This window comes from Phocoena phocoena, chromosome 2 (genome assembly GCF_963924675.1).
Source record: "Phocoena phocoena chromosome 2, mPhoPho1.1, whole genome shotgun sequence".
NCBI classification, from domain to species: domain Eukaryota; kingdom Metazoa; phylum Chordata; class Mammalia; order Artiodactyla; family Phocoenidae; genus Phocoena; species Phocoena phocoena.
The window spans coordinates 44,254,427-44,542,784 of NC_089220.1; the positions used below are offsets into that span (position 1 = coordinate 44,254,427).

The window sequence follows — 288,358 nt, forward strand, 5'->3', positions numbered from 1 at the left end:
CTGAGAAACCCACTACAGATATACAAGTCGTCATTTTTCCCTCTGTTCCCAAAGCCACATTTCCTAATTTACATTAAAAAGTCCTTGTAATTAAATAACTAAAAGTAAGACCCGAATGAAATTGAAGTCATGGTTAAAAACTCATTTAAGTTTGGAAAAGATAAACCTCCACATGTTAAGTGTTTCTCTCTGGGTGGTGGGATTATGAATTTCTTACTTACCAGGTTTTAAGTTTTTTACAATGGAATTCTACTGGCTTTTACTTTGGTTATAAAAGTTTTTGTTTTCAAAAATACTTTTTAAAGCAAGTAGATTTTGAGATCTTATAATAGCATTCTATTCTTTAAAATAGCATTCTATGCTTTCAGAAAGTGTGTTCTATTTTTTCATCCTCATAGCAAAAATAGACAATCCTTAAGAATATGATGCTGTCTTGTAATCTTTTTAGTACGCTTATGTGTATGTTCTCTTTATCTAATGACAAGGGGAAGTGTGATTGAAAGAAATGACCTATGTTGTAAGACTTTGGAAAACATCTCAAGGTAGGCAAAAATTTGAGGATCCTGATTTTTATCTCAGTGACTAAGAAAATGTATAGTACTGTATTTTTCATTTTATTTTAGTGAGGTATAGTTGACTTACAGTGTTGTATTGATTACTGCTGTACAGCAAAGTGATTCAGATATATATATACACACATTCTTTTTCACATTCTTTTCCATTACGGTTTATCACAGGATATTGAATAGAGTTCCCTGTGCTATACAGTAGGACCTTCTTGTTTATCTATTCTATATATAATAGTTTGCATCTGCTAATCTCAAACTCCCAATCTATCCCTCCCCATCCCCTCCCCCTTGACAACCACAAGTCTGTTCTCTATGTCTGTGAGTCTGTTTTGTTTCGTAGATAAGTTCATTTGTGTCATATTTTAGATTCTACATATGAGTGATATCATATATTTGTCTTTCTCTTTCTGACTTACTTCACTTAGTATGATAATCTCTAGGTCCATCCATGTTGCTGCAAATGGCGTTCTTTTTTTAAAAATATGGCTGAGCCGTATTCCATTGTATATATGTACTATATCTTCTTTATCCATTCATCTGTCAATGGACATTTAGGTTGTTTCCATGTCTTGGCTATTGTGAATAGTGCTGCTAGGAACATAGGGGTGCATGTATCTTTTTGAATTAGAGTTTGGTCTGGGTATATGCCCAAGAGTGGGATTGCTGGGTCATATGGCAACTCTATTTTTGGTTTTCTTGAGGAACCTCTATACTGTTCTCCATAGTGGCTGCACCAGTCTACATTCCCACCAACAGTGTAGGAAGGTTCCCTTTTCTCTACACCCTCTCCAGCATTTATTTGTAGATTTTACAAATTTTGAGCTGTGTGAGGTGGTATTTCATCATAGTTTTCATTTGTAGTTCTCTGATAATTAGTAATGTTGAACATCTTTTCATGTGCCTGTTGGCCATCTGAATGTCTTCTTTGGAGAAATGTCTATTTAGGTCTTCTGCCCATTTTTCAGTTAGTTTGTTTGTTTTTTGTTGTTGAGTTGTATGAGCTGTTTGTATATTTTGGAAATTCCTTTTCAGTCGCATCATTTGTAAATATTTTCTCCTAGTCTGTAGGTTGTCTTTACGTTTTGTTTACAGTTTCCTTTGCTGTATGGTACTGTAGTTCAATTCTAGGAATCACATTTTTCATAATCTAACATCTCTGAATTTAGTATGTATCTTTTAAAAATTAGTTTTGACATAGAATTCACATACCATAAAAGTCACCCCTTCAAAGTATAAAACTCAGTTGCTTTTAGCACATTCAGAGTTGTGCAACCATTACTACTGTTACCGCAGGTTCGTGTGCCCGATGCCCAGTGAACCCAAACAAACGAAAGTGTTGGAGTTTGGGGCAGAGAAAATCTTATTGCAGGGTCAGGCAAGAACGGTGGCTCATGCTCAGAAAAACCTGAATTCCCTGATGGTTTTCAGGGACATGTTTTTATAAGCAAAATTTGGGATGAGGGCTGCAGGGTGTGTGACTTTCTTCTGATTGGTTGGTGGTAAGGTAACAGGGTGGTGCTCCAGGAACCTTGCACTCAGCCTGAAGTTACCATCCTCCATCTGGCTGGGGCCTTAGTTCCTGCAGAAGTCAAAGATGTATTGTTATAGTCCTTGAGGAGGAACCAGGATCCTGCCGTGTTGCTACACTTTTGTTTCTTGACTGCTTCTCCTTTGTTTTTGCATTCTCTCCCTTTCCTGATTTGCAGCTGTTTGTATCTGCCCTTTGGAACTCAGGGCAGGCTGAATGAAGCCTATTTGCTACAAACTAGAAGCTCAGTTTCACAACCTTCTTTGGTATATAGCTGGGAGTGAAAATGCTGGCTCATGTGGTAACTGTATATTTTACATTTGAGGAGTTGTAAACTGCTGCTCAAAAGTGGTTGCACCGTTTTACAGTTCTACCAACAGTGTATGAGGGTTCCAGTTTTTCAACACATTCTCAACACTTGTTACTGTCTTTTTGATTTTAGCTATCACAGTGGGTATAAAGTGGTATTCTGTGGTTTTTAACTTTCATTTCTCTGATGCCTAATGACGTTGGGAATCTTTATGTGCTTATTGGTCATTTGTGTATCTTCTTTGGAAAAGTATTCAAATCTTTTGACCATTTTTTAACTGGGTTATCTGTCCTTTTCTTGATGAGTTATGAGTTCTCCATGTATTCTGGATACAATTGCCTTATTAGTTATATGATGTCCAAATATCTTCTCCTATTGTATGGGTTGCCTTTTTACCTTTTTTTTTTTTTACTTTTGAGAGTGTCTTTTGATGCACAAAATATTTTAATTTTGAAGTCCAGTTTATCTTCTTTCTTATGTTTGTGTTTTTTGGTGTTTAAGAAATCACTGACTAATCCAAGGTCACAAAGGTTTTACTCTGTTCTATAGTTTTTGCTCTCTGTCCATTTTGAGTTAATTTTTGTATATTGTGTCAGGTAGGGGTCTAACTTCATTCTTTTGCATGTGGATATCTAGTTATCTCAGCTCCATTTGTTAAATACTCTTCTTTCCCCATTGAATAGTTGGGGCATCCTTGTAAAACTGAATGTATCCCACAATTGTAACTGGCTATGTTTTTCTATAATAACGCATCTTACAAATCATGGCATCTTAGATTTGTTAAAGTGTTAGAATACTTAATCCTGAAATAAAAGCCTATATAAATTTATATTTTGGGGGGGGATGAAAAATCTATTTCCCTCAACAATACTAAGACTCCTTAAATATCAATGTGATGAGAAAAAAACTGTCAAATATCTTTTCTTATGAAAGACATACTAGTTTAAGGCTTGGAGGCTTACACATAATGCTATGTTGTTAAAAGTGAATGAAGATTGTCACAAAGGTAGCAGTATGACTATAATGGCCATGCAGAAAATCCATTAATTCTACAAGCCAGGTTAAATTCTCCTAGAAGTGAGATTTATTTGACAGTGATGTAATGTCACAAATATAAACACCAATGGAATTTTTCAGATAAAAAAATTGAGGGCTTCCCTGGTGGCGCAGTGGTTGAGAGTCTGCCTGCCGATGCAGGGGACACGGGTTCGTGCCCTGGTCCGGGAAGATCCCACATGCCGCGGAGCGGCTGGGCCCGTGAGCCATGGCCGCTGAGCCTGCGCGTCCGGAGCCTGTGCTCCGCAACGGGAGAGGCCACAACAGTGAGAGGCCTGCGTACCGCAAAAAAAAAAAAAAAAAAAAATTGAGATTTTTCAGAATCTAGGTTTAAATAGGTATTGTGCAGAATATAAAACAATGATCAGCTCAACTGTCTGAGATCGAATTATAAGTTTGAAAAATGCAAAAGTCACGTCTACTTTTACATCCACTTCCTATCTAATGTCCTGATGAAGACAATGACTCACAAACATACTGAGATCCGTTTAATAGTTTCTGAAGATTTTTCCTGTAAAATGGCTTGTATTTCCACAGATATAACAGTGAAGAAATAAACTTTTCAATTTGACATGAAATATAAAAGAACAGTTTTACAAATATATCCATAAAATTTAACTGCTCATAACACTATACATGGTAAATATGACCAACCTCTTAGCTTCTAGACTATTTAAAACAGAGAAACAATATGTCATCTCATCTAGAAAGAAACAACTTCCCTTTCATCGAGTTTATTTTTGTTTAGAAACAGTTAAGTAGAACTGGAAAAATACTTGCTTTTCCCTATCTTCCTCTAGGGATTCTGCATGAGGGTGAAAACTTGAGAGGATATTAGTTTTACTAAGAAGAAATACTGAACCTTCTTCTGTTTTACTGATTCAGTAATGCTTACATTCTTTTAAAAAGATCCTGGAGTTGTCTCATTGGTCTTCGACTGGGTCATAAAGAAATGATGACAGAGCTGTGCTCTCCTTCTAGCATTAAAGGAGGAACTTCATACCCTCAGCCTATGAAGGTTAAACTCTGGGGTTGTAAGAGCTACAGCCAAAAGAACAGCGCTAGATCCAGCTTAAAATCAAGGTTCTGTGGTTTGTCTATTAGAAATTCCACTGTTACAAGGCAGGATTGCATGAAGATAAGGTTTTTAGCCAGCATTGATAATGTTGTGATCATATATCCTTTCATGCAAATCCAAAGAACAGAATGGCTGTAAAAAGAAAAGTTGATCAAAATCATAGAACTGCAGGTAACAATTCTATAATCTATGTGAGACTTAAATTTAAGAAAGAGAAAACATGCTCCTTTTTAAACTCTCAAAAAGTGCCCAAATAACAATACTGAGCTCCCAAATGACAGGGGTTTGAATTTTTTTTTTTTTTATGTAAGCAAAAATAAAGCATGGAAGCTTTATGAAGCAAAGAGTTCTCCTCAACTTTGCTAATATAGTAGATGTAATAACTTAAAATAATTTCCCTACTGCTACTGGAAATAAATTCTACTACAATCATGTGTATGCCAGTTCCTGGCATATTTCTGCATCCAGATTCATTCGTCTCCTTAAAGGAGCCCATCATTTTTCCAATGGCTTTCTCCTTTCTTTAAACCCTAACCCTGAAATTCTATAACCAGTTATGTCACATGGCTTCCCTGAGGCACAAAGGTACCAAACTCTATAATTATCGAGGAATGATAAATACGCTCTCTATTTATATTAAAAGATTTTAATTCTTTTGGGCTACAGTTAGGGAAGAAACCCCAGAAAGCTTAATACTTACTCTGCAGTGTGAACTGTAGCCCTTCTTGCAAAAAGCGAAACCAAATAAGGGAAATGTGTTGCAGCATGCATGACCTGGCAGCACCGATTAGTAATAATAAAAACAATTCCAGACTAGAAAAATATTCAGAGTTGTATCCCATTCACTCTGAATCTTTTTTTTTTTTTTTTTTTTTTGTAATAAACTGGCGTAAACAACTGGAAAAAAACCCTATGGGAATACATCATTGGAGCTCTTCTGGAAACCTAGTCACAGAAGGCATTTCAGTCAGGCTGAGATCAGGATAACTGGTCTGCAATTTCCTATGTGTACACCTGGGGAGTGGAATTTGCCCTTGAATGTATGTCAAGCAAGACATAAAAACAGACATAACCTCTGAGAAGTTACCTTTTCTGAACTGTATTTCTGTACTCTGAGCTAGAGTTCTTTATTCTCATTTTTTCCAGAGAAAAAAAATGTCTCATTAACCAAAGTTAGCAGATCTTACTAGCAGTGGCCAAGGTGAGCCTGGCTTCCTTCTGCAAACGGACCACCTTGATGTGGTTCTTTAGACAGGGGAGAGGGGACCTCACTTGGAAGTCAAAGGAAAAGGTGTGGTGCTAACAGAGGCGCGGGGGTCACTGTTGCCCCAAGAGCTTGGAATTTCTACCCAAATTTACTAAAAAGTCAAACTTCTCAGGTTGGAAGATAACTATTTTGGGGTATATGTTGCATGTGGCACTACCAGACCTTGAACTACTATAGTCCTTGAAATAGAAAGTTATATCAGATGGTAACTTTCTGGAAAAAAAAAAGTTTCTGATAGGTAAAATCCAGTCTTTCTAGATGCAAGACTATTTATTTACCTTACAAGATGCTTTTTAGGGTTATCAAGACTCCTCAAACCACTTTCAAACCACATCGCAAGAAAAGGAACTGTGTGCTTCCTGTAACATTTTGTGGAGCCTAAAGCGGCACAGACTGAAAAAACATATTCCATCAGTAAAAGCTAACCACGGGAGACTCTGGCGACATCAAAAGGCATTGGATATATTCTGGGCAATTTCATTGTTCTCTTTCATTCTCTGTCTGCAGGTCAAGCAAGCTATACAGAATTGAGTAAGCTATCAATGAGAGCACTGTGGTTGGATTTTCACAGCACTTAAAAATCACCAAAACAAAAACACCTCATAAACAATAATCTCCACTGAAGAGTAAAGCTATTTGAAAACTGAGAGGATGAAATTTTTATATATTAAGTCAATTTAAGCAGCAGCCATCAAGACTAATAGATCTTATCACGTTAAGGAAAAGGGCTTTCAAAATGGGTTAGGACAATTGAAAATAGGCAAAATATTTGCTAGTAGGCAAACCATGGAAAAACCAATTCAAACAGGAATGCAGTAGGTTAGAATCATATAAATCATATATCTTTACAAAGGTTAAAAAAATGCAGCATGAATCTGCAATGGTCAATTTAAGAGGATGTTAATTTAAACATACTTGCTCCACGTGGCAGGAATCTATTTCATCCCAGCCAGCTCTGGTAGTCGCATGTCCTAAGGGATCTTTACCTCACAGGAACAGTGATACACTGGTACTGAGCACAGAGAATAAACATCCAAGAAGTATTATTCAAAATGAAATGAAACTAACAGAGAGGGCTGGTGGAGCTCATATGAAATTCTGATTTAATTATTCCTCAGTAAACACTCATTTGCTCTCTTGAAATCAGTAATTTCAAATGCTCTCTGCAGATGTACCACTTGGTGTTGTGTATATCTAATGATCACATTTAAATTTAGTTTGGTTTGCAAACATTTTCAAAACTTATAGGGCTCTGTAAGCTGCAAGGGAAGGTGACAGATGGCAGAAAGGGGGTGAACAAAACTGACTGTATTGTTGTAATATGTTGCTTTTTAAGTTCACGGAATTTTGGCTTTCTTAAGAAAAACTTAGGAAATTCCAACGAGTAGTTTTAAAAAGTAAAATCTTATTTTTAATCACTCTTAAATTATTCAGTGAGCAAGTAAACTTGATATGATATTACCTGGGCCATGTTTTCTGCTGCAGTAATCACTCTCAGTTAATGACTTTTTAAGAGCAGCTACATCTGAATCAACCAAACAGTTCTGGCTATGCAACAAGATGAGAATCAGGGATAGACCACGTCAGACCAAAAATAACAAAAGGCAGACTAAAAAGTTCCGGGAAACTCTTTGTTTGAAATGCCAAGGTATTTGATGAATGTGTGTATAAAGTAATTAAATTCCACTGAACTTTAAAAAAAAAAAAAAAGAAAACATGACAACATATGAATATTCCCTCCCCTCAAAAGAAAAATCAGAGAAAAGCCCCAGATTTCAAAACAATCACCTGTGCCTAAGGTCTCCTGTCCCCCAACATCATCTTATAGAGCTGCCCCTTTGGTATCTGGTCAGATTCTAACCTGTATCAAGTATTTCCAGATACGGCATGTCTAACACCTATACCACACAGCACCGAAGTTTGCAGTTAAGAGCCAACAACTTTTGAGTAAATTTCTTCTACAGTTTTAAAATGGGATTTAAAGGCCTGTCCAAATTTAACAAAGAAAACTTGTTTTAAAAACCCCAAGGTTAAAACAAAAGTATGGCATTTTAAATCCAATTGTTACAGATATTATGGTTTAATTAAGCAGCATGCAACACACCACTGTTATCATCGATGCCTGGCATGTTTCATCACCACGCCCTTCTTTTTTCCCAGCCTCAAGACCCCCTCTCCCCTTAATGAACGGTATTATAAAAAGGTAAAATCTAGAGTTAGTGGCAAAATCTTCACAGTAACTTGTAATAAAGTCGTCGTCGATGGCTGTAAAGGGCATCAGTCAACTGGACCTTGAAAAATCAATTTGATGCAGTTCTGTTCCCCAAGCAGCTGCGTGGCACAGAAAGGGCAGGCAGCATGAAATGCGTGAGTCCCGTGAGGCAGCGGGATCTGAGACCAATATTTCGCAGACTTCTCTGAGCACACATGTCCACAAGGGGTGAAAGCATGAGTGGGTGGTCCCGCGTCTACATAAAAGCCCGCCTCGCAGCCGAGCCAGAGCGGCACGTAGGGGCCCACAGTCCTACACATGGGACACTCCCTCTCGTTGGCCTCTGTGTCGCTCCGATGGCCCCAGTTGTGGTAGCCGTGCACGTGGCCACAGCTGAGGTACGCCCAGGGCTGCTTCTCCTCCACCACCTCTTTCCTGTTGATGCTGGGGAAGGCCAAGGTGTTGAGCCCCACGGGACACTGTGGCCGGGCAGCGTTGATCTCCTGCCGCAGGGCTTCAATGTGCTTCTGGGTTGGGGTGTGAAAGAGGCCATCTGCTGTCCTCCAGAGCAGGGTGGCCCCGCACAGGTCGATGAGGGAGCCGTCCTGCAGGACGTTGGTCTCACTTTCCACCTACAAGTTTGACAGACATGCCTTTTAAAAGCAAAATTTGACAAACCATGCTAACGTTTTTGTCCTCTTAAAGATCATCTCTGTAGTCAACACAGGGGGGCAGTTTATCCCATGGCCTTCCTGCAAAACAGAACTAGGTGGGTAACTCACCCTCCCTGAGCTTCCCTTTCCTCATCTGAACACTGGATATAAATCATGTATGTGAAACACACAAAGCCCTAAGCACGGATACATTTACTTTACATGTTCAATTAATGTAGTGGTTATTTTAACAAACGTCACAAATCTTAGATTTTTAGTTTTCCTCCTCAAGTCAACAACACAACTCCTTGGTCTCAAGGGACAGGAGATGTCCAGCCAGTCCATCTGGTGAAGACTCATGCTCATTTAGACCAGAACCAATCCAGAAGACCCCTAGGGGGGCCCTGCAGTAAATACTCTAGTGGTGCCAACGACTCTTGGTGACCTTCGGCTTCACACAATCTATCATCTATCCTGCATTCCTAAGGTCTGGAGCAGAAGCGCTCACTGTGAGCTTTGGAACATCTTTAATCCCAGCTTACCCTTCCCCCTCCCTGTGTCCTCAAGTCTGTTCTCTACATCTGCGTCTTTATTTCTGTCCTGCCCCTAGAGACTGGCTGTGCTACGTACCAAGTGCTCACAAGATGGATTAACAGCTGACAAGCAGCACAGTTAGACATGATCCGCAGGAGCCTGACCCCTGTCTCCGTGGGCCACCTGTGCTCTATGGATGCACTTAGGTGCACTGCCCTCTGGCACGTGCCATGAGTGACCTCTGCCGAGAATTCTCTATCCCAGCTCACCCCACCCCCTAGTCTACCCCTGGGCCTGGCAAACTCCCACTCATCATTCAGGGCTCACTTGGATGGCACTTTGCCTGGAAGTTGTCCTTTAATGACAACAGCGGTCCTTCCCCAAAAAAGTATCCAATACTGGTAGTTAGAAAAAGCTAAAATCCCAACAAAATGATAAATCTCAATACTTTACAGGAAAAACACGGTGACTGCTTTTTGAATAGTGTTTAAGTCGCTGAAGCGCTCTCCTCGCCCCACTCCCACCCTGAACACCTCCTAGTCTCCTCCCTTCTCGCCGGGTGTCAGGAGCCTCCCTTCTCTTCCCGACCACAGGTAATTCTCGGGAGGTCTCAGCTCTGCATAAACTTTGTAAGAACAAGAACACTGCTGTGGTAATAAGCTGGAGTTTAGGCTATGTTTTTCTTTGTTTCCCTTATGATTATTTTTATTCATTGCTTTTTCTTTATATTTTATTAAAATATACACAGGGCTTCCCTGGTGGTGCAGTGGTTGAGAGTCCGCCTGCTGATGCAGGGGACATGGGTTCGTGCCCCGGTCCAGGAGGATCCCACATGCCGCGGAGCGGCTGGGTCCGTGAGCCATAGCCACTGAGCCTGCGCATCTGGAGCCTGTGCTCCGCAACGGGAGAGGCCACAACAGTGAGAGGCCTGCGTACTAACAAACAAACAAACAAACAAACAAAATATATATATATATATATATACACATACACACACACAGATGCTCTTTTTATCTTATCCATGACTTCTAGATTGATTATATCATGGTTGGAGAATATAGTTCATATGATTTCAATCTTCTGAAATTTATTTTTGAATTTTTATTTTCTATTGGAGTATAGTTGATTAACAATGTTGTGTTAGTTTCAGGTGTATGGCAGAATGATTCAGTTATACATATGTATATATTCTTTTTCAAATTCTTTTCCCATTAAGGTTATTACAGAATATTGAGAAGAGTTCCCTATGCTATACAGTAGGTCCTTGTTGGTTATCTATTTTAAATATAATAGTGTGTATATGTCAATCCCAAACTCCCAATTTTTCCCTCTCTCTCACCTTTCCCCTTTGGTGACCATAAGTTTGTTTTCTAAGTCTGTGAGTCTATTTCTGTTTTGGAAATATGTTCATTTGTATTATTATTTTTTTTGGATTCTTCACATAAGTGATATCATATGATATTTGTCTTTCTCTGACTTACTTCACTCAGTGTGAAAATCTCCAGGTTCATCCATGTTGCTGAATATGGCATTATTTCATTCTTTTTAATGGCTGAGTACTATTCCATTCTATATATGTACCACATCTTCTTTATCAATTCATCTGTTGAAGGACATGAGCTGTTTGTAACTTTTGGGGATTAATCCCTTGTGGGTCGCATTGTTTGCAAATATCTTTTTCCCATTCTGTGGGTTGTCTTTTCATTTTGTTTATGGTTTCCTTTGCTGTGCAAAAGCTTTTGAGTTTAATTAGGTCCTGTTTGTTTATTTTTGTTTTTATTTTCATTACTCTAGGAGATGGGTCAAAAAAGATATTGCTGCGATTTATGTCAAAGAGTGTTCTACCTATGTTTTCCTCTAAGAGTTTTATACTATCAGGTCTTACATTTAGGTCTTTAATCCATTTTGAGTTTATTTTTGTGTATGTTGTTAAAGAATGTTCTAATTTCATTATTTTACATGCAGCTCTCCAGTTTTCCCAACACCATTTATTGAAGAGACTGTCTTTCCTCCATTGTATAGTTTTGTCTTCTTTGTCATAGATTGACCATTGTTGCGTGGGATTATTTCTGGGCTTTCTATCCTCTTCCATTGATCTATATTTGTTTTCGTGCCTGTACCACACAGTTCTGAGGACTGTAGCTTTGTAGTATAGTCTGAAGTCAGGGAGCCTGAATCCTTGAGCTCCGTTTTTCTTTCTCAAGATTGCTTTGGTTTTCGGGGTCTTTTGTGTCTCCATACAATTAAAATTCTTTTGTTCTAATTCTGTGAAAAATGCCATTGGTAATTTGCTAGGGATTGCACTGAATCTGTAGATTGCCTTGGGTAGTACAGTCATTTTCACAATATTGAGTCTTCCAATCCAAGAACACGGTATAGTTTTCCATCTGTTTGTGTCATCTTTGTTTTCTTTCATCAGAGTCTTATAGTTTTCTGAGTAAAGTTCTTTTGCTTCCTAGGTAAGTTTATTCCTAGGTATTTTATTTTTTGTTGTGATGGTACATGGGATTGTTTCTGTAATTTCTCTTTCTGATCTTTCATCATTAGTGTATAGAAATGCAACAGATTTCTGTGTTCTAATTTTGTATCCAGCAACTTCACCGAATTCATTGATGACTTCTAGTAGTTTTCTGGTAGCATCTTTAGGATTTTCCATGTACAGCATCATGTCATTTGCAAACAGTGACAGTTTTACTACTTCTTTTCCAATTTGGATTCCTTCTGTTTTTTTTTTTTCCTCTGATTGCCATGGCTATGAGTGCCAAAACTATGTTGAATAAAAGTGGCAAGGGTGGACATTGTGGACATCCCTGTCTTGTTCATGATCTTAGAGGAAATGCTTTCAGCTTTCACCGCTGAGTATGTTAGCTGTAGGTTTGTCACATATCACTTTTATTTTGTTGAGGTATGTTCCTTCTGTGCCCACTCTCTAAAGAGTTTTTATCTGAAATGGATGTTGAATTTTATCAAAAGTTTTTTCCGCATATATTGATATCATCATGTGGTTTTTATTCTCCAATTTGTTGATGTGGTGTATCACACTGATTGATTTGCAGATACTGAAAAATCCTTGCACCCCTGGATAAATCCCACTTGATCATAGCTGTATGATCCTTTTAGTATATTGTTGGCGTGGGTCTGTTAGTATTTTGTTGAGGATTTTTGCATCTAAGTTGATGAGTGATATTGGTCTATAATTTTCTTTCTTTGTGTGTGATATCTCTGTCTGGTTCTGTATCAGGGTGATGGTGGCCTCAGAGAATGACTTTGGGAGTGTTCCTTCCTCTGCAATTTTTTGGAATAGTTTCAGAAGGGTAGGTGTTAACTCTTCCCTAAATTGTTTTGTAGAATTCACCTGTGAAGCCATCTGGTCCTGGAATTTTGCTTGTTGTAAGTTTCTAAATGACAGATTCAATTTCAGCACTGGTAATTTGGTCTGTTCATATTTTCTATTTCTTCCTGGTTCAGTCTTGGGAGAGTATACCTTTCTAAGAATTTGTCCATTTCTTCTAGGTTGTCCATTTGGTTGGCGTATAGTTGCTTGTAGTAGTCTTTTATGATCCTTGTGTTTCTGTGGTGTTGGCTGTAACTTCTCCATTTTGATTTCTAATTTTGATTTGGGCCCTCTCCCTTTTTTTCTTGATGAGTTTGGCTAAAAAAGTTTATCAGTTTTGTTTATCTTCTCCAAGAACCAGCTTTTAGTTTCACTGCTCTTTTCTATTGTTTACATCATCTCTATTTCATTTATTTCTGCTCTGATCTTTATTTCTTTCATTCTACTAACTTTGGGTTTTGTTTTTTTTCCTCTTCTTGCTTTAGGTGTGAGGTTCAGTTATTTGCGACTTTTCTTGTTTCCTGAGGCAAGAGTGTATCGCTATAAACTTCCCTCTTAGAACTGCTTTTGCTGCATCCCATAGGTTTTGGGTTGTGGTGCTTTCATTTTCATTTGTCTCCAGGTATTTTTTGATTTCCTCTTTGAGTTCTTCAGTGATCCATTGTCTGTTTAGTAGCATATTGTTTAAGCTCCACGTGTTTGTGTTTTTTTTTTTTTTTTACAGGTTTTTTTTTTTAGATGATTTCTAATCTCATAGTGTCATGGTCAGAAAACATGCTTGATATGATTTCAATTTTCTTAAATTTACCAAGGCTCACTTTGTGGTCCAGCATGTGTCAATCCTGGAGAATGTTCCATGTGCACCTGAAAAGAATGTGTATTCTGCTGCTTTTGGATGGAATGCTCCATAAATATCAATTTCGTCCATCTGGTCTAATGTGTCATTTAAGGCCTGTGTTTCCTTATTGATTTTCTGTCTGGATGATCTGTCCATTGGTGAAAGTGGGGTGTTAAAGTCCCCCACTATTATTGTGTTACTGTCAATTTCTCCTTTTATGGCTATTAGTGTTTGCCTTATATATTGATGTGCTCCTATGTTGGGTGCATGCATATTTACAGTTGTTATACTACTTCTTGGATTGTTCCCTTGATCATTATGTAGTGTCCTTCTTTGCCTCTTGTAACAGTCTTTACTTTAAAGTCTATTTTGTCTGATATGAGTGTTGCCACTATAGCTTTCCTTTGATTTCCATTTGCATGGAATAACCTTTTTCCGTCCCCTCACTTTCAGTCTGTATGTGTCCCTAGATCCGAAGTGGGTCTCTTGTAGACAGCATATATACGGGTCTTGTTTTTTGTATCCATTCAGCCAGTCTATGTCTTTTGGTTGAAGCATTTAATCTGTTTATGTTTAAGGTACTTATTGATATGTATGTTCCTACTGCCATTTTGTTAATTGCTTTGGATTCGTTTTTGTAGGTCTTTTTTCCCCTCTTCCTCTTTTGTACTCTTGTGATTTGATGACTAACTTTAGTACTCTGTTTGGATTCCTTTTTCTTTTTTGTGTATCTATTGTAGATTTTTGGTTTGTGGTTACCATGATGGCAGTCTATAAACGAGTGTTTTTAATTTCAAATACAGCTTATATATAAATAAGATTCTTTTAATTTCAAACGCATTTCCAGTGTCCTGCATTTGTACATTCCTCTTCTCACGATTGCTGGTTTTGATATCGTATTTGTGAGCGGATGATTTCCTACCTTTATCAGTGAGCTTTTCCATTCATAATTTTTTTGTTTCTGGTTGTGGCCTTTTATTTTTTTCTGCCTAGAGAAGTTCCTTTAGCATTTGTTGCAAAGCCGGTCTGGTGATGTTGAATTCTCTTAGCTTCTGCTTGTCTGTAAATCTTCTGATTTCTCCATTTAATCTTAATGAGAGCTCTGCTGGGTAGAGTATTCTTGGTTGTAGTTTCTTCCCTTTCATCAGTTTAAATATATCATGCCACTCCCTTCTGGCCTGTAGAGTTTCTGCTGAAAAATCAGATGATAACCTTATGGCAAATCCCTTGTATGTTATTTGTTGCTTTCAATACTTTTTCTTTGTTTTTAACTGTTGTCAGTTTGATTACTATGTGTCTTGGCATGTTCCTCCTTGGCTTTATCCTGCCTGGGACTCTCTGCACTTCCTGGACTTGGGTCCATGTTAGGGAAGTTTTCAGCTATTATCTCTTCAAATATTTTCTCAAGTCCTTTCTCTCTCTTCTCCATCTGGGATCCTTATAATGTGAATGTTGGTGTGTTTTAATTTCGTCCCAGAGGCCTCTTAGATTGTCCTCATTTCTTTTCATTCTATTCCATGGCAGTCATTTCCACCATTTTGTCTTCCAGTTCACTTATCTGTTCTTCTGCCTCATTTATTCTGCTATTGATTCCGTCTAGTATATTTTTGAGTTCTGTTATTGTATTGCTCACCTCTTTTTGTTTGTTCTTTAGTTCTTCTAGGTCTTTGTTGAACATTCTTGTATCTTCTCAGTGTGTGCCTCCATTCTTTTTCTGAGATCTTGGATCATCTTTACTGTCATTACTCTGAATTCTGGGTAGATTGCCTACCTCCACTTCATTTAGTTGTTCTTCTTGGGTTTCTTCTTGTTCCTTTGTCTGGGACATATTCCTCTGGCATCTCATTCTGTGTAATTTTTTTTGTGATTGTGGTTTCCATTCTGCAGGGTTGTAATTCTCCTTCTGCTGTCTGCCTCCTGGTGGATGAGTCTGGCCTAAGAGGCTTGTGCAGGCTTCCTGGTGGTAGGGACTGGTTTCTGCCCACTGATGGATGGAGCTGGGTCTTGTACGTCTGGTGGGCAGGGCTGTGTCAGGGGGTGTGTTTAGCACGCAGCTGTGTGCTCAGGAAGACTTTCAGCAGCCTGTTTGCTGATGGCTGGGGCTGTGTTCCTGCTCTATTGGTTGTTTGACCTGAGGCATCCCAGCACTGGAGCTTCCAAGGCTGTTGGCTGGGGCCAGGTCTTGGTGAATAAATGGTGGCCTCCAGGAGGGCTCACGCTATGAGTACTCCTCAGGACTACCACTGCCAGTGTCTGTCACTGCAGTGAGCCACAGCTGCCCCTGCCTACACAGGAAATCCTCCAATACCAGCAGGTAGGTCTGGTCAGGCTCTTATGAGGTCACTGCTTTTTCCCCTGGTTCCTGGTGTGCACGAGAAACGTGTGTGTGCCCTCCAAGAGTGAAGTTTCTGTTTCCCCCAGTCCTTTGGAAGTCCTGAAATCAAACCCCTTCAAAACCGGATGCTCTGGGGGCTCCTCCTCCCATTTCCAGATCCCCAGGCTGGGGGCTCAGAACTTTCACTCCCATGGGAGAACCTCTGCAATGTAATTATTTTCTAGTTTGTGGGTCATCCATATGGTGGGTATGGGATTTGATTTTATCGTTATTGCTCCCCTCCTACCATCCCACTGTGGCTTCTTCTTTGTCTTTGGATGTAGGATATCTTTTTTGGTAGGTTCCAGTGATTTTTTTGTTGATGGTTGTTCAACAGTTAGTTAGTTGTGATTTTTGTGTTTTCATGAGAAGAGGTGAGCTCACATTCTTCTACTCTGCCATCTTATCTCTGCCCTCTGGGCCATGTTGTTAAACAACCTTCCTTTTCCTTCCTGTAGGGCAGCTCTTGGTAAACAACATCTTATAAAATTTCAGTCTGTGGTCTTCTATATTCCACATACTCTTGACTCCCATGTCTAGGACAGGTGTCCCTCTGAGGGACTCCTGTGCCTTTCAGTACTTTATGACTGTGCTTATCACACAATATCCTAATGATTTGAGGTCTTGCCTATAACCTTTTCCAGACTCCACAATTCGAGGGCAGAGCCCTGGACATCCTGGTCACTGCCAGATTTCCAGTTCCTAGCTCCTGCTTAATCATGGCAACCAATTATGGACTGTTCCTGGGTACAGCACTGCTCCAATCTTACTTGTTCTCACAGTAATCCTAAAGGATATATACTAGCATTATTCTGGTTACCTGAATGTGAGGCCAGGTACAGACAGGTCAAGCCACTTACTCAAGACTGCAGATCTACTAAGTGGTAGACCAGGACTTGGACCTATGGCCTGACCTCAGAACCACTAATACACAGTGGCTGCTCAAACAGTAGCCTGTTTTCCCTCTTAGCTGTTATTTTTATGTGCTCTTTCTATCTGTGAATAAAAGACATGAACCAGAGTAGACAAGAAACTCATCCTGTGATGTGCCGTCCTGGACCCAGTGTATGCTTTCTATCTGCCCAGGGAGGCAATGCTCTGGTGATGGTGAGAGCCAGGTGTAACTCCCCACAGAGTAGAAGCCAGGAGTTCAGGCTTTAAAGCAGGACCTGTGTTTCAATCCCATCTGCTGCTAGTGACTGGGCATTATTTAACCTCTCTATGCTACGCCTTCCTCATCCATAAGATGGGGATAATTCCACTACTCTGACAAGGCTGATGTGCAGATTAAATGAGCTAATGTCTCTGAAATGTTAATGCAGTGTCTGCACCCAGCAAACATACCCCGACGTCTTACTATTGCTGTTATAATGATGCCCTACTTAGGGCAACCTAGCTCAGTTTTGTGATGATCAGAAACACAAAGTTTTCTATGATCAGAAACACAAAGTTATTTGGAAAAACAGCCTTCACATTCTCTTCCCTATTTACAATCTCTTGGAAAGTGTTTAAACAAAGTTTATTGAATTTGTTTGGCTTTCTTAGAAAATGCTTTTCATATTTACTCAGCCATGATGCTCAAGACTGGGCCTTATCATAAAAGGCAGAAGCTATACCTGCAGCTGAATAATGGTGTAAACTAGGAATAACAATTCCTGAAAAACAAACATCCAGTAGAGAATAGCAAACCAGGTTAGTAAAATAGTCCCCCACCTTCGTTTTCCATCTTAGGAATATTCAGTTATCATGCTGCTCTCTGAAAAAATGCTAGATCACATCTTGTATTCCCTATAATTTTTCTCTCATGGTTTGGAAGAAAATATTTGTTCTCTCTTGTTCTAGCTTCTACCTAACAATTAATAAAATTTCCACTCCAGTACTTTTAATTAAGAACGTTTTAGTGCTGTGCCCCATGCCTATGGCAAGATCAGAAACCCAAAGCCTCCTAGTTTTCTTTTTTTTAAATCTTTATGGAGTATAATTGCTTTACAATGTTGTGTTAGTTTCTGCTGTATAACGAAGTGAATCAGCTATACCTATACTTATATCCCCATATCACTTCCCTCTTGCGTCTCCCTCCCACCTTCCCTATCCCACCCCTCTAGGTAGTCACAAAGCACTGAGCTGATCTCCCTGTTTAATGCACCTGCTTCCCACTAGCTAGCTATTTTACATTGGATAGTGTATATATGTCAATGCTACTCTCTCACTTCATCCCAGCTTACCCCTTTCCCCTCCCCATGCCCTCAAGTCCATTCTCTCCTTCTGTGTGTTTATTCCTGTCCTGTCCCTAGGTTCGTCACAACCATTTTTTTAGATTCCATATATCTGTGTTGGCATACAGTATTTGTCCTTCTCTTTCTGACTTACTTCACTCTGTATGACAGACTCTAGGTCCATCCACCTCACTACAAATAACTCAATTTCATTTCTTTTTATGGCTGAGTAATATTCCATTGTATATATGTGCCACATCTTCTTTATCCATTCATCTGTCGATGGACAGTTAGGTTGCAAAGTCTCCTATTTAAGTTATTAAAATTATTCTTGGGGCAGAGGGGAAGGTGGTGGAAGAGTAAGACACGGAGATCACCTTCCTCCCCACAGATACACAAGAAATACATCTACACGTGGAGCAACTCCTACAGAACACCTACTGAATGCTGGCAGAAGACCTCAGACCTCCCAAAAGGCAAGAAACTCCCCATGGACCTGGGTAGGGCAAAAGAAAAAACAGAGACAAAAGAATAGGGACGGGACCTGCACCAGTGGGAGGGAGCTGTGAAGGAGGAAAGGTTTCCACAAACTAGGAAGGCCCTTCGCAGGCAGAGACTAAGGGGGGGGGGAGCTTCGGTGCCACAGAGGAGAGGACAGCAACAGGGGTGCGGAGTGCAAAGTGGGGAGATTCCCGCATAGAGGACTGGTGCTGACTGGCACTCACCAGCCCGAGAGGCTTGTCTGCTCACCTGCCGGGGTGGGTGGGGCTGCGAGCTGAGGCTCAGGCTTTGGTCAGAGCGCAGGGAGAGGACTGGGGTTGGCGGTGTGAACACAGCCTGCAGGGGGTTACTGCACCACGGATAGCTGGGAGGGAGTCCGGGAAAAGGTCTGGAGCTGCTGAAGAGGCAAGAGACTTTTTCTTCCCTCTTTGTTTCCTGGTGTGCGAGGAGAGGGGTTTAAGAGCGCTGCTTAAAGGAGCTCCAGAGACGGGCGCCAGCCGCGGCTAACACCGCGGACCCCAGAGACGGGCGTGAGATGCTAAGGCGGCTGCTGCCGCCACCAAGGGGCCTGTGTGCGAGCACAGGTCACTATCCACACCCCTCTTCCAGGAAGCCTGTGCAGCCCGCCACTGCCAGGTTCCTGGGATCCAGGGACAATGCCCCCAGGAGAACACACAGCGCGCCTCAGGCTGGTGCAATGTCACGCCAGCCTCTGCCACCGCAGGCTCGCCCCGCACTCCTCCCTCCCCCTGGCCTGAGTGAGCCAGAGCCCCCGAATCAGCGGCCTGTTTAACCCCGTCCTGTCTGAGCAAAAAACAGACGCCCTCCAGCGACCTACATGCAGAGGTGGGGCCAAATCTGAGCCCCTGTGAGCTGTGAGAACAAAGAAGAGAAAGGGAAATCTCTCCCAGCAGCCTCAGAAGCAGTGGATTAAAGCTCCACAATCAACTTGATGTACCCTGCATCTGTGGAATACATGAATAGACAACGAATCATCCCAAATTGAGGTGGACTTCAAGAGCAACATTTATTTTTCCCCGTTTCCTCTTTTTGTGAGTGTGTATGTTTCTGTGTGAGATTTTGTCTGTATAGCTTGGCTTCCACCATTTGTCCTAGGGTTCTATCTGTCTGTGGTTTTTTGTTTTTTAATTAATTTTTTTCTTAATAATTAATTTTAATAACTTCATTATACTTTACTTTCTTTCTTCCTTCCCTTTCTTTCTTCCTTCCCTTCATGCCTTCCCTCCCTCCCTCCTTTAGACAACGAATCATCCCAAATTGAGGAGGTAGACTTTGAGAGCAAGATTTATGATTTTTTCCCCTTTACCTCTTTTTGTGAGGGTGTGTGTGTATGCTTCTGTGTAAGATTTTGTCTGTATAGCTTTGCTTCCATCATTTGTCCTAAGGTTCTATCCGTCCCTTTTTTTTTCTAAATAATTATTTTCTAGTTTAATAACTTTATTATATTTTACTTAATTTTATTCTACTGTATCTTCTTTCTTTCTTTTTTCCTTCGTTCCTCCTTCCTCCCTCCCTCCTTTCTTTCTTCCTTCCAATAAAACTAAAAGCTGCTTCTTTGAGAAGATAAACAAAATAGATAAACCATTAGCTAGACTCATCAAGAAAAAAAGGGAGAAGACTCAAATCAATAGAATTAGAAATGAAAAAAGAGAAGTAACAACTGACACTGCAGAAATACAAAAGATCATGAGAGATTACTACAAGCAACTCTATGCCAATAAAATGGACAACCTGGAAGAAATGGACAAATTCTTAGAAAGGCACAACCTGCCAAGACTGTATCAGGAAGAAATAGAAAATATGAACAGACCAATCACAAGCACTGAAATTGAAACTGTGATTAAAAATCTTCCAACAAACAAAAACCCAGGACCAGATGGCTTCACAGGTGAATTCTAGCAAACATTTAGAGAAGAGCTAACACCTATCCTTCTCAAACTCTTCCAAAATATAGCAGAGGGAGGAACACTCCCAAATTCCTTCTACAAGGCCACCATCACCTTGATACCAAAACCAGACAAGCATGTCACAAAGAAAGAAAACTATATATATCACTGATGAACATGGATGTAAAAATCCTCCTCAACAAAATACTAACAGAATCCAACAGCACATTAAAAGGATCATATACCATGATCAAGTGGGGTTTATTCCAGGAATGCAAGCATTCTTCGATATATGCAAACCAATCAATGTGATACACCATATTAACAAATTGAAGGAGAAAAACCATATGATCATCTCAGTAGATGCAGAGAAAGCTTTTGACAAAATTCAACACCCTTTTATGATAAAAACCCTCCAGAAAGTAGGCATAGAGTGAACTTTCCTTAACATAATAAAAGACATATATGAGAAGCCCACAGCCAACATCATCCTCAATGCTGAACAACTGAAAGCATTTCCACTAAGATCAGGAACAAGACAAGGTTGCCCACTCTCACCACTCTTATTCAACATAGTTTTGGAAGTCTTAGCCACAGCAATCAGAGAAGAAAAAGAAATAAAACGAATCCAAATCGGAAAAGAAAAAGTAAAGCTGTCCCTGTTTGCAGATGACATGATACTATACATAGAGAATCCTAAAGATGCTACCAGAAAACTACTAGAGATACTCAATGAATTTGGTGAAGTTGCAGGATACAAAATTAATGCACAGAAATCTCTTGCATTCCTATACACTAATGATGAAAAATCTGAAAGTGAATTCAAGAAAACACTCCCATTTACCATTGCAACAAAAAGAATAAAATATCTAGGAATAAACCTACCTAAGGAGACAAAAGACCTGTATGCAGAAAATTGTAAGACACTGATGAAAGAAATTAAAGATGATACAAACAGATGGAGAGATATACCATGTTCTTGGATTGGAAGAACCAACATTTTGAAAATGACTCTACTACCCAAAGCAATCTACAGATTCAATGCAATCCCTATCAAACTACCACTGGCATTTTTCACAGAACCAGAAAAAAAATTTCACAATTTGTATGGAAACACAAAAGACCCCGAATAGCCAAAGCAATCTTGAGAACGAAAAATAGAGCTGGAGGAATCAGGCTCCCTGACTTCAGACTATACTACAAAGCTACAGTAATCAAGACAGTATGGTACTGGCACAAAAACAGAAAGATAGATCAATGGAACAGGATAGAAAGCCCAGAGATAAACCCACGCACATATGGTCACCTTATCTTTGATAAAGGAGGCAGGAATGTACACTGGAGAAAGGACAGCCTCTTCAATAAGTGGTGCTGGGAAAACTGGACAGCTACATGTAAAAGTATGAGATTAGATCACTTCCTAACACCATACACAAAATAAGCTCAAAATGGATTAAAGACCTAAATGTAAGGCCAGAAACTATCAAACTCATAGAGGAAAACATAGGCAGAACACTCTATGACATAAATCACATCAAGATCCTTTTTGACCCACCTCCTAGAGAAATGGAAATAAAAACAAAAATAAACAAATGGGACCTAATGAAAGTTCAAAGCTTTTGCACAGCAAAGGAAACCATGAACAAGACCAAAAGACAACCCTCAGAATGGGAGAAAATATTTGCAAATGAAACAACTGACAAAGGATTAATTTCTAAAATTTACAAGCAGCTCATGCAGCTTAATAACAAACAACCCAATCCAAAAATGGGCAGAAGACCTAAATAGTCATTTCTCCAAAAAAGATATACAGACTGCCAACAAACACATGAAAGAATGCTCAATATCATTAATCATTAGAGAAATGCAAATCAAAACTACAATGAGATATCACCTCACACCAGTCAGAATGGCCATCATCAAAAAATCTATAAACAATAAATGCTGGAGAGGGTGTGGAGAAAAGGTAACACTCTTGCAGTGCTGGTGGGAATGTGAATTGGTTCAGCCACTATGGAGAACAGTATGGAGGTTCCCTAAAAAACTACAAATAGAACTACCATATGACCCAGCAATCCCACTACTGGGCATATACTCTGAGAAAGCCAAAATTCAAAAAGGGTCATGTACCAAAATGTTCACTGCAGCTCTATTTACAATAGCCTGGAGATGGAAACAACCTAAGTGCCCATCATCGGATGAATGGATAAAGAAGATGTGGCACATATATACAATGGAATATTACTCAGCCGTCAAAAGAAACGAAATTGAGGTATTTGTAATGAGGTGGATAGACTTAGAGTCTGTCATACAGAGTGAAGTAAGTCAGAAAGAGAAAGACAAATAGTGTATGCTAACACGTATATATGGAATTTAAGGGAAAAAAATGTCATGAAGAGCCTAGGGGTAAGACAGGAATAAAGACACAGACCTACTGGAGTACGGACTTGAGGATATGGGGAGGGGGAAGGGTGAGCTGTGACAAAGCGAGAGAGAGGCATGGACATGTATACACTACCAAACGTAAGGTAGATAGCTAGTGGGAAGAAGCCCCATAACACAGGGATATCAGCTCAGTGCTTTGTGACCGCCTGGAGGGGTGGGATAGGGAGGGTGGGAGGGAGGGAGACGCAAGAGGGAAGAGATATGGGAACATATGTATATGTATTACTGATTCACTTTGTTATAGAGCAGAAACTAACATACCATTGTAAAGCAATTATACCCCAATAAAGATGTTTAAGAAAAAATTATTCTCCATTGAAGAAAGGGTTTAAAAGCCAACAGCTTTAGGGCATTTGAGATAAGTAGTAATATTTATAGAAAAAATACAAACATGCCAAGTCAACCTACTATACGAACTATTTCAAGTAAAAAGCTGTAACTGTGAATTTGGTGAATCATATAGGGAATTATATATTAAATTCTTACTATTAACTCAAGGGAAAAAAAAAGCTAACTTAATTATCTTTTAGTCCCAGAAAGTGTAGTAAATAATTCTCTAATTCAAAATTTTTACTAATTAGTCTTAGACTGCTCAGGAGTTTTCCAAATTAGTAAAGTTTTACATTAAAAATAAGTTTATTCTTCTTAAAGTGAATTTAAGGAGAAACCTGTGGTGAAGTATATTAATAAGGTTGTGCTCTTAAGGTAGTTAGGAGCAGAAGATAATTTTCTTCCACTATTGGAAAAGCTTAATCATGAAAGGGAAGAAGGCTATTTCCCTCTTACTTTTGGAGGCTCAGAAAATTCTTGTTCTCCTGGGTCAATGGTACACAGTCCTAAGACCTGTACAAAGATTTTGAATTTCAGGGGAGGAAAATGATAGCTTTCGAGTTAGGTGTCTGTAGTTTCATGCCTTATTTGCATGAAGTCCACTCACCAGCTTTCCCCTTTGCTGCGCAGACCTGGTCTCTCGCAAGGTATACACGTCTCCACAGACAGAGATCTCGCGCCAGACCCCAGGCTGGGACTCCTCAGTGAAGCCCCCTCTCGGATGCATCACCAGGACACCATTGGTCGTGAGCCCATCCATGTGGCCATCGGGGTTTTTCCACTTTGCTGCCTTTTCCTGGAGAGCATACCACAGAAAAGATTATGTTCAACACAAAAAGATTCTAGAATCTCTTTAAACTATTGGGTAAGGGCAGAGGGGAGGAAAGTGAGGAATTTTCATTTTCTACTTAAACTAATAATCAGAAGGATAAAAAATGCAGTTAGTCTGACAAAATGAAAGAAGTGCAAAAGTAGATGAATGATTTATCGCTGGAGACATATTTACCTTGGGCACTTAAACAAAACCTGATGCCTGAACCTCTCCCTCACAGATTCTTGTTCAAACCACCCCCTGCCCCCAGGTGATTCCAGGAATACAGTATGTATTCTTCGATTCTATTTGTGCAGTGCTTTCATCCTGTTATCTAAAAATGCTTTATATGAACTCATTTTCAGGGAAGTACTAGAAGGAAGAGAAAAAGATTTTTTATTAAACAAACAAAATTTCAAAATATATTAAGCCAACAAGTTGTGGCCACTCCGTTCTGTTTTCATACGAATCAGCGTTGTATCAAGGGTGGAAGGCACAAGCGGCTGGATGTAACAGCAGGACAGATGCTCGTGGACGCCTGGCCACAGTGATTTCTTCTTCTTTCCTGGGGACAGAGCCAGATATGGCTCACATAACTTGGGTAAATCTGATGAGGATAAATAAGCCAGTTATGACTGGTTTAGGGGTGGGCATGTGACTGAGTTCTGGCCAGTGAGGCCTGAGTGAGTCCTTCTGGGAAGCTTTCTGGAAGGGTTTCTTGGTTCTTTAAAAGAGACGAGGAAGAAACAGTGCCTTTGCTGCCCTTCTTCAGCGGGAAGCTGTCATGCTGTGGGGGCTGGTGGAAGTGCAGGAGCCATCCCACCGCCGCCAGGACCTCGCCTGAGGAAGCTGATGTGTCCAGAGGCAGAGGGCAAGACGGAATGAACCTGGCTCCCCGGATGTCACAGAACACTGCACCAACCAAGCCTGCAGCTGGCCTTCCTGGGCGCTTCTTGCAACGTGATACAATTTTATTACCATTTAGGCCATTTTAAAGTGAGGTTTTTCTACCCCCCACCCTGCAAAAATATCCTGATTCAAAAAGGGGACTATATTAAAACCGGATATTCACTAAAACTGTGGGGTTTTATTTACATGGACATTCTATGAAGGGAGATATTCTTAGTCTGTTTTGTTCTTTGTGATATCACATCTGTAACACCCAATATGGAACAAAGCAAACACTACGTAACAATTTTTTGACTGAATAAAGGAATAACATTTTCTTTCGCACCCCAATTATCTAGATCTGACCATTTTCCTTCTGAAATAAATACATTATGTATGTTAATACACATACTTTACAAAAGTAATTACTGTACATATTATAGTTAATATAGCAAATATAACAAGTAACGACAATTATTTTCAGATTTTTAATGATAGCTTTTCAAACTGGCTGTATGAAAACTAAAATCTCACCAGAAGCATTGTGCAAGGCAAATTTTTTGGCCACAATTAAATGTTATATATGATGATAATGGGTGTTTTTCTAGAAACAACGTACTGATTAATAGTACTTACGCCAAGAAATATGTTTTTGGAAGAGTCGAATCCGGCTGCGAATATTCGTGCTGTGTACGGTTCGTTCCTGTCACAGACTACCCTGCAGGCAAACCTGGATATGGTGCTCTGTGTAATCTGCGCTTCGTCGTTGTTCTGACTGCCAGAAATTGTGTCTGTAACGACGAAGTCAATAGGGCTTTCTGTTGATCTGCCCACCTAAATAAATCAAATTATACTCAGGATCTACTTGAAAAATAGGATGTCACCACATTCATCACATGAAATGAGTGTTCAGGATCCTTTAACATTCATTATCTCTACTATGAAGGTCGGAATTCAATGAAAAAATCTTCGGTCTGCTCCTTTTCTTGTTTAAGGGAGATGGTATGGTAACCAACCACAAGATTTTAAATGTTAAGAATAACCCAATTTTCTATTCTAGAGGAAAACAGATCTCACTCCAAACAGGTTTCTGATCAGGTAGAAACATTACTTATTACTTTCACAGAAAATCATTCTTTTTTTTTTTTTTTCTTGTATTTCCAGGTGGGAAAACCCCCAAGATTTTAAAGGAAGCCAGCCAACAAAAGCCCTATTTCCCCCACTCTTGCCCAGCTCCAGGGACTGGTTTTCCACACTAAGTGAATCCACCAGTGACTCATGGCACAGAGGGAGAACAAGCCCTACCTCAGACATGAGACCCCAATGCCTATTTCTGTCACTCAGCGTAAATGAGAGTGATGTAAAGGGCTATACAGGTCAGCTCAAAGTTTGAGATGCAGTCATATGAAAGATTTAAAAAGCTGATCCTAACATTTCAATTTTGGATTTAAAATAAAACTGTCCTGGGAAAGTCTAAAAAGTGGCCAATAATATTTTATTGGCTTACTTTCCTTGGTAAGTTTAAATGCTGCCAGAAAGAATATATTTCATTAGCATGATCTTAGAGTTCTAACAAAGCTTTTCATATTCACTAAATCCAAATAAGACAGGTACTGCTGTGTCCTGTGAACTGGGAAGTATTTGTTTACAGGTAAGGAAATCCTCACGACAAAACGTTAAACCATCTATGTAATGATGTTCTATGAATCTCTAAGTCGGAAACAGTGATAAATGTTATATATGCCAAAGATATGTCTTAAACTAACATAATTTATATGTAAACAAATCATTTCTTGTTAAATATATTAATGTTCTCTCCTAACAAGTGACTTTGATTCTGAAATTGTCAATGGAAGGAACAGACAGAACCCCCAGTGTGTACGTATAAGGCCTCCAAAGTAAATTTCCCAGGTATCTTTATCCAGATCTCAAAATTCTATCTAAAACATAAGCAGTGTAGTACTCTTTTTTGTCCAAATGAATAAAGGTGAAATAAATATAACAAAATGTATATATCTTGCATCATTTAGGTCTGTTTGCTTTGGAACAATATTGAATTTATTTTGTAAATCTCACATACACATTTTCATGCACAGACTACCCCTGCTAAACCAACAGACATCTATTTCTTTTGTTTTTTACAACCCTTAATTTCTTGTCCTATTGAAATGTGCCTGGAATAAACTAAACCATGGGGCTCACTGAAACTTATCACCTTGAATAGATGCCTATTGCCTGAACATACAGGTTTAGAAAACATGTAACTTGTTAAAAACTGCAACATAAAACTTGAATTACAGAGATTATAAAATCATATCATATGGTTCATCTTTCTTAAGTTGCAGAACCTTCCCTCTGCTAGATTCATTCAAAAGCTGGATGTGTAACTCAGAAGCTCTACTGATTCAGACTGCTGAATGTTTTTAAACCTTTTTTTAAAGCTACTCTCTTTTTCAAGTATATAATACAGTATTATTAACTGCAATCGCCATGCTGTATATTACATCCCAGAACGTACTCATCTTACAGCCAGAAGTTTGTACTGTTTGACCAATATCTCCCCAATTCCATGCGCCCCCCTACCCCCTCCAGCCCCTGGTAACTACTCTCTGTTTTTATGATTTTGACTTTTTTTTTTAGATTCTACATGTGAGTGATATTACACATCTGTCTTTTTCTGTTTATTTCACTTTAGGTTTTTTGTTTTTTTTCAATTAGAAAAGTAAGATACTCTGCAAAATAGTTCACAAATACAGGAAAGTATACAGGAGACTACTCCAAACTCAGGAACAAATCTGTCCTGAACCTCGATTCCAATGAAGCCTTAGGAGTAAAATGTGAGAAGTTCTAAAATTGCCTGGTCACCACACAAAACCCAGAGCTCTCACAAAGACACAGGCTATGATCTAATTTCTGTCACCTCCGTGGAAGAGGGCGAAGACTTTTCAAACTCTGTTCAAAGCTCAAAGCTAAAACCATGCTCCAGCAGAATGTCACACAACCACTCCTTGTCTATAGAGATTACTCTCTTCAAGAAAGGCCATTCTGATTTCATCCCAATGTATTAATGTCTGGATGAATCAACTGAAATTGCCTGTAAAACATGACATTTTATTCCAACTGGAACATACTGCTAAGATCAATTATTTCAAGACATGATACTTACCTGACTGGTCCTTTAATATTTGTTTCTCAAGTCACTTCCACTTAAATCTAACCTGTAGAGTGTTAGCATATTTCTATACTTTAGGACACAAACCTCATGTTGCTTTTGCCAAGAAAAAAAAAAATCTAAGCCACTTTCCTAATGAAAACTCACCCAATGTGGAAGACTTGGAGCCTGTCCTTTCTTTTGACTATTGGATCAACTCTACGTTATTTTAAGGGTAGTCACGTGGACCAGCCATGATGTATCTGAATTTCATCTGATATTCCACATAGTAGCCATGGGGAGAATTTTCTCCCTGCTGCTGACTGATATGCACATATACAGCATCATTTGGCACTTTCAGTTGCGTACATATGAGAAAAGTTTGGGTTTACCTGGCTGTCAATCAAAGTCAGCACAGGTAAAATGCTGTGAAAGCACCCAAAAGGTCCACCTTCACCTTTCCTGGACCAATCCTACCCTCGTCCCTGCATCTGTAACCTTATTTTCTCACTTCCCTCCTATGACAAGGATGAGTTATTGCTGCTCCTATCCATGACCAATCTCTCCACGGGTGCTTGGCATCCCACTCTTCTCCCCTTTCCAAGGATTTTACTCCTGAAATGATCAATTTCTCTCTATTACTGGATCACACTGTCAGCTATCAAACATTTTTTTGTTAGTTTTTAAAATTTCAACTTGTCACTTAATAGCTTTTAAAAATATAACAAAAATGAGTATTAGAAAAATGATCAGCTGCATGGATGTTTCAGGAATGCCAAACTGCTATTACAAGTTTCCAAACGCATTCCTTCTCGATTTCCTTACTTGTCTCATCCTGCACCATTAACAGACATTTCGCTGCTTGGCTGAGCAGTCTGAATAGACTCGTCTCTCATCTTTGAAAATGTTTTCCTTTGCTTGAGAGCACCTCTCGAACTACAGCCCCATTTCTCGGATTCATTTAATGGCAATACTTCCGGGAAAACCTGCCACCAGTTACTACCCTCTGCTTCCTTACACATCCCCGTGACCCATTCTGAAGCCACTCCAACTCTCAGCACGGCTCTACTGAAACCCCCGCATGCTGAGGTTTCCAGGGCTTACATGTCCTGGTATATCCGTACCTGGTACTAAGTTAATGAAACCTTTCCAGGCTAGTTGGCCAACAGCCCCTTTCCCTTCCCCTTGTGTTCTCTCCCCCAGGTAACCTCACCAAATCCCATTTTAGCCCCAAAGCCCTGATCTCTCCCTGAGCTTCAGATTAGCACACCCAATCTCCACGTGGATGTCTAATAAGCATCTCACATGTAACACGTTTCAAATGTTACACTGGATCCTCTTCAACCCCTAGGTTCCCTATGTCAGTGACTGGCACCCAATTTGCTCAAGCTAAAAAATCAATACCCAAGAATCACCCTGGATTTTTTCTCCACACCCACATTTAACCTCATGTAAATTCTATCAACTCTTCCTCCAAAATGCATCTTCAGTCCTTGCGCATTTCCCCACCTTAGTTCTAGCTGCCCTCAGCTCTTACTTGGATTGCACTGCCTTAGACTCCAAACTGGTCTCCCTGTTTTCACACTTGCCTCCTACATTTTTCTCTAGACAGTAGTTGGAGATATTGTAACAAAATATAAATTGGATTTTCTCTCTCCCTTGCTTAAATTCCTCCAACAAACTCCTAGAATAAAACCCAAAGTCTTTACTTGGCCTAAAGGCCCCTTACTCTCCCGGCCTCTGCCTGCCTCTCCGAGTTCATCTCACGTCACTTCCCTCTTCCTTCGCTCTGCTCCCGCCTTGGGGCCTTGGCACTGCTGCAGTGCTGGCTTATCTGTGGTCTCTTTGCCTCGTCTAGAATATATGCTCCATGAGAGGGGAGCTGTCTACCTCCGGTGACTAGATGAGCATCTGACACAGTAGGTGCTCAAGAAATGAAACTGATGAATGGAGGATTATGACAGTGTGAGCCTGTGAGACACACATACACACACACACACACAAGTACAATGTTTTAGGAAATAATTATTAAAATATTAACATTTTTCTCAACTAAATAGATGCTAATGAAATGTTACCATCTAGAACTACTATAAACTAACTAAAAAACAAACAAACAAAAAAAAAACCCAAACCAAAAAAACCAAAACATAAGGCATTGCAGCACTTAGGTCTGAAGCATATGAAACTGAGAAACCAGAGGCGGAAATGACCACTAACTCTGGTTTCAGGACCTGCTCAGTTTCCTTAACCCCCCCCAAGATCAGAATCGTCTTTGCCTTTGATTCCTTTTCTAAACTATATTCTTCTTTATATTTTACTTTCTCAATACCTATGCTCTTTTCTCTTTCCTTTATTTACCCCTATTCTAGAAAATAATTACTAAGATCTTATTCTGGCTATATTAACTCAGATTTTGTTAGTCTTAATCCACCTCATAAATTTAGATCTAGGTTTGACTTTCTCAGACACTAGTACTTTCGAGTTCTGAGCCTATTATCTGATTCCACTGTGGGAAATGCAGCACAAGGCCCCGTTTCTGGTTCATTCTGATGTTCTGCTTCTAAATGCTCAATTAACCTGCAAATCGTTTTAATGGGTAATGGCTAAAATGAACAGCCCTCAACACCAAGGTCCATACTTGAGAAATATGAATGCTGCAGTGCTGTTGCTCAGTGATTTTTGTCAGTGGTAGGTTTTACACATGTAAACTTGTTAAAAGGAGGAAAAAATTAAAATAAGCTTGATTTTTCAGGGCCTTCTAAGAGTTGCTTAATTCTACTCTGCTTAGAGTGATCTGACATTAATCCTCCAATATGTCCAGTTAGTCTGCAAAAGGAATCAGATTATTTTAGCAAAAATAACAAATGGGTTATGTTTTCTTCATACGTCTATAAATCCCTGTTGAATTATCGTGCCTTATTTAAAGTTACTGAGTAGGTACTATGTAGAGAATGGAGAACTCAGGAGACCTAAACCTTTAGTTCTGCCACGAATGCCATCTTTGCCCTTAGGTTAAGTTACCTTTTCTTTCAAAGACACAGATTTCTCAGTTATAAAATTAAGAGGTCAGTATAGTAAAAACTGGTATTTCTCGGTGTGGTCCATGAACCTCTGAGGGTCCTTGAGGCCTTTTTAAGGGGCCAGGTCCATGAAGCCATGGTCTCATAATGTGAACCACAATATTATGGTTTCATAACAAATATGAAGATGCTGACATTTGCTCTGACGATGATAAAACAATGATGTGCTTTAGTGGGAATCAAAGCAGTGGCACCAAACTATACTGATGGTCACCGTGTTCCTCACTGCCATGCATTTGCAGTTAAAAAAAAAATGCTGATTTCATAGGGGGTAAGGGTGGGGGAGGGATATGTATGCTTTGATGAAGCAGTAAAAAATTATTAATTTTATTAAATCTTGAGTCTTTTAATATTCTGTGTGATGAAATGGGAGGTATGCATAAAGCATTTAGAAGTTCAAATCAGTATGGAGCTTCCTCAAAAAAAATAATTAAAAATAAAACTACCATGTCACCCAGCAAACCTACTTCAGGGTATTTATCCAAAAGAACTGAAATCAAGATCTCGAAGCAGTATCTGCTGCCCATGTTCATTGCAGCGTTATTCACAATAGCCAAGATATGGAAGCAACCGAGGTGTCTATTGACGGGTGAGTGGAGAAAGAGAAAGCGGCATATACATACAATGGAATACTCTTCAGCCTTAAAAAGAAGGAAATCCTGTCACATGCGATAATACGGATGGATTTAGAGGACATTATGCTAGGTGAAATAAGGCAATCACAGAAGGCCGAATCCAACTACATGAGGTATCTAAAATAGTCAAACTCACAGAAACAGAGTGTAGAATGGTGGTTGCCAGGGGCTGCGGGGACAGGGAACTGGGAGATGTTGTTCAATAGGCATAAAGTTTCAGTTACACAAGATATTCGGGTAAGTTCTAGAGATGTGTTGTACAACAGTTAAAATAGTTAAATACTGTAGCATGCACTTAAAAATTTGTCAGGAGGATAGATCTCATGTTACGTGTTCTTACCGCAATAAGTGGGGGAAAAAAAAGAACTAACAGGAAGCTGAAAAAAATCCAGCTAAATCTTTAATTCATTCTGCATTAGGTGAGAAGGAAGAGAGCGAACAATTTGAGTAGAATGTGACTGCACAATAGTGAAGAACACACCATTTCTGTCACAACATGTCACTGAAGAATAGCAATGAAACAAACGTGCAACCACAGTAACTTGTTGATTTTAAGTGGTAAAAAAATGTCCTACCAACAACTGTAAAATTTTTCTGGATTTATGTTTTTAGTACTGAGAATCTTCTACCTATGTAACACATTAGTAAAAAATCTTATATATTCAAGATGTATAACTTTGGAAAGTATTAAAGAAAGAAATTATTACAGAGTTCCATAAAAATATCAACAAGGAAGCATATGCAGATGTTTATCTAGGGAGAGCTTTTTCTTTGGGAGAATGAGAAGGAAAAAAACATTTAGAATATTATATAAAATGGAATGGCAAGAAGAGTAAAACCACTGTTAATAATGTGTCTAAATACCACACGTTACTTTTGATGTACTGGCACTTAAGTAACTATGCCTGTATCTCTGACTGCGACTCACCTTACCCATCTATGGATCCATCTATGTATCTATATAGGATTGTTCAGGTTTTTTAAATAGCTAACACATTCACAAGGTTCAAAGATAAAAATGCATGGAATACCTCCCTGGATACCACCCTGCCCAGTTCTCTTCCCCACAAAAACCACTGCTCTATTAGTAACGTCTTGTTTATCCTTTTGGAGACTTTTCAAGCATATAAGCATATCTAAATCATTTAACTGTACTAATTTGCTATCTAATAATTAATATGCTATTTAATATGTTTAATAACATTAATTTATTAACATTAAGTAACCTTAGTTGAATATAATACTATCAAAGCCTCAATATATTTAATCACTAATTTTAATTCATTAAATATGTTTGGAGCTCTTTTTGTGACTGTATGAGGCTGTGTGAGCTTTTCCTAGTTCTGCTGTACAGCCTTGGAGGCCTCCACTGCATGGCTGTACCTGAGTTTACTTAACTGGTCCTCTACTAAAGGACACTTAGGTTGTTTGCAGTCTTATACCATTAAACCACGCTGCAAGCAATAAGTTGGTAAAAATGTCATTTTGGATGTATGCAGGGGTATCTCGGGGGTAAATCTCTAGAAAGAGGAGAGCTTTAGAAAGAAAAGCTGAGTCAGAGTGCAAGCACTGTGTATTTTTCATAGGTATTTCCAAGTCACTGCCCCATAGAGGTCAGACTAATTTATAGGATGTAGGAGAGCATCTGCTTCCCCACACCTCTGACAAAACCTTTTGGATTTTTGCCAATCTGGTAACTGAAATATGGTACCTCTGTGTGATCTGAATTCACATTTCTGTTTTTACAAGCGAGGCTGAGCAGGTTTTCTTATTTTTCAGAACTATTTATTGCCCCCCCCCCCGCCTTTTTCTGCCCCCACCACATGGCTGGCGGGATCTTATTTCCCCTACCAGGGATTGAACCTGGGCCCCAGCAGTGAAAGCGCCAAGTCCTAACCACTGGATCGCCAGGGAGTTCCCTATTTCCCCTTTTTGATGTATCTACGATACTTTTTTGACATTTGTTTCAACATCATGTATTTAATAATTTAACTCTCCATATAGAAATGCAAAGCCTCCTGGTTGAATCTGTGTTTGCTTTTTCCCTTTATTAGCCTTAATTTTAATTTCCTGTTGTTTTAAAGTACCAAATCTTGAACAGACTCACAGACATAGAAGACAAACTTGTTACCAAAGGGGAAAGCAGGGGGAAGGATAAAATATGAGTTTGGAATTAACATATATACGCTACTATATATAAAACAGATAACCAACAAAGACCTACTGTATAGCACAGGGAACTATACTCAATACCTTGTAGTAACTTATAATGGAAAAGAATCTGAAAAAAGAATATATTTCTGTGTGTATATACATGTATAACTGAATCACTCTGCTGTATACCTGAACCTAACACAACACTGTAAATCAACTATACTTCAATTAAAAAAAAAAGTACCAAATCTTGGATATATTATTAATTCCCTTTTTAAATTAATTGATTTTTTTTCCCTTTATTATTTCCTTCCTTCTGCATTCTTTTGATGTGTTTCTGGACTTTCAATTATATACCACTAAAACTATTCTTGAACCTGTCCTTTCTTTTTTTAAAATTTTTATTGGAGTACAGTTTATTTCTATAGGACATTCCATCTGAAAGCAGCAGAATACACTTTCTTCTCAAGTGCACATGGACATTCTCCAGGATAGATCACATATTGGGTCACAAATCAAGCCTCAGTAAATTTAAGAAAATTGAAATCATATCAGGCATCTTTTCTAATCACAACACTATGAGATTATAAATCAATTACAGGAAAAAAAACTGTAAAAAACACTAACACATGGAGGCTAAACAACATGTTACTAAACAGCCAATGGATAAATGAAGAAATCGAAGAGGAAATTAAAAAAAATACCTAAAGACAAATGACAACGAAAACACAACAATCTAAAACCTATGGGATGCAGCAAAAGCAGTCCTAAGAGGGAAGTTTACAGCAATACTATCTTACCTCAGGAAACAAGAAAAATCTCAAATAAACAACCTGACCTTACACCTAAAGCACCTAGAGAACAAACAAAACCTAAAGTTAGTAGAAGGAAAGAAATCATAAAGATCAGAGCAGAAATAAATGAAATAGAAACAAAGAAAACAATAGCAAAGATCAATGAAACTAAAAGGTGGTTCTTTGAGAAGATAAACAAAATTGATAAGCCTTTAGCCAGACTCATCAAGAAAAAAAGGGAGAGGGCTCAAATCAGTAAAATTAGAAATGAAGAAGAAGAAGTTAAAACGGACACCACAGAAATACAGAGGATCGTAAAAGACTACTACAAGCAACTCTATGCCAATAAAATGGACAACCTGGAAGAAATGGACAAATTCTTAGAAAGGTACAACCTTCAAAGACTGATCCAGGAAGAAACAGAAAGTATGAACAGACTAAACACAAGTACTGAAATTGAAACTGATTAAAAAACTCCCAACAAACAAAAGTCCAGGACCAGATGGCTTCACAGGGGAAATCTATCAAACGTTTAGAGAAGAGTTAACACCTATCCTTCTCAAACTGTCCTCTACTTTCTTACTGTCATTTTTTAAAAGGAACTTTTTCTGATCAATGTTTAGTTCCTTGAGTTTCTTCCTTCCTTCCAAATAATAAAAGCACTTAAAGGTTTTTACATTTTCTTCCGAATACAACATCAGTCACATCTCATGAATTATGCTATTAAATGTTTCCACAGTTATTTTTTAAAAGGCCTATAATTGTAGTTTTGATGTCCTCTTTGGTTCAAGTGTTATTTAGGAAGTATTTTGAACATGTTAACTTTTAAAAGTAGCTGGCTCTAAAAATGTTTGCTCTTGTTTTTAGAGTCTCTTTTTTTATTGCACTGAGATCTGAGAATGTAGTCTTTATAATTTCTTTCTGCATTTTTAGAATTAAGTGTTTTCTTAGTCTTTTGAAAACCAAATAGGAACAATTTAAATATTATCCTCACCTTTTTCCCCTTGGACATCACCAAACACTACTGTGCTAGAAGTTCTGACTACATAGCAAAATAGAGAATCGAAGGAAAAATGTGCTAAAAATTTCCATGGAAAAAAGAAAGATGTTACCTGAAACATATCCGTATCTTTATCATGTGTGTACTCGACCACCACAGTCTGATTCCTTGACAGAGTGTACGATATGCTGTGTTGACCTTTGCAGCTGATAGCCTAATAATGAAATAAAAAATAGAAAAATTTGTTAGAATTTCATTTCAACCACTTACCACAATTCTGTTTGTAGTTAAGAGACATCACTCTACCAGCAAAACCCCAACACAAGCCAGCATTTTCCTAATGGTCAGAGCCTGTCCCTGCTGTGCCCTGAATTACAGAGGAGCCAGCAGTCATAATACTGGGTTTATCAAATATTCATCCTTAATATGAACAATATTTTACTTAAGCCAAATCAAAGTTAACTCACTAGTTTCCAAGACCTGATTTAATCATAGTCCTAGAAAAACATACACTTTCTCCGTGTTACCTTAACTCAGTGACAGAATTTTCAGACTAATATGATTTAAAATTTCTTAATTTATTTCACATTGAAACGGATAAGTCAGGAACATTTTGTAATAGTATTTTTCCTACATGATGGAGATTATGAGAGTAAACGAATCATTGAAAAAAAGTAAAATTCTATAAAAACTTCCATATAATAATGCACTATTTTAGCCAATGATAATCATACTTATACTCTGTTCTACATCTTATTGAAAACTTGTATAAGCACTTGTTTAACCCAGATATTGAGTTAATAAATAAGGTAGCTAAGTTAGTTTTATCGCCTCTATTTTTAGACTAGACTAAAGCGAATAGTCTTTTTCAAAGAATCCAGAAACCAATAAGTTGATGATGTTCTTATTTCCTCCATAGTGATATCTTTCAACCCATTTTACGTTGTGGTCACATACTTTAAAATTTCCAAATTAACAAAGAAGTTTATTTAAATTATACTCCAGATTATTTCAATTACCCTGTCCGTTCAACTTTAACCTATCTTCATTTCCATTCTTTTACATTAAGTATAATAAATAAAACTTTAATAAGCCTATCTATTAAACATTTATTGAACAATCACACTGTATGAAGACCAAGAAAGACTAAGAAAGCATTTGGAAGTAGCTGGACATACATACAGCACCTAATGAAAATGTACTCTGAACATTTATATTTGACTAATATAATTGCTTAGAGTAATAAAGAGTACAACATTCCAAATCAACTTTGAAGTTAGCCTGGTTAATCTCATGGTTCTTCAATCATCTGCCCTCAGGAACTTCATGGCTGAAATGATGCTTTATTGTACATGCTTCATTAAGATAATGCAAGTATTAGAAATGATAATTATTTATACATTTAATATGATTAGGAAGCTAAAAAAAATACTTCTTAGACTACTCAACTCCAGTAACAAATATAATCTGAAGTTTTCATTGGTCTGAGTCACATCAATTCAGTGGTACTGATATAAGTGACATTTTTTGAAAGTCAAATTAATAAAGAATTATTTCCAGTTTAAGGTAAGTGGATGCTTGTTTATCTTCATAGTTAAGTAAAAAAACCCACTTAAAAACAATTTTATTAAACTCAAACTTACAAAACTGATAACTAGGGGGGTGATTATTTGTACAATAACTTATTTTACAGTTCCTTAAAAAGTATCTGTTGCACTTAAGAGTTTTCCATTTACAAGTGCACCAACTCAAACACAACTTTCTCGGCACACACACTACACAAAATAAGAATGTCTGTAGTTTGCCAATTATCTGCAAAAGAAGGAGTTAACAAGTGTCGGAACAGAACACCTTTAAAAAAGTTAGACATTTTTGTACGATGGTACCCTCTTAAGTACTGTGTTTCTCAAACTTCCACCATGGTTGCCTTAACTGGAAGAGAGTTATGTGAGCCCCTAGACATGTCTGGGAGAGCAATCTAGAAGTGAAGCTTCTCACGCTTGAAACATCTTACCTTGAAATTAGTCTAAATTTTGTATTCTACTCCTTAACATGCCTGCAGTTTTAACATTTAAACATTTTCAATATTTAAACAAGTTTGCTGGGAAATCAATGCCCCAGGAAGATCTGCTGTGCTCACCCCACGACCTAGTGCAGCTTCCATGCCACTCTGGGAAGCCCCAGAAATATGCATTTTACAGGCCCTAAGTTGCCCAATTCTTCTAGAGTGTTTTATTCTAAAACTACTCTTGTGGCCCAGACTATCATAAGCATGAATAAGACTATTTATAGGGAGAGCGAGCCCAGTGCCACACCTGGGAACCACCCAGAGCCAAGGGAGCACAAAGACCTTGGCCAGCCCCTGCCCGGCCGCCCTCAACAGGGAAGAAAGCGTGGGGACCCCGAGGCCTTGCACGCCGGATCCAGGTGACCTTGAATGTTGAGCCCATTTAAAGACAAATTACAATTTCAAACTTCCGCCAGTTTTTGAAACGTGGTTTAAACGTGGATCGGCAGAGTTAGGAAAGGTGAACCCTTTGAAGGATAAGAAAACACATTTTCTGAGACTTTTTGAATAGGAACATCTTAACTATGCGCTACATTTTAGAAACCTCTGGATTTGGGGAAGATGGAGAAGTGGGAACAGAGACCCTACAGGGAGAAACAAGTCCCAGAAGGTGGAGGGGGCTCTGAGCAGCAGGTGATGAACTCCCCTGTAGCAGGACGGCTGAGGAACTTCAGAATCGGTGTGACCCACCGAAGTCACTTCCAGTCCGGCGGTGGTCTCCCTCTGTGAGTGCTAAGCTGGGAAGGGAGGCCCTCCTGCAAAGAGGCCAACAGTCTGCACCCACAGTGGGGAGAAGCATGGAGATGAGCTGGCCCCAGAAGACTGGGATTTAAGCCAGGACTGGGGTTTAGAGCAAAAGGGGGGCAGTTGAAACCCAGGCCACCTCCGGGCTCCTCAGAAATAAATGGAGAGGCACCCACTTCCCTTTGATGCCATGAATTAGGGCTCACATGATCTTGTTTGTGCATTAAAGTCTACAGTGGGGCCAGATTTGGGGGATTTGGAGGAAGGTAAGAGGAGAGTTTAAGCTTGACCTCAATTTTTGCTTTCCATCTGGCAAGTATATGAGGCATTAAGCTTCTTTGGGGTTAGAAGTATCAATTTTTCAGCAATAATTTTAATATTTAAAATATGGTTCTTGGAAATACAGCTTCTAGTAAATTACAGATTCACTGACTTGAGTCGATCATTTCAGGTTATTTTGGAAATAAACATCTCCCCAAGGCACCAAGTTGCTTTGAAATCTATTTCTGAAATATCAGAAAGGAGAGTAGGTAAGGCCTTCTCTTGGCACTCACTGGAGTTCAGTACCAACACAACTACTGTAACATAGTGAGATTTCACTACACTAGTTCAAATATGGAGACCGAGCGCTTTAAAATGGTAAGGAGAGCTAGCCCAACCAACTTGCCTAGCAGACAATACTGATTGGCCATATTTGCTTTCCTACTGTGATGAGAAGCCAGGGTTGCTGACTCCCTCTTATGTCGCTACCATGCTCAAAGGCAGGTCAGGTCTTCGGTGGTCTCCACCCCCGGCAGTGAGGGCGTGGCAGGCTTTCAAGGAAAGTCAGATGAGTGAATGGACTGCAACGGATTCAAGATGAGACTTGGAGCTTCTTTCCTCGGGTCTTCTCAACCTCTCCCTTACCTTTCACCAGCAACGGTACCAACACTGACACCCTCAGCTCAAATTTATTACGTGTGAATGTTATGGGGTTAAAAATATCACGATTGGACAATTACAAATTAGACACAATTACAGATCCAGAGAAGGAAAGATTCCAACTTTATCCGGTTTAGGAAGTTCAGCACTGCCCCACCCAGGTGCCCAAACCAAGGCCCTTTCTGAGCCAGGACACTGTCTTCCCAGTTGAAGATGCTTTCTTAGGGTTACTCTACTTGTGCCACAGGTACGGCTCAGCTGAGCCATTCTCTGTCATTCAGGGGAACAGCTAGAACTGGTTGTCCTTGTTCAACTTCAACTAACTGACAGAGTCCTCCAAGCCTCCAGACTTTAAAACAAACATGGTTCACAAGGTCTGCAGAATTTTCTTCCTCTTATAAACCCCTATGTACATACATAAGGCACTTAAAACGATATATAATACGTAATGATACCAGAAAGGCAATCCTGCAAGATGCATAATGAGATAGGTACATGTATTCGTGGAAGTCAAAGAGCTTTCAATCAATTTTTAAAAGTATAAGTAAAATACTCTAAGCTTTTATTAAGAAGCTGTGGGGTTAGTGTTCAACCACAAAGTAAAAAAGGGAGAAAGCCCGATCAGAAACTAACTGGCTTCTAGAAAATACTAACTTACTACAGTTATGAGTTAACTCATTTAATTCAAGCTCCGTAAGGCTGCTAAGTGAGCCTTTATCAACTGTGTAGGGAGAGAAAATGGAATTCATCACCAAGGCAGACATCGTTGGTTGCCTACCTAACGCCCTTCACCCTGCTAGCTGAGCTGGCTGCCCATGACAATGCCTGAAAATGAAAAGAGCAGCTTTCCCAGCCTCCTCTGAAGTGAGCATGTGGAAAGGTGACCCAATCCTGACCGGCGGGACTTTGGAGAGATCTGGTGTGGCGCTCCTGGAATGGGAGACATCAAGAAAGATACTTTCCTTTCTCTGTTAATAGAAGAAATGAATGATGATTAAGGGGTATCTGGAGCTGAGATGGCCATCAGGCAACAGTAAAGGAAGGTCAAAAGACTCTCAGAGAAGCAAACTGGGCCCCAACATCTTTGAGCTGAACCAAATCGGAAACTGTCTGCCCCTGACTACTTCTGTGAGAAAAATGAGGGGTTTTAGGGTGCTTTGGGTTGGGTATTTTGCTGCTTGCAGTGTAAAGCATCATTACATTGTTCAGTCCAAACTTTTTCTCCTCCTGGGTTTCCTCTTTTAGTCAATAGTGTAACCATATTCCAATCACTCATACTTAAAACCTCCGTGTCATCTCTCAGCCCTCTCTTGCCACTGTTGTCCAGATACAGTTAATCATTACCGTCATACTTAAAATCTAATCGCGAGTCAAAGCCAAGCTCACTGATTTTACTGCCTTAAGGCACAAATCAAAGACAAAGTAGAATAAACAATGTGCAACATTTCACTTTTTCTCCTCAAATACGAAGTAGTTGTTGGGCAACCAGTAATTACAAAGCTGATTTATTCCCCAAAGGAGTTTTACAACCAGCTCCTTTATAGCCCATAACTTTCTACTTTGGAGATTATTAGGTGTAATCTAATTCATCTTCCCTTGACCCTGGGAAGGGTCAGAAGTGACAGACGGGACTTGGAGGCTTGCAGCTTCCCCTTGCTGCCCTCAAACACTTGCTCTTGGAGTTCTGAGCCGCCATATAAGACACCTAACTACTTGGAAGCCACCACACTACGAGAAGCCCAAGCTACGAGAAGGGCCTTAGAGACTGAAATGCCATGTGGGGAGAGGGAGGCCACGGAGAAGACCCAGACATGTGAGTTAAGGAGCCACCTTGGAAATGGACCCTCCAGTGCCAGTTGCCCCAGCATTTGCCACGTGGATCAGAGACACTGCCATGGGAGCTCTTCCCCAATTCCTGACCCACAAAATGATCAACAAAATCAAATGTTTTTTGCTAAGCCACTAAGTGTTGCAGTAGTTAGCTACACAACTAAAGACAACTGGACCAATCAGTTTTCAAGGCCTATTGGTGCCAGAGCATCTTTTCTGTCTTATGTGACTTATCACGTAAGTCATCACGGTGATTTGTGTGTTTACCTTACCTATGCCCCAGGGCACGGTACAGGTATAGGTAGCATGGTGCCTTTACAGAGAGCAGGGGTTGTGTTTCTGATGGCACTTTCATGAGGTCCTGAATGCATATTAAGAGGCTGTCTGTGGTTAGAGCAAGTATATATTGTTACTATGATAATCTTCAGTTGTCGGATGACTGAGAAGAAAATTTTGTATTAGTATTTAAAATTAATATTTATAGATCAACATATAAAAGGCATCTGTAAAGCATTCAAAGCCTTTCAGAGAAGACAAAGCATATCACATGGACAATTTTTAGTCCTTACCCATTTGGAGCAGGAATAGAAGAGATACTAGGAAGACGGGAGAAGAAAACAACCAGATGTGTTGGAAGCTATGATGTAAAACTTTGACAAACCACACACAGCATGTACGTTAATGGGGCATGCCTTACTAAACGAGAGCCAGCCTCGTTTAAGGGGATGTAATATGTGTGTGTGTGAATCTGAGTTTCCAATGAAATGAAATTCCTTTTCTCCAAATCCACACCACATTTTCTATTACTATATCTTAGAACCAAATTACTCAAGAGTTTGACGATCACCCTTGTCTAGCTGTCCAGGATGCTGACTGTTACAGAACCACAGTTACTGTTCCCGTGCCGCACAGCACTGGACTACACCTAATGAATGTGTTTTTGTAAACAGCAGCACCCTCTGTAGTTTCTCTCCTTGGGAGCAGATGGAATTAATGTTTTTTTTTGCCCAGGGCTTCCCTGGTGGCGCAGTGGTTGAGAGTCCGCCTGCCGATGCAGGGGACACGGGTTCGTGCCCCGGTCCGGGAAGATCCCACATGCCGCGGAGCGGCTGGGCCCGTGAGCCATGGCCGCTGAACCTGTGCTCCGCAACGGGAGAGGCCACAGCAGCGAGAGGCCCGCGTACTGCAAAAAAAAGAAACCAAAAAAACTGAGTGCCAGACATCTGGCACTCTTACATGCTTGTTCAAGGAAACTTTTCCAGATAAATCTCAAGTTTTCACAGAGCTGCTCTGAAGAGTTTTGCATCATGTGTCTGAATATGGTGGCCTTCTCGGATGCTGCTCACCGCACCGCATCTTTCAGTTTCCAAGGAAACATCTCAGGAAGAAGTCAAAGATGCTCTCACAGCCCATCAGATAGGGACAATCCTAGGAAAAGTCCTGCACAGTCTACTCATGGAGCCAGAGACCCCTTTGTCTTTTGGGTTCCACCAAGAAACATAATATGAGCTTGTGTTCTGAATAGCCTTCTAAACGATGTCCATAACTCGGCACTCTTTAATAAGGCACAGTAGATAAGGTACAGGCTCCCCAGCCAATTATTCTGCATGTTTTAGGCAAGTTTATTTTCAGCCACTTTTAACTGTTAATTCTAATTTGTAAGTTAATATTTCAGCCCATCGTACAACTTAAATAAATAAATATGCAAAACTATTACCACAGAAAGGACCTGATAAAATGGAAAACAACTACATTGATCTCTGGCAGGCATTCTGGTTATAAATACAAGCCTTCTATGACAGGGTGGACTGCTATAGGAACAACATTGTTAATTAGCATGGAAAAACTTAATAACGGAATCTGTTTTGGGATAGGACTGAAAAGGGCCAAGGAATGGAACCTTCTTCGTTCAAAAACACCTTCTGGTATTTATGTTTAGAGCAGAAATGTGCGCACTTATGAGCAGATAAATGGGTTTGCTGTGAATTCTGTAGCATATTGGAAATAGCTGATGAATAATTTTACTACCCAGAGCCCCTTGTCCACTGTGGTGCTGGGGCAGTGTGGGTGGGGCTGGGAACTAGAGGGTATCAGCACATACGGGTGCTTGGCAGCTGCCCTGTGAGGTCTCTGGCGTTGCTTCGCCTTGCTGCAATATCCACTGACGATCCAGCACGTGTCTGGACACGGGGCAAAAGGGAATATTCACGACAGATGGTTTATCAATACGACTACCCAGTTTATCCTGCTGAGCTTCAAGTTTACAGGTACTCTAGCAAAGGAGAATAAGACTGTGTGTGGACATCGCAGAGATCAATGGCCAGTGGATTCTGATGTTGAGAAAAACCACACACTGGACCCCGGGTTTGGATCCTAGTTCAGTCACTCACCCACTGTAACCACATGTCACTGGAGTCTTTGGTTATCACCGTTATAATTTATCAACAGAAGGACTCAATGTCAGTAGCACTGATTTCATTGTATGCAAAGCAGAGGGAACAATGTATAACACAACATTGTCTCTCCTCAAGTATAAACCTGCACCTAAAGCACTGCTTCCTGACCCAAGGGGTTACCGTCACTTCCTTGTGGTCCGTAACACAGGCTTCAGAGATTACTATTCTGTTTAGCTTTAAATATATGTTAAATATTGAGTGTATTAATTAAAGATCATCCTGGTATGAAAAACATGTTTTTCCAGAACTAATGACTTTTATGTCAGGCTGACAAGTATAATTAGGCAATAAATCCTCAACCAGTCTGGTTCAAATTGCTACAAGGAAGATGAGATCTCTGCCATCCTTGTCAATTTAGGTATAAAATACATATGAGTGCTATTTCTAAACAGAGGAGGTGGCTAAAGGAATTCATAATTTATTTTGCATAAAACTACTCTTTAAAATATTCTCTCTTTTCAAGGAGCCCTATTTCAAATGGGTGCCTGAATCATTAGAAAAATGGTTAGAAAAATGCTAACTTGGATTTCATCAAAATCAACGGTGTTTCGTACAATAAATAAATCAAAGTGGTAAGCCTATTTGTTAGAAGCAATGGCTTTGAACTTAGCAGTGGGCCACTCCCATGCCCGTCTGGGATCGGCTCACTGAGCTATTCGACAAACGTTGGCAGAGAACCTGGTGCATGCACAGTGCCGGGGCAGCCGCGGTCAATCAATCCAGCAAACAAAGATGCCAGAGAGGGTGAGAATGTTTGAGGAGAACGTGTTCCTAACTTGGAGTCACTCCTAATTACACTGAAGCTGGATTTGGTCGTTGGTACCAGTCACAAGAGATGACCTATATAGTCTGGAGAATGAGACACACCGAAGGCTTGTGGCTGGAGAGCTGGGCAGGAACATGTCCACAGGCCTTGCAGAAATCTGGCCCCAGGAATTCTTACCACTTTACACTGACGGAATGAAAAGCTCCTTGAGGGCAGGATCTCCTGTCTTTTTAAACCTGCCTTTGATTCAGGCAGTATATTGCATGGCTAACAGTACAGATCAGGCTGGATTCGTACTCCACTGATGACCAGCTGCGGGACTCTGGGGAAGTTACTTCAATGCTCTGTGCCTCAGTTTTGTCATCTTACGAGTGCTGGTCCTGGGTCCAGGAAGGTCAGTGCTGGCTGAGGACAAAGATGCTTTAGCTACTTCTATATCCACCCAGTTTATCACAAAGTGCTGAACAAGTGACAGGTTCAGATCCAAGTCTGTAGATTATGTCACTGTACTTTTGAAACCTAACCTAATGTGCAATCTCCTCTTTCCGTTATTTTGTCTCCTGTCTTTTGGAAAATAGGGATGATGTGCTGTTTTCCCACAGAGCAATGCTATGACTAGGACACACACCTAGACACACGAACAGGTTATGTTACCAATCACATGTGTGCACTGGTCACTATCAATGACGGTCTATTTCAAATGGTGACTCTGAAAGTGTGCCCTTTTCAAAGACATCTCCCCACAGTGACTGCATGGCAGCTCCCCCAAAGCAGGAGAGGACAAGGAAGGGGTACAGCCCTGTTAGTGCAAGATAGGCACTCTGGCACTCCATCCATCTCAGTGCCCACACATGTCCAATGTCCGAAGTGGCGACTACCTTGGGGTCTAACCCTGTGGCAAGGACCACCGTGGTCACCTGGGGAAGGATGCGGGGTCACGCTCGTCTGGTAGGAGATAAAGAAACTGACCTCCAACAAATTCATTCATCAAAAGAGCAATGCACTTGCTTTGGAACATTTTACGGTTCTAGATGTGAGCAAGAACGGAAGAAAGACGCAATGTATTTGTGAAACGCTAAGTATTGCAGTGAAAATTAAACCAAAGATGAGATTACCTCTTTGTTGTACACAAACAAGACTAGGGAAGAGAGAGAGAGAGAAACCTAATTGTGGTCCCCTGTAACAGGAGACTTTAAGAGGAGATACTTAGTCAGTCAATGGACAGTGCTTTAAGGGATGGGTGTGAATCTGTCTGCTGCAACATCTAACATTTACTTATCTGAATATTTAAGTATCTGCATACATATGATCTACTTGCCACAAGAGACAAAGCCAACTGAAAGAATGAACCCTAATAAATATGAATTATAAATGAAGTATCTTACAAAATGACTATGTTGAAAAAGTAAAATCAGTTCAGTAATTCCATTTATATACTTTTATAAATAATATGCTTTATATAAGTCATGCATTTACTGGGTAAAAAAAAGTATATTTTGTTTCTAAAGAGCACTGGAGAGAAAATACATAGGTATCTACCGTGAACTATGTGTTACAGTGAGCCAACAGTAAATGCAAGCCTTAATTTGTTGCCATGAGCGGGCAAACTTCCAGATACTATAAACTGAATATGACATAAATCGATTTTATACCAAGATATCCAAAGACCCGCCATATAATTATTTTAATATGTGGGCCAGTTTATCAGCTGTCAAAACGATCCCTTGAGTAGTGAAGAATAAAAAGACTAAAATTTACCCTGGTTCAAAATAAAACGAAATACAAAACCCTACTGATTACCTATAGTGAAAAAAGCAAAAGCTCTCATTTAAAAGACGTTAAAAAGAAAAAAAAAAAACAGGAAGGGGAGAGGCTCAATTTTTCCCCTCATTTTACTTGGATTTTTTTTTTTTGCGGTACGCGGGCCTTTCACTGTTGTGGCCTCTCCCGTTGCGGAGCACAGGCTCCAGACGCGCAGGCTCAGCGGCCATGGCTCACGGGCCCAGCCGCTCCGCGGCACGTGGGATCTTCCCGGACCGGGGCACGAACCCGTGTCCCCTGCCTCGGCAGGCGGACTCTCAACCACTGCGCCACCAGGGAAGCCCCGGATTTTTATTTTTAAGGCTTGGCCTTGATTTAAAATTTGCCCGTCTGTTGCAGGATCTCATTTTTGTTATGGAGTAAAACCAATTGGATAAGGCCACGTCGTAGTTATGTAGAGACATGGAGATATTTACTCTCAAAAGACAACATTTATCTTGGCAGTTGGCATTTTCAAGATGTTAGGCCGGCTAGAATCATGCAGGTTCCAATCCTAATATACAAAACTTTGAGTAAGACAATGGCTGAAGTACAAGGAAAAACATGTATGTGCCTAACGTGTGTGCCTGCCCCTGCTCCCCCAAGCATTCATACGCGCTTTTGGAAGAAGTTTGGATATACATTTGAATGTTCCTCCTCAAGCCTCATTCAACTGAACTTCTTAAAAGGGCCCTTGTTATCTGTGTCCTTGGGTCGTATTCTGAAACTGTTTCTTAACCTGCAAAGTGAAACACTTGCCTTGAAGAGCTGTTGAAAAGACTCAGATGATGTTTGTAAAGGACCCAGAGTCCAGTGCCCAGCACATAATAATTACTATTACAGCCAGCTAATTTTATGACTAAAACATAATCTCTATCAGATAATTTAATACTTAATTTTACAGAGGCCTCCAGATTCTTGATTGCTTTGGAAGGCAGAGAATATTGTTAATTGGGTAATATGTGCACAGAGTACCAAACATTACCAGTGAATAGTATGCTCCTTCCGATGTAGCCCTCGGTCACAGAGAGCGCCTCTAGTACTAGTTCCATGTATATCTTTTCAGGGACTATCGGTGTCTGTGCTAACGTAGCACAGGTGGCAGAAATGAGAGCACACTGTCCACAGAGGTCTGTCCCCTGCTTCTCTCGCTTTACAATGGTCTGCATCACCTGCCTATTTGTGCCTCCTCATTCTTTTTGATGTGTAGATATAGCCTGATTTCTCAGTCTTTTAAACTTATTTAACAAAAAAATTAAGAAATAAAATTTCTATTTTACAAGCAATGTTGCAACGAATATCCATGTATTCAATTTGCATACAGGGGAATATATCTATAGGATAAATTCCTAGAGATACAACTGCTGGATCAAATGATATGTGCATTTTTAATATTGATAGGTATTGTTGAACTACTTTTCGTAGAAGTGATACCAATTTAGATTCTCACCAGATGTATGTGAGAGGGTGTTTCCCCTACCCTCACCAACATAGAGAGTTACTAAGTGTTATGGTCTGTATTGTATGATATGTGAAAATGATATCACTGTGCTTTAAGCATTTCTATTATCATTACTGAAGCTGAATGTGTTTTAAAATGCTTGAAAGTCATCTTTTTTCTTTACTGTGAACTGTTTATATCTTTGTCCATTACTCTTTTGGTCTTTTTCATACTTATTTGTAGGTATTCTTTATATATTACCCCCATTGTCTGTGATATGAGCTGCAAATTTCCACCACTCATTTGGCTTTTGACTTTATTTAATGTGTTTTTGCCATACAGATTATTTTTAGAAGTTTATATGGTGAAACATCAGTATTTTTTTTCTCATTTCCAGATTTTACCTCATAATTAGAAAGGCTTTCCTCAATCCCAAATAAAGTGAACAATTTTCCATTCTTTAGTACATTTATGATTTTACTTTTTATGTTTAAAAATATTACTTGCACACTTATCTGAACAGTCGTGAGTGCGTATAAAGACAAGTTTCTATTTTCAGCATGTAAAAGTCGTATTATAAGCATACAATGCAAGACTTTTCTTTTTCCTTGTTGTTTCCTATACATTTTGCTTAAAGAAAGTGATTCTGTTATTTGATACATAATGATCACAACTCTTAGGTCTTCATTGGGTTGTATCCCTTTTCATTATAAATAAACTTTCTTTGACTTAATACCTTTTTTTTAAACCATGAATTCAATCTTCCTTAATGTTAAGACCGTAACTTTGACTCTTTTTGTTTGTTTGCATTTCTTCGGTATGCTCCATAATTTTACCCCCAATCTAGATCATTTTGTTTTAGATGTGTTTTATATACAGCCTATAATTATATTTTTCTATGTGATCCAATTCTTTTAATATGTAGGTTTAGAACATTCACATTTACTGATAGGTACAAGATATACCTATACTCTCTGCCTCTATTGCTATTATTGCCTTTTATTATAGAAACAACTTTACTAAGGTCTAAGTGAGACACAATAAACTGCATCTATTTAAAATGTACAACTTGATAAGTTTCAACATGTTTATGTACCTATAAAACCATCATCATAATAAAATTATGCACATATCTATAACCCACAGAAGTTTCCTCACCATGCCCCTTTGTAATTCATACTTCCCTTCCAGCTGCTTCTTCATGTCCAGGCAGCCAATGATTTGTTTTCTATCACTATAAATATTATATTGCACTTTCTGTCATTTTATAGGAATGAAACCTTACACTATGTACTATTTTGTAATTCTGGCTTTTTTTATTTAGCATCATTATTTTTAGATTGATCCATTTAGTTGCACATATCAATAGTTCATTACTTTTATGCCGGGCAGTATTCCCTTGTAGGAATAAACTAAAATTTGTTTATCAATTCATCTGTTGATGGATATCAGGTTACTCGTTTTTGGCTACTGTAAATAAAGCTCTTATGAACATTTATGTCCAAGTGTTTGTATAAACATATGCTTTCATTTCTCTTGATCAAATACCTAGAAGTGGAATAGCTGGACATATGGTAGGTGTACGTTAAACTTTTAAAGAAACTGCCAGATTGTTTTCCAAATTGGTTGTACCATTTGGTATTCCCATTAGCAATGAACGTGAGTTCCAATTGCTCCACATCCTGCCAACCCTTGGTATTGTCATCTTTTCATTTCAGCCATCCTTATGAGTATGTAGTGGTATCTCACTGTGGTTTTAATTTGTATTTCTCTAATGAGTAATGACATTGAGAATCTCTTTATGTGCTAATTTGCCATCTATATATCTACTTTGGTGAAATGTCTGTTCAAATCTTTGCCTATTAAAAAAATTAGGTTATTTTCTTATTATTGAGTTCTGAGAACTCTTTATATATTCTGAATACAAATCCTTTATCATATATATGACTTGCAAATTTTTTTCACAGTCTGGCATAGCTTTTCATTCTCTGAACAATTTCTTTCAAAGAGCAGAAGTTCTTATTTTTTGTTTGTCAATTTGTTCTTTTACAAATCAAGTTTGCTCTTGTATCTAAGAAATTTTTGTCTAATCCAAAATCACAAAGATGTTTTTCCCTATGTTTCCTTTTAGAAGTTTTATATTTAGGTCTATGATCCCAAATGGTCCAGCACCACCTGTTTAAAAGGCTAAACTTTTCAACTAAGTTGCCTTTGCACCTTTGTTGAAAATCAGTTGTCCACGTATGTGCAGGCCTATTTTTTGACCCTGTTCTATTGATCTATATTTATATCTTTACATCAGTACCACATTGTCTTAATTATTATAGTTTCAAAAATGTCTTGAAGTCAGTTAGTGTAAGTATTTCAATTCTGTTCTTCCTTTTCAAAACTGTTTTGGCTTTTTTAGGTTTTTGCATTTTCAAGTAAACATTATTTCTTTTTTAAAAAGCCTGCTGGAATTTTGATAGGGAGTGTGTTGAACTTACAAATCAATTTGGGAAGAATTGATACCAATACTGAGTCTCCTGATCTACGAACATGGACTATCTCTTCATATATTTGGAGATGTGGTACAACTCTCAGCAAAGTTGTGTAGTGTTTAGCGTGCAGGTCTTGCACAGCTTTTGTTAGCTTCATCCTTAAGTACAGTTGATTCTTGTTATTCACCATAGTTATGTTCTATAAAGTTGCTGCAAACAGTGAATTCATGAATACCTCGGAGAAATACAGGGTAAGGTTCCTGTGAGTCGTGGGTCACAACATTTTTGTCAGCTGATCAATACATAACCTTGTTTTATATGTGTTTCTGTTTAAAGGCACCTTGTTTAACACACACTTCTTACAAATAATTAATTGTCAAACAGGCAGAGTGTCATTTTGTTCAACCTCAAGTGGCAACTCAAATTTTTCACCATATGCTGCTCATCCCCACAAATGGCTGTGAATGTGCTGTAAGTATTGGTTTTGGGGGCACCAATAAATTTTAGTAAGTAGGTGAATGTGCAAATATGGCATCTGAAAATAATGAAGATCGTATTTCACATTTTTGATGCTACTGTAAGTGGCAGTTTTTTAAAATTAATTTCTGAGCTTCTGTGGTATCCTTTTAAAAAATCTTGCACCTTATGGCCTGCGCTTTCTTTGCCTTATGTTCTGTATTTCATATGATTACTTAGAAGGCTTATATTTCTATTTTTGGGGTTACTTTTACATATAAAACTATATAAATATGGTTACACTCATTAACTCTCTAATAAGGGCAATGATAAATGAGAATATTTTCATTTCCTCTCTACCATCCTCCTACACACACTTTTAATTGATTTTACAATGTTTACTGCTGTTTGCTTTTAAAAAAACCATTAAAGATACTTATATCTTTCTGTTTTAAATGATAGTTTTTATCTCCCAGCTATAAAATCTGAGGACATTAGCATGCATACAGCACTTTTCACCTTTTCTCCTCTTCCTCTCTGACCTTTTATTTCATTATTTGTTATTTCTACCTTGCAGAATTTAAAACATTTATATTCTATTTTCTGACAATCACTTTTACTTTGCTTTTAGTCCTACAGAGAGTGCTTAATTCAACATCTAGATGCCAGTCTCTTTGCCAACAATTCTTCATTCACCTCCTATTTGGCTGAAATTTGTCTTCTGGTAATTTCTTCAGTAAAGGATCATAAAAATTCTACATCCTGAGTGCTTGCATGTTTATCAATATTTGTCTGTTAGCTGTATGTGTAAAAGAAATTTGGAGTAAGTAAAGAAATCTTGGGTCACTAGATTATGAAGTCCTTGGGCAAAAAAATCTAAGCATCTAGCATAGTGCAATAATCTTTTGAACAACCACCAGATGAAATGAGTCACTAACAAAAATGGATGAAAGGTCTTGCACACAAAAATATTTTCCTCTGTGCATATTCTATCTTAAGACTTTTACAATCTGGCTATATTTGGTGAGAATATCATCCAAAGAAATCAGGGATATTATATAACAAGAATCAAGTGGGGTCAATGACAGCACTGGGACATAATGTGACAATGGAAAGAATGTCAGGTCAGGAGCAAGACACTTATTAGCTTGAGGCTCAGCCCCAAGACCAACTAACCACGTCCTTCTGTGTGTTACTAAAACCTTACAAATCTGGTAAAAGAGGAAAGCAGTGGCACAGATTTCAAATGCCACTTTTCACTGTACGAATACATTCTACATAGGGGGAAGAATTATCATTATCACCCCCTACCCAACCTCAGCTATTATTAAAATTGTTTACATTCCTTGAGAAATTAAGGGCTGAAGGACAAGAATAGGGGGTAAGGGATATCTCAGAAAAAAGTGTGACATGAAAAATCTGTAGATAATCCATTTACACATAATCAAAAAATCAATGAGAGAGTAAAATGGCTTGATACTGAGTGCACTGGGAATTCAGATCTGACTTGGTTATTAAGTCAATAAGATTATTATTATTGATGAAAAGATCTATCCGTGAAGTAGATAACACAATGTGTATTCCTTAGGTGATGCTGAGGAACAAAACTCTGAGAACTGCAGCTAAAAATGACCAGGGTCAATGCTCTGTTATTATACTTGCTGTCTAGCTAAAGGAAGACAAATGAAGGGACAGATCTGCCTTAGGACTCTGCCTGAAGACTGCTGCTTAAAATAAACCAGCCCTGCCTCTAATGGTTTTGGGGAAGAGACAATATAAATACATTCAACAAACAAATGTGCTGATATCTAGTGGATGAAGCCTATGCTGAATGGGAAACCCTATGGATGCCACCTATCAAAGCAACTTTTCAAGAATAAACCTGTGTGACCAGAGCAAGTGCGTCTCATTTATGGTACTAGGAAAGTCAGCACCCTTCAGCCATATATTTATATATTAAGTTTAATTAGGTTAGCAATCTAAACGCATAAAATCCTCTGCTTGGATACCACTCTAGAAATAAGAAACTCAAAAGAGATTTATAAAATAAGATAAACATCTGCACCTTAATAACCAAATCAGTAATGATTTCTGCATATATAGTGCTTGTTCAAGGTAGAGCATTCTCATGTATATCATTTTACTTGATCATCTGGCACACACAACCACTACAATGTGGATATAATTATCCCCGTTTTGTAAAATAAGGAAACTGACTTGGAGAGGGTAAGTCATTTCCTTAGTGAATGGGTAAGTGTACACTGCGTTGAAAACTCTCTTCATTATACTTCATTGCTTTTTTACAAAACAATTTCCAACTCTGGGAGAGGGCATTTATACAAACTTTCATAATCATATATAATTTTTTCTACAAAGAAAAAGCAATCTGGGATTTTGATTGAAACTGCTGAATCTATAGACCAATTTTTGGGAAAACTGACATCTCAATAATATCACACCTTCCAATCCATGGATATGGCAGGAGACATGGAGAAATATATCGACCAATTTTTGAATAATGAACCAACCCTAAATTCCTGGGATAAACAATGCAAAAATCTTACAATTCCTCTCTCCTGCCCTTGATGTTACTGTCATATATTTGACTTCTATATATATTATAAACCCTGTAATTATTATTAATTTTGCTTTAACTAGTCAATTATCTTTTAAAGAGATTTTTAAAATGTCTTTTATATTTACCCTTATTCTTACGATGTCCAGAGTACTCTGTGTAAATCCAAATTTCCCTCTGGTATCTTTTTTCTTCTGCCAAAAAAACTAACATTTCTTGTTGTGCCATTTGCCATTGATAACTATTTTCAGTTTTGTTTGTTTGAAATACGTCTTTCCTTTCATTTCTGAAAGATATTTTTGCTAGATATAGAATTCTAGATTGAGAGTCTCCCTTTTTTTCTTTCTCCTTCCTCCCTTCCAGTACTTTATAGATGTCAATCCATTGTCTTTCAGTTTTGCAACATTTCTGGTAAGTTGTTTTTGGTTTGTTTTTTCATTCTTATTTTTGTTCAGGGGAACTGCCTCTTCTTTCTCTGGGTGCCTTCAAGATTTTAACAGTTTTCAGCAATTTGATTGTGATAGGTCTTACCTGTAGTATTCCTTATGTTTCTTCTCTTTGGGGTTCATTGAGCATTTTAGATCTTGGATTTATCATTTTCATCGAATTTGGAAAAACTCTGCCTTTTAAAAAAATTTTTTTATTGGAGTATAGTTGATTTACAATGTTGTGTTAGTTTCAGGTGTACAGCAAAGTGAATCAGTTATACATATATATCCACTCTATTTTAGATTCTTTTCCCATATAGGCCATTACAGAGTATTGAGTACAGTTCCCTCTCCTATACACTAGGTCCTTATTAGTTATCTTTTATATAGAGTAGTGTGTATGGCCATTCTTTTCTTTCTTTTCCTACTCCAATTTTTCTAAAACACCAGTTACACATGTTTGAGTCCACTTGATATTTTTCTACATTTTACTGTGGCTCTCTTCACTTTTTTTTTTTTTTTTCCTGTACGTGGGCCTCTCACTGTTGTGGCCTCTCCTGTTGCGGAGCACAGGCTCCGGACGCGCAGGCTCAGCGGCCATGGCTCACGGGCCCAGCCGCTCCATGGCACGTGGGATCTTCCCGGACCGGGGCACGAACCCGCGTCCCCTGCATCGGCAGGCAGACTCTCAACCACTGCGCCACCAGGGAAGCCCTCTCTTCACTTTTTTTCAGCCATTTTCCTCTCTCTGCCTTATACTGAATACTTTATATTGCTATGTTTTCCAGTTCACTGATCTTTTCTTCTTCAGTTTCTAAACTGCTGTTACCTCAACCAGTGTGTTTTTCACTTTAGACACTTCATTTTTCACTTTGGAAGTTTCATTTGGGTCCTTCTTTTACTTCCATTCCTCTCCTCAACATGTTCATGTTTTCCTCTACACTCTTGATCACAGGAAATATAACTACTGCAGTTGTTTTACCCTTTTTGTCTATTAATTCCATCTGTAATTTCTGGGTTTGCTTCTACTGGTTGATTCTCACCACCCTTGCCTCAGTATAGGTCATAATTTTACTGCTTTTCTGCCTTTCTGGTAATTTTGGATTGGATGCTGGACACTGTGAGTTTTATATTTTGGGGTGCTGGATTTTGTTAAAGGTGTTGAACTTGTTCTGGCAGGCAGTTATGCTACTTTGGATGAGTTTTCTCTCTCAAGGCTTGCTTATAAGCTTTGTTAGGGCGCGTCCAGGGCAGACTTTGACGTAGGGATAATTTAGCCTCGTTATCTATTTCTCTTCTATAGACTCTATCCTATTTCCCTTGTATTAGGAAGTCTTTCTACTCTGCAAGTGGGAACATGGACTAAGCCCCAGCCCTTTGTGAGCTGTGGAAATGGTTCAACTCACTGTTTTCCAGTGGTTCTTTGTCCACAATGTGGAGTTTTACCCCACACATGAGCAAAGCAGTGCTTACCCAAGGGCTCAGGGGCATCGTCCTCTGCAGCTATCAGGAGCTCTTCCTCCCTATGAAGCTCCCATCTCTGCTGCTGTCCTTCACAAATTCTAGCTGCCATAACTGTAATCTCTGGCCCTTCAACACGGGGCTGTGTTGTTCCCCATCTGCTTGGGCCTGGAAACTGCCTTCAGGCCATTTAGAATGGGGGTGGGGGGTGCCTCATTCATTCCCCTTCTCTTAGGGAATCACAGCCCTGAGCTGCCTGTGGTCCAATGCCTGCAAACAGTTACTTAATATATTTTGTCTAGTGTTTCGTTGTGTACAGCAAGGGGAGAGAGAAAGTTTCTGTAGGAGATAATTCTTGATGGGTAGGCAGAGAACTCTGTTTTGCATACATTCAGAAAATCTAGGGGGTAGGGGTAGAGTCTAGTACACTTGAAGTGATGACAATTTTAAACTTAATTCAACTTCTTGAATTATAACACTCCTAGTAACATTAACTATTAGTAGTATTCCAATCCACTTCTTGCTAATCTTATTTTTTTTCCTGAACACTTAACAGCTGATATTTGTTTATTTTATTTGTATACCGTCTTCCTCCTAGCTCACATTACAAAGTAATTTCTAAAAGGGTAAGAACTTTTTCTATGCTGTTCATTGATTTATCTCTAGTACCTAGAGTACACAAATAAGTACACATTGTCTTATAAAGTAGTTGTGTATTGTGTGTATTCCTGGCACGCACAGTACACAACTACTTTACAGGACAATGTGTGCATCTATTCTTTAACTTGGTAGGTATCTCTGTTATAGAAGAAAACACGTATTTGTTATAGAGCTAATTTTGGTTAAATCACATCCTATTTGCCCTTGATGTTCACCATATATTATTAAAATAGGGCTCTATGTATATCCAGGCAAATATTTAAAAAGAAATACTCAAATTCATATTTTGAAAGGAAAAGCAACACTATATACCTTAATGTTTGTCAAAGTAAACAATACGTAAGAATGCAGAGCATCCTATGGAAATATTCAAGCATCTGGCACCTTCTAGCAGCATACACCAGTATGAATCTGAAGATGAAGGTTACATATACTCAAAACGTGCACTTTAAAAGGTGTGGCCTAGATTAATCGGAGCATATGAGATGAAGGAGGGGAGACCTATCTGAAATCTGCCAGAGATAAAATCTTTTTGTTATTTAAGAGCTTATAGGCTAGGTTAACTAGTGATTTCATTTATTCTATATATTAGTTACTTCACAAGAAGTTCTGAAGTGTTGTGCTTTCTAATTACAATTTGTGTTAAACAAACAAAAAAAGGAGTCAGCCTCAACATAAAATCTTTGCTTAAAAGATACAGGGACAAATTGAAGTTTATATAGTTTTTCAGTCAGATCTCAGTAAATGTTTTCTGGATACCCCCTTTCTCCAGAACCACACCTGGCTTCTGACATTTCTGATTAATTTTCATTCTGTAGTGAATGATGTTTTTTGTCTTGCCTAACCCAAACTGACTCTGCCATGACAACCCATACACATAACATGTGACATGTTAGATGTGTTTTCACAGGAATAATGTTACCATCATATTTTCTAAGACTTCTTTCAAAGCTTGTTGACTTGGCAAGTGATGGGACTGGGTTACAGTACTTTAGGTCCAATAGATGTTCCAAAAAAGATTTGGCCGTGTTAATGAACACAGTGTAGGAACATTTTCCCTTTGGGAAATCTTACTTTAAGACAGGGCTATGTGACTAGTAACTATGAAACTAATTCTAAAGGCCTAAACATCGTTTTTTTCAAGTCTGGCTACTTGACTTCGCCTGTGCTATGGTGACGAGTTACTTGTCTATACACTGTCAGCTCCTTACTGTCTAGCTGCATGATGTCTGGCCAAATGAGCAGATCCTTGAGCCAGAGTATCCTATCCTCTCAAGCATTCTAGATGCTTGAGACACTATTACCCTGTGTTAGTCTCAAATTAAGTTAATGAAAACTTCTGAAAGTTCTACCTCATCATCCATTTATGCCTCACTATGAACAAAACCAGGAGAATTACAGTATACAATGCGTGGAGCCTCAGGCCATCGTGTCCGTCTAGGCAGGAACACAAGATGAATATAAATCAAACAGCTGAAGTATCAACGTACGTGGCTACTCTTGACGCGGCAACCCCAGAGCTCTGACAGCTCGTCCTGATACTCTACGCTAGCTTTAGACAACTAACATTTAAAATTTCACATCTAATAGTCCCCATCATTTACACTTAGAGGCCTCTTTCCAAGAACTGTGTGTGTCAAAAACTTGAGTCTTGGCCTTGGTTTTGCCTAAGTTGCAGAGGCCGCGGGGTACGGTGGGACTGAAGTGGGGCGTGAAGTCCAACAGGTGGTTTAAATACGAGAGTCCACTGCACACCAGCTCTGAGGACACAGGCATGTCACACAACCTCCCTGCCTGGAAACTGGGGGGTGGGGGGGGGCAACAATAGTCACCTCAGAGAACTGTTGCGAGGGTGAAACAGAGTGCCCCGAGGAAACACTGCTACTTGCCCTTAAGTTACTGACAGATTACAATACTCTCAACTGTAAAGCATCAATAACTACCCTACTCACCTCACAGGGATACAGCGAAGCAAGAAAATAAACTTGATTTTTTAAGTTTAAAGCTCTACACAAACGTTATGCCACTATCTTCCTGGGGGGGGCGTAATTCCATGTGTGACAGAAAGAGGTACACTAAGGTTAAGAAGTACAAATGTTAACCTCTGTTTATGAAGAGGGCTTGTTGGTGACTTCACAGGGCCAGTGTGCCTACCTCCCCCTCCCCCCACCGTGGGGACTGAGGGCAGGTGAGCGTGGGGCACTAATGGTTAACGACTGAACCCTTTTCTGGGGAAGGTCCCTTTGACTACTCAGTTCAGAAATGCCTGAGAGAGGATGCTCTTCCCCCAGGAGCAGCCTGTGGCCCGTAACTATCAAAAAAAGTGGGATCTAGAGATTGTCATACTGAGTAAGTCAGACAGAGAAAGACAAATATCATATGATATTGCTTATATGTGGAATCTAAAAAAAGGGTACAAGTGAACTTATCTACAAAACAGAAATAGAGTTACAGATGTAGAAAATAAACTTATCATTACCGGGGGTAAGGGGGTAGGGGAGGGATAAACTGGGAGATATTGGGACTGACATAGACACACTGCTCTCTATATAAATAGATAACTAATAAGGACCTACTGTATAGCACAGGGAACTCTACTCAATACTCTGTAATGACCCATATGGGAAAAGAGTCTAAAATAGAGTGGGTATATGTATATGTATAACTGATTCACTTTGTTGTACACCTGAAACTAACACGACATTGTAAATCAACTATACCCCGATAAAAATTTAAAAATAGAATAAAATAAAATAGATAAAAAGAAAAAAAAGTGAGGCAACTACGTGGTCCCACGCTTCAGTGCTCCCCGCGGGACCAACCTGAGGCTAGACTTCGGCTAACATTTTCTCAGCTGCTTCTCTGGCTCTCTCCTGCTCCCCTCAATTCCTTACTGTTTTCTTCTGACAGCAGTTCCTCAATAAACCACTTACCCAGGCTTTGCGTTTAAAGAACCAAATCTAAGAAACCACTAATATCTTCCAGTATCGAGTTGCCTGGCAGTGTTTCAGCAGAGTTTCCAGGAAGGCCCAGGCTTTCCTTAGGGCCTACAGCACATCAGGACGGCACTCCCCAAGTCCAGCCAAGGCTGGTGGCTACCGGAAACAAGCCAGAAGCCAAAGTCTGGGCAGAGCACATGGTGCTACATCTGGGATGGGATACACCCCTGCTTAGAGCATCCTCAGAAAGAAAGACAGGATGTTCCAAAACCTACAGGTGAAGCGGACTTCTGTCTCTCGGAGAATATGAGAGAGACCTACCCCAGCCCCTGTGTGAGACACCCCTCTAATCCAGACTATTCACAGAAGTCAAATAAATCTCCCAGAAATGCTTTCCCCACCTCAGAAGCATCTGAGTGACATCACGGTTCGCATATCCACAGGGCCCAGAACAGCCGTTGACCACAGCAGGCAACAGTGCCTGAATGAGTCACTGCACACACTCTGATGGGTAGAGCAGTGGAGACACGCTCTCTGCCGCTGTTTCCAGTCTCCACCCTCTGAATGCCCACAGAACTGAGGCCGCAGGCCATGTGCGCTGCCCCAAGTGCTGCTGTGTGTTTTCGGTGTGTGTCTACGTACTGCCTCCTCAAGGGAACGTGAGTCCCTTACTTCCTTGTGAGACATCCTTGGAGCCCCGGCTATGTGTCTAGCACCATGCTCAGTACTGAGGTTATAAAGACTGAGTTAGGCACAGTTCTTGTCCCCAAGTTAACCACACCAGACCTTGCGCACAATAGATTGCTCCAGAAGGACTTGTTGAATTAAACTGACTGTGGCTGGGCAGAGTTGGATAAGGATTCTAGGAGGAAGTGGTCCCTGACCGGGATGCTGAGGTAGCAGGATTTAGGCAGAACGAGGTAAAAGGTATGTTGGAGAGGAGATGGCACGCACAGTGATTGAGACAAGACTTGAAAATGAGAAAAACCAACCACTGCGATAGACAAATGTATAATAACCCAAGTAAATGACACCAAACAGATGGGAACAATTAACTGCCCAGGGGTCTTGGCCTTACTTCTCTTTCTTCCCACACCCCTTGGGTGCCTGGAACAGAGTAAAGCTCAATATTGCTTGAATTTTACTAGATGTTAATGCCTTAAGCTTAGAACACTCTATGTGAATTTCTGGGAAGTAAGATACCCATATCAACCTTTTGAAACTCATAAACACTTTTGAGCGCCAAATAATCCATCTCCCATGGCCAAGTCACAGAACTACCACAGGGATGAACTGATGAAACAGTACTCAAACCTTCCTGTGAACGGTCCAATAAGGCATAACGCCGATGTCAGGGCAACAACTGGGAGAGAAAACTGAGCATTTCATTTTTGAATAGCAATTAGCCACGCTTAGGAGGTATTCCCTCAGAGGAAAACCCTCTTACAAAGTGGTTTGGTGAACACAGACAACCAGCAGTGACTGGCCCTCCTGCGGGCACCTAACGAACAGCTGTGAGTTTCAAACAACTAAGCCTCGGAACAGTACGTAGCAGCAACAGCCCTCTCAGGCCTCCACTCTGTTTCCGGCCTCTCTTCCTTTCAGTCAGCTTCCCACTGTGAGGGACGCACTTCGGAATTCCCGAGCCTGGCATTCAGGTCTGTCTAGGATTTGGCCGCACATCACCCTTTCGGGCCAACCTCCCGGTAGGTGCCAGCCACCTGCCTTCCCTCTACCTTCCAGACCCTCCTGCCTCTTCCACGCCTCCCCCGCTTGGCCCGCTGCTCAGCCTGGATGCCCCTTTTCCCAATCACTCCTGAATAAAGTGGTACGCCCTGGTTAAAGGCCATCTCTTGTGGGAAGGTTTCCACGTCTCTCCTGATGATCAGAATGAACCGCTCCTTCTCCAAGGCAGTGATTTTATTTCTTTGTGCTTCAATTCCTTCCACTAAAAAATAGGAATAATGATCTGTATTCTGTCACTTCAGAGTCTCTGAAAGATTCAAATGAGGCGCTGTATGTGGTTCTAATCTCTAAAGTCTTAAAGAGCTGAAGAATGAATAAAAAATGTGCACAGAGCTTCATGTTTTCATTGTTTACTAGGTTCAACGCAGCTTCATTTTTAGTTGGCTTGTATGACGGTTGCTGCATGCTAATAGTTAGCATAGAAGAGACTGAAAGTTATTTTTGTACTCTATTTCACATTCATGCAACCAATTTTAATGGTCTAAATCAACCCAATATTCTGAAAATACATCTTAACTGATTATATTAAATTTGATCTTGCTAAAAAGTTTCCAAATGGAGCATCAACACTGATGTCAGTTACGTGGCAGCTAGCCTAACTGAATCAAAACAGCATTCATACTTTCTGTGTGTATGCAATAAAACTGTGGGCATTTTTAGACATTTTTCAGACATTTCCCAAACTACAGACATCTGTTGTTTATATTTCAAGTTTCCCCAAATAGACAGTAAAGTATCATCCTTCCAGACTGGGTAGCAAGGACTACTCCATAATTGACTACTTTCTTAACAAGATTCCATAACGGCATCTGACAAGGTCTGTAATGACATTTTTGTACATACAATGAAGAAATAAGTTAGAAAATATACCTGGGTGAATGATTATACCTAAAAGATCAGTTTCAACCTAACAGGAGACCTCTGGTGGCAACTATAGAATTCTGCCCTAAACTGTGCTGAATTCAATCTTTTTTAATCCAAGATTTTCAAGATGTCAAGGAGAGGCACTTGATCACAATGAACAGAAATGAAATAAAACCAGTCAGTGAATCCACTGGAAGACAGGATCAAAATCTATCCAATGACAAGACATTATAAAAACAGGCCAAATCTAACAATATAAAATATTCTGAAAGAGACAAATGTAAATTTCTTCTGTGTAGGTTAAGACAATCAAGTCTCATGAATAAGGATATGTGTACCAACTGCTCCCATTATTTGTAATAACAAGAAGACAACATAAATATCCATCAACGAGGGAATAGCTAAATATATTAACTGAATGTAGTATACTTTGCAGCTATAAAAAGAAAAAAATACTACAGGAGACTGAACTATAATGATATGGAAGAATATCTGATAAATTTGGGGTGATAAAAGCAGGTTGAGGGTATTATACACAGACTCTCCCCATTCTTGTTTGTTTTGTTTTTAAAGAATTCCACATGTTTTTTCTTTTGTTTTCTTTTTTAAATTTGGAACATCTAGACCATAGCATTTAATTCATTATAGTTACTTATATATAGCTGTGTTTTATTTATCTTCTTACTCCTTGCTTTCCATTTGTCCTAACCTGTGGTATATTCCTGTTTTAAGTAGCTTTTGAAGCTTTATTTTGGATTAAGCGGTTTTTAAAATTATCCTATGATTTCCTTTTATTCTGGATATTTTATTTTGTCTATTTTTCATCATACTGATTCTCTCACCTGTCTCTAAACTATTGTTAAGCTCATCCATTGAGTTTTGTGGGCTTTAAAAAAAAAAAAAAAGGAAAAATTTTATTAGTCTAATGTGGGGAAGACCTTTCTCTTTCCCCCTCAGTTTAACTGAGATATAATTGACATATAACATTGTGTGAGTTTACGGTATACAATGTGTTGATCTGATACATGTATACAATATATTGTGAAATGCTTACCACAATAAAGTTAGTTAACATATCCATCACCTAACTACTATTTTTTTTTTAGCGAGATCTACTCTCTTGAGCAACTTTCAAGTATAATACAGTATGTTTAACTACAGTCACATGCTCTATATTAGATCCTCGGAACTGATTCATCTTATAACTGGAAATGTGTACCCTTTGACCAACAACTTCTGATTTCCCCCACGTCCAAGAAACCACCATTGTACTGCTTCTATGAGTTTGGCCTTTTGTTTTTTGGCTGTACCACTCGGCTTGTGGGATCTTAGTTCCCTGACCACCTGACTAGGGACTGAATCTGGCCCCAGCAGTGAAAGCACTGAGTCCTAACCTCTGGACCACCAGGAAATGCCCAGCTTTTTTTTTTTTTTTTTTTTTAAGATTGCATACGTAAGTGGTATCATGTAGCATTTGTCTTTCTCTGATTTATTTCACTGTGCAACACCCTCAAGATCCATCCAGGTTGTTTCATACTTCTTTTTTATGGCTGAATAAATATTCCCTTGCATATATATACCATATTTTCTTTACCCATTCTTCCATCGATGGACACCTAGGCTGTTTCCATGTCTTAGTTATTGTAAACTATGCTGCAGTGAACATGGGGGTGCAGATTTCTCTTCCGGAAAGTGATTTCATTACCTTTGGATAAATACCCAGAAGCTGGGATTGCTAAGCCATATGGTAGTTCTATTTTTAATTTTTTGAGGATCTTCCATACTGTTCTCCACAGCAGCTGCACCAATTTACATTCCCACCAACAGTGCACAAGGGTTCTTTTCTCCACATCCTCACCCACACTTGTTATCTCTTCTTTTTTTTTTTTGAGGTACGCGGGCCTCTCACTGATGTGACCTCTCCCGTTGCGGAGCACAGGCTCCGGACACGCGCAGGCCTAGCGGCCATGGCTCACGGGCACAGCCGCCCTGGCATGTGGGATCTTCCCAGACCGGGGCACGAACCCGCGTCCCCTGCATCGGCAGGCGGACTCTCAACCGCTGCGCCACCAGGGAAGCCCATCTCTTGTCTTCTTGATGACAGCCATTTAAACAGGTTTGAGGTGGTATCTCTTTGTGGGTTTGACCTGCTGATGATTAGTGATGTTGACCATCTGTTCATGTACTTGTTAGCCATTTGTATGTCTTCTTTAGAAAAATGTCTATTCAGGTTCTCTGCCTATTTTTTAATTGGATTATTAGTCTTTTTGCTTTTGGGTTGTATGAATTCCTTATATATTTTTGAGATTACCCCCTTCTCTGATGTATGGTTGGCAAATATTCCCCTCCCCCCATTCTGTAGGTTGCCTCTTCATTCTGCTGATTGTTTCTCTTGCTGTGCACAAGCTTTTTGGTTTGATGTAGTCCCACCTGTTCGCTCTTGTTGCTTGTGCTTTTGGTGTCATATTAAAAAAACTGTTGCCACGACAATGTTAATGAGCTTTTCCCTTATGTTTTCTTCTAGGAGTTTAATGGTTTCAGGTCTTATATTTAAGTCTTTAATCCATTTTGAGTTAATTTTTGTGAGTGGTTATGATTGAGTCCAGTTTCTTTTCTTTCTTTTTGGCATGTGGCTATCCAGTTTTCCCAACACCTTTTATTTCAAAGACTCTTTTTCCCATTAAGTATTCTTGGCTCCCCTGTCAAACATTAGCTGACATGTATATATGTTTATTTTCATATACAAGAGTTTGCATGAGTTTGTGTCTTTGTATATTTAAGATCAACTAATACTTGAGCTCTAACTATGCTCCAGACACTACTCTATATGTCCTTTACATATATATTCTGTTGTTCAATCCTTATAATGAAACATGTACATAGTCATATCTCTATTTTATTTAGGTACAGAAGTGGTGGAGGAAGAATGTAAAAAGGCAATCACATTTCACACTACCAGCAGAATTCCTAGGGTGGGAAAGATTTCCTTCATACATTTGTGTATAGTTTAAAGGTTTTCAGAAAGCATGTAATACCTCTTTAATTAAAAAAAAAAGGCATGCGGCTGAGGCACCAAGTATGAGAAAGGTTGTGTAATATGAGTCAATGGTGCAATGAAATAATAAAAGGGAATAGGAGACACAGCTCTGCTACTTCCTGGGTAAGTTACCTTGAGCAATCTACTTAACATCTGAGTCTTAAGTTTCTTATCAGTGTACTGTTGATAATCAAGCCTACTTGCAAAGTTATATGGGTTAAGTAACACAGGACCGTGCCAAGCCCACACTTCCGGCACACAGTTGGCCTGCCTCAGTAAACACTGCATAACACAGAAACCATTCTAACCAATGCAGGTAGACCACAGTTGTCCTAAAGAGCACTCAAATGCAAAGACACAGAAGGGCCAAAGCAGAGAACGAAATGGGAAACGGACAGCAAGAAGGGTGCAAAGAACTGGAGCAACTTGCCCTAGAAGTGATGTCTTAGTGGAGGAGTAATAGCTGACTTTAAATAATTAATGGGCTATACATTTAAAAGAAAAATTTAACTTTTTCTGTTTGACTCTGATGGACAGAACCAAAACCAATATATAAAGTTATAGGAGAGAGGAATCAGATTCAGGTACAGAAAGATAAACCTTGCAAGAGTTACAGCTATTGAAAATGGAACCCAGTTGTATAGCACTGGGCCTGCCACCCTTCCCAGGTCATAACAAGCTTCACGTCCTCTGCTCGTCCCACGGGGGAAAGTTCACAGAATGTGTCAGGTGTGCCGCAAAGGAGATTTGTGCCTATTGAGGAAGGATGGTCTAGATATAGTCTTAAAATCTTCTGTTACTTTAAGATTGATAGGATCTATGACATTCAAAGGAGCTATTCAGTTAAAAAAGTTCAGTAAGTACTAATATAACAAGCGAAATTGTCTGGCTATTCTCATTTTTATAGATGAAGAAATAATTCCCAAAGAAAGAAAATATACCTGTACAGGTCAACTAATACAGATCGAACACCAGACCAGAATAATAACTCTCCAGCCGCCAAGGCAATACATTTCAAATTTTGCCAACTATGAGTTCACTCAGTTGGGCATAGGGTACACATGCAGATGATGAATTATAATCAAAAAATTTTATTTGCTCAGTATAACTTTTGATTATCAGTAAAGCATAATATTTTAAAATTAATAATAAGTATTCCATATCAGCACATTCTTATATCTGGGTTGAATGACGTATTTAGCTTGAGCAAGAGTCTGGATCCAGTTCTAAGCTGATTAATATATTTTTGTTTAAATAAATTAGAAAAGTCATAACTCGTGCTACATGGACAGCTGGGAATAGCTGCAATGTCTTGTTCTAACAGGCAGGACAGATATTTGCATTAAGGATGAACCCAGGTATCATGGAGAAGCTTCTCACTCAAAGTTTCTCTCGGCATCTGCTAGAACCTAAGTCATCCTTAAAAGCTGGAAGATGGAATGTTTCAACCTGGGAGAAGTGGCGACTGGATTCTTCACTCATTTTTTGAGTGCACTTGCCACAGATTTTTATATATGCCCAAGATTTCCTTGCTTTTTTGATGAAAATCAACATATGCTCGCAAACAGTCAAATTCCTAGCGATCAAGTTGTCAGCGCCATCATCCACATTTTAAAAATTTCAGTATCTTACTTCTGTCATTGATCAGGAAGAGATAGATTAAATTAGAAAAGAAAACCTACTTATATGATATGCCACCTCATCCAAATGACGTTATAAAAATGGTTTTGACTCACAACAGGATCATGAAAAATACTTTATTTCATATCTTATCTCATAAAAGATCTCCTCGACATCTAGCAAAATTCAACATAGAAAAGCTGAGATACTGCTGAATATTCCTTCATAGAGCTCAGTGGGGAAATACATTCAATGAGAGCTTTCCTTACCCCTTGGTGGAAAAGTGGAGTGAGGACAAGCATCAGAAGAGCGACATTTCCCCAGCTGCTTACTCAGTTGGTGCTCTGCCATTAGGAATGTCAGGGAACCTTCTGACTGACATCAGAGCTCACAAAATAACCATCTAAAAAATGGACGGTGAGGACACGGGGAATGGGAAGGGTAAGCTGGGGCGAAGTGAGAGAGTGGCATGGACATATATACACTACCAAATGTAAAATAGATAGCTAGTGGGAAGCAGCTGCATAGCACAGGGAGATCAGCTCGGTGCTTTGTGACCACCTGGAGGGATGGGACAGGGAGGGTGGGAGGGAGACACAAGAGGGAGGAGATATGGGGATATATGTATATGTATAGCTGATTCACTTTGTTATAAAGCAGAAACTAACACACCATTGTAAAGCAATTATACTCCAATAAAGATGTTAAAAATAAATAAGTAAAATGCAAAAAAAAAAAAAACTCTCCGTCTGAAGCAAAGGTTTTCAATGAAAAGTCATTGGACTCTTCTCCCTGATATGTGTTATCAGATGTGTTATTATGACTCATACCCTGCACATTAGTGATTTCAACAAACTATAAAGTAAAATGTTCATTCCCACACACGTGACTGCTCTCCCATACTGCATACCACTGATATTATGTGACAGGCAACAGCAGCATTTGATAAAGATATTTCGCCAAAAGCTTGTTCCTCTTTCCCTTTGAGTATGTTTGCCATCAGCTTTGAGGCTGATTTTACGAACTTCTTAGCAAATCTGCCTTTGCTGTGACGGATGGAATTCTGAACCATGCCTCTGAGGTTCTGCTCTATTCTGGGCCCTCAGCAACAACATTCATCAACTTCACCCTGGAAAACATTATTTTGTACTTGATCTGGGAAGACACAACTGGTTCACTAGAAAGGCCACTTGTACTTTGCCTGAAAATGACTCAGAAGTGTTGAGGGTTTCATGCCACTCGTGACAAAGTTTCATTAACAGAAGAAGCACGGGAGACGCGGGACAAATAAATCACCTGCCAAGGAAAATCCAATTCACAGACAGTCATGATGGTACTTTCTGTTTACAATTTTTCTTCTTCTGTCACTTGAGTGAAACTATCAACCTGGCAGGTTCTCTGGTTTCTGGACATCAAGATTCACATTCTAGAGGTGGAGTCAAGATGGCTGACTAGGAGGACGCAGAATTCGCGTCTCCTCACAACTAGGGCACCTACCAGGCACTGCTGAGGGACCACAGACACTGAAGGGGACGGGCAGAACCCCCAGCAACTGGGTATGACATGAGGGGGAATGAGGGGGGAGGAGAAGTGGAGGCGGGGGTGGACTGGAGCCCCTGAGGGGTGGCTGGGGGAGGGGAAGGGATCCCATACCAGAAGGGGGAAACTGTGGGACCATCGGGAGGGCAGAGGATCAAAAGGGAGTGTGGCCAGGTTTCCCCTGCCCACTTGGGCCCCTGGGAACCTGCTGAGATCCTGGGCCTGATCCTCTGCCCACCAAGGACCCTTCCAGCCACGTGGGTGCTGAGTGGGAGGGAGGGAAGGGGAGCAAAAGTAAAGGCCAGACCAACAGGACCAGCACCCCTGAGGGGCCGCTGGGGGAGGGGAGGAGTTCCTGCACCCAGCGGGACCCACCCACGGTTAGAGGTCCAGCAGGATGGGGGAGGCTCTGGGGTAGATGGCGGGGGAGAGGCACGGAGGAACGGAAGGGAACGGGGCCAGAGCTTTCCCTGTCCACTTAGGCACCAGGGAGGTTGTTGGGCTCCCAGGCCTAATGCTCTGCCCTCGGAGCCTCCCTCCTGCTGCGCAGAGCCCAAGCCCTGCCCCTCCTCCCCCACCCAGGTCCCCACCTCTACACTCAGAGACCCCCTCCAATGAGCGAGGCCTAAACCCCACCCACACACCCTCACTCAGGGCCCTACCTCCAAACTCCAGAACTCCACGCGCCAGAGGCCCTCCTTTCCACATGCTGCCTCTCCCCTTCCCCGCAGGTCCCAAGCAGAGGCCACAGCCCCATGCCTGAATGTTGCCCCCCACCCAGCTAGGTCCTGCCCCACCCTAAACCCAGCCCCTGCCGAAGTTCCACCTCTGCCTAAACTCTGCCCCCATAGCCAAGGCTTTTTTCCCCCCACTTTTAGATTGGGGTTCTGTTTTACCTTGTTGATTCACTGTTGTTGATTCTTTCATATTTTTATTTTTCCTAATAAATCTTTTATTTTTCTAATTTTATTTTATTCTTTATAGTTTGTTATTGTTCTCTCCTTTTGGCTTATTCCCTACTGCTTTTTTTTTTTCTTTCTTTTTTCTGTTGTGGTTTTATTTTACCTTGTTGCAGTTGTTTCAATTATAGTTTTATTTTTCCTAATATATTTTTTATCTTTCTAATTTTATTTTGTTTTGTATTCTTTAATATTGTACTGCATTTTTATTCTTTTTTTTTTTTTTTTAACCACATCACCAAGCTTGTGGGATTGTGGTTCCCAGGCCAGAGGTTGGGCCCAAGTTCCTGTGGTGTAAGCTCCGAGGCCAAACTGCTGGACTAACAGAGAACCTCAGACCCCAGGGAGTATTAATTGGAGTGAGGCCTCCCAGAGGTCCTCATCTCAGCACAAAGACCCATCTCTATCCAACTGCCTGCAAACTCCAGTGATGGACATCTGAGGTCAAACAAACAGTAAGACAGGAATACAGCACCACCCATCAAAAAAAAAAAAAAAAAAAGATGAAACGACAAAAAAATATGTTACAGTCAAAGAAGCAAGGTAAAAACCTACAAGACCAAATAAATGAAGAAGAAATAGGCAACCTACCTGAAAATAATTCAGAGTAATGATAGTAAACATGATCCAATATCTTGGGAAACGGAATGGAGAAAATACAAGAAACATTTAACAAGGGTCTAGAAGAACTAAAGAGCAAATAGTGATGAACAACAAAATTACTGAAATTAAAAATACTCTAGAAGGAATCAATAGCAGAATAACTGAGGCAGAAGAACAGATAAGTGAGCTGGAAGATAAAATGGTAGAAATAACTACTGCAGAGCAGAATAAACAAAAACGGATGAAAAGAATTGAGGACAGGCTCAGAGACCACTGGGACAACATTAAATGCACCAACGTTCGAATTATAGGGGTCCCAGAAGAAGAAGAGAAAAAGAAAGGGTCTGAGAAAATATTTGAAGAGATTATAGTTGAAAACTTCCCTAACATGGGAAAGGAAATAGTCAATCAAGTCCAGGAAGCACAGAGAGTACCATACAGGATAAACCCAAAGAGAAACACGCCGAGACAGAGAGTAATCAAACTGACAAAAATTAAATACAAAGAAAAAAATATTAAGAGCAGCAAGGGAAAAACAACAAATAACATACAAGGGAATCCCCATAAGGTTAAGAGCTAATCTTTTAGCAGAAACTCTGCAAGCCAGAAGGGAGTGGCAGGACATATTTAAAGTCATAAAAGGGAAAAACCTACAACCAAGATTACTCTAATCAGCAAGGATCTCATTCAGACTCAATGGAGAAATTAAAACCTTTACAGACAAGCAAAAGTTAAGAGAATTATTCTCAGCACCACCAAACCAGCTTTACAACAAATGCTAAAGGAACTTCTCTAGGCAGGAAACACAAGAGAAGGAAAAGACCTACAATAACAAACCCGAAACAATTAAGAAAATGATAATAAGAACATACATATTGATAATTACCTTAAATGTAAATGGAGTAAATGCTCCAACCAAAAGACAGAGACTGGCTGAATGGACACAAAAACAGTATGCATACTGCAGACAGTATATATGCTGTCTACAAGAGACCCACTTCAGACCTAAGTACACATACAGACTGAAAGTGAGGGGATGGAAAAAGGTATTCCGTGAAAATGGAAATGAAAAGAAAGCCAGAGTAGCAATACTCATATCACATAAAATAGACTTTAAAATAAAGACTATTACAAGAGACACGGAAGGACACTACATAATGATCAAGGGAACAATCCAAGAAGAAGATATAACAATTGTAAATATGTATGCACCCAACATAGAAGTACCTCAATACATAAAGCAAATGCTAACAGCCATAAAAATGGAAATCGACAGTAACACAATAATAGTAGGGGAATTTAACACCCCACTTTCACCAATGGACAGATCATACAAAATGAAAATAAATAAGGAAACACAAGCTTTAAATGACACATTAAACAAGGTAGACTTAATTGATATTTATAGGACATTCCATCCAAAAACAACAGAATAAACTTTCTTCTCAAGTGCTCATGGAACATTCTCCAGGATAGACCATAACTTGGGCCACAAATCAAGCCTTGGTAAATTTAAGAAAACTGAAACCATATCAAGTATCTTTTCCAACCACAATGCTATGAGTGAAGATACCAATTACAGGAGAAAAAACTGTAAAAAATTCAAACACATGAAGTCTAAACAATACACTACTAAATAACCAAGAGATCACTGAAGAAATCTAAGAGGAAATCAAAAAATACCTATAAACAAATGACAATGAAAACATGATGACCCAAAACCTATGGGATGCAGCAAAAGCAGTTCTAAGAGGGAAGTTTATAGTAATACAATCCTACCTCAAGAAACAAGAAAAATCACAAATAAACAACCTAACCTTATACCTAAAGCAATTACAGAAAGAAGAACAAAAAAAAAAAAAACCCCAAAGCTAGCAGAAGGAAAGAAATTATAAAGATCAGGTCAGAAATAAATGAGAAAGAAGTGAAGAAAACAATAGCAAAGATCAATAAAACTAAAAGCTGCTTCTCTGGGAAGATAAACAAAATTGATAAACCATTAGCCAGACTCATCAAGAAAAAAAGGGAGAAGACTCAAATCAATAGAATTAGAAATGAAATAGGAGAAGTAACAAGTGACACTGTAGAAATACAAAAGATCATGAGAGATTACTACAAGCAACTCTATGCCAATAAAAAGGACAACCTGGAAGAAATGGACAAATTCTTAGAAAAGCACAACCTTCTGAAACTGAACCAGGAAGAAATAGGAAATATAAACCGAGCAACCACAAGCACTGAAATTGAAACTGTGATTAAAAATCTTCCAACAGGGCTTCCCTGGTGGCGCAGTGGTTGAGAGTCCGCCTGTCGATGCAGGGGACGCGGGTTTGTGCCCCGGTCCGGGAAGATCCCACATGCCGCGGAGCGGCTGGGCCCGTGAGCCATGGCCGCTGAGCCTGCGCGTCTGGAGCCTGTGCTCCGCAACGGGAGAGGCCACAACAGTGAGAGGCCCGCGTACCGCAAAAAAAAAAAAAAAAAAAAAAAAAAAAAAAACTTCCAACAAACAAAAGCCCAGGACCAGATAGCTTCACAGGCGAATTCTATCAAACAATTAGGGAAGAGCTAACACCTATCCTTCTCAAAGTCTTCCAAAATATAGCAGAGGAAAGAACACTCCCAAACTCATTCTATGAGGCCACTGTCACCCTGATACCAAAACCAGACAAAGATGTCACAAAGAAAAAAAACTACAGGCCAATATCACTGATGAACATAGATGCAAAAATCCTCAACAAAATACTAGCAAACAGAATCCAACAGCACATTAAAAGGATCATACACCATGATCAAGTGGGGTTTATCCCAGGAATGCAAGGATTCTTCAATATACGTAAATCAATCAATGTGATACACCATATTAACAAACTGAAAGATAAAAACCATATGATCATCTCAATAAATGCAGAAAAAGCTGTCAACAAAATTCAACACCCTTTTATGATCAAAACTCTTCAGAAAGTAGGCATAGAGGGAACCTACCTCAATATAATAAAGGCCATATATGACAAACACACAGCCAACATCGTCCTCAATGGTGAAAAACTGAAACTATTTCCACTAAGATCAGGAACAAGACAAGGTTGTCCACTCTCACCACTATTATTCAACATAGTTTTGGAATTTTTAGCCACAGCAATCAGAGAAGAAAAAGAAATAAAAAGAATCTGAATTGGAAAAGAAAAAGTAAAGTTGTCACTGTTTGGGATGACATGATACTATACATAGAGAATCCTAAAGATGCTACCAGAAAACTACTTGAGCTAATCAATGAATTTGGTAGAGTAGCAGGATACAAAATTAATGTACAGAAATCTCTTGCATTCCTATACACTAATGATGAAAAATCTGAAAGAGAAATTAAGGAAACACTCCCATTTACTACTGCAACAAAAAGAATAAAATACCTAGGAATAAACCTACCTAAGGAGATAAAGGACCTGTATGCAGAAAACTATAAGACACTGATGAAAGAAATTAAAGATGATACAAACAGATGGAGCAATATACCATGTTCTTGGATTGGAAGAATCAACATTGTGAAAATGACTCTACTACCCAAAGCAATCTACAGATTCAATGCAATCCCTATCAAATCACCAAGGTCATTTTTCACAGAACTAGGACAAAAAATTTCACAATTTATGGAAACACAAAAGACCCCAAATAGCCAAAGCAATCTTGAGAAAGAAAAATGGAGCTGGAGGAATCAGGCTTCCGGACTTCAGACTATACTACAAAGTAATCAAGACAGTATGGTATTGGCACAAAAACAGAAATATAGATCAATGGAACAGGATAGAAAGCCTGAAGATAATCCCATGCACATATGGTCACCTTATCTTTGATAAAGGAGGCAAGAGTATACAGTGGAGAACAGACAGCCTCTTCAATAAGTGGTGCTGGGAAATCTGGACAGCTACATGTAAAAGAATGATATTAGAACACTCCTTAACACCATACACAAAAATAAACTCAAAATGGATTAAAGACCTAAATGTAAGCGCAGACACTATAAAACTCTTAGAGGAAAACATAGGCAGAACACTCTATGACATAAATCACAGCAAGATCCTTTTTGACCCACCTCCTATGGAAATGGAAATAAAAACAAACAAATGGGACCTAATGAAACTTAAAAGCTTTTGCACAGCAAAGGAAACTACAAACAAGATGAAAAGACAACCCTCAGAATGGGAGAAAATATTTGCAAACGAAGCAACTGACAGGGGAGTAATCTCCAAAATATACAAGCAGCTCTGCAGCTTAGTATCAAAAAAAGTAACAACCCAATCCAAAAATGGGCAGAAGACCTAAATAGACATTTCTCCAAAGAAGATATACAGATTGCCAATAAACACATGAAAGGATGCTCAACATCACTAATCATTAGAGAAATACAAATCAAAACTACAATGAGGTATCACCTCACACCAGTCAGAATGGCCATCATCAAAAAGTCTACAAACAATAAGTGCTGGAGAGGGTGTGGAGACAAGGGAACCCTCTTACACTGTTGGTGGGAATGTAAATTGATACAGCCACTATGGAGAACAGTATGGAGGTTCCTTAAAAAACTAAAAATAGAACTACCATATGATCCAGCAATCCCACTACTGGGCATATACCCTGAGAAAACCAAAATTCAAAAAGAGTCATGTACCAAAATGTTCACTGCAGCACTATTTACAATAGCCAGGACATGGACGCAACTTAAGTGTTCATCAACAGATGAATGGATAAAGAAGCTGTGGCACATATATACAATGGAATACTCCTCAGCCATAAAAAGAAACGAAATTGAGTTATTTGTAGTGAAGTGGGTTGACCCAGAGTCTTTCATACAGAGTGAAGTAAGTCAGAAAGAGAAAAACAAATACCATATGCTAACACATATATATGGAATCTAAAAAAAAAAAAAAAAAAGGTTCTGACGAACCTAGGGTAAGGACAGGACTAAAGACGCAGAAGTACAGAATGGACCTGAGGGCATGGGGGCGGGGGGGGGGGAAGGGTAAGCTGGGACGCTGTGAGAGAGTAGCACTGACATATATATACTACCAAAGGTAAAATAGATAGCTAGTAGGAAGCAGCCGCATAGCACAGGGAGATCAGCTCGGTGTTTTGTTACCAGCTAGAGGGGTGGGATAGGGAGGGTGGGAGGGAGATGCAGGAGGGAGGGAGATATGGGCATATACATATACATATAGCCTAGTCACTTTGTTATACAGTAGAAACTAACACAACATTGTAAAGCAATTATACTCCAATAAAGATGTTAAAAAAAAAAGATTCACATTCTATAATTACTCTGGGTTTCTGTTCGCTATTGATGTTTATGCTATTATTCTGAACTGTGGTATTATATTCCTATTTTTGTCAGTCCTTTTACACATCAGTGAACCACTTCTGAATTACTGATCCATTTTTGTGAACTGAATAAAGAAAACAACACAAGTGTAATAGCAAAAAAATGAAAGTTAACGAAATAAAAAATTATAATGTACAACTGTATGCTATGTGCCATGCACTAGTTGAAAGATTTTACATGTATTAACTGATTTACTCTTTACAACCACCTTAGGAAGGAGGTAGTATTATTATCCATATTTTATAGGCAGGGAAACAGAGGTGTGACTTCACTTGCCCAAGGTCACAAAGAACCAGGATTTGGGACCAGGCAGTCTGGCTCGAGAGCCTGTATTCTTCCCATACTATGTTCCTTCTCAAATAGGAGAAAAACATACTAGGAGAAATCAGGGCTTATTAGGTAAAATAAATGCACTGATGCAGTCCTTGTAACCCAATGGTATTCCTTAGAAAGGGTATGTTAAACAAGCTTGCCCCAAGAAGCCTGCATAGCTCCTTCAGGAACCTCACTGTGATAAAGCCATCCACCTCCCTCAGAGATGGAATCTGTTTATAGGAGTCATCAGCCAAAGGGTTGAAAGATCGCTTTCCATCCTGTCTTAAGCCACAGCAGGGTGGAAGTTACACAGACTTCCTTGGCAAGTTCGTTTAGTGTGACATGACCTACCTACCACGTTACTCTCTCTTGGTTTTCAGTTACAAGTTAGTGCTGACTTCCTATTTTGCAAGGTGAGCCTTTAACTTTCTCAGGCAGACTCCCCTCCCTCATCTTGCTAACCTAATTTTCTATTAAATAGATATTCACTGTTGTCATGGTTATGACATGGTTACGACTATCTACATAATGTTCATAGCTGAGTCTATACCATGAGTATCTTTCTTTTCATAATAACTTTGTCTCTCCTGGAATTAATTACTTTGTTTATATTCACTTCGTTTTCTATTTTCCTATCACTAACTTGTCCCCAAACCTGACACGACTATTAAACTCCTCCCTACGGAATCCCATCAGGGAATCTCTCAGCCGTTCCTCCTGACCCCACTCCCCTCACACAGAGGGGTTCCTTCCAGAGGCCTCCACGCATCAGGGTTGGCTGACCTGGAGGACACAGTTGTGTTCCCTTCTCACCATCCTGCCAATTTCCTTACCTTTCTTCTTGTGTTGGAGCTCTTGTTTCCTGGATCACGTGTCTTCTTCTTTATTTCCCTTCCTCATTTCTGTGGAGCACATCCGCGAAGGTCAATTTTTTAGTCCTCGCATATCTAAAAATGTCTTGGCTCTGCTCTCCCACTGGATGGTTTGGTTGGGTGCAGAACCACAGGCTGGAACTCATTTCCCCTCCTAAGTAGCACGTTGCTTTGTTGTTGAGAAGTTCATTGCTACTTGAGTCCTGATCTTTTCAATATAACCTGGTTTCCTCCTCTCTGGAAATGTTTACCATCTTCCCTTTATCCCCGGTGTTCTGAAATTTCATAATGAAGTGCCTTGGTGTGAATAATTTTTTAATTTTTAGTGTAATTCCAACAGAAGGAATGTGCCTCTCCCACACTCCTGTACCTCCAGTGCATTTAACGGTGCCCGTCATAGAGCAGGTGCTCAATAAATCTAGCTAGAATGAAAGAACAAGGCTTGTCTGTACTTGCTGGGCCCGTTTAATCTGGAGGCACATGCATTTTCCTGAACTACTGCTTTATAATTTTTCTCCCCACTACTTCTTCTGGAACTCACGTTAGTTAGGGGTTAGACTCATGAGTTGATCAATTCCCAAATATTCTTTTCCCCTGCTCACTGTTCTCCCTTCTGGGAGATTTCTTTCACCTTTATCTTCCTATCACCGAAAGCTGCTTTAACCTCTGGTTATCAAATATTTAGTTTTTAGTTCTTTCTTTCTTGCATGCCTGGCTCTGAGTAGTCAAGAGTCCCATCTGTTTCACTGAAGGGGACAGAATTCCAAAACTTGGCATCTGTAAGGTTTTCTTCTCTAGGTCTGGTTGGTTACCTCAGAGAAGAATCCTTAGATCTCCTGGCTGACGTTATTGGTCTCACTTCCAGGGTTTCAGGGGAACAAGAGAAGGAAGATAGTGAAAGAACTCACTATTCAGCACGTGGGCGTTCACTTGATCCCCGATTTTCAATAAGATACCATTTTTCTGTCTCAGCAAACACTCCTGAAAGAGAACATGGGCCTGCCCTCGAGCCAGATTTATTCCTCCCCATAATGACTAGGGGCCTTGGTCACTACCCAAGCATACCCTGACAATGAATGGGCCGTGGTCACTATCACATCCTGACATACTTCTGTGACTTTGAGTGTCAGGGGCAAGGGATGGTCTTAGTCCCTCCTTTCCCAAGAGGCCTCTGGACTCTCTACAAGCAACCCTTCTCCAGCAACTTTCAACTCCAAATAATCAGTATTTCCTCCCACTCAGCCTCACCTGACACTTTGAGACACCTGGATGTACACATACCATAGCCCAAGTCGCATGTCTGGAAATGGCTCACTCTGCCATGGGATGGAAGATTTCTTGCCTCCCTGCTGTCCTGCTATAGAGATTTTTCCTCCTGGTACAGAATATGCATATGTTCTGCATTACTTTAAAAATTTTTTTAAAGTATAAATATATGGCTTTAAGAAAGAGAACTACGGGGAATTCCCTGGTGGTCCAGTGGTTAGGACTCCACGCTTCCACTGCAAGGGTCCCAGTTTTGATCTCTGGTCGGGGAACTAAGATCCCGCAAGCCATGTGGGCTTGGCCAAAAAATAAACAAAGAGGACTTAAAAAAAAAAAAAGAACTACAAAGCCATCTAATAAGTAGAATATGTTACAATCTTGAGGAGTATTTCCTAGGGCAGCCGCACAGTACAAATGATGGTACTATACATGTTGAGACAGATCACCCACAGGAAGCCCTAAGAGGGCACAGTTCCCAACCACAAAGATCAGTAATGAAAATGTGCATGGCACGCCACAATACAGATTGGTTATTTGAAAAATATTTATTTAAATTAGTAGTGGCTTTGAAAAAATCCTCACTGGTTTCTGCTTTCTTGTTATTTTTAAGAAATATGTATTGAGTTAAAGATAGTTATAGATCAATGGAACAGGATAGAAAGCCCACAGATAAACCCATGCACCTGTGGTCAACTAATCTATGACAACGGAGGCAAGGATATACAATGGAGAAAAGACAGCCTCTTCAATAAGTGGTGCTGGGAAAACTGGACAGCTACATGTAAAAGAATGAAATTAGAACACTCCCTCACACCATACACAGAAATAAACTCAAAATGGATTAGAGACTTAAATGTAAGACAGGACACTACAAAACTCTTAGAGGAAAACACAGGAAGAACACTCTTTGACATAAATCACAGCAAGATCTTTTTTGATCCACCTCCTAGAGTAATGGAAATAAAAACAAAAATAAACAAATGGGACCTAATGAAACTTAAAAGGTTTTGCACAGCAAAGGAGACTACAAACAAGATGAAAAGACAACCCTCAGAATGGGAGAAAATATTTGCAAATGAATCAACGGACAAAGGATTAATCTCCAAAATATATAAACAGCTCATGCAGCTCAATATTAAAAAAACAAAACAACCCAATCCAAAAATGGGCAGAAGACCTAAATAGACATTTCTCCAAAGAAGACATACAGATGGCCAAGAAGCACATGAAAAGCACTGCTCAACATCACTAATCATTAGAGAAATGCAAATTAAAACTACAATGAGGTATCACCTCACACCAGTTAGAATGGGCATCATCAGAAAATCTACAAACAACAAATGCTGGAGAGGGTGTGGAGAAAAGGGAACCCTCTTGCACTGTTGGTGGGAATGTAAATTGATACAGGAACATGGAGAACAGTATGGAGGTTCCTTAAAAAACTAAAAATAGAACTACCATATGACCCGGCAATCCACTACTGGGCATATACTCAGAGGAAACCATAATTCAAAAAGACACATGCACCGCAATGTTCACTGCAGCACTATTCACAATAGCCAGGTCATGGAAGCAACCTAAATGCCCATCGACAGATGAATGCATAAAGAAGATGTGGTACATATATACAATGGAATATTACTCAGCCATAAAAAGGAATGAAATTGGGTCATTTGTAGAGACGTGGATGGATCTAGAGACTGTCATACAGAGTGAAGTCAGAAAGAGAAAAACAAATATCGTATATTAACGCATATATGTGGAACTTAGAAAAATGGTACAGATGAACCGGTTTACAGGGCGGAAATAGTGACACAGATGCAGAGAACAAACATATGGACACCAAGAGGGGAAAGTGGCGGGTGGTGGTGGTGGTGATGTGATGAATTGGGAGATTGGGGTTGACATGTGTACACTAATATGTGTAAAATGTATAACTAATAAGAACCTGCTGTATATTAAAAAAACTGTGGGTAACAGAATACAGAGAAGAATAAGAAATAATCATTATTATTAATAACGGTAATAATAGTAAGTGTCTTACTGTTGCCAGACTTTAGAACTTGGCATCTACCCATAAGTACGCTGCCTCAGAGATGCAAGTCCATCCAAGGCCAGCCATTCTGCTTGAACTTCGGACCCTTCCTTTCCTGAGTATCACAATCTCTTTGCCCACTAATTCCCTCTTCCGTAGCTTCTCCCTTTTTCCTTTACTGCCTTCTTAGGTTGGCATTCAAACATGATTAGGACTTGCCTCTCTTAAAAACTTCCTCTTGACTCTCATCTCCCTCCACCTGTCACTGTACACTGTCTAACATCTTGAAAGCCAAGCATAAAGAGTAGTCTTCTTGCACTCTCTCCACTTCATCAACCCCTCGCTCATCAGTTCTCTAAAATGTGGCATCCACTCCCATAATTCCAATGAAACTGTTCTTGCCAACATCACTAAGAAGCTTGTCCACATTTTCAGCATCATCCTTGTCTCTAACCTCTTCCCTACCCACCACGTCCGGTCATTTACTGAGCTGGTCAATTTCCCCTCCTTCACACCACTGGAATCCATGCACTTTTCTCCATCATTTCACAGCTGGGTTACTCGAACAGATCTCCCAAACTCAAGTCCTGCTCTCCGCACGGTACCCAGAATGATGTTCCTAAAACAAATCCGATCATGTCACATCCCTGCTTGAACTACTTCTGTGGCATCTCACTGCCCTCGAAATTACTTTCCAAATCCTGAATATAACTTATAAGGCCTTCACGATCTGGCCCAAAGTTCTTACAGAATAAGAAACTGGTCGTTCAGAGGGTCAGAAGACTTGCTGCCATTGCCGATTCACCAGCCCTGGGAGCAAAGCCTGAATCCAGGTCCTCATCTCTAAACCCCACCTCTTTCTACTACTGGTGGATTATTTCTTCTTCTTTTTTTTTGTGGTACGCGGGCCTCTCACTGTTGTGGCCTCTCCAGCCGCCCCGTGGCATGTGGGATCTTCTCGGACCGGGGCACGGACCCGTGTCCCCTGCATCGGCAGGCGGACTCAACCACTGTGCCACCAGGGAAGCCTGGATAATTTCCTTTATTGTCTATTCTACATGATCCATCCTCCTTGTCATTTCTATTAAGAAATGGGACCAAGAGTTGATGATAGATGGAGTTGGGGAACTTGCTGAAGGTCACACCCAGTTGCTCAGGGGCCCAGCATGACTCACCCTGAGCTCTGTGCTTCAACTGCTTTTCTAGAGGGCTTCCCAAACCACAGGTGCTGAGCAGGGTAGTTTCTCTCCACAGGTACACAGAGTTGGGCGGAGGGTGGCATCTACAGAGCACTGAACTCAGAATTAGACGACCTGGGATCTAGTATACTAACTGTGTAGAACTATTCAAGTCTTTCACTTAGTTGAGTCTTGGTTTCTTCATTTGTTAAATGGAGCTGCAATACAGCCACATGCGTGTGTGTTGTGTGTGTGTACACACGTACACAGGATAAACATAATGCTTATTCTGCCTCTCAGAGCTCTTGTGGAAATCAAGTGAGAAGAGAAACAGGAAAGGACTCTACAAATATGTTATTAGTACTGACAAAGGAAGGTTTAAAAGTAAAAGTCTAGAGCACGCTTAACCGAAGAGGGCATGACAGTATTCCCGTTTACTCTTCATGAAGTCAGTTCTTATCTGTCAGGTAAGACTACCAAACTCAAAGGAGTCAGAGGTTAAGTCAGGCTTCCTCCTGTAAAGTCGATCAAGAAATCTAAAAAAGCAGATGTTCTAAGATATTCTCTTCTTGAAGATTATTTCCCTATTCTCAATTCCAAGGAAAGAACACATAAATATTCTTTATCTTTCTAGATTATCTAAAACTCATTAAGGCAACTGTTTTGCAACTTTGGACCCATATAGACCAAGGTGAGCCATAACTATCATTTGTGGTTTAATAACTGATGTTTCCATTATTTTAGCCCTGTTATTAAGATGAATTATACTTTAAGATAATATCTTCAGGTCACTAACAGATATTAGCATAAAAAGTCCCCTTCGAAAAACAGGTGATAAGATTTACAGTTAATTCATGCTTCCAATCAAAAATCAATGAAAAAACATTTTCCACCATTAACAATAAATCTTGCTTAATTTACTGCTTGAGTTGCTTTAATCACCTCAAGGAAGTTTTCAACTACCTTCCTAATTACTTTTCTATTCTCATCTCTAGGCAAGAATTTTTTCTTCCTAGTTCACTAAGCAAATCCTTTCATGTGAACCTTAAAATAACTTCAACCCACAAATCCTCCTGGTTAACATCTTTGTCAAACATATTCACAGGCACTGAAACTGCCACTCAGCGGTTTTTAGACACATGCTTTACGTCCCTGTACAATTAGTTTCATGAATCATCTTAATAATTGATTAATTAGACACCAAATTCATTGTCTGAAATTCAGAATATATCTTGTCAGAAATTTAAGCACAGTAAATCTACACAAAACTGGTGAGCCCCATAGTCAGAAGTCGAGAAATCACAACAGGAAAGAGAGGGACCAAGGTTTTATTTTGAGAAGAGCGAAATAATTGTGGAGATGAGTTAAGAACACTAGAATACCTTTAACGGCCACTACCACTGCTGGAACAGCCTTCTAAAAGTATTTATGACAAGAATCTAAAGTATAACTAATAGATTTTTTTGATATATTATGTACTAGAAGACTGAAGTCAGCAGGAAATCTATTTAATGCAATCACTATAAAACAGCAATTGACATCACATGTTGGATAAAATGAAATTTTAAGAACTTTAATCTCTTCCCTTAAATTAAAGATAGTAAATGAAACACCTCTGTAAAATATCTTTTAAGAGTCACTATAATTGCAAGAGGCATATTATTAATTCAACAGATTTAGTTATTAATTATAAATGAATAACTTCTGCAGACAGAACTGACTGGCAACATATCAAGTCAAAGTGCTAGGCTTTTAAACCAACAATTGAGGAGCTTTTGAGATATTAGATTATTTTACATTCAAGGAAATTACTCTTAAGATAAATAAAACCATATCAGGGTTTAATGTGCCCATTTCAAAAGGAACCAGACATCAGCCCATCATTTACCTTTTAAAATGTATATTATTCATAATTTCAGGATGAATAAGATCTGGTTTACAACAGTTTACATGAAAAAGGTCAGTGTGGGTGGGGTAGGAGGAATAGAGAGTGGGGAGAGAAGAACTGATTATTAGCTCAGTGAATTGGAATGAACCTGGTGACAGATCTACTATAGAAAGCCACAGAGAGCACGGCCAGAAGTGTCTAGGGAGTCCACACACTATGACATGGTCGGGCCATATTGGGAATATCTGATGCAGTTCTGAATATGCAATGCCTGGGGGGCTGACAAACTAGATTCCAGGTAGAGGGGAATCATCTATAATCCTGATGTTTGGGGATGGAGATCTCAAGTCATGCCACACGGAAAAGGGAGATTTACCTTGTGTTGCTTCAAGGAGCAGAATATTAAACAACGGGAGAAATTAAAGAGAGCTAGAATTTAGTTCCGTGGAAGAAAAGAGAATCTAAAAATCAGAGTTGTCTGAATGGAATGGGATTCTGAACAAGTAGTGAGCACTGAATATTATAGTGGGGTCTGGATGCCTGTCTGACATGAATTCTATAAAACAGATGCCAGGTCCTGCAGTGGCAGGTGCACAGGCGAAATCGAGAAAGGTTCAAAGCAGTGTTAAGAATTAACTGAGGACTTCTATCAGTTTCTGGAGTTTTGTCCAAGTTGGTACTCTGACTGATCCTCACACTGAAACCTAAAAATGTCGGGTAAAGCATTAAAAATAGATAGTTGGAGGGCTTCCCTGGTGGCGCAGTGGTTGAGAGTCCGCCTGCCGATGCAGGGGACACGGGTTTGTGCCCCGGTCAGGGAAGATCCCACATGCCACGGAGCGGCTGGGCGCGTGAGCCATGGCCGCTAAGCCTGCGCGTCCGGAGCCTGTGCTCCGCAACGGGAGAGGCCACAACAGTGAGAGGCCCACGTACCACAAAGAAAAAAAGAAAAAGAAAAAGATAGTTGGACATGACCTGGCTGGTTAGTAAGGAATATTAGAAGCCAAAGATTAACTGAAAGCCGGAAATTGAAAGAGGTAAGCAACAGACTAAAAGTGGTTTCAGTCTTGGGGGCATTTGCTGGTCTGGGTGGACCTTACTGTTGTTTTCATAGCCTCATAGTGGTGCTATAGGCAGGGAAAAAAAAAAATCAACTCCCAAAGAGGAGCGTCTATTAGGAAATACCAGGGGACCACACCCTCAGTGTTTGGGAGACTGACACTTCAGGACTACAAAGACAACCGCCTGCCTCAAATCTTGGTGCTAAGTGAAAGGGGGAGATTCCCGAACCTCCAAGAATTCAGAACCACAAGCCAGGCCTTATACAAGTTTGTGGCCAGAAATAACTTGAGATCCAAAAAAACCTCAAGTTGAGAGCTGAGTTTCCAGTGGTTCTGGGGGTTGGGAGTGACTCCATTCATCTGAGAGAAGCAAAGGCAATTTCTCTCTAGGGAAATCCACCCTCAATTCTGGTGGCAGAAAATTCCCACAGATAAAATCTAAGAAATATGAACTCATGGTAAAAACAAAACAAAAAAACAAACAACCCCCCTACACACACAAAAGCAAGGCACCATGAGTAAGAGCCAGCAAAAACAACACAGCGAGAATCAGAATTATAAAAGCTTTAGCTACTGCATTTATCAAAAAACAGAATTGAGACAGAAAATATGTATAAGCATGCATCACACACGATACTCAAAGCTGGCTAGGATTCTGTATATGCTGAAATTCATTCTTCAAAAGCATCTTACTATCAGAGTTGCTGTAAAAGTTAATACATAAAGCATAATTAAAACCTGAGATAAAAGTCTCTTCCTGGTATTCATTAGACTACAGCTTATTTCTGTACAAAGAGCTATAGCCAGAACAAGGCTATGTAAATTCTTATCTATACGTGCCTATGTACATGTGTTTTAAATCAATACCAAGTATGCTTATTTTGAAACATACTAGCATAGGTAAAAGTGGTCATATTTATAAACTCTAAAAATTTCATTCTATCAAACTCACAAAAGAGTTGACTAAAAAAAAAAATGACAACAAACACAAAACGTGTTAGAGTGATACCTGAATTCTGTAGCAGATACTGCCACTTGGAGACTGTAATCCTCACTCTAAACCCACTTGCCACTTTCATTGCTAAAAGCAATCGAGGAAGAAGTGGGAAATGGTCCTACTGGTACGGGTTCCAAGTCAGAGCCTTCAGCTAACTGAATGTGGGACCGAAACAAAATTAAACATTGGGAAATTTCACTATAAAACGGAGAGGCTGACCAGAGTTTAGAGTGGACTGTACATCATCCAATGCTCTCTCCTTAGCTCCACACTTCGTGTCAGGCAAACGCATCCAAGGGCAGCAGCATTCTCGTTCCACTGGTTTCAGTGACCTCAGAAAAGATACCTGATGCTGCTAGAAGTTCAGGACCCTGGGGTTGCCTCATATGCGTCCTTCTCTGGAAAGGTTTGCCATGGTCCAAACAACACTAACCCTCAAAAGCTGAGAGGGATGAATAGAAGTAGGTTTATTAGTACACCTGAGAACAAACGTTAAACGAGAGCTTTAAATCTGTCAAAATGTTCAGTCGAGTTTAGAAGAAGGTTATGCAGCTACAGCTCCTAATGCAACCTCTTACAGTGTCCCACCAAATATCTAGATAAACGCAGAAAAGGAGGTGTGAGGGGGTGGAATCCCACTAGCACCAAAACAGAAGCAAAAGCAAATTCCAAGGATTCCTGTAATCATAAAGCTAATGCAACTGAATTAAAAGCACCACACACACACACACACACACACACACACACACACACACGCGCGCGCGCGCGCGCGCGCGAGACCTAAGCCAGCATCCAAAAACAGGATATGCCTTTGCACCTAAAGTATGCAGAAATGCCTCTCCCTTCAGTGTCTCCTCCTTGGTTTAAAAGCAGGCATGGGATGAGCCAACAAAAAAGCTGGGCAGACAGCTCTTGTCCGCAGGGGAGAGGCTCATGCATGAGAAATGCAGTAACGCAATGAAAACATTCATCTTCCACCCTTTCGTAAAATTGCAAGATTTAGATCTGCCATCAACAGAATGCTCCACGAACAGGTCCTGCTGCCTGCTCCCCAGGCAGTGAGGCTCAGGCTGCACGACTCTGGCAGGGCCAGGCCCTGTGCACGGGTGACCACAGCAGGGCTGGCAGTCGGAGTCTAGGGCATTAAGTCCACAGGCTAGCCAGTGGCTCTAGGCCTGGCTCTAAAAAGGCACCTAAGTGACACACAGACATACCACCCCTCAACGTAGAGAGAAGATGAAAGCTGGCAAGGTGAACCAGGGTTTCAGGAGATTAGATGGGCCACCCCTAGGCTGAAGGCACAAGAATGGAGAACCTACAAAGCAGAGAGACAGAGGGAGAAATGAGACCACAGCAGATTCACAAAGACAAACAGCAAGAACGAGAGAGAGGCCCAACTGCCCCCGAACCCTCCCCAGAACTCTCAGTGGTGACTGTACAGCTCCTTGCCCCGGGTCAACCCCACCTGACCTAGCTCTAGGGCGTTTCTTCTGGCATCAAAAGAATCCCAACCACAACACAGCAACTATCCCTGGAATCTTGACCTGTCACGTTGGCCATCACAAAGGCCAAGATCCTCAACTGATATATTGCTGCTGTACAGAGGATTCTGTTCAAGGGAGGAGACAGAAGGGTCAGAATCAACACTTGCAAGAACCCTCTAATATTTCATTCGGGGAACACAGGAAATGATCAACTGCTGGGGAACAAAAGCAAATATTCATGTTATCTTTCAGCTAAGACAGGATGGTTTATTTTGGGAAAAGGCCCCTTAGAACACAGGAGACGACTGTGTAACAAATCCTAAAGCAGTAAAGCCTTGTCAAAGTTACCACAGCACCACTGAGAGCTGACCATGTACACTGATAGATCACAATAAGGTTTCTCTCTCCCTCTAAGAATAATATGCGTTTTTAAGGCTTTCTGTGAAAGTACCCAAATATTTGAGAGATATATTCTGATACTGTATTTATCACGCTAGTATTTTTTCTTAAGATCTTGGTCTTACTAACTGCTTCTACAGCTGGTAACAACTCATTCACTACAACATCAGCTTTCTGTCAAGAGGTGATACGAAAGGAATATTAACTACCCAACATTGAGGTAGAGCCTACCAATGTTTTCTGCTGTATTTTTCTAAGCCTTACCTAACTTTCTTAGCTGGGAAACAAACAAGTCACCCTCAGGAAAGGAAGTAAAGTGATGGGAAGGAAAACACATACATTCTAACCTCTGCTGGGAAAATCACCCTTCCTAGTCCCTGCTCTCCAATCCAGGCAATGAAAGACCCCCGCAAACACTCCACAGCCAGGCCCCCCAGATGGACCCCCGCTCAGTTCACACGCTCTGCACACCCCAAAGCAGCCCCACTGCCCAGTGTCTTCCTCCCTGCCCCTTCCGGCTTCCCTGGTGGAGGAAAGCACACTGCCAGGCCTGACCAGGTTTTACTTTCTAAATCTAAACTCAATGTACACTTAGCAAACTCATTTTTTCTAAATCCAGTTCTTCAAAATTTAAGTTTATAATTATGCTTTTTCCTACATTTTATAAAGTTATTGAGTGTTTTTTGTTTTGTTTTGGGTTTTTTTGCGGTACGCGGGCCTCTCACTGTTGTGGCCTCTCCCGTTGCGGAGCACAGGCTCCGGACGTGCAGGCTCAGTGGCCATGGCTCATGGGCCCAGCCGCTCCGCGGCATGTGGGATCTTCCCGGACCGGGGCACGAACCCCTGTCCCCTGCATTGGCAGGTGGACTCTCAACCACTGCGCCACCAGGGAAGCCCTATTGAGTGTTTAGGATTAAACACATTTAGGAAGCCCTATTGAGTGTTTAGCAGGATTAACTGTGAATGGAATAAAAATGAGTAAAGGGATATGATAGTTAGGCAGGCTTGGAAAAAAATGTGGATTTTTTTCAGACATACAGAATAGACGTCTACCTTTTCAGTTTCTTTAAATTAGCCTTTTCCCTGCCCACGTCTGTGACTCTCCTCATCGATTCCGAGAGCGGCATTAAGGAGTGGCTACGTGACGCGAAGCAGGGAGAGCACGGGCCGTGGTGGCATCAGTCACTGTGACTGACACGCATAAAACAATGTCCCTGTCACAGACTGGTAATATTTAGATACCAATTTTAAATAAAAGTGTATTTTACACACAACTATTGCTTTCTCTATCATTTCTTGAAGTGAAAGAGTTTTATAGGATGAGGGAGTGCTTCAAATTCAGGTCAAATTATTAAAACGATGCACTATAGCTGTTAGCAGTGATCAATTATTTTGGACCCCTAGAAGCAGTGTGAGGTTAACACCCCAGTTTTTAGCTACATTCCTAGCCATCGCACAGATTCACTTCACAGTCTGGACCTGCAGTTCTTTGGGGAAACTTATTTAATTTGATGCTCATGCGGTCCAGACATACCCACCTGGCTTCTGAGCTCCTCTGACATGTCTTCATCATTTTTGAGCACTTCCTTATTTTTTCACACAACACAATGTTCAGGCTTGTACCTCCCCTCCCCCGGCCCCGGACTTGGATTATTTCTCCAAAGGGCCCTGGCTCCTTTCAGAGAAGAATGGTATTTAGCAACTAAGATCTGCATCCTAGGTGTGCTCACTGCCATTGGAGTGTTGCTGCCCTCAGGCTGTCAGTGAACAAAGCAGGGGACCACACCTAAGTAGAGAGATATAGCCGTATGTGTTTCTGTATGTCTAAGTTTATAGAAATCCATGAATTCATGCTGATATCTCCAATTTCCACCTGACACCACAGCATTCATTCTAGTTTTCTCCCTTTGCATAACTGTAATTCCCTTCTTGGAAGTGAGAAATCTGGTTCCCGTTTTCCTTGATATACTCATGTATTTGGTCAATCTCCTTACGTGTATGTAATCTCTTACTGCTGACACTGATCCCAGTGGAGTACCCCCCTCATTCTACTCGGGCTTGAATACTGAGAGTCAGGCTAATACTGCCACACCCCACACCACCCAGGTCCCATCTCACCCCTCAGGATCTGACACCCAACACCAGGCTTCCCTCCTCATCCCAAACTACGACACAGCCGTCCTCCCCCTCTGTCCACGTGGCTGCCCTCCTTAGGCTCTGACAGCTGTGCAGGGCCGTCCTCCTAAGATGACACCCTCCTCACCCCAGCTGGACCACCGTGGTCCACGCCCACCTCATCCCCGCACGGACAGCTACCTTGTCTGGTCCCACCTAGTGGCTTCTAAGCTGAACTGCTGCAGAGGTGGAAGAGGAAGAACTTGCTAATAATCTCAACATAAAAGATGAATGGTATACGAAAAATGCCAGATTGGTACATCTCTGAAATCTCTGCAGGTAAAATTAACAAATAAAATATAGCTAATGACAGGTGGTACATTTTCATTTTATATAATAGTCCTGAAACTTCCACAGACATTTAAGTTTTTATACAGCAAACACATTTTAGAGCCCTGGGGGCCTTCTACTTAACAATGTGGCGCATTATTTCACAACTAATAGCAAAAAGTCATTTTGTAGTGTGAAGAATCCCTCCTAATGTGTCTGTTCTGCAAAAGTTGATTTTCACCAAACATGGTCGTTTCAAGTGCTGGTACTTAAAGATATAAAGTTCACTAAATACTAGGCAATGTACCCTAGAATTCCACAACTTATGCCTAAGCAAGCAAAGCAGAACACCATTCCACTGTAACATAGAAGCCCCAGAGCATAATTTTTTCCCCCAGTAAAATGAATTAAAGGGCCCATTCAGGAAGTTTTTAATAGCTCACAAATAGCTGTCACCTAAACCCAAGTGTCAATGCATCTAAGTCTGGAAGGGGGAAATTAAACTAGGAATTCAAGTAACTTTGGTGCAAGCATGTGTAATCAATGGAACTGTAGGGATATTTAATTATCTGTCTACTTATTTAGAAATTTGGTCTGAAATCCATCCAAGTGGGTTAGAAAAAAGGCACAATCAGGAAAGAACGGAGCGCCTCTTTGCCCCCGATGATCAAGGAATCTGGGAGGCTGGTGGATGGCAGGGACCCATCGCGCAGGTGGAGGGCAGCAATCCTGGGCTGCAGGTCAGGCTGGCACGCGGTGAGTGAGCGAGGATGGGAAGGAAAGACGGAGCGGAAAACAAGCCGTCAGTCCTTGTGGGGCAGGAAGGTGCCGGGAGAGAGGCAGGGGAAGAAGAGACAGAGGGTCAAATCGACACCAGACCAGCAGAGGAACTGCAGGCGACTGGAATACCCTAGGAGTTAGTTCTGCTCCCCTGACCTTCCGTTTTCAGCAGAGGCAGCTTTTTTAACCTGTGTGCTGACTGCTCCTGCAGCCCTGACTGGGGCAGTCGGCTCCTACACTGGCAAAGGGAGAGAATGTTAGCGTGAAGAGCACTGACCCCGAAGCCAGACTGAGTTCAAATCCAGGCTGCACGCCAAATTAGCTGAATGACCTTGGGCAAGGTTCATCTCCTCCACATGACACATGGATGCTAAACACCGGAATGGCGGAGGGTGAGGCGGGGGAGACCAGCAGAGCAAGGAGTCCCCACCTCACTCCGGGGAAGTGGGGGACCGTGGAAGGGCAGCTGTGGCAAAGTCGTTTTGGGGGCTGCCTCAAGTCAGAAGTCTTCTCTAGCCCAATGCCCCTCCTTGCTAGCTTCTGCTGCTCTAGGACAAGACAGATAGAATGGAGAAGCCCCAAAGCAGCCTGTGAAGGGAATACTGCTGGCCGGGCCCACGGCCCCACCCCTCGTCCTTCACAGCAGCTCCCCTGTGCGTTCGCAGGGGCACAGCACAGGCCTCCACCGGAAAGCATGCCCAGTTCAGGCCAAGGATGGGTCCTTCCCCCACCACTCAGGGAGTTCCAGGAAGGGCTCAGCACGTGAAGGCCTAAGGCAAGGGCTCCTTCTCATCTCCAGCTGCTCCTATAGCCCTTGGAGCCTTGGGGTCACTGTCACTTCTGGTCGTTTTACCTCCTTCCACACTGTGCTTAGTTTGAAGCTCTCAGACACCCGGATTTCTGGAGAAGCCAGTCCCTCTGCCTTGCTTCAAAACTGTTCTCCTAACAGCGGCCCGATGCCCAGCTCAGCCTGGATCTCCAGAGCCCAAGTTCATCCAGCTGCTCGGAATCCCTGGATGGGCTTTATCCTTTCCCTGTCTCCCAGGGTCAGGCTCTGTTCTCTTGGTCATCTTTACCAAACACTGATACATGTATTTATTCACTTGCTGTGTACTAAGCATCCTACATTATGGTAGGCTCTGGGGGCACATACACCGAAGACACACAGATATCTGCACTTCCCGAGACCTCCAAATTAGGCAGAGCACCAAGGGAGAAAACAACTGGCAGATCGGCAGGGCGGCTGCTGCTAGGACAGGATTGTGTACAGAGCGCGAGGGGACCCAGAGATGGCAGCGGAGGCAGACGGTGGAATGCGTGCGGGACCAGATCTTTACATTTTGATTCAACTATACCTTCTTTACGTATTGACATTTTCATGAGTCTCCCAAGTCCAATGAAGAAAAGATTACCTTCTTAAAATACAATACAACAAGCCCTGCACAAATGTAGCAAAACCTCTATTACACATAAAAAATATTATGGAAATTGTGAGTTGCCTTTGAGGGTTAATAATGAAAACAAAATTCTGACAAACGAGAGTGGGTGTAACTTGTCTGTGAGCTCAGCTTCTAAGAGGAAAGACACAAAACACATTATATTCTGCTGTAGGAATTCTATCCTTACTGAACTTTGAACAGATGACCCTTTTCTCAAGAGCATCAATTTTACCAGCTAAGTTTCAGAGTGAACTATTAAGGAGGTTTTAAAAAGCCACTAGAGGGCAAGATAGCAGTGGACTTTCCAAGTTAGGAAATCCCAACTTAACAAATACTGCGGAGCACACCAAGCCATAGCCACCCCTTGGTGGGATATGAGATTTGGGACAGATTAAGTAAATGGATGCCGGAGCAGACAATAATGCTTTTCCCTGAGGCTAAATCACAAGTCTCCACATTTTTTTTTGCAGTACGCAGGCCTCTCACTGTTGTGTTCTCTCCCGTTGCGGAGCACAGGCTCCGGACGCGCAGGCTCAGCGGCCATGGCTCACGGGCCCAGCCGCTCCATGGCATGTGGGATCTTCCCGGACCGGGGCACGAACCCGTGTCCCCTGCATCGGCAGGTGGACTCTCAACCACTGCGCCACCTGGGAAGCCCAAGTCTCCACACTTGAGAGCAATATTAAATCACTTACTTTACCAAAGCGAGGAGTATTCCTACAACTGAACATGGACATGGAGCCCTGTGCTTGAAACCAGTCCATTCAAATGAATACCTAAACCATCCAGGTATTGTTCTGGATACTTCTGAACCTGTCATGAGTTCTAAACCAGAACTTTTAAAGTGCAGACACACATTCCTCAGTCCTCTTTCTTTTCTCCTTTTAAAAGCCATGTCCATCCATATTCCCACTTAAGACCAATTTATATTGCCCCATTATTTTGCAGACTATGAAGTCATTTTTTTTCTCAGAAATACACCGTAAATTACATTGACCTCACCATCCTCATTCATTTCCATTTGCCAAAATGGGGGATGGGAGGAGGAAAACAGGTATTACATGATACAAACACAAATTAATCTTCTTCTAGAATCGTAGCAAACAGCATTAATTCTTGTGAAATTTGAGCGAACGGTTTTTGAACATGAAAAAAGAATAAAAACCTTACTGTGATTTCTTGCACCCTCCTGCAACTTTAGAAAGTTACTACATGTGGTACTGAAATCTGCATCTGGCCCTCAGTGAAGCTTAATGAATGATCAAATATTTTCTAGTATGAAAAGAAATAATCAAGGTGTGTATCCTCTTATAAAAAGGCTCTTTTACAATGAGATTTTCCCTTCTCCACATCCAATCCATATCTGCTTCCATATTTTGCTTCCCTACTACCAGCACAGCATCCAACCCACAATTTTGGCCTTTCTCTGAACATCTGCAATCCACACGGGAACAGAATAATATGGGGGGAGAGACCAGGCTGTTCTTCAAAGACCAAGAGCCAGCCCTCACTACCCCTGGGCTGAGGAAAACTCAGTAGCAGGGAGTCAGTTGGTTCTAGAGAACCCCACCTACGACCAAGGGGGAGAATGTCAAAGGGCCACCACATTTCATACCACCCCTCCAGTGTCTCTAACTTTGTGCCTCCCCAAAAGCCTTGGGAGCCTAGGAATAGGTCCCACTCCTTAAGCATAAGCCCCTCCCCTTAAGAATAAGCTCAGCTCCCTAAGACTAAGCTCTGTGTTTAAGCTCTGCAGTTAGAGAAATTAAGACCGGGGAAAGAAGTTAAGGCTACAGAAATAAAAATTGTCCTGGTGGCAGAGGTTGGTAAGAATAGCCTGACTTGGGATTTGCAGAGCCCCCCTGTGGGTTTTGGCCATAGGCTCCAGAGACGGATGAGGCCACAGCATCAAGGGTCACTTCAAGGACCAAACTGCCTCACATGCCTTGAGCAGAGGTGGGCTCAGCCATTCTTCCCTGCCCCTATACTGAAATAAGTCCTCTGACTGTGAACCAGTAAACAATGTGTCATTTTGCCCTGTACCTGTTCTCCTACATTCACTCTCCCTTTTCTCCGTCAACATCTTTGCTGCCTCCCCACCTCCCGGGCTGCCCTGTAGAGTTAGGCCAAGCTGTATAACACGCAAGGGGCGGAAAGCCAGCCTGCAATCGGTTCCCTGCCCGCACACCCTGGTGATGGACTGTGTCCACCAGAGAAAGGGAGGTCTTTTTCTATTTTGCACAGAAACACCATCCATTCACCAAGCCTTGTGGCCCAGGGGCCGTATCTGCCCAGAGAGGACATCATTTTCTCCTTTGTAGGGCTAAGGCTAGCTCCGTTCCCTACCCCTTTATGTCAGCATTACGAACTAAAAAGACCATTCTTCCCTTAAAACAAATTCTTTTCGAATTCTCTTTGATAAAAGTATTTTTCATTTTAAGGCATAATATTACGTTAGTATATCTTTTCCCGTGGACAGTTCCTCTTTAAGTCAAATAGAGCTGTTTTAATGGGAATAAATGAATAAATAAAGGGTTTTGAACAGTGCTTGGCACATGGTAAGCTCCAACTAAATATATGAGATGTTGTTACTCTTACCTTTTTAAAGTGCCATTCAATGCTGGCTTTACCTAGCATTTCCAATACTTTTAATAGTGATGTGAGAGAGGTCTACCTTAGATGAATTGAGAGAACGAAGTCTTTGCTGCCTCCGAGCCATATCAGGCAAAATGATTGCTGGAATTGGAAAAACGTATCACAGCTGCAAAATGTATTTAATTTTAAGCCACACATAGGAAAACCGATGAAAAGGACATCTTGATGTGAAAATTAAATGAGGTGATATAGATAAAAGCTCCTAGCATAATACAGCAGGAGCTCAGTTAACCATTTTACAAAGTTAAGGGAAGGAGGCAGAAAAATTCAAAAGCAGTGCGCATCTAAAAAAGGATAGCAGCCAAGGGCCATTATGCCTAGAGGGAAGATACCCTAACACAAATAATTGTTACCGCAGCCAATGACTTCTCCATCCCTGTTCTGTTTGTGGGAGGGATGAAGCAGGGAGCTAAACTTCTCGGAGTTGGCAGCCACACACTATCAGGATGTGTATGCTGAGCTCGTCACAACTCTACTTGCTGAGCACTGGTACCCTTCTTTCACAAAACGGGAAATAGGAACCACGTCTTGAGGGAGAACATACCCACCCAAGAGAAGATTAAAATAAAATGTGAACGCTTTCACCACCAACTACTTATAAAACTCATCTATACAGAATCACTCATCACTGATGTTTCAATCACCGAAGGTGTCCTTGAGGAACATTTTCCTTTGCTCATCTACACAAAAGCAAAAGGAGGGAGAACTCTCAATGCCGGTATCTCTGGCACCCCTGGATTTGTATTTCAGTGTCACCAAAGGCTGTGAGAACTTGCTATCCTGGCAGCGAGAGACATTTTAGAGAAGGCACCAATCCCCGTTTAGGATCCGGCAAACAGGAGGTTTCTGCAGTTTGTTTTATAAAATGAAATGATTCTTCCTGAGCTCTGTGGGTAGGGGGAGACTAGGATATTGAAGGAAAGTGTGCCTGTTCTGATGTTTCCTCATCCCAACCTGCTCCGGCACTCCTTAACCTGGTCACTTGAGCTGCTCCTTTCAGAATCTCAGGGGCTGAGCGATGCTTCCCGGGCCCAGATTCCTCTTGGGGAGGCTTTCTTCTCCTCCTCAGCTGCCTAAATGAAGTCTCCCTCATGGTGTGTGTTCGCTTTAGGGGTGGAGATTACCATTCTCAGGTGTAGTCTACGAAACGTTGCTCAGCTCCCGGAAAGCATGGCCAGCGGTGAGGGCGGTCTCTGTCTGGGTCTGCTCTGTTGTCCATGTCACAGAACCGCAGGGGCCTGACTGTCCGTCTGTCTCATCAACTAGGTGACGTGTGCCTCACTGCCTTCACAGCACTCTTACAGGGGCAGGAGCGTGTGTTTCTAAAAAGTGTGAATAAGTGTAATATCTGCATAAGTTCAACGATGCAGTTGTGTTTTCCAGAAATCCTTATAGGATTCTGGGTCTCAGTCACCGAGGTTGGCACTATTTGGGGATGTTTCTACCCTCCTATTCCCCATTTCACGCCCCTCCATACCTTGGAGGTGGCTCTCTACCAACTATTCATGCAGAGAGCTGGATTTTCAAGGTAACACCCTCACCAAGCTATGACTGTCCCCTTCAATCACAGGACAGGTTTCGCCCTCCCTCCCTACTTTACACTGAGATACTCTTAAAATTTTCAAACCAAAAGAGCAAACATACCAATTGTTTCGTCTTGGTTTTGGCGCAATTAACGAGCCATATTGGAATCGCTTTATACGGTATCGTCCTTCGATACAAACTGTTATACAAATGCCAAAACACAGGGAGGGCACTGCTTGGTTTCTGGGTGTTTCTTCCATGGTGAAAATTTTGACTTTTTTTCAGAAGAAAACTATAGATACATGCTGTGTCTTATAACTACGTTGCTTCAAAACTATCATTTTGTTTTCAGCTGTTTTTCCCCCAACTGCTAGCTTCCAGCCAGACTGTCATCTGTGTGTCAAACAGTAAAGCACTCCCCTGCCCGTGTGCTGGTGCACAAATGCAATTCATCTGATTTTCAAGCTTCAGGGAGTGAAACCATCATTGCCGTGATGCGGCCCACTTCCATCGCCCTGGTGATGGTGACTGTGCTCCAAGACAGGGAGCCAGCATCGGGGACATGTCTGTGGGGCGCCCCTTGTCTGGTGCCTTAAGAAGAGAGCAGATACAAGGAACACGTGACCACTGAATGTCTGCAGCCTGCAGACAAGAAACACGTTTGGTGAAATAGGAAAGTTCTCAGTGTCTGTGTTGGCTCACTGCTTACCTGGACTGCTTGCGATAGGATTCCCACAGCAGGCATTAATGGAGCAATAGAAAGTGTCAGCAGAACCCCAATGTTCACTGCAGCACTATTTACAATAGCCAGGTCATGGAAGCAACCTAAAAGCCCATTGACAGACGAATGGATAAAGAAGATGTGGTACATATATACAGTGGAATATTACTCAGCCATAAAAAGGCACAAAATTGGGTCATTTGTAGAGACATGGATGGATCTAGACACGGTCATACAGAGTGAAGTAAGCCAGAAAGAGAAAAACAAATATCATATATTAACGAATATATGTGGAACCTAGAAAAATGGCACAGATGAACCGGTTTGCAGGGCAGAAAGTGAGACAGAGATGCACAGAACAAACGTATGGATACCAAGGGGGGAAGAGGCGGGGGGTGGGGGTGGTGGTGGGATGAATTGGGAGATTGGGATTGGCATGTATACACTGATGTGTATAAAATGGATGACTAATAAGAACCTGCTGTGTAAAAATTAAATAAAATAAAATTCAAAAAAAGAAAGAAAGAAAGAAAGTGTTAGCAGAACACTTATCTGTTGTGTGGCAGGAGTTTTTTCAACCTGAGCTTCTTTAAGGAGCCTGTACCCCTTAAAGACACAGCAAGGGACACTTTCTGTAAGGACATCAGCAGCCGCCAATCTGTTGCGGAAAGGGGCAGGGTATGAGCACGTAGAAATAAACAAATGAAACTAGCTGAATAAAATGAAGGTATATGGTGTCACTTTCTGGTTTACCAACCGAAGTATAATTTTCCCCATCTAACTTTCGGCTTTTAAACTGGCAACAGAAATGGAAACAGAATAATCAATCACTTAAGAATAATCTAGAAACAACAAATGAGCCCTGGGAGTAGGGCTAAGGAGCCCCTTGTGAGCATCTGGCAGCTCAGGGACCCCTGAGTGACTTCCTTGCTGATCCTGACTGTTCCAACCTGCTCCAGATTGATGAAGAGGTGGCTGCAGAAGGTGAGATACGGCTGTAAGAGCTGAGCGCTAGGGGGCAAAACAAATCATCTTGTAGTTACTGGGAGAGGAAAAGAATGGTAAAAGAGTAGGGGCCCGAACATTAAAAACAACTAGAATGTTGAACTGGAGTTGGAAGCAGTTTTTAACTTTAGGCAAAGTCAACATTAATGAAAAAAGTCTATGCAGAATTAAGAGACAAGGATACCCCAAATGGCTCGTGCCTAAAGATACGTTCACTTCTTAGGAATCTGCTTACCATTAGTAAAGAAGGTAAAGGGAAGGAAGGAGTAATCCACCTGGTCATGCCCAAGAAAGTGGAAGGACCAGGCATCTTCTAAGGTCCAGGCAAAAGCAGCACAAGAATGCTGCCCAATGTGCTCTAACAAGCACACAGCGTCACAGGACCACCCTCCGCATATTCATCGTCTTTGAGAACTAAACTCTCTTCACATTTAATTTTTCCCCCCATAACAACAACTTTATTTATCTATTTTTCTTTGTGTGAATCATACTGCACACTACAGACACGGCTTCAGACCAACAGCTTTTTGTAGCTTAGTCTGTAATCTTGGCAAATCAAGTCCTCTCTGTCTCCCATCCTTCTTCTTCCTCCCCTTCTTCCTCCCTTCCCCCTCTCCTTCTTCTTTTTTCTTCCTGCCCCCTCCTCTCTCTCTTTCTCCGCCCACCTCCCAACACACACGCACAGTCTTGGCTCTGATTTTTTTAAACCTATTACCCACAAAGACAAAGCAGAATAACATTTCCGTCTCTGGGGAAAAATAAAGGAGAACTTCTGGGAGGTCCAAGAGTAGACAGCAATAAATTAGCCTTAAACTTTGGCACAAAACATTAACTTCTATACAACAGAAGGTTTCTACCTAGTCCTCAAGTATGTCCAAATGTGCAACAATTAAAGAAGTAGCAATGTGGGTTTCAATACCAATCGTTTTTGTTGTCACAAGATCCACCTGGAAAACTTCTCTGCTCTACAACCGTAAAGGTATAAATAAGAAGAAAATGAAATTCTTGGCTTATATTTTAAACACTAGACTAATTTTGCATAATTGACCATCAGAATAGAAAAAAAAAAATCAGTGCAAAATCAGCTGGCTATTAAAACAGCAACAAAAAATCCCAAGTGCAAAATCAGCTAGCTATTTAAACAAACAAACAAACACCCCAGATTATATTCTGTGAAAGGAGATGTCCCAGAAAATAATGAGAGCGCACAGCGCTGAACAGGCAGGGACAGTGCCAGGCTGTTCATGTATCGGACCACTGGCTATGGCGGCAGACAAAACAGGCGGATCCCACCTTTGTCACTTATCAGCAGCTGTGTGATGCTGAGCAGGTGTCTTCACGACACTCACTTTTTTCAGCTACAAAATAGGGATGGGCTATTTTGAACACCAAGAACACCAAGTGATGGGGTGGCTGGCAGGAATGATATGGGATGCCATATGAGACCTGCTCAGCAAAGTGCTTGCCGGAAAAATGACCCTTAATAAGCAGGAGCTCTTTATTAGCTGGTTGAGCAAGGGCTTGAGAAGACAACACTGTTCCCTGAAAGACCTGAAAGACAGGGATATAAAAGGGCATGCCGAAGGGAGACAGGCAAGCCTACCAAGGAGAAATGCCACCACATCGGACCAAACCAGCGACAACAGAAGAGAACAGGGATGGCTAACAGAATGTTCAAGTCTCGAAGGTTAGGCGATGATAAAATACATAAATTGCCTTTTTTCTATTACATGCCTTTTGTTTTGTTTCGTTTTTCCTGTAACGAAATACATGTCTAGCTTTCAGCGTGGAGCTGAATAAAAGGGTATCAAGTGTTTTCTTTAACACAAACATCAAAAATGGCACGTGTGAAAGGCTTCCCAAGGCACTGGGGGTGGGAGGGGCGGGGAAAGAACGATCTGGGCCTCGGCTGTCACTCAAGAAGTGGCAGCAGCCGGTGGAGCCGTGGTCAGGCTGAACACCCTCCCTCCAAAGCCAGGAGTCCTCCCGCTCCCATGACAACACAGCCCTCGTCTTATCTGATCAGTTCACTGGCGCAAAAGGACTAGCTGGGTTGTAGGCCGATCTGCAACACTTACAAGCTGTGTGGTCTGGGCAAACCCATTACCTTCTCCAGACCTCAGTTTCCTCATCTGTGAAAAAGGGCGATATGCCTGCTCATATTTCTGCCTCACAGACTGTTGTTACCATCAAGTAAGGTGTGTATGAAACTATAAAGCAGCAAAAGCATGGAAGGAATTCTATTATTAGAAACAACCACCTATTTGGAAACAATGTATTAACACGCTATTACGCCTACAGCAGATGCTTAAAAAATAAACTTCTAGGACCGAAATGAAACGCTGACAAAGGACTGAATAACTTAGGACATGTTTGGAAATGATTAAAACTTCAATTATTATATAGGTAAGCAAAATGATTCTTCGGGACATTGTAACACTGCATGCTAATCAACCTGAGAAGCAGTAACCTCCAGCAGCTCATGGCAAAGAGCCAACTGTCTGCTGGGTGAGCCGATGCCTAAAGAAACTGAATTAGCTTTTCAGAGGAGCCAGAAAACTGAGCCCTGATGCCGTGAATCCTGATAGCAGTGGAGCTCTGAACATGGCCCCTCCCTGTAGAGTGCTGTTGCTTTCTTCCCTCTGAATTAGATGCAAATGAATGCAGTTACAACTGGTTTACAACTGCCTAACAGTACTTGTTGAAAAACTATCATCAAATGTATGAAAACTCAGACACTGCAACTAAGACAGAGAATTACACATTTGACAAAAATGATACAAATTATGTGAAATATCTGCATTTGGGAGCTACTATGTTTTTGTGGCATGAAACGGCCTATATGCCTTGTTGGGTATGAACATGTGTATTTTATAAAATAACAGTCCTGCCTGAATATCCAACTGTGCTAGCTCACCCTCTGCTGAACAAGTAGTTTAATATACTGTTATAATAAACTTGGGGGACTTCCCTGGTGGTGCAGTGGTTAAGAATCCGCCTGCCAATGCAGGGGACATGGTTTCGAGCCCTGGACCGGGAAGATCCCACATGCCACGGAGCATCTAAGCCCATGCACTACAACTACTGAGCCTGAGCTCTAGAGCCCGCGAGCCCCAACTACTGAAGCCCCCACTCCTAGAGCCCGTGCGCCACAACTACTGAAGCCCACGTGCCTAGAGCCCATGCTCCACAGCAAGAGAAGCCACCACAGTGAGAAGCCCGCACACCGCAACGAAGAGCAGCCCCTGCTCGCCGCAGCTGGAGAGAAAGCCTGTGTGCAGCAACGAAGACCCAACACAGCCAAAAATAAATAAATTAAAAAATTAAATTAAATTAAAAAATAAACTTGGAAACGAATGGAGAGAAAATTGAGCACAGGGTAACTCCACAACTGGCTTAGAAAGCAGAAAACAAAGCAGAACAGAAAAGAACCTTAATGCAAACAAAAGCAGTTCAGTGACTCCAAAACCTTCAACAGCCCCCAGCCACTGCACCGCACCCGCACACATAATCCAAACCAAATAAAAGATCAATTCTTTCACGGGGACATAAAACACAAATGCATCAGCAGCTGTATCCAAGGTTTTTGCTTGTTTGCTTACTTTTAATTTTTCTATAATGCCGTTAAATAGCAAAGCAAAATTCAGTGCTACCTTGGAAGCTTAGAGGTGACATCTTTGCAAAACATAAGCCAGATTAAGCAAGTTCCTGAGTAGTGTTGACATGTATTTCCCATATAAAAATAAAATTATAGGGCTTCCCTCGTGGCACAGAGTCCACCTGCCAATGCAGGGGACGTGGGTTCATGCCTCGGCCCGGGAAGATCCCACATGCCGTGAAGCGGCTGGGCCCGTGAGCCATGGCCGCTGAGCCTGCGCATCCGGAGCCTGTGCTCCACAATGGGAGAGGCCACAACAGTGAGAGGCCCGCATACCGCCAAAAAAAAATTAAAAATAAATAAAATTATAACATTAGGACAAATGTGACATATACTCAACAGCGTGAAATGTGAGTACAAAATAAAACTGCACGATTTCTATAAACCACTGCAGTGCTGTTACTTTGCGGTCACACTATGCATGCTTTAAGCTACTGACTGAAGCTCAGTAACGTTGGGTACCTAAATTCCACACTAGTGACGGTGACCAGACCTGACGGGTGTAATTAAACAGCTGTGAATTCAATTAGAAATTGTATTGGCAAAACCGGACTACATTTTAAGACTGATTATTAATACCCAATTAATTTTGAAAATAAAGCACTCCTTAACTCCTGTGTTCTGTTACCAAAATGTAGACTTCATTTCAAATAGCAGTATAGGTTAATTCCTAACGTGAACTTTCAACCACTGACTTATTTTCTTTCTGATCAAATCATTCAGTCTTGGTTCATGAACTAATAATGCTTTTAAAAAGCTCTAAATAAGTCTTAAACCTAGAAAACAAGTATTGTTTCCTTCTGCCTGCCTATTTGAGGAAACCCAAAATTGTGTGAGAACAGCACCAAAGTAAACTCACTCACAGTGCAATCATCATCTCCCTTCAGCTGGTTTTTCTGTGTGCTGCTTTGCTTCAGTAACAGTATGGGAGGCTATCTATCCCCAAATGCCCTCTCCCGAAACCCTTGGTCCTCCATGAAAAGGGGTTAGCCTGCAAGCCACGTTAGTCTATCACTACAGAATTGTTTCCTATTGAGCAAATACACTTCTCAGGATGAGAAAGAGAACAATTTCAATTGCTGAGTCTTAAAATAAATCAAACTGATAAAGATCTATCTTGACATCATCTGTATTACAAAGTGAGACTGTTCCACAGATGGTCACAAGCGTGAGATTCATGAATGAGGTGTGCCAGCAGCTTCAAGTTAAGCAAGAGGCAGATATTAATTACTGATAGATCCTCTTCTCAGGTTACTGATCAACCGTGTGTGTGACAATTACTCCAAAATTTTCAAAATACTGCTTTAAGTGAAACAAGTTAATAAGACCCCCAGCATCTCTTAATTTTAAAAAAATCAGAAAAAAGAAGATGTTCAGGTAAACTACCAACCCCACGCAGTCAACTCCATCCATGAGCTCCTCTATCAAAGCGGGGAGAGAACACAGTGCTGCACTGTTTATCTCCTTGGCCACTTCTCCCCAGGCTGTGAAATCCCTGAAGGTAAGACCCGTCTTAGCCTAGCCATCCCCAGCATTGGGCCCAGCGCCCTGATACTCCACATGTGGGAGCAGATATCTGAAAGGACACCCTCTGTGTGGCATTCAACACGTTCTCAATGTCTCCCCTGATAGTCTACCCTTCCAACCAACCTCCTCTCCTGCTAATCAAGCACAGTACTTCAAATGTTCCACTTAAAAAAAAACCCAGGGGCTTCCCAGGTGGCGCAGTGGTTGAGAGTCCGCCTGCCGATGCAGGGGACACAGGTTCGTGCCCTGGTCCGGGAAGATCCCACATGCCACGGAGTGGCTGGGCCCGTGAGCCATGGCCGCTGAGCCTGCGCGTCCGGAGCCTGTGCTCTGCAACGGGAGAGGCCACAGCAGTGAGAGGCCCGCGTACCGCAAAAAAAAAAAAAAAAAAAAAAAAAAAAAGGAACAAAAACGGTGAATATCCATCTCCTAAACTCCAGAGGTTGCCATGCCCACCAGCCCCCTCCAAGGCTACCCTTGATACAGCTGACTCCAAGTTCAGTTCCCTCTAGGACATGTGGGTCTGAATCCTCTTCCTACCAAGGGAACAAGCCAAGAAGAAATTGACAAAATTCATCTCACTGAACACACTCAGGAGGAGGACTGGAAAGAGGAAGAGAGACTAAAAATGAGGATATTCTACGAAAGCAATGACCACAGGCATGTCATCATCTGCGGAGATTGCAAATACTCCTCAAATCCAATCAGTCTAAGTGGTAAGTGCCATTAACATCCAAAAACGAATTCAGGGGAAAACCAGCATCATCTTCAAACACCAACTTACCCTGGCACCTGGCAAAGTTGCAGGATTCAGCTCACTGCCTCCTAGCCCCTCTCACCCCACGCCCCCGACCCCCAAGTTCCATGCCTCACACTGGCAGATTCCCATCTCTGCTGGCTTCCCTGGCCCCGGAGCCCGGGTCAGAGAGCGAGACAAGACTTTCTGGCTCTGCATCCCAATTAATTTAAGACTATACATCCCTGTGGATCCCAATTTGGGATCTCCAAGTTTTACTCATGGTGACATTAGGACAAGCCTTGTAAATGAATCCTTAAAAACTACCACTGCACAGGGCCCCATATGCTGTTCAGAAAATTGATATCTCCCTCAGGAGAAAACCACCAAAATAAATAAAGCTAAGCCTTTTGCTGGCATCTTCCTACCCGTTATCAATAATGCTCACCCCGAGCCCCACTCTTGCTACGCGGACCCCATCCCCGCCAACGCTACTGGCTTATTAACCTCACCCACAAACTCATTTATTGCCCCCTCCATCCTAAAACCACCACCAGCATCACCATCATTCTTCGCTTCGTCATCAAACCGCCAAACTCTCAGGGATGACAGTTTACCCACTGCTTCAATCCCGGCTCTTTTTAAACTTATTCTCTGCGATCTGGCCTTTGCCTCTCGCGCTCTGGGAACTGCGCTAAACTGCCTGGTGGGCCTGCCTCTGCCTTCCCCGGCTAAGCCTGACCTTGCCTTCTATGCCCTTGAAGTATGCGGCTCCCTGGACTTCCAACGGGCTAATTCCTTTCCGGATCTCCTTCTGCCTCTACAGTATAAAACTCTGGTCTGGGCCCAAAACGTGGGATGCAAAGCAGATACAAAACGAACTCATAGTGATACAAACTGTAACTTCATCCCCACATGTTGGAGGAGAAAAGATATCATTATCCGGGCGGGTTCTCTACTTCCCGAGGAAGTGATAAGGATGTCTCCCAAGGCCCAAGGTTCCCGTTCTTTATCATTTGATCTTCCAAGTGTCTGCCTGGACAGTCACTTTCTAGTTTTAGAGTCCATAAGATTCGTGAAGGGCTGCAGGTCTAGGCAGAGGCCCTAGCCACTCCCTTCCAAGCCGGGGCTCCCAAAGGGTCACACGCAGCATGTGCGGACAAGACCCTGACCCCTGTCTTCTACCCCCAGCACCTCTGGTGCCTCTGGCCACCGGCCTCAGCTTGATTTCTGGGCCATGGCTCATACCTCCCCTCTCCTGCACGGTACACACCCAGACTGACCACTGGAATGTGTGTGTCCCCGTCCTGTTCCAGCCTCCACGACACTTGCAAGAAAAGAGGTGCTGATGGAAGACAGAGTGATGGTGAGACTTACTGCTTTCCATAACAGCCTCGGACAGTTACTGCACGAGCCTGGCCGTGGAGCTCCCACCGGCGTGACTGTGACAGAACCCCTCCAAGTCAGAACCCTCTTCCTCCAAAAGAAGATCCATAAGGCAGCAGGGAGGAGCTTCAGATGTCCTCAGAAAGCCCGTCACCTGTACCCCCCTTTCCTCAACCAGAGTTGTGTCTTCCAACTCCCCTGCAGGAGCTCAGCTAAACCCACATGGGTCAGGGTCCCAGGACAGAGCCTCACCCCGGGGAGCCAGGGCCAGTCTGCCAGGGGCAAGCAGTGTCCAGGGCAGGGTTTCTTAAGGAGCAGAGGCTCAGTGTCTGTGACCTACTGAAAGCTGGTCCTGGCAAGAGTTCAGGGGGAAATAGTGGGGATTTTTTCAGTGAAAAAATAAAGTACAGCACAGTAATACCTATGAAAGGCAAAACAATGTCGAATTTGAAAAATCCATTCTGCTCAGGACCTGCTGAGATGTGAGAGAATGGATTGTTTCGTGGACTTCAGAGACAGGCCCCCCTGTTTGTTTTGGACACATACTTAACGTTCAAACAAACTGTCCTCCAGCTGATTTTACTGCCTTGCTCTTTTCTGGTGACATCTACAGCTGGTTCTCTGTTAGGTTTTTTTGTTTCTGTTCTTTTTTTGTCCCGAACAGTGACCGCCAGAGCTGTTCCTAGCACGTAACAGGCTCTTCTGAACACACTGCTGACTAAATTACGGTGTTAGTCAGCTATTTGACTTTGGGTTTTTGATTTCAATGCTCCACAGAATCACACTTGTTCTCCCACGGGAAAGCCAACATGTATGCATTTGCATGGATTCTGAGTTTTGAAAACATGGAGTTTTTTTTCCTCTTAAAAAAAGGAAAAGAAGCAACTTAGCTAGATGAATGAAAAAGAAAAAAAAAACAAAACCTGAAGCTCCTTTTTAATATTATCCCCATACTACCTCCAACTTGGAATTCTTAGAATCTGGCAACCTTATCAGCTGGAAATAACAAATACAAAAATAACACATTTAATACTTTTATAATGAAATGTCTCTAAAACTTTGATATAAGTCGAATACCTATCTTATTTATATTCACCCATCTGTCCACCCAAAAATGTGTATTTTTTCACTAGATGCTGAGGACTATAGTTAGAGCAGATGACACAGAAATCAATAAAATGCGTTCTCTACCCTCACAAGGCTGAAAAACAATACCAAACACGAGCTGCTACATAAGACGTGCACATGAAGTACTATTCCAGCATTTAACCCTGTGGATTTCAGGGGAGGAGAGGTGGCAACTTGAGGACAGCCTTCACAGGAGGTGACAGGCCACAACAATGATGTGACATCTGAACTGAGAGGCCCAACTATCAACCAAAAAAACTCAATCAGCTTATGACTCTCTGCTGACCTTCTCGGTGGCCAGAGCCAGCCGGCCAGCAGCTAGAGACTTGGCAGCACTTACAGTGACCAGTGGGGTTTCCTTCAGGGCTGGGAGCTGCATTCTCCATCAACGGGAAGGAGAAGAGAACTCAGCAGAAGCGATGGAGCAAATGCCCAAATATCTGAGATTTTTATCCTCCTTTATGGTGGCTTCTCAGTTGGGTGTGTTGCAGGATACAGAATCATAGACAGGCTTGGGCTTCCGTGGTGGCGCAGTGGTTGAGAATCTGCCTGCCAATGCAGGGGACACGGGTTCGAGCCCTGGTCTGGGAGGATCCCACATACCGCGGAGCAACTGGGCCCGTGAGCCACAACTACTGAGCCTGCGCGTCTGGAGCCTGTGCTCCGCAACAAGAGAGGCCGCGACAGTGAGAGGCCCGCGCATCGCGACGAAGAGCGGCCCCCGCTTGCCACAACTAGAGAAAGCCCCCGCACAGAAACGAAGACCCAACACAGCCAAAAATAAATAAATTTATTTTAGAAAAAAGAATCATAGACAGGCTTAAACAGCTTAGAAATCTTGCACACACAATATGCTCAGAAAGTTGAGCCGCACCAAACACTCTTGGTAGTTACTTAAGACCAAGGAAATGAGCAATACCTACCACCAAAAGCAACAACAGTTTACTCAAATTAGTTTTAATTATTTAGAAATAAACATTCATTTTTCATTCACGTAAAGGGAAAACGCTGTACATGTCTAGCCATAGGTCAGACAGAAATAGCTGAGTCCTACCACCTCTACCTACTGACCATGGGGCTCCAGACTGAAGACTTTGACCCCAGGCGCTGTCCGCCTGGCACCCCAAATCCTGTCATTATTGTGGACAACTTCAACACACCTGGCAGCCAGATGGAACCTTAGCCTTTCAGTCCTCTGACCTCATTAATCGTAAAGATTTTCACTCCATTCACCACTCCCAAGGCCATTCTCTAGGTCTCATCACTTCTTTATGCCTGGAAATCTTAAATTTGAACTAATCTTATCACAAACTCCTGTTTTGTTTAAGAAACACACACACATAGTCTAAAACACAAAAAAATCAAGTCATTCTGCAAGGCTTAAAATGAAACACAGAAACCTCAGCTCTGTCACCTCTTCAAAAGTAACTTCCCATCCCAGTGAAAAGTACTGTCAACTGTTGTGAATTTCACAATGATATGCCTTGAGGCGGCTCTTTTCTTCCATCACTGGGTTGGGCACTTAGTATGCATTTTCAATCTGGAGATTCATTTAACCAGTTCTGGGATATTTTAATCCCATTTCTTTCCATTATTCCTTGGTTAACTCCTTTCCTTCCAGTTTGCTTTCTAAGATTCATACTTATTCAGTATTAGACTTCCTAGACTGAACCTTTTTTTCCCTCCTTAGTTTCCGTCACTTTTATTTTTCTGTTTTACATTCTAGGAGGTATTTTTATTTTCCAAACCTTTGATAGATTTATTTTTTTCCTGGCTGTTGTATTCTTCCTCAACATTTATTTTTGAAAAAACTTCAAAACTACATAAGAAGTTTTAAAAAATAGTACCATGTTTAAAACAAGGTTTTAAAAAATAGTACGAGGAAAATCTCTCTGTATACCCTTTACCTAAATTTACCAATGATTAACATTATACCACATGTGCCCTCTCATTTTATGTATACTTTTTTTTCTTTTGCTAAACCATGTGAAATGTGACATTTCACCCCCATCTACTTTAGAATGCTTTTATATAAGAACAGGGACATTCATCCTACACAACCACAATACTATTATCACACTCTTGTGATACAGCACCAAAACTGGACAACTGGTCACTTTTTAAAGATTTGTTGCAATGTGGCATCTGAAATCACATCAATGAGCCTTTCTTACTGTGTTACATTAAAATCCATTGGTCTATTCAATGGGGGAAAATATAGTCTTTTCAACCAATGGTGTGGGGACACCTGGCTATCTACCTAAAAAGAATGAAGTTGGACCTTTACATTACACCATATACAAAAATTAGACCAAAATGCATTAAGGACCTAAATATAAGAGTGAAAACTATAAAATTCTTAGAAGAAAACACAGGGGAAAAGCTTCACGACACTGGATTTGGCAATAATTTTTTGGACATGACACCAAAAGCACAGGAAACAAAAGTGAAAATAGATAAATTGGATTATATCAAAATTTAAAACTTCTGTGCATCAAAGGACACAATCAACAGAGTGAAAAGGTAACCTATGTAATGGGAGAAAATATTAGCAAATCATATATCTGATAAGGGGTTAAAATCCAGAATATGCTAAAAACTCCTATAACTCAACAACAAAAACCAAACAACCTGATGAAAAAATGGGCAAAAGACTTGAATAGACATTTCTCCAAAGAAGACATACAAATGGGCAACAAACACGTGAAAAGATGCCCAACGTCATTAATCATTAGGAAAATGTGAGCCAAAACGACAATGAGCTACCACCTCACACCCATTAGGATTTTTATAATCAAGAAACAGAAAATATATTTTGACAAGGATGTAGAGAAACTGGCACCTTTGTGCACTGTTGGCGGGAATGTAAAATGGTGTAGCCATTATGGTTGGCCGTATGTATGTATATATATTGAGTCCTCAAAAAATTAAAAATAGAATTATATGAAAAAAATTCACTGATCTAAATAATACTTTGAATAGATCTTTTAGCTATGTGTATACATATACATATATACTATATATAACATGAGCTATGTATGTAACATCACGCTTTGGTCATTTGGGAAATATTAGTTCACTGAGTTATGTAGCTCTTCCAAATACTGACACATTTCATTACATATATCAAAATTCACATTTATTAATATCGCCCCTAAGCATCAGAAAAGTCTTAAGTATTAGGAACTTTCAAGACTTGGTAGCACACACAGGTTTTCTCAAAGCCTAATTTTTGCTTGGAAGCTTGAATTTTAACATAGGCAACAAAAGCTCTCCACGGCTTTCCTTTAGAATATAGGTGCCAAATACCCAAATCTGAATAACCATGTATATATGTCATTCTTTTTTTTTTTTTTTTTTTTCGGTATGCGGGCCTCTCACTGTTGTGGCCTCTCCCGATGCGGAGCACAGGCTCCAGACGCGCAGGCTCAGCGGCCATGGCTCACGGGCCCAGCCGCTCCGTGGCACGTGGGATCTTCCCGGATCGGGGCACGAACCCGTGTCCCCTGCATCGACAGGCGGACCCTCAACCACTGCGCCACCAGGGAAGCCCTATATATGTCATTCTTTTAAGTGAAAGTGGCGTTCCCTTAGAGTGGCTAGGCCAGCATGCAAATCCACACTCTGCACCAGTGCTTTTCCTAGAGACGAGTATCATCCTTCAGTAGGTGATGCTTCCCGTTTCCTCACGCATAATACGAACATGATACCTGTGTGTAATACGTGCATATTCATTATTTTACTAAAAATAATGTTCACTGCTTCAACAAGGGAAATTGTATTTTTTTAAAAACTGTAGGTGCTTTGTGGCCATGAATAAAATGACCAGTTTGGAGCCAGTGCCTTAATTCGTGCTAAGGTGCCAGCAGTTCTACCCACCACTGCTTCTGCCCTGTAAGTGCAAATGTCAACATGGAGACAAAATCAAATGCAACAGTTTGCTAACCATCTCCTCTCTCTCTACCCCTTCCAGTCAAATGGAAATACTTCTGATTCTTGGAGCAGGTTTTGCTGTGCTTACCTCAACTGTCATTTCCCCATCTCCCCCCAGTTTATTTTTCAGGTCTGGAGCCGTGTCCTCTAGAACAGGTCAGGTTGCCCTGCTCGGCGCTCCCACAGCGCCTGTCCGCTATGGTCAGGGAGTTTAGGAAGGAGCTGCTGAGAACCCCCTCCCCACTGGTGCCTGCCTCCATCCTGGCAGGCACTCAACAGTGATTCTTTCTTTGCTCATCAGACTGACTCTTTCTTTAAATTTATTTATTCTTTTTTTTTGGCTTCGTTGGGTCTTCGCTGCTGCACGTGGGCTTTGTCTCTAGTTGCAGTGAGCAGGGGCTACTCTTTGTTGCAGTGCGTGGGCTTCTCATTGCAGTGGCTTCTCTTTGTTGTGGAGCACAGGCTCTAGGTGCACAGGCTTCAGTAGTTGTGGCTCGCGGGCTCCAGAGCGCAGGCTCAGTAGTTGTGGCGCATAGGCTTATTTGCTCCGCAGCATGTGGGATCCTCCCGGGCCAAGGGCTCGAACCTGTGTCCCCTGCACTGGCAGGCGGATTCTTAACCACTGCACCATGAGGGAAGTCCCCAGACTGACTCTTAAACCTAAATTAAAGCTCTCTCTATAAAGCTGGCTGATACAACATGATAACACAGACAGCACTCTGAACGCAGGCACTAAGGCTAGGCATGACATGCAAGAGGAGTCTGGCTTTATCGCCTCTAAGTCTGAAAAAGATGAGAGTTTTAGGTCTGCTGTGTGAGTCCCAGTCCTGTACTCCTGACAACCCCAATGTGCCTGTCATCTAGATAAGGGTCCAGACTCCTTCCAGAGACAAAGTATGACGGCCATCTCCCCAGGACAGCAAAGGCAACAGGGTCCACTCCTGGGCGGGCCACTGCCCTGTACCAGCAGACCCTGCCAACGTAGGCACCCTCCACTCTGGCCAGACAAGAAAGGCCTCAGCTCTCCTGACAGCTGCCCCACCCCCCCGCTTCAGCCGTCAGCTGGTGCTGAGGGCCCACGGGAGCGATGCCATGCTAGCCCTTACCAACCCTCTTTTGCTACCAGTCCTCCCCATACCTTTCCTCCCACTGGGTCTAGGTGACCATAAAGCTTTATCGTGCTTTATCCACACCGTGTGAGACTATGTTTCTACGGAAATACAGTCTGGGGAAGGAAAATGAACCTGCTAGAAAATCAGTCCCTGTTCCTAATGCAACTCAGCCATATCATGTTTTAGTGGGACTTCTGATTTTCTTGCAAGGACCTCCTACTAAACTATAAATTCCTGGAGGTTATCAAGCCTAATATCCCCAGTGCTTACCTGGAATATAGCAGATGCTCAAAAAATATCTGCGGAGGCAATTTCATGAGATAGTGTGTGTAAAGTTCCTAGCACCGTGACTGTGACACAGGAGCCAACCGTGGACGCTGTTGTGATTGTGATATGGTGACAATGACGACAATATTAGGGTTTACACATATTCTTCAGTAATTTTTTGCTCTACTGGCCTCGCTGGCAATGTGCAAAGAATATTATTTATTAGGATGTCGTCATCTTAGCATGTGTCTAAGTGCCATGAGGAACGAGGCACTTCTGGAATCTTAAAACCCCATGTTCCCTCTGCTCTTGGGGTGGTAATTCTCGATATTAATTTCCTCCGCCTTCCCAGGATTTCACTGCAGACTCACAATCCAATAGCCATGTAATCACTGAAAACCAAGGACCCTTATTTGATAACTGGTCGAGCACATCTTGATTAGGCACAGGCAACCTGCTTTTGGGCATGGCCCGCCATCCTCACAGCGCACGCAGCAAACACCTCTGAGGATAGCGCCGACAACTTCAATAAAAGAAGTAGCAGTGATCTTGGAATTTCAGAAAACATTTGACAGGGTTCCACATCACATCAAAGGTTAACAGCCGGTCTCTGAGAGCCATACGAGAATCTGTTTCGGAAATAAGTTCACTTGCATCTTTTTTTTTTTTTTAAGATTCCACATATAAGCGATATCATATGATATCTGTCTTTGTCTGACGTACTTCACTTAGTATGATAATCTCTAGGTCCCTAACGGCATTATTTCATTCTTTTTTTTTTATGGCTGAGCAATGTTCCACTGTATGTATATACCACATCCTCTTCATTCACTCCGAAATGATGGACATTTAGGTTACTTCCTAATGTCCAACATCGTTAATTATGAGAGAAATGCAAATCGAAACTACAATGAGGTAACACCTCACTCCAGTCAGAATGGGCATCATCAGAAAGTCTACAAATAACAAATGCCGGAGAAGGTCTGGAGAAAAGGGAACCCTCTTGCACTGTTGGTGGGAATGTAAATTGGTGTCGCCAATTTGTTGGCTGAATGTAAATTGGTGTAGCCATACTGTTCTCAATGGAGAACAGTATGGAGGTTCCTTAAAAATGAAAAATAGAGCTACCATATGATCCAGCTATCCCAGTCCTAGGCATATATCCGGAGAAAACTGTAATTTGAAAAGATACATGCACTGCAACGTCCATAGCAGCACTATTTACAATAGCCAAGACATGGAAGCAACCTAGAATAGCCTTGTATTTCAACTGCATTTAATTAACTGCTCCCTTTCCTCTCCCAACTCCTTCCTAACCCTGAGATTCAGCACCAGGGGTTTCCCGGGGCACCAATGTCCCCCAACAGCCATCAGAGGTCCCTGCTGCACTCGACAGAGGCATCTGCCTTATCTTTGGCTCTGCATGAACAGTATTTGAAGGAACAAAATTTTATTTGCTTTCCAAACCACTGAATGGCTTTACTTTTTAAATTTTCATTTTACTCTTCCACTGAGTCATTACCTTTATCTCTGCTTCCAAGCTTTCCTCCTTCCTCCTGCTTTAATGGATGAGGATATTACGCTTGCTCAGGCCCCTCCTGCCTCCTCTAGGAGCTTGTCCAATCAATTACCCACCTTTCCGGGGCTTCCCTGATGGCGCAGTGGTTAGGAATCTGCCTGCCAATGCAGGGGAGATGGGTTTGAGCCCTGGTCCGGGAAGATCCCACGCACTGCTGAGCAGCTAAGCCTGTGCGCCACAACTACTGAGCCTGCGCTCTAGACCCCGTGAGCCACAACTACTGAGGCTTCGTGCTGCATCTACTGAAGCCCACGCGCCTAGAGCCCGTGCTCCACCACAAGAGAAGCCGCCACAATGAGAAGCCCGCGCATCGCAACGAAGAGTAGCCCCCGCTCGCCACAACTAGAGAAAGGCCACATGCAGCAATGAAGGCCCAATACAGTCAAAAATAAATAAAATTAATTGAAAATATGGGGAAAGGTAGGTAATTTTTTTTAATCTCCCCTTCCCCACAGGCTCATGACTCTTAGCATTTAAGCATGTTCAAGACTCTTCCATATTAAAAAATATGAATAAACCCTCCCTTGACTCCACTCCCCCATCAATACCACACTCTCGTCTCCTGTTCAGTCAAATTGCACGAGTTTGCTATGCTCGCTCCTCACCACCTGAGGCTCCATTTGACCTAGTCTACACCACACCACCCCCAGCTCTCCAACATCCGTCAGGTCCCCTGTGACCCTCACACACGTACACCTCGTGGGGCTTTTTCAGTCCACTCTGCTTGACCTCTTCGCAGACTCAGAGCCTGCTGCCCACTCCCTCCCTGGTCTTGGAGCCCCCTCCAAGTTCTCTTCCCACCCTCTGGATCCTTCTTCATAGGCTCCTCCCTTTCCAATAGGCCCTCCGGATACAACCAGTCTTCTTAATCAGTCTAAAAGTTCTCCCCAGGAGCATGTGTTCTCTCTAAAACCATCTTTCTGTCAACTCCCTCATCATGCCCCAACCTCACTTCTGAGCCCCAGACCCATTCACTTTAGAGCTTTCGGAAAACCAGCACTTGTCAGTCTCAAAAACGCCTCAAATCTAGCGTATCCAAAACAGAAATCATCTCTTCCTACCCTCCTGGCCCTTCTCCAGGATTCACACCATCCCTCCACGTCCGCAAGTCTTCTTCTGCTCAGAAGTCATCCCAGCCTTTTTGCTCTGTCTTCACCTGCCACATCCAACCAATCGAAGGATTGATTAATCTACTACATGCGTATCACTCTAATCTGTCCACTTCTCTTTATTCCCATCGTCACTGACTCAGTCTAAAACATCACGTCCTCTTAACCTGGGCTGCTACAACAGCTCACAGGTGACCTCCAGGTATTCACCAACCTTCGAAATCTTTGATCATTTCTGCAATGCCAACAAGATCACTAGCGTGACTATTCTAAAATGGGACTTTGATCCCACGGGTTCCCTTTTGAAAGCCCTCTAATGCCTGCCCGATACTGGGGTTTACAAGTCCTTTGGGGAGCTCGGCCTTGCTTACAGCTCAGGTCTCTGTACCCGTCCCCCCACCAAAGGCAGGAAGCCCTATCATCCTCCCCAGCCACAAGGCCTTTGCACTGGCTTTTTCTTCTTCATTCTACACTTTCTCTCCATCCTTCTATCCAGCTCTCCATTTAACATAGTTAATTCCTCATCTTTCTTCAGAAGACTCAGCTGAAAAGTCACTTTCTGTAGAAGCTGATTCTCTCTACCTTTAAGGGCAGGGTGGGAGCTCCTGTTGTATATATATGAGATGGGGGTTAAAGAGGGCATGATCTCTTTCAGAAACATCACCCATAATTACTCATAGGATCTTGCACCAGGCTGCAAGTTCAACGAGGATGAGGGCTAGACCTTTCACAAGCAGCTGGCACAGTACAGGCTCCCTTAACAGGTGCCCAATAAGTTTTTGTTAAATAAATTATAAAGAAAGTGTCCTCATAAACATCATGTTTTAACTGGTTTCACTGAATTCTGAATCATTTCTTTGTCCTTCATTGTCCAACTCTGACAAATAAACATCAGTGTTTTACAACAAATCAAATAATTCCCAGAAGTTTACAGATATGGAGGATATCGACATATATACATTGCACACACACGATACATCAAATATACCTACATATATCATATAAGTATAATAGATATGTATTATACATACACACATCAAAACATTAAAGATCAGCTATCTGAAACCCTCTCAGCATGCCCGTTTTCCTTCAATTAGGGGAAAAAAAAAAAGCTCTCATCGTTCCCTTGATCCTCAGCCTAATTCCAGAACCCCCTTTAGCCCCCATCTCATTATCCAGAAAAATCAGATTATCTATTCACTGAAATGACCCACAACTCAAAAGAAAGCCAAATCAGAACTACTGAAATGCCCATCAAAAATTGACACCAAAGGTTTCAATTTAATGACAGGACTCCCTCAGTTACAAATGGATGTATGAAATGAAGTTCAATCAACAATTTTGGCTTAATGATAATTGTCACAACAAAAATTGGCCTAAGTCCGATAATCATCAAGTCATCATTAATCAACAAATGTCACTCATTATTTTACAGTTAAAAGTTGCAAAACTCTGAAATCAACACACGTCATTCATTTACTCCTTCATCGGCATTCTGCTGAGTGCCTTCTGTGCACGAGGCCCTGCTATGAGGATTCCTTCCGCATTACAGGAGGAGCAAAACACACACCACTCCCATCCTCAGGTTCTGTTATGTCCAGAAATCAGGTCTTCCACTAAATACTATATTCCAAATCTAAGAACACTGTTTACTGAAAGGCACATCACAGTTCAATGTGCCACTGAGATACAAATTTTCAAAATGCTGCTACAACACAATACTAAGATGTGAAGTTTTGTAAAATCATATTCTAATTTCAGGTACTATAATGTGAAAACATATTTCTTAGAATCAATAAAATCCCATCTGCTAATCTCAAACTCTAACTCTTCTACATTTTAAACAGCAAGTTGTGCTTTGATTTCCTTTGTAAATGTGTTTTGCCACAAAGTTAGAGAAAGTTTTAGTCTCAGAATTGTCCTTGAGGGGAAGAGCCATATGACTCAACATAACAAATATGCTAGGCTGATTCTCCACTCCAACTTCATTCTTACATATTCGAAACTACAGAAAACTCTGGATATTCTTCATTTGGATTCAAAATTGCTAACATTTTTGCTACACTTGCTCATGTGCACCCATTCTCTCGATAGATAGATAGTGTAGTGTCTATATAGAGAGAGCTATAGATACAGTGTGTACGTTTTGAGCTATAGATAGAGTGTGTATGTTTTGTGTGGACAGAAAAAGAGGTACATATACACAAATATACATTTTCTTTGGCTGAACTACTTCAGAGTAAGTTGCAGACATTATGATACTTCACTCCTAGATATTTTAGCAGTTTCCCACATATTCATCATACCATTACCACACCCAAGCAATTAACCTTCATACAGTGATTATCTACTCCATCCCATATTCAAACTTCCCCAAGTATTTAAAAACTGCACTTTAATAGCATTTTTTTAAACAAATCCAGGATCCAAGGAATGATCACGCACTACATTCAGTTTCATGCCTCTTTAATCTCTTTTAATAAAGAACCACTCCCCTGCCATTCATTTTTTAAAAGGTTTTGGTCTTCCACAATAGACATTTTTGAAGAGTCCAAGTATTTTGTAAAATGCCCCCTGATCTGGACTTGTCTGGCTGTGTCTCAATGGTGAGATTCAGGTTCAAGATGTTGTCAAGAGCACGTCCCAGATGGTACGTTGCGTCACACCTGGAGCCACATCCCCCAGAAGACAGGGCCCTGTCCTGACTCCATCGACTGCAGTGCAGCTCCAAACCACAGGAGTCCGCGCCTTCCCCATGCCCAGATCCCAGCCTCACGTGAGAACAGACAGTCAGGTACCATCAGACATTTAGGGAAGCCTCCAGAGACAGCAAGCAGGCTGCTGGCAGGGAGTGAGCAGACCTGGAGAGTAACAAATTCTAAGTGAAGTGAACGAGTGGAGGTTCCAGGAGGCCTGTCCCCACTAAGAAAAACAGAGCTGACAGGTAACTAATGAGTCAGACGATCTAGGAGATTTGCACTTCTACAGGAGAGAGGCAGTAGGCAGCCATTCTAGAAAAACCAAAAACTAAGCCAAAAAAAAAAAAGTAATTATTAACTACAGGGTTATTTTTACATTTCAGGCAAACTTTCCTAAAATAATTTTTTTTGCTAAAGGGATGATTTCTATTTACTTTTCCCTTCCATTTTTACAATCATCCTCCTTGTTATTCGGTGACAATAAGAGTATTTCTTTATGAAAATACCTCACATGGTTCCAGTTGGGTAATTTTAAGTTGGTTAAGAGTGTGGGTTTGGAGACCTGGCACTGTTACCTACCAGCTGTGTGACCCTGGCAAGCTACCCCGTGTGTGTCTCTGTACCTCAGTTTCTTCACCTATGAAACAGGGGTAGTAGAACGTACCTCACTGGATTGTGAGAATGAGATGAGTTAACACGTCAAATGTGTAGAACAATACCTAGTACATAATGAATGTTCAATATGTTTTTGCAGTCATAGTGAATATTATTCGTATTGTAAGGCTAAGAAGCCTGTTTGAACTTTAAAACGACTCAGCAGTGAAATTTCAGCTTTTATAGAAAAAGAACACGTACTGACTGACCGTGGGTTCATGAGATTATTGTCAGTACTTAGCTAGCCGAATTCTTGGTAAACATTCCTAACTGCATCTTAGTAAACCACAGTGCCACTGAGCCACCCACTGAAAGAGCAGAGACATGCAGCAGCTCAAAGGCATCACCTCACTTCACAGTACCCTGCAATTTACATGGATGAGAGCCTATGAGAACGGAATGGTTTCAGGTGGAGTCTGACAACACAATTCAACCAAATTATACAGGGAGAAGTATATTTTTCTTAAAAAATCTGGGCCTCCCTGGTGGCGCAGTGGTTGAGAATCTGCCTGCTAATGCAGGGACACGGGTTCGAGCCCTGGTCTGGGAAGATGCCACATGGCACGGAGCAACCAGGCCCGTGAGCCCCAACTACTGAGCCTGAGCGTCTGGAGCCTGTGGTCCGCAACAAGAGAGGCCACGATAGTGAGAGGCCCGCGCGCCGCGATGAAGAGTGGCCCCCGCTCACCACAACTAGAGAAAGCCCTCGCACAGAAACGAAGACGCAACACAGCAAAAATTAATTAATTAATGAATGAACTCCTACCCGCAACATCTTCTTTAAAAAAAAAAAATCTATATGGTAGGCCCTTAGTAATTTTTGGTTAAATGCACGTAAAATGTACTGTACACAGTGGACCTGTTAAACTTTTTAAAATCCCTAACCCATTCCTGGATAACTTTCACCACTGGACACATTATTGTCCAAAACCCCAGGATGAAAGGCTATCTTACGTTAAGTAGAAGGCACCTTGCAAGCCTACTTAAAGAGAAATGAAAAACTCTGTCATGGGTTCCAGCTTATCTTTCTCTATATTTTCTACATTCCTCCTAAGTAACATCTTCATGAAAAAACAGCCAGCAAACCCAGAATCATCCCTTGATGGAATAATGAAATGTGAGGAACTGCAGGAAACGGGACTTATTTACAGTTTCACTTCACAGCTTCCTCACTGAGGCTCAGAGAGTGAATCACTTATCTGGAGTCCCAAGCAGGGAGCAAGTTCCACAGCTCTAAATTCACAGGCCAGTGCTCTGCCTTGGGTGTACATTTAAAGACCGAAGCTTACTGTTCTTTTATTTGGTGTTTATGCCTAGATTAGATGTATTTTAATACTAAAGATGACCACATGTGCCTTTCTGATGTAAAAAAGAAGTCCTGGGAAATCCAAACATACTTGTGGGATCCTTTGACAGCTTCATTTACTAACGATCACTAATGGCCTCGAGACCAGGCAAAATCTGTGACCCAAAGGATCAGAATGTTTGAAATGCAAACGCAAGAGAATTAATAAAAATGCCAATAGTTCTTCTGCTAAATCCTGCTTTGATATTAAAAACTAGTCTGACAGGAACTTTAATACGGAAACCTGAGTCAGGAACTCAGTTACTCTTTTTCTTTTTAAGAAACATCTTTGCTTGGACTGGAGGCTGCTCACTTACAATCATCAACATTCCAGAAATCTAATATCCAAGGTTTTAACACACAGGATTGTATTTTTGGTTGAATGGTAGTTATATTGATTATTTCGCCATCTTTTAATAAGATTTCTTTCCTTCTTAGGCATGATTGTACCCCAAAACAGGAACAACACAGAGTACGGTCGTTATGAAAGCAGGCTTGGGCATCAGACAGACCAGGTGTGAGTCTGCACCCCACTTCTCACCAGCTGTGTGGTCGTGGGGAGGTTATTTAATCACTCTGTGTCTCAGATTCCTCATCCTAAAAATGGAGATGATCAAGTCCTACCTCATAAGACCGTTGAGAGGGAAAATAAGGAAATATGTGAAAAGCCCTCAGCACCATATCTGGCACACAGTGAGCAGCCTATCCTTGAGCTCTCACTATGATTATGGCACTGTGGTATGGGAAAAGCAAAGGAAAGCAGCTAGAAGTATATTCTGTTTTCCTCAAGTAACAAAAACAACAACAACAAATATTTGGAAAATGAATTACAAACTAGATTGCAAAAAGTATAAACATTTATTTTAAGGCCTTGAATTCTGGCTTTAAATCATTGTTCCCTGTTTGGTACAAATTCTTCAATTAATCACTTAAACTGCTGACTGCCAAGACACCTAGACTTGATACAGACCAGCTGTCTACAAGGTGAATACAGCAAGTGTTGCCACACGTGTAGGGTGGCTTCTACAGGGAAGGTAAACTGCAGGTACACTCCATCAAATCAGGTCAGGCAAGATCTATGGAGCACCACCTGTGTACATGGCATGACCATACACAGAACCTGCAGTGGAGCATTCCTGGATCCCAGCAATCCTGGATCCCAGGAAACTGAGCGCAAATTATACATCAATACAGTTCGAAGAAATAGCTGAGAGGCTGGTTTATCATGTATGTTCACATACTTGAGTTTACCAAAACAACTTTTTTCTGTCTATGTAACCAGTAGGGTTTGGGATTAATCAGAATAAATATGTCAAAAATGTTGTAAACCATTAAATCTAATTGTTTATAACAGGGTTTTTACTCAAACCTGCAAGTTATAAACCTTGGTTCATTGCTAACCAAACCCTGAGAAATCAACAAGAAGAACCATGAAGCACTGGATAGATTTAGAGTATTATTTTAAATATAATCTTCCATTTTTTAATTGAATTTTATTTATCTTTTTATACAGCAGGTTATTAGTTATCCATTTTATACATATTGGTGTATATATGTCAATGCCAATCTCCCAATTCATCACATCACCACCACCACCCCTGTCACTTTACCCCCTTGGTGTCCATACATTTGTTCTCTGCATCTGTCACTATTTCTGCCCTGCAAACCGGTTCATCTGTACCATTTTTCTAGGTTCCACATATACATGGTAATATACGATATTTGTTTTTCTCTTTCTGACTTACTTCACTCTGTATGACCGTCTCTAGATCCATCCACGTCTCTACAAATGACCCAATTTCATTCCTTTTCATGGCCGAGTAATATTCCATTGTATATATGTACCACATCTTCTTTATCCATTTGTCTGTCGATGGGCATTTAGGTTGCTTCCATGTCCTGGCTATTGTAAACAGTGCTGCAATGAACATTGTGGTACATGACTCTTTTTGAATTATGGTTTTCTCTGGGTATATGCCCAGTAGTGGGATTGCTGGGTCATATGGTAATTCTATTTTTAGTTTTTTAAGGAACCTCCATACTGTTCTCCAAAGTGGCTGTATCAATTTACATTCCCACCAACAGTGCAAGAGGGCTCCCTTTTCTCCACACCCTCTCCAGCATTTGTTGTTTGTAGATTTTCTGATGATGCCCATTCTAACTGGTCTGAGGTGATACCACATTGTAGTTTTGATTTGCATCTTTCTAATAATTAGTGATGTTGAGCAGTGCTTTTCATGTGCTTCTTGGCCATCTGTATGTCTTCTTTGGAGAAATGTCTATTTAGGTCTTCTGCCCATTTTTGGATTGGGCTGTTTGTTTTTTTAATATTGAGCTGCATGAGCTGTTTATCTAATATCGCTGATAATAAAGAATGGTTTTAAATTAAGTTTGGGAATTTGCCATCCTGGATGATCAGTTGGACATTGTCATTCTCCAAGTTCTTAGTTCTTTAACTGGCTTCCACCTCAGCAGCAACATGAGAAGAAATGACCCAGACTAAACACAGTATAAACACACAAATGGAACAGAATTAAATGGCTTCTATTAGAGCCCATGCAGGACTGAGACATTCAGTTTCCAGACATGGATATGTGGGGACATTTAGGACAGTCACTAAAGATGATTCAGAAATGTCATGTGATCATTCTCACGTGACAGGCCTTGAGCAGCAAGATAGAAACTTCTGGCTCACACATGACAGTAATAAAATTGTTTTTGTTTACAGAATTACTCTGTAAGAAAAGATATGAGCTAAAACTAATGAAATTTAAGAAAATAAGTGAAGTAAGAATCTGACTGAAAATATGAGTAAAAGATACTTAAGCAAAAAAAAAGGAAAAAAGAAACAAAAATATATGACATTAGGAATAGAAAACGATATAATTACAGATATGAATGATTAAAAGAAATATAAGTGTATATTATGATAACTTTGTCAATAATTCCAGAGCAAAGGCATGATATTCAAAAGAAAATATAAAATTGATCAAAGAATAAGTAGAAAACAGGAGCTAAAATCTATATGCATGGATATATAAAAATCAATAGCACTCCATTTTTCAAACATAATTTAAAAAATAGATATATTTATGATAGCAATTACAACCAAAAGTTACATAGGACCAAATTTTTAAAAAGAGAAAACCTCTATGGAAATAAACTTTATTGAAAATCATAGAAAGTAACCTAAACAAAGAGAAATCATGTTAATGGACAGGAATACTCAATATTGCACAACTTTTATCCCAAATTGATCTATAAACTACCTGCAATTCCCATCAAAACTCTAACATGCCTTTTGACAGGACCTGGCAATTTGATCCTAGAATTCATTTGGAAGAGAAAACAGCCAACAACAGTCGAGGCACTCCTGAAGAACAAGGTGGGTGGGACTTATCTTACCAAACATTAAGATTTATCATAAGGTCCAGTAATTAAAATAGTGTGGTGTTAGTACATACCTTGTTTTATTTCGCTTTGCAGATACTGCATTTTTAATTGAAAGTTTGTGGCAGCCCTGCATTGAGCGAGTCAACTGGTGCCATTTTTCCAAAAGCGTTTGCTCACTTTGTGTTTTTGTGTTAGATTTTGATAATTCCTGCAATATTTCAAACTTCTTCCAATTATTATATCTGTTACGGTGATCTATGATCAGTGATCTTTGACGTTACTATTGCGAAGACTACAACTCGATGAAGGCTCAGTGATGGTTAGCATTTCTTTTTAGCAATAAAGCATTTTTAAATTAAGGTATTTATTTTAGACATAATGCAACTGCATGCTTAACAGACTACAGGATAATGTAAGCATAAATTTTACATGCAGTAGGAAACCAATAAATTTGTATGACTTGCTTTATTTCGATACTCGCTTTATTGTGGAGGTCTGGAACCGAATCCACAGTATCTCCGAGGTATGCTAGTACAGGGATAAACAGACCAATGGAAGAGAACAGAGAGCTATATACGTGGGTTCACATGTTTATGTAGGAATTTAGTATACGACTGAGAAAGTTAATGGGGGAAAGGGCAGAGAAAATTGGTCGTCAACATGGAAAAACAAAATTGGATCTTTACTTAGCTTACAACTTACATAAAATCAATTCCAGATGGTTTAAAGTCCTAATTATAAAAAGCAAAACTTTAAAACTTATTAAAAGACAGTATCAGAAACAATGTCTATGGCATCAGCACAGGGAAAGATTTATTTAAATAAGAGACACAAAAGCGAAAGTCACAAAAAGTGGGGGGAGGAGAAACATTTATCTGACTACATTAAAACCTAAAGCCTTATGACTGCCGACTTCCAGCATGATGGAGTGAGACAGTCAACAAAATCCCCTCCCCAAAATGCAAGTCTGATAACATCAAGTATTTGTAAGTATGTGGAGAAGCAGAAACTTGTATCTTGCTGGTAGGAGTGTAAAACAGCTACAAACATCTTGCAGACAATTTAGCAATAGCTAATGGCGGAGGATGAACTTAACCTCTTACCAAGAAACTCCATTCCAGGTGGTGGGTCTGAATAAATACTACACATGGGCCTGAAGGAAGCTACTCTGCCCCACAGTAAGGGAGTGTGTGCCCACAGAGCAAGAGGCAGAGAGATCCAGGTAACAGAACAGAGAAGCAAAGAGGGCTCCAGTATTACATGGAAAGTTCCTATATGGCAATAGTGGCAAGTAAAGTCAGTGAAAAAAGGATGGACTGTTCAATAAAGGATTGGGACACAACTGCTTCTCCTGAAAAGAATGCAGCTGTTATTATTTGCCTCACACCATACATATAAAACTTCTCATCAAATCCCTTCACCACAGTTCTTAGATGTCTCTTAATTATCCATTTAGTGCCCTTTTCATCAAACTGAAATTCTATTCATCACTTTAATCTCTCCTGTAAAAACCTTTCTCTCTGTCCTGCTTGTCGGACTCTAACCCAATTTTCTTCTTTTTCCATAGCCACAGCCCAGCAGCAAAATATTTACACTGGAAAAACACAGATAGTGTCACTTTAAATCAGTCTCAACTCTCAAGCGGGCTCTCAACGCTACCCGGCAATTGTTTATTGAATTAACTTTCTTCCCACTCTACCTTACCTCTTTCTTCAAGCTGCCTTCCTACTACCCCATTCCTTTTTAACAGGGAAAACTGATCACAAGGGAGCTCCTTTACCCTCACCCCATCCCCCCTCCCATCCTCACCCTCATCCCCCCCTACCCCCCCAACTCCGCCGCGTATGCACACCTGCCTGCAGCTGGGCCCTTTCCTTCCCTCCCTTCCTATCACATGACTCCTATCCATCTGTGCTTAGAGATGCATCTTTCCTTTTCCCAGGGACCTGTTCCTTCAGTTACACACCCTCTCTCTCCTTCTCATCAATCTTCCACTTTACTGAATCAACTCCATCAGCATGTGAACATGCCCTCCTATCATCCATCAATAAAAAGGAAAAAAATACCTCTCTTGACCCCCTGAACCCTCAATTACTGGTCTCTTGGTGTGGCTGTTCCCCGTCACCGCACATCTTCGCCAAAGAGCGGCCACAGGTATGCTCTTCATACTGCAACTCCCGTTCACTCCACAGGCCGCTCCTTCCTCCACTGTGCTTTAGCCCGTGTAACCACTGATCTGTAAGTTGTCGAATCTAACAGTTGCCCCTCCTTAATCTTCATTTTGTCCCGCTCAGCAGCATCTGACACTGTCAGAGTCTCCCTTTTGCTCAAGAGACACTCCTCTCTTGTCTTCCAGGACGCCAAGCTCTCTTCGTTCTCCTCCTAGTTTTCTGGTCACTCCTTGTCAGTCTTTCCCTAAAGGCTGGGTTCTCCAGTGCTCAGTCCTAAATCTTCTGCCCCTCTCTACACTGCTGAGTTCCAGGATCACATCCCCAATTTGTACCCTCAACCTTTCCACTCATACCTCATTGGCACCTCAAACTAAACAGGTCCCAAACCAAACTCTTGAATTTCTTCCTGCACTGGCTTCTCTCTACTGCCTTCACTTCAGTGAATGGCATCGCCATCTGTTCGATTACGATTTATTCTTCCTAGTGAGTCCTATTGTTTCTTCCTCAAAAATATGTTCACTTCTCTGTATTTCCACTGCTACTACCTCTGTTGTATTAGTCAGAATTCTCCAGAGAAACAGAACCAATGTGTGTGTGTGTATACAGAGGGTTTTTGTTTGTCTGGCTCATGTGATTACAGAGGCTGCCAAGTCCAAACTCCGTGGGGTGGCCTGATGCTACAGTTCAAGTCTGAAGGCTGTCTGCTGCAGAATTCCTTCCTGCTTGGGGAGGTCAGTCTTTTGCTCTGTTAAGGCCTTCAATCTATTTAGATGAGGCCCACCAGCATTATAAAGGGCAATCTGTTCTTCAGAGTCCACTGATTAAATTTTAATCTCATCCAAAAACACCCTCAAAGAAACATCCAGAATAATGTTTGACCATATATCTGGGCCCCGCAGCCAAGTTAACATGTAAAATCAACCACCACTCCAGTCTAAGCCACCTCATCTCTGGCTTAACCTATTATAGTAGCCTCATAACTTCTCTGCTTCCATCCTTACCCTCCATACCAAAGCCAAAAACCTCCTTCGCAGATCTCTCCCTAAACCCCCAAACAGCTTCCTACTGCACCTAGATTAACACCAAGGTCCCTTACCAAGACCTGAAGGGTCATTACTTCTGGACCTTCCTCTCATCCCCATCGCCAACTCTCTGCTAACGAACCCTCAAATCTGCCTCAGGATCTTGGAATCTGCTGCCGATTACACTTTTCCCCCTCTCTTTGCAAAGCTAACGTCCACGTATTCCTCCATAACATACATAACTTAAGGGTTGTGCCCCTGGACCGCACAGTATTCTCTATCACGGTTTCCTTGACGGCACCGAGCAGGATGAAAGTTGCGTATTTATTTGTTCGGTTACTTATTTACTGCCTGCCTCTGCCGTTCTAACCTCCACGAGTGCAGGGACCATGTTTGTTTAACTCATCACTGCAGAGCCCAGGGCCTGGCACAGCGGAGATGCTCAATCAATATTAATTTTAAAATAGCAAAAAATTCAAACAGAAGAAAACTCTAAATACAAAAAACAAAATATAAAAAAATCTAAATATAAAAAACAGTATTTGGGAAAAAAGAAGATATGTAAACCTTGAGACAGAGAGCTTCTTAAACAAAACAGGGAACTTATAAATCGTAACTGGAAAAAAAATCCAAATATGATTACGCTAAGGTTGAAAACCTCAAATATGTGACAGATGCCATGAACAAAGTTAAAAGACACATAAAATATATGCAATATATACAACAAAGAGGTCTTATAAATTTAAAAGAAGTCAAACAATACAATCCAAAAATAGGCAAGGAATTTAAACATTAGATACTTAATAAACACCAGGAAATTAGCAGAAATTCCAGTCTTAACCCATCAGATTGGCAAAAATTAACTGACATTGAACAAATAAAAATACAAAATAGGGTTTCCCTGGTGACGCGGTGGTTGGAAATCCACCTGCCCGTGTAGGGAACACGGGTTCGAGCCCTGGTCCGGGAGGATCCCACATACGGAGCAGCTGAGCCCGTGTGCCGCAACTGGTGAACCTGCGTGCCACAGCTGCTGAGGCCTGCACGCCTGGAGCCTATGCTCCGCGGCGGGAGAGGCCACGGCAGTGAGAAGCCCACACAAGGGAGAGTAGCCCCCGAAAAAAAACAAAACACAGAATACTTTTTCAAGATTTAAGATAATGATTTAAAACTGGTTCTCTTGGCCATTTTTCAAGTGGGCAGTTGTGTACAATCTCAATGTTGTGGGCTAGACAGCTTCGGCAAGAGAAAGGAATTTGGGAAAGCAGGAGGCTGAAGATCGTTTCCTTACAGCCACATCTGCAATGAATCCACAGAGTTTGTTTGAACTAGGGGATTACACATTTCCCAAAGCAAAGATCACCAACCCAGAGACAGTGACATAATTACAGTCTCATCACCAGATAGCAAAAATTCAAGGACTAAAATTTTTCTGTGGCTTGAATTCCTCAGTAAACACAGACTCAGAAGGACCTTCTTCAGAAATGAATGCCACACACAGTAGTTTCAGAATTCACAACGTGCATCCCCCTGCTCCCAAAAAAATGCTTTCGAAGGAAACAGATACAGTTATTTTAAGGAGGGAAATTACTCCTAAGGAATCTCTTGCTTCGCTCTAGCTTTTAGATTCACTTGGTATCAATTCTGTTCATTTAAATACAACCTCCAACAATCTTGGAAATTATGTTTAAAAATCACAGCTACTATATTAAGCATTTTTGTATTCTATTTTACGCATCTCTTAAGATGAGTAAATGCCCAATTCTATCAGAATCTCCCCATATCCCCACCCTGGTATTCATAAATTAACATTTTGGAATCAAATGAAAAATACATCCTGCCAACTGGGAATACACTCTCAGAAATGGTGCCCTGCTGTCAGAGCACCATTCACATTCTGCCTGACAACTACACGTGCAAACTGCAGCTTGCGACGGTCCCAGCCCCTAAGAATGGTGTCCAAAACTGCCAGCTGGACAGATTAAGCTTTTTGTCAACTGATTCACATTTTTCCCCAGCTTTATTGAGATATGACTGACATATGACATTGTGTAAGTTTAAGGTGTGCAACCTGTTGATTTGATACACATATATTACAAAATGATGATGATGACAGCTATAGCTAACACCTCCAGCATGCCAAATCATTATCATTTCTTGTTTGTGATGGGAATATCTAAGATTTACTCTCTTAGCAAAACTTTCAAGTATATAATACAGGATTATTTCCTATAATCACCATGGTGTACACTAGATCCCCAGAGCTTAAAAGTGAAAATGTGTACCTTTGGCCAACATCTCCCCATTTCCTCCACGTTCCAGCCCTTGGTGACCACCACTCTATGGTGGACATACCTCAGAGATATTGCAGGTTCAGATCTAGATCTCTACAATAAAGCGAGCTTCACAACAGAGTCACACAAAATTTTTGGCTTCCTAGTGCATATAAAAGTAATGCTTACACTATACTGTAGTCTATTCAGTGTGTAATAGCATTGTATCTAAAAAAAAGCCAACAACGTACATTCCTTAGTTAAAAAATACTTTATTGCTAAAAAATGCTAACCGTCATCTGAGTCTTCAGGGCATCATGGTAGTAACATCAAAGGGCACTGATCACAGATCACCATAACAAATATAATAATAACAAAAAATTTTTAAATGTTCCAAGAATTATGGAAATGTGACAGAGACATGAAGTGAGCAAGTGCTGTTGGGATAATGATGCCAATAGACTTGGTGGATGCTAGGCTGCCACAAACTTCCAATTTGTAAAAAAAATAAAACACAGAATCTGCAAAGCACAATAAAGAAAAGTGCAATAAAACAAGGTATGCCTATATCTTTTTCTATGAGTTCAGCTTTTTTAGATTCCACATATAAGTGATATACATTATTTGTCTCTCCGTATGACTTATTTCAATCAGTATAATGCCCTCAAGGTCCATCCATGTTGATGCCAATGGCAGGATAGCCTTCTTCTTCATAGCTGAATACTATTCATACACACATATTCATACAAACATACACACACACACACACACACACCCATCTTCTTTATTGACTCATCCACTTACAAACACTTCCGTTGTTTCCACAACTTGGCTATTGTGAATAATGCAATAGCAACAAACATGAGAGTGCAGATATCTCTTGGAGACCCTGTTTTCATTTCCTTTGGATGTATACCCAGAAATGGGATAGCTGGGTCATGTGGTAGTTCTACTTTTAGTTTTCTGAGAAACCTCTATACTATTTTCTATAGTGGTTGTAGCAGTTTACATTTCCACCAACAGTGCATAAGAATTCCCTTTTCTCCACACTCTTGCCAACACTGATCTCTTGTGTTCTTGATGGTACCCATTCTAACAGGTATGAGGTGCAACCTTATGTGGTTTTGACTTGCATTCCCCAAATGATTAGTGATGTTGAGCATTTTTCCATGTACCTGTTGGCCATCTGGATGTCTTCTTTGGAAAGATGTCCATGCAGTTCTTCTGTCCCCCCTTTTTTTTTTTTTAATTTGCGGTACGCGGGCCTCTCACTGTTGTGGCCTCTCCCGTTGCGGAGCACAGGCTCCAGATGCGCAGGCTCAGCGGCCATGGCTCACGGGCCCAGCCGCTCCGCGGCATATGGGATCTTCCCGGACCGGGGCACGAACCCGCGTCCCCTGCATCGGCAGGCGGACTCTCAACCACTGCGCCACCAGGGAAGCCCTCTACCCATTTTTAAATCAAATTGTTTTTTGCTATTGAGTTGTATTCCTTATGCATTCTGGATATTAATCCCCTAGAATATATATGATTTGTAAATATTTTATCCCATTCCATAGGTTGCCTCTTCATTTTGTTGATGGGTTTCCTTGGCTGTGCAGAAGCTTTTTAGTTTGATACAGTCCCACTTGCTTCTACTTTTGTTGCCTTTGCTTTTGGTGTCAAATCCAAGAAATCGTCAAGACCGATGTCAAGAAGCTCAACCTCTGTGTATTCTTGGGGGTTGTATGGAGTTGTATACAAACCATACATAGAAGTTGTATGGTTTCTGGTCTTACATTAAAATTTTTAATCCACTTTGAGTTGATTTTTGTTATGGTGTAAGATAGGGGACCAGTTTCATTCTTTTGCATGTAGCTGTTCAGTTTTCCTAACACCATTTACTGAAGAGACTATCCTTTCCCCATTGTATATTTTTGGCTCCTTTGTTGTAAAGTAACCATATATATGTGGGTTTATTTCTGGGCTCTCTAGTCTGTTCTATCAGTCTATGTGTCTGTTTTTATGCCAATATCATACCATTTTAATTACTATAGCTTTGTAATATAGTTTGAAATCAGGACACATGATACCTCCAGTTCTTTCTTTTTCAAGACTGCCTTGTTTATTGGGATCTCTACCATTCCATATGAATTTTAGGATTTTTTTTCTATCTGTGAAAAATGTCATTGGAATTTTGATAGGGATTATACTAAATCTGCAGTTTGCTTTGGGCCTGATTCACATTTAAACAACCAAAAGATTTCTGTGGTACCACTCTAAAACCTAAGAAATGGTTTAATAATAAAAACTAAAACAGCAAAGGAGGGCAAGTTTCTTCCGCTGCGTGGTCTTCAGGATTTTAATACAGAAAGTGGTGGCATTTAGAGGAAAGGTATCCCCACATGTTTCATTAGTGCTAATTTTCTTAAGTGAAAATATCTCCACTGCCTCTAAAGCCTTTAGCTAAATTGCTGAAAGGTCTTTCACAGAGTAATTCTGTTTTATGGCCATTAAAATGCCCAACTAGCTTCAGAACGGCCTTAGCGAACAGATGCTGTTGAAAACGGCTTCAGCCTCAAACCAGCTGTGAGATGAGAATGGATGATGCCACGGGAGCACCACCTTAAAAAGAGCAAGGGCACCTCAGGAGGGGGTTGCGTGTGGGAGGGTGAAGCACAGCTCTGTCCCGGGATGGGCAGTGTTTGTCTCTCCACATCCTACTAGAAAACCAGGTGATGGCCAAATGGTAAGAAGCAAACATAAAGACACAACATTACAAGTAAACAGTGTGAATGCTGAGCCACAATAGATTTTTAGAAATATGGAGCTTTTTATTGGGGGTGGGGTGGGGCTGTTACAGGGAGTACCAAACAGGAATTACGTTCATTTCTAGACTATTGACCTCTGGCTTGCATTTATTCTTCTGTGTGCATAAAAGCCTAAGAATGCTTTTATGGAAAGCTGTAGAAACATGTATCAAGGAAAAACGATAAATTAATGAGCACCCAGTTTACAGCTTCAGATTGAATTCTCATCAGCGGGACGTGAATGCTCCTTCATTCATTAAAGTCATCACCATACACTGTGAGTGTAGGGACATCTGAGTTTGACACGGCTGGCCCTTGAACTCTAATAAACAGGACCAACACTCGGTTCTTATTTTTACATATGTAAAGGACAAGATCTTAAATGTAATGACCCCTTACGACTCCCCACTGACTGAATTATGAAATAGAGAAAAGGAGGTCGGATAGGTACGGCGGGGGCCATTCTGTGAAAGACTTTCCATGCCATTCTCTGGACGTGGGGCCTTATCTTGTGTGTGACGGAGAAGGATTCATGGTTTCAACTGGGAGAAGTGACGTCACTGAGCAGACCCAGAGGTATGAAGGAGAGCTTCACGTGACCTTAAAAGCGTTTTTGCACCTCAGTGGCGCCTAATAAGTATGAAGGGACTATGGCCTGGGGAGAAGGTAAAACTATTAGGGCTTCATCCATCCGTCCATTCAAGAACCACTGCAAATGTCAACACCAGGGATCAGCAATGGAGATGGGGAGGCGGGGAGCTCGGGGTCGGTGCAGACATCGGTTCTGCAGGATCTGGGGGCTCACTGGTGGGGGGGGTGCCAGGGTTATTAGGGGAAAGAAAAGGTTAAGCACGATACCAAGGTTCTCACTTAGACTATCAGCTCGGTGGTGATGGGACTATAACCAAAGACAGGAAGTTCCGAAGAGTCGGAGGGAGAGAAGCGTGTTTAGGAGCAGATGCTAGGACAGGAACAGAGGGACAGCCACAGGAAGGGAGGCAGAGACACACTGGGAGCTCACGGTCTGTGCTCCACATCGTGCAATAAGGAACAGCTTAGACGCAGGTGTGTTTTCCTAGGTGCTTTTTACCACATAAGAGTCCACAGAGTCCAGAAACAATGACTACTTTAAAAAAAAGAACAAAATAGTAAAAGACTTTTATCGCCTTCTCAAAAACCCAGTTAAGAATGTAACAACAAAACACCTAACAGGATTAAGAGCCTTAGGCTCAAGCTAGTCAAGCAATCCCGGAAAGGTCCTGTAACTCCAGGCCTCAGTTTTCATGCTGGGAAAAGTGACCAGAAGGAACCCAAATCTTCCTAACGTAATACTACAGAAAAATGGTATCAAACCAGGGACAAATTATACACTCCTTTATTCTGACAAAAAAGGAAGCTAGCTTACCTTTTAAAATCTCATATTTCCTTAAAATATTTTTGGAAACTGAAAATTCCTATTCTTTATCAAAAGTGTGTTTTAAGAGTCAGAAACCCAATAAAATGTTAAAAGAATACCTGTCATGAACATACTTGGGGTTAACCCACATGGATTTTTTTTAACCTATAAAGTGCGCGCAATTCAACTGCATGAATCAGCAGAGGAGGCACTGCTGATTTAAATGGTTTCAAGGCTCTTTTGGTATGTATGACTACGTATTTGTCTCCAACCCTTCCTCCTCTTCCTTTTCCATTCTCAGATTTTAGAGACTTGTTTTCCCTTCTGAAAAATCTCTGCTGCTTCTCCTCCATTTCCCCCCAATCCAAGCTCCTGCCTCACCGCACAACATCCCCAATGCTGCTTATTTTAGTCTATGAAATTAACAACCACAGCCGTAATCAAGGCTCTGGCAAAACGAATCTGCCCTTGTCAGATTAGATAATGGATGAAATTCAAGAAAGATGGGGCTTCAACTGACCGGGGTAACAAAGAAAACAGTGTTCCTTCCACCCCATACTCCCATCCGGAATCCCTTCTTAATCCAGGCCAGAGACAGATTGCCCTCATATTGAAAGTCAACTTGTAAAGCATCCCCCTCTGTCTCCACAAAGCCTAATTTCGAGCAAGGGTTTCTGCCAAGGGGCCCACAGTCACTGAAGAGGAATCTGATTTCAGTTCACCGTGCCACACTGCCTGCCGGAGCACGCAGCAACGCAGCTTTTACAAATGAAGATTAATTTGCTGAAAAACTTTCTCGATTATGATTTCTCCTTAGGTCTCCATTCTGTGACACGGTGAAAATAAGCAGCAATGGAAGGAAGGAAAGAGGTGATAATGATACCCAATATTCTTATAAGCAGAAGTAATAATCACGGCTAACATTTATCGAGCATTTAAAATGTGCCAGATGCCACTCTAAAAGCTAAGAAATTTACATGTATTGGCTCACTTATTCCAACCTATGAGCTGAGTAATATTAGTATTTTCTGTCACTTGAGAGATGAGTAAACTGAGGTTCAGAGTGGTTATCACTTGGCCAAAGAAGAGCTGGGGTTTCAACCTGGGGAATGTGACCCCAGAGCATACACTCTGAACTAAACTCCATACTGACCTAATCAGAGTCTAATCAGTGGTCCTCAAATAGGGTCATTCTGCACCCACAGGGGACATTCAGCAATGCCTGGGTCGTCACAACTGGGGGCGATGACTGGCATCGAGTAGCGAGCGGCCAGGGATGCTGCTAAACATCCTACAACGTATAGCACTGCCTCAAACTGATCCAGCCAGACTGTCAATAGTGCCGAGGCTGAGAAACCCTGATCTAAATACTCCTAGGCTTCTTAATAATCTTTCCCTCCTTTACCGCTGTTCCATATGACTCAGTGTAGGGAATAATGAAGAACTAGAAACATACAACACTAGAAATACTGCACCAGTGTATGAAAAGACTAAGTGGAAGAAAAGTCAGTAAATTGGCGCTAAAAGCTTTATTCAATTAAAACAAAAACAGCTCCCCATTAAGAAAAGTAAGTGTTATATTCTAAAAAAACAAAAGATAGCAACCGGAGTCAAAACTTCTTTGAAAAACTGATTTTGTATCACAGCGCAAGTAGAAAAGTTCTCAAATTACAGTCTGGGTCACCAAATTCTGAAGACTATAATAGAGTAAGGACTCCACTAGAGGAATTCACGTTGTCCCTGTCTAATCTCACAGGCACAGAAGGGGGACAAGGCAGAGAGGGGCCCTTCACGGGTACCAGCGACACCCCTCAGGTAGGGGTCCTCTACCGGCCGGCCGCAGACAACCTATCTAGACGTTGGCAGCTGAGGACTTCTGCTGCTTTCCTCACTGCATGCCTACCGAGTCAGCACTTCTACCGCAGAGGTTGGCCCTGTGGCCGGAGCCCGCTCCCCTCACCCCCCACCGTGTGGACTCACTGCTGCCAACCAGCCATACTTCATTTTCCCACTTAAGGATTCTATCTGGGTGTCAGCTACAGATTACTTTTTACAAATAAGAAAACACTTCAACCAGTTCAACTATCTAGAATGCTAAAAATATGTGTTTTCTGAGAAAAGCTTTCATCCGTCTCTAGGCAAGAGTTACCAAACTCCTCGGCACTTTCATGAAACCACGTAAATTAACTGAGAAGCGATGGATTCTAAAACATCCGGGATGACTCCTGTTCATTTCATCAGCAACTGCACGTTCTCCGTAGGCGCTCTGCCTATAAAGGTAGGGCCTGATCTCGGGGAGCTTACCGTCCGCAGGGAACAGAGACTCGCTGGGGCAGGTCTAATGCAAGGTGGGGCGAGTGACTCCAGAACACAGATTTCACACGGAGGAGCATCTGGGGGCAGGCACTCAACTGTCATGATTAAGTTTTAAAGATGCTTTGTTTTTTTTTTTTTGGTACGCAGTTAAGTGAGGAATTAAATATTAAAGATGGGTTGACATTTTTAAATACTGAAATCCATCTACACGGTGAGAATGAACATCCGTGGCCCTTGAGGAGGGAATCATCCTAAAAGTCTTCTCAAGTCGCTGATTACGTTACGTGGGTGGTTCGGCTCATGCTGAGCAACACCTGCCATACTGGAGGGGTACACAGTGGCTTTCAAAGGACCAAACGATTCCATCACATCTGTACAACTTCCATGCTCAGTAACTAAAAGAACAGCTACTAACTCCCCGAGAGCCTACCTGGCCAGGAGGTGTGTGCACTGGCCATTCTGTGGAACCCTCACAGCAACTCCGAAAGCAACTGTTACACCCAGGGTGGGGGGGCTCTGTGGCTCGCCCCGGCCACATGGCTAGCAAAGAGCAGAGCCAAGATTCCCTTAGATTCATTTTACATTGAAGTCTGTATTCTTCCTGCCGTCTACATCAGGCCGCCTGTCTACTGCACATATGTGAAAAGTGAGGAAAACTTGGTATGCAGGCCCCTAGCTGTAACACAGTAGCCAGCTTTTCAGGGGAAGAAAACAACACACCATAAAATTCAAAGTTTTCTAAAAATTAGAGTTCTTCCCCCAGATACTCAATTCTGTAAAATCATTACTGTTTTAGTAAGCTAACCAGTTTTCTAAGTGAGGATACGTTTCTCACTTGTGCAGCAAGTAGCTAGGTTTTAAACTGCTGCAGGCTATGTATGTGGAAGGCTGGTGGCTATGACTGACTTCCATTTATTTTGATCAGAAATAAAAATCTGCTTACTATTATATATAGATCCGATTTATATAAAGTACAAAAACAGGACGACGAGTCTATGGCGTTAGGTCACGATGGTGGTTACCTGGTTCCTGCCTGGGGTCGGGGATGGGGGGAGTGACTGGGACGGAGAGCCTGGAGGTCTTCTGGGGTGCTGGCAATGCGGTTCCTTGATCTCGGTACTACTTAAACGGGTGTGTTCGCCTTATGAAAATCCATCAAACTCTACACTTACGGTTTGTATACTTTAAAGAACATCTTAAAAATAGAAAAATGTTAGGTGAGATGTGTTGACCAGAATTCCCATTTTTCTGCATTTTACGGGAACCAAATTTCATTACGTTAGTTATACCTAGCTCATAAAACATGGGTATCAACGGTATTTAGAAGTTTAAAAAAATAATATTCTTGGAGTTATCATACTCAGTTGCAGAGTAAAATAATAAAAATGACTTTTTTAAATGCTGGATGGGGTGGTGGGGGGAAGTCACTGATATTCATGTTAAAAATTTCCACCAGGCACTATGGAAAGACAAAGTGTTATGACTCACCTTCTCATGTGAAACAGAGGTTTCATTCTACACTGACAAAAATACAGAACTACTCCTTTGTTCGAAAAGCAAGGAATGAAACTAATATTGGCAGTTTGCAGAACCCATGAGGCACCAAAACGACTTAGGCCAGAAGCATTTTCACGTAAGAACGAATGCCTTACCAAAATGTTCTAATTGGTAAGTACATCTTCCAATGAGGCAATACCCTGATTTTCTAAGTTAGTGGGTTCAATAATTCAGAAACTATTCATTATTAAACCTTCGTTGCTGTGACCTAAAGAAAATGATAGATTTAACTCCTATATCTTCAAACCATGAAGCTGCAGTTTTAATTTTTAACCTGTCAGTATATTTTAAATAAAAGTTTTTAATATAACCAAACTGCCAATAATTAAGTATGGACGCTAGGTTTCATTGTATCCTGAGCCCATTTATAACTTCTTATAACAGATAATTAATACTTTCCAGAGAAACCAATCACTAATAACATTAGCTTCCATTAATCAATCACTACCATATACTAGGCACACGATATATTCCAAGTGTTTCCCTTCATGAGTCACTACCTGGAGGCAGACTGCACTAATATTTGCAAATATTTAATACCTCTCCCTACAAAATGATTATGTATCTCCAACCTTTGATCTCAGCCAGGATACTTGCTTTAGCCCGTGAAATGCAAGTATGTCACTTCCAGACAGAAGCTCTAAGAGCTACGTTCTCTCTCTTACCTCCCTCCATGATCTCTGGAATGTAAGTCAAGATGTACCTTCCAATGGGGTCCCTGAAAGTCCACAATGAACACAACACCCATGCTAATCCACGACGGACATGTAGTGTGAGTAATCAATATGCTGTGTTGTTATAATCCCACTGAGGTTTGGGAGTTGTTTGTTACTGCAGGATAACCTGGCGTCTACTGACTGAGACAAATCTTTTTCATGAAAGTGGAAAGTGAGCCACAGAAAAAGTATTTTGCCCAAGAGTCGACAGCTAGTAAATGGAGGAAACAAAGAATTCAGGAAGTCAAAACACCAAAACCCACACTTGTCATTCAATTCTCACTTTCAAATTTTACAAAACTCAACTATTTCTTCTTAAAACTCTCAATAACCAATACATGATTCCTGAGATCAGAAGGAAAAAAGATCAGAGATGGACACAAGTTTTTGTACAAAGCTGCTCATCATGATGTTTTTTATAATAGAGAAAACTTGGAAACAATAGGAAAAGGATTATTTTAATTTTAATTTACCAAACGTGCCTGAAATACCAACTGACCTGTGCAGGTGCCTGTGGGTCTGCAGAATCCCAACACATTAGTCACTGACCCATTAGAACAACCAGCTGTCCAGCACATGCCCAGGGCAGGTCACGCCATCTGGTTACTTACCCCACAAACTGTGCTGGGCAGCAGGAACACAGACAGGAAAGAGCGCCCCTGCCTTCAAGGAGCTTGCGGCAGCAAGCCAACAACTTTAACACAGTGCCAGAGCACTTGTGGAGCCTTACACACGTTTTTTGAACTTTAGGAGTTCACAGAGGGACTTCTCACTAAGGCTGGGAGTGAGGGGCGTCAGGGAGAGTTTCTAGGGGGAAATGACATCTGAGCTGTATTTTAAAGGAGGGCGGTGTACAGGTTAGTATACGAGGCTGGAGCACATTCTCAGAAATGAGAACGTGGAAGATGTGGAGGAGCCTGGGACTTTAACTTGAACGTCAGGCTGAAACGCGGAGAAGAGAGGGATGGTCCTGCAGGGCTCATCTGACGGCAGGATAAGGATATATGGCAAAGCAGGGATGAGCAGGAGTTATCCACCTGAGAGCTCCTGCACCCAGGCTCCTCCGAGCTCCCGTTAACTCTAACTCTGGTGGGGCCAAACCAAAGGTTCCCGAAGCCGCTCATTCACCCATGACAGGGGTGTGATCGATAATTAGCTTGTAAGTAGGTATCCTGTGAATCTGTCAGCAGCACAGGACCTCAAACAGGCTGAAGCGCTTTCTCACAAAAGATAAGGTCAACCATGCACTTCAGTGTGAAAGGCAGAGTTGTAACGAAACAGGCCACAGCAAGTTCAAGTCAGTCAACGATACGTCCGCGTCCCTCCCTCGGAGGCTGTGCACAGAATTCATTTTGAGGTACCTTTTACCACTTGCTGCCGTAACGACCACTGCAAACAAACCAGCTACCTAAATTCAAGTCTCCGTCACTGTTCCTTCTGCAGGAAAGGCTTTCTCTGTAAAGCACCTGATTTCTGACTGGACAGCTTATCCTAACAATCATTAGCTTATCCTAATGATCCTTAAGTCGACAGAGTAACTTCCATTTCTACCAACAAATAGCACACTCACTTATCTGATCATCAGAGCGGTCTTAGTTTGGAAATAAATGGATTTTCCAAGTCACACTCCTGGAAGGTGCGAGACCCAGAGCAGAATCCAGCTTGGTTCTTTCCTTCACGGCACTGTCCACCTGCTACCTGCAGCTACAGACCGATACTTCTGGGCCCTGGGTAACACACCTGGCCTAGTGATCTGAGACTTCTTAATGGGCTTCTCTGAACTTCAAGTCCCTCATGTGTAAAATCAGTCAGTCTGAATACAGTTCCTTCCAACTCTCATGTTCCATGTTTTTATTAAAGAAAGTTACAGCAAGAGATTCTTTTCCTCCGTGAAAAGACAGGACAGGGGTAAGTGCCTGAATCAGAGCCGTAATTCAAATAAGTTTGAGCAAAGGCTTAATTATAAATATAAATACAAGTATTCTCCCACAATGACGTGTTAAAAGCAACTCCTTAATAAAACTGTGCTTTCAGGACAACACAAATTAAATACGATTTTTCCAACTAATACATGGAGTCAACAGTATAATTATTATATATCAGTAATGCAGACAATTACACTGATAATTAAGTTACTATGTGTTAGAGTCAAGCTCTCCTGCTCCAGCACTCTGGATCTGAAAGAAAAGAACCAAAAACCTCCCCCCCTGCATCCTAATTCTTTGATGGCCTCCCCATCCTTTTGTTTCCCACAATACAAGCTTAAGAGCTGCTCAGTATTTCAAGATGCTCTGTATTTCATGTCCCATAAGATAGCACATATAAGTTTTCTCTTGCTGTTGTAAAAAATAACATAGCAGCTACAAACACCACAAATGTGTCATCTCACAGGTCTGTTGGTCTATAGCCTTGGCTGGTTTCTCTGCCCAAGTCTCACAAGGCAGAAATCAAGGGGTCAGGAGGGCTGCGTTCCTTTATGAGGCTGTAGCGGGGAATCTGCTTCCAGGGACATTCAGGTTGTTGGCAGAATTGAGTTCCCTGTGACTAAGGGGCTGAGGTCCCCGTTTCCATGCTGCTGTCTGCCACAGCTGCTCTCAGCTTCTAGAGGCTGCCTGCATTCCTAGGCTCACAGCCCCCTTCCACCATCTTCAAATCCAGGAACAGCAAGTTGAGTCCTGCTCATGCTTCTCTGCCTCTTTTTTTTGTTTGTTTGTTTTTTTGCGGTACGCGGGCCTCTCACTGCTGTGGCCTCTCCGGATGCGGAGCACAAGCTCCGGACGCGCAGGCTCAGCGGCCATGGCTCACCGGCTCAGCGGCTCCGCGGCATGTGGGATCTTCCCGGACCGGGGCACGAACCCGTGTCCCCTGCATCGGCAGGCGGATTCTTAACCACTGCTCCACCAGGGAAGCCCCTGTTCATGCTTCAAACTCTCCAATTCCTTCTTCCCTCACATCTGAGTCTTCTACCTCCCTCTTCCACGTTTAAAGACCCTTGCGAGTGCACTGGGCCCACCCCAATAATCCAAGATAATCTCCCTATTTTAAGTTCCACGACCTTAATTCTATCTGCAAAGTCCCTTCTGCCATGTAAGATATTCACAGGTTCCACACACCAAGGCATGGACATCTTGGGGAGTGGAGGGGGGCACCAGTCTGCCAACCACATCCTAAACACAGAAGACAAAAATGTCTCTTTTGCTAGAAACCAATGAATAATTCTGCCCACAGCACAGAGCAAAGCAGAAGTTTTGATTAAATATCAATGAACAGAAGGGAAGGCAGCAATGACCTTGTAATTATACCGCACACACACAAAAAAACCCCAGTCGTTAGTGTTTGAGACGAGGAAACTATACATGCTGGACGAAGGGTTAGAGAAAACAAAAATGTCAGTGCCAAACTATATTAATTGCAGAAACTAAGAAAAATGTAATAGTCTTCAACTTCATGGAATTATTCTCAGTAGGCAGTGAATCACACTTCAAACTTTAATTTTAAAAGTACTATAAAATATCTTAGAACCTACCTTAAAGGCACTCACACAAATCTGAATGGGAAAATGGTGCTAATTATGCTAAGTCAAGTACAAGTACCAGTACAAGTCAAGCTGCCTTGCTTAAACACGGCAGTAAAAAAAATCTCAACACTTTATTTAGGTGATTTGAAAGAAAAGGTACTTAAACAAGAAAGCCTACTGTTGTTTACTTTGTGAACAACAAAGCTAAACCAGAAAAACAAGAAAAGTAAGAACGACTCACAAGTTGCTACACTTAACACTATTTGCAATAACAACTATCAAAAACTTTAGAAAAACATCATTACAAGTACTGGGTCAAAATTTACAGAAATGTACTACGTAGTTAATAATAACCAATTACTGATGTTAAAACTCACACCATGTAAAACATAAAATGAGATAATCACCTAATCACAGATGTATTAAAAAAATTATTCATGTCTGGAGTGACAATATTTAACAATCAGAATTATAATAAAAACTATTAAGCATATAAATCAAAAAATTTTCAACATTCCCATTTATTCTCTAAATATGAACTACACATAGTATAAAACTGTAAGTTAGAGCACCAACCATTCATCAAATCATGCTAATAATTTCTAACTCATCTGTTAACTGTTAGAAAATACTGGTGTGATCCTTTATTTGATGTATATCTGTCACAGCTAAGTAATGTCTGAGCTATGATTCAATATAACAAACCAAACTCTTCCAGTAACATCCCCTATTTAACTGAAAGACAGAAGATGAGTCTTGATATATAGATTTTCCCCATAACATAAGATTGTTCTTGGTAAATCTTATATTACACCTCATGCTGAACTAAAGTCAATTAAATTAGATTTTTTTCTAGCCTTAATAATATTCACTATTTCTATCATCATCACGAAAATCACTTATTGAACTGTCATATTTAATTATCTAGCTTACTTTTTTTTTTTTTTTTTTTTGTACACGGGCCTCTCACTGTTGTGGCCTCTCCCATTGCGGAGCACAGGCTCCGGACGCGCAGGCTCAGCAGCCATGGCTCACGGGCCCAGCCGCTCTGCGGCATGTAGGATCTTCCCAGACCGGGGCACGAACCCCCGTCCCCTGCATCGGCAGGCGGACTCTCAACCACTGCGCCACCAGGGAAGCCCCATCTAGCTTACTTTTACAAAATTTTGTTCACCTTCGATCTATGGTGCTTTGAAAACAATCAACTGGCCAAATTCTAAGAACCAATAAATTAAAAAGAAGTTATTAAAAGTTAATTATACTCTTCAGATCTGTCATCAAATAAGGGTATTTTCATGTTACTTGTTGGATAATTTAATAATTTTTCTCTTGGAATATTTTACTTTATTTCAAATTTGTTTGTTTCTCTAATATTCTCTGCTTTTCCACCACAGCTTCCTGTATTTTGTTTTATATGTTCTATTATCTATTACTTGTCAAAGAAATCTATCCATTTTAATAATCAGAAATTTTCTTTCTTATAAAACCAAAGAAATAAGAATGGTTAGAATAGTATGTAATGGAGCTAAATCTCTAAAAAATGTAATTATTCAAATGCTATCTCACAATTTCTATTAAAGTCAATATGCAAGTCTTTATAGGATTTCCAAACTGAGTTTGCATCAATAATACCCAGGCTGTCCATCCAAAGGCTAATACAGTTGACCCTTGAACATCATGGGGATTAGGGGAACAGACCTTCCATGCAGTCAAAAATCTGAGTATCTTATCGTCAGCCCTCCATATACATGACTTCTCTGCATCCAGGGATTCAACTAACTGTGGATTGTGCAGTACTGCAGTACTGACTATTGAAAAAACAAAATCCACGTATAAGTGGACCCATGCAGTTTAAACCTGTGTTGTCCAAGGATCAACCGTATTTCGTTATTTCAATTCCAAGTTCTTAGGTATATCAAATAAATACCAGTTATTAAATAACATAAGCTCACGAATATAAAAATATCAAGAAAAATTGTTAAGTGGTTTATTTGGTTTCTATCTTTTTATGCCGTAATCCAGAGATAACTAAAGCAACAAATAAAACCTCAAATAAAAATATCCGGAAGTTTTTCTAGAATTTCAGACTTTTTTTCTCCTTAGCACTATACTTGCACCACCTGTACAAAACTCATAAAGTTTTCATGTAAATATTTATCATTGAGACCATTTTTCTTGAGTATGACAATCAAGTTTAATATATTTCAGATGTTCCTTTTAGCTCCATGAAATCAACAAAAACCATCACCTATCTTCAAAGTCCTGAATACTGCATTTTAAGTAAATTATTAAACTACTTCTATGTGAAATGGTTGGAGCTTTGTCAATGGCTAACATTTTACTGCCCTGATTTATAAGTTTTCCAAAAAGTTGTTCTCTCATCTCAACAGATGTTTTACAACAATCAGAACCATAACTCTAACTGCCATGATACATTTGTATAAAAACTATTTTTTGAAGTCTTAATAAATACTTCAAGTCAGAAAGTTACTTTAAACTATACAGTATATTGTGTTGGTATTTCATAAATACTTTTTCCTTTGCTTTAGCAATACTCTTTGATAAAATGTTTTGGGAAGTTATTTTCTTAATTTTTTTTGAAAACTGATTTATGTTTATTTTTTCCAGCTTTAGTGAGATATGTTTGACGTATAACACTGTGTAAGTTTAAGGTATACAACATATTGATCTGATATTTTATATATTGTAAAATTATAACCACCATACCCTTAGACCTGACACTTCCATCATGTCACAAAATTATCACTTCTTTTTTGTGGTGAGAACATTTGAGATCTACTCTCTTAGCAATTTTCAAGTATATAAAACAGCATAATTAACTATAATCACCATGCTGTACATCAGATCCCCAGAACTTATTCAAATTGTAACTGGGGGTTTGTACACTGACTAACATCTCCCCATTTCCCCCATCCCTTGGTAACCACCATTCTAGTCTCTGTTTCTATGAGTTCCGCTCTTTAAATTCCATATGTAAGTGATATACAGTATCTGTCTTTCTCTATCTGACTTATTTCACTTAGCATAATACCCTTAAGATCCCACCATGTTGTCACAAATGGCAAGATGTCCTTCTTTCTCATGGCTGAACAATATTCCACTGTATATACATATATGCCACATCTTTATCCATTCAACTGTTGATGAACACTTAGGTTGTTCCCATATCTTGGCTAATGTGAATAATGCTGCAATGAACATGGGAGTGCAGACATTTCTTCAAGATTTTGTTTTCATTTCCTTTCCATACGCAGGAGAGGAGTTAGATTGCTGGATCATACGGTAATTGTAGTTTTAGTTATTTGAAAAATCTCCATACTGTTTTCCACAGTGGCTACACCATTTTGCAATCCCACCAACAGGTACAAGGGCTCCCTTCTCTCTACACCCTCAAATACTTGTTATTTCTTGTCTTTATGATAATATCCATTCTAACAGGTATGAGGTGATATCACTCCGGTTTTGACATGCGTTTCACTGATGATTAATGATGCTGAGCACCTTTTCATGTACCTATTGCTCATTTGGATATCTTCTTTGGAAAAATGTCTTTTAAGATCTTTTGCCCATTTTTTAATCATATTGTTTGGGTTTGTTTTGCTATTGAGTTATATGAGTTCTTTATATATTTTGGACATTAACCCCTTATCAGACACATGATTTACAAATATTTTCTCCCACTCAGTAGGTTGCCTCTTCATTTCGTTGATAGTTTCCTTTGCTGTGTAAAAGTCTTAAAGTTTGGTATAAACCCACTTGTTTATTTTTGCTTTTATTGCCTTTGTTTTGGGTGTCAAATCTAAGAAATTATCACCAAGACTAATGTCAAAAAGCTGTCTTCTAGGAGTTTTATAGTTTCAGGTCTTATATTCAAATCTTTAATCCATTGAGTTGATTTTTGTGTATATGGTCTGGTTTCATTCTTTTGCATGTGAATGTCCAATTTTTCCAGCACCATTTACTGAAGAGACCATCTTTTCCCCATGCAGTATTCTTGGCTCCTTCATCATAAATTGATCATATACGTGTGGGTTTGTTTCTGGGTTCTCTATTCTGTTACATTGATCTATGTATCTGTTTTTATGCCAATACCAAACTGTTTTGATTACTATGTAATTACTTTGTAATATAGTCTGAAATCAGGGAATGTGATACCTCCAGTTTTGTTGTTCTTTCTTACAGCTGCTTTGGCTATTTGGGGTCTTGTGTAATTCCATATAAATTGTAGGATAGTTTGTTCTGTATTTGTGAAAAATGCTACTGAAATTTTCATAGAGATTGCATTGAATCTGTAGATTGCTTTGGGTAGTATGAATATTTTAACAGTATTGATTCTTCCAATCCATGAGCACAGAGTATCTTTCTATTTTACTTGTGTCTTTTTCAATTTCTTTCATCAATGACTTTTGTTTTTAGCGTATAGATTTTTCACCTCCTTGGTTAAATTTATTCTGAGGTATTTTATTCTTTTTGATGCAACTGTAAATGAGATTTTTTTTCTTCATTACTCTGATAATTCATTACTGAATTTCGTACATTGACTTTTGTACCCTACAACTTTACTGAATTCATTTATTAGTTCTAAAAGTTTTCTGGTGGAATCTCTAGGGTTTTCTATATGCAATTTCAAGTCATCTGCAAATAGAGACAATTTTACTTCTTCCTTTCCAGTTTGGATGCCCTTTCTTTCTTTCCTCCCTCGCTCTTCCTTCCTTCCTTCTTTCCTTCCTTCCTCCCTCCCTCCCTTCCTTCCTTTCTTTCTTTTTCTTTTTTTCCCCCTAACTGCTCTGGCTAGGACTTCACTTCCAGTACTATATTGAATAAAATTGGCCAGAGTGGGCATCCTTGTCTTGCTCCTGATCTTATAGAACAAGCTGTGGGCTTATTATATATGGCCTTTATTATGTTGAGGTACATTCCCTCTGTACTCAGTTTGTTGGCTTTTTTAAAAAATCATAAATGGATGTTGCATTTTTTGTCAAATGCTTTTTTTGCACTTATTGAGATGAACATATGGATTTTATCCTTCATATTGTTAGTGTGGTGTATCACACTGATTGATCTGCAGGTGTTGAACCATCCTTGCATCCTTGGAATAAATCTCTCTTGATCATGGTGTATGATCCTTTTAATGTACTGTTAAATTTGGTTTGTTAAAATTCTGTTGACTTTTTATATTGGAGTATAGTTGATCAACAATGTTGTGTTAGTTTCAGGTGTACAGCAAAGTGATTCAGTTATACATATACATGCATCTATTCTTTTTCAAATTCTTTTCCCATTTAGGTTGTTACATGATATTGAGTAGAGTTCCCTGTGCTATACAGTACGTCCTTGTTGGTTATCCCTTTTAAATATAGCAGTGTGTACATGTCAATCCCAAACTCCCTAACTATCCCTCCCGCTACCCTTCCACTCCAATATAAGATAAAAAGTTAAAAAAAAAAGACTTGATATATGATAAAGATCACACACAAAAAAAGCACCTTTTGATGCATCCAGAACCAACTGAGATAGCGTTTCCAATAGAACTGCAACAGATGCTGTAATGGGTTTCAACTCAGGGATGTTAGCAGCTTCTAATCCTTAGGTATCACTCCTTCTTCCTCTTTACTCCTCCAGGACCTCTACTTCTCCTTCTGCACCTCTGGCAAATGTACAGTCAGTTCTCTATATGAAATTCCCTTTATTAAAAAAAAATTTTGTTGAGGATTTTTGCTTCAATGTTAATCAGGAATATTGGCATGTATTTTCCTTTTCTTGTAGTGTCCTTGTCTGGTTTCAGTATTTGGATAATGTTGGCCTTATAAAATGAGTTTGAAAATGTCCCCTCCTCTTCCATTTTTGGAAGAATTTGAAAAGGACTGGTATAAATTCATCTTTAAACATTTGGTGGAATTCACCATAAGTCATCTGGTCCTGGACTTTTGTTTGTTGGGAGGTTTTTGATTACTGATCCATTCTCCTTACTAGTAATTGGTCTGTTCAGATTTTCTATTTCTCCATGATTCAGGCTTGGTAGGTTTTATGTTTTTAGGAATTTATTTCTTCTAGGTTGACCAATTTGCTGGTGTATGGTCATTCATACGAGTCTCCTGTGATCCTTTTACTTCTGTGGTATCAGGTGTAACATCTCTTTCATTTCTAATTTTGAGTCCCCTCTCTTTTTCTTGTTGAATCTAGCTAAAGGTTTGTCTATTTTGTTTACATTTCAAAAAAACAGCTCTTAGTTTCATTAATCTTTTCTATTGTCTATTTTGTCTCATTCATTTATTTCTGCTCTGATCTTTATTATTTCCTGTTTCTACTAACTTTGGGCTTAGTTTGTTCTTTTGCTAGTCTCTTGAGGTATAAAGATAGGTTGTTCATTTGCTGTACAGCAGTAATGAACACAAGACTGTAATTCAACTACACTTCAGTAAAAAATAAATTTAAAAAAAGGTAAGTTGTTCATATTTATATTTTTTGTCAAAATAATCAAACTGTGTTTCATCCTAAAAATACAAATTATCTGTTTTAGGTTTGTATTCCTGTATAGTATCAAGAGATATTCTGGACTTCAACTTTCTACTAATATTCCTTTTTTATCTTCTCTGACAGATTCAGAATATTCACGTTTATGATATCTAAAAGAATAAAACTTTGCTGCCTCTTCATTTATAATAAAATAATAAAATTAATTCTTGTACTTATAAATATCAAAACACCAGGCACTACTAACTCAAGAATTGTAGCGTAGTAACAATGAAAGAAGCCAAAATAAAAACTATTTAAAAGCCGTAGCAGGAGAGGAGCTTCAACACAGTGGGAAGAGTAAGACGAGGAGATCACCTTCCTCCCCACAAATAAATCAGAAATACATCTACATGAGGAACAACTCTTACAGAACACCTACTGAATGCTGACAGAAGACCTCAGACCTCCCAAAAGGCAAGAAACCCCCCACGTACCTGCGTAGGGCAAAAGAAAAGAGAAAAAACAGAGACAAAAGAATAGGGATGGGACCTGCACCTCTAGGAGGGAGTGTGAAGGAGGAAAGGTTTCCACATACTAGAGGCCCTTTCGCGGGCAGAGACTGCGGGGGGCGGAGGGGGAAAGCTTCGGGGTCACGGAGGAGAGCACAGCAACAGGGATGCGGAGGGCAAAGCGGAGAGATTCCTGCACAGAGGATTGGTGCTGACTGGCATTCACCAGCCTGAGAGGCTTGTCTGCTCAGCCGCCAGGACAGGCAGGGGCTGGGAGCTGAGGCTTGGGCTTCTGTCGGATGCCGGGAGAGGACTGGGGTTGGCAGCGTGAACACAGCCTGAAGGGGGCTAGTGTGCCACGGCTAGCCGGAAGGTAGTCTGGGAAAATGTCTGGAGCTGCCGAAGAGGCAAGAGACTTTTTCTTGCCTCTTTGTTTCCTGGTGCACGAGGACAGGGGATTAAGAGCATTGCTTATAGGAGCTCCAGAGACAGGCGCCAGCTGCGGCTATCAGTGCAGACCCCAGAGACAGGCATGAGATGCTAAGGCTGCTGCTGTCGCCACCAAGAAGCCTGTATGTGAGCACAGATCAGTATCCACACCTCCCTTCCGGGGAGCCTGTGCAGCCCGCCACTGACAGGGTCCCAGGATCCAGGGACAACTTCCCTGGGAGAACGCACGGCGCGCCTCAGGCTGGTGCAACATTATGTTGGCCTCTGCCGCCGCAGGCTCGCCCAGCAACCGCACCCCTCCCTCCCCACTGCCTGAGTGAGCAGAGCCCCGGAATCAGCTGCTCCTTTAACCCCATCCTGTCTGAGCGAAAAACAGATGCCCTCAGGCGACCTACAGGCAGAGGCCGGTGCAAATCCAAAGCTGAACCCTGGGAGCTGTGCGAATAAAGAAGAGAAAGGGAAATCTCTCCCAGGAGCCTCAGGAGCAGCGGATTAAATCTCCACAATCAACTGGATGTACCCTGCATCTGTGGAATACCTGAATAGACAACTAATCATCTCAAATTGAGGAGGTGGACTTTGGGAACAACGATATATATAATTTTTTTCCCTTTTTCTCTTTTTGTGAGTGTGTATGTGTAAGCTTCTGTGTGTAATTTTGTCTGTATAGCTTTGCTTTCACCATTTGTCCTAGCGTTCTCTCTGTCCTATTTTTTTATTACTTAAAAAAATTTTTTTCTTTATAATTATTATTTATTTTATTTTATTTTATCTTCTTTCTTTCTTTTTTTCCTCCCTTTTATTCTGAGCTGTGAGGAGGACTGTCTCTTGGTGTTCCACCCAGGTGTCAGGGCTGTGCCTCTGAGGTGGGAGAGCCAACTTCAGGACACTGGTCCACAAGAGACCCCCCAGCTCCATGCAAGAGCAAACGGCAAAAATCTCCCAGAGATCTCCATCTTAACACCAAGACCCAGCTCCACTTAACGACCAGCAAGCTACAGTGCTATGCCAAAGAACTAGCAAGACAGGAACAAAACCCTATCCATTGGCACAGAGGCTGCCTAAAATCGTAATAAGGCCACAGACACTGCAAAACACACCACCAGACATGGACCTGCCCACCAGAAAGACAAGATCCAGCCTTATCCACCAGAACACAGGCACGAGGTGCCTCCACCAGGAAGACTACACAACCCATTGAACCAACCTTAGCCACGGGGATCAGCCACCAAAAACAACAGGAACTACGAACCTGCAGCCAGCGAAAAGGAGACCCCAAACACAGTAAGTTAAGCAAAATGAGAAGACAGAGAAACACACAGCAGATGAAGGAGCAAGGCAAAAACCCACCAGACCTAACAAATGAAGAGGAAATATGCGGTCTACCTGAAAAAGAATTCAGAATAATGAGAGTAAAGATGATCCAAAATCTTGGAAACAGAATGGAGAAAATACAATAAATGTTTAAGAAGGAATTAGAAGAACTAAACAAACAAACTAAGCAAACAAACAGTGACAGACAACAAAATAAATGAAATTAGAAATTCTCTAGAAGGGATCCATAGCAGAATGACAGAGGCAGAAGAATGGATAAGTGACCTAGAAGAAAAAAATAGTGGAAATAACTACTGCAGAGCAGAATGAAGAAAAAAAATGAAAAGAATTGAGGACGTTCTCAGAGACCTCTGGGACAACATTAAATGCACCAATATTCGAAATATAGGGGTCCCAGAAGAAGAAGAGAAAAAGAAAGGGACTGAGAAAATATTTGAAGAGATTATAGTTGAACACTTCCCTAATATGGGAAAGGAAAGAGTTAATCAGGTCCAGGAAGCACAGAGAGTCCAATACAGGATAAATCCAAGGAGAAACACACCAAGACACATATTAACCAAACTATCAAAAATTAAATACAAAGAACAAATATTAAAAGCAGCAAGAGGTGGGCTTCCCTAGTGGCGCAGTGGTTGAGAGTACGACTACCAATGCAGGGCACACAGGTTCGTGTCCCAGTCTGGGAAGATCCCACGTGCCATGGAGCGGCTAGGCCAGTGAGCCATGGCCACTGAGCCTGTGCTCTGAAATGGGAGAGGCCAAAACAGTGAGAGGCCCGAGTACTGCAAAAAAATAAATAAATATAAATAAATAAATAAATAAATAGATAGATAGATAACTAGATAAATAAATAAATAAAAGCAGCAAGGGAAAAACAATAAATAACACATAAAGGAATCCTCATAACATTAACAGCTGATCTTTCAGCAGAAACTCTGCAAGCCAGAAGGAAGTGGCAGGACATAGTTAAAGTGATGAAGGAGAAAAACCTACAACCAAGATTGCTACCCAGCAAGGATTTCATTCAGATTTGACGGAGAAATTAAGACCTTTACAGACAAGCAAAAGCTAAGAGAATTCAGCACCACCAAACCAGCTTTACAACAAATGCTAAAGGAACTTCTCTAGGCAGGAAACACAAGAGAAGGAAAAGACCTACAATAATAAACCCAAAACAATTAACAAAATGGTAGTAGGAACATACATGTCGATAACTACCTTAAATGTAAATGGATTGAATGCTCCAAATAAAAGACATAGACTGGCTGAATGGATAAAAAAAACAAGACCCGTATATATGCTGTCTACAGGAGAGTCACTTCAGACCTAGGGACACATACAGACTGAAAGTGAGGGGATGGAAAAAGTTATTCCATGCAAATGGAAATCAAAAGAAAGCTGGAGTAGCAATTCTCATATAATACAAAATAGACTTTAAAACAAAGACTATTACAAGAGACAGAGAAGGACACTACATAATGATCAAGGGATGAATCCAACAATGGGATATAACAATTGTAAATATTTATGCACCCAACATAGGAGCACCTCAATACATAAGGCAAATACTAACAGCCATAAAAGGGGAAATCAGCAGTAACACAATCATAGTAGGGGACTTTTAACACCCAACTTTCACCAATGGACAGATCATCCAAAATGAAAATAAATAAGGAAATACAAGCTTTAAATGATACATTAAACAACATGGACTTAATTGATATTTATAGGACATTCCATCCAAAAACAACAGAACACACATTCTTCTCAAGTGCTCATGGAACATTCTCTAGGATAGATCATATCTTGGGTCACAAATCAAGCCTTGGTCAATTTAAGAAAACTGAAATCGTACCAAGTATCTCTTCCAACCACAATGCTATGAGACTAGATATCAATTACAGGAAAAAGTCGGTAAGAAATACAAACACATGGAGGATAAACAACACACTACTTAATAACCAAGAGATCACTGAAGAAATCAAAGAGGAAATTAGAAAAAACTAGAAACAAATGCCAATGAAAACACGATGACCCAAAACCTATGAGATGCAGCAAAAGCAGTTCTAAGAGGGAAGTTTATAGCAATACAAATCCTACCTTAAGAAACAAGAAACATATCAAATAAACAACCTATCCTTACACCTACAGCAATTAGAGAAGGAGCAAAAAACCCCAAAGTTAGCAGAAGTAAAGAAATCATAAAGATCAGATCAGAAATCAATGAAAAAGAAATCAATGAAACGATAGCAAAGATCAATAAAACTAAAAGCTCCTTCTTTGAGAAGATAAACAAAACTGATAAACCATTAGCCAGACTCATCAAAAAAAAAAGGGAGAAGACTCAAATCAATAGAATTAGAAATGATAAAGGAGAAGTAACAACTGACACTGCAGAAATACAAAAGATCATGAGAGATTACTACAAGCAACTCTATGCCAATAAAATGGACAACCTGGAAGAAATGGACAAATTCCTAGAAATGCACAAACTTCCAAGACTGAACCAGGAAGAAATAGAAAATATGAACAGACCAATCACAAACACTGAAATTGAAACTGTAATTAAAAATCTTCCAACAAACAAAAGCCCAGGACCAGATGGCTTCACAGGCGAATTCTATCAGACATTGAGAGAACAGCTAACACCTATCCTTCTCAAAGTCTTCCGAAATATAGCAGATGGAGGAAGACTCCCAAACTCATTCTATGAGGCCACCATCACTCTGATACCAAAACCAGACAAAGATGTCACAAAGAAAGAAAACTGCAGGCCAATATCACTGATGAATATAGATGCAAAAATCCTCAACAAAATACTAGCAAACAGAATCCAACAGCATATTAAAAGGATCATACACTATGATCAAGTGGGGTTTATCCCAGGAATGCAAGGATTCTTCAATATACGCAAATCTATCAATGTGATAAACCATATTAACAAATTGAAGGAGAAAAACCATATGATCATCTCAATAGATGCAGAGAAAGCTTTCGACAAAATTCAACACCCACTTATGATAAAAACCCTCCAGAAAGGAGGCATAGAGGGAACTTTGTTCAATATAATAAAGACCATATAAGACAAACCCACAGCCAACATCGTCCTCAATGGTGAAAAACTGAAACCATCCACATAGACCAGGAACAAGACAAGGTGGCCCATTCTCACCACTATTACTCAACATAGTGTTGGAAGTTTTAGCCACAGCAATCAGAGAAGAGAAAGAATTAAAAGGAAAACAAATTGGTAAAGAAGAAGTAAAGCTGTCACTGTTTGCAGATGACATGATATTATACATAGAGAATCCTAAAGACGCTACCAGGAAACTACTAGAGATAATCAATAAATGTGGTAAAGTAGCAGGATACAAAAGTAATACACAGAAATCTCTGGCATTCCTATACACTAATGATGAAAAATCCAAAAGTGAAATTAAGAAAACACTACCATTTACCACTGCAACAAAAAGAATAAAATGTCTAGGAATAAACCTACCTAAGGAGACAAAAGACCTGCATGCCGAAAGTTATAAGACACTGATGAAAGATATTAAAGATGACACAAATAGATGGAGAGATATACCATGTTCTTGGATTAAAAGAATCAACATTGCGAAAATGACTCTACTACCCAAAGCAATCTACAGATTCAATGCAATCCCTATCAAACTACCACTGGCATTTTTCACAGAACTAGAACAAAAAATTTCGCAATTTGTATGGAAACACAAAAGACCCCGAATAGCCAAAGCAATCTTGAGAACGAAAAAAGGAGCTGGAGGAATCAGGCTCCCTGACTTCAGACTATACTACAAAGCAACAGTAATCAGGACAGTATGGTACTGGCACAGAAACAGAAATATAGATCAGTGGAACAGGATAGAAAGCCCAGAGATAAACCCACACACATATGGTCACCTTATCTTTGATAAAGGAGGTAAGAATATACAGTGGAGAAAAGACAGCCCCTTCAATAAGTGGTGCTGGGAAAACTGGACAGGTACATGTAAAAGAATGAAATGAGAACACTCCCTCACACCATACACAAAAAGAAACTCAAAATGAATTAAAGACCTAAATGTAAGGCCAGACACCACCAAACTCTTAGAGGAAAACATAGGCAGAACACTCTATGACATAAATCACAGCAAGATCCTTTTTGACCCACCTCCTAGAGAAATGGAAATAAAAACAAAAATAAACAAATGGGACCTAATGAAACTTCAGAGCTTTTGCACAGCAAAGGAAATCATAAACAAGATGAAAAGACAACCCTCCGAATGGGAGAAAATATTTGCAAAGGAAGCAACTGACAAGGATTAAGCTCCAAAATTTACAAGCAGCTCATGCAGCTTAATATTAAAAAACAAACAACCCAATCCAAAAATGGGCAGAAGACCTCAATAGACATTTCTCCAAAGAAGATATACAGATTACCAACAGACACATGAAAGAATGCTCAACATCATTAATCATTAGAGAAATGCAAATCAAAACTACAATGAGGGTTTCCCTGGTGGCGCAGTGGTTGAGAGTCCGCTTGCCGATGCAGGGGACGCGGGTTTGTGCCCCGGTCCGTGCAGATTCCACATTCCGCGGAGCGGCTGGGCCCGTGAGCCATGGCCGCTGAGCCTGCATGTCCAAAGCCTGTGCTCTGCAATGGGAGAGGCCACAACAGTGAGAGGTGCGCGTACCACAAAAAAATAAAAATAAAAAACAAAAACTACAATGAGATATCATCTCACACCAATCCGAATGGCCATCATCAAAAAATGTACAAACAATAAATGCTGGAGACGGTGTGGAGAAAAGGGAACCCTCTTGCATTGTTAGTGGAAATGTAAATTGATACAGGCACTATGGAGAACAGTATGGACATTCCTTACAAAAAGTAAAAACAGAACTACCATACGACCCAGCAATCCCACTACTGGGCATATACCCTGAGAAAACCATTATTCAAAACAAGTCATGCACCAAAATGTTCACTGCAGCTCTATTTACAATAGCCAGGACACGGAAGCAACCGAAGTGTCCATCAAGAGATGAATGGATAAAGAAGATGTGGTACATATATACAATGGAATATTACTCAACCATAAAAAGGAACGAAACTGAGTTATTTGTAGTGAGGTGGATGGACCTAGAGACTGTCATACAGAGTGAAGTAAGTCAGAAAGAGAAAAACAAATACCGTATGTGAACACATATATATGGTATCTAAAGAACAAAAACAAAAGGTCATGAAGAACCTAGGGGCAGGACAGCAATAAAGACGCAGACGTAGAGAATGGCCTTGAGGATACGGGGAAGGGGAAGGGTAAGTTGCGACAAAGTGAGAGAGTGGCATGGACATACACTACCAAACATAAAATAGACAGCTAGTGGGAAGCAGCTGCATAGCACAGAAGATCAACTTGGTGCTTTGGGACCACCTAGAGGGGTGGGATAGGGAGGGTGGGAGGGAGGGAGATGCAAGAGGGAAGAGGTATGGGGACATATGTATATGTATAACTGATTCACCTTGTTATACAGCAGAAAGTAACACACCATTGTAAAGCAATTATACTCCAATAAAGATGTTAAAAAAGAAAAAAAAAAGCTGTAGCAATTTTAAAATCGAGGATAATGATAAACAGATGATTCTTTGCAAGAACAGAAGGCTTCAGCTTCACAATGAATGTGCAGTGGAGATATGCCACCACTGTCTCTAAGAGCCAGGCTGGACAGACAGACAGTGAGTGCTGCAAAAAGACCCCACTAAAGTCTACAAAATTAGCTTGAACTAATGAGTTCACACTGAAATTTGTATTATTAGTTTTTACCACTTCTCCCAGTTACTGTTACATTATCCACTGACCGAAAAGGAAGAGTTTTAATATCTCGTCAAGCAGTCGAGCCATCCCAGTGGGAACAGCTTAAGAGCAGCCCTGGTTGTAACAACTACATTAAATAGCCCCAATTTTTCTCTGAACTGTCACTGCTAGACCACTGATATTTTCCATTCTGAAATAATGCCAACTGGAACAAAGTGATATTCAATTACTTCTTAAAAGTAAAAATACCCAAAAAAGGAGATTTCAATAAAGCACAATCTAAGAAGGGAAAACCATGATGAAGAGTTTTCCACAGTAATGTTGCTAAATTTAAACCACGTTACCAGCAAAATATTTACTTATCAGACAGCATCACCATCCCCACCACAACCATCTACTGTTTACTGATTAAATAAGAGCAAAATCGTTGCCCCACATCATTAAAAAGTAAACGAACAAGCATAAATCGACTTAAATTCTCAGTCATATTCTGCCACTCCCTCTGCTAATCATCCTTCAATGTTTCCCCTTGGAAAAAAATCCAAATTCTCCAAGCAGGACCCCAAGAGCTCTAGACCTCCCTGCTCGCCTGGCTAACTCCTCTTTACCGTTCAGCTCGCAGCTCACAGGCCACTTCCTCAGAGATCCTCCCCCTTCCACCCAGACTAAACTCTGTGCCTCCTCTTCTCATAGCACCGTATTCTTTTTCCACACCATGCTTTTCAAAATATTCAGATAAACGTGTATCCACGTGATTACTTATTGTTTGCCTACTCACGAGACGATTAGCTCCACGCGGACATGTTTTGGTCCCTGTAGTACATCCAATACCTAGATGATGGCTGGCCACAGAAAAGGACTAGATAAATATACGTGGATGAATAAATTGCTAAATGCCCTATATCTATGTAATAGACCTGCTAAAAGTAAAACAGGGCTTCAGGTTTTTCTTTTAACACCTTACATAACAGAAGAAATATCTTTGAGTATTACTATTTCAAGAGCAAATACGTACACAAATGAAGATTACACAAATCTTGATTACACAAATAGCAATTACACAACAGTGGCACATACTTGCCACCCTCATCTGACTTAGCTTGGACACGGGGATGCATGGAAGACTAAGAGAGCCCATTTCCCAGCTGCCACTGCCATCAGCAAAGGGGTCTCCCTGGTCTGCCCCCAGACAGTGGGGCAGAAGGAATGACTGGGGCAGAGGGAAGAAAAAGCATGGTCAGAGGCCAAGCACTCCAATTCTAACAACGGTAATCACCCCACCCTTCCAGAGCTCACTTGCATACCTCCAGTGAAAGATGACCCTTTCATCACCAATACTGCAGAATCACAAATTTCACAGGAAAGCACTGCTGGTTCCAGTCAAACAGCCTCTGCCAAGTACTACCACACACCCTGGCCTTCTGATGGGAAACAGGGTGAGAGAGAAGGAAGATGAGAAAAACAATCCGGCAGGGCCTGGGAAGGGCCCAGAGCCAGGGACGCACAAAGAAGGGTGAGAAAGGGAATCTGGGGTGAAGTTTAACACATAACTGGAAGAGCCAAGTGGGCTAACAACTGTGGCAAATAAGGACAGGCTAAAGGGCTGGAAGCTCTGATGAAATCTGATAAGGAGAGTATATGTGTACACGAGTAGAATGAACTGGAGGTCATGGTAACTTACAAGTGACAATGGGCTATAAGGTCCACTGTATCTGTGGGAAATGTGGAACAGAAGTGACAGCCCTTGAAATTGAAAGAGTTACAGCAGTATGCACCACAGATGCTCATGTTCGGTTGAATACAGCCCGGGGAGTCACAGAGACTAAGGTGGGGACGGAGTCAGCGAAACATGCAGAAGGGTGATCTATAGGTCAATGAGGGCAGGAGGCAGGGGAAGAGACAGCTTAGATGAGTAAGGTAGGGTTACAAAAGAAGAGACTGAAATGGAAACAAAATGAAATCATTTCTAATGCCATGAACTGGAAAAGATGGAAAAAGAACATATTACTGAAAAACCAGGATTCAGTTAAGGTAAGGTAGTAGAAGGAGCATTTGAAGAAAAGGTTAAATACCTAAGAGACTTTGTCTAGGAGGCCAGCAGAGCAGGTGGCAGCAGGAGCGGCCGGGCAACACGGTCCGGGGATGGGAGCTTGAGGCGGAACAGGAGGAGGGAGGGATTTGTGACTAAGGTGCTAGGTTCAGGTAGGATGACATACTATGCACAAGGCCCCCAACATATAGGTACCAACATAAATAAGAGAAAGGCGATATGGGGTAGGTGATCAGCTCACAATAAATATGCCTGGTCCATTCATCTCCCTTGGACATGGTTGACTGACCCTGTACGGGCCTATGAGATTCTCTTTCCTGAAAATTAAAAACCTTTCAAAGTGATTGAAGGTAGTTGGAGCCACTTTATAACACCCTGGAAAGAATATCTATGTTAACTCCTGTGGATACTCTGGTTCTCTTCTCTCACAAAACCTGGTTACTCAATTTTCCCCCGATTCTGAGAGCTGTGCCTACCCTAACCTTTAATAATGTCTCCATGTATGCTTTGTTTGTTTTAGCCAGAATCATTTCTGTTGCTTATAACCAAAGTATCTTTCCTGATTTAACATGGCTTCTGCCCATAGCTAACTCATTTTATAAATGAGGAAACGGAGGCCCTGAGAATTTTTTTTTTTTTTTTTTACAGGTTATAAGACCAAAACCTGGGACTTCCCTGGTGGCACAGTGGTTAAGAATCCGCCTGCCAGTGCAGGGGACATGGGTTCGAGCCCTGGTCCGGGAAGATCCCACATGCCACAGAGCAACTAAGCCCGTGCACTACAGCTACTGAGCCTGTGCTCTAGAGCCCACGAGCCACAACTACTGAAGCCTGCACGCCTAGAGCCCGTGCTCCGCAACAAGAGAAGCCACCACAATGAGAAGCCCGCGCACCACAACGAAGAGCAGCCCCCGCTCGCTACAACTAGAGAAAGCCCGCGCGCAGCAGCGAAGACCCAACACAGCCAAAAATAAACAAATAAATTTATTTTTTAAAAAAAGACCAAAACCCAATTGTCCCTACTATACTACTCTCAGCGATTTTTTAAAAAACAGATTTAGACAGACAGCTTCCAAAAGACTTATAATCCAAATAACGTCAGATAAAATCTAGGTATAAAGGTAAAATAGAAAAAGCCTAAAACTGGAGCAGATGGAGGTGGCTAATGAGTCTGGAAGAGCCACGATCTTCTAATAGTAGCTAGTGGAGGATATAGTTCATATTCTACTGTAACATGAAGCCGGTGTAACGGAAGATTTCTATAAATTTTTTTAAATATCTAAAGCCCTTGTGTTAATATAAAATTTGGATTAAAAAAAAGTAAATGTAAAAAGGTACAGAGCCAGAGAAAGGAAAGAGAAATATCAACATATAGACAAAATTATAAAGACCGTGTCTATAATAGCAGAATATTTTTGGCATCATCACATGCTTGTCTTGGTATCCTTCCCCTCCAAATATTTTGGGACTGTAAAACGTTTCTCATACTTCCTTGACCTTCCAAGATTCTGTGGCCATTTCACTTCCTCCTTTTCTCAGAACCTTCGTAAGGCTGATTTCCTTTGTTTACCCTATCAAGTGTCCTTTCCTCCCTAAAACTTTCACTTTATTTCCCTTTTTCTAGCCTAAAACTTGGCCACTATGTATTATTCTTCCCTGTCTCCCTGGTGCTTGATATCTTCTCATCTAACCACTCCCTCCCTAACCCAAGACAGTCTGGACTGGCACATTCTCACAAACTTTTTCCGAGGCACTGTCTCAGAAAGAACAACAGGAACTTTTTATAAAAACGTTAACAGAGGTGACCTGTTGCTAACACTGAGTATAAATACCACATATGCTTCCATGAAGCTGTTCATTTCTCTCTGAACCATGGGTTTTCAGTAAAAAATGGGAAGCAAGTCTCTCATTTATTCCACATGGTCCAAGCCTATTATGATAAACAAACCTAGTGGCGCAGTGGTTGAGAGTCCACCTGCCGATGCAGGGGACGCAGGTTCGTGCCCCGGTCCGGGAAGATCCCACATGCTGCGGAGCGGCTGGGCCCGTGAGCCATGGCCGCTGAGCCTGCGTCCGGAGCCTGTGCTCCGCAACGGGAGAGGCCACGACAGTGAGAGGCCCGCGTACCGCAAAAAAAAAAAATTGTTTTAAATAAATAAAAAGGAAACTATATTACACATTAAGTAACGTACTTAATTAAAAGATAATCTAATAGACGATATCAGCCAGAATGGAAATTCAGGGTTCCCCTCCACTTATATATCAAAAAACAAATGAAATAATCATAAAAAAATGAACATTTTATATACTTCAAACTTACAAGAGGAATATGTATCATAGACTTCTTAGAGCACTTAGCTCTGTTTACTTCCAATCTTTCTAATAATTACACAAATTCAATTCCATGTACATGTAGATTATGTGAAAACACCCACTCCTTAAGTAACAGAAGGGAAACAGCAAATCTTAGTGAGGTTTATATCAAAATTTAACATAAAAACTCTCTTCAGGATAAAGAATATCATTTATCTTTCAACCATAACTATTCTAAATTGATAATATGCTGATTCCACTATATCCTAAATCAGTCGTTCATTATGGGGTGAGGACTGGGGGACAGATGGGAGGGGTGGGGAGGGGTGGAAGGGGAGGGGAGGGGAGGGGAGGGAGGGGAAATGTGGCAAGCCCTGGAGCTACTTTTGGTTGTCTCCATGGTGGTGGCAGTTGGGGGTTGGGGGGCTGAGGTGCTACTGGCATCTAGTGGGCAGAGGCCAGGGATGCTGCGAAACATACAATGCACAGGACAGCCCTTCACAACAAAGATTATCCAGCTCAAATGGTTGAGAAACTGTCCCACAGAGAAATGAGACCCAAAGGGAAGAGCAGCTGATCAGCAATAACCATGAGTCACCGCCGGCCCTCTCGGTTCCTAGGAGCCCCTACCTTGGATGCCTGCGGCGTGGATATCACATGGACCGTGCTGGGTTTGACTCCGTTAGCCTTCGGCCGCTTGTAGAGTGCAAATCTGCTTTTCCTCCGGCCTCTGTCTCCATTAGGTAAAGCACCATTGTACCTATAAACAGAGATGAGAGGGTTCATTTATTTGTAGATTTTAAAGGCATTAAGAATAAAAGTTCGACGGCCTAAGGGAAAAGACAGGAATGCTCACAAAGACTTGCCCACTAACCGCCCCACAAAAGGGACACAGAACAGACGGTTCACAGACGTCAGCTATGATAAAGTTCAAATCACTTCCGGAAACTTAATTGAAGAGTGATGTACAAAGTAATTACAGGTTTCCTATTCTATAAAGTCAGACGCTTCAAATCTTTTCAGAAGAGACCAAGTATAAAATAAGCAAATGAAAATTCTGCAGAGGCCGTATTAGTGCTGGCTCAACTCAGCAAGCGCAGTCCTAATGGGCCCCGGAGAAACACTCAAGAAATATTTTTAAATGAACTAGTTAGAAGCTAGCATTCTAATTAAACCTCATCTCTCACTCGCAAATCATGTTAATGTCTGTAGGATCTTTATTTGTAAGACCCAATTTAGTTACTTGCATTCTTAAAAGTTCGGAATTCTCCACCTTCATTCCCATGGCTATTTGAACCCTATACTGTCAGGTTAGCAAAAACTAGCCTGCAAAATTAAACATAAAGTACGACTCTACAAGAAGGTTGACCATTAAAAAGCCCAAAGGTAGAAAAGATGAGTTTTAGTCCACTAACAGATATCTCTAAAAGTCACCTGGAAAACACTACTGTCCTTAAGCAGATTTCCTGAATTAATACTTTAAGCCAGTACCAGTGTTTAAAAGAAATGCAGGATTGCAGGAGGGTTTCCGTTTTCACCTGTATTTTCTAACTCTGGATTAAGGGTCCCTGTACGTTCTGACCGCTTCTCATGCTGCCACACTGCCATGTCTATTCTCCAACTCCCTCTTGGCAGAAATTCTTTTCAAAAAGAGAACCGAAAGAAGGAAGGGAATTGTTTCCAATCTGTGTGGATAAACATAACAGCTCCAAAGCTCCCTCGGAGCACCAAAGTCAGGGGCAGTGCCTGTGGTGTGGCGGCTCCACCCTCTCCTGGAAGTCTTGCCTTTGCCACTTGCCCGTCAATCCCAGAGATCATGGTGGCCATGATCTCTGGGTAGGACACAAGGCCCACTGAGAACAGTGAAAGTCAGAACAAGGGGTTTGTGGTGTTTGTTTTACAATTCGGTAGCTATAGTATGACAATGGATTTAAATTATCACCAGAAATTATTCCTGCTGTGTTTTTAATGTCTCCATTTCCATCACAAAGGAACGTCAGCAAAAAGAAAATGTCTCTAGAATACAAAAATAATTTGTTTCAAGTCTTATTCCTCTCCTTTTTCTGAGGCAAGATCAGAATAATGTGCATTGTTTTCTTAAACATATCTGTGATCACTACTACAAAGAACATATCCATGAGTAAACAACGATTATAAACTCACTTTGTCCTAATATATTTCCGTGTCACTTAAACCAAGATGAGCATCCTGTATTAAGAGAAACGTACGTGAATCAATCAAAGGCAGGGCTGTAAACAATTAAGGGACATTTTCACCACTGTGGCCTAGAGGCAATTGGTACAAGATCTGGCAAGGTTCCTTGTGACCCTCACACTTGCCCAGCTCTCCGCTGCATCTTTCTCTCAACTATATACTGCTGGTCAAGGACAGCGAACCTAGTAAGAGCACGGCAGGTGCTTTTGAAGAGATCTGCTCACCATGACATCCCTTCTCAGGAATCCAGCCCTGAACTCCCTAAGGGGAGCCCCGGCATCATGTCTGAATGAAACGGCCAGGCCAGCATCCTCTCCACCACCCTGGAGCTGAATAGCTGGAGGCAGACATCCGGCCCGAGCTGGCCAATGACATTCTCATCCCGGAAAACGCAAAGCCGGACGAGAGACAACCGCCAGTCTGCGTGGGTGGCCAGAGCTGCAAACTGGAAGCACGGGAGCTGTGGGGATGTCACAGTCTGTTCCGTGATGAAGCAGCAGAGAAGTGAGGAGTGAAACAGATGAACAGAGACAAGCAACAAAAAGAGATGGAAAGAGGGTCCTTAAGGGCTTCTATTGGCCCAGATGTACTCTGACCCTTGTTGGTGAAATTCTTTTTAGTTTCAGCTAACTCAGGTTGGTTTCTGCTACTTGCAACCCCAAAGCCATATCTAATATAAAGGTGAAAACACAAAAACCAGAAATGTCAACCTTAACATATGCAAAAGCATTTTCATTTCAACTGCCTGAGCAGAGATGCACAGATATTTCAGGTTAAGCAAATATGCCAGTCCACTTAATATGCCTGCTTACTTAATACATCTACATGACACCCAGTGAAAAACCATGCTGGAAATAGTTAAGGCAGTGGAGAAAACAGTGTCACGATGAGAAAAGTTTCGAATCAGGTTAAGCTACATGGTCATTCGTTCAATATTTATAATGCCAAGTACTAGAGCTGCAACGATGAATATCAACCAACCCGTGTTCAGAGCTCTCCACTTAAAAGCAGAGAAAGACATAAAAACAAGCGTGACATAACACTCGTGCGACAAGATGCACTAGTCATTCAAAGCACGTGGGAAGAGCCACGTCAGAAGCCCTCACAGAGCAGAGAGTGTGAACTTTCTTGGACTCTGAACAAGATGACTAAATGGGGAATGCAGGGCAATCGTATGTACAAGGGCAAGGAGTGGTTCAGTGCTGTGGGAGCGTAGAGTTCAAGAGGACAGACGCAGAGGGCTAGGAGGGTAAAAGGTGGGCAGGGCCCAGATTACAACCCCCTGATACGCCACGACAAGGGGCATGGCCTTTTACCCTAAGAAGAATGGGAGTTGGTAAGATGTAAGCAAAGGACTAACATGATTGCATATGAAGTAATCATGAGGGCAGCAGCATGCAAGACGCACATCTGGATTAGAGTCAGGATGACTGGATGGGAGAACCACCCTAACCTGAGGAGGAACGTAGCGGGTGGCCCTCAGAAAGACAGGTCCATGTCCCAGAACCTGTGAAGGTGACCTTACCTGGAAAAAGAGTCTCTGCAGACGTAGTTAGGGATCTGGAGATGAGATCATCCTGGATTGCTGGGGGCCCTAAATCCAGTGACAAATGTCTTTAGGAGACACACACAGGGAAAGAGAGGAGACGACCAGGTGAAGATGGAGGCAGAGACTGGAGTTAGACGATCACAGGCCAAGGAACGCCTGGAGCCACCACAAGCGGGAAGAGGCAAAGGAGAACCCTCCCCCAAGGCCTTCAGAGGCAGCACGGCCTTGCGGACACCTTGATTCCAAGATGGGAGGCCTCTGGAACTGTGGGAGAACAAATTCTGCTGAGTTGTTTTCAATGCTAGATGAACATGAGAATTACCAGGGAAACTTCATAAAAATATGCGTGCCTAAGCCTCAAGAGATGCTGACTCAGTAGCTCTGGGACAGAACTTTTAAAAGTTCCGCAGGTGATCCTTACTTGCAGCTACAGCTGAGGACCCTGGTTTTAAAGGCAAAAAATCAATAGTAATTGGTGAGCTATGGTGTGGCCGCACCAAGTGAGGGACAGAGAAAGGGAATATCACGTAGGCTCCCGGCCAAGGCCAAGGCGACGGCACTATTAGAAATAGGAATTACAGGGACATCCGGGGGAAGACATGTATGAGGCAAGAGAAGTTATAAACTTGGGTGCCTGCACCATACAGGTGTGGAAGTTAAAATCATGAGAGCAAATGAGATTACTCAAGAAAATGTACAGAAGGCAAGGACAGACCCTGGGAAAGATGACCGTTTAAAGAAATAAACCGTAATTCACGGAACTATTCGTCAAAAAAGTGACTTTCAACATATGTAAATTTCAAACAAAATAAATACCTTTTATATCTTCAAAAAAATAAATAAACCCTTCTTAGTCATAGGCAGAAGGACCAGGACCAGTAGAAAGTTGCATTACCAAAGATAGGAGAAGAGAGAATTTTAAGTGTTTAATCCGTTAAGAGGCCAGTCAGAAATGCGCAAGTATGATTTGGAAAAGAACACGTCGTCACTGGTGACATCACCCACCTTCAGAGCAAACCAGCAACGCAAAAACAAGCAAAGCCCTCCAGCGCCGAGCCTCACTGTGAGCCTACCCTCTCCTTCCCAGCTTCTCACGGCCAAGAACCTCAAAAGAGGGCTCCACACCCACCGTCCCAATTCCCTACCTGTCGACTCCTCAGCCCACTATTGTTTGCCTCCAAATCTAAAGGTACATTTGCTCATAAAGGCAAAAAAGTACTATTCCATGAAAGAGGGTCAGAATGCTGTCTGGCCCGGCAAGCTTTTCAGCCAGCAAGTTTGTAGAAATAAGATTTCCAAGTGCTGCGGGCATACCTGTCTCAGCTGCTAAACAAGGGTATTCTGATTCAAACCCACAAGTTGCCTTTCAAGCTTCAAATTAAAAAAAAAATTCTGGAAACTAAAAAAATCCACTTATTTAGTAAATGTGTGATGAAAATGTAGCTCTTCATATACGCAGGGCAAATAGGTGGTAAAGGTATTTGGAAGCTTCAGAGGACAATGAAAAACCCTTGTAAGAAACCTCACAAGGTAAGAAATGGTGTTTCTTGGTTTAAAATTCAGAGTTCACACATTAATTCTTTTAAATAGCATTTGCTGTGCATTTACTATGTGCCAAGAAACCTTGTAAGGGAGGCTCCTCGTGGGCAGTAAGAGGCTTGAATGACTGGAACACGCATAAATTGCACAGCTGGGAAGGGGCAGATGGGACTCAAATCTACATCTGGTTTTGTCTGACTCCATATTTCATACTCTTTCCAGTAGCCAACATTGACAATTTTTAAATTCAAGGCATTTCCTGGCAAACACCACAAAGACACATTCTTGAGAAGACGCCTGCCACCTAAAAAATGCATTTGTCAAAAAGAATTTTCTATAGGAAATAACAGCAAGAGAGGGCGTGCCAGGGGCTCCCAGCCACACTTCGGAGGCATCACATTTGATCTTAACCAGTCTGAACGCACGGAGCAGCACCTGTGTGGGCTACAGAAGTGAAGCGTCATCAGCATCAAATGGCCACATTCCAGAGGCAGCCCAGCTTCCCATTACAGACTGAAGGCTCTGCCCTCCCTCGAAAGCAATATCTCTGTCACCTGCACATATAAATCACAAGCAACTACTGTAGCTAAGACAGACTGTACACTGCAGATGAACAGGTCGGGGACACTAGAGACAAGAGAGGGGAAGGGCACTGGAGTCTGATAAACCCCTGCACCGTGGCCCCCCGGTCTCAAGGAGTGCACATCAATTCACCACGATAGTGAACGCACTAACGCACTGCTGCAACCGTGCATATGAAGATGTACGTAAACCAGTAAGTGCCTGACACTGGCTTTACATCATTACAGCCCGAACTCCTCATTATTTAAGCTATCAGATGCATCTGGACTTGCACTGCCCGACTGAACTCCATACATAAAGCCCAGGGACACAACAGTATCTATTTTCCTGTGCCTAACAAATGCTGCGTATTGTACGGTTTCATAAAATAAATAGTAGACTTTCAATTCCAGCCAGAGAACTAACTATGGCAGCACCATTACAGTCTACTCCCTCTGGGGATAACCTGCTGCAGCTTTTTAAACGTCGATTCATTCAGAAAATCTTCCTGGGCTTGGCCTCCAAATGAAAATTCTCAATGCCCCATTTCTGGTTGGAAATGGTCTCTGCTCCAAGTAGCTACTTCAGAGCTATTGAATATGAAAATATATTTATATATAAAATGTGTAGGTGCATATATTCATTCAAGATAGCATCAAGCGAAGTCCATGGGGTGAGCCAGGCCCACGGCTGTGTGCTGAGGGGCTAAGGATACGAGACACCCTGTCTCTTAACAGACTCAGTCAGGTGGAGAAGACAGATCAGGTGACAGTTATAAAACAATACTGATAAGTGCCAACGAAAGTGAGTTAGAAAACACAATGGAAAAAAAAAAATCAGAACAGTAACTCTGGGATTACTTTAGGACACGGTCATAAGTCTTGGCATGCCCTACATGTGTGATTCAAGTCATAGAACCTTATTAATAGTCTTCACCAACCCTGTGTGACACCACCAGTCAATCTCCCATTTATCTCACACCATTTGGACTGGATGCTCTTTGAGGAATTTCCTATTTCTTTGTGTATCCTCCCTTCACCTCTACGTGGTACCTTAAAACCAAGGAGGGGATCGATGAAACAGTCACCACATTAATATGGAAATAATAATAGTGGTTTAAGGGATCAAGAGAGGAATTCTAGCTCCAACTCTTTTCCTAGCTGGTGCTGTGAACTTACCTAAGATGGGACTGTTTCCTCAGCTACAAAGACAGCAACACAAAAGAACAATTTCAATTTTAAAAAGAGATTCCCAAACCTCTTTCAAACGTTTCAATTTGATATGGACAGAGAAGGCATTCCATCCAACTCAAATACCAGGATCCTGTCTAAGAAGGGTGAAGGTTGTGGCTATTATTTTAGCAACTGGCTTTGATCTGCTGCTACACTTCCAAAGACCCCTCAATTCTTTATGGCAGTTGAGGTGTGGCAGTTACAGCTACAGGTTGAGGTTTTCCTTCTCTTGAGGATTTTTAGCTTCCCCAGACCAAAATATTTCCCAAGGCAAAACATTAAAACGTTCTATCAGGAACGCAATACTGCTCCCACACGCAGATTTTCAGCCGTTCTTCCAGGAATTATACACCCACACACTCTCATCCAGCCGCACTACAGCAAAAGGTACAGCATGAAGGCCAGAGGGAGACCCCATCCTGGCTCTGCGTCCCATCCCATATTTGCACAAGTCCCTGAACATCTCAGAACCTCACTTTCCCTCCCCATAAAGTAGGAAGCTGCTGAGCCCATTCTACCACTTGGATTCTGGAGCAGCGTGGTGGTGGGAGATGAGGGCAAAGCTGTCCGGAAAGGCCCTGACCCCAGCCTCATCGGCACCGCATCTGCAATGACCAGGGCAGGGACTCTGTTCTCTCCTGCATTCATTCAACTCCTATGACTCTGAAGGCCACACCTCCCTACTTGCTTCTTCCTCCAACCAGCCCATACGAAAGAAAAGAGCATGGAAAGCAAATCCAGTCCCCCTAAAACAGAGGAACTGTTTATGAAAAGAAAAATATTTCTTATCTAATACTTGGCCATCTGGTTCTTTGAGGTCATTCTCCTCCCTCTGTCATCTCAAATTGGTACTGTCACTAAAAAACACAAGATAAAGTTTTTTTACTGTATTGAATCTCTGATTTTTGAGCATTGCTGGGAGGCCAACAGTAGAGCGTTTTTACTGAATACCGGAAGGTACGCAAACGTCAGGAATAGAAAAGGCTATTTATGTTACTCTTAAAACACTGACGACTAACGTCTTTTATTCTGCCGTTGGCGCCAACAGTCCAAAATATCTGATTAAATACATATTAATATAACATTAGTCATTTATGTCAAAGAATCTTTTTTACCCATGGGTGAAAAATATTTTTCAAGTATTACCCTGCAGTAATTTTTGATTCCTAAAAGAGAAAATATCATACAAAGTGAAAAAGCCAAAGTATAGCAAGAAATGAATTTGCTATAGTACAAGATCTGTACAATTCACGAATCAGGTAAAGACATCATTTTATCCTATTCCTGAATTAGTACCATCTTTTTCTTGGGGGGGGGGGGGTGGTCTGAGTCATAGCTCTGCCATTAGCAGCTATGTGTTTTACCTGTTTTGTAAATTGAAGTATAGTTACTTTACAATGTTGTGTTAGTTTCAGATGTACAGCAAAGTGATTCAGTTACACACACACATACACACACACACACATGCACACACCTGTTCTTTTTCAGATTCTTTTCCATTACAGGTTACTATAAAATATTCAATATAGTTCCCAGTACGTCCTTGTTGTTTATTTTATATATAGTAGTGTGTATCTGTTAATCCCAAACTCCTAATTTATCTCCCCCCCAATTCCATAACCATAAGTTTGTTTCCTGTATCTGTGAGTCTATTTCTGTTTTGTAAATAAGTTCATTTGTGTTTTTTTAGATTCCACATATAAGTATTATCATATGATACTTATCTTTCTGTCTGACTTACTTCACTTAATATGATAATCTCTAGAATTAGTACCACTTTACACTCCAGACTGCTTTACAGAGTTCGCCAATTAATAATTTTGAGAACCAAATTAAATCCCACACATTCCTTTTTTAATCACTCCAACATTTGCTTATTTTAGCCTCTCATCACCTAAATGAAGACAGGTATATAAATTGTATGTGGTTGACTGAAATACTGGTCACAGTTCTTCACTCCTCCCTGAAGATATGCCCTTTGACATGACTTTATACCTCCAGTTAACTTCCTTGCCCTGGACTTTGGGTTGGACCATGTGACTTGCTTTAGCCAATGGGATTTTTTTTAAGTCCTACAGGATGAGTATACTTTTTTTAAATTTTATTTATTTATTTATTTTGGCTGTGCTATGTCTTCTTTGCTGCGCACGGGCTTTCCCTAGTTGCGGCAAGTGGGGGCTACTCTTCGTTGTGGCATGCGGGCTTCTCATTGTGGTGGCTTCTCTTGTTGCAGAGCACAGGCTCTAGGCACGCAGGCTTCAGTAGTTGTAGCTCGCGGGCTCTAGAGCACAGGCTCAGTAGTTGTAGCACGTGGGCTCAGCAGTTGTGGCTCACGGGCTCTAGAGCACAGGCTCAGTAGTTGTGGCGCACGGGCTTAGTTGCTCTGCGACATGTGGGATCTTCCCGGACCAGAGATCGAACCCGTGTCCCCTGCATTGGCAGGCGGATTCTTAACCACAGCGCCACCAGGGGAAAAAAAAAAAACAAATGGGACACAAGCAGGGGTGTGCACTGTGGTTGGCGGTTGGGATTATCCTCTGTCATGGCCATAGGAAGAGTATGTCCCAGCCAACCTGCCGAGGAGGACGAGTGACACTGGGAGGAGATCCAAGCCGCATACATGCGATGCAAGCAAAGCCACTCCATCACAGCCTAGTGCAGAGCCACCTCAACAACCCACAGTCATGAGAACAAATGACTGTGGTCTCAAGTCGCTGAGTTTGGGGATGATTGGTCACACAGCATTATACGGCAAAAAGTAAATGAATTTCGAAAGCAAATTAACTTAAGTAGCTTCTTCAGTAGTCAAAAACTTTGGTGGACTAAAATCACAAAAATACAAACTATATACCCATTGAAAGTTTTATATAAAGGATACTCTTTCAATATGAAGGAAAAAGTCTAAAATTAGAGATAATTCCAAATGTGTTGCTTTTTAAATTGGCTATAAAGAATGAGATTTTTAAAAAATGCATACTTCGGGCTTCCCTGGTGGCGCAGTGGTTGAGAGTCCGCCTGCTGATGCAGGGGACACGGGTTTGTGCCCTGGTCTGGGAAGATCCCACATGCCGCAGAGCAGCTGGGCCCGTGAGCCATGGCCGCTGAGCCTGCGCGTCCAGAGCCTGTGCTCCGCAACGGCAGAGGCCACAACAGTGAGAGGCCCGCATACCGCAAAAAAAAAAAAAAAGTATACTTCTTCAAGAGGGAGACAAAATACCAAATTGGATGTCCTTTTTTTTTCTTCAGTAAATCATTATGTCAACTAAAATCAGTGGTCCCTCAAATAAGCTACATGATGTGTATGTAAAAAGGACTTCCTCTCTAAAAGTCAAATTTAGACATAAAAGAATTAAGATAAAACTACTAATTATTTGGCAAAGCACTGATTTTCTTCAAACTGTTTACACACAACTTCTACTATAATAAGAGGCCTCTAAAAAGTGAGCATCTCAAAGGATGCTCGAAAAGGAAGCATCTTAAACTAGCATGGGGCCCATCGTCTAATATGTACTAAACTATAGGCATTTCAAATAAAGAACTTGATGGTACAAAGAAATCTGATTTCTCGCCTTAGTACTTATGTAAGTATTAAAGCTAGAAGTAGAAACTAGCAGAGGAATCTCTTCTTAATTTATAACTTATATACTTATAACTTATTTTAACTATTCCTAACTACTAAAATAATTCCTTCCAATCTCTTTTCCTTTTTTTAAATTTCATGGCATGCCTCTCTTACTACTCCTAAAAAGAATCACACTAACGTATGTCTTATTTTTACTAATGTTTATTTACTTTAAACTTTGAGTATGCACAGTGAATTTTTAGAAATTCCTAGAAATACAGACATGTTAGAGCAAGCAAATTCAACTTTTGAACATTACCGGGCAATGCCCTGACAATTCCTTACTAAAGAGATATGTAATTGATATTGTATGCAAATTCAGTTCTCAAGACAATTTGTTATAAAATATATCAGCTTTATTCAATTACCCATGGCAGAATGGGGGGGGTGATTTTATATCAAGCATATAAAAACTTTTTAATGAACTACAAAGCATAAAGCCATTTGTGGCTTTACATCATGTACACTGATGCTACATAGATTCACTCCCTTTCATACAACGTTTCTAAAGAAGACTTTTATTTCTAGAACATTTACACATAACTAATAGCTGAAACAAGGTTAGAAAATATTAGAAATAAAAATGTGTACAAAAATCAAGTTTATTTCAAGAAATGGAAGCCTTCTCTAAAACCTCATTTTATAACAGCCCAGTAGTAGATGAATCAGGTCAATTACACAAAAGGGCTTCTAAGCCTCTCTGTAGGAAATGACTTTCGTACAACCAACCCCTCCCTCAGTGCTACAGAAGCTTATTATCTAGAAGTTAATTTTGGTCTGGAGCATTAACCCAACAGCTGCAAAAGAAAAAAAAATTCATATTCATCCTGAAAATATATTAACTTGTCAATTATCACAAATAATACCTGATTTTTAATGGATACCAGCAGGCAGTGAACAGCCATGTGTATCACCTGGATTCAGGGAGTATCTCATCAAGAATTCAAGAACTGGAACACATCAGAGGTTCCCCCAACCCACGCAACTTTCCCAATTTACCAGTTCTTGAATTATGAGAAGATTCTTAGGAAATTTCTAGCCATATTCAGAAAAGCACAGTCTGAGAGTTACAAATGACCTTAGATATATACTGGTGAACTGCATAGATCTGCACGGTCCAACATGGTAACCACTAGCTATATGAGGCTATTCAAATTTTAACTACAATTAAATAAAATTAAAAACTGCTCACACCAGCCACATTACAAGTGTCTGACGGCCACATGTGGCCAGTGGCTACCATACGGAACAGCAGAGCTATAGAACATTTCCAGCATCAGAAAGTTCGACTACACAGTGCTGGCATAGATTTCAAGCAAGTCAAATCAAGAGCATCTTCAAGATACCCAGCCAATACCTAGTTCAATGCTGTCTTCAGGATTTCTAGAATTTGACAGTTTGGGGACACTGTGTTTCTAAGAGTTCCTTGGAATAATGCCAGGGTCTAGAAGGCATTGTCAAACTCCATCTCTCCGCTTGAAGATGTTTGTCTATCAGGTAGTTAAGAAAATGTCCTGGGCTTCCCTGGTGGCACAGTGGTTGAGAGTCCGCCTGCCGATGCAGGGGACACGGGTTCGTGCCCCGGTCCGGGAGGATCCCACACGACGCTGAGCGGCTGGGCCCGTGAGCCATGGCCGCTGAGCCTGTGCGTCCGGAGCCTGTGCTCCGCAACGGGAGAGGCCACAACAGTGAAGGGCCCGCGTACCACAAAAAAAAAAACCCAAAAAACAAAGAAAATGCCCTACTGCCTTTTGAGGGGGAAAAACAAAAAATTCTGGTATCAAAAAATGTATTTTGCTTGAAGCTGAAACATTTTCTCTAGGGACACATTTTGCAATGTGCAACGTAAGTTCTGGCAAAGCGTGATTCACGTATAAAAATTCACTTTATAAACAACTTCTAAATTCAGGCATTTGATAGAAGTCTCCATCCATTTCAGATTAATGTTTCTAAGAGTTGAAAATAAAAGAATATTTCCTTCCCATAATTATTTAAAGGCAAAAGAGTAAAATAAAAGCATTTATATTAAAAATAAGGCACAAAACAAGATGCTTACTATTACCATTTTTATTAAACACTCTTCTAAAAAAATCCTAGTCTAACTAAAAACACTGAATTAGAAATAAGGGGTATTAACTGTAGGAAAAGAAGATATTAAGGTAGTATTATTGCTGTAATAATTAAAACAATGTATTACTTGAGAACAAAAACCACAAACCAATGGAGAAGAAATGTCCCAGAAATAGACCCTTGACTACGTAAGAAAGTAATATAAGATGAAGAAAGGGCCACCCGTCAATGGGAAAGAAATTGGATTATTCAGTTTTGTACAGAAACCAGCTATCTACTTTGAAAGAAAAAAATTGCTTAGATCTGCATGTTACATTCTACCACAAAACGAATTCTAAAATACTAAAAAGATAAATATGAAAAATAGTCATGAAAACAAAGTTGATTATTTATCATATCCTTGAGTCAGTAATAATGTTCTAAACTCAGTTAAAAAAAGAAAGAAACTGCAAAGAAGAAGATTGGTACACTTAAATATGTAAAAATCTGAAACTTCTGCATGTCAAGAATTGTAAAATTACAAGTCCAACAAAACTAGAAAAAACATTGGCAATAATATGACAAAAGCTTAATATCGTTAACAGGTCAATGTTTTTACAAGTAAAAGATAAAACAGACATCCCCAAAGATATGCAATAGAAAAATAAGCAAAGAACATGAATAGAAAATTCACAGAGAAAAAACAATGGCTAATGAACATATTTTTTTTAATGTTCAATCTCATCAGTAATCAAAAAATACAAATTAAAGCAAGATTTCATTATTTGCCAATAAAATTACAAAACTGTTGAAATGACGCAGTTACTCTAAAATACCACTGGTGAGAATGTGAATTGGTACAATCTCTCCGTAAAATAATTTACCAATATGTATCAACACCCTTAGTAAAAGTACTCATGTTCTTTGACCTAGTAATTCTAATTTGAGGGAATCTATCCCCACGACATAATTTTGAAACACAGTATACAGCTGTATGCACAAAGATGGTAACTATGTCATTATTTATAATGGCAAAAGACTGGGAATAACCTAACTGTTCAGTAATAATGGATTAAGTAGATAATGTAATTCTAGATGATGAAATTACATTTACTACAAATTCTTAATAGCAATGAAAAAGGATTTTGAAAACCAGAGAATACAAAATGTGCCAATGGTATCACGTCTAATATGTTCAAAATATGTAATATTCATAGGGAAACTGAAATAAAAAACCAAAATATTAATAGTGATTATTGTTAGAAAGTATCATTATGTGATTTAATTCTTATTTCTATTTCTCGATATCTTCTAAACATCTATATTGAGTATTTTTTTAAATCAGAATTAAACATTTTAAAAAGCATATATTTCATTAAATAAAGGTGGACTCATTGTTTTAATTTCTAATACAGTATTAATCAATTTAGATCTGAAACAAGACCCAGAAATAAAATCAACCCTGAGGATGGGAAGAGGATTAAATTTATATTCAAAAGAAGGCCACAATGTGTCTAAATTGTTAAATGGCCACATTGAAAACACCATTCATGCACAGATATCTCTGGCACACAAGTAGAACTTGGTTTTTCACAGCTGGGGAAGCTGTTACTTTACAAAAAACTCTTCGCACCTATCATTCTTGAACTTTTAAAACTTTTAAAAATTCCCAAGTTTTCTACTTCTACTAGAGATATTCATGACATATGTATACTTATTTATTTTATGTATAATCTTAGTCAAACTTCTAACTCATGTAATTTATCATTAGATTATGAAAATAGTGTCTAGGGCTGAAAGACAGAAACTTTTGAAAAATTTAAATCTGAAACTTCTGTTACCAGATTAATTCCTAGAAGAATTCTCAGCACCACTCGTCAGGCAATGTCAAACTTTCATGTCTTTCTGATGGTTTCTCTCCAGATGAATAGGGTATTAGGCCTTATATTCACACCTTGACCCTGATGCAATTAAGAGCAGGAATTGCAGGCAACTCATACAATTAGCAGCATGATCTGCATTAAACTTTGAGGCAGATCAGGATCTTTCATACTGCCAAAACTAGTACATATGGAGCTCCATTTTCCAGAAATAGTTATAGCATCACTAGTCAAATCAATAAATCCAAAAAATTCATTTTCAAGTCAGTCTGTCAAGTGAATTAAAGAAAATGAAGCAGGTTTTTCTACTCACACCCATCACAGCTTTTAATACGCTAACGTGCCCTATGAATCGCCAAGCAGAAGACAGGGCAGGCAGTATTTCCCACTGACTTGGTCTAACATCCCACGCTCACGGCACACGCAGAGCCAACCGTTTCCAGGAATAGTGCTCTAAGCGGTCAAGTTTGGGAACTGCCAAGGTAGCTGTGCACATACACCATGCGGCCCACTGTTACTACAAACACATGGGATAATGTATTGGAGAAAAAGCAGGAGTTAGAAACAACTGGATTGCATATTGCCTTTGCCATTTATAAACATTTTCTAATTAACATCAACTGCAAATGGACTTCACTTTACAGTCATCTTTTTAGTACTACAACTACTATAAGGAAGAAAGAATGTTATAAATATAGTTATAAATAGAATGTTTAACTTACTTCCTTGGTATATTAATGACAAGCCACAGTGAAGGAAGAGCTAGAAATGAGAAATTGAGAGGTCAAAGCCATAAACACAGCTCATAAACCTTTCTCATACTGACCCAAGGGAGGCCTAAACAAGACCTGTGCAAGGCAGGAGCCTAAAAGTTCCTGCGACCCACAGTGATTTACAGTAAAGCTGTGGCTACCCAGAAACCTCGGCTAATGAGGCAGGCTGGGAGCCCCAGCCTCTGGTTTTCCTTCCATGCAAGAGACTGCTCACTGACCCCCCAATACTCATACTCCCTTCTACCTTTTAGAAAAATAATCACAATCGCTGACATGTATATAATGCTTCCTTTGTGCCAGGCACCGCCCTGAATGCTTTCCACATATTAACTTAATGGAATGAATCCTCACCGTATCTCTATGAGGCAGGTGTTTCTACTACCCCCACTTCAAAGACAAGAAAACAGGCACAGAGAGGTGAAGCAACTTCCCCAAAGTCTCACAGCCATTCAGTGGCAGAGCTGGGACTCTAACCAGTCCATCCCAAGTTTCCCTTGCAGCTAGGTGTGATCATGTGACTGAGACAATGCGGCGGGGCCATAAATGATGTATACAACTTCTGATTCCTCTCCTTAAGGTTGAAACCACTTTCTCTAACTGAGGCTGGAGCGCAAATGGGAGACAGGACCGCTTGTACTCTGAGAGACCAGCTTCCCAAGAGTAACATGAATGCATCTGGGATTCTGAATGACCCTGTGGACTACAGCAACCATGGACTGCTCCATGTTGGGCTTTTTCATGAGAGAGGAAACATATATTACATTTCAGCTATATTATTTAGGTGTATTTTGTATTTAGGTGTATTTTGTACACCTATATTATTTAGAGATAATCTCTTTATTAAGAGATACTTAACCTCATTTTGTTTTAGCTCAAAACATACTTTGTTTTCTTACATAAACTCTATGAATAATTTGTTTCTTAATAACTTGGTTCTCAGCTTTGGTCCAGATAATAACACTAACTTATTAAATGCTTACTTGACACTGTTCTAAGCACACATATTAACTCCTCTAATCTTCTTAACAAATCTATATTGGGGGGGCAGGGACTGTTAATATCCTCACCCAGCAGATGAGAAACTGAGGCCCTGGTAAGCAACCTGTCTACCGTCACAGAGCTGGGGTGAAAACCCAAATACTCTGAATAAGTCCTAGCAGAACAGGTATGTTCCAGTGGTTGAGATATTGTCAAGTTCATGGTTAGCAAGTTCAGTTCCCTGACAAACATACATCACTTACAATACAGTGTTGCTCTAAAATGGGTCTGGGCAAAGTGCAAAGGGAGCACCAAGGATGGAGCACCTGTGCCAGTCAAGTATGGGCTAGAGAGACACAGGGGTCGAGAGAGGTCACAGCAGAGAAAGCTGTAGAGCAGTGCACTGGATGGGAAGTAAAAATTCACCAGGTGGATGGGGGCAGGGGGCAGGAAAAAGCAGAAGGGACTCTATATGCAGAAGCATTAAACCCCTAAAATTGCTCCCAGAGCTACCAAGAAGCTTCAAAGAGGCGACACGGTACCGTGGGTGGGTGTGGGCAGACGTCACTGCCAGAAACTGGTCAGCACCCAATTTACCCTCAATCTCATTTTCATCTCTTCTTCCTAAGCTCCAGCTATAAACATGACAAAGGTCCTTGAAGTTCTCGTTTCCTTAAGTTTTTAACATCCAAAAGGTAAAATCATTTAATCTCCTAAGACTTCAGTCTTCTTATATATAAAGTTCTACCAGATTTCTCAGGATCTAGGGTTGAAGGAACCTTGGGCATCACCTGGTCCAGCCTTCCCACTGCCACCAGCAGCCCGTTCTGCTGTGCCTGAGACAGAAAACCACCCAGTCGTCCACTACTGGGACACGGCCACAAGGGAGGCCAGTCTGTGGTGGAGCCCATAAAAGTCTTCCCTACGTTACATTAAATTTGGCCCCTTTATCGAGTTTTCCATATCTCATAGTCTCTTCAAGCAACACAACTGAGTCTGCCCCCTTTTCTACCAGCTAGCCTTTCAAATATTTAGAACCGTAGAAACAAAAGGTTGTAAGGTATTTTCCAAGGTATCATAAACACTTCAAAAAATATGTAAACAAATATTTAAACATTCTTATTTATGTAAAGCATCCACTCCCAAAATTCATTAATAAATATTCTACCACTTAGTATTGCGTCAGATCTACAGACTAAGCTGAAAAAACTACTTTGTGACTACTCAATGTATTTACTCAAAATGGTAAAAGAAAAAAAAAGAACTAAACATAAAATAGTAAAAAAAAAAGAACTAAACATAAGCAACAGATAATAGAATCAACTGTAAGATTATACTGGATCAATCAACAGGCATGGCATTTATTAAAATACATCTTCATTCTTAAACACTGTTTAAATGAATTTCTTTACTTTAGCTACACGTGCGGAAATGGTTTCCTTCAAGTTGGCATTTTGGCAGTTAACACTGGATCTTAATGTTAACCACCAAACACACTTGACAGTTACACGGTGCTTTTTGCCAGGGACATAATCCCCATAATAATTCCTCCTCAAACTGTTTTGCTTTTGAGGGGATCAAAGCAAAATACCTTATTTATTCTTACACCTGCCTTGAGAAGGAAGGTAACAAGCATAATTTTAGAAGGTCTAAGTTATTCAAGTTTCTTCTTAACAATATTGGTTATGTCTAATGCCATGGATTTCTAGAAAAGCCATCAATCATGTCCATAATGTAGCTGGGGCCAGCACAGAAAGTTATAGGGAAGCAGGAGCTGTTAATTCTCCCCCCATCACCAAAAAAGTAAGAAGGCAGGAAAAATGTATGTTCTGTACATGAAAGACATTAAATTTCACTTAAAAATAATAAAAGTAAAACACAAAATATTTGCATTATCCCCTGAAAGATACTTAAGCTCTTAAACCAAGAGCAAAAATATAAAGCATATGCTATATTAAATAGACATCTGCACACCTCACTCAGATGCTGCAAAGGTATGAGAAGTGTTATAACCTGGAAATGAAGTGAGGCAATACAACTCCTGAATGTCAGGTAAAAATTTATTTAGTAGAATGACAAAAAGATTCTTCATAACTGTGATATAGCTTAAAACGACAAAAGAGTAAAAAGTGGGCTCCAATCTCCAAGGAAACTGTAACTACTGAAACCAAATGGAGAAATATTTGGTGAGGAGATAGATTCTCCTTCCATTTCCTCCCTCATAGCATTGTCCTTGCAGATTCCCATGCTCCTACAGGCAGGCGCTGTTTTATAAAACATAACTCCACGTGTGATTACACTGGGCACGTTGTAGAAATAAAAAAGGAAAAAGAATGAACTGCTGCATCCAGAATACCTAACCAGAATAAAGCAGAACTGTGCGCAAAGAGAAAGTTAACGGGAAAAAGCACATTGTATGCAAAACCCTCGCTCTTCAATACTTACGGATATACATGGTTTAAAGCCTACCTAATAAGCTCACACATTTTGGCATCTAACTTCACAAATCTCGTTTCAATTTTATGAATTATTACAACACTGGTTTAAATGTTTTGTTTACTTTCACAGAGGGATCCATATAAATTAAGTCCCCTACACACGAACCTTCAAGTTACGAACTTTCAAAGATGCGAACGTGCATTCCATCAACATCAGGCGTGAGTGAAATTGCAGCTTGCCCTCCGATTGTGTTAGTTGCGTATCTAGGCTGACTTTGCTGGACTTCCGAACAAACTGGACTTAACGAATGCACTCTCAGAACAGAATTTGTTCGTATGTAGGGGACGTACTGTATACTAAGGCTGAAAATAAAGGCTTAAGCCCTAGTATAAACGATTTAGGTAAAATATGTCTCCATTTTCTGAGAATGAGGGATTTGATTACTGAAACAATATAAGGAGGGGGCACCTCTCATGAAGCTCTTTCAGCCAGTGGGTGGGTCTGGGTCTAAAGCTGCAAGAAGATGCAGTGACCCGGCAAGCCCTCTCCCCCGCTCATGACAGCCTCTCACTTCCCACAAGTAGCTGCCGCTCCCCTCAGCTTTAGCCCAGGCTCCTCGGCTCTGGCATCTGCGGAGCCTTACTGAGTGCACACCTGGTGTCACGCGCTGCACTAGATGCCGAGGTCATAAACGTATAATAAAAGCCCTGCTACCAAGGGGTACACGGCCCAGCGGGCGACAGAGCAGCCCAAGGTGACAGTACTCTGAAACAAAGTCAAATACACAGCGAGGTCTGTGAAAGCGCTGTGAGGCAAGAGGACGAGAGGGCAGGGGCGGGAACGCGTCTGGGAAGGTTTCAGGCAGCCTGGGTGCCAAAGCCAAGTCTGGGAAGATTGAACTTCTGTGTTTAGAACGGACACGGGCGGGGAAGGACGGCCTCGCAGACACCAGAGCAGGACCTGCACTGGCTGGAAGCCCCAGACAGGCAGGGACACCCGAGCAGCCAGCAGCAGGTCCACAAGGCTGCAGGCTGTGCACAGGGACCAGAGGCAGCCAGGGCAGGCAAAGCATGCACAGGTTACACTTTATCCTATAGTCAACCACACACGCACACACAGTTACATAAATCCTAACAGGGTCACATAAATTGCTTTCCATTGCTAACAGACCTCTCCAGTAGATCGGTGAAGGATAAACTGGAATGGGGAGAAGATGAAAAGCAATTAGGAGGCAACAGACACTGTGGGGATGGGAAAGAGGAAGCAGGTTGGATATAAGGAAGAAAATTTTTTAAAACTTAGTGACTCATACAATGTGGGAGGTGAGGCAAGGAGCTAGGCTAACTTCCAGGTTCTGGCTTGTATAGCTTATGGTGCCAATGACACAGGGAATCCAGGGGAAGGAGGCAGATTTAAGGGGGAAGAGAGACAGTGATCTGAGTGCTGAACTTCGTATTGTGACCAAAAGGTAAGAAGTAATCTGTACTTCCCATCTAATGCTCGTAAAACTTTAAACATCAACCTGTCTGTCCCTGGACTATTGACAAACAGAATATTCAGTCTCCTACCAAATCTGATTCAGAGACAACTTGCCATACTAATGATGCCGTGGTCAACATACAGCACGGGTAATGACGTGAGGATACTCTAGCTTTCCTTCTCAACACACACCCAAACCACACACTTAAAAATATCCACTCACACTTCTACACGTCTCTGGCTTTTTCCTAACTTCCTAGAAGCTGGGCCAGAGTGGTCTATCGAAAGACAGACAGTTATGAGGGTGCTGTTTTATTTAACCCAGTTGGAGATTACTATTGGGGTATTTTTTCCAGATTCCAGTGTCTGACAAATAGTTCACAAAAAAACAGAGCTCGTAAAGGGAAAAAAATAATTAAGGTCAAACAGAAAGAAAGCAGTATCCTCAGAATGCCATCCTGCACAATTTGGTGCTGGTATAGGAATTCGGGACATCAAGTGGGAGACAAAGCAACCCAGCCCACCGCAGTGACTTTCACATCCTCTCCTTCCCTCTGCCCCCAATACATAATGACGTGTTGCCAGTAAGACTGTACAGTCAGTAAGATGGTGTAGCATCTTCGGAAAACAATTTGGCAGTTTCTTAAAAAGTTAAACATACACTTATCACGAGACCCAGTCATTCCACACCTAGGTATCTACCAAAGAAAAACTAAAACATATGTCCACACAAGGAGTTGTCAGCAAATGTCTACAACAGCATTATCCAGAAATTGGAAACAGTCCAAGTGTCTGTCCATCATCTGGACAAACGAGATGCGGTACATCCTTATAACGGAATAGCATTTGGTCATAAAAAGGAATGATGTACCGATACATGCTACAACATGGATGAAGCTCAAAAACATTATGCTGAATGAAATAAGCCAGACACACAAAAGACTACATACGGTATGATCCAAGGAAATTTCTAGAAAACGGCAAAATTATAGTTGTTCCTTAGAGCTAGGGATGGGAGGAGGAATTCACTAAAAACTGGCATGAGGGAACACTGTGGGGTGATGAAGGTTTTCTAAAACTAGATTGCGGTGATGAATTTATAAATGAATATATAAATCTACTGAACCACTGAACTGTACTCTGAAATAGGTAAATGGAATGGTATATAAATTATACCTCAATAAAGCTGTAAAAAAAGGAAAAGAGACTACTCATCAACAGAAAAAACTGAAGACTGAGTGTTATAACACAAGCAGAATTTATGTCGGCATGTAAGCACCAGAATTCCACTGTGTTACAATGCTACCATCAACTTCAAAAGTTCTCCCTTGTAGTATGTATACTCCAACAGTACTGAACTACCCATGCTACCAGGCCCCATGACCTTCTACATGCTGTCAGTTCTCTAACTCCTTCTCATCCTTCAAGTTTTCCCCTGAATCACTAACATCTTTACCTACCATCCCAGTGCACCTTACACATGACTCCAGTACAGCACTGTGTTCATATGGGAACTATATTTGTACATCTGTCTCTTTATAGAACCAGTGTTTTCCCAGTGGGGATTCATGGACATATCCTTGAGGGGTCCATAATATATCAAGGAGCATATCTTCTATCTTCTTTTGCCGTGTCCCAGTTTGTTCTGCATTTAGAATCAAGCTGGTGCAAACGATTCCCATTTTCATGGTTTAGCTCTAAAAAGAAACCAACGGAGGCAGACCTACTATGCAGGTGATGGTGCATCTGGGTCAAGCAGAGGCCCAACGAAATCACACTGCCCTGAACAAGAACAAAGGCATCAGTAGTTCCGAAAGGAAACTGCTGGTGGGAAGCAGAAGCACACAGAGCTCCAAAACCTTGGCCCTTATGAGTCAATGCAATATTTTGTATCAGAAATGGTGCTTTTTGTTTTAGCAAAGCAGCACCATCTGTCACATTAATTTAATACAGTTAATTTGGATTTAAGTGACCTTGTAGTTTTATATTTCACTGCAGATTGGCTTTGGTTTCTACTGGTAAAAGAGATATAAGCATAATGTGTTTGTTCCTAGTTACATGGTTATATGTACCTAAGTAACATCATTACAAAAGTAATGTAACTCAACACTGGGGATGCCAAATAATTTTTTTCCCTTTGAAATAGAACTATATATTACCAAAGTTAGAAAAACAGTGCAGGGACTTCCCTGGCAGTCCAGTGGTTAAGACTCCGCACTCCCAATGCAGGGGACAAGAGTTCGATCCCTGGTCGGGGAACTAAGATCCCGCATGCCACACGGTACAGCCAAAAAACGAAAAAGAAAAACAATGCACTAGAACATATACACATTAATAGCAAAGTCCATATCTTTTCCTCTCTGTAGCCCAAATGCACAGCATAGGATAAACACTCATAAAATATGGTTGAATAAATGACAGTCTGCAGGCTTCCCTGGTGGCGCAGTGGTTGAGAGTTCGCCTGCCGATGCGGACGGGTTCATGCCCTGGTCCGGGAAAATCCCACATGCCGCGGAGCGGCAAGGCCCATGAGCCATGGCCGCTGAGCCTGCGCTCCGCAACAGGAGAGGCCACAGCAGTGAGAGGCCCGCGTACCGCAAAAAAAAAAAAAAAAAATATTAGGATGGATGGTCTCACCCATTTTTTTCATTCACACCCAGCCACTGTACCAGGCACCATACCCAGTCTTGGGGATATGGGGCAAAAATGAATAGGGGTCCAGTGAGGAAGACAAACAATAAACAATATTATAAATAACAGGGATAACTGGAGATCATGACAAATGCTATTCTATATTCACCATCGTGTCTCTAAATTTTACACAGAAAGCAGAGTGCTTAAAAACCAAGCGATGCCGTACCCGTTTCTCATAGAGGTATGGGTTAGCGATTCTGTCACTACTTCATTCACATATAAGGTGTAATGGTCAGTTTTATAAGTCAATTTGGCTAGACTACAGTTCCCACCTACTCAATCGAACACTACTCTAGGAGTTGCTGTGAAGGTATCCAGTAGATGTGATTAAAGTCCATAATCAGGTGATTTTAAAAAGGAAGGTTATCCCAGATAATCTGCATGGGACTGGTTCAATTAGTTGAAAGGCCTTAAGAGCAAAGCTAAGGCTTCCCTACAGAAGAAATTCTGCCTGTGGATAGCAGTTTCAGCTCACACCCAAGAGTGCCAGCCTGCCCTTCCTGATGGACTGCTCTATGGATTTAGGACTCACCTAGCCAGGCTCCACAATCACATAAGACAATTCCTTGCAATAAAACTTTTACCAGATCTTCTACTAGTTCGGATTCTCTAGCTTGAAACCTCAATGACACAACAGGACTGAACAAGCTAAATATACTGTAGACCATGAGAACCAGGCTTCTTGTTGCCTAAGAAAAAAGTTAGAAATAAGGAGGATTAGAATGATCACGTGGTGCTGGACTGGAATCAGAGGGATCAAAATAGACTAATGGCTCTTAATATACACATTTATACAGACAGATAAAGAAATAAATATAGATCTCCATGCAAAATTGATGCTGAAAGCTCAGCTTCTCCGTACACTGGTGCTGAATCGAAATCTCGGAGATAGAATTTTGGGTGAAGTAGAAAAGGATAGCTTTATTACTTTGCCAGGCAAAGGGGGACAGTGCAGGCTCCTGCCTCGAAAAACTGTGTCTCCCAACTTGGAGAGAATAGTGAGAAGTTTTATAGTAATGGTTCAAAGAGGGTGTGATCAGCTCGTGGACATTGTTCTGATGGGTTGATGGTGAGGTAAGTAGGAGTCAGCATCATCAACCTTCAGGTTCCAACTGGTCTGGGGTCTACAGGCTTGCAGGCAGCATACCACCATTAATCGTTAACTTCTGCCACCTGGAGGGGGCTTCAGTATCTGCAGAACAGCTCAAAGATATTGTTGTGTGTATCCGTGGATGGGGAACCAGGACCTTGCCCCAAGGTCACACTACTGTTTCTCTTGACTGCTTGTTTCTCCCTGGTCTCCCATCCCCTCCCTCCCCTAATTAACAACTGCTTGAATATGCCCACTGGAACTCAGGGAAGGTCATGGAGACTGAATGAAGGCTATTTCCTATAATCAAAGAATTGGGGGACACAGAAAAGCTTTGTGCCCAGGAGCCCCACAGGGCCCTGCTTAGTATCAAGCATAGGTTAGTAATACAGATGTGTTTTCTCCTAGTTCTGTCCACTGAGAGGGTACAGAAGCAATGACACCCCAGTAGCAATGAGCTCACTGAACACTAAAACCAACACTAAACTTGGTTTCTAAGTATCATTCTCCCATAAAAGGAACCAAGGCTCTTTGGAAAAGTGGTTGATTCCAGGGCTGTGGCAGGAAAAAATACAAGATAAACCTGAAACATCTTGTGGTGCCAGAAAACAAGGACGTGCTCGACCAAGGTTAAGGTATGACAAAAGGACACAGGAGCCACCCTGACGGAGCTCCCAGTGGCCAAAACTGGAACAACAGGAGCAGTAAAATAAACAGTAACACTTTTGGATTATAACCCATAAAATACAATAAATATCCATAATTTCATTTTGATATGAATAATACATAAATGGAGAAGAGACAACTCTTCTTTACAGAAAAATTCCGATTAATAAACGTAAACAGAATGACGAGAACACAAAATCACCATCAGGCAGATGTCACAGTACCAACTGCTGCAGGCAAAATGGATGTTAATGGAAAACATGAAAATGAGTCTCAGTGTCTCCCCCGAGAAACTGATCAATTACAAAGGAAAAATAATAACCATGCAGAGGATAAATTATGCAGCTATCACCTTAGCCTAGCGGTAAAGGTAAGACATTTCATCTTCTCATACTCCTGACAGGCAACACTGAGTAGAGCACAGTACTTCTGATGAAACTGCATAGCCTCAATCCACACATGAGAACACATCAGACCAACCCAAACTGGGAGACAGTCTGCAAAACAACTGACCGGTACTCATCAAAAGAGTCATGGTCGTGAAACATCGAGGAACCGTCAACAGATTGGAGGGGACTAAGGAGATATGACAGCTAATGCAATGTGACCCTGGACTGGTTCCCACAACGGAAAACAGACATTAGGGGGTAATCGAGTGAAATGCATAATATATAAGGTTTGTAGTTTAGCTTCTAGAATTGTACCAGTGTTAATTTCCTGGTTTCGATAATTGTTCTATGGTTATAAAAGTTGACAGTATTAGAGGAAGCAGGGTGAAGGGTGTTCACGAACTCTCCGTATTACTTTTACGATTTTTATGTAAAATTAAAATTATTCAAAGGAAAAAGAAAAAAAAGAGCTATAGGTCAAAAAAAGAGATCTAAGTCTAGCCTAAATTTTTCTTTCTTGGACTTTCATTTTTTTTATTTTTTAACATCTTTTTTGGAGTATAATTGCTTTACAATGGTGTGTTAGTTTCTGCTTTATAACAAAGTGAATCAGCTATACATATACATATATCCCCATGTCCCCTCCCTCTTGCGTCTCCCTCGCACCCTCCCTATCCCACCCTTCTAGGTGGTCACAAAGCACGGAGCTGATCTCCCTGTGCTATGCAGCTGCTTCCCACTAGCTCTCTATTTTACATTTGGTAGTGTATATATAAGTCCATGCCACTCTCTCACTTCGTCCCAGCTTACTCTTTCCCCTCCCCGTGTCCTCAAGTCCATTCTCTATGTCTGCGCCTTTATTCCTCTTTTTAATTTAAAATAGAAAGACAGTATGCTCCTATTTTGACTAAAAACATCATATCAATCTTTAGTGCCTTTTTTTTTTTTTTCTTTTTCTTTTTGCGGTATGCGGGCCTCTCACTGTTGTGGCCTCTCCCGTCGCAGAGCACAGGCTCCGGACGCGCAGGCTCAGCGGCCATGGCTCACGGGCCCAGTCGCTCCGCGGCATGTGGGATCTTCCCGGACTGGGGCACGAACCCGCGTCCCCTGCATCGGCAGGCGGACTCTCAACCACTGCGCCACCAGGGAAGCCCAAGTGCCTTTTTTTTTAAAAGAAGTATGCCATTGTAATCCTATCCTCTTCACTTAGAAGGAAAAGAAATTGTAGTAATCTGTAAAGAAAACCAAACAGAATTTTGTAATGGACAAATGTATATGTAATTATGTATACATGAGTGTGCGAAGAACAGGACCTGAAAGATTCACTCATTGCAAAAAATACATCTCTAAGCCCCCACAATATTCCAGGCCCTTGCCAGCCCTAGGGATGCTATGGGACTCGGCCCTCATGCTTTGCAGAGCTCACATTCCACTGTTAGAGACAGGCAAAACCCAAGTAAACAAACAAAAAATACAAACAAACTAGGATATGGCCCATAAATATGGTCTATAAAGGGCATCAGATGCTGTGACAGAAACTGAGGGGGAAGGAGAGGAGAACACATAAGCATATGCTGGATCATCAGAGCCTTGGGAGTCACTGAACAGTGTAAGCAGACACATGACATGATCCGATTCACATTGGTTCTCCACCTGCTGAGTGTGCCCGGCAAAGGAACAGAAAGGGACCCGGGGACGGTCAGGGGAACACTGTCTCCTTCACGTGGTGGGACCTATAAGTACTTTATTTCCCCCTTCATACATTTCTGTATTTTCCACATCTTCAACAATGAACACGTTACAGCTTCGTTAAGAAAAGGCAATTATTTGTAAAAAGAGATGAGGAGGTACCTCAGTTTGCCACTGCTGTGACTGCAGGTTTCTAGTAACCTTGAGATTTCCCACTGCAACCCCTTCTTCTAGGAATGGCGTTCGGGGAAATGACAGGACAGAAAATGATTTCATTTTCATATTTGGGAAGAAATGGCTCTAAATGAAACGTACTCCAAAAGTTTCTAAAGTCTAATATCTCTTGGCTAAGAAACCCAGAGTTAGTGGAAAAGCTATCACATCTAACTAAGCATTACGTTCCTAACTCTCTGAAACTCTGGCTGTGAGACACTGGAGGACAGTCACTGGTAAATGGGAGCAACCTCCTGGCCAAAGCGCCACATGGTCTCAGCTCAGTGGAGGGAACAAAGCCACCGTTAGAGGGTTATCGCATTCAAGATGCAGCCCGTCCCAATCCTGCACCACAGGTTTATAAGTCGATAATATATTTATTGCTTCTTTACTTCAAGAAAACTTGCGTTTAAAGGGTGAGCAGAAATGTAAAAGGCAGAACAGAGACCACTGCCGATATGTGAAGTTCTGCCCTTGAGCACACAGCTACCTTTTACTTCAAAGGCCACTAAAGAGGGGTGGGCGATTTCGAGTCACAGTAAATTAGAGATCTGTGCTGAAGAAAGAACTCTCTAGAACTGGAAGAGATCAGAACAGGCTGATGCTGCATCAAATGGCTGCATACAATACTCCTCACGTTTGCTTAAGCCAAAGCCTTTGTACAGTGCTACGAGGCACCTTCCTCTTAATAAAATACCTCAAATTCATGAATAGGGCCCATGAAACAAATTACCTCCTAAGAACCGTGAGGCGAATTCCACCTCAGAAAAATCTTAGCAGACAAAAGAAGAACAGGTGTTTATTTGCCAGCTGGTCCTACGCATACACTCCTGAAGCAAGAGCACTGAAAGCTCGTGCAAGGTTCTGGTCAAACAACACCTGTGTACATTTAGATCCTATGCTACACACAGGAGACCTAATAATACCTGAAAAGTGTTAAACATTTTAGTTTTTGAATCATATTACCACTTTGTCTTAAACTGATTAAAAACAAGTTACACTTTTCTATACATGATGGGTGGTCACTAAACCCACTGTGGTCATCATTTTGCAAGGTATGTAAGTCAAGTGACTATGCTGTACCCCTTGAACATACACAGTGCTGTACGCCATCTCAATAAAACCGAAAGAAAATAAACAACAACAAAAAACAAATTATACTTTTATCTCATCCATGGGAACCCCAGATTACAAGGAAACAGTTCAGGACTATGCACTGGCCATCTCAGCCTGATGGTCCAAGCTCTGCCACCAAAGCTTGCATTCCAACCAAACCAGACAAGACTACTGTTCTTTTATTACTGAACACTCTCTTCGGCTGATGAAACAACTAGACAAAGTACAAGGGGAATGAGGATAGAAATAAACACTCGGCCGCTGTGTCAACTTCCACACGCTCTGGCCAGCAACCTTCCAAGCTCCATGCATCCGCCCATTCTCTTGGCCTTCCCTCCCTCGCCTACGGAACTGGCATCTCCAGATAACAAGTCAACCCCCGACCTGTCCACAGACCCCATCGGCTCTAGCACTTGCATCACCAGTTTTTCCATCTTGTGGTTGAACCAAAATTTCAAACTGAAAACGCTACTGAGTCCTTGGCATCAAGTTCAAAACTAAAAATAATTTTAAGCCTTGAACATTCTCTTTTCCTGCTGTCATTCCATGAGGAGGGCTTGACAAAGACCCTCCTAAAGAGGGCTGGGATCTTGCTGAGGGCTGGGATCTGCCTCAGCACATAACCCTTTAAGTAACAGTCTTCACCTAGAAACTTTCAAAAGCAACTTCTTTCCAAAGCAGTCATTTTAAAACATTTGTTTAAAGTTAATGTCTTTTTCTTTGTAGCCCTCACTGTAAAGGTAAAATACAAATTAAGGATCCATTACTGTTGTATGTACTCTTGCTTTTGCTGCTTTCAATAAGTTAGATTAATTTGTACCTAACAAGAATGTATTCAAATCATTCACTTAAAGCAACCACTAGTAGTACCTTTTTAAAATCATTTAAAATAGATACCCGGGATTGGAAGGAGTTTGTTTGTACTTGGAGGAAAAAGGGTTGTTATTAACGATTCTTTACAAGTCCTAAAGACATTAATGGGAAAGATGCATCAGTTCTGTAAAATTACAAACTTTTCAGATATACATATACTCATATCTGAGACTCCCTGCTCTGAATTACACACTTGAGGCATGATGCATGATTTAGCCATAACCAACAGGGCTGCATCTTCGTTTCACTCAGATGTGCACGAAGATGTCAACAAGGGAGGAGCGAGAGAAGGCGGAAGGAGGAAAGGCCCTTTTTCAGACAAGTACTCATTTCTGACGAAAGCCAATTTAAGCAGCAGCGACATGCTTGACCAATAACAAACCTCAAATCCTAAGATCCCACCTCCCCTTTTCAATAAGGAAGCTGGTTGGTACCACCCTTTCTGAAAAAAAAAAAAAAAAAGCCTGATCTTACCAACTGGAAAGCTTGCTAACTAAATGGGAAGAGCGTGTGATGTGATTATTGTCAGGACTGCTGGCCTGAGCTTTTCTGTTTTCCATCTGTGCTAGGGGAGTCTCCCTGGTTACCAGAATTACATTTTTAGAAACTTAACTTTATTTTTATTTATTTATCTTTGGCTGTGCTGGGTCTTTGTTGCTGTGCGTGGGCTTTCTCTAGTCGTGGCTAGCGGGTTCGTTGCGGTGCGTGGGCCTCTCATTGTGGTGGCCTCTCTTGTTGCGGAGCACGGGCTCTAGGAGCAGGGGCTTCAGCAGTTGTGGCTCGTGGGCTCTAGGCGCACAGGCTTCAGTAGTTGTGGCGTGCGGGCCTAGCTGCTCTGCGGCATGTAGGATCCTCCTGGACCAGGGATCGAACCCATGCTCCTTGCATTGGCAGGCGGAATTCCCAACCACTGCGCGCCACCGGGGAAGTCCCAGAAACTCTACTTTAAAAAACAAATTTGCAACATGGAAGAACAACAACAACTAAAGGGCAAGCAGCAACACAAAAGCAAAAGCATAAAAAAAAAGGCCCTCAGGCACTTGACTCAAAAGTAAATCTAAGATTTACAAAAATAAACCAAAATACAAAGGTACCCAAAGAATAGGAAAGAAGGAAAGGTAAACAATGGGAAGAGGAGGAACAGAGAGGGGAAAAAGGAGTTGGTTCAAGAAGAAACTAACTTTAATGCAGCGATAACCAAAAAACTACAGGGTACTTTGCTTAACTCTGCTTAGTAAATAAGCAATTGCACACAAAATACAGATATACTAATTTTCATTATAGTTTCATAAATCAGCATAAGACAAATAAATCTTCAAACTACCAAATACAAAGAAAACTCAATATTTTTCAATCCCACTCTGCTGAGCAGCCCCACAAGCCTCTCTCCTCTCGCCTCTCTGCTACCGGTCCACCTGCCCTGCCCGTCTGTCTCCCTTTCCTCCCTCCCTCCGTCGCTCCCCCTGCCAGCACCACACCAAGGCAAATTTGGGTATGTAATGCCCTATCATGCAGGGCATCCGAGAAGCCAGGCCTGTGGTTAGACAATTAAGGATTCTGTGGCTTATCCAATGAGTCCATCTCTACCCAGCTGTCCCCGCAACTCTGTCGTCTACATCCTGAAGATCCCTCCAGCACCCTGTCAGCCGGACCAGCTTGAATCACTTGTAACCCCCCATTTCTTTCCCACAGCCTCCCCACAGGTTCATCAATTTTGTCAGCAGGAAAGAAGTGAAAGCCAGGCTGGGAAAAGGCACCTGAGAAAACAAACACAACCGACAGCACAGGAGAAATAACTGTTTCAACGTGAACTAAGTATTCCATAATCACGCTATTGAGACTTCAAACAAGTTGGATGGATGAACAATAGACATTACTAGACTGACAAGATATTGAAAACAATTTGCTCAGCGTAGCTTTCAGTTATGCCACAAATCAAGCACAGCTGGAAATAAAATGAATGCTATTTTAACCTGGTGGATCAAACCTTTACAGTTTTAATAGTCCATCCTTGGGCACGCATCTCTAACAATAAGACCCCACTTTTTCTTAAATGTGCCGAATTACTTTACGAAGTTTCCAAGGTCAGGGCTTTACAAATTCAAATTTGTAAATAGCCTATTATACAATATTCCTGTTAAGCAGTTGCCATTTCAGTCTTTTTCTGTAGAGAGATAATAATTCATGAATATTTTTCAGTTACTGAAAGACAAAAAAAAAAAAACCCTCAGAATCACCTGTACTTTGATTTGATTTAAAAGTTAGAGGGGATTCCAAAGAGAGGAAATGCTCAAATCCTGAAAAACGCTTTGCTAATTCCACGGTAGGACTAAAACTCTAAACCTAAGGTGCTTTGTGTCAAAACCTACGTAAAAATACACGATCTGTTTGGGGATTCAGCACTTTCTGCTAACTACATGTACAGTTTTCAAAGAACGCTCCTGAACTGCCTTTTACCTCCTCATGAAAAATGACTACTCTGAACAAAAACAGCCAGTTCGTGGTGAAAGCAATTTTCTGAGCATTGCGATGCTCTGGTGAGCACAGAACAGACACAGGCTGCTGGGCGAGAGGGGCGGGCCGGGGCACATCCGAACCCTTGAGAGCAGGGTACACAGAGCAGCCTCCCCCAGCGGATGCGGGAAGCACGCATTCTAGGGCCTCCCAGAAACCACAGAGGAGCAACTGCATCCCAGAACAGATCAGCTGGTTCGCACTTCAAACTGAAATGTCTGCAGTCGTGTAACATTCCGTGAGAATGATCGAAGCGTCCCTCTTACAGGTTTCTGAACTTTTCTGCAAAAATGAACCCGTGTTTTCTTCCCTAAATAAAGCACACTGGCAGCTTAAATGAACTCAGAACGGTTTAAGATCTTAAATTCAAACCACCAGCCTCGAATGTGATCACACAGACAATCCTGACTTTTAAACAGCTGATGATAAAGTTAGAGATCACACGCGGACGTGAGTAGTCGTTTTTCTTACCCTAACTATCCTGCTAAATACCCTAGGAAGGGGAGCGAGCACAAAACCACCTTTTCTACACGTGTACTTCATCTTCAGCAGAAGAATCAACCCTAACACATTCAGAGCACAGTGGTCTGGAGGTGACAAGGAGCCAGGGTACCTGAGAGGGGACCTGGGAAATAGTTTGCTGTCTTGGCCACAGAACAGGATCCAATGGCTCCCTACAGCTTAGGTTTATCGTGCTTTTCCTCCACCTTAATCCAGATACAAAGCAATTACTTGTTACATGGCTCAAACAGCTCTTTTTTTTCCTCTTCTTACCCAGTCCAATGACTGAAATTTCTCAAATTTCACCTGAGCAAACCATCTTTCTACGCACAGTCAACAGCCTCTCCCAAGGAAAGAAAAGTTACTGCGGGATTCTTAGGCTAACGAAAGCCACAAACCACTTTCTGGAAGACGTTATAGACCCCATCTCAGGCTCCTGGCTGTAAACTCGATGCCCTCACCAATACTGCAGTAAGCAGCAGGTGAAGACTAGTTTCCACTGGGTGGGGGAAATTCACTTCGTTATGCTGCTACCCAACCAAACCTTCCCAGCTGACGTAGGAGCAGCCCCACACAACCATCACCTCCATCCGGAGGGCAGGGAAGAGCGACGGGGCTTTATCAAGGGGGAGATGGAACACAGACTAACTACACTGGCTGGCTCTCCACAGGAGATTCCTAGAGGAAGCTGCCAAAGGCAAACTGCCAAGGTCTCCCTGGAAAGGAATGATCTCAGAGCGCACACCTACGAAAAGAAGGAGGGGAAGAGGGAGGGGGAAGAAGGAGGGGACGAAAAGAAAGAGGAGTAGAAGAAAGACACGCATTCAACTTCTGAGTGAGACCATTGGCAGGTGTCCCATATAAATCCCATGCTTTATCCATCAATTAAAAACACTTGGCACTCAATAAGTTACATCAGAGGATGTCACAATTACCAAGGTCAGTGAGCTGGAGTACTCGATTATTATTTTTATTCTTGTTCAAACAAAGGCATCCCTCTAACTGAAGGGCCCTGGAGAATGGTATATCACGTACGACGCCTCTAGCTTTCCTTTCTGGTCCCAGTTCTCCTCAGCTGAAACCCTGATTTAATCTTGTTTTCAACAGCCCAATGCATTAAGCAAAACCACCAGTTTAAAAGGTTAAAAATATAATCTGGCAGCTAGCAGTGATGCTTCTAAGTTATACGCTCCACGGAAGCAAATATTTTGTTGCCCCACTATCTAAATCCAGAGCCTCGGGGCGTGATCCAAGAAGCTGTGGACCTCAACACTCCACCCCACCCTCTGGGAGATACTGGAAAACCCAAATATGCTGAACGTAAGGGCACCAATGGAGCCCTCCGCCAACAGAAATGCCTCCCCTACAGTCGGCTCTTCTAGAGAGCTCAGTCACCTACCTCTAAGGTGATTTTTATTTTAAAAATCTTACTTATGGGAATAAAATGTTTGAGAAGGGTTGACAGAGGGTTCCCTTGAGTCCCAGTTTTCTGCCTTTTAAATTTACAGTGTTATTCAATGATAACCGTAGTGTGAAAGCTGAGGTTATTAACTACGTAGCTAAGTTTTCTCGATAAGCAGAAAATGCAACACAACACATTGTTAGTCTTCTTTTACCCAGTTACTTCTGGTACAGAAGTGACAAGAGTTCTAGCTTTCGAAATGTATCCTACGAGAAAAACAAAGGCTGTTTTCAATTTAGTAATAGTCACCATGTATAGCTAATACGTTGGTAACAGAAAGCCAAAAATGTCAGCTCTCGGAGAAACCTCACTTTAGACCGATCTTCAGTAATACACTGACTCATCCACCACCAACATTCCACCAAAATCACTGAGCTACCATCCCTAAACATCATTTCCCATTTTGAGAAAATATCTGCCACTTCTAGAGCCTACTTTTATTGAGAGCAGGTGCCCAACAGTACACCAGAAAGAAAACCTACAAGGCAAAAACGACCAGCCAAATACCATAAAACATTCTCTTCTTACAACCCAATCAAATGAACAAATTCATTAAGCCATTTTATAAAACCACAATCCACAAATCATATGGACTGCAGCTTACTCCCAAAGACCGTGCACACACTGAGAAGCAGACCATTTCCTTTCTCCTTGTTGGTAAGTCATGAGTCAGCACTCTGTCCACAGAACCAGGTTTGTGTATGTTTGATACTTAGAATACAGCTTTGGAGTTGCAGAGACACCACGAAGAAGGACCTTAATTCAAAATAATGTATAACCGCCACGCTGCTCTCCAATGTGTAGGTGATTTTTTAAAACTATCACCGCATTTGCCTTTTTATTTGTTATAAATCCCATGAATAATCTGAATTTTAGACATTTCGTTATCTGTTATGGTCCCTCTAAGAACTGGAGTTGGAATGGAGAAAGGAGACAAATATTCATTGGAGAATTCTAACTTCTAAACTGAAGGCAGGGTGGGGAATTGGATTGGGAGGGGGAGGGAGGCAGAAAAAAGGAAAACCAGGGAAGAAAGATGGCTTATATTCCCCTGCTATACACAACTCTCTCCGGCAAAAGAAATAAGAGTTTAATGACAAGATTTCTGGTTCCTCGTGATAACGACTTTTTAAAAAATAAACAAAGAAAAGGAACGAAAAAATAAACTCAAGTTGGCTTCCAGAGCACCCCAGCTGTCTTGCTTCAAATATATAACGAGTTGTACTCAACATGGTAGAATGGAGGAAAAGTCAACAAACAGCAAGGATGTTTGCAGGGACATGAAAAAAGAACACATAACGAAACTGGCTGAACAGCAAACATCATATATACATTATAAGCAGAAGGCTCTCTAAAAATCAAAGGAAAGGAGTTGGAAAGTAGAAGATGCAGAGTGAGAAAGTACACAAACCCCGCCAGCATGCAAACACAAAAGCCAGCTGTGATAAATATCAGGAAAAAATAATGGAAAGAATATTTATCTGTGACTTCAGAGTGGAAAGATAAGAAACCAGAGCAACTAATTTTGAGTAAAAATAAAGATTTATCACTGTCAAAGTGTGTTTGGATTTGTTGACTTTTCTAGGGAGATTTTTAATACTACATTTAAAGCTGAAAGCTGAAATTCCTGTCAGCTTCAGAACACATCCCTGTACTCAGCCACTTTAACCCCTTCTCTTTAAGTTTAAAAGGAAAATTTTAAATTCACCACCATCGCATTTCAGGGCCAAAGAGTCAACTGTCACCAAGTGCTCATCGCGTTCACGTACCCAAGAGCTCTGCAATTTACCTTGGAAGATGCGAACAGGATAATACTTTTAGGAAGCTCATTAAAGAAACATAAATACACAAAATACTTACTGAAAAGTAAATAGTCCTTTCTTAAAAGAGCAGGGAGCAAAGAAAAGGGGGAACAGGCTGTCCACGTTAGAATGCTCATATTTCCAGGGCGGCATTTCCTCATCCACATCCTTGACCTGCCACCAAGTGTCAGGTTCCAGCGAGGCGCTGGGACAGAGTGCAGGTGAGGGAGCCCCAGGCCCTGCCCTGACCGGGATCCTAAAGGAATAAACATTTACAAGGCACAGAGAGCTCACTAGAACTAACTGCTTCTGGCTGGAGGGAAAGGGAGGGGGAGTCAGGAAGGGCACCTTGCTGGAGATGACACCTGAGCTCACCTTTAGCAGGTGAGCGGGATGCAGCAAGCAGAGAGAACCACGTGCATGAAAGCAATTGAGAAAAGAGGAGACAGAAAGTTCTACGAACTCATAACGGGGGGGGGGGGGGGGGGGGGGGGGGAGGCATAATGGAGGGGGCCAGAAAGTAGGCCCCAAGGGCAAGGAAGTAAGTTATCCTGGGCCTGACTGTGCATTTCACATGCAGAATTTGGAATCCTTCAAAGCGTCCTTTTCTCTAAGTACCTAAGAAACTTGTTTTCAGAAGTCACGCCCTTAGCATACATAACTAGCCTTTTAGAGATCTTTTGAAGTCCTCAAACAATGGCTAGAATAACCCTGTATTTCTCCTCGTCCGATGTATCCTGTTGGAACAGAGACCTTAGAAATCACATGGCAATTCTAATACTGCAAACCCACCTCAAAAGAAAAAAAAAGCAGAATTTGTGTTAGATTATCTATTCACACATATCTACTCTGATAAAAAAATATGTATGGCTTACTTTAAATGTTTTTCTAATGTTAATTAAATTCTCTTAAAATGAAGGTCAGTTAGTTAATACTTTAAAAAGCAGCACATACACTACATATAAATGAAGTATATAAAATATTTTTCAGCAGAGACGATATTAGAAGTGAATGTTCAAAAAATGAAAATAACAGCATGATTAGCATTTTTCTTCCTTTTTCCAAAATTTTCATTAATATTCTCTATATATCATTTTCTCAGCATACAGCTTTTTAAATGAATTCCATATTACCTGAATATACATGGTCTGCCTTTAAAAAATTCCATTTACAAATTTATCAGTGGAGGAAAGCTAAATGATTAGTGTCAATGATTAGTGCTAACCTCTAAAAGTTACAAGAATCTGACACACAACTTAAAACTGGTTTAGGACTTGAGGACACGGGGAGGGGGAAGGGTAAGCTGCAATGAAGTAAGAGAGTGGCATGGACTTATATACACTACCAAACGTGAAATAGGTAGCTAGGGGGAAGCAGCCACATAGCACAGGGAGATCAGCTCGGCGCCTTGTGACCACCTAGAGGGGTGGGATAGGGAGGGTGCGAGGTAGACGCAAGAGGGAGGAGATATGGAGATGTATGTATATGTATAGCTGATTCACTTTGTTGTACAGCAGAAACTAACACAACATTGTAAAGCAATTATACTCCAATAAAGATGTTAAAACAATAAAACTGGTTTAAATCTAAAAGAAATTGGGGTGAAATAATTACACAAGGAAAATGGAAGAGTACGTGATTTATGGTAACTAACATGGGTGAGGATTCAGGTATATTAAAAAAAAAACCCAATTAGATCAGAGAAAGATTCATTTCAACTGAGAGTTAAGGGCTATGGAGAGCCCTTCTCCTGAGGGAGTGCAGCTCTATTGTCTGAATCTAATCTGAATGAAGGCAACAGGAAAAACAGGGGCAGGCATCCTCTGACCCTTCCCGTGGCCCTGAAGGAGAGGAACATAAAGGGAAGTGTAAGAGGACAAGCCATCAAGCAGCGAGAAAGGGTCAGATCCCCGCGGGGCTGTCGCCTATACCATTGTGTACCCCAGCCTGGCTGGTCCAGAGGGGAATCGCCAGCCTTTCTATTGTTATAATCCCAACTTCAGAATCTAATGCCAAACATTAAGCGTTCTACCCTTCAGAACGCTATCAAAAGGCATTACTGATAACGACATAAGATGCATAGGCTCTGAGAAGTCCAATATGCATAAGCTTTAGAATCTGAGAGACCTGGATTCAAATTTCCTGAGCTTGCAAATCCTTTACTAACTGTGCAGGCTCCTAGGTGAAGCTCAATCTCCAGGCATCTCCGCTTCCCCATTTCTCCAAGGACGGTGACATCACCTCCTCTGAGGCCTGAGGAAATTGAACACCTGGCAGGGGCGGGGCGCCCTGGCAGGCCTCCCACACCCTGCAAGGGACCCGGAGCTCTTACTGCCTCCTGCAGTCAGTAGATGGTACAGCAGCCGGGAGAAGGCACGAAGGGGAAAGCCCTGCTGGGACCTCCACACTACCAACAGAAGAAGCCGCCCCTGAAGAATGGGTGAAGGGGAGAACGTCTTCTCTTCCAGGGGGTCCCCTGGGAGCTAAGGAAGCCTGCAGGCTCACCACCCCGGCTAACCTGTACTCCTCGGCACACGCGAGGAGCGGTGGTATTTCTTATCCAACACGGAGTCTGTATGCTTAAATATCAGGGACAGGATTTCCAACTAATAAACCCAAAACATGAGCTCTGACAGTCAAGCGAAGTGCGGCTGCAGGGTGGGAGGAGGGCACACAAATTATTCAGGTGATGAAGATTTGTGTCTCTTCTCTCCCATCTGGGGAAAAGATGAGTTGTGCTATTTTTTAATGTTTATAACAGTAGCACATGGGCAGACAACTGTTATAAGACAATAATTCAATTGAAGGGCATTCTAGTGTGTAAACCACTCAAGTTTCACCCTTGTGTAGTTTATTACATTATCAGAACCTCCTGATTGAATTACTTCCCTGCAGAGCTTCCAAGGCTCTGCTTTTCCCCCCATATAACATCTAATATTGCTTATCAAGAGGCTATATTTGTCCTTTGCTATTTTACCATCTGATATCTAAGAACACCTCTTTGTTAAGGACCTTTTTTTAGAAACCCTGGGTCGTGTGCATCTCACCACATCTGTAACCGAAAAGGCTTAACTGCCCTCCCAGGAAGGTCGAAACTGTACAACATAAAGCTACACCAGCTTCCAGAAGGGTCTAAGTCAACAGTTTCATCAAAGCCTTAATTGGCATCTGGTCTAAGTTAACACTCAGAATAAGCAAATAAAAGGCACTTTTCCTGGCCTGCTGTTGGCCTCTGGTTTTCGGATTAACTAAACCAGTGCCACTGCTGCGACAGGTTGTACTAAGGACTGTCAAGGAGGAGATGGAGGGAGTGGGGAAGGTCATTCCCCTTATTCGACACTAACAGCAAGATCAAGAGACAAGAAAGGAAAAAATCAACACACAGGGACGTGAGAACCCAGGCAAAGGCAGACCTTCACTCGAGAAGAGAAGGGCTTGCAGCTCCTTTTCCAATCTGTAAACAAAATACAAACTCGAGCCTAAGTCATCACAGACAATGGCAAAAGAAAAAAGATTTCAGGGGTGCATGCCACAACTAACGAGATTAAAGATTAGAAAAATAGCTCATTGAATTGGCTTTGAAACTAGAGAAAATGAACTTTGAATTATTTTGGATTTACAAAAGCAGCTCTTCCTTGCAGCATTAATTTAACTGTAATATATTCAGGTACAAGAAGGCAGATATGAGGAGGATTCGTGTTTTTATTCTCTGGAGATCATATATTTGATTTTTTTGAAAACATGTAAGTAGGCGCAATGCCTAAGTGGGCAAAGCACATATGTAGGCAATTTCCACCCCGCCTCAAAAGTTCATGTAAGTTGGAAACATTTAAAACAAAATTCAACCTCACTGGTAACTACATAAACGAGTCAAGTTTTGTGTCACTGTGTGTAAAGAGAATACCCAGTATGGAAAGCGTTTGGCTAAAAAATAAACGTAAAGGTACAAAACTGCTCAGACATACAGTAGAGGCAGGACCTAAGGACAAGGGTGCGGGGAGTCAGAAAGGCATGGGTCCGAATCAGAGCTCTGCCACATAATATAGTCCAGCGACCCTGCGCGAGCTTCTCAACCCCATGCGTGGCTCAAGTTCCTCATCTATAACACGGTGAGGGATGGTACCCACCTCCCCCGGTCAGAGCGGCTCTGCACAGGACCTGGCTAAGAGCAAGACACCATCACCGCCACCCATGCGCCAGCCCTGGGTGCGCCTCCCCCAAAGAGAGAAAGAACCCAGCTGCTAAGCGGCAGCAGCCTAGCTGGAATTTCCTCATCCTTGCAGAAAAAAAAGACAAAAAGCTCAGATCCCGATGCTCCCTCTTTAAGGATGATTTTAAACTGCAGGCGTCTCACCAGGGACCTCCACTTCAATTCAAAAGGAGGGAAGGCACTGAGGACAAGGTAAAAGTTGAGATGGGAGCCAGGAGCGAGCAGGGCAGTGATCTGAGACCCCGAAGAAACTGCCAGGCTCGCAAGAATACAAGTCTACTCTGCTCTGCTCTCCGAGCAACCAGAGACACTGGTCTGTGGGCAATGTGGTCCCGTGCCCACACTTCTGCTGCTGGTCCAGCTCAGCCAGAGACAGTCAAGACCCTGGGCTTCACTAACAGCCAGGAGGAGCACCTGGTATTCCTCCCTAAGGGCGAATCACTGGATGGTTTGCACACTCAGCTTCCTCGGAGCAGGGGAAGGAGGGCTGTGGGGCTGTGGGGCTGTGGGGCTGCAGGTCCTCTCTGCCCAGGGGACAATGCATGTGGGATGCCATCTATTGGGCATCTGGGGAAAGCGAGGCTCTAGAGGATAGCTGGCTGAGTGTGTAAAGGTTCTTTTGATCCCTGACTGCCCTCCTGGGTGGGGTCTGACCCCAAAATACCCATCGGTTCCAGCACAAGTTTCCAAAATATGCTACTGAGTGAACGAGTGATGGCTTTATCCCACCACGGCCATCTCTCAGGAGAGGGCTCCTCCCAGCACAAGCCACTGTCCCTTGGTGGGGAAGGGAGACAAAGGTAGGGGGAAATAAACTACGAAAGAGGAAACGCAGACCCATTTGGAGATTTCAAAGAAGATCCAACCTGTGGATCAGAAAGCTGAAATGTGCCTGCTATCTCCATATGGAATAACTCCTCGAAATGCTGTCAAGGCTTCCCGATCCTGGCGGCCTATATCATTACAGGGCCCATGCTGCCTTCCCTTCCAGGTCTCTCTCATTACACTGGCCCTCCAATCCCGTAATTTCCAAACTCACTGATGTCTCTCAGCACCTCAGCTTCTACGCACACTGCTCTTTTCCTCGTGACCCTCAGCTAATTCCTACTCAGCCTTTCCATCTCAGCTTAAGTGGGATCCTTCCCTCAGCACAAAAACAAGTTCCGACCCCTACAGTGTACCCTCATAAAGCCCTGTACCTCATGGCAGCACCTGGCCAGCTTAATCTGCTTAAAGTCCCTCTTTCCTGATGGACGATAAGCTCCAGGAAGGCAGGGACCACTGTGTCATTACCCTCTGTATCCCCAGTGCAAGTAGATGCCAACCAGATGATGGTACTCCAACTTCATCTCCTTCCCCAAGCACTTCAGCCTCCTGCCAAATCCTTCAAAGTTCCTAAACCCCACACCTTTCCTACCACTGCTCTATAAAAATTCAGGCCACCTTTTAAAACTCTGCTCAAGGGCTGCCTTCTCCAGGATATGTTCCCAATCTCCTAGCAATACACATGCCTTTGACCTTCACTCTGGTGGAAAGACTCAGGCTTCACAGCAATACAAACCTACCTTCCAATCAGGCCCTGCCACTGACAAGATGAGTTACCTGAACTGAAGCCTCATGTCCCAAATAATGAAATCTAACTCCTGGGACTGATTAAGAAAAAAACAAAAGAACCTGGCACGCAGTGCACCTGAAATAACGGCTCCCTCCATCCACCCCTCCTCAACACCATGTATGATTTGTTGCTTAGTTATTTGTCTTGCCCTTAGATGTAGGCCCCTGGAGGGCATTTCCTTATGTGGGTTTCTAAATGTGAGATCACTGGCGTCACCAAAACAGCAACCGTAACAGCAATCACCTCACACGTACTGAGTGGTTCAAAGTTTACTGCATACGTTTAGATACTGCCTAATTTCTAGTATGTACAGTGAATCCCACATTTAATTAAATATGTCCATACAGAATACATGTGCAGTAACATATAGCTACCTATATATTTGGTATCCCAAAGATTCTAGTGTAGTTTTAAGCTTTAAAATCTCCAAAATTATAAAAGCTACAAACTTACAAAATACACCATTTGGGAGTGTATTTAAGTTTCTTTTACACTTAGTTCACAAATTTTGAATGCAAAAGTTTTCATTTTACATGTTTCAGTCCTTCTGATTAAAAATATCAAATGTTAAAACTTCCCAAACAGAATTTGGGGAATTTTAAGACATTCCATTCATTTCAGCTACTACAGGAATCCTTTTTTCGGCAAGGTGCTCAGTTTGAAGGCAGTCGCTGGCAGAATCTACACCTGTAGTTCTTTCTCTGCACCCCGAGGACCATGCACGTGGCTGGCAGCTCGGCTGCTGTCCACAACTGTCTCCTTCTGGAAGGAAAACACTGGCCCAGCCCAGACTTCACCACGCCACAGCCACCTTCTGTCTTTGCTCACTTCCTACCCAGCACATAACTTGGCTCCATGAGATCAATGAGACCTGGGAAGTATTTCAGGAACTGCACCTCCTTCCTACCGCTGACAGTCGCAGACAGGTACAACCCACACAAATGAGCTCTTCATCGCCCTGTACTTGCACGATGCTAGTATAGACGACCTCCCCTCCTCAAACCTCTGTTAGTACTATTATTTCACGTTGGGTGGCCTTTAAAATGCTGAAAATCGGCATCATGACTAGCTGTCCTGGCTTAAAGCTGCTTATGCTACCGTCTTCCAGAAGCACGCTTCTCAGCTCAGCCGGGCCATTCTTCAACTGCCTGCTCTCAATGAATTTCAGGAGATAATACTGATTATGGAGATTAACGAACGCAAAGAGATCATAGATGACTTATACATGATAAAGTTATTCCACAGCTGCTTTTGCTATCTACGGTTTTCAGGCCGTACAGTACTTAATGTTTGGAATAACTCAACTAAAAGGCTGAAATTGTGCTTATTAAAATAATCAATAACCTGAAAGAAACAAAAACTCAGTGAATTCTTTCCTGTTAGTCTGTCAGATCTGACAACCGAACCACATGCAAATGTAATACTGTGGTGTTTCAGTTGTCTACTGCTGTGTAACAAACCACCCCCAAACATAATGGCTTCAAAGGACAACTGGCACTTAGAATTCGTTAATTCAGCAGAACTAGAAGGAAAGGGCTCATCTCCGCTCCATGCAGTGTGGCCTGGGGTAGCTTGATGGACCAAGAAGCCACCATGGCTTCACTCACAGGTCAGCTGCCTCAGCTGGGTGGCTGGAATGGCTGGGGGATGACCAGGCCTCCTCTCCTTTTGTAATCTCTCACCCACCAGGGCCACCCTCTCCAGCAGGGTAGTCAGACGTCTTTATACGGCAGCTGCCTTCTAAGAAGATGTTGAGGACTGAATTTATATGTTGAAGTCCAAACCCTCAGTACACTTCAGAATGTGAATGTATTTGGAGACAGGGTCTTGAAAGAGGTAGTTAAGGTTAAATTAGGTCACATGGGTGGGCCCTAATCCAATATGATTGGTGTCCTTATAAGAAAAGGAAGGGCCACCAGGGATGGGCACCCACACAGAAAAAGCCACGTGAGGACACAGCGAGAGACAGCCATCTGCAAGCCAAGGAGAGAGGCCTCAAGAGAAACCCAACATGCCAACACCTCGATCTTGGACTTCCAGCCTCCAAAACTATAAGAAAATAAGTTTCTGTTGTTTAAGCCACCGAGCCCGTGGTATTTTGTCATGGCAGCCCCAGCAGACTAATATAGAGAACAGAAACAGAAGATACAATACCCCTTAAGGCAACATCCAAAAGTCACAGACCTCTGTCACAAAGACTGGTCAGAGCAAATCACAAAACTAGCTCAGATGCACGGGGAGGGGATCCACCTCCTGAGAGAGGTCCGGTACGCTGGCTGTATTTGAAGATGACAGAGGAAGAATGTGGGACTAAGTTAAAACCCTGAGTTCTCTTATCTGATCTCCAACTGCCTGCAAATCCTGTTGGGAAAGTTGGGTAATGTCCACCTCAATACATGGCCTTTAGATATAACTCTTTCATTGAATGGTTTACAGAGTCAAACAACTGAATGCTTATTATGTGAAAACAGTTCTCAAGCAGTTTATGTTGAGAAGCATAAACTGCTGACACACATGGTACAGTTACCTGTTCCCTCCAATAGCTCTCCTGCATACCCTATACAAATAGCCATAGAGCAAAACGACAGACTCCATTCTGAATTCTACCCAAGAGCATGTAAAAACAAAAGCACCCAAACCCTAAAGCAGTCTCAAGTACCACAGCAGGGACCCAGTCTGTAAGTTTCTGGGATCTGGCAAGAAGCGCACTTCTTTGTGTTTGTGGTCCTTGTGCAAAAAGGACCTTTCCTCAAGGTCATCGATTCATCAGTCAAGCGCTCCAGAAAACCCTCACTGCTCACCCATCACAAGTTCTGATTATAATTAGAGCGCCCCACAACCGTGTAGCAGGAAGCACGAGAAGGCCAGGTATGGACCGGAAAGGAGGAGGGGCCTCGGGGGCTCCTCGAAGGGACTTGGTAATAGTAAACAGCCGTTTCATACCAACAGCCTGGAAGCCAAACACACAACTGCCTGCTCTGGTTGGATTCTGCTAAACCAGTACTAATTAGAATGGGAGCACAGAGCTTGAAATAATGATTCTCATCCTAAACACAGAGCAAGAAAAGCAGGGTACGAACGGAGTTAAGTGTTTGCAAGCGAGAAGCGTTATGTGGACGGCTGGAAATAAAACCCCAGTCGAGAATGACTTGCAGTAGTCTTAAACCTGCTGCCGAAAATACCCCTAATGCATATTTATTAGGTCTGTCATCCAAGAGGCTTGTACCCCCCAGCCGTCGTTAGTCATTAGTAGGCACTAATGACCGCGGCCTTGCAGCACCACCCTAGCGCGCTGCAACGCAGCTCCGAGCAGCTGGTGGAATGGGAACAGACGGCCTGCTTCCCTTCAAGGCAGAACTTTCTGCAGGTGACAAAATGACTGTTAGGTGACTGACAAAAAGAAAAACAAAAGTTGAAACGGGAATATCTGACGTCAGTAAAGTACATGTTTAGTATCGCAGGGAGCCTTTAAGTTGGGCCCTTAAGGTTGAGAGGACTGTTTACAAAGCTGCAGCTGTGCTACAGAACCAGAATCTGCGTTCCTTCCAAATCGAGAAACAGTCACCGAACCCCAGAGACACCTCTGAGCTGAGCAGGGCGCTGCAGTGTGCCAGAGAAACCCAACCTCCCATGCACCTGAAAAGGCATACCTCGCACTCCAAGGGGGGTAGAAGTCACCCCTTGTCCTCAAGGGGTCAACTCTTCTTGGAGGGAGGAGCAGGTCTTCTCAATGAGCCCTAGTGGAACGCAATTACCACTCTGGGCATGTGGCGAGCAGCGCAGCGGACTGAACCCTGCGTGTGTCTCGGGACGTTAAATGTACGTCCTTCTACTTGTTTGCTCTTCTATTTTACCTTTAGTAAATGGTTTACATACTTTGCCTCCTTAACTAACAGGATACTCGGAATCCTTTGGCGTAAGAGTGAAACCCACTCAGGGTGGCTTAAACCGGAAAAAAGTAAATAAAAACTGAAAAAGATGGGGGACTCTCAGAGGATACAGGGTTACTTTCTCAGAAAAGTTTCCCCTGACTTTCCTGTCTACCAGGGCCCCCACTACCTTATCTCCAGCACTTGACCTGGCTAGTTCCCCCACACACACAGCAAGCACTCTCCTCCCCTTATCCTGCTTCATCTTCCTCCTGACACTCTCTGAAATTAAATGCTGCATCTACCTGCATGCCGACTCATTTGCACCACCCATCTCCCCCATTCACAGGTGAGCTCCCTGCAGGCGGGGCCCTCTGTCTCACTCCTACGGTATGCAGCCCAGTGTCTGGGGCAGTGCTGGCCCTCAGTCAGTATTTTTGAGTCACTGAATGAGTGGCTGGTCACTCGCAACCCTGGACAGTGGGTGCAACTGGATCTCATGAGGGACAGGAACCAGAAACTGGAACCCAGACAGCAGCTGGCTCCCATACGCCCCAGTCCCTCTCTGCCTGGGCTTCTCCTTCCACCGGCGCTGCTGCAGCCCTCTTTGCAGAGGTGCTTTCTCCACTCCAAGTTTCAGAGCTGAAAATCCAGCTACAGTCTCCCACGCCTTTAGGATAAAGTCCCGAATCCTGCTGGACCTGCCCTCCCACCCTCATCTCTCACATTATGCATTCCAACCACTCTCTTCTAGTCATTTGGGGCTTTTCTCCATTCCTCAAAGGAGCATGTGTGCTCACCTCTGGGTCGTAGAATAGTCCTCCTCCTAGAGCAATGTTTCCCTCTACCTCCACCTGGCTGACCCCTTCTCATCCTGGCACATGGTTAGGTGACCCTGTTAATGTGCCCCCCGTCACAGCTTATACTCTAAACTGCTTTCTATGCAGGATCCACAGCGGCAGAGGTGATACCTGTCCATCCCTTAGTGCCAAGGACAGCATCCGACACGTAGCAGATGCTCAAATATTTGTGGAATAAATAAATGAACTGTGTATTTGTACTACCTGTTCCCTAAAGGGCTGTGACAAGAATAAGACAGCAATTCACGTGTCTGCCTTGTCTTGCTGTATCCCCCATGCCTGGAAGAGCACAATCCCAATAAATATTTGTTGAATGAATAAATCCCTGGCTTGCCTGATGTAACTCCACCCCTTTCTCTCCCACTTGGGAAAACATAGCAGATGCGAGTGCGTAAAATCATGTTATTAAAGGGACATTTTGGAATCATTTAAAAGATCCATACTTGATTACGTGTCATAAATTACCGGCCATGTACCTCAAAACTGATCATCACATACTAAGGTGGCTGAGAACAGCTGATTTAGACAAAGCTAACAAATGTGAAGCGTTTTCTGCTCTCGTTATTTTTATTTTGCAGAAGATAAAAGTGACAGTAAGCTCAATAAGAACCATTAACAGGATCATTCTTACCCTTGACTGACTTTCTTCTTATAGATTCTGCTCACGCCAGGGGAAACCCTTAGTTAAATCAAAAGATGTCAAAAATTCCTTTTCAGTTATTTTTCTCCCATACCAAGGAGCTCCATCAGGAGCTACACTCTCCATTCCAAAGACAATCTATGGCCCCACCTTGCTGATCCCCACATAACAGACACAAAACCACTGCCTCAATGTGACAATACTGGTCTCCCTCAAATACAGCAACTGGCATGGTTTTGGTTTTTGGTCTTTTCTGTGTACATGTTTTATCCTTTTGATAAAATATATTTTGGTAAAGGTGCTGGAACCTGTATCAACCTGGTTTTACTTCTGTTTACCTAAAGCATACCCAAACATTAATCATATGATGAAATACAACTGAAAACGAAAAGTCCTAATGAAGGTTTCAGGCTTGGTGTGTTAAAGAGAGAAACAAACACATCTGAGAGAGCCAGACAAGAAACCACACAGACAGCCACATACTCCAAACAAGGCTAAAGTTAGTAAAGGAAAATATAGCAACCCAAAGCCAGTCACATCATGACCCTTAATAGCCTACAGAAGTAGACACTCCATCCACACAAACAGAGCTGAGCTCTGCAGATCACCCTACACGCTGAGCGACAGCAAAGATTTTGTTTTGTATTCTTTTTTTTAAAGTTCAAAGACCTTTTAGTCTATAAAGGACACAAGTGTTTGATGTCTGGGCCCAAATTAGAGAGGACGATGAGAAAAGGAAAAGTGTTAGGATGTATTTTAAGGTTTCTTATTACTACCAAGGGGAGGGGTCAAGGCAAAATGCCAAGGTTAAGACAAAAATGGTCATCTAGAAATCGGAGCTGCTTGTTTCAAAAAATAATGACCATAAACTCTTCCAGCAACAGTCCTCTTTGTCTTACCTGATAAAATGCTACACAATCCAAAGGGAAATAGGCAGGTACCCCTGACCTTTAGCCGTTTGTAGATCTTGGTCAGTTTCAATTACAATATTTTTGAGTCATATCTGTAGAAATTCTTAACCCTTTTTTGTGCGAAGGATCCTTTTGGCAGTCTGGTAAAGTATACTGAGCCCTTTTCAGAAAAAAAAATTTTTAATAAATTTATTTATTTTTTGGCTGTGTCAGGATCCTCATTGCTGCGCGTGGGCTTTCTCTAGTTGCGGCAAGCAGGGGCTGCTTCTTCGTTGCGGTGCGCAGGCTTCTCATTGTGGTGGCTTCTCTTGTTGTGGAGCACGGGCTCTAGGCACATGGGCTTCAGTAGCTGTGGTTCGTGGTCTCAGTTGTTGTGGCTCGCGGGCTCTAGAGCACAGGCTCAGTAGTTGTGGTACACGGGCTTAGTTGCTCCGCGGCATGTGGGATCTTCCCAGACCAGGGCTCAAACTAGCGTCCCCTGCATTGGCAGGAGGATTCTTAACCACCGCGCCACCAGGGAAGTCCAGAAAAATATTTTTAAATGCAAAAAATACAATACAAAGGATTAAAAATGGAATCAATTATACTTGGTTATCAAGATAGTTTTAAGTTGTGATACAATAATGTATGCACCTCTGGATTAATGTATTAACGAATCGAGCAGCAGGTCTATCTGTTGCCTATACACATAATGGAGTGAAATGCTAAATCTCAGTTTGAATACAGTAAAAATAAAGATGATTTTCCCCCATCTAAGTTCAAGGGCTCCCTGGATTCCATCTGTGGACCCTAGGTTAAAAAACCTTTGGATGAGAAAGCCAATAAAAATACATTTTGTGAAGCATCAAATGAAAAAGAAAGTCTTGCAAAATGCATTATCCATTCAACTGTGAGGTGAGGGGAACTAAGAATAAGCAATATTTTTCCAGAAACCATGATGGGCCATTAGTCAGCAAGAGAGTTGCATGCTTTAAATTGAATCCAGAAAGAGATTCAGCTCCCCTCATAAAAGTTACAAGAAAAATTGAAGCTCTGAGGAACTGACTGGACTCTGCTAACAGCACTGCTGGACTCTGTCCTGAAATGGGGAAACAGTGACCCGGCAGTGTAGTGATCCAGCTCAACTATGACCTTGAACAAATCCCCTTCCTTCCGGGAGCCTCAGTTGCTTCCTCAGTAAAATTAAAGAGCTGAACATGTACCGTGACCTCTTAGGGCCCTTTCAGTTCTAAAATCTCAGCATCAGATTATCTCTTCCTTATGTTGATTATTTCAGCCCACTGAGCTTAATTTCAAAACATCACTGACTTCCTTAAACTTGGAACAGAAAGTTTTACCAAATTTTGAACACCCTCATGTACAACCTAACACCAATGTACCAAATATATGTATACCATTACAACTTTTTTAAATGCCTGCTTTGCACATCTCTACTTCCAAAAAAGTAATCACAGCATCAATCTTTTCTGCTATTAAAACACAGTTCCCATTCGAATTCTAACACCTTCACTTTAAGAATATACAAAATCAACACATGCTGGGCTACCTAGATTATGTTAACTATATGTTTTCAACATTTCAGCCAATGAACAATATGACAGGGTATAAACCAGAAAGGTCCTTGACAGCTACCTAATCCAATCATATTTCATTATTTCTAAAGAAACAGAGAAAGGGTAAGGGCCTAAGTCACTACCACAAAGCCAGTGGGCAAGAAAGGAATTCAATCCAGGTCTCCCGACTGCTGGTTCATCCTCTCCTCACGAACTACACCAAACTGCCTCTCAAATCCTGACACACTTCCCCAACTTCAACATTTTAGCCAGGTTTAAAATTAACAGCACAAAAGACCTGACAGGTAGACCAGTCCTTTTCTCTATCTTCCATTACATAATGTACACAACAATGAGTTGTGGCTACGATGCATTCACTGGTTGAAATCAAGAAATAATTCAATTCTACCAATCTGCCAAGAAAATGATGGCCCTACTAAAATCCTAACTAGCTGGCAATTCTCTTAATATTGTGTAAAGCACGAAAAGACGCAGAAGCATCTATATATGGATACAGACAGATACATATATAGCTCCTCAGTCTGCTCTCCAGGACCTCTTAGCAACATTTTACTATGAAATTTAGAAGCGAACAAAAAGGGCTACCACACAACCGTTTTTTACTTTTTAAATGAAAAACACACTGTATTTTACAAGCAAAAAGCTTCTATCAATATCAATATTGGGCATTTTTAGATCTCAAGGTTAATTTTATCAGTGAGAAAACCTACTAGAATTCTCTGCCATTATTTATGTTCTAGATGATCAGACATGCAAATCTGATAATAATTTTTATTTGTTACTGCTGTTTTAAAAGGGAGAGTCCTGTCTCAAGTCCTAAGGGTAGGATAATGATTAATAAGGGTCTCTTTAAAGTCTCCCTACCTTTTCACCATTTCCCCCGCATTCTTCAAATGTGTTCAATATCGCTAGAGAGTCAGAAAACTACTCTCAAAAACAGAAAAAGGCCACAATTCTTCTGAAGTATTCAAAAACCAGACGAGCATCTTCTCAGAACCTGGTCTCAACTCACCTTTCACTTCCTCAGAGAGACCTTCCCTGACCTCCCAGCTAAAGAAGCAAGACCTGCCTACAACAGACATTTCCCAAGCTAACCCACTTCTGCTGAGAACTTGGCAGCACCCAAAATTGCCATTAACTATTCCTTTGTTTACATGTTTCCTCCTGTTTATACCTGCCACTCCACACTACAATGAAACCTCCTTGTTCACTGCTGGAGCCGGTATGCCTGAACAGTGCTGGCACATAGTAGGTGCACAAATAACTGCTGAGTGGCCCAAAGTATTGATGTAAGTGCCAACTCTGTCATATGAAGTGTCTCCTGAAAAAGCATTCTTAAAGGACAGAGCACATGCAATAGGCAACGCATTTACATAGCCTACTTTAGAGTAAGCCTGTGATACTAGGACAATCCAGGGTATAAATCCCTTTCAGGGCTTTGGAATGCCCAGCACTTCCAGCTGTGAATACAAAACCCTCTCCAGGCCCATTCACACACTGCTTTCATGAAACATCTCAACAACGATTTCCTCAAAAGGAAATAATGAAATAAAGTCCTGGCCTAAGTTAATCTTTCGTGTCAGGTTCACAATGTTAAACATACTTTGAAGCCAGCCACACAAACAAAACCAAACTGCACAATATTTAGGCTGGGCTGAGATTACATAAAACAAGCTAAACTCTGGCTTTTTTCCTCCCATTCCTCTCTCCTTCCAGTGAACCCTGATATCTGTCTTTTAAGTACAATTAGATGCAGGTGAGAAAAATGCTTATCTGCAAACAGCTTCCAAATAGGTAATGAGATTTCCAATGATATTCCACCTAATACTGTAGCAACAAGGTAAGTTGGACTAGACAACTTAGAGCTGAGCTGTGTCTGGAAGCTCCTCTTAAAAATTCTTCTTTTTAAAATTATGTTTAAGTCGGCACTTACTTCAAAGTATTCAGTTATCAAAACACATTTTTCAGAGTGCCCTGAGTTTTTCCATACCCATGACTCTTCGCATGTGTGCTAAGCCTACCTTTCAGCACCCATAATGTTAAGAATACAGGTCTTTCAAGAGAGAAGGACAAAAGCGCGGGTTCTCAGGAGTGACAGATCCAAAGGGAAAAATAATCTTTTCTCTTCCAATACTAAACCCAAGTTGCTTCTTCTCCGGAGTTTCCCCGCACTTTCCCCTCCCCACTCCGCTCCCCTTTCACTGCCCACTTTACCCTGCTTTAATCCTGGCGAAGCCTTTCTCTTGGCTTATTAAGGGTAAACAATAGAAATGTCACAAGGAAACTCAGGAAGAAAATGAAGTCTCTAATTGCTGCCGTTTAACGACTGTAGGTAATTACTATCTTCAAAATGTGGTTTTCACAAGCGGAGGGAGTCGAGGCGGGTGGGGCTGGCGAGCTCCCCGCCGCTGGGAGGACATCTGCGAGGCCGAATCCCAGGACCGAGGGACGAAAGGGATGCGGTCCCGTGCCCGGGAGCCCAGCGTGGGGGGCAGCGGCGTTCCTGCCCACTCCGGGACACTCCCGACCGAGTCACAGACTGTTCAGTGCCCTCGGGCTGCGGCTACCCGTGGCGGCCACCATAACAATATGCAAAGCGCTGCCCGTGGACGCCCCCCGCGCGGATCCCACTGCCCGCTGCGGCCGAGCCGGCGGTGCCGCGCCTGGAGTTCCGGGCCCCGGGCTCACAGTAAGCGGGGTCAGAGGGCCCCCGGGGGCCTCTCAGCTTCGCCAAGGTGGTGGTGGGTGGGGGGTGTCCTCGGACACCGCGTGGTGCCTGCGACGGCGGTGCCTCAGCCCTGGCCACTACCCCCGCTACCCGGCCCGGGGCGCGCAGGGAAGTCGAACCCCTATCCCTGCGGTACCACCGACGACTTGGTCCCCGAACGCTGAGCCCCGCGGGGCGCGGGGTCGCCCCAGTCCCCGCCACTGCCGCCGCCCCGGGCTGGCCGCGACCCGCCACTTCCTTCGCCACCGTCCTCGGCGCGGATAGCGCATCCCGGTGCCCGCCGCAGCGCCCCGCGCGCGCCTCCCCGCCCCCGCCGTCCCAGCCCTCCGAGCCGCTCGCGCCGACCCATGCGCCCGGGCGATCCCCACAGAGCCCCCGAGCCACCCCGCTGGCCCTGCTCCGGGATGCGGGCGCGCTGCTGCCACCCAGCCCGGAGCGCTTGCCGCCCGCCCCAAAGCTCCCCGGGTCGGGGACCCCCAGACTTACCCCAGAACCACCAGCTCCCCGTATTTCACCGGCTCCTTGTTGAGGGCGCAGTGCTCCTCCTGGCCGGGGGAAAACATGGAGCCCTGCTCGGCCGCCGCCGTCGCCTCCGCCGCGACCCCCGCCGAGTCCGCGCCGCCGCTACAATCCCATCCCGAGAAGGGAGTGAGCGCGCCAGGGAAGGGCACGGCGGCGAAGGGGGCGCGGGGCGGCCAATCCCGCGGCTGTTCCGTCGTGGCTGCGCGGCTGCCCTGCCGGGCTCTCCGGAGCTCCGCGCAGCGCGGCTACCCCGAGCCGGACTCGGCAACAAATGGAACCAGGCAGCAGGGGGACCTACCCGCGCCGAGCGCCTGAGCCGCAGCCGCCGCCGAAGCCCCGCGGGAGGGAGGAAGGGAAAGAGCGAGAAAGCTAGGGAGGGGCGGGGGCAGCGGGCGGGGGAAGGGCGGGGGAGGGGGAGGGGCGGGGGCCGGACCGCTGAGCCGCCCCGCGGGCGCGCGGGCAGGTGGGAGCCGCCCGGCCCTCCGCGAGACGCCAGCAGCCCCCCCCGCCCACCCGGCGCCCCCTCCCCCGGCGCGTGGGGCCGCCCAAGTCCCCTCCCCGCCCCCCTCGGGCCCTGCGGTGGATCGCCCGGGTGTTATGTAAACATAGAGTAAAAGGGAAAAGAAATTCTTAAAGGAGCAGCTCTATTTTTTTTTTTTTCTCGCTTCCTTTCCCAAACTTAACAGCGCGGGGTCCACAGCCCTGGTCGCCGAGTTTTCCAGCGGCTGAAGGCTGCGCAGGATCCCGGAAGCACAGCGGTCAAGGTTCCCAAGCCTAGCCTAGTTTCCCCAGGTTAGTTAGCTGTAAATAAAGAACTTGCTCTAGGGGTATGAGAGCATTTGCTTTCCCGATGTCACTGTGTCGCGGCACACATCCGGAGGTGTCGCACAGGCGCACCTGGGTGCCTCCTCTTCCAAAACCAAGTCCTTAAGAGCTTGATGACGTCTAGAAATTTAGAGGGGCTCGCCAATTGGCACTGGATTAGAGGGAGTCTTGAAGGCACTTGAAGCACACTGCCGCGGTGCAGGATGTAACAACCCGGTTTGTCGTCAGCAGAGTTCCACATGGTTCCAAAAAAATGTTTTGCTGTTGTTGGGGGTTTTTTTGTTTTTTTTTTAATCCATACCCTGTCCGCTTTCCCATACCTTCTCTCAATCCCCTAAGGAATTTAAGAGGAAATTATTTGGGTAAACATTTTAATGGATATAAAAGTTCCTTTATTATAATTTAGCCGATGCATTGTTTGCTTTTTATGCTTTTCTAAATAGTTACTACTATGGCTTTAAAATATTTTAGAGTATAACAGCTTTACTGACTGCTGTTTCTCCCCATACAGGATTTTATTGTTTTCCCATTTATTAAGCACTCATACTGGAAACTCTGCATATTATTGTCAGTCACTGCCTCTCAAGACTGTTAAATAATTTTCAAAGAAATAAATACTGCAAAGCCACCCTATGTATAAACAACTGACTGGTGGGCTATGACCCTAAGTAAAGGGCTAGGAAAAAGAAATAATTGCATCAGTAACCTTCCATTGCACCGTTCAGCACCCTTTGTCTAACATTCTCTGACAGGTTATTACTATAGTGACAAGATGCTGCAGGAAATGTTACTTCAGTTAGTAACGAATTTGCTTTTAATTGGGGCTTTAGAAATAAATTATTTCAAAGTAACTAAAGCCACGCCATTGGTTAGTCAAACACACAAAAACTTTTTAAACAACTTACTTCACCTAAGTATAAAATTTCTATACTTCATCTGAACACCGTTATTCAGCATATTTTACATACTCTCTGTAATATGTGTGTGTGTATAGTTAGTTTTAACCAACAATCCTTCACTAAAGGGTTGAATGCTTTCTCATCACTAGGGTCTTGGTGTGAATTTCTGTCTGAATTTCTGCCTGATTAATGTTGTCTTCATTTATCTACTCCATGCTCCTACTTACCTTGTAGATGTGTGGCTAGCAAAGGTCTATCAGAATCATGCCTTGGATATGAAGTCCCCAGTTATTATAGTACCTGGATCTGTCATTCTAACTTCTCCAGGCTTGTTCTGTTGCTGCTACTGCTCTCTAGGCTGCGATTACCCCCTCCCTCGTTCTCCCTTGGCATGCTGTGCTTTTGTGCATTGCATTACACTATTCTGGCTCCATTTCCTCCTTGCTGTGCTCTGCATCTGCTCTTAGGAAGATGGAAACAAACATTTATTAACCTCCTACTAAGTTCCAAACACTAGGCTGAGAGTTTCCCATAAGATGTCTCAGTCTTTGCAGGACCTCCATTCTAGCTGTTTGCCCAGGACGCCTCTGACTTCCAGAGGGCCATCTCTCTCTTTCTGCTCTCCCTGCATGTCTTTGAGCTTGTTTAAAGTTCTTCATCAGGTCTGTCTTTATCAGTTACTTACAGGAAGTGTTGCTTTGAATCAAGTTTTTGTAGCAGTGGAGGCTTTTTATCTTAGGCAACGCAGGGCTCACAGACCAGTTTGGGGAATCATTCTGACACCTGAAAACCTCAGGAATGCATACAGGCACCAGGAATGGAAATCCAAATGAGCAAAAGGGCCTAGTGAGGACTGTGGCAAATTGGTGAGACTGTGCCATCTCAGAGGCGCGTCAGTCACTCCTCTCCAGCTAATTGTCGCCATGTGACAATAACAGCTTACTGTTGCTAAATTTAATTTTTTTTAAGTGCAAATCCTGTGTTTTATGCCAAATCCAACTTGTAACTATAGGCAACTCATTCCAGTTCTGTTTTGTTTTGTTTTAAACACAGAATGGACCCACCAAAACCATGTCTGTTTTCTAGATTGGGCCCAAGTTCCCCAAATTTGCTTTGTCTGGTTTCAAGGAAATATATAAGCGAAGGTAAAAAAAAAGAACCAAAAAACACTTCTCAAGTGGAATCAAATGGCAGGGATGGGAGGGGAACAGAATAGTGGGGCATAAACTTGATTTTCTCAGAGAGTCCATGGCTTGTATCCCTATAAAAGCCAGCTTGCACCTTTCTCTGTTCATCCCTCATTAGAGTTTTCTGTTCACAACTTAAGCCAGTTAGAACATTACCCCCACCATCCCCTGCTAATATTAGGAATCTGATTGTAGCATGAATTTATCTCGTCTTGAATGTAATTGTTTTAGTTAGTAGCTCCAGGCTGGTGGGACAATCTGGCCGTGCCATCTGCCAACCCACTGAAAGCCAGGGTGGGTTTGACTGACCTGGCTGCCAGGGCAGACCACCACCCTCCCTCCCTGCTTGCCATTACATTTGTGTCTCTCCGAAACCACTCTCCTGAAGAGGATGAACCACCCACAGCATCCCAGAGGGAGTTGATGCTACTTCTTGGGCTACCTAAGGCCATATGTTAACTTCACAAATATGTAAGGCTTTCTCTTGATTTTTACCCCCCAGTTAGGTCTATCTCTTTTAAGTTAGAATGAAAAGATTTAGTGAAGAAGCTTATGTTTGTCTTAAATAAAATCAATCAAATGCCTTCCAGTATTTCTAGAATAAAGAGTCTAATTTTTAGTCACTCTCCATTCTACCTTACATGTTTATGTTTGCAAAGACTAAAGAGTAAGAAGATCCTTTCAAAAAATATATGTTTGGGGCTTCCCTGGTGGCGCAGTGGTTAAGAGTCTGCCTGCCAATACAGGGGGCACAGGCTCGACCCCTGGTCCGGGAAGATCCCACATGCCGCGGAGCAACTAAGCCCGTGCACCACAGCTACCGAGCCTGCTCTCTAGAGCCCGCAAGCCACAACTACTGAGCCTCTGTGCCACAACTACTGAAGCCCAGGCACCTAGAGCCCGTGCTCCGCAACAAGAGAAGCCACCACAATGAGAAGCCCACACACCGCAATGAAGAGTAGCCCCCGCTTACCACGACTAGAGAAAGCCCGCATGCAGCAACGAAGACCCAACGCAGACAAAAATAAATAAATATATAAATGTATTTATTTTAAAAAAATATGTTTGGATAAACTAGTCATTTTTTTCATGAAAACTTAGATCACATTTTATTTTTAAATTTTCTGTATACATACGTATATATATCTATATATACACATATATAGAGATATATATATATATATATTCCTGATTGGGAAAGTAATATGAGCTCCTTGTCAGAAGTTTGGAAAACATGAAAAAAGGGATTTTTAAAAATTCTATTTTATTTAAATCATCCATAGTCTCATTACCCAGAAACAACCCTGTATAACATTTTTTATCTATTTCCTTCATCTTTTTTATTTTTAATTTTTTTACATAGTGTGATAATACTGTGTATAATCACCTTTCACACAGTTTGTTATCTCCCCTTTTTTCACTTAATGTTACAATTGTGAGCAGTTTTCTCTTGTCGCTAAAACTTCATTTTTGTTGTTCCATCATGTGTATCAATATCTATGAACCATCCTCCCTCTTATAAAACATTGGGAAGATTTCTAATTTTTGGTCTTCTAAATAATGAACATATTTATATTCATTATTACTGCATGAGAACAATTTCCTACAAGTGAAATTATTACATCAAATGATATAAACATTTTTAAGACCCTTCCATGCATATTTCCAAACTGTTTTTCAGAATGATTATAGCTGCCAAGTTATACTGCAACCATCAGTAAATGAGAGAGAGCCTGCCTCAGGGAACTCTCAGTAGCATTTTTAAACCCTCACTAATGTGACAGGTGATAATTTTTATTTGCATTTCTTTGATTGCTATTGTGAGGTGCATTCACATTTTAAAAAATTGTGGTAGAAAGTACATGACATGAGATCTACCCTCAACAAAACTTTCAGACTCCAGTAGACTTTTGTTAACTGTAACCACAATGTTGTACAACAGATCTCTAGAGCTTTTTCATCTTGTATGACTGAAACTTTATACCCATTGAACAGCAACTCCCGTTTCTCCCTCCCCGCAGCTCTGAGAAATTGTACTTTTTACTTGCATAAGTCTGGCAACTTTTGATATCTCATATAAGTAGAATCATGCAGTATTGTCCTTCTGTGACAGGCTTATTTTTTAGTAAATTGTCCACAAGGTCCATCCATGACATATCATATAACAGGATTCCCTTCTTTTCATGGCTGAATAATATTCCACTGTAGGTATGTACTATATAATCGAGTTATCCATCTATGGATATTTAGGTGTTTTCACCTCTTGGCTATTGTGAACAATGCTGCAATGTACATGGGAGTGCAAATCTCTTCAAGATCCTGATTCCAGTTCTTTTGAATAAATACCCAGAAGTAGGTTGCTGGATCATATGGTAGTTCTATTTTTAATTTTTTGAGGAAGCTCCATTCTGTTTTACCATTTTGCATCTCCATCAACATGGCACATGGGTTCCAATGTTTCTACATCCTCGTCAACATTTGCTATTTTCTGGGTTTTTTTGATAATGAACATCTTAACAGATGTGAATAGTGGGGCATAAACTTGATTTTCTCAGAGTCCATGGCTTGTATCCCTATAATTTTGGTTTACATTTCCCTGATGATAGTGATGTTCAACATCTCTTCATATATCTGTTGTATTTGCTTATCTTCTTTGGAGAATTGTCTATTCATTACCTCTGACCATTTTTAAGTTGGGTTATTTGGTTTTTTGCTATTGAGTTATATGAGTTTCTTATATATTTTGGATATTAACCCCATATCAGATATATGGTTTGCAAATATTTCCCCCCATTCTGTAGGTTACCTGTTTCCTTTGTTGTGCAGAAGCTTTTTAATTTAATGTAGTCCCACTTGTCTATTTTTGCTTTTGTTGCTGGTGCTTTTTGGTATCATACCCAAGAAACCATTGCCAAGATCAGTATCACAAAGATTTCCCCCTTGGCTTTCTTCTAAGAGTTTACAGTTTCAGGTCTTCTGTTGAAGTCTTTAATCCATTTTGAGTTGATAATTTTGTGTATGGTGTAAGATAAGGGTCCATTTTCATTCTTTTGCACGTGGATACGCACATGCAAAATTTTCCCCACAGCATGTATTGAAGAGACTCTCCTTTCCCATTGTGTATTCTTAGCATCCTTGTTGAAGATCAGTTGTCTGTATATGCATGGGTTTGTTTCTAGGCTCTATATTCTGTTCCATTTGTCTATATGTCTATTTTTATGCCAGTAGCATACTGTTTAGATTACTATAGTTTAGTAATATGTTTAAAATCAGGAAGTGTGAGACCTTCAGCTTTGTTCTTTATAAGATTGTTTTGGCTATTCGGGGTCCTTTGTGGTTCCATATGAATTTTAAGATTATTTTCCTATTTCTGTAAAAGATGTCATTGGGATTTTGCTAAAGATTGCTTTAAATCTATAGGTTGCTCTGGGTAGTATGGACATTTTAACAATATTAAGTCTTCCAATCTATGAACACAGGATGTCTTTCTATTCACTTGTGTCCTCTCTCATGTCTTTCATTAATATTTTGTAGTTTTCAGTGTCCAAGTCTTTTGCCTCCTTGGTTAAGTTTATTCCTTTGTATTTTATTCTTTATGAAGTTATTGTAAATGGTGCTCTTTTCTTATCTTTTTCAGATAGTTCATTGTTAATGTATAGAAACACAACAAATTTTTACATATTGATTTTTGTGTCTTTGAACTTCACTGACTTTATTAGTTCTAACAATGTTTTTGTGGAAGTTTTAGAATTTTCTACATATAAGATCATGTAATCTGTGAACAGAGATTTTTAATTCTTTTCAGATTTGGATGGCTTTTACTTCTTTTCCTTGCCTAATAGCTCTGGCTTGACCTTCCAGTTGAATAGAAATGTTGAATAGAAGTGGCAAGAGTGAGCATCCCTGTCTTTTATTCCTGATCTTAGAGGAAAATGTTTCAGTTTTTCATTGAGTATAATGTTAGCTGTGGGATTTATGGCCTTTATTACTTTGAGATAATTTCCTTTCATTCCTAGTTTGTTGAGTCTTTTTTTTCCATCAAGAAAGGTGTTGGGTTTTGTCTAATGCTTTTTCTGCATCTATTGAGATCATCATAAGAGTTTCCTCCTTTGTTCTGTTAATATGCTGTCTCACATTGGTTGATTTTCATATGTTGAACCATCCTTGCATCCCAGGGATAAGTTCCACTTGTTCATGGAATATGAGACTTCTAATGTGTGTCTGGATTCAGTTTTCTAGTATTTTGTGGAGGATTTTTTCACCTATATTCATCAGGAATATTGGCCTGTAGTTTTCTTTTCTTGTAACATCTTCTGGCTTTGGAATCAGGGTGATACTGACCTCATAAAATGAGTTTGGAAAAGTTTTCTCCTCTTCAATTTTTTGGAAGAGTTTGAAAAGGATTGGTATTAATTCTTCTTTAACTGTTTAGTAGAATTCACCAGTGAAGACATCTAGTCCTGGAATTTTCTTTGTTGAGAGGTGTTTGTTTGTTTTACTGATTCAATCTCCTTACTAGTAATTGGTCTGTTCAAATTTTCTGTTTCTCCATGATTCAATCTTGTAAGTTATATATTTCTAGGAATTTATCCATTTCTTTTAAGTTATCCAATTTGTTAGTGTGCAATTATTCATAGTACTCTTGTAATCTTTTTAATTCCTGCAGAGGTCGTAATAATGTCCCCTTTCATTTCTGATTTTGAGTCTTTCTCTTTTTTTTCTTAGTTAGTCTAGTTAAAGATGTCAATTTTGTCGATCTTTTTCTTTTTATAAAATTAATTGATTAGTTTATTTTTATTTGGTTGAGCCTGGTCTTAGTTGCGGCAGGCAGGCTCCTTAGTTGTGTCATGTGAACTCTTAGTTGCGGCATGCATGTGGGATCTAGTTCCCTGTCCAGGGATTGAACCTGGGCCCCCTGCACTGGGAGCATGGAGACTTAACCACTGCACCATCAGGCAAGTCCCTGTTGATCTTTTCAGAAAAGCAACTCAGTTTCATTGATTTTATCTATTGTTTTTCTATTTTCTATTTTGTTTATTTCTGTTCTAATCTTTATTGCATTCCTTCTGCTAGCTTTGGGCTTATGTTCTTCTTTTTCTAATTCCTTGATGTATAGAAATAGGTTTTATATTTGAGATTCTACTTCTTTTTTAAGGTAGGCATTTATCACTATAAAGTTGCCTCTTAGTACTGCTTTTGCTGCATCTCATAAGTTTTGGTATTTGTATTTTTGCTTTCATTTGTCTCAAGATATTTTTAAATTTCTGTTTTGATTTCTTCTTTGATCCATTTATGTTCAAGAGTGTGTTGTTTAATTTCCAAATATTTGGGAATTTTCCAATTCTCTTTGCTATTGATTTCTAGTTTCAGTTCATTGTGGTAAAAAAAGATACTAGATATAAATTCAATCACCTTAATTTTGTTAAGACTTGTTTGGTTCTCTAATATGTCATCTATATTGGAGAATGTTCCATGTGCACTTAAGAAGAATATGTATTCTGCTGCTGTTGGGAGGAGGCATTCAGTCTTCTAACAGCCCTATGTTTGGGTCCTATTGAGCTTGTGGTCAATAGAATTTTAGGTTTCTGTCAGATGAACTGCTTTGAAGAAGAATCCATCTCACCAAGACCTGTATACTTGAATCTAAGTGAAATATTAAATATTTATTCCTGTTTTATTTCCAATTTGTTAGGTTTAGACAATCCAATGGGCTCTTTTTTTCTCATTCTTTTAAAGAGGTTTTATTATTTCAAAAAGTAATAGATACAGATAGTAAACAATTCAAATAATAAAAAGAGTGAAAAATGTTTTAATCCTACTTTCACCCAGCAGTTCTCCTCCCTAGTTGAAACCAGTTTTCAATTTTTTATGTATCTTCCCAGCACTTTTCTCTGCATATGTTTGTATAAATATTCTTTTAAAAACACACAGAAATGGCAGCACACTATGTACACTATTCTGTACCTAGCTTTTTTCACTTAACAAGGAGACCAGGAAGGACTTCTTCAAGGAGGCTTTTGAGCAGTTGACTGAATGATAAAACAGAATCACCTGTGCAAGATCTCAGGGAATAATATTCCACCCAGAAGGTGCAGCACGTGCAAATGCCCTAAGGTAGTACTGAGCTTGGCATATGTTAGGAACAGAAAGAACTTCTTGTTGCCAGAGCTTACCGCATGAACAGGAGAGGAGTATAAGATAAAGCTGGAGAAGTAGGTAGGAGCCAGGTCATACAGGGTGTCAGGGTAATGATTGCTTCTCTTTGATATTGGAAATCACTGGAGAGTTGGGTAGGGTTGTTGAAACAATAAATAACAAAATCTTGTAATAATTTTACCTACATAGACATCGTGAGACTATAAAATGCAAAATCAATATACACATTTTGGAAGCTACATGATAAGTGACTTTGGAATAAAGTATTCATTTTTATGTTCTTTGCCCCAGACCAGAGTTACTGCAAACAACGAAGGGTATTTGTAACAATGAGATTGTTCTGGAAGAGGGCCTCCCTACTCTCATTCACCACTGAGACAGGGACTCTTCCGGGAAAGAGGCTGAACTGAAGCAAGAGAAAAGCATCCTCAAAGAGCAGAAAACAGGCTAGTTAACGAGACAGAGACCTCAGTCCTACATCACTTAATGTCTTTATGCCTTCCTTAGTTAGCCCATCTGTGAAATAGGAATAATAATTTCCTGCCTATATAGCTCATAAGGTTTTTGAGAAAATCAGATGAGATAATGCACATGACAGTAACTTATGTACTGCAAAGTATTAAAACATACACAGTATTGTCATTTTTAAATACAACTACAGGAGAATACTGTGGGATGGGGATGTGGAAATATTAAATAACAATGAATCAATAAATATGCGCTGAAAGGTTCCTGTGCTGGCTTTGTACAGCCCTGTAATAAGATAATTTGAGAAATGTTTACTTAGGGCCTATTATGTTAAGGCACCATGATAGATACAGCAAGTGCTATAGCTGCAAGTGAGACAGCAGGAAATCTGGAGTCCCACAGGCTCCCACTTTGGAGGTATGATCGTGATCTCAGATGAGGGACAGTGAGGGAGCTTGTGGGACTCCAGTCAGCAGAATCCCCACAATCTGTGGCTTTCTTGCTAGTTGTGAAATGTTCCAGTTGTAGCAGCTAGAAAATTGGAATCTAAATAAGAAACGGACCCAAATGAGAATGCTTTCCAAACTGTAAGGTGCTATATAATAGCAGGACTATGAGGGAGTGCTAACAAGATCAGCTGATATCAGGAAGCTCAGTCTAACATCTTGAGCTAATGTTTCATCCATCTCCAACATGCTTATGAATGTCCATTTGACCTTAAGTTATTCTGAATGCATTTGTTTTCTTTTTACCTTTTCCTAATCTTTTAAATTCAGCCATTACAATCACACGTGTGAAGTAACTGGGTGTGTTTAGCTGCAAAATCAACACATGAAGCAGAGCGACCTAATCTCCATTACCACGTGCCAGTTCACACACAAAAAGCCAAGGGCACGCTGACACACAAGCTCAGCACAGATGGAACAGACTCCCATGGTCAACAGCTGCAGTAGGAACAAAGCACCTGATAACACGTAGAAGTTATCACTGCTCCCCTAAGCTAAATAATAAGACAAAATATTTTTCATACCTTTCGAAAAACTTTAAACCGTGGTGGCAACTTAATCACAGTAATGGGGGAATTAAACACTTTTAAGACCCGCAAAATCAAAACTGTTAATTCATAAAACATCCACCTGCCTGGTCAATTTAAGTTCCTATTAACCTTGCTCTTTGCTTGCATACTGGTCACGTATACGAGGGGTCTTTCCCCTCTTGAGCTCAATCCCTGTGTTGTCATTGGCTAAAGTCAATATGACAGAAAGATGGGCAGCTGACTAAAAACAAGCCATAAATACACAACAGGAATGTAAAGAACCTTAACCGAACAAACCAAATTTATTTCTTCTATGAAATTATAAACATTTTATTAAATATTAAGCATTTTATTAACTATATCCTCTTCTATGACCAGGCCAGCAGATGCTGAAAGCTAGAAAAAAAACTTCTTAAAAAAATCAAATCCCTTGCCCTCTCCCTCCTCCTCTAGGCATTTAAAAAATCATAATCTTTCTGGCATTTATCACAGACTTACCATATGTTTTGTACTATACGTCATATTCAGTAGAGAAGTTTCTTGTACTCTATAATTTTTTATAATAAAATCATACGACTATTAAGTTGAAATGACTATAGCTCTAAAGCATATTTTTTAACTCACAATTAGAGATTTTATGAAGCAACTTTTAAGAACAATGATGTATCACTTATCTTTTTTTAAATTTATTTATTTTTGGCTGTGCTGGGTCTTCGTTGCTGTGCGCAGGCTTTCTCTAGTTGTGGTGAGTGGGGGCTACTCTTCGTTGCTGTGCACAGGCTTCTCATTTCAGTGGCTTCTCTTGTTGTGGAGCACGGGCTCTAGGCGCGCGGGCTTCAGTAGTTGTGGCACACGGGCTCAGTAATTGTGGCTCACGGGCTCTAGAGCGCAGGCTCAATAGTTGTGGCGCACGGGCTTAGTTGCTCTGTGGCATGTGGGTTCTTCCCGGACCAGGGCTCGAACCCGTGTCCCTTGCACTGGCAGGTGGATTCTTAACCACTGCACCACCAGGGAAGTCCTGAATCCCTTATCTTTTACTGCAAAACAAAACACCTCAAAACTTAGTGTCTTAAAACAAAAACAAAAACCACCCTTGGGCAGTTAAGGGTTAACGGTTAGGGTCATGAAGTTCAAACATAGCTGCTATGGGAGCAAGTTTTAGAGAAGACAGGAGGCGGGCTGGGAAAGCACCTCTAAACTGCCTACTACAACTATAATTCCAATGGGGAGAAAGCAGCAAAATTTGAGTGTAAACAAAATGTTAAAGTATAGAAGGAGTTATATTTAGTACCATGTGGGTGATAAAAATGAGTAAGAAGAACAGAGCAAAAGAAGATATATTAACTGAAGGAGCAGTAAAAGGGGCCAACTAGATAAAAGGAGATAAGGAAGAAGTGAGATCCCTGAAAGATTTGAAATATGGGATGAATAATTTAAACTTGAAAAAGAGCAGTCTTATTGAAGATTTTTTGCGGAGCACAGGCTCCAGATGCGCAGGCTCAGCGGCTATGGCTCACGGGCCAAGCCGCTCCGCGGCATGTGGGATCTTCCCGGACCAGGTCATGAACCCATGTCCCCTGCATCGGCAGGCGGACTCTCAACAACTGCGCCACCAGGGAAACCCCTTATTGAAGATTTCGAGACAGGAGGTGATGAGGTTAAAATGGCAGGAGAGAAATTGACATTCAGTCACTTAAAGTAAGTGAATAGACCGTGAACGTCTGCTATGTGCCAGCCCCTGTGCTGAGCACTGGGACTGTTTTCATGGTGTGGTTCTAGAGCATCTTAAGGGTAAACACTGCTGGAAGGCTGCCAAGGGACGCTGCTCCTGTGTGTTATTGCAGAAAGAATGACAGCGAAGTCATAACAACTCAGTCACAAATTTTGTTTTTTAAAAAAGCAAATTAGAGGGCTTCCCTGGTGGCACAGTGGTTGAGAGTCCGCCTGCCGATGCAGGGGACACGGGTTTGTGTCCCGGTCTGGGAAGATCCCACGTGCCGCAGAGCGGCTGGGCCCTTGAGCCATGGCCGCTGAGCCTGCGCGTCCGGAGCCTGTGCTCCGCAACGGGAGAGGCCACCACAGTGAGAGGCCCACGTACCACAAAAAAAAAAAAAAAAAAAAAAAAAAAAGCAAATTAGAGAGGGACATCACCTTTAGTGTAAAATTTCACTTTCCATTCTTCAGTCTTCTTCATCTATAATTGAGGATAAAGTATGGGTAACGTTTGGTTTTCTTTTAGTGTTAAAGAACCAGTGTCAAACAGGAACTTTGTTTTGATCATCATGGCTTTCAATAAGTCTCTCTCTATGGCTTATTCTTGAAATGCAGTAGATAATAATCAATAACATTAACTGAATGTTTATTATGTGCCAGGCACTGTTGCACAGGCTTTATACAAGTAAGCATTTAGTCTTCACGATAACCAAATGAGGTAGGTGCTATGATCATCAACCCCACTACATAGATGAAGAAATTGAGGTATAGAGAATTTAAGTGCTTTGACCAAGGTTAAACAGGTAGAAAGCAGTGGAACTGGGCTTTAGATCCAAAATATCTGGGTCCAGAATCCATGCATATGCTATGGTGCCTCTTAACTGTTTAAATTTCAAAATTTTTTAAATTTTAATTTATACCTATTGGGAATTTAGGCTGAATGTCCTTCAACATGTCAATTAGCGGTAGCAGTTTTTGTCATGTATCCATATCCAGCATGTATCCATATCCATTTAACTAACTGGAAGTACTTCTTTGTCCCAAAGTGACTAAAAGCACAGGGCCAGAGGTGCCTATTCACAATATACCGTGTGGAGGAACCATAACTATCCTGGTTGACCCTCTAGTAAGAGCTTGAAGCTCTTGAGGCCATCTGAGGCGCCCACCACTCTCCCTGAGTGCACAAAAGAACCATTTCTCTCCTAGAGAATACCAGTGATTAGAGGATTAGAGGCTCATTCTTCCTTACTGCTCTACTGCCTTGACACCACACACACCACACTCAGGAGTGGACTGTATTCTTTTTACTTTGTTTTGTTTTTTAAAGAAGATATCGGGGGTAGGAGTTTATTAATTTATTTATTTTTGCTGTGTTGGGTCTTCGTTTCTGTGCAAGGGCTTTCTCTAGTTGTGGCAAGTGGGGGCCACTCTTCGTCACGGTGCGCGGGCCTCTCACTATCGCGGCCTCTCTTGTTACGCAGCACAGGCTCCAGACGCGCAGACTCAGTAGTTGTGGCTCACGGGCCTAGTTGCTCCGCGGCATGTGGGATCCTCCCAGACCAGGGCTCAAACCTGTGTCCCCTGCATTAGCAGGCAGATTCTCAACCACTGCGCCACCAGGGAAGCCCTTGGACTGTATTCTTAAAGAGGGACTGGCACATCTAGCTTTACCCTGATCGCTTCTGCCCAAGCTACCAGAGTGACTACCGTACACAGGGTGACAATGTACAGTACAGCTTGCTTCAACTTCAGTGCCCTTCTGACCCCTCACACCGAGGACAGGAGTTCGTGGCTTTGCCTAGGAACTGCCCTGCTTGTTCAGGGACTGGAACGGCATCCCGTTCATCCCCGAATCTGCACTCAATAGACCCTGAACTGGAATGGTCCAGTCAGCTCTGAGCAACACAAGTTTGTCATCTCTCTGTTGGTGGGTGTGTCATCTGTAGCTGAGTCCTAAGCCAGCTGCCAAGGTTGTCTACATCAGCCTGGGTGAGGGGGAGGTCCAAGCTCATTGCTCTGGGAAAGCAGGCCAACATGCAAATGCTTTGCTTTGCTGCTAACCCCAAATTTTCTCAAATTTCATTGTTAAAAGGATCGATGTCAGTATCATGAACATCATAATCAACTGTCATTGTCTAAGGTAAGTTGGCAGCCCTTGGCCTTTTTTATGAACCCAGGATAAGATGGTGCTGAAGTGTGACTTTCTGAGTTACAGGAGATAGAGAGCCACTCATGATACTTTAAGAAAGGGGAGGTTTTTCTGCAAGTCTCCACGTGGATTAAAAATGGCACTGGGGCAGCTCTAGGTACCAGGGGACTGTCCATCCCTTAGAAGATACCTGATTCCTGATGTGTTGCTCTTTTCCTCTTTCTCTCTCTAGGTGGGTTTCCTCTGCTGAGTCATATTTCCTTCCCTCTGACTTTGCAGTGCACATTGAAAATCAAGTCTATGTTATAATGATTCAATCTCTGCTCCTAATACTTCCTGAATTCCTTCACTTGGCAGTTCTTCGTTCACATTCTTGAGAGAGGGAATGTGATTGGCTCAACACGTTTTCTGAATACCAGGTCAGGGGTTACAGGTCAGTTTTAGGCTGGGTCGTCTTTCCTGGTCCAGTCAGCTGTGGTGGTAAGACAAGTCAAAACGTAGGAAACATGGCTGCCAATGGCTCTTTCTCTCTCTCTGTTTTTTTTTTTTTAACCTCTTTATTGGAGTATAATTGGTTTACAATGGTGTGTTAGTTTCTGCTTTATAACAAAGTGAATCAGTTATACATATGTCCCCATATCTCTTCCCTCTTGCGTCTCCCTCCCTCCCACCCTCCCTATCCCACCCCTCCAGGCGTTCACAAAGCACCGAGCTGATCTACCTGTGCTATGCGGCTGCTTCCCACTAGCTATCTATTTTACGTTTGGTAGTGTATGTATGTCCATGCCGCTCTCTCACTTTGTCACAGTTTACCTGTAAGCTGAAAGGCTGGTAGGTGCTGTAAGCATGTCTAGCGTAGGTAGGCTATTTGGGGCTGAATTGAAGCAAGCTCTTGGTAACAGGGTATTAACATTATACATTTTATACAATTAAATTAAAATAACACCATTTAAAGATTTTTTAAATGTTCAAATTTACAGACATTTCTAGATAGTCTTTATTTTAATCTTTGAGATGCAAGATTATCCATAGCTTCCAAAGTTAGTTCTTCAATAAAACCATGTGTTATTTTTGAAAAGAGCAGGTTTTTTAAATGAGTAAATTACCAAAGAAAGGTTCAAGACTACTTACAATCTCTTTCCTCTTCTTAAGCTTCAAAAAGTAACCCCAGCTTTTTCAGTCTTTTCCCTGGAGTTTGATTTCTACTATCATCAACCCCACTTTAATTTAGGCCAAGTGATCATTACAAATGAAACTGCCAGAAGCAGTGAGAAATGTTTGAAGAATTTATCTTGTTATTTGGCTTCTAACTTAGGGCCTACAAGACGAGAGTTCACAAAATTATCCTCTCAAGGTAATTTGTGGGAGAGAAATAGCAGATTCAGAGATGAAGATGTATTTTAGCAATAAAAAATGAAGTGGTATCAGGTACAAAGAATGAGAATGAATTTTTATCATCTCTATTTTATATGTTCTCATGACAATTAATATAATCAAAAGTATCTCCTTCTTCCAAAACCAGATTTTTTGAAGCTTCATATTCTTGACATACCCACCACTTCCACTTGCCCACCTTTACCACCTTTTCCACCTTTTCCACCTTTTCCACCTTTGTGGAGAACATTTTTGATAAGCAGCCCTAAAGGCATATGACTCGTCCCCTTGGTAATTAGACCAAGAGTGGGCAAGTGACTCAGGCAAAGCCATTCAAATTCTCCTAGAAACTTTGGAAATTGAAAGATAGAGACTGAATTAATTGACACTTTAGTCTCCAGAGCAATAAGGTCATACAGAATTAGTAATGTAATTGGCTTTATGGCCAAAATTAAAACGTAGCTAAATGCAAAGTTAGATACAGCTGAAGTTATGGGGAAGCAGACCCTAAAAGGCCTGTAGAAGAAACTGGTTTCCACAGGAAAGATGAAGCTGACACGCGAAGAGAAGACAGTGTTCTGAGAAAGACCAAGAGAAATGACCTGCCTGAAGATGTCAGGGTTCCCATAAGTCACCCAGCTATACTATTAGATTCATAGGATTTCTTCAGACCCTTAAAATAAATTCCTCTTTATTTCAACTAGCTTGAGTATTTCTTTTTCTTGTGATGAGATTAAGATAATTCTGTTTCTTATGTGCATATTTTTAATCTGGATAAACTGTATTTAGTATGCCTCAAAAGACACAAGTGGGGGGCTTCCCTGGTGGTGCAGTGGTTGAGTCCGCCTGCCGATGCAGGGGATGCGGGTTCGTGCCCCGGTCCGGGAGGATCCCACATGCCGCGGAGCGGCTGGGCCCGTGAGCCATGGCCGCTGAGCCTGCGCGTCTGCAGCCTGCGCTCCACAACGGGGGAGGCCACAACAGTGAGAGGCCTGCGCACCGCAAAAAAAAAAAAAAAAAAAAAGACAGAAGGGTACAGTCTCCACTGCGTCCAGTGCTCCCTAAAGAAAATGGAAGGCAAACACCAGTGTGTGCATATCTTAAATATTTGCAAAGAACAGCCGTTTCATCCAGAATGGACCTTGATGAGTAACTTCTGTGACAAAAATGGAACTTAATAGAAAAGCTTTTCTTAATAAAATGGATGATTCAGGCATTGCAATCATTCAGCAAATTGTATTCAGTGTCTACTATATGTGCTAAGTACTGTGAACAGTCCTGGAGCCCTCAAGGTAATTAGGTGAGCTATAAATAAAGTTTCCAGTGGGACTATAAGTAAATCACAGTTATTATATAATGTGCCTTAGCCCATTGAATTCTGAGGATGATTTCAAATGGAGAGCCCTGGGCTGGAGAGTTGGGGGGTTTGAGCCACATATAAAAAATTCAGCCCTTCCTCGCTTGAGTTTCTTTGACAAGGGATTCCAAGTTTAAACAAAGTCCTGTGAGCAAGTTTCTGAGATAATTCTGAAAAATTCAATAGACCTCTAATTAAAATGCGCTAAGTGCTGGGCACCAAACATACACTAAGATGAAAAGGGCTCCTTGTCAAGGAGTTTTTGAACTAGAAAGTGAACTAAGCTAAACACATCCAAATGGCTTTTATGTCCTGATAAGAAATATCATTCACGTACTAGATTCCTCTTTGTACTGATGCCTGCATGTTGCGTTGGTGGGTTCTGTAACTGTTTCAGACCTCTGTGACTTCTCCTTCATCTCCTGTCATTAGTTTAAATTCTATCCCGTTAAGAACAGATATGATTCTAAATAATGTCATTATAACTTGATAAGAGCATTAATAACTGAAAACCCTCAACTTGCTTTGTGAATTAACTCTAGGCAAGTCCACTAAGTCCTTGCCAAGGAAAGCATGGTGTCAGTCTTTAAGCAATGATATATTTGATGTCATTTCTGTTGTTGAAGAAAAGGGCAAACAGCATAACCCTCTGAATCCACAGATCATGAGTGAGTTAAAACATCAGTTGTCAGCACAGGAAACAAGTCAAAAGAGCAATCTGGCACAAGGACTGAAGCCGTCAGTCACATTAATGGAATAAAGAAGAGTATACAAATATCTCTGGATGCTAAAATCAAATTGCCTCTTTCTCCCATGACAGCTCAGGGAACTCTTTTAGAATCAGCTAAGGGCCCCAGCACAGTTGGAACTGGAGACTTAGAGGGAGAAGCACAAGAGGAGAAAATATTTAGAAAGCATCTTGTAGATAGCATCCTCCCTAAGTGCTTCATAATCATAATGTTATGGTTGAGTGCCCATCACATTATAGCTGAAGACCAAGCAAAACACAGACCTTCCAGAGCAGTTACTGCTCACTTAATGGTCTGATAGGGCAAAGGATAAATTCTTGAAAATGTCGGATATTCAATAAGGCATTTTCTTAGAGAGAGAAAAAAAATCCTCCCAGAATTCGGGATTACCTAAGATAAAAGTCATGGGTCACGTCCAGCAGGAATTTACAAAGACAAGCACAAATGTTGCGATATTAGTCCCCAAAACTCCATAATCAAACCAAGGGATTTTAGCTGCTCTGTATCTTTCAGTTATATTCCCCAAATGCCATGCTACTGGGAAGCAAAAGACTCCATAGTGAATTATTTTAAACGGGCTCTTACAGAAAAACCCTTGAGAGTAGGTAGACTGTAGCTATGGAAAGATGGAAAGAACAGATAAGTTGAACAAATAAATTGATAAATCTGGTTTTCAATCCCACGGCCACCATTTGCCAGCTCTGTGACTTTGGGAAAGTTACTTAACACCTCTGAACCTCAATTCTCTCTTTTGAGAGATGGCAGTAATAACACCTACCTCATGGGGTCATTGTAAGAATTAAGAGAGGTAACATGTAGAGCATAATACCTGGCATGTGTTGGGTAATCAAAAAAGATCAGTCCCCATTCCCTAGTATAGCCTAGAAGTAAACGTCAATTTATAGTTTGCTTTTAATTAGACTTCACCTGTTTTTCCCGTTGGACTGGAGAGGTGATACAGGGGAGTAGTTAAAGCACACAGCAAGTGGAGCTGAATTGCCGGGGCTCAAAGCTTGGTTTTATTGATTGCTAGCTGTATAACTTTGGGCTCATTACTTAACCTCTTTGTAACCCGTTTTCCACAGAGGATGAACTGAATTAATATAGACACTTGGAACAGTGTCTGGCACACACTGAACACTGTAAGATTTCATTACTATCATTATGACTATTGCTGTTGCCTGTAACCTGGATAAAATACAAATCCCTTCAAGAAGCTTATTTCGATTCAGATTTTCCTGCCAGTTATCAACTCATGTCTTGGATAATGCACATTTTGAATCACTTTGGCATTTTTTTCTTCTTGTGGCAGATTGTATTTTTCCAAAGACAACTGCAACAATAACTCCCATCTCACATGTTCCTCTGCAAAGTGACCTGCCCCTTCTCCATCGACAGGTGGTATCTCCCTCCCCTCGAATCTGTGTGGGCTTTCGATTGCTTTAGCCAGTGGAGTGTGGTGGGAGTGATGTTATGGGTCAGAACAGGTAATTCAGCGTCTGCCTTGTCTGCTGGAATGCTTGCATTTAGAGCCCTGGGGCCGCCATGCCGTGAGGAAGGCAAACCACATGGACTGGCCACATGTAGGTGCTCTGGTCAGCGGTCCCGCTTTCAAGTCATCTTAGCCCAGGTGCCAATTATGGGGATGAAGCAGCCTCCAGAGGATGCCAGCCTTCGCTCTTTGAATCATCCTCAATTTTTAAGCCTTCTTAGCTGAGCTCTCCGACACTGTGGAGCAGAATCAATGCATCCCTTTTGTGCCCTATCCAAATTGCTGACCCACAGAATCCATAAGCATATTAAAAATGACTGGTATTTTAAGCTGCTATATTTTGAGGTAATTTATTATGTAGCAATAGTGACTGAAGCACTTTCTTTCAAAGAAAAGTTTCCATGATTTTAAAGTTTTCTGGAGTTAACATGTGAAAAAAATTATTTTTTGGTTAACAGAAAATATTGCCCTCTTTATAATAATCCATGGGAGTAACCTGAAAAATAGACATTTTAAATTATATTTTTCTTTTATGTGTTGATGGGCAGGGCATGGGACTGCTGTTTATATATTACATGTCAAAAAGGTTTGCATGGTTTTCCTCCTCCAACACATATACAATTATTTTTCTAGAACTAGAGTTCCCAAGAAGAAATACTTTTTCGTAACTGGAGCAACAAAAGTCTCTCTGGTGTGCCTAACTCTGAAATAGAAATCATTTAGAAATGTTCAAACAGCTGTATTCAATTATTGCTGAACATTTTAAATAACTAGTGGTCTCAGATTCAGAATTATTCGCAGCAACTTGTGAAAGTGGTGAAAGGGTCTCTATCAACTAGCATTTATACATGTATTTGAATTCCTCTTAGCCAGCTGTGCTGCTCTCTTCCCAGCATCACTGTGGAGCGGCCAGCCTTATATTTTAAAAGTTGTAATACTTGTAGCCAGGGAGAGACCCAAGACACCCAAAGAAAGGATTTGCTCTGTGTTAAACAAGGACACAGAATCCCATTTCTTTAAACGAAGCTTTCCTGATAACAACCATCTGTCCTGTTCTGTTTTGTTTTTTTCCAGGCTATCCTGATTTCAAAGCAGAAATTCTAGTAAGAGCTGACCTGAAACATTTCCATACTGTCAGCTTGCACCACCTTCTCGCAGGCAGCTCCACTCTGTCCCATCAGTGTTCCAGGGAGGCTGTGTGCTGACAGCGGGGGACATAGGCGGCAAGGAGCCATCACAGAACTGAACCCGCCACGTAGTCTGAAAATTTGGTTTCACTTCTTAGGTCTTTGAGCGCTTCTTCCTTGTGAGAAACTTCCTTTTGTCTGCACGCCTCCCCAGTTCCTTCTACTGTGTAAACTGCTGCACCAGGGACCCACCTCCCCTCCCAGGGCTGCGGCTTACAGCAAGGGCCTTGCTGTTAGAGGCATTTGGATTTGATTTTTGGAGCTTCCACCTACCAGCTGTATGACTTTGGGCAAGTTAACGAAATTCTCTGGTCATCAGTTTCTTAACCTTAAAAGTGGAGACAATAATATATCCACCTTACAAGATTCTTGTAAGAACTGGGAAAAAAAAAAAAGGCATCACAACCACCTGGGACAGTGCTTACAATGTAACTGAATGTTCACTGCATATTAACTATGATTTAGAATAAATGAATGTATATCACAGATATTAGAACAAGGAAGAGCTTCAGAGTCCAGATCCCTCTTCCTAAGCTGCCCTCTGGAATTCAAAATTATTCCAGGAGTGCTAGGAATAGGCAAAGCTGTCGAAGTCAGTAAAAATACCCCCAGAGGTCACCTAAGGCCCTACTGGCAGACTTTGCCAAGGTGAGGTCCCTAACGAGGTCAAGAATTACTAGTTTAAGACAAAACTATAATTCGGGGGCTTCCCTGGTGGCGCAGTGGTTGAGAATCTGCCTGCCAATGCAGGGGACATGGGTTCAAGCCCTGGTCTGGGAAGATCCCACATGCCGCGGAGCAACTAGGCCCGTGAGCCACAACTGCTGAGCCTGCGTGTCTGGAGCCTGTGCTCCGCAACAAAAGAGGCCGCGATAGTGAGAGGCCCGCGCACCGCGATGAAGAGTGGCCCCCGCTCGCACAGAAACGAAGACACAACACAGCCAAAGATAAATAAATAAATAAATATGGGAGTCCATGTATTTAAAAAAAAAACAAACAAAAAAACCCCTATAATTCGAAAAGATACGTGCACCCTTATATTCATAGCAGCACTATTTATAATAGCCAGGACATGAAAACGACCTAAATGTCCATCAACAGATGAATGGATAAAGAAGATGTGGTACATATATACAATGGAATACTCCTCAGTCATAAAAAAGAATAAAATAATGCCATTTGCATCAACATTGATGGACCCAGAGATCATCATCCAAAGTGAGGTAAGTCAGAGGGAGAAAGACAAATACCTGTGATATCACTTATATGTGGAATCTAAAATACGACACAAATGAACCTATCTATGAAATGGAAACAGACTCCAGGCATAGAGAACAGACTAGTGGTCACCAAGGGGGAGGTGGGAGGGAGGGAGGGAAGGGCTGGGAGCTTGGGATTCTAAGATGCAAACTACTGTATATAGGATGGATAAACAAGGTCCTACAGTATAACACAGGTTATCCTGTGATAAACCATAATGGAAAAAATATGAAAAAGAATATATATATAATGGAATCATTTTGCTGTACAGCAGAAATTAACACACCATTGTAAATCAACTATACTTCAATAAATTTTTTTTAAGAAAGGAATTACTGGTTTAAGAGATGCTATGTGTTCACTGCAGCTCCCAGCAGGATTAGGCAGTGGGTGTGAGGGGCTAACAGAGAGCATCCTCCCACAGGCTGGAATCCAGATCCACCCTCGCTTTCTGCTCATCACAATGAGGAACTCCCTTGAGAGTTTATTAATGTACGTGCACCATCATTCCAGCTGCCACAGGGGTTGGCTACCTGATTCAAAGGCACGCTTGTTCTTTAGGGAGACCAAGGTATCTCACGTCACATTTATGTAACGGGCCAGACCTAAGATCCAAGTGGCAGAGGTGTTCCAGAGCAGCACAGAAGCAACCACCAGGGCCCTGGGAAGGAAGGGAAGGAGGGTGATGTTTGTCTTTAACTTCCCATCCCCTTTGCTCCTGCTATGCCCCTCCCTCAATGCCAGGACAGTGTCCCTGACTCTATCACCAGCACCACCAGTGCAACCCCACTCTCGTCTTCCCTCTTCCAAAATGACCCTGGTTCCAAAACAGCTCTCCTTCAATTCTCAACAGAGTAACACTCTCATCGCTCTTTACATACAGCTGTTATTTGGTTTGTCTAATTCACAGTGAGCTATGGATGACCAACAAGTCTTCGGACTTGGAAATCCAGTGCAGTGGGTTGAATTGTGGCCCCCCCAAAAGATATGTCCAAGTCCTAACCCCCAGTACCTCTGCATGTGACCTTATTTGGAAAAAGGGTCTTTGCAGATGTAATTAAGCGAAAGATCTTGAGACGATATCATCCTGGATTAACTGAGTGAGCCCTGAAGCAAATGCTAAGTGTCCTTACAAGAAGAGGAGAAGACAGAAACACAAAAGAGCATAACATGTGAAGACAGATTGCAGCAATGCAGCCAAGCCACATGGCTAGAGCCATCAGAAGCTGGAAGAGGCGAGGAAGGATTCTCCCCCAGGGCCTTTGGAGGAGAGCCTGGCCTGCTGACACGTCCATTTTGGATTTCTGGCCTCCAGAACTGTAAGAAAATAAATTTCTGTTTTTGAAGCCACCCAGTTTGTGATCATTTTTTATGGCAGCCCCAGGAAATGAGACTACCCAGTAAACCCAGCCACCACAATCCCAGGGGCCCGCTGAGCATGGAGTACCTTCCCAGCCCTTATTCCAGTGAATCTTCCCAAGGAGGGGAGAGTAGATGCCTGATCTCGCCCTGATTGATGAAGAGCCTACAGTTCAGAACGGTTCAGTTCCTTGCCCCGGTCACAGAGCCAGGACTCAAACGGTTACTTCTGTGCCTTTCCACTCTGCCACTTTCCCTAAGGAATGATTGTTGTTGGTTTTAAGAGGAGCCTATGGTTCCAAATGCATATTTGATTAGTGAAAACTCTTTGCTCCTTCCTTCTACTTCTTCTCTCTGCTACTTTATCTCCAGAGCTCAAGACCTCTAAGTCCCAGCTTTCAAACCGTGACTGACTCAGAGGGAAAAAGGAAGGTGGCAAGGCTGAAGTACCATAAGATATAAAAACACATTTTTTTGTGTGGTTTTGCTACTTCCCTTTCCATGTTCCTTTGTCCAGGCTTAACCGAGACCCCATCCTAGCCCTTCTATAATTCGTGAACAAACATTTTAGCAGTGCTATTGAGAGTCATCTGTGCATATTTTAATATTTTTGAACTAAATGATATTATCAAATTTTGGTCATGGTTCTTCATCCTTTAATTTTCAATAGCAGTTATGCTTCCAGCTACATATTTTAATATGTCTCAGAAATGTTCTATTTCTGGTGGATTCACTGGAATCCCCCTTAAATTTTCCATAGCAATCCGTAGCTGACATCAGCTCACACTCTCGTAACTTACAGAGGCTCCAGGCAGCTAAGATATCAGCAACAGCCTATCACTTCTGCCTTCTCGTGCTCATCATTCTCACCTACCTCTCTTTGGATCTTCTTAAACGTTCCAGCATCTTTGTAAGGCTGAGAGGTGCTGAAGTTGGCACACATTTAAAGAGTTGCTCCCTGTATATAGCACTGTACTCCAGTTGCTATAGAAATAAGTCAGAAAATCCAACTTGAGATTCTTATGTCTCACATATTCAGATTTAGATGAACTGTGACGTGACTGCAAAAGAAATTATGCCATCTTCCATGAGATGGAAATGCAAACCTGCAGTTTCATCTGGCTCTTGTAACCGATAAAGCTATCAAGTAAAGACTGAAGAACTCATTTGTCTGTTCTATTTTATTTTCTCTGGACTTGAGGGAGCTTCATTTATAGTGAACACTTAGTCCTGGGTATTCTAGCTGCCCTGAAACTTAATGGACTGGGGGAGAAGTACAGGAAAGAGAGGGTTACAGTCGAGTGACATGGCACACTTTTCTAGTGCTTGAAATGACAAACGACTTTTGTTTTTCTGATGTTATATCGCATAAATAGAATTCACCTGGAGACTGGCCACGACTGAGACTGCTAAGTCCAAGGGGTAGTACAGGTGAGACTAGAGTCCAAAACAAGTCTTAAGATTCACAGAGCGATAAGATAAAGCACCCAAACCAAGCACTGAGTTGAGAGAGAAATAGGCAGAATGCTCTATTCTGATTGCCTTTATTTTGAGCCAAGCTTTCTTAGTTTTTCTTGAAAAGAAATTGAAAATCAATCCAGTACTAACACCACTCTTTAGCTTTTGTTACTGAAAAGCACGTGTTCAATTTAAACGTGGTATTGCTGAGAATAGAGCCATTGAGAAATGCTAAATGGGATGGGGAGTGGGGAGAGAAGAGAAGAGAAACAGGAGAGCATAAAAAGTTTTGGATCTCACAGAAGTCAGTCTTCAGAATAGCATTTTCCCCTTTAACTCATGACGAGTAGGAGAAACTGTACTTGAGAAAACACTTGAATTACAAGTTGAATCACAAATCCTGTGTTGTAATATTTGAAGGGGAAATTGATTTACATGAGAACAGTAAGCGATTCACTTCTTACTCCTACACACATTACTTTGCAGGGATTTCCACCTTAGCATTTCCAGTCATTTGGTTGAGGGCCACAGGTTACATACCTCGACCAGGAAGGTGCCCAAATGTTTCAACGGGAAGGGTGTCCTTGAGAGTTGGATGGGAGCTTGGGGATGCTAACTAAGGAAGTATAGAGGCCATAAAACTTATCTTTGCTTCTATTTTCTATGAAGAAGGTAGAGAACCCCATTGTTTGAGTTCCTAATTGTACAGGGGAAGGAAATGACAGCTAAGAGTTTGAAAGGACAGCATAAGGAATTTAAGTTGGTTGTTAAACAAAGCGTTTCTCGCAAGAAGCTGGAGATGTTATTTAAAAGACCTTCAAGTGACTGAAGCTTTGGTCATAGCAGCCATCTTGGCTACCCCTTCCCGGCCATGTGACCCTACACAATAGAGCAGCAGTGTTCTATCAAGAGGCAGTAAAAGACAGCGACTGAGTGCTTTTACTTTGGAATCAAATAGATGGAGGTTCAACTCTTACATCCATTACTTGACAGCGGATTAAACCAAGCAAGTTACTTAGGCTTCTTAAGTTTTAGTTTCTTCCATTGTAAAATGTGGGCAATAACAACAGCATGTACCACCCAAGGTTCTGGTGAGAACTAAATAAAATAATGTGTACTAAATGCTAAGCCTCGTGCCTGGAACATAGCAAACACTCAATAAATATTAGCTAGTATTATGGTCACCATTATCATTACTTCAATAGAAGCAAGATAATAACCTCAACTACTTCCTTCTTTTCATTCGTATCTCATGCCAGTAGGACGTAATAACTAATCACTGTAACTAATCTAATCATATGGTCACTGTCCTGTCACTAGTTCTTTAGGAGTTGCAAATGACTGTCTCCTAAGGCTGCCCACACGTTTCATGTCCAGGTTGACCTCTGACCTAGTACGACAATATTAACCTAAACTGCTGCATTCTGCAACACTTCACTGGACCAATATCAGCTTGGCCTTCACATCTCCAGAAACATGCTACCTCTTCACTGTTAATATGCAGTTTCTCTCAGGTCTTAGGGCTTTCAAAATTGGATATGGTCAATTTCATTGCTAGTGGTCTGCAGAGTCAATTTTAAAATCATTAATCTTTGTAAACTCAAAGGTGCATCCATCAGCAAAGGTTCTTGCAGAGTTTTCATTATGCTGGGCTACATGGTGGTTGGATGTGCAAGCAAAATCCTTCTCAGAGCAATAAGACCAAAACAACATAATTAACAAAAAAATAGTTATTTGCTGCAAGTGGTACAAGACTCTTGCATTCTTACTGGATTTTTCATTTTTAATGTTGCTGAAAATGAGTTGCTGGGCCTTATTAGGAGCTCTCAGCTAATGAGAATTATGCATGAAAGCGCCAAGAAAAGCCAGAAAGAGACTAGGTGACACAAGAATAATCACAAATATATACATACACACATAAAGGGATTGGATACTTCTCTGCTCAGCCTTTTAGGAAAAGGGAGGAAAAATGAAAAACATCATGCTGTATAGTAGAAATTAACAAAACATTATAAATCAACTATAAAGATCAGTGCCTTTGCTTTACTCAGTTATTTTTTGGAATCCATACATGGGATCTGAGAAAAGTTGCATGCTGTTGTTTTTCGTGTGTCTGTTTTCCTGTTTTACTTTTTCCTGTTTTTTAATCCCAGATAACTGTGATTAAACGGGAAAAGGTGAGCAGTTGCTGCCTGACTAAAAAATAAATAAACACACACCCACCCAGGAACGAGAGGAAATGCGTTCCCATGTCAGAAACCACTGTAGGAATAGCGAGGGTCTCCCGACATTTTCTCTAAGAAAGGTCAGTTCCCAGTAGATCAGCTTTTGGAGGCATGGCTCCTGTACAGCAGTAAAAGATGAACAGAGGCAGATGGAACACAGGGAAGCTATTGGACTCTGCAGGGCTAAGTGTAAATCTCCTTTTCTAAAATATTTTCCGCAGATTTAGGTTTTATGGGAGAATCAGCTTAACAAAGAAAATGGAGACCTCTCCTCAGATCGGTAGGCTTTTTAACCAGCCCCAAGACAAAAACATCATGGAGGAACATCCCCTGTACATGAAAACAAAAAAATAGTTGCAACGACGAGAATAAAAATCTTTGTGGTTCGTTTTCCAGTGAAAGACCAAATAGGAGTTCCCTGCGAAAGAAAAGCATTTGCGTAAAACTTGTGCATCATTATTTTCAGAGCAGATGGGGCCAGAGTCAGCTCAAGATTCTCACAGGCAGACACCAGCCAAATTTGCCACTAATTAGCAATGCCCCACACTGTTACATGGCCTGCTCCTTCCGTTTGCAGGCCGTAGCCTCCGTGACCCTCAATGCACCACCTGAGACCAGGACTCCCCCATCACTGCCCAGCACTCGTCCTGCCTTGGCCACCCTATCAGCTGCTGTGAATGCACAGGGTAAAAAGGGAAGGCAAAGGAGGCTTTCGTTCTTACTTACTTTCCATTTTAACTCTTTCCCCCAAATTCCAATTACTCAAAGCTCATTGGCCAAGGAAATAAAAGTTTGTTTTATCTCACCACCCATTTTCCCTACTTAATATTCCTGAAGTATCTGTCTCACAAAAAGGAAAGGGGAAGGATATTTTTCTCTTAAAATAAGGGCAAGGGGAATCTTATTTTTTTTCCTGTGTCCACAGGATAATTTTCAAGAGTGCATGTATGCATTTGTAATTTCTTTTACATCATTTGGGGGAGAGGATATCTGGTCAACCTGTTAGCCAGGCAAAATGAACTCGTGTGGCCAGCCCCAGCTGCTCGGCACTCCTTCTCCATCAGCTGCAGGCCCTGCCTGATGCTCCCCAGGAACTGGGTCCTTCCTCTCAGGAAGGCTCATCTCAGCCACGGCCCTTCCCTGTGTCCCCAGGATATGACTGGCTCTCGTCAAGCCCATGAAGACAAAGCTGTATGTTTTTAAAACCCCCTTTCAGATGTACCACCATCAAGAGAAACATTTCAGCAAATCCAGAAGTAGCACAAAGAGGTAGCTGTTCTGGTCAGAGAGAAAATTCAGTTCTTCAGATTGTGTGTGTGTGTGTGTGTGTGTGTGTGTGTGTGAGATGATTGGGAAATTTTTACACTTATACTTTATCTTCACAGCAATGTCCAATACTTTTTAGAAGTTTTTTTCTGCAACAGTATATTCAAAGTAAAAGTAAACAACTCTTGTGTTCCATTAGGGTAATCCTAGAACAAGCCTTATGTTACCTCCTAAATTAAAATCCCACACTACATCTAACGGCTCTTGGGATTAAAACCTTGGATTTCTAATATTTTATATTTTAAAGAAGAACAGATTGGTTATCTTCATCTCTGAAAACATGGAGACAAGTATCTTCCAATGTTATAGTTTTTTGCTGTCTTTACAGTTTTCAACTCATAAGAGCAAAAGGAAATATTTAAGATAAATTGAGTAACAATAGTTAACATTTAGTGAGCATTTGAGCCTGAAACTATGCTAAAATCTTTATGCCCACTACCTTATTTAATTCTCAAGACAATGCTGTGTTAGATACTCGTATTATCCTCATGTTACAGATGATAAAACTGGAGATCAGAGACTTAGTAACTTGCATAAAGTCACACAGCTTAGGTAGATCTATCTGATCCCAGCCTCTAACACTTAGTCACAACACTCACCCGCCTGTCTTTGACAAATGGTGAATGACTGTACCCCTGGAACTTTCCAAGGAAAAGCTTGCTTTGGATGTGTTTGCCAGTCCCATTATAAATAAATAAAGGGTTACACTGGCATGCTTCAGCCAATCGCTTCCCACGAGTCTTGTATACAGGAATAGAGACATGGCCAGAGACAAGTCTCTTATGCAGAACAGCTGGTTCTCGCTGTTGAAAACATTGGAATTAGCTGGAGCAGTTGCTTTTGAGACTTCTTCGTTAGTCAAATTTTCCTGTGGTGGTTCTGGAGATAAATGTGCTGGGATAAAATTTAGCGATCTCACGAACCAAAAACAACAAAATTTTTAGGCAGGCAAACAGTTTGCAAGGAAAATAATGTGAACTTCCTACCTTAGGATTTTTCATTCTTTTCTATTCTTTGATCTTCACACGAGGGGATGGTGCAGTGTCATATTAAATCAAGAGGCATCACAATGAAGGGAGGAAAAAGACAACGGTTTTTTTTGACAGTACAGACTTTGATTTCTATTTCCAATAAAAATTATTGTGAGAAAGACCCTGATTTGGCTAACAAGACCTCACTTACTTATTTTAACAGATGTGGTTTCCCCGCTCCCGAATCTTTAAAAAAACAATTTTACTGTTCTCTCCTCAATGTTCAGAAAAATTAAGTTCCTGGGCTTCCCTGGTGGCGCAGTGGTTGAGAGTCTGCCTGCCGATGCAGGGGACACGGGTTCGTGCCCCGGTCCGGGAGGATCCCACATGCTGCGGAGCTGCTGGGCCCATGGCCGCTGAGCCTGCGTGTCCGGAGCCTGTGCTCTGCAACGAGAGAGGCCACAATAATGAGAGGCCCGGGTATTGCAAAAAAAAAAAAGAAAAAGAAAAAAAGGAAAATTAAGTTCCTGAAATGAGATAAAGGTCAGCCACCAACATAGACTCAGAAATCTCTTTCCTATCTCCCTTTAGGCAGTGAAAATTTTTCTTCTTTATTGAAATGTGCTCAGTAGAGGTATAAACAAATTGTAAGAGACCATTTATTTAACTGTCTGACAGCTTAACCAAATCTCCTTGTAGCAGGGCTTCCATTATAAGATTCCATTCTCATATGCCACAGAGGGAAATTCATATTCATAGGAGAGTGGAATCTCATGTGAAAACCTGTCACGTTGATGGTACATCCTCCGCAGTTAAACTGTTTACAGGGTTTGTAGCGGCTCGGCTACATTACCATATTCGTGCTGAGTATCAACTGTCTCCTTCATCTTGGGAATCTTAGAGTTGAATAAAATAACAGAGCTGAGCCTTCATGCAAATACTACCCGTGACTGTGGACCACTTAGCGGAGATGCCTTTTCTTGCCATAAGGAGCATTAGTATTGGAAACCCTGCTTTCAGCCAAGAACCCCGGAGTCATCCTGTCATGAACTATTAATTCAGGGATCAGTCTTCTCATTGGCAGCTAACCACCAAATCCACAAAGTTGTGTTTAATTTGCTCTAGGAAGATAGACTGAGTTCTCCCCCTTGAACTGTGCAAGAGGGATGCCGGAGCCCCGGAAAACGTCCACACCGAAACTTGTGAATGATACAGCACTTTTTATGGCTGTTAGTGGCTTGGCCTATCTGTTCCAGGCAGCTTTACCTGAAAGCGAGGACAAGATAAACACAGCTGACTGCACAGGTTCTTGAAGGAGATTTGGTTCTACTCGGCAAACTCAGAGATTTCTATTAACAAAAGTTAACATGATCTCCCTACAGCCTGCTCATTGGCTCAGTAAAAGGACGTGCTGCTCTCTTGGCAACTGGAGAGAGTGTACAGCAGCAATGGCAAGATGTGATGCCTATATTTTTCTTAGGAAATGTCTACACATGGCCTGCCTCCTCAGCAATGACCCTCTGTTCCTGGGTCAATGGGCCAATTTTGGTTGGGGGATCTACTTCTACTCTCTTCTGGTCCAGAAGGACTAAACAGAGCTCCACTCCTGGCCTTAGGATAGAACTTATATCCAGGCCTAAATCAATCAACATACTGTTTTTCTCCTGATCACAGAAATTGGTTCAGGATGTTTACGTGTGAATCACTGGATACTTTCTAATACAGGATGTACAAAGGCTTTGCTATTTCCTGTTGAATTCAAACTTGGAAGGATGAAGCCTTGGGAACTGCTGGAAGACACTTTATGACTACGTAAGGCTTGAGATTAGACCTGGTATGGCGGAAGATGATGTGAAAAAAGGTTAGTAATCAGTCTATAGTGACATCATGTAAGCCTGATTAAGCCACACCTGAAGCTGATACTCCTTAGACTCTCCACTTTTCATTCAAGTTTTTACATGGACTGATTTGAGTTATGTCATCTGTCACATACAACCAAAATAATCATAACTGATATTGCTTTTAAAAAAATTACTTTCCTTTAAAAGAACTCAAAGGACAATTATCCAAGTACTTTATGTATTAACATAATCAAATTCGCTCTTCACTAGTTTTCTCTTTTCCTAAAAATATTTTGGGGACAATAACATTCTGAACACAGCTTATCAAACTAATAGGGAATAGTAATAATAGTAATAATAAAAGCTCTACACGGCCTAAGTGTTTTAGTTTACCAAGTGCTTTCAGAAATATTATCTCATTTGATCCTCATAAGCAAATGATGAACTATAGAGGACAAATCTTGTCTTATTTAATAGGAAAAAGGGTTAGATGATATCACGTCCAAGGAGTAGAAATTGACCTTAATGACCATACCTTATGCAGATACCATAGTTCCCAAGACAGCTAAGAAAATGCTATCTCTGATTATCTCACTCTCAGTGACCATGGGCACAGTTTCCACTGGGTGATATCTCTGGTATGAATTTAAATACGCCAGATCACTAGAATTCTGCCACCTTTTAAAAAATTTGATGACCATTTCTTTGGCTATTCAAATACATTCAATTAATAAAATCCATTCACTCAAACTTTCAACAGATACCATGTGCCAGGCACTGATCTAATTGCTGGGATAACGTGGTGAAAAAAACAGAGAAATCTCTGCTCCTGTGGGACATACAATTTTGGGAGTCATCAGCACAGAGATGGTACTTAAAGCTATAAAACCGGAAACATTTACCAAGAGAGTAAATGTAATTAAAAAGCGCTGAGTTCTGGGGAAGTCCAATATTTAGTTTGGAGAGATGAAGAAGACCCTGACCAGTAAGGTAGGAGGAACACCCGGAGAATCTGGAAGCCAGGAGAAGAAAGTGTTTCCAGGAGGAAAGGGGCATTGCCTTGGTCAAAGGCTGCTTGTAGGTCAATCAAGATGAGGTCTGAGAGGTTACATTAGATTTAGCCATCCTGTAGCTCATTGGTGGCCTTGAGCAATGTCAGGGGAGGGGTGGGGCTCAAACCTGCCTTGAGTGGGTTTAGGCGAGAGGGAGAGAGAAGCAACTGGAGTTTGCAAGAACAGATACCAGTTTCCAGGGTCTTTTCTCTAAAGGGATGGAGAAAAATAGGGTATAACTAGAAGAGGAAGTGGGTTATTTTTTTTAAGATGGCCGGCTTAATAGCATGTTTGTATGTTGGAGGGAATGATTCTGTAGAGAGGGGAGACTTGAAGGTGCAGGGGATGGGGGGGAATTGCTAGAGAAAACATCCTTAGGTAGGACTGAGGGGACGGGATAGTGCCCAGATGGAGACACAGGCCACGGGCAGGAGCGAGGCCACGTCATGACAGCCACAGGAGAGAAGGAGGTGGGTTGGTAGGTGTAAGGTTGTGCCTTGGAACAGGTCTCTGATCGCTTCCATTTTCTTGCCGAAATAGTGTGCGCTTCTAGCAAAGAGGTTACTTCTCAACATTTTTGTGAAACTAAGGAGTGTTGAGAATTTTGTGGCTGGGAAACCTGACAAGGGTTGTGCTGCTATTCTTAGTTTTGTGCCTAACTTATCACACTCTGAAGAAGAGGGCTCCACGATCCTAAGTCTAGGCCTGTCTTTCTGGAAACACATTCCTGACAAGCAGATCAGATAGTTCCGAGGAAGTCTCACACACCTGATTCCGTCCCTCCCGGGGGCGGGCCGGGGGTGGGGAAGAGACACGAAACCTTGATTTTCCGAGGACCTGCCTTTTCTCTTCTCCGCGGCTCCCCCGCTCTGACAAATCTCTTTTCAGATGTTTAGGGGAGCATGTCTGGATACGGCAGTGGCGATAGTGGACCAAGAGGAGACCCCAGGGGAATTCCAGCCAGGTGCCTGCATCTTCGCAGTTTTCCTAGGTTTCCACTGGACCTGGCCCTGATCATTTCTTTCTCTGCTTCGCAAAAATAAAATATTTTCTTCCGTTTAAAAAAGAGAGCTGCTTAAATCTCTGAGAGAGAGGACTCTATAGAACTATGATGGATGTAATAAATACACCCTTTTCCACAACTTAGACTTTGAGATTTTCCAGGCAGGTAGGGAAAGGAGCAGAAACAGGATGGGTGACCTTATCCCATCCTGACAGCTCTGGGTGGTAGGTGTTCTTATCTCCACTGTATAGATGGGTTTCAGAGAGAGTACGTAACTTGCCCAAGGCCACGCACTGGTTAAGTAGAGGACTCAGCCTTGAACCCTGGGCTCTCAGAGCTCAGAGCCATGCTCTTCTCACTATACTTTGCTCTACAGTCCGTTAGGAAAGGAATATGCTGTGTCGGTACGTGAGAAAGGATTTTCCTGCTCTGTCCCTGCGCTGGCTCTCCAGGCAATTCAGAAACTCCTACTTCAAACCTCCGTTCTGTGTGATTTATGCTACAAAGGACCTTTTGTTACACCACCAGCATTCAGAACCTTGCTTTCTGCCAAGGTGACTTTTAATTTATCAGAGGTCCCTCTGGTATATAGGTGCCCAAACTATTCGGTTACTGTTTTCCTAGCCAAAAAAACCAGTAAGAGCAGAAGTCTAGGCACTCAACTGGAATGTGAATCTGCTTTTTTTCTTTCTTTCTTTCTTTTTTTTTTTTTTTTGGTCTTTGGGATTCCTTACTTTCAAAAACAACTTCCATCTTACCCCATGGCGGTGATGTTTGCCTGCTCTGCCTTCTCTGTCCCAAATAGACTCCTTAGTTATTCCAAGTGGACATTTATGACTTTTTACAGGTCAGCTTTTCCGAGCACACGGTCTACAGCGGCCACTCTATTCTCTATTTGCAGAGTTCCCGGCCCGTTTCATCAGCACCATTGCGAGATGGAGTCATCCTCGGCCAACTTCCTCGGTTCCCCCACCCTGGGCACAAGATCTGCTCGACACTCACCCTGTCCTCCTTTCTCTTATCTCGGAGGCAGGAAGCAGTGTCCCTCATGGTTTCCACGAAGCAGTGTCCCTCATGGTTTCCACGATAACGTTTTTCAATGTATCCTTTATCCCACTTCCTCTCATTTCCTTGGGAACCTCCTCTCACATTTTCAAGCTCATATTCAAGCTAATGTCTAGATAGTTCCCATTAAAAAAAATGCAAGAGGGAAGAGATATGGGGATATATGTATATGTATACCTGATTCACTTTGTTATAAAGCAGAAACTAACACACCATTGTAAAGCAATTATACTCCAATAAAGATGTAAAAAAAAAAAAACTTCCTATTTCCCTAAGTTACTGCCCCATTTCTAAAGTTTCATTGCCAAGCTTTTGCGAAGAAATGCTAAATTTGACACCTTTACTTCCTTCTATAGAAACCTGTCCTGACCCTTCTACTGCAATCTCCCCGTCACCATGGTTAACGGCGGGCTCTACGTCTCCATTCTGTTCAGCATCTGCAGAGTTAAGAGTGTTGCTCTCAGTCAGGCCCGGGTACAAGTCCTAACTCAAGCTTTCATACAATTCCTGGCACATGGTAAAGAGTCCACAAATGTTAGTTGTTATTCGCTTCATAATTATTATTAGCCAACCCTTCTTTGAGAAATTCTTTCAGCCCTTAGCTTCCCTGCCACTGAACTCTTGATTCTCCTTCGGTCTCTGATGGTTTTCCCTAAGCCCCCTCAACGGCCTCTCTTTCTTAAATGTTGGCAGTCTCCAAGCTTCTGCCTTTCACTTTTTCCCTCTCCCATTGTTTTCTTTCCCTCAGAGATCTGACTCTCCCACAGCCCTCCCTCTGCCCTGGGTGATGGGTACATCTCCAGCCCCTGGCCCTGTTCTGATTGGGTGAAGGTCTCCCTGCTCCCACCCCCTCTAGTGGAGGCCCATCCTTAATGCCACTTCCTCCATGAAGCCTTCCAGTCTTATCCATCCTTGGTCAGAATTCAGCTTTTCCTTGGGACACCTCTCTTCTATAAAGATTCCCATTTCTGCCCTTATTAATATATGTATTATTACTTTGAACTATGGTTGGGTGTGTGTATTTCTAACTCCCTCATTAGACTGTAAGCTCTGTAGGGCAGGAACCATATTTTAATCACCCTTTTACCCCCAACCTGCTGAATGTGGGATATTTCTCATGGTAGACTGGATCCATTTGAACTGACAGGAAAGGCAAGTGGGGTCCGCTGAGTATTCAGAGACTCGAGCACCTCCCAAATTTGACTCCAACTTATGGGATGGCAGGAAACGTGAGTGAGGAGAGTCAGCAAGAAGGCAGGGGTGCAGGTAACAGAAAAGAGGGGAGTCCTAGCTCCTGTCCCATGGCTTTGAGCCTTTGCTTCTCTCATGTAATTTTCATGGCCCAGGGAGAATAAAACAAATTTCATGACAATACTTGGAAGGTTATTATTTATAAAGATTTGGAAGATCTTCAAACATGACGTATAAGAAAGAGAGGGATTTTGTTCTTTCATATGTAGTCTTTAAATATTAAAGTGAGACGAATGTCTTTAAATGCAACTAGAAAACATGTAAGATTCTCCTTTAGTTTTCCTGATGAAACATTCTGTAAATAGGATACACTGACCACATTGACCATAAACATCTATCGAATAAACTTTTAAATGACCAGATGAGAAACAGTGATAAATTATATATAGTTACATATTTGGACCTTTTTGCTTTACTTATCCTTTTACCAAAGTGGCGGGGGAGGGGAGCAATACATTACATTACATTCATTTTTAATATCAGTTTTCCTCACTTTTCCCCATTCCTCTTTGCATGAATAGTGTATATCATAATTAAGCTGAAATCCCAGAGGCTGCTTTCCTAATGTGATCGTTTAAACACAGACCAGATGCGAACACAAACACTACTTGGACAAGACCTTCTCCACTCTTTAGAGTCCTCCTAGAACGTTCCATGGACAGTTTTAGAATTTTTATTTTTGAAAACTGGCACACAAGACATTTTCCACAACAGAAAAGAACCAACAACATCCTATTTGCAGCAGAAGAAAACACCACGGAGATGATGTCTTAAAAACACATTTGGGTGATGGCAGATCACAAGACACTTGGCTCTGGAGTCAAGGTATCAGGTTTCAATAAAAAATATATAGACTGGAGATGAAAAAACCCTCCTGAAAGCTCACGCTTCTCTTCTGGCTGGGGATTCAGATGGGGGATCAGTAACACCTGCTGATGACTCCAGAGAAACAAGGATCCCATCTGTAGACAGATGAGAAGATGGGGGAATTTTCCTTGGGTGCTTTGCTTGAGACATGTTAGAAACAAATAGTCTATCACATCTCTCTCACAACATCGGCTGGTACTCTCTTGCCAACAACTCAGCTGGTTTAGAATGTTAAACTTGGAGAGTTGTATTATCCTGCTCAGAAATCTGCAGGCTCACTCCTGCCTGACTAGTGGGAAAATGAAGACTTGAAATTCAGCAGTATCCTAGCATCAGCTGCCCAGGCTGTTTTGCTTTGTCTTCGCACCCCCATGCAGAAGACAGCACAATCGGATAGCTATAAATGGCAACATGTTTTCAATCTGTCCTCAGTCAGATATATGCCATCCTCCCATCTAGATCTACTTTCTACTCTGCTCCGTTCCACACCATGCAACAAGGGCTGACCAGTACAGACTGTACCAACTGGGTCTGATTAATGGAGCACACTGGCAGGAGACTGGAGGGGGTGAGAAGAGGGAAGCCTGAGTATTTATTTCCCCAGTCCCCACCCCCTGCCAGATTGCAAAGGCTTGGCTGCTTCACAACCAAAGGCCACAGCTCCTGTCAAACACCCATTCCACACAGCCACTCCTTCTGGATTCTTCAAACCAATTGTTCCCTCCAGGCCTAGGAGTGGCAAAGGTTAGCAAGCGTCCCTGTATTAACCACCTCTAAAGTCACCATTTGAGTGTACCATCCATGTTGACCATGTGTTGGTCCATAGTGATAGATTATTGGTGGCTTCCCCCATCGAAGACTGGCATACAGATCACAATAGCAAGTGCTGTCATTCTTTGTTGTTGTTGACCTTGGGCATGGGAGGAAGGGAAAAACCAGCAAAAATTCCATATGTTTCCTATTCCTGCCATAGATCTTTATCACAGTAGGTCAAGGCTGGGCCATGAGTAACTTCATTCTAGAGTCAAGTCTTTGATTTTATAACTTAGTTGAGGCTCATTGATGGTTTTCATTTTCATGTTGCGGACATTCAGATGTTAATGACAATAACGAGAAAGGGAATTATTTGTAGGTACGATGATATTTTAAACATTAAGATCCTGTTGTCCTATAGAACTTACAACTGGCAGATATTTTGAAAAAGCCTTCCAGTTTGATTCAATTTTTGTTCCTCAGTCCGTCCTTGCTTTTGTGTTTTTTTTCCTTAAGTCTTCCCATTTATATAACAACAAGATTCTTATTTCTTTAGTAATCAGTTCTCTTCCCACTTGAAGTCATTTAATCCTCGTTAAGAGGGCAAGTGTGTCCTAGAAACTAGAGCAAGGAATACAGCACACTGATCAAATTCTTTTCCTTTAAGTCAAACTTGACTTTTTTTGTGTGCCTAAATTTGTCTTTTGGCAAAATGAATGATAATGAGAGTTACTGCCCCTGCACTTTAACAGACTGAATCACAAATAGCTGACAATGCCTCTGGGTTCCTGGTGATCCCAGGTTTACTACAAAAAGATTTCGTTGTTACATCACGCAGTACCATGCCTTCTAACACACAGATGCGGCAGAAGAGTCTCAAAAATAATTACTTAATCTTAGAATATATTTGATTATAAATGAAATAAATGGAAATGCATTCATCTGGACATGAGATGTAAATACAGATCTTTTTTCTTAAGGAAAATGTGTTCTTGAGCTGTCAGCATCTTTCAGCCAATTGTTAGATGAGCTTATGGCCTTAACTGTCAAGACTCTGCCTAGATGATTTATTATTATTACTTTTAACACTGAAATAAAACTTTTACTGTCTGTAAGGCAGAACAGGGGTTTGGATCACTGAAAAAAGAGACCAGGACTGCAGAGCTCGGTGGGTGTGATCATATGCCTTTCCTCTTCACTATACACCTAGAATGCATTATTCATTCGGAAACATTTATGAATAAACAGCTAACTATAACACAGTGTAAGTATTATTATTAAGGTTTGGGCCATAAACTGTGGGAACACAGATAATGCGACAGTTAGTTCTAGAGCTGGGAGTAGGTAATGAGGGGACATTCACGCTTATGATGGGCATTGAAAGACGAGTAAGAGTTCACCAGTCAGACAGGTGGGTGAGGAAGGCATTCTAGGCAGAAAGAACAGAATGTGAAGGCCCAGAAATGTGAGAGCTCCTGATGTGACCAGGGGATGGAGATTGGGCTGATGGTCTAAGGCCTTGTGTACCTTGCTAAGGAGTCTGGACTTCATACTGGGGCAATGGCGGGTGGGGGGGTGGGTGCTGGGCTTTAAACAAGTTTGACCCAGAGAAAGGGCATAATCACAGTTTATTTTTAAAAGGTTATGTTGTCTGAAATTTGGATGGATGGGAGGAGGCTTGGAAACCATATAGGTCACCGTAAAAGTCAAGGTAAGAGATAGTGTGGGTTTGATTTAGGACAATGACACTGGAAGGGAGAAAGGGGGATCTATTGATAGATACTTTAGAGACACAAATCAATAGTGCTTGGGCTTGCTGACCAGGTGTGTGTGGGGTGAGGGTGTGTGGGAGAGCGCAATGAGTCAGAGATGATTTTGAAGTTTCTAACTAGTGAACCAGAGAGAGAATGAATTCAATTATGGGTTTGCCCAGTTTGTAGTTCCTGGGCCATCCAGATGGAGATATCCAACCGACAGATGAAATACAAGACTGGAGCTCAGAAGCCAGGTCAGGGTTGAAGTCATAGATTTTGGAGATCATTATTTCATCAGCATCGATGCCATGGGGATGGATGAGATCACACAGAGGAAACACACAGAAGGAGAAGAGGAAAGGAGAGAGAAAAAGCCAGAGTCCTGTGGGCATATGCTGTTTCCCACTGCCTTCCTGCTTCTGATAAAGTGTGTGTTTAAGCTGCCTTGGCTGCATCAAAAACAAAACATTTCTGCAAGTTAAAAACTTTCCGGATTCCTTGCCTTGTCTCTGAGCTTGCTTTTGAAATACTATTTACCCAGAGAAATGTGTGCTTTGTGATTCCAAAAAAAGAAAAAGGGGAGACCTCGCTAAGAATAGCTAGCTCTTGTAGGAGATGCTTTGTTTTTTCTTGTTTTTTTTGTTTTTGTTTTTGAAGAAGCTGCAACTAAATGTCTATGTATTCCAACAGCATTTAGCAAAAGCTGTCTCCTGTCCTTAAAAGCATGAAAAGCACTGAACGAGAAGTCTCTCACAGGGCAGGTGACAATGAAAGGCTTTGGGCTTTTGGAACTGGAGACTGGATTATGTATAGATTCCTCTGGGCAGAAGCAGAAAGCCCAGACGAGTGACTCCAGGCAATGCCCTGACTCTGGACTTGAAGGGGTCGGCATGGGCGTGTGTACCATTTTAACTGAGCGAGCACCAAAGCTTTCCATCTCATCCTAAGGGATGGCAAGGGTCACTGTCTCCCTTGTGTGATGAATGACTGTAGCGACACTGCATCTGTCTTTTAACTGGCAGCAATTCTCCTGCTAGTGATAATGAGGGTCTTCCGAACAAGGAAGTCAAATGCTCTAGTGACTTAGTTGAAGGCCACTGCTTCTGCCCACCTACTTCACATACAGTTTTCAGCCAAGGAGAATCCTGCTGGCTGGAGGTACACAGTAACAGGATATTAATGCAATAACGTTTTCAAAGACAGCAGTTCCTAAATAATGATTATAAAAGCTCACAAACATCTTCTTTTCTTTATTAACCCATAGAATAATACTATACCGAGCACAGAGCTGAACAAAGCGAAAAGGTCGTATTTGCTTCCTCATTTAAAGAAGAAATACAGGTGAGGGACCAGGTCGTTAAGGAAGAATGCCAGGCATTTGGTCCCTGAAGATAGTAAGCATAGACCTAATAGAGTAGAAAGCCAAAATGATGGTTTTGTTCTATGAGACATCATGAGACTTTTACTCAATGACCTCCAAGCCTGGAATTTATTTCAAATAGGAATCAGAATTTCCACTCCCTGGCGGGAAAACACGAGTTCCTGGGACCAGCAATGCCTATACTTCTCAGAACATATTTCCTAGCAAGTCAGCAGCTTGACCAAAGATGGCGTCCTGGATCCTCTCCACCAAACCTCAGACACGAAGCAGAATAAGAGGCCCCCTCCGTCCCTTAGTTCCTTCGTCTCTGAGGAGCATGCACAACAGAAGGGCTGAAGAATAAATGAGATGCCAGGGGTTCTGTATTTTTAGCCCCACTGTATTCTTTATCATGAGTCAGTGCTACAACTGACACCTTATTTAAATGCAAGAAACTACAAGTGCATTTTTTTCTTCTCATTAATTAATTCATTTGCTCTTTGGTTATTTATCTCTTAAAAAGTCCATGCATTTATTAAGCATATTATACATGCTACATGCTATGCTCAATGTTAAAGAATCAAAGAGGAAACGAACAAAAACAAAAGCCTGATACCAGCCCTTGAAGCGCCCTTCCTATCAGAAAAAGATAGATGAAAATAAAAAGGGCCAAATAAGATCTTGCAGTTGCTATTAATGGAAGTATTTACTGGAAGTGGTGAAGAAACCAAGGAGAAAACAGTGTATCAATTGTGTGTATACGTGTGTGCACACCTAGGCCGGGGGTGGTGTGGGACAGGTGATGCATGTTGATGAGATGAGTTGGCACAGACCAGGAGGCCCAGGGTGGAGAAGGGCATTTCAAGGAGGGGTCCCTGGAGGTGCAAAGCATCCTGGGACATGAGAGAGAGGACTGTAAGGTCCCTTGAGGTGCGGACCTGGAGTGTTGGTGAGGGAATTAGAGACAGGGATGGAAAAGCAGCGGGGGCCAGACTGCAGAAGGCCTTCTGTGCTGCGCTAAGGAGCTTGGACTCTATCCTACAGCCACGTAAGGGTTAAGCATATTCCGACTGTGAACACACTGGTGTTCTGGAACAGTCACTCCCTCAGCTGTGTGGAGGACACACTGAAGGGTAGGAGGCCGAGGCAGGCAGACAATTGCAAGGGACCCTCCAGGTGAGACCCCACTAAGGGAACAGGGGCAGAGGGGAGAAAAGGAGCCACATACAATGAACGCCAAGGAGGAGAGTGAGAGTGTGAGGAAGAAGCAGCTCAGGTTACTACTCTCAGGTTTGGGGCTTGGGGGAGGGATGCTGTGTCTGTGGAGAGAGGGAGGGAGTGTGGGTGGAGAGGAAGAGGACCAGTTCCCTCCACTTTTTGAAATAGCATTGCCTGTGGGACACGAGGGTGAGAGGTCCAGCAGGCAAGAGGTTATATGGGTCTAGAGTGGGGGTTCTTACACAGCAGACTTTAGGGTCTGTGTACTTGGGTGGGAAAAAAAATCATATCTTTATTCTCACTGACCTCAGACTCAAATTCTGTATTTCCTTTATGTGCCTAGGCAACAAACTACAGCGGTAGGTATTAGCAAGTACTTCTGCCTTTGTCACCGAGAGAGGTCACAGATATATTCATAACATTTTTCAGTTATTGCGGACATCTTAAAATATTGTTCACACATTTCTTCAAAATGATAGTAGTTATTCAACACGCTAGAAAAGATTACTATTTAATATTAACAAAAAGCATACACATTATATAACATTTTTCATAATTTTTTTTATACTGAATGTTCTTATTAGTCATCAATTTTATACACATCAGTGTATACATGTCAATCCCAATCGCCCAATTCAGCACACCACCATCCCCACCCTACCGTGGTTTTCCCCCCTTGGTGTCCATACGTTTGTTCTGTACATCTGTGTCTCAACTTCTGTCCTGCAAACCGGTTAATCTGTACCATTTTTCTAGGTTCCACATACATGCGTTAATATACGATATTTCTTTTACTCTTTCTGACTTACTTCACTCTGTATGACAGTCTCTACATCCATCCACGTCTCAACAAATGACTCAATTTCATTGCTTTTTATGGCTCAGCAATATTCCACTGTATATATGTACCACATCTTCTTTATCCATTCATTTGTCGATGGGCATTTAGGTTGCTTCCATGACCTGGCTATGATAAATAGTGCTGCAGTGAACATTGGGGTGTATGTGTCTTTTTGAATTATGGTTTTCTCTGGGTATATGCCCAGTAGTGGGATTGCTGGATCATATGGTAATTCTATTTTTAGTTTTCTAAGGAACCTCCATACTGTTCTCCATAGTCGCTGTATCAATTTACATTCCCACCAACAGTGCGAGAGGGTTCCCTTTTCTCCACACCCTCTCCAGCATTTGTTGTTTGTAGATTTTCTGATGATGCCCATTCTGACTGGTGTGAGGTGATACCTTATTGTAGTTTTGATTTGCATTTCTCTAATGATTAGTGATGTTGAGCAGGTTTTCATGTGCTTCTTGGCCACCTGTATGTCTTCTTTGGAGAAATGTCTATTTAGGTCTTCTGCCCATTTTTGGATTGGGTTGTATGTTTCTTTAATATTGAGCTGCATGAGCTGTTTATATATTTTAGAGATTAATCCTTTGTCCGTTGATTTGTTTGCGAATATTTTCTCCCATTCTGAGGGCTGTCTTTTCATCTTGTTTATGGTATCCTTTGCTGTGCAAAAGCTTTGAAGTTTCATTTGGTCCCATTTGTTTATTTTTGTTTTTATTTCCATTACTCTAGGAGGTGGGTCAAAAAAGATCTTGCTGTGAGTTATGTCAAAGAGTGTTCTTCCTATGTTTTCCTCTAAGAGTTTTATAGTGTCCGGTCTTACATTTAGGTCTAGAACCCATTTTGAGTTTATTTTTGTGTATGGTGTTAGGGAGTGTTCTAATTTCATTCTTTTACATGTAGCTGTCCAGTTTTCCCAGCACCATTATTGAAGAGGCTGTCTTTTCTCCATTGTATATCCTTGCCTCCTTTGTCATAAATTAGTCGACCATAGGTGTGTGGGTTTATCTCTGGGCTCTCTGTCTTGTTCCATTGATCTATGCTTCTGTTTTTGTGCCATTACCATATTGTCTTGATTACTGTAGCTTTGTAGTATAGTCTGAAGTCAGGGAGTCTGATTCCTCCAGCTCCGTTTTTTTCCCTCAAGACTGCTTTGGCTATTCGGGGTCTTTTGTATCTCCATACAAATTTTAACATGATTTGTTCTAGTTCCGTAAAAAATGCCAGTGGTAATTTGATAGGGATTACTTTGAATCTGTAGATTGATTTGGGTAGTATAGTCATTTTCACAATATTGATTCTTCCAATTCAAGAACATGGTATATCTCTCCATCTGTTGGTATCATCTTTAATTTCTTTCATCAATGTCTTATAGTTTTCTGCATACAGGTCTTTTGTTTCCCTAGGTAGGTTTATCCCTAGGTATTTTATTCTTTTTGTTGCAATGGTAAATGGGAGTGTTTCCATAATTTCTCTTTAGATTTTTCATCATTAGTGCATAGGAATGCAAGAGATTTCTGTGCATTAATTTTGTATCCTGCAACTTTATACCAAATTCATTGATTAATTCTAGTAGTTTCCTGGTGGCATTTTTAGGATTCTCTATGTATAGTATCATGTCATCGGCAAACACTGACAGTTTTACTTCTTCTTTTCTGATTAGGATTCCTTTTATTTCTTCTTCTTCTCTGATTGCCACGGCTAGGACTTGCAAAACTATGTTGAATAATAGTGGTGAGAGTGGACATCCTTGTCTCGTTCCTGATCTTAGAGGAAATGCTTTCAGTTTTTCACCATTGGGAATGATGTTTGCTGTGGGTTTGTCATATATGGCCTTTATTATGTTGAGGTAGGTTCCCTCTATGCTCACTTTCTGGAGAGTTTTTATCATAAATCGCTGTTGAATTTTGTCAAAAGCTTTTTCTGCATCTATGGAGATGATCATATGACTTTTCTCCTTCAATTTGTTAATATGGCATATCACATTGATTGATTTGCGTATATTGAAGAATCCTTGCATCCCTGGGATAAATCCCACTTGATCATGGTGTATGATCCTTTTAATGTGCTGTTGGATTCTGTTTGCTAGTATTTTGTTGAGGATTTTTGCATCTATATTCATCAGTGGTAGTGGTCTGTAATTTTCCTTTTTTGTAGTGTCTTTGTCTGGTTTTGGTATCAGGGTGATGGTGGCCTCATAGAATGAGTTTGGGAGTGTTCCTCCCTCTGCAATTTTTTGGAAGAGTTTCAGAAGGATGGGTGTTTGTTAGCTCTTCTCTAAATGTTTGATAGAATTCACCTGTGAAGCCATCTGGTCCTGGACTTTTGTTTGTTGGAAGACTTTTAATCACAGTTTCAATTTCATTACTTGTGATTGGTCTGTTCATATTTTCTGTTTCTTCCTGGTTCAGTCTTGGAGGTTATGCTTTTCTAAGAATTTGTCCATTTCTTCCAGGTTGTCCATTTTATTGGCATAGAGTTGCTTGTAGTAGTCTCTTAGGATGCTTTGATTTCTGCAGTGTCTGTTGTAACTTCTCCTTTTTCATTTCTAATTTTATTGATTTGAGTCTTCTCCCTCTTTTTCTTGATGACTCTGGTTAATGGTTTATCAATTTTGTTTATCTTCTCAAAGAACCAGCTTTTAGTTTTATTGATCTTTGCTATTATTTTCTTTGTTTCTATTTCATTTATTTCTGTTCTGATCTTTATGATTTCTTTCCTTCTGCTAACTTTGGGTACTGTTTGTTCTTTCTCTAGTTCCTTTAGGTGTAAGGTTAGATTGTTTACTTGAGATTTTTCTTGTTTCTTGAGGTAGGCTTAGTATAGTTATAAACTTCCCTCTTAGAACTGCTTTTGCTGCATCCCATAGGTTTTGGATCGTCCTGTTTTCATTGTCATTTGTCTCTAGGTATATTTTGATTTCCTCTTTGATTTCTTCAGTGATCTCTTGGTTATTTAATAGCATATTGTTCAGCCTCCATGTGTTTCTGTTTTTTACGTTTTTTTCCCTGTAATTCATTTCTAATCTCATAGCATTGTGGTCAGAAAAGATTCTTGATATGATTTCAATTTTCTTAAATTTACTGAGGCTTGATTTGTGACCCAAGATGTGGTCTATCCTGGAGAATGTTCCATGTGCACTTGAGAAGAAAGTGTAATCTGCTGTTTTTGGATGGAATGTCCTATAAATATCAATTAAATCTGTCTGGTCTGTTGTGTCATTTAAAGCTTCTGTTTCCTTATTTATTTTCATTTTGGATGATCTGTCCATTGGTGTAAGGGAGGTGTTAAAGTCCCCCACTATTATTGTGTTACTGTCAATTTCCTCTTTTACAGCTGTTAGCAGTTGCCTTATGTATTGAGGTGCTCCTATGTTGGGTGCATGTATATTTATAATTGTCATATCTTCTTCTTGGACTGATCCCTTGATCATTATGTAGTGTCATTCCTTGTCTCTTGTAACATTCTTTACTTTAAACTCTATTTTATCTGATATGAGTATAGCTACTCCAGCTTTCTTTTGATTTCCATTTGCATGGAATATCTTTTTCCATCCTCTCACTTTCAGACTGTATGTGTCCCTAGGTCTGAAGTGGGTTTCTTGTAGACAGCATATAGATGGGTCTTGTTTTTGTATCCATTCAGCAAGCCTGTGTCTTTTGGGTGGAGCTTTTAATCCATTCACGTCTAAGGTAATTATCGATATGTATGTTCCTATGACCATTTTCTTAATTGTTTTGGTTTGTTTTTGTAGATCCTTTTCTTCTCTTGTGTTTCCCACTTAGAGAAGTTCCTTTAGCATTTGTTGTAGAGCTTGTCTGGTGGTGCTGAATTGTCTTAGTTTTTGCTTGTCTGTAAAGCTTTTGATTTCTCCATCGAATCTGAATGAGATCCTTGTGGGGTAAAGTAATCTTGGTTGTAGGTTCTTCCCTTTCATCACTTTAAGTATATCATGCCACTCCCTTCTGGCTTGTAGAGTTTCTGCTGAGAAATCAGCTGTTAACCTTATGGGAGTTCCCTTGTATGTTATTTGTCGTTTTTCCCTTGCTGCTTTCGATAATTTTTCTTTGTCTTTAATTTTTGCCAATTTGATTACTATGTGTCTCGGCGTATTTCTCCTTGGGTTTATCCTGTATGGTACTTGCTGCACTTCCTGGACTTGGGTGGCTATTTCCTTTCCCATGTCAGGGAAGTTTTCGACTATAATCTCTTCAAATATTTTCTCTGGTCCTTTCCCTCTCTCTTCTCCATCTGGGACCCCTATAATGCAAATGTTGTTGCATTTAATGTTGTCCCAGAGGTCTCTTAGCCTGTCTTCATTTCTTTTCATTCTTTTTTCTTTATTCTGTTCTGCAGCAGTGAATTCCACCATTCTGTCTTCCAAGTCACTTATCCGTTCTTCTGCCTCAGTTATTCTGCTATTGATTCCTTCCAGTGTAGTTTTCATTTCAGTTATTGTATTATTCATCTCTGTTTGTTTGTTCTTTAATTCTTCTAGGTCTTTGTTAAACATTTCTTGCCTTCTTTGCCTCCATTGTTTTTCCGAGGTCCTGGATCATCTTCACTATCATTATTCTGAAGGAAGGTTGCTATCTCCACTTCATTTAGTTGTTTTTCTGAGGTTTTATCTTGTTCCTTTATCTAGTACATAGCCCTCTGCCTTTTCATCTTGTCTACCTTTCTGTGAATGTGGTTTTTGTTCCACAGGCTGCAGGACTGTAGTTCTTCTTGCCTCTCCATTTTTCATAATTTTAATAACTGTCCTTCAACATGACTTGTTTCAGTTGTAGTCTCATGTATTTTATGTAAAGTATTTTAAAACATGGAAGAAGGAGTTTACGGGCTTCAGCAAACTGCCAAATACAGACAGACCAAAAAAAGGTCAAGAATCTCCAGTCCAGAGTTTGAAGGCTTTAGGACTGGTTGATAATCCCTGGACTTCTGCTGAGCAATGCTACACTGAGGAGGATGTGACCTATTCCAGGGGCTCCATCAATAGATTGGGACCAAAATGAAATTGTTCACTGCATAAGGAAATAAGTTCATGCTTGCTGTGACCTCCTCCCTGATGTGCTTGGCCTTTAGAGATCCAGTCTCTCATTCAGAATGTGCTCTGAGCTGGTTTCATTTACTGCTCTTGAGGAAACTGTGCACATGAGAACCATGAGTCAAGGTGATGGTGTAGAGACTCTTAAAGTGAACATCACTCAGCAGAGTTTGAATTGTCTGTAAAAATCAGTCCCGGTGAATGGAATGTCAAGCAAATGACAGAACCGCAGAATTGTCCCTGGGAAGGTCGTCTTCTTTCCTGAATCCCAGTCCTAATGTTCGTAAGCCATAAAGAACAATGTGTGCAGGTGGGTGGAGAAGAAACCCAGGGGTGATCAGTTTAGCTGGCCACAGACCAGATGTGACCACAGGCCTTGTTCTTCCACTAGAGTCACCGGGCCTTGCTCTGGTCATCGACCATCCACTTTCTCAGCCTCCTAAGGCTCAAAAGGACAAGAGGGTGAAATGGACACTTGAACTTCATGCCTATGTACTCTCGTTCTTTAGTTCTGCGTCTGGTAGTGGCTCCTGGGAGGCAAAAAAACTGCCAAATAATATCCGTAGTAGGACCACTTTTTTCAAAGGTTTATGTAAAATCCTCTCGGATGTTTGTAAATGTCCAGCTAAGATCGACCTAAAAAGACCATCCTGAACCTAATGCTACTTATTTTGGAGACGGTGGAATTCGGTGGTCAGAGGAGGAGGAGGATGAGAGTTTCAAAGAGAAATTTTCCCACTTTACTGAAATGTCTCCATATTGTCTGAAGTACAGAATTGCTTTGAGATTTAAAATATATTGAAAGATCACATCAGCTCTCATCATATGTAATGCAAATCATCTGGTAATTGGGTTTCAAATTTTAATTTGTTAAGAAAACCATGCTGTATCAGAAAAAATTCTGCCTCAGAATTAGGTTTAACTGTGAATGACAGATACCCAAAATAACAGTGTTTCAGACATGTGAGGGCTATATTTCTTTGGAGGCAGAAAATCCAGGGCTAATTTGGCAGCTGTTTCTCTGCAGCTCTTCCCTCTGGAGTGCAAGGCTTCATTTTGTGGTCTAAGACGGGTCCTAGAGCAATAATTGTCTCACCACTGTCCTCAGAAGCGGGGTGGAGGAAGAGACAAAGAAGGCAGACTCAGATCCATTCTGCAATATGTGTGTGTTCACCACGTGTGAGAGTGTGATACACACATGAAATCTTGAGACACCCCCTCCCACACTGACTCTAGACAAGGCGTGAGCATCTGAAGCTCTCTTCTCAGGGACTTCTCTTCTTCTTCCTTCACTCCACCTCCCTCTTCTCCTTCTGCATCCCCTGCCCTCACGCTCACACCCACGCACCGCACCACGCTGCAGGTGGCCCAGCAGTCCCGGCTCAGCCCTGAAGGGTTTGCTGCTGCTGATGGCGCTGGGGGTTGCTAGACCCCACAGCAGGATGGCAGGGGTCTCAAGTGAAGCCTTCTGTTTCTGAGCAGCCTTTGTAGAATTAACTCTGAGTGTGAGAAAGATACAAAGAAGAAAAGATCCAGCCGTTCAGCCAAATGTGGGTTCTACTACTGGGCGCAGAAACAGCTAATCTCAGGTGTGTGTGTGTGTGTGTGTGTGTGTGTGTGTGTGTGTTTGCACTGTTTATGTGAAATTTTAGCTACTTGGTCTCTCAACATATCTCATTTAAACCCCCGAAATGTTTTACCAACACCTTTCTCATGACATTTTACTTTCTTTTTTCCCCGATTTTATTGAGATAGAATTGTGATAAAACATTGCATTAGTTTAAGGTATACAACATAATGATTTATGTATATACAGTTGACCTTTGAACAATGCAGCAGTTGGGGCACCAACACCCTGGACAGCTGAAAATCCACGTACAACTTTACGGTTGGCTCTCCCTATGCTGGGTTTCCCATTCACCCATCTGCGGATCATGTAGCACATGTAGCACATATTTAGCGGAAAAAATCCACGTGTACGTGTACTCATAGAGTTCAAACCCATGTTATGGGTCAACTGTATTGCAAAATGATCACCGCAGTAAGTTAACATCCATCACCTCACATAGCAACAATTCTTTTCTTGTGATGGGAACTTTTAAGATGTACTCTCTGAGCACCACTCCAATATACAATAATGTTAACTATAGTCACCGTGTTGGACATTACATCCCCAGAACTGGAAGCCTGTATCTTTTGACTACTCATTTCCCTCATCCTCCACCTTCCACCCTCTACCTCTGGCAACTGTCAACCTGTTCTTTGTACTTACGAGTTTGTTTTTTCTAGATCCCGCGTATAAGTGAGAGCATACGGTATTTGTCTTTCTCTGTCTGACCTACTTCACTTAGCACAGTATTCTCCAGGTCCATTCATGTCGTCACAAATGTCAGAATTTCCTTCTTTTCTTAATGGCTGGGTAATATTCCATTGTGTATATGCCATATTTTCTTTGTCCGTTTATCTGTTGATGAACACTTAGGCTGTTTCCATGTCTTGGCTATTGTAAATAAGGATACAGTGAACACGGGGGGTGCAGATATCTCTTCGACACAGTGATTTCATTTCCTTTAGCTACATACCCCAAAGTGGAATTGCTGAATTTTACTGTCTCTTTTGTTGTAGTTGTTTGTGCATATATATGTCATCTCTCCTACTAGACCATAAACTTCTTGAAGGCAGAGATTATTCTGCTGATGCGTCTGTGTATCTTTGGCATCTGGAAAAGTGCCTGGCATGAGGCCGAAGCTCAGTGCCCATTGAAAGAATGAGTGCACCAAATGTTACTGAAATCCGAAACAAGGTATGGCTTGCTAATCTCCCCCTGAAAGGCAGGTCACAGCTGCACAAAAATATTATGAGCCCCTTTTGAATATAAAATAAGGGAGGGGCTTTAAATAGGAGGAAAATATGAAGAAATAAGGTCACATTGTGGCACGTGCTTCCACCTCTCCCCTGGAGCCTCCCTTCATTACTAGGGTTGACACTTTTCTTTCCCTGCCCTAGGCTCCTATTACAGGGACAGTCTGTCCCAGGGCAACACCACACATGCACTCTCTGACTGGGTCAGTGCTCACTGTGACTTCCAACTACATTGTCAACTCTCTCTGGCTGTGGACCTTGCCTTATACTTCTGTATCTCTAACATAGTGCTGGGTACCTAGTAAATGCTCAATAAATAATTTTCTCTTTAACTGATGATTAAATCACCTCTGGATAGATTAAGTAGAAATATGTTTAGAAGAAGATAAATAGGAACACATAAATGAACCCAGCCTTTAAAGTTATTTTCCCTTCCCAGTTTTATTTTTCTATAACACTTACCACCTTCTAACATACTGTATAATTAGACTTATTGCATTTTGATGCCATCCCTCTTCCCTCTGGCATCTAGAGTCTCATACACTGCTGGTGGATGTAGAAGTTGTGACAGCCGGTTTGGAAAACTATTTGGCAGTGTGTACCAAGGTTATTAACTCTCACAGTACTAACAGTTCCACTTCTAAATATCTACACACACAAGACCAACATTCTTAATGGAAGGCCTGGGTTGGATGCCCACAGCCTTTGCTTATTTGTGTCTTCTGCTCTCAGGATCTAGAAGCTGCAGTTAGGACAGAACACAAGTTCGAAGGAATTCTCCTTGCTATATCCTTTCTCCCCATCCCTCACATTTAACTCTTCATCAATTCCTATCAAGTACGGACACTCTCCCAAATGCTTTTGAATCCCCACTTCTCTCCACACCCACTTCCATCACCTAGTCTACACCAACATTTCTCACTTACATTACTGCAGTATTTTCCAAGCGTTCTCTCTGTCCACTCTTGCCCTCCCATTCCACCCCAGATCCACACGGCCACCAGTGTGCTGACTTCTCTTGAACCCAAAGTAAAAACCAACTTTGTTACCAGGCCCACAGACCCCAAGTGCTATGAGCCTGCCTGAGATGTTCTGACTTTTTCTCACTCACTCTCCACCACTCTCGCTCCTTAGGCTCCAAATATTCAGGTGGTTGTTTCCTTAAACCAGCTTAATCGAGTTGTAACTCACCTATCAAACAATTCACCCATTTAAAGTGTACAATTTAATGGCTTTCAATATATTCACAGAGTTGTGCAACCATCACCACAATCAATATTAGGACATTTTATCACTTCCCCCCAAAATCCTCTGCCCATTAGCAACCACTCCCCATTTTCCCCCAGCTTCCCAGGCCAAGAAAACACTAATCTACTCTGTGTCATTATAGATGTGTCTGGTCTTATTTCTAGCTCTTGAATCCACCACACTCTTTCCTGCATTAGGTCTGTGCACGAACTATTTTCTCTGCCTGGAGGTCTCCTCAGTCTGCACTCCAGGGCTCCCCACGTCCTTTGCCCCAAACCTTGTGTGGCTGCTTCCTCTTCCTTCATGCTGAGATTAAAATATAATCTACTCAGGGCTTTCCTGAATACCTCATCTAAGACTAGATTCCCAATGTTTTCCTTTATCATAGCTCCTTCTTTGTTTTCTTCTTATACCTCCACAGTTGGTAACCAACAGCTTACTGACTTTTTATTGCCCAATCCTTGCCAGTTTATTTTAAACATAACTCTCTAGTTCTCTGTTGTAGCTCTGGTTCTCACTGCAGGGCCTGGCACTGAGAATACCCTCAATAAACCTTTGACAAACGAATGAGTGAATACATAGCTCAGTTATCTGGCGCTGCCTGGAAACAACACTTCTTGCTGATTTCAAAGCAGTAGGTATTACAAGGCATCATCATTTAACCAGCTAGATTTTCTGCTGATTCAAGACAGCCGTTTTGGAGCAAGCTTCTTCAAATCATCTTGAACAGCTGGCCTGAAGTGTGTTTCCCCCCCAAAACAAGGTTAGTTGGCCCAAAGATGATTAAACAGAACAATCAATTGCAATATGGTATCAGAATGCTTCTGTATGAGTGGTGGGATGATATTTGGGAAGTTTCACCTTTCCTCTTAAGATGATGACATTGATTGCTGCTCTTTTCCCTTAAACACTAACAGCATGACAATCACGTGTTAATGATTATCTGATCATTACACAAGACAGTAACCCTGTCCACCAAGTCTTAATACAGCTATAAAGGAGTCATTTAGTGCTTCCTTAGTGTAAAAAGCTGCGCAGAGATCCTTCTCCATCACCATCAACACTGTCCAAGATTCAGTAGTCAGCTCTGGGCAACACCAGATTGTAAACCAGTTGAAGGAAAGGATCTACTCTATTCCCAACTGTATGGACAGTTATCATATCCACAACCAAACATGTGTCCAAGAAGCTCACAAATAATAGCTACTTGTAAACATGTATTGACTACCTGGGCTCTTTGGGGGGTTGATGGCAGACTCTGAGAGGACTCATGCCAAGAAGTACTTCCCAGAACTTCTGCTGCCAGTGCCCTTATCCTCACGGTGAGCCACAGCCACCCCCTGCCTCAGCAGGAGACCCCCCCATCACTAGCAGCCATATGGAGGACAGGCTCTTGGTGCTCCAGCCAGGCATCAGGGCTGTGCCAATGAGATGGGAGAGCCAAGTTCAGGACACTGGTCCACAAGAGACCTCCCCGCTCCACGTAATATCAAACGGCAAAAATCTCCCAGAGATCTCCATCTCAATGCCAAGACCCAGCTCCACTCAATGACCAGCAAGCTACAGTGCAGGACACCCTATGCCAAACAAGTAGCAAGACAGGAACACAACCCCATCCATTAGCACAGAGGCTGCCTAAAATCATAATAAGGCCACAGACACCCCCAAACCCACCACTGATGTGGTAATGCCCACCAGAAAGACAAGATCCAGCCTCATCCACCAGAATACAGGCACTAGTCCCCTCGACAAGGAAGCCTACACAACCCACTGAACCAACCTCAGAAATGGGGACAGACACCAAAAACAACGGGAACTATGAACCTGCAACCTGTGAAAAGGAGACCCTAAACACAGTAAGTTAAGCAAAATGAGAAGACAGAGAAATACAGAGCAGATGAAGGAGCAAGGTAGAAACCCACCAGATGTAACAAATGAAGAGGAAATATGCAGTCTACCTGAAAAAGAATTCAGAATAATGATAGTAAAGATGATCCAAAATCTTGGAAATAAAATGGAGAAAATACAATAAACGTTTAACAAGGACCTAGAAGAACTAAACAGCAAACAAACAGAGATGAACAGCACAATACATGAAATTAAAAATTCTCTAGAAGGGATCAATAGCAGAATAACTGAGGCAGAAGAACGGATAAGTGACCTGGAAGATAAAATAGTGGATATAACTACTGCAGAGCAGAATAAAGAAAAAAGAATGAAAAGAATTGAGGACAGTCTCAGAGACCTCTGGGACAACATTAAATGCACCAACATTTGAATTATAGGGGTCTCAGAAGAAGAGAAAAAGAAAGGGACTGAGAAAATATTTGAAGAGATTATAGTTGAAAACTTCCCTAACATGGGAAAGGAAATAGTTAATAAATTTCCAGGAAGCACAGAGAGTCCCATACAGGAAAAATCGAAGGAGAAACATGCCAAGGCACATATTAATCAAACTATCAAAAATTAAATATAAAGAACAAATATTAAAAGCAGCAAGGGAGGGCTCCCCTGGTGGCGCAGTGGTTGAGAGTCCGCCTGCCGATGCAGGGGACACGGGTTCGTGCCCTGGACCGGGAAGATCCCACATGCCGCGGAGCGGCTGGGCCTGTGAGCCATGGCCGCTGAGCCTGCGCGTCCGGAGCCTGTGCTCCGCAACGGGATAGGCCACAACAGGGAGAGGCCCGCATACCGCAAAAAAAAAAAAAAAAAAGCAGCAAGGGAAAAACAACAAGTAACACATAAGGGAATCCCCATAAGGTTAAGAGCTGATCGTTCAGCAGAAACTCTGCAAGCCAGAAGGGAGTGGCAGAACATATTTAAAGTGATGAGAGTAAAACCTACAACCAAGATTTCTCTACACAGCAAGGAGCTCATTCATATTTGATTGAGAAATTAAAAGCTTTACAGACAAGCAAAAGCTAAGAGAATTCAGCACCACCAAACCAGCTTTACAACAAATGCTAAAGTAACTTCTCTAGGCAGGAAACACAAGAGAAGGAAAAGACCTACAATAATAAACCCAAAACAATTAAGAAAATGGGAATAGGAACATACATACTGATAATTACCTTAAATGTAAATGGATTAAATGCTCCAACCAAAAGACATGGATACAAAAGAATGGATACAAAAACAAGACCTGTATATATCATGTCTACAAGAGACCCACTTCAGACCTAGGTACACATACAGACTGAAAGTGAGGGAATGGTAAAAGATATTCCATGCAAATGAAAATCAAAAGAAAGCTGGAGTAGCAATTCTCATATCAGACAAAATAGACTTTAAAATAAAGACTATTAGAAGAGACAAAGAAGGACACTATATAATGATCAAGGGATCGATCCAAGAAGAAGATATAACAACTGTAAATATTTATGCACCCTACATAGGAGCACCTCAATACATAAGGCAAATACTAACAGCCATAAAAGGGGGAATCAGCAGTAACACAATCATGGTAGGGGACTTTAACACCCCACTTGCACCAATGGACATCATCCAAAATGAAAATAAATAAGGAAACACAAGCTTTAAATGATACATTAAACAAGATGGACTTAATTGATATTTATAGGACATTCCATGCAAAAACAACAGAGTACACTTTCTTCTCAAGGGCTCATGGAACATTCTCCAGGATAGATCATATCTTGGGTCACAAATCAAGCCCTGGACAATTTAAGAAAATTGAAATTGTATCAAGTATCTTTTCCAACCACAACGCTATGAGACTAGATATCAATCACAGGAAAAAATCTGTAAGAAATACAAACACATGGAGGCTAAACAACACACTATTTAATAATCAAGAGATCACTGAAGAAATCAAAGAGGAAATCAGAAAATATCTAGAGACAAATGACAATGAAAACACAATGACCCAAAACCTATGGGACACAGCAAAAGCAGTTCTAAGAGGGAAGTTTATAGCTATGAAAGCCTACCTTAAGAAACAAGAAACATCTCAAATAAACAACCTAACCTTACACCTAAAGCAATTAGAGAGAGAAGAACAAAATATCCCCAATGTTAGCAGAGGGAAATAAATCATAAAGATCAGATCAGAAATAAATGAAAAAAAATTGAAGGAAACGATAGCAAAGATCAATAAAACTAAAAGCTGGTTCTTTGAGAAGATAAACAAAATTAATAAACCATTAGCCAGACTTATCAAGAAAAAAAGGGAGAAGACTCATATCAATAGAATTAGAAATGAAATAGGAGAAGTAACAACTGACACTGCAGAAATACAAAGAATCATGAGAGATTACTACAATCAACTCTATGCCAATAAAATGGACAACCTGGAAGAAATGGACAAATTCTTAGAAATGCACAACCTTCCAAAACTGAACCAGGAAGAAATAGAAAATATGAACAGACCAATCACAAGCACTGAAATTGAAACTGTGATTAAAAATCTTCCAACAAACAAAAACCCAGGACCAGATGGCTTCACAGGCGAATTCTAGCAAACATTTAGAGAAGAGATAACACATATCTTTCTCAAACTCTTCCAAAATATATCAGAGGGAGGAACACTCCCAAACTCATTCTATGAGGCCATCACCCTGATACCAAAACCAGACAAAGATGTCAGAAAAAAAGAAAACTACAGGCCAAAATCTCTGATGAACATAGACGCAAAAATCCTCAACAAAACACCAGCGAACAGAATCCAACAGCACATTAAAAGGATCATACACTATGACCAAGTGGGGTTTATCCCAGGAATGCAAAGATTCTTCAATATTCACAAATCAGTCAACGTCATACACCATATCAACAAACTGAAGGAGAAAAACCATATGATCATCTCAATAGATGCAGAGAAAGCTTTCGACAAAATTCAACACCCATTTATGATAAAAACCCTCCAGAAAGTAAGCATAGAGGGAACTTTCCTCAACATAATAAAGGCCATATATGACAAACCCACAGCCAACATCGCCCTCAATGGTAAACAACTGAAACCATTTCCACTAAGATCAGGAACAAGACAAGGTTGCCCACTCTCACCACTATTATCCAACACAGTTTTGGAAGTTTTAGCCACAGCAGTCAGAGAAGAAAAAGAAATAAAAGGAATCCTAATCAGAAAAGAAGAAGTAAAGCTGTCACTGTTTGCAGATGACATGATACTATACATAGAGAATCCTAAAGATGCTACCAGAAAACTACTAGAGCTAATCAATGAATTTGGTAAAGTAGCAGGATACAAAATTAATGCACAGAAATCTCTGGCATTCCTATACACTAATGATGAAAAACCTGAAAGTGAAATTAAGAAAACACTCCCACTTACCATTGCAACAAAAAAATAAAATATCTAGGAATAAACCTACCTAAGGAGAAAAAAGCCCTGTATGCAGAAAATTATAAGACACTGATGAAAGAAATTAAAGATGATACAGACAGATGGAGAGATATACCATGTTCTTGGATTGGAAGAATCAACATTGTGAAAATGACTCTACTACCCAAAGCAATCTACAGATTCAATGCAATCCCTATCAAACTACCATTGGCATTTTTCACAGAACTAGAACAAAAAATTTCACAATTTGTATGGAAACACAAAAGACCCCTAATAGCCAAAGAAATCTTGACAAAGAAAAATGGAGCTGGAGGAATCAGGCTCCCTGACTTAAGACTCTACTACAAAGCTACAGTAATCAAGACAGTATGGTACGGGCACAAAAAACAGAAATATAGATCAATGGAACAGGATAGAAAGCCCAGAGATAAACCCACACACATATGGTCACCTTATCTTTGATAAAGGAGGCAAGAATATACAGTGGAGAAAGGACAGCCTCTTCAATAAGTGGTGCTGGGAAAACTGGACAGCTATGTGTAAAAGAATGAAATGAGAACACTCCCTCACACCATACACAAAAAGAAACTCAAAATGGATTGAAAACCTAAATGTAAGGCCAGACACTATCACACTCTTAGAGGAAAACTGGCAGAACACTCTATGACATAAATCACAGAGAGATCCTTTTTGACCCATCTCCTAGAGAAATGGGAGTAAAAACAAAAATAAACAAATGGGACCCAATGAAACTTAAAATCTTTTGCACAACAAAGGAAACCATAAACAAGACGAAAAGAGAACCCTCAGAATGGGAGAAAATATTTGCTAATGAAGCAACTGACAAAGGATTAATCTCCAAAATTTACAAGCAGCTCATGCAGCTCAATATCAAGAAACAAACAACCCAATCCAAAAATGGGCAGAAGATGTAAATACTCATTTCTCTAGAGAAGATATACAGATTGCCAAAAAACACATGAAAGGATGCTCAACATCACTAATCATTAGAGAAGTGCAAATCAAAACTACAATGAGGTATTACCTCACACTAGTCAGAATGGCCATCATCAAAAAATCTACAAACAGTAAATGCTGGAGAGGTTGTGGAGAAAACGGAACCCTCTTGCTGTGTTGATGGGAATGTAAATTGATACGGCGACTATGGAGAACAGTATGGAGGTTCCTTAAAAAATTAAAAATAGAACTACCATATGACCCAGCAATCCCACTACTGGGCATATACCCTGAGAAAACCATAATTCAAAAAGAGTCACATACCACAATATTCATTGCAGCTCTATTTTCAATAGCCAGGATATGGAAGCAACCTAAGTGTCCATCAGCAGATGAACAGATAAAGAAGATGTGGCACATATATACAATGGAATATTACTCAGCCATAAAAAGAAAGAAATTGAGTTATTTGTAGTGAGGTGGATGGACCTAGAGGCTGTCATAGAAAGTGAAGTAAGTCAGAAAGAGAAAATAAAATACTGTATGCTAACACATATATATGGAATCTGAAAAAAAAAAAGCAAAGAAAATGGTCAGAAGAACCTAGGGGCAAGACAGGAATAAAGTTGCCGACCTACTAGAGAATGGACTTGAGGATACGGGGAGGGGGAAGGGTAAGCTGGGACAATGTGAGAGAGTGGGATGGACATATATACACTACCAAACGTAAAATAGATAGCTAGTGGGAAGCAGCCGCATAGCACAGGGAGATCAGCTCGGCGCTTTGTGACCACCTAGAGGGGTGGGATAGGAAGGGTGGGAGGGAGGCAGATGCAAGAAGGAACAGATATGGGGACATATATATATGTATAACTGATTCACCTTGTTATAAAGCAGAAACTGACACAACATTGTAAAGCAATTATACTCTAATAAAGATGTTAAAAAAGAAAAAAAAAACCCATGTATTGAATGAGTGACAACTGATCAGGTAGTATCTCCCATCTTTCTTACCTGCTTTCATCCTGCCCTCCCCCATCCATTTGCTTACCCCATCCACCCCCATCAAGCCTCAACTTTTAGGCCGCTCAGATGTCTCAGTCACAGGGAAAGTCAATCTGATTGGTTAATCCTCACTATTTTGTTTTGTGGACCTAAGCAGTGGTGTGCTGTAGCAGTTTACAATGGTGTATAAAAGTCAATTGTGTGTATCTCTTTTTAATTCTTCACTCAGTGACAGCAGGTTGGTAGCTTGAAATCAGCCACAGTGGGAATATTTGTATCAGAGGAATTGGCAAATGCTACAAATCAGGGCCTTTTTCTGTTCTTAAGGGCCATTTGTTAAACCTTTACCAGTACACCAATGGCAATAGTATGTATTAACATTATACCCTACCTGTCCCACCCACCCTCTGTTCTAAGAGAATTCTAGACCAGGCTTAATTCAAAGAATGGCGTACCAAGAAAGATTTAGAGGCCATACATTTATAAAGCAAATACTTCTTCCCACTCTCCTGTTCAGGCTCTTTCACAGCTTTCACTGGGAAGTGCTTTCAAACCTTACCTCTACTCTTAACAATGCACTTCATAGTTTGCCAGCCAAAAGAGACTAGAGTCAAATTAGAATATTTTAGGGATTTTCGCTAACTTCTCTATGTCAGTTTAGAGAGAATGAGAAGACTGACTCATGCAGAAGCAGCTCCAAGTTCTCAAACTGGACTAGATTTTGTGCTTAAAATTGATATCACCGCACATATACATATGAACAGATATATCGGTATGTGTATGTACACACTTTTTTCATTCAACCTTCTGTACTTCTGGCTTCTGAGACCAAAACTACCATAAAATTCCATAGGAAATTACTTGTTTCTTGGCCTAGTGATTCTGTAGCACAGACTCGTAGAATTTTAGGTCTATCAGAAAAATGAGAGATTATCTGATAGGGTGCACTAGTCCTCAACCTGGCTATACATTAGCATCATTGGGGAACTTGAAAAAGAAATGACTCTCTTGACCCCTCCCCAGACAAATTCAATCAGAAACTCCTGGATTGGAATCAGGCATTTCTAGTTTTAGAAGCTTCCCAGGTGATTCTAAGGTGTCATCAGAGAAAATCACTGATCTTATCACCCCTCAGTTTTCAGATGAGAGACCCAAGCTCCAGGGCAAATGAGTGAAGGGAGAACTCTCTAAGACTTGGGTCTGTTCAACTCCCAGACCACAGAGCTTTCACAACCGTGCTCCAGACCTCAGGACTTCCCCGTTTCTGTTTCATAAGCCCCCAGATATGAGTCACAGAAACAATGAAAGGTTTTGCTATGGCAGGAATCTCATAAGGGGCAGGAGTCTTATAAGGCCTGACTTCATTCTTAAATCTAATTGATCCTTGATCTTGAGCAAATGATTTCCTTACATTTTCCCACTATTCAGTATTTTCTAAAATAAAGGGAGAATACTTGTGATAAGATATGGTAATGTAAATTATGTAAAGACAGGAACCATTGTGTCTAATCTTTACTGTGTCGAGCAGTGGGCCTGATCAGGGGCCACATGTCCATTAATCCACCTATAAATGCTGGATGTGTTCAATGCTTTGTCTACATGACTGGTCATTTGATGATATGGTGAAGGTGTGGACAGTGAAGTCCTATCTCCTGGGTTCAAATCCTGGCTCCACTATTGACCAGCCTGAGACCTTAAGTAAGTTATTTAACCACTCTGTGCCTCATTTTTAAAGAATTAAAGCACTTTTAAAGTTGCTGTGAAAATTAAAGAGATAGCGTATAGAGCGCTTAGCACATTGGCTGGTCCAAAACCACTCAACAAATACTAGTTATTATTGTTTTGTAGTATCAGCCTGTCTCGTCTCTTGAAGCCTGCTGGGAGAAGAGAGGAGAGATATGAGAGATGAAGGGCCAGGAAGTGGCAGGCTTTAAGCATCTTGACCTGGACTCTCTGCCGTGGCCTGGAGGGTTACTGGTAGCTAAGAGGAAGAAGCTACACTGCACCCCCAGGGGTAGCCCCAAGGGCAACACACCAGAGGAGGCCTGGAGCAGTGGACTCTGGGCTGGGCCCCTCTTCCTTCCTCAGTGAATGACATTGATTCTTTTTTGTTTTTTAATCAGGCTATTTTATTAGCATTGAATTACTTTAAAAAAAAACCAGTAGATGATTCTAACAGAGCTAATCATTAGAAAATTTGTTAGCTTATAAAAATGCAATCTATAGAAAACCTTTCAGGAGCACTAATATTACCTGCAATACTTTTTCAAAATTGAGATACAATTGACATATAACATTATATTATCAATAGTTTCAGCTGTACAACATAATGATGTAATATTTGTATATATTGTGAAATGATCCATCACCACACAATTATACAATTTTTTTCTTGTGATGAGAACTTTTAAGAACTACTCTCTTCGCAACTTTCCAATAAACAATACAGTCTTACTGACCATGCTGTACGTTAGACACTGATTCTGGGGGCAGCAGCCCCACTAACCCTTCTCTTGTCCCTCTAACCGGGCGCTGGGCTGCAGGGCGGAGCTGGGAACCTGAGCAGTGCTGGTACAATCCCAGCTCAGCAGCCGATCGCCATCTCCTGCTCCCCGCAGGGCTGCTTCTCAGCTAGAGTTTGCGTTTCACCCAGCATCCCAGTTCAGCCTCTCCCAGACCGACAGGAGATGCTAATCAGAAACCTGTCCCCATGCATAACACTGTCATTGCTTCTGCTCTTCAGATCAGTCTTTAATGAAAACTCCCATGAGATCAAAACAGAGCCGAGGAGGGAACAGAGAATGATAAATGTCCTAAAGCAAAATGCGATACAGTTCCGAGATGGCTGGGCTGCAGTTGCTCTTTTAGACATTTTATGAATGACATTGGCAAAAGTGTCAACAGCCTTTGTCTGAGTTTCAAATATTAGCACAGGATATTTTCTTCTGGTCATTATCAGAGGCAGAAATGCATTCCCACTTAGGGCCTCTTGTGGAGTCTAGTCTTCAACTAGAGCACCTTTCTAAAACTGGCTTTAAGGTTGTGGGATGAGGAATTTGATGCCAAGAAGCATGCAGAGAGATCAAAATGTAGTTGGACAGGGCTTTCAGAATCTCATTAGTTGAAAGTCTGAACTTACAACATACTTTAGTATGCAGTTATTCACTTTTCCAAAGGATTCACTATCCACCCAGGCAGGGCAGAATGCATGTGTGTACATATGTATGTAAATATTTTCTTGTCTTATTTTCCCCACCAGTTGGCCCTGTAACAGCCTTTTCAGTTCTCCTTAATAGATGCCCTCCCACAACCCACCCCGTTCTCAGCAATTTATCCAAGCTTGAATTTCCCAAAACCTGATAACCTAAGAAAATCAGGAAATATTCAAACATTTCAAAATAAGCATTCTCTCTCAGCTCAGAATAATGTTTGCCTATCCTGATAATACGCTTGAACTGGTGAGATGGTATCTTACCTTCACCTACTATCAAGTATTTACTATAGAATTTTTCTCAGAGGCACACTTTAATATTATTTAATTCACAAAAAAATCTATTTGCACAAAACATTTCAGGACCATGAAATTTGGAGCAGACATTCCTAAGCTATGAGCCAGCCCCAAATCTTCACTTTAGAAATGAAGAAATCAAGCACAAGATGAAGAGAATCCTTCCAAGATCACGAGAAAATTCTTCCATGGTTAGAAGCAAGGTTAGAATTAGAACCCAGGACCCTGATTCATGATTGCTTATTAAAAAAATATGCATACATACACGAGATAGTTATTAAACAATTACTATATGCCAAACACTGCACAATATACTAGAACAAATAAACCAAAAAGATATACTCCTACTCTCATGTGCAGTAGGAAAACAGATCTACAAGTACAAACTCAAATGGTATGAAATGATAACAGGGTACTTGACCTGGTCTGGGGGCGGAGTGGCAGTCAGGGATGACTTCCCTGCTGAAATGGCATTTGAGCTGAAATCTAAGAGATGGATGAGTAGGAGTTACTACGACGAAGAGGTGTGGCCCAGGGGAGTAGGAGAAGTTTCCAGGTCGAAGAGACCACAAATGCAAAGATCCTAAGTGTTTTCCAGTATACAGCTGACTTTTGAACAATGCTGGGGGAAGGAGGGAATGGGGCACGGACTCCCGCTCTATGCAGTCAAAAATCTGAGTATAACTTTATAGTCAGCCCTCCATACCTGAGGATCCACATCCTCCATGGATTAAACCAACTTTGGATCATGTAGTGCTATAGTATGTACTTACTGAAAAAAATCTGTATAAGTGGACCTGTGCAGTGCAAACCCATGTTGTTCAAAGGTCAACTGTAAATCACTACTTCTTGACAACTGAATCATGTAAAATGCAGTTTTTTTCAGCCATCTTGTTTTTATCTTTCCTTTGATTTAGGTAGGTCTAATTTAAGAATATAATGTCCAGTCACCAATCCCTGTTGGTGACAAGAATCAGTAAGCATTAGCTAGCTTAAGAGGAAGGTAAAACTGGATTCTGGAGTGATGTGTTTGGTATGATTTTTAAAATTATGAACATAAAGAATTATTGGAACTCATTCTAAACTCACCAAAGCACTGTTTTTCAGTCTCCTTCCATATTATTCCCGAACTGAAAAAGATTCACCTCACCCCAAGTCTCTTGATTTTCACCTAATTCCCATTAAATTCAATTCCTTATTTATACTTTCCCACTTTCTTTTCCTGAAATAAAAGGAAAAGTGCATAACTTTGGAAGCATAGAGATCATGATGCCAGATGGGAAATACGAGTTTTAGAATTACTAGGAAGACTTCAATATATTGCTTTCATCTTAAAAGCAAGGGAACCTGAACCACGTAAATGAGCTCTGCGTACGGAAGGAGGTGGGAAAGAGTAATGAGGAAAGGGGGCATCAGGGAAGTAACGCCGTTAGGACTGTGAGGGGTCTTCAGTCATTCTTCTAGATGTGACCTGCGGCAAACTGATTTGAGTGCCTCTCTTCTCTGGTCTTTTCATCTTCTCTTAACAACTCAACCCACTGCACATTCTAAACTGCAAGCTCTGGAGCAGTTAGGAGTTGTAGTGAGACATATGATACAAATGAGAAAGTTTGCACATCACCTTGATCCATGGATATGGAGTTGTAGTTGTAATCACAAATGGGGAGAATAAAGGACCTTGGAGCTGTGACAGATAGTTGACAACTTGTCTTGGGAGGGGCAAGAATGGGCAGTCAATGGTAGTATCCCGTGTTTTTCTGTGCTTCTGTGTTTGCCTCATACCTATGCTCTTGAGTCTTTTAACATGCTGAATCTGCATGGGAGATTATGATTCATGTGGGTGTTAAGTGTTACAGCTGCAAAAGATATAAAGCATTCTTTAGGGATCTTTCTGGTCTGAGTGTTCAAAATGCATGTAACAATAAATTTTGAAAGGGTGTAGGACGTAGGCTACAAGGCTACACAGAAGCATTAGTTTAGGAAATACTGAACCCACAAGAATATTAAACCACAAGGAACAATCTATAGAAGAGTCACACACAAGACAGTGATGTAATTATGCAATTAGTCTATAGGGATGATCTTAAAGAATGAGTCTAGCCGAAGAAGTTCTGTAACTCCAAGATTCTCAGCCACTAACTCCAAAAATGATTAAGCCATATGGCCCATTAATATGATTTCACCAACGTCCTTGAGAACGCTGGTGAACTGAGAGAAGAGAAGTTTTCTCTTCTCTCAGTTCTTAGATCTGTCTGCAGTGCCAATCTCTCATCTCCTCCAGCACAGAAGCCTGGAGTTAGCTTTTTCCATTCCTCATCATTAATCATCTATACACAATCCATCACCAAATCTATGTGTTTCTTCCATCACTAATCTTTTGCTTTAGTTCTTTGAGGTTCTTTCTTTCCAACCCCATGCCCTCATCACCTCAGCTGGAATAATGCAATCATCTAGCTAGTCCATGACTAACCAACTCCTCTTCTGTGTTTAGAGAGTTCTCCAGTGTGTGAATCTCAATGGGAGGCTGTGATATTGTGATTTATACTAAGAAATATATTGGTCTTTGTCCCCATTTCTAGCATAGAGCTTCTAAAACCCTTGGAATTTCCTAAGTGATGAGAGCAAATAAAGGTGTCTTTTGTTATGTTAATGAGGCGACTTGTGGAAAACCCTAGGTAACCCTTGTTGCTAAGGAACCCAACCCTGTGATTAGAAGGTGGGAACTTTCAGTTCCTCTCTAGCTCCCCACCTCTGCACTCCCCGCAACCCCTCTGTCCTCTAGGGAGGGGAGAAGAGCTGGAGGTTGAATCAATTGCCAATGCCCAACAATTTAATCAATTGTGCCTATGTACTGAAGCCTCCATAAAAACCCCGGAGCGGCGGGTGCGGGGGCTGGTTCAGAATGCTTCTAGGTTGGCGAAGTGATGTGGGGAGAGTGGCATGCTCAGAGAGGGTGTGGAAGCTCCACGCCATTTCCCCATACCTTACCCTAGGCATCTCTTCCATCTGGCTGTTCCTCAGTTATATCCTTTTACAATAAACTGGTATTGTAGTAAGTAAAATGTTTCTCTGAGTTCTGTGAGCAGCTCTAGCAAATTAATTGAACCCAAGGAAGCTGTTGTGGGAACCTCTGCTCCATAGCCAGCTGGTCAGAAGCACAGGTGATAACTTGGGCTTTCCACGGGCAAAGCATTTCCAAAATGGAGGGCAGTCTTGTGGGACTGAGCCCTTAACCTGTGGAATCTGATGCTATCTCCGGGTAGATAGTGTCAGAATTGAGTAGACACCCAGCTGGTGTGGAGAACTGCTTGGTGATGTGTGGGAACTCCTCACTCCCTCAACCCCACACCCACCCACTGGAATTGGGTTCAGAATCATTAGAGGCAGAGACCGTTTCTTTCTGTAGAAACCAAAAAGGGCAGATGAGTTGTCTCTCAGCCCCTCTTGTAGCTAGAGATCTGGTGCCTGCACCTGAGCTTGGCCAATCAGAAGTACACATCCCAGACACTAAATCTGGCACTGTAATCTACAGGGGTGGAAACAGTTGAGAATTCCCTTGCTGCAGTGGCAGTGGGTGTCTTCGGTGCCACACAGGAGCCCTTAGCATGCTGGGTCAGCCAAGCCACAGCGCCCAGTGTTCAGCTACTACGCTAGCAGTGTCCTCCCCAGACCAGCTTGGTGGGGGTGGTTTAGACTGTGGCTCTTGCTGTGTAGCTCCCTTCAGTTCTGCTCAGTTCCTCAACCTGGTTCTCTAAATTTCCCAGCATTTTTGTGAGTTATACAATAATCCATTTGAAAAATTCCTTGCATGCTTAAGATAGCAAGAATTTGTCTCTGTTCTGAAACTCTTCAATGATTGTCCAGTCTCTGTATCTGCCCCTGCCCCCAAGCTGTCACCCATACGCTGCCAAACTCTTTTAAAAGCTTCACCTTGATCATGTCATTTCTTAAAATATGCTTAAGAAGGTAAAATGGACTCTACGTGGTTAAGAATGTACAAAGAATTCTACATGAAGTCTAGCTCCCCAGCCTGATGGTCAACATTCAGAATAATCCAGCCTCTCAGTCTAAAGGAGCTGCCATTTTCTCTGCTGTCTGTCTATCCAGTAGTTTTCTGAAAAAAATTTATGAGATCCATAGAGATAAATTTTAAGAACCAATAACACGACACAATTGAAGCAAATACTTCATGAAAAAAATACTATATGCAAAAAACGGACATTTTCTATTCCTCTCTTTTTTTTTTTTTTTCACTTAAAAAAACGTTGGTTGACACTCATCAAATTGATTTCGAAAACACAGGCTTAGCCTTACTTGTGGTTTTCTGGCCACCCACACTCTGTTACCAGTTTATGACATGGGCAGGAACTACATAAAGGAATTCACTTAAAATCTTCCCTTAATCCCACTTGTCCTATTAGGGTTTCTTATATTTACACAAACCTTGCAGGAAAAAAAAAAAAAAAGCCAAAATTGACATCATGACAACGAAGGGCTGTAAAATATTATTCTCAGGGCTAACTGAAGAATACTGTGCTTGAATATGCAACTAAATCAAGGATAAAAAACTTGTCTTGGGCTTCCCTGGTGGCGCAGTGGTTGAGAGTCCGCCTGCCGATGCAGGGGACGCGGGTTCGTGTCCCGGTCTGGGAAGATCCCACATGCTGTGGAGCGGCTGGGCCCGTGAGCCATGGCCGCTGAGCCTGCGCGTCCGGAACCTGTGCTCCGCAACGGGAGAGGCCACTACAGTGAGAGACCCGCGTACCACAAAAAAAAAAAAAAAACAAACTTGTCTTTCCAATCTTTTATATGATTTTGCATATTACCACGGAAGAAGAGTTTTATTCTACACTCACAAAGGCATTTTTTGCTTAGGGTTAGTCTCTTGGAAAAAGTCCTGCTTTGGTTCAAGGGTTAGGGCACTGGCTACCCTGATTTGACCCAGGATGTTTCTCTGCAGAAACTCTAACCAAATATGTGTGTAACAAATCATTGCTGACATTCTTCAGATAAATGAGGTAGACTTAGATCAGTGAACTGATTAGAAAAAGTCAAGTCTACAAGGGTGGGCATGACGGGTTTCAATGAACTGTTGAAACTGCAAATGTCTCTTGATAAAAATTGGACTGAGGATGGGGGTTGGAGTCTAGAAACAGAGATAGGTGAAAACTGGCAAAGACTGAACAGCTCAGGGCTGGTAGAGGCACATCTGAGTTCCTGCCCCAGGGACATCCTCTCACCAGCTGCTGCCCTTTCACCGCTTACCACTCCCTTCCACGAGGTTTCTGGTGTCAGTGTATCTACTGCTTATGGTTGGATGGCCTGTAGCCTTTGTGCTTTGCAGCCCATTACAACAATCTGTTAACCTTTGTGAATACCTAATACATAGCAGAATGTGCTCCCTTGAGGTTAGAACTACATACTGAAGTAAGAAAGGAAAGATTTTTTTTTCTTTCATTTAATTCCACAGTGGTTCATCTTCCGACACAGCATTGTATTCATCCATCTTTGTGGGCTGGAAAGCTAGCCATATGGAGTCAGACACACAGAGCAGATTCTCCCCCGCAAGAGCTTGGGGGAGCATAAATAATGACCTCTCTCCCTTCCTCTTGTTAGCCGAAATCTCTTAGTCTCCTGGCTATTTCCAATCACTTTGGAGTTTTCTGCAGCTCTCTGCTTCACAGCTTCCTTTCTCTGCAGTAAAAGCAGCACAGAAGAGTTGCCAAAATAAAACCAAATCAGAAATCCCTTGGTAAACAGAAAAATGCGTCCTGATTCCTGCATCCTGATGGTCTCATTTCTGCCCCTTCTGCCTACGCCTCCCAGTCTATCCTCACAGTACCCTTCAGAGATTCAGGCTTTTGTCACAGTGAAAAGCTGCCGGTACTGGGGAGACTGGCATTTATTTACTTTGCCTAATCCACGGGGACATCCTTGCCTTTCTCTGCACTAGCATTTGACGGTAGCGGTAAAGTAAGGGAAGTTGTCTAATGGATCATGGAAATGAACTCTGGAAATTGGAAACAATCAATGACAAGTATTCCTAATGCTGTCCTCCTCCTATACAGAGGAAGTAATACAGAATAGGGGTTAAGAACCTGTAGTCAGATGACTTAGGTTTAAATCCCGCTCTGCCTCTAACTCCTTATCTGAGCTTGAGACATTACTTAACCTCTCAAAGCCTGGGTTTCCTTCTTTGTACTCTATTCTATTATCCCCTGCAGGGACAAAGGTGTGTGCTCTACCCTCCAGGAGCTCGCACTGAAACGGAAAGAGTACTCAGCCACATGTTTACATCATTGTTATCCCGGTGTTTCACCAACCGTGGATGCTGTGACCATCAGGTGCCTGGTAAGAATGTGAGAACGTGGGTCAAGTGCTTTCCTTAACATGACTTAGGAGCTAGAGCTCACCTTTCCCTCCATGGTTCATTTAGTCTTTAAAGACAAATGACACCCTTGGCCTTCCAGGTTCGTTGATTTCCTGGTGATACGACACTAACCTGAGGTTTCAAAGCAGAGTCTTTCCTTGTCAAGAGCATGTATGCCACAACGCTAGCATCCTATTCAGAAGGAGTGACCCAAGTGCTGAAAATTGATGCTTCTGGTGGCAAATGAATGGGTTTCATTCTGCAGCAAAATTTCTCTTTTCAAAATGAGAGGAGCATTCCTTCCTTCCTTCCTTCCTTCCTTCCTTTCTTCCTTCCTTCCTTCCTTCCTTCCTTCCTTCCTCCCTCCCTTCCTTTCTTCTCTTTGCCTATTTGCTACCAGAAATCATAGAATTATTTGGGACACGTTTCTTTACTTCTAAGTAAGGGTTGTTGACATCAGCTGGATATTATGGAGTCCGACCAAATATCTAGTGTGTTTAATTAGATCATGGTATTGTTGACAACTCATAAGTCCAATTTTTTTCTTCTTCTTTTGTTTTTCTTAAACTAATCTGGAGGACATCAGAACGGACTAAAACATTTTCCCCATCTGCAAGAGATTTCACAGACAAACAGTACTTAAGCTGAGAAATCCCTCAATATATTTGCCAGTAGACCAATTCTCCTCATTGGTAGAGGGAGGTTTATAACTGGAATCCTTTGTGCATTGTGGAAGACAAACACACATGCATTTTACATGAGCAAATTCTAAACCAGCCAGCCATGATTTTTTTTCAATTACACTTTCTTCAAAATAACCTCCTTTAGAACCAGTTCTCAAAGGTTTTCTCCCCATTGTTGTAAGCTGCTCTTGGATCCCTGGCAAGGGTGCAGAGAGAAAACTGAGAGTCAAAGGTTTCCATGTAACGACAGTTATTTTTTGCTTTGGAAGCTGCCTATTTTTGTTCTCCCTAGAGAGAGAATTGCAGAAGACTTTTACATCTGTCTCAAAATTCATTGTGTTTTTAGGTTTACCGAGTTCAGACTTTAAAAAAAACTCTCAACAAAAGAAACACAAAAATAACACTTATCCTTTCTGTGCATGTCAGGGAGTCTGTTCAGCACTTGTGCCTGCTTGGAGTAACATCGCACATTGCATGTTGGCATTTACTGTGAAACACTACAAACTTAAAAGTAGCAACAGGAGGATACCGTGGGGACAGCTGTGCTCTTTATGTGAATTAATTCAAGGTTCTCATTCATAAATTAGCTAAACTTTTGGGTTAGTTTTTTGTTTCTTTGTTTTTCAGGTGGTAACTCAGTAAACACTGGATCCAAGCCATTCTCAATGCTACCATTTAAACAAATTATTTGAAGTCTGGATTTCATATTTGTCGGGGTAAAAAAAAGCTTAATATTTCAAAACCAATCTTAGCTTTTATTCTTGCATAATAATGGTCCTTTTGGCAAGGGGAGAAATGCTTTACATAAAATAATGCGAAGGCAATAAAGGCAGAAAATTCATAAAGAAGTAGAAACTAAGAGGGAGGCAGCACAGAGGAGATGGGAAATAAAGGAGGGAGGAGGAGAAGGAAAAGGAGAGAGAGAGACAGAGAGAGAGAGAGAGATTACATTGGTTGTATGAGCCTTTACAAAAGGCAGGGAAAAAAGAGAATTTAATGAGTGGACTTAACGTCATCACTGGATGGTGCTGGTGAGTACAGCAAAACAGACACAGAGTTTATCCAAAAAAATCCTACAAAGTTTTCAAATGCTTATCTAAACCCAGCAAGCCCTATAGGAATGGCTTGAGTAAAGCTTAATATAACCCACATGGTAGCTGGGATCCCCCTACCCTTTTGAGATCTAGACAAGTTTGGCTTGCGCCCTTGACCTGTGTCTCATAGAGGCCCAAATCTCTTTTGATAAAGTCAGATTTATCAGTTTTTCTTTTGTGGGTCATACATTTTAAGTCCTATCTTACAAATCTTTGCCCTCAAAAGGAGGTATTTTTAATATAAGATTTCAAGCAATTTTAAATTGAACATTTGACATCCCTGCCAGCCTCCCCTCCACCAAGATTTCACACCGACCACTCCATGCAGAGATGCTTCAGACTAACACCATCCCCTGGCCCCTCGCCCCCATACACTCCAGATTCTCCCCGACTCTAAGTCCTAAACTCCAAATCCTTCTCCCTCTAACATACAGCCATTTGAACTTCTAAAGCTCCAGGGTTAGCTTTGTGTAAATAAAACCTACAAGCTGCCCAGCAAGTCAAAAGAATTTCCCAGAACACAGTTGTGACTGTAATAGCAGTTTTCCTCTTCTTTACATTATTGAACTAACTCAAACTTCTGGCCCAAGTTTCCCATCAACATTTTGGGATTTTAAAAATTAAACTCTTTTATTGAAATCATATCCCAAACCTTTAACACCTAGAGACTTCAGACACTTGTTCTCTTTTTACCCATTGCATTCATACTTCTGAGTATGATGTGATGTGGCTGAATGAGAAATGAATAAGCTACCTCTCTCCATGGTAACACCCTTGTCTTCTGGTCTTAATGACATTCACCGTAATCATCTCACAGGCCAGTGACTACTCCTCTTATTTCCAATTCCTGAAACCATTTTGCCCACGTCTACCAATGGAAAATCCCAGGCATTGCAGGGTTACTCTATAACATAGGACTCGACCTTAAATTGCTCTTCTCAAGAGTTGAACTTCAACTTTAGGATTCATAGAATCTTTAACAATTTATCTTTAGCGGGATTTCAAACTGTCCTGCCACCTTAAGTTCAACATGTCCCAGAGAGAATTTGTCTTTCCTTCCAAAATGGCTCACTCTCCTTTTCAACTGTCCCATCTCTAGCAGTGTTCAAATCACATTGGACTCTTACATCCTCCTTAGCCTCTGTCTGTTACTATGAAATGGCTAAGATTTGTCCTTTTTTCTCCATTCCCACCTTATACCAGATCTTCCTTGCTTGAGTTACTGCTATAACTTCTATTCTCCCTACATTCTTTCTCTCTTCAACTCTCCTGACTCTGTCATCAACCACACATCATTTCTGTACTAGGCAGACCTTTCCATATTTGCTCGATGACCTACACTGAATCCCTCTGGCCCACCACACCTCCTGACTTTGAGGAATCCTGAAGACAGGCTTCACCCCACCTATCTGAGATATCTCCCAACATGAGCTCCATTCCAGGAGGCTGGTCTCCTGGCTCTCCCCATGTGTACCAAGCTCATTCTGCCTTTGAGTCCTTTGCTTGGACTACTGACTCTCCCTAAAGACTCACAACTTAAAATGCTCCCTTTTCATGGTCACGTTTTAAATCCTTCTCTTTCAAAACTTGGTCACCTTACCTCCTCCAACAAATTTCACTTTTCCCTAAACTACTGCTTCTCTTATAACTCACTGAGCCTAGTTTGAAATATCTGGATAATATCATCCAGGCCACAGAGTTCGTGATAATCAAATGGAAACAGATTTTTTAAAAAGTCAATATGCTTATAATACAGAGGCTCCATTAGACAGGAACTGGGCCCCGAGGCCCTGGTAAGTAGATTTGGACTCTGTTCCTCCCCTTGACATTTCCTTACATAGCGCTCATTTACAGGGGGACTGAAAGCATCCTGGGGAAAACAAAAGACGTGAATGCTGCTCACTGATGGGATCACACCACACAGCCATGTCTGATGGACTGGGTTGGCCCCAACAGGAGCCGGAAGGACAACAGAGTCTTTAGAGAGAAGTTATCACTGGGAAGGCAGAATCTGGCCCAGTGATCCAGACTGGAGAAGTGATTTCAGGAATGGCCCAGCAGCTGATACCAGAATCTTCCTGGCCTAGTCCAGGTGAGAGCACTTGTCATTGTAGAAAAAGGGCTCAGTTGTGTGAAACTGAACGAGCTGTGTATTAAGCACTGTGGCACTTCGGGGCTCAATAAACCTCACTGACAACCCTTTCTTCTATTTCCTCAGCCTCCTGCCAGGGCTAACTACACACGAGCATTCTTTCCTCTTTGCCAGAATGGTGACAAGATCTCTGGCCTCAGGGTATAGTGGCATCATTCCAATTTCCCAAACAATAGGTGCAGTGGAGTCCCACCTCCACAGGTGGCTAGAGGGAAAGGGAGCCAAGTTCCACTCCTAGAGGGGCACCTCTATAGACCTGCCAGGGCCCAGGGCTGCAGATTCCCAGCTCAGCTTGACACGGATCACAGTGGCCTGTGAGTGAGTTTGAGGCCCACTCATCATTGCTGTGCTTGCACCCAATTAAACCTCTCAGGATGGTTAAGGTCCATTTTCTAGTCCTGGACAGAAAGTGCAATCTTTTTCCTCTACACGAAAGAAAAGATTCAGGGTACAGACCAAAAACAAGCGCACTTTAACGCGACCTGCTGTCTTTCCATGACCAAAAAGAAGAGGATTCATATTAAATAAAAGGGTTACATTTTCTCACCAGTGCAGGCAGGGCAGGGTGCAATCTGCCAGTGAAGGGGAAGTTGATCTGATGGCCTGTGGGTTCCTGGGAAGCTGGGTCCTTCTTAATTCACTTGGGGGAAGAAACAGCCCGAGTGTTGAGGTCTCAGAAGCTGCGACAGCAGTAGGATAGACCAAGTGACTGTCTTAACCCTCACATGGCTCTGGGGCCCTTCATTTCAGGGGGCCATTAATGTGGGACTGTCTCTAAAGGAGAGCAGCCAGTCATGAAGCCTGGACTGTCGTGTCACATCATAAGTGACTGGAGGATGATAACTCACCCTTTGAAATCATGGCTACAGCCATTCCCATACTTACATTTCAAGTATGTATTAGCACCAGTATTCAAATTACATATTATAACCAAGTTCATCAGCCATATACACATACATCCCATCAACTTCTTACACTAGGGCACAATCTGGTGTCCAAAGGAAAAAAATCTTATTGCGAAGTGGCATTTGCTTAGGGAGACTAAGGCCACTAAGAGGGGAGAGTACAAGGTCTCTACCAAGATACTATGTTTAACCAAAAGGAGATACTATCTCATTCTGTGAGGCATTAGTCAGGCTCTGGCTTCAAGACCCAGTGGCAACATAGTCATTTCAGCTTTGGATGTGTCGATTTCTAGCACTATTATTATGGAAGTTGAACTATGGAATAGGTTATATTTGGGTATTAATTTCCTTTTGTATTTATTTTTATAAGCTTAAAATACATCAAAGTTCTCAGAATTCTATAAAACATTTGTGGACACATCTAACAAGGCACAAATGTTTAGATTTTACCTCCAGGTTTTTGAAAAACAAACAAAATAAAATATGGTTACAGTGGAGGCTCTTGTTTCCCTCTCCAGCACTATTTGTTCTTTCCTCCCCTCCTACAATCAACTTTTCCTGTTGCTTATCCTCCACGTCTACGGTTTTAAATCTTTAAAAAAAAAATCTTACAATCATTCATATCCATGGATAACATATAGTATGGCTTTGAGTTTTTACACCAAAGCTATCATACTGTACAAATCTTTCAGCAACTTGCTTTTTTCCCTATTTTTTGAGATCTACCCATGTTGATACATTTACCTCTGTTCGTTCATGCCCCACTGTCTTGTTACACGAAATACCATGGCCCAAAAGTAGCAGCATCACTAGGGGCCTTCTTAAAAAGGCAGAACCCCAAGCCCCACCCCAGAACTAAAGATTCCCCAGGTAGTTTTCACATGAAAGTCAGGAAAAAAAACCCTGTTGTGTTGCATTTCATTATACGAACATCACCACAACTTACTTATACTATATAATATACAAATACATTATATGTGTAGATATATTTATTGTTCCCCTATTGATGGACATTCAAGTTGTTTCCGTTTCTTTTTCTATCAGAAACAATGCTGCAGTGAATATACTTATATGCGTCTTAAAGTGCACATGTGTAAGAGTTTTGCTGGGTAATTAGTTGAAAGTAGAAATGCAAAGTTGAAAGTATGTTCATCTGTTCATCTTCAACATGATATTGCCAAATTGCTTTCCAAAGAGGCTGTGCAAATTTTATACTCCCTTCTGCAGTGTACAATCAGATCCTTGACAACACTTGATATTGTTAAAATCTTTTTGAATTTTGCAAGTCTGATGAGAGTGAAATTATATCTCATGTGATTTTTTTCTTCTTTTTACTGCTTTATTGAAGTAGAACTGACATACATCAAGTTGTACAAAAAGCGTGCAATTTGGTGTCTTGACATGTTTACACTCCTGTGAAACTATCACCATAGTCAAGATAATGAATATGTCTGTTGCCCTCCGAATTTTCTCATGTCTTTCCATAATCTCTCCCTCCTGCTCCTCCCCTGCCCCAGGCACCACGGATTTGCTTTCTGTCACCATAGATAGTTATCACTTTCCAGAATTTTATGTAAGTGGAATCATATATACTCTTTTTTTGTATGGCTTCTTTTCTTCAGCATATTTATTCCAAGATCCATCCATGATGTTTCTTATATCAATAGCTCATTTGTTTTTTGTTTTTTAATTTATTTATTTTTGGCTGCACTGGGTCCCCACCGCTGCGTGCGGGCTCTCTCCAGCTGTGGCGCGTGGGCTTCCCATTGCGGCGGCCCCCGCCCCCCCCGCCCGCAGTGGAGCACAGGCTCTAGGCATGCGGGCCCCAGCAGCTGCAGCACACGTGCTCAGTAGCTGTGGCCCACAGGCTCTAGAGCGCAGGCCCAGCAGCCGTGGCCCATGGGCCCAGTCGCTCCGCGGCATGCGGGATCCTCCCGGACCAGGGCCCGAACCCTTGTCCCCCGCACCAGCACGTGGACTCCCAACCACTGCGCCACCAGGGAAGTCCCAGCTCATTTGTTTTTAATGCTGAAAAGTATTCATTACATTAATATACCACAATTTGTTTATCATTCACCTGTTGGTGGACATTTGGGTTCTTTTACATTTGTACTACAAATAAAACTGCTATGAATATTTGGTCCAAGTTTTTGTGTGGCCATATGCTTTCATTTCTCTTGGGTCAATACTTAGGAGTAGAATGGCTGGATTGTGTGGTAGGTGTATGTTAAGCTTCTTAAGAGATTGCCAAACTGTTTTCCAAAAGTGGTTGTATCATTTTACATTCCCACCAGCAGTAGATGAGAGTTTTAGTTGTTCCGTATCCTTGCCAACAATTGGCATTATGTCTTTTTAATTTTAGCCATTTTAATAGGTGTGCAGTAGTATCACATTGTGCTTTTAATTTTCATTTCCCTATTGACTCATGACGTTGAGTCCTTTCATGCATTTATTTACCATTCTTTTTATCTTCTTTGATGAAGTGACTATTCAAATATTTCGGCCATTTTAAAGCTTGGGCTGCTGGAGTTACTTAATTTTGCTCTTGAGTTTTTTTTTTAATATATTCTAGATACAAGTCTTTTATCAAATATGTGATTTTCATACATTTTCTCTCAGTCCATGAATTGTCTTTTCATTGTCTTATGTTGTCTTTCAAAAAAACAAGTTTTAAATTTTGATGAAGTCCAGGTTATCAACATTTTCTCTTATATTTAGGTCTTGTTTAATGTCTTTCAGCAATGTTTTTTAGTTCCAGTGTACAGGTCCTGCATCTTTTGTCAAATTTATTCCCAAGTATTTCATATTTACTGTCATACATATTATAAATAGTATTATTTTCAATTTCTAATTGTTCACTGCTAATATGAAGAAATACAATTATTTTTTAACTACTTACCTTGTATCATGCAACCTTAGGGGTTTGTTGATTTGGTAGGATTTTCTCCATACACAATCATGTCTACAAATAGTTTTACTTCTTCCTTTCCAGTCTTTATTTATGCTATTCATTTAGTTAATTAGATTCGCTGGATTATTTCGTTTGTGTTATTTTAGTGATTTCTTTAGGGATTATAATATATATCTTTAATTAGTCACAGTTCAACTTCAAGTGACGGTATACCTCTTCACATGTAGCATAAGAACCTTATACCAATATATTCCCATTTTCCCCCTCCAGGCCTTTGTGTGTTGTTTGTTCTCATGCAGTTTACTTCTACATATGTTATAAATCTAACAACACATTGTTATGATTCTGGTTTTAGATGGTCAGTTATCTTTTAAAATGATTAAAAATAAGAAAAAAAATTGTTGTATTTGCAAGTGAGCCTCATACCTTTGTGTAAATTCAGATTTTCATCTGGTTTTGGTTTCCTTCTGCTGGAAGCACTTCCTTTAACATTTCCAGAAATACTGGCTTGTGGTGGAATTCTCAGCTTTTCTAGGTTCAAAAGTCTCTGTTTTACCTTTTTGATAAATATTTTTGTTGGCTGTAGAATTCTAGATTTCCTGGTGTTACCTGTAGTACTTCAAAGATGTTGCTCCATTGTTTCCTGGCTTGCACTGTTTCTGGTGATTAAATCTGCTGTAATTTTTAGTCTTTGGTTTTCTGAAAATAATATGTCTTTTTGCTCTAGCTGCTTTTAAGATTTTCTTTTTATCACTAATTTTAAGCAACTTGATTATGATGTCCCCAGTGTAGTTTTTTTCAGTGTGTGTGTGTATGTGTGTGTATGTGTGTGTGTGTGTGTGTGTGTGTGTGTGTGTGTGTTTGGGGTTTATTGAGCTTCTTGAAACTGTAGGATTATAAGTTACACCAAATTTAGAAAAAAAAAATTTGTCATCTTCGTCTTTGCTTGAGTGTAGTTTTTATCTCTAGACATTATAGTTTCCATCTCTAGAAGTTTTATTTCTAGAATAAATAAAACTTTTAAAAAATCTGCTAGTCTCTTAACATGCTTCATCTTTCCTCTACATTCTAGATCACATAGTATGTAATTATAATAACTATTTTAATGACCTTAGTTACTACTTCTATTATCTCTCTCATTTCTGGGTAGGTTTTGATTGATTGGTTTTTCTCCTCATTATGGGTCATATTTCCCTGCCTGCCTGGGAATTTTTTCTTGGGTATTAAACATTATGAATTTTACCTTATTGAGTGCCAATATTTTTGTATTCCTACAAATATTCTTGAACTTGTGCTGGGACACAGTTAATTTAATTGGAAGGAGTTTGATCCTTTCAGTACTTGCTTTTAAGCTTTATTGGGCATGCTCAGAGCAGTCTTTTGCCTAAGGATAATTTTCCTCCTACTGAGGCAGTAGCTTTGTGAGGATGCTACCTAATGTTCCGTGAGTTATGTGAGTTTATAAGGCTTTTCCTCTCTGGCTGGCAAAACCTCAAACTATTCCCAGTGCTACATGAGTCCTGAGATTGTTTTCTCTAATCCTTTCTGGTGGTTCTTCCTCCAGCCTCGGGGAGTTTCCGCACACACATTCACTAATCAGTTCTCTGGTGAAGATTTGAGGACGCTTTTTCGATCTTCAGAGCTCTCTCTCCGACTCTCTCCTCTCTGGAGTCTTCCCTGCAAACTTTAGCTGCCTTGGCCTCCCCCAAACACGCAGCTCTGTTTCCTCAACTCAGGGAGACTGTCAGTTTCCACCTGGGCTCTCTCCCTGGAAGCCCAGAAGCTCTCCAGGAAGGAAGCTAGGTCAACCATAGGGTTCACGCCCACCTCTCAGGAATCACTCTGCCTTAGGTCCAATGTCCAGTAACACTTTATGTATTCTGGATACTCATCCTTTTTAGGACAGATGTACTGCCAATATCTTCTTCCATGTTGTACCTTTTATCTTCCCTTAGTTTATGATTTCTTTTGTTGTGCCAAGGTTTTTCATTTTGGTGACCAATTTGCCATTTTGTTTTCCTTTATGAGCTGTGCTTTTTCGTGTCTAAATGAGAGATCTACTCCATTGCTGGGATCATATACATATTTTTTCCTATATCTTCTAAT

At 41.4% G+C, this 288,358-nt stretch overlaps 1 protein-coding gene across 1 annotated transcript; it reads right to left on the bottom strand.

Annotated features, from left to right (window-relative positions):
• Positions 1-8,085: 8,085 nt before the first annotated feature.
• Positions 8,086-210,026, bottom strand: PELI2 (pellino E3 ubiquitin protein ligase family member 2). The gene is made up of 6 exons (XM_065872183.1): positions 209,950-210,026; positions 158,363-158,492; positions 35,781-35,882; positions 25,488-25,685; positions 23,760-23,948; positions 8,086-8,652 (listed from the first exon to the last, which is right to left on the bottom strand). Exons 1-6 carry the CDS (start codon positions 210,024-210,026, stop codon positions 8,086-8,088), a joined length of 1,263 nt encoding a protein of 420 aa, XP_065728255.1.
• Between the last annotated feature and the right edge of the window lie 78,332 nt (positions 210,027-288,358).

Coding starts and splice junctions, on each gene's coding strand:
- PELI2 (XM_065872183.1), bottom strand. CDS start 210,026: ATGTTTTCCCCCGGCCAGGAGGAGCACTGCGCCCTCAACAAGGAGCCG. Junction 25,686..35,780: donor AAGATACGGATATGTTTCAG/GTAACATCTTTC, acceptor TGATTTATTTAG/GTGGGCAGATCAACAGAAAG. Junction 8,653..23,759: donor CGCAGCAAAGGGGAAAGCTG/GTGAGTGGACTT, acceptor TCAAACTTGTAG/GTGGAAAGTGAGACCAACGT.